The following is a 287,439-nucleotide window of genomic DNA, read 5'->3' as shown; positions in this document are numbered from 1 at the left end:
AGGTTCCATCTAAGCATCAGGAAGCACTTCTTTGCTGTGCAGATAACAGATCACTGAAACAGGTCACCCAGGGAGGTAGTGGAGAGAGACTCTCCCTCCTTGGAGATCTTCAGAAGCTGCCTGGACATGGTCCTGCAACCTGCTCAAGGTGACCCTGCTTGAGCCAGGGGTTGAACCAGAAGACCTCTAGAAGTCCCTTCCAACCTTAACCATTCTGTTATTCAGTGGTTCTGTCATTCTGTGATTTTTTGTAATCAGTAGATGCATTTCCAAATGTATATCATAAGAATTGATACAAAAATGCAGATTAGCAAGGCAATGAGTGCTGCATTTTCCATGAAACAAAAGCTGAACAATGTCACTCCAGTTATTCATTGCAACCTGGTTCAATGAGCTACTTAACCAAGTGTGAAATTTCATTGCTTTCATTGAGAAACTTCTGTCTGCTTAAAATATGATACTGGCAGGGAATAAATGCTGAGGAATTTCATTAAACCGTATTCGTAAACTTTAATTGTCTTTCTTTGTCTAGAAGCGTCTAGGAGTTTCCAAGAAAAAAATACATAATCAAAGATCTTATAATACCATACTTTAACAATGAGCAATTACCTATACAAAAAAAAAAAAATGTTGTTGATATGAAGGTGATAGTTTCAGGGAAACAGAAGTGACTATCAGGCTTTTTAGGTGGTGGGATAACAGCAGGAATGCACAGAGTACTTTATATTTTGGTGTTTTCTCCTCTTCCCAGCATGTCATGATGTCAAGCTTGGTGACGGTATGTGTGCTGTCAGTTCTTAGCACGAGGGAAAAAAAAACACTCTCTCAATCTTACCAAGATTTATGAAGTCACTCTCTTCAGTGTAAGAGCCACTCGTGAAATGAGATCAAATACAATATCATTTTATGTGAATTCAGGATATTATTTCAGTAAGTAGCTACTGTAGAACTGAATGAACATCAAGTAGGCACAGTACTGTCGAGATAGTTCCTTCTCCTTCCTGGATTTGACTTCAGGAGGAACTAATAAAAAGCAGATAATTATTCACTTCAGGAAATGACAAGGCATAACATGGATAGTGAATTAGTCACTCATTGAAAGTCTGAGATAAAACAGAAAAACAGAAAAAAAATCAGCATGTCATAGAGTGTCCATCAATGGTAATCTATGTTCAGTGATCATCCAGTTAGTTGTGCCAAACACAGCTTATCTGCTTGTTTGTAAGATGATAGAAAATAATTTTAAAACACCGAAATATGGCAACATAGTACCTCACTTTAAGTATTGATGCTATTCCAGGTAAAACTGAAAAATGAGGCAAGGATTTATGTTAACGGTTTTTACTTCACAAGATTAGATAAATTTCAGTTTGGCACCAAAATTCACACAGTGAAGGAAAGACAAAAGACTCTATAACCTTGGCTAGATCAAGCATCATATACATCTAGCGCAGGACTTTGTTCCCAACAGTAAGCAGGCTTCAAAGAATCAGGTAAGAAATCTCAGTGTGTATGCTATAGAAAGCACAAAACTGCATTTGAAGTTTTAAGTATATATTCATTTTTTTCCTGGAAAATATCTGCATAAAACTTATCAATCTGAATTTTATTTTAAATTTGATTGCTACTGAAAGAAAAAAAAAAACAAAACAAAAAAAAAAAACTAGATTATCTACTCCTTCAGTTTTACACTGATTGTAGAATGTCAAATTTTTCATTAAGTATAAGACTTTGAGCAACCATTTATTGTATAGATTTGGCTCAAAAATCTGCAGAGGCAGTTTAAGAGCTTTTCACAGCTTATTCTAGGTATGAAAGTCAAAAAAGGCTTTTAGTGATGAAAGATGTTCAGTAACTATTCATTTCTTTTGCTGTATCTGTGGATCATGAACCTGACCATTGTCAGAACTGTAGTAAATATTTTCAAATAGTCTAAAATTTTAGAACACTTCATTCTAGAATTTTCAAGTTATTTATCATATATTTTTAATTATTACTGTACTTTAAATGACTCCCCTTCTAAATCTCTAGTGAAATAAATTATGAAAATCCAAAACAGTGAGTAGGTAGTATATTCTTAGAAATACATCATTTCCTTTGTATATTTCTCCCTCATTATGATTAAATGGGATATATAAATTATCAGAGTAACATAGGTTTTATAGACAGAGAAGCTGAAACTAAATTATAATGAATATTCATTGTTACTTCCCCACATGTCAACACTTACACAACTTTCTAAAGAAAATATACACAAACCTTTGTTTGTTTTGTTTTAGTTTTGTGCATCTATTTTATTTGTGGAGAACAGTATGGCTGAGAAAAGATTTAGAATTTATCTAATGTAGCTTTGATAATGAAAACTGAACTGAATAATGAAAACTTGCCCCTGAAGAGATCTCTACACCGTCACTGTTTGTATGGATATCAATAGATCTAACTGTGATGCATAAACACATACCAAACAGATTTTTAAAGAAATTGTCCATCTAGGACTAAGAGACCACTAGCTCCTCGTGAATTCAATGTAAAGAAGAAACCCAACAACATTCCTTGACCTAGTTAATCATCTGAACAGCTCTAACCGTATTATGAGAAATATCTTACAGCAGATATTTCACAATTAGATTTTTTAACAGTTATTTACATGTGATTGTATCCTGGCCACTCATTTATTTGAATATCCTTTGTTTCATTTTGTACAAATGAATGAACAGCTATAGGATTAAACTTCCAACTGGGAAATGCTTATTCCTTACATTCCTAACAAGTCGTCTCCTTTTCTAACATTTCTGTCGCTTTAGTTTTTCTCTCATACAACCATCCAGTACAGTGTACATACAGAGGTAAAAATAAAGTAGTAAATAAAACAATCTTTCTATGTTAGTTATGGAAGTAATTCCAGAACTGCAGAGACTATTCCAATTGTTTGGATCCAGGCTGAAGTTCCCAATCATCATTCGTATTGCAGGCTTTGAGAAATTCTAGATTAGCCCATGTAAAACCTATTGTTTCAAGGACAAGCATCCTCAATTCTGAAAATGCACTTTGTTTTCTGAGGAACTGTTACATTGAACCTCAGCCTTTTCCTTATCCTCAGTAGTCATGTTCCCCCCTGCGTCCAGCAAAGAATGGAAATTCTCCTTGGCGCTAATATAGTTATAAAAACATTTTTTGTTATCCTTAACCATAGTGGCCAGGTTGAGCTCATACTGGCCTTTGGCCTTCCTGACTTTTTCTCTGCATATGCTGGCAACTTGCTTGTACTCTCCCTGAGTTGCCTGCCCCTTCTTCCACTGGACATAAACTCCATTTTTTTCCTGGACACTCAGCAAATGTTCATGTTCAGCCATGCCGGTCTTCTTCCCCACCGGCTCATCTTACGGCACACAAGGACAGCCTGCTCCTGCGCCATTAATATTTCCTTCTTGAGGAGCATCCAGCCTTCCCAGACCCCTCTGCCCTTCAGTACTGCCTCCCAAGGGAACCTCCCTAGCAGTGTCCTGAACAGTTCAGTCTGCACTCCAGAAGTCCAAGGTAGCAGTTTTACTGACCTCCCCCTCCTGACTTCACCAAGAATACCATTTTGTGGTCACTCTGCCCAAGACAACTCCCTACCACCACATCTTCCACCAGTCCTTCTCTGTTCAGGAACAGCAGGTCTAGCAGGGCACCCCCTCTGGTAGGCTCCCTAACCAGCTGAGTCAGGAAGCTGTCTTCCACACACTCCAGGAACCTTCTAGACTGCTTCCTCAGGGCTGTATTGTATTTCCAGCATATGTCCGGGAAATTGAAGTTCCCCATGAGAACAAGTGCTGACAATTGCACAACTTCTGCCAGTTGCTTGCGGAATGCCTCATCCATCTTTTCATTCTGGTTTGGCCGTCTGTAACAGACCTCCACCAAGATGTCCGCCTTGTTGGCCAACCCCCTGATCCTTATCCACAGGGACTCTACCTTTTCATTCCCAACAATGAGCTCAACAACATCAAAACACTCTAATATAGAGAGCCACACCACCACTCCTCCTTTGTTGCCTTTCCCTTCCAAAAAGCTTGTAGCCATCCATTGCAGCACTCCAGTAGTGGGAGTGATCCCACCACATTTCAGTGATGGGAACTAAGGTGTAACTTGCCTGCCACACAATGGCTTTCAGCCCCTCCTGTTTGTTGCCCATGCTGCATGAATTGGTGTAGCTGCACTTCAGTTGCGCCACTGCCATCACCCCCAATGATGACATTGCTCCCCCATGCTCATCTCTATCAAGCCTCACTTCATCCCCATCCCCCGTCATACCTAGTCTAAAGCCCTCTCAATGAGCCCTGCCAGCTCCTGGGCTAGAATTCTTTTCCCCCTTTAAAAAAAAGTGGGACCCATCTGCAGTGATCAGGCCAGGTGCCAATTAAACCAACCCATGGTTAAAAAAAAAAAAAAATCCTGAATTCCTGCTGTGGCACCAGCCTCTCAGCCATGTATTTATTAGCTGGGCTTTCCAGGTCCTCTCAGTAACCCTCCCTGCTATTAAAGGATAAAGGAAAACACCACCTGTACTCATACTCCATCCACTAACTGCCCGATCCCCTGAAGTCCATTTTTATAGCCTTCAAGCTTCTCTCAGTGACTTCATCACTGTCGATCTGAATAAGAGATAATAATCAGAGGTGCAAAACCAGTCATGGTATTACCCATTACCGTTCCTGGTGATGTCCCTGACCTGGGCCCCAGGGAGGCAGCAGACTTCCCTACGAGTAGGGTCTGGCCAAAACATGGGGCCCTCTGTTCCCCTCAGAAAGGAATTACCTATGACAATTACCCGTCTTTCCTTCTTGGTGGAGGAAGTCTTGAGGCATGGATTTGACTTTGTTGCCCTAGACACCCTCCTGTGACTTTTCCCCACATCCTCACCACCCTGTACCTCGAGCTCCAGGGCCTCAAACCTATTGTGTAAGGGCACCTGGGGTGGTGAGGCGGGTAGGGAGGCGACTCGCCTGTGACACCGAGCAGAGACCTGTTTCCATTCCTCTCCATCTCTCAGGTCTGACATCCCTCTGCCCGACAGCGACAGGGCAGGAGTTCCATCACTATCTGGGGTGTGTCTCCCCGGTGCCTTTCTCTCAGGCATGGCAGGGAGTGACTCCACCAGTCTAACTCCTGCTCACACTCCCTGACAGTCCTTAATCTCTCCACCTCCTCCTTGAGCTCTGCCACCAGGCTGATCAGATCCTCCACCTGCTCGCACCTCATGCAGGCAGTCTCTCTGCCACCCTCCATTGGCAGCAACAGGCTCAGGCACTCCCTGCAGGCAGAGACCTAACAGCCACATCTTTGAGCAGGCACTCGGTCTGGGTTGCCATGGTCTTTTTGGTGAGTGCTTTGGTGAGCGCTTGCTGCCTGGCGGTGACAATGGCTGGGTTTGATGTCAGGGAGGCAGCTGGTAGGTGAGCTGGTCTCCTGAGTGGGGAGGGATCCTCTGCCCTCCTGCTCCCCGTGCCTGCACAAACTGCCGCCGTGCCATGGCCTGACTAACACGCCATGACCTGGTTGCTTGTCCTGTGCACTGCGCTCCTTGTATGATAATATGTAATATATGAATTATATGGAGAAAATTGTCCAGAAACGTGTTCTTTGGATCAAACTAGTAGTTAACACTGATCAGTCTATTACAATGATGACCCAGAGAAATATGAGTTGCACTGTCAGGGCTCCTCAATATAGTGATTTGTTGTTTCAATATTTATGATAATAAAATAGTTTTCCTACAGTATCTTCAGATTTAAAAAAAAAAAAGTCTAAGTTAAAATACTTTTTATAATTTATGCTAATTAGTTGATATTAGCAATACTTTAGCATTTTATGGCCTGGTTCAAATAGACACATTTAATTCTATACCCAACATGCTGTATTTGTTGTTATATTTGATAATTTAATTTTTACTTGTGTCTGCTTTCTTAATATTTCTGTGGCATAGTGCCATCTTGGGGATGCTGCTAGCATCTGTAAGGACACAAGCTGTATATATAGGCTTTGAGAGAAAGTTTTTTTCTGTTCTATGTTGCTGGTTTAGGATACTAAAACTGAATGTGATTGGAATTTGATTCTCTATGCCACTGCTGATGGTGTGCTTACAGGAACTATTAGGAACTCTTGAATTTTTTTATATAACAAGAAATGTTTCACTGCATGGAGACTTCATGAAATTCCAATGGATAGACGAATATCAACTAAGCTACCTAGAATATAACAGGGAGCCATATCTTGCATATAAAGAGGAGGTTGAAAAAGTCCAGCCTGAGCTAGCTAGACCTGTCTCTGGTGGGGTTGCAGCTGAGTGAAGGGCCAAGACATTTACAGGAGACAACTCTTAGTTCAGAAGTTAGACCTGTAAGCAGCAGATTTTCTTATGCCTTTTCTTCAGCAGCAGCTTTGGACAAAACCTTTCTGCCCTCTCTAGTTGCAGCCTTCATTCTTTTTCTAACTAGCAGCTCAGTAACATGGGCTTGTGAAATTGTAAACTGCCTGTGGACATGGAAGAGGAGAGGAAGAATGTCTTACACACTAAAAGTTAAAGAGAATAACAGGGCCCCAGAGGAAAAGGTAGGGCATGGTAGGGGGCAAGAGCATCTCAGCTTCCCATGCAAACTTCCCCCTATATTATCATTCCAGCACAGCTTTAAGTATTGATGTTTCTTACATTTCTTGACTCTTTTCTCATCTCCTGGATACTTCTCTGCAGCTGTTATAAAGATAATTTTGTGGTCTTAAAAATTTTTGGAATGATGAATTTAAAATTTCCTTAAGCTGATTATGGAGCCACACTAACTACATGATTTACATAGAATCATAGAATCATAGAATATCCCAAGTTGGAAGGGACCCATAAGGATCATGGAGTCCAACTCCTGGCACCACACAGGTCTACCCAAAATTTTAGACCATGTGACTAAGTGCACAGTCCAAATGCTTCTTAAATTCAGACAGGCTTGGTGCAGTGACTACTTCCCTGGGGAGCCTGTTCCAGTGTGCAACCACCTTCTCAGTGAAGAACCTCTTCCTGATGTGTAGCCTAAATAATTTTCCTGATGTCTATTTAGACTATAAAAATAGACATTTTTATAGTGGAAATCAATCATCACTATAGCACAAGAAAAGCATACGAGATACCTGTTCATGTTGGGAGCTTCTGCAACAGCAAGAAGTTCAAAAAAAACTGTGCTCACACATGAGAAGGGAAATACCAGACTGCTAACATACTGAGGTTTTGTTATGAAGTTCTGGTTGGAAAGAAATGAGTTCTAGCGAAAATGTTTAAGAAATGGACTGTGATTTTGCCACCAGGTATGTATATACCCAGTAATAATATTTATCTGTATAATTTAAAATTATGAAAGGTAGTCTTCATTTTAAATTATGAAAGCTATGGCATTTATGGAGAAAATTTTCAAATACCTTTGGATGTCAGAAATAAAGATACATTTACATATCACATGTGACCCCATTAAAACTGTCACATGCAAGAACATAAAATGCAAAAATAACTTTGAAATTTTCACAGGATATCAATCTGAATAAGTTAGGGATCTGAACACCTTTCTCTTTGGTGGGTGTTTCTAAAAAATACTAACAAAATAAAATGCAACTCTTCTTTTTTTTCTGTAGAAACAAATCTGTTTTCCTCTATATAGAGCTATTTCAACCATGACATCTTTATTTTCAGAGTTTTGGAGATTATTCTACAATATTAACAAATACTTAACCATATTAAATTAGAGTTTGTTCTCTAAAACAAATGAGAAATTGTTATAATTAAACATGGCATTCACAACTGCTATTATTTAACAATTACTTAGAAGTCTTTTATCATGTATTATTAGAGCATTTGTACTAGACATTTACCGTTCTGTGGTGACAGCATATGGTAATACATATTCTTCAATTCCTAAGTAGTTGTTCTACTTGTAAAACTTGAGAGTTGAAGTAGAGTTTAAGTGTATATCAAAAGATGATTAATGATAAAATCTAGTATCACAGAGTACTTAAGTCATGAGATAGAAAATGGAGAACTGCTGGAGAAGTTTCACAACTAATATGCTCAGTAACACTTAATTATGCACAAATTCCCAATGCATTTAGTTGGTGGAGCTACTCAAATTATAGTAGCAACAGGCCAAGGAACAGTTAGTAAGCTCTGTGTTCGAACACTGATGTAATATATAGTGTATTTCTTATGGAATCACGAGTCTTCTTTCACCTACATATACTTGTTGAAAAATTTATGATCCAGGGCTACCTCTCAGTGTTTTAAGTGTTTGTGTAACCTTTGGGGCTAGTTTACAGGTTGCCACTGTAATTCAAAGAATCAGAATGAAACCAGTTCTTGATGTTGAAGACTGCTTTCTAGAGATGTTTCTGCTACTCAAAGACAATACAATGTGGCATGAATCATAACCTGAGACCATTTCTGAGTTTTGAAAACGTGGAATATTTGCAAAATCCTACATGCAATCAACATATGAAAACAGCTTGCCACAAAGCACTTGCTATAGATCAGAAAATCACGTTTCGCTACCAATTTGTACCTCTCAACATGTAGGAATGTCTAGTCTTCCTGACCTGATAAGTTGTATTTTATAAATATTTATATTATTGACAGAGTAAACTATGTTTTGCAATACAAAGAAGACAAGAATCTTTGAGAATATCTGAAGGACAAAAAATAGTTGTTTCCATCTTTCCTCTCTACTTATTCTAGTGGCTGGTACCAAGGGCATTCCTTGTTGACTCACTTTTTCCCAGTCATATGTTTTGAATTACCCAACAGCTCCTGCACTACCACAGCCATGCTGCTGATTAATACAACTATAGACCAGGCATGGGTTCCTCACTTGATTAATTACTAGCTTTTCATGTAACCTGGGAAGGTTGGTAGTCCTTGAATTAACTTGTGGGGAAATTTGATATCTAAAGCCAGGAACACATGAAATTGCATGTGAACTCTAGCTCTAATTAAGGGGTGTTGTATTAACAAGAGGCTCGGATGTTTACTTTTTTCAAATAATTAATTGTTACATTTAAAGGACTGCTTTATATGAGTCTTTGAATACCTAGGAAACAGAAAGAATTATGTTCTGTTTCTAGATTTTCTAGCTATGTTATATATTTTCAAACTTACATAACCATCAGATGGGTCCATAGCAGCACTAATCAACCTTACTGATAATTGCCATTGTAAGTAAAGTTAGAGCAAACAAAACAAACAGCAACAACAACAATAAATATTAGGAGCACAGCTGAGCCTTATTATTTTCCCCTAATTCTTTAATATCAGTGGAAATTATATTTTCTTCAGATCTTCAAATATTTAACATTCTCCCTTTGCTTTACCTTATTTTGAAATAAAATGAAATAAAAAAAAAAAAAAAAAACTTTTCATTTTAATAAAGTGAAAGTCCCTTCCTTTTCCAAGCCTTTTTTTGACTGTGCACTCCAAAACTAGTGTTAATAAAGCTGCTTGCATCAAGTGCTTTATACTTTCTGGGCTGTGGGTTGTTTTGTTTGTTGTTTGTTGTTTATTTGTTTGTTTGTTTTAAAGGCTGTATGGTGTTTTCACAGGGACAGCCTCATGATACTTTTGATTTTTGACAGTTTGTCACAATACAGCCATGGATCTGGAACACGAAGATGGATTCATGTCTCCCAAAACCTTTAACATCTTCTGCCCACACACTGCACACTGGATTTCATAACTGTGCTGTGGTGGTTGATGAACTAGTGTGGATGCAGTTATGCCAGGGAACTAGGTGAGCCCATGCTTAATTTAAATAATTGCTTATTGATTAAAAATAAGGATGCATTAACAACTCAAATTAGTAAAGAAATAATGCTTAATAGTACTAAATACCAAACAACAGTGACAAATAATAGCATAGCACAAACACATCTCACTCACACCTGGCTTGTTACTATAATGTGTGATCTACAGCCCACACCATGGATACACAGCTGAAAACATGCTCCCACTCACCTATCTCAACAGGCTATGGAGGGGCACATGTTTTGGCACAAGTTTTGACAAAAAAAGATTATATTCACTACTGTCCCAAAGAAGATACAGCACTTAGCTTATTCCATAGTAGGTCCAGTAATGAAGACAAGGCTCCAATACTTTGATGTAGCAGTCAGGACTATGGGTGTCTGTACCTCTGGAATTTTGGGAGGATCTTCCCCAGGTTTGCTTTACCGTACTAGGTTTACATCATGAGTCTCCTAGTCTGCCTGTGACATGGGCCACTCAATCACTTATCAGTTTTGACAGTTTAATTCAATCACTATCTTTTTTATTTACTGTAATTGTTTACTCCCTAAAATTATTTTGTGTACTAATCCACACTTGTTTACAATTTCTAGCTTTTGTATCACTAATCTCCAATCAAAACTGTTTGCTTTCTTCCACCAAGATAATTTGTTCTGTTTTCTTACAGACATAAAGATTACACTTACAAAGTTCGCTATATACGTATTGATCTTTTGCAAGGTCATAGCACCAAAAGAAGGCCATGCAGACTCTTCCCCAGGTGTCTGAAGGCCAAATGATTGAAAGATTAGTATTAATTAACTTTCTTTTATTTTCAAATGGCTGGGATAATTCTCCATTCTGCACATGCAGAAGTGAATGTGGTTTAGTCATTTTTGTAATTAAAAAAACAAGGACACAGAAGATGTAGACTGGAAATGGCAGTCATTCATATGAATGAAAGATTAGAAGCAGTTTTCAGTTTTAGAAGGACATAATTGAAAAGCTAACTAACTAACTAAATAAATATAAAATCTCACCACTGAAAATAATTAATTGACAAAATCACAGAACAACTGAAGGGGCCTCTGGAGATTCTCTAGTCCAACCACCCTGCTCAGTCAGAGTCAGATAAAAGAGGTTACACAGAACCAGATCCAGAAGAGTTTCGACTGTCCAAGGATGAAAGCTCTGCAGCCCCTCTAAGCAGACTGGCTTGGTGCTCAGAGTTTTCATGTCTTTGTTTCATTGCCTTCGGTGTCCATTACCTATTCACTGACATATTAAGGTTGCTGGACAAAGGTTGCTGAACCTCCAGCAATTACAGATTAGCTACCTACAAAGCATAATTAACAAGAAATCCCCATATACTTTCTAGGAACACAACATGTTCTTAAGTTCCTGTACACTAACACATGCAGTATGGGGAATTGTGCTTTTCATTTCCTATTTACCAGATATTTTCTATTGATTGATCCCATCAATTTTTCAATTTTATATAGGAAAGCATAAGTTCTCTGTGGCTTTCATGACTGCTTTGCCTACAGAATTATTGAGTCCTATATGCAAGCAAAATTAATGCAACAGATTTTTTTGTTTGTTTGCTTTGTCATCTTCAGATAATATGCTGGTTAGGATATCTTACATTCATATAACTTTGATCCAGTACCCTTTTTTTTTTTAATAATTTGTTGTGTTTGGTTTTGTTTACTCGATTGGTTGGTTTTGGTCCATGTGAGCAGCAAACTCCATGGACAATTCAAGGACATTCCAATAATTTAGAATTTCTGCATTACAAGTTAACTATTTAGATAGAATGTGGATATGAATGACTAATAAGCTATGCAGCAAGACATGATTGGATGGGTTACTCTTGGCACTGTTTCAGCATAATTTTCCCCTTTTTATTTCTTTCACCAAAAGTGTGGAAGCCAAACAAAGACCTGGAAAAGTTCCAGATTCTTTGGAACTCTCTAGGGATTATAGAAAATGAAATATTTACCTAGTTCTTCTGAATAATAAAATAAAATATAATAAAATAAATAATATAAAATTAAATTAAATTAAAATGATAATAAAAGTAGAAAGGGGAAGAATTTTAAATAACACCTGAAACTACCAGAGTAATTTAGAAAAGTAAAGTTGTTCTAATGAATATATAACACATAACTCCTGATTCCAGGAGCTTTTAGCTCTGAGTTGGAAAATAAAAGCCAGTAGTATCCATTTACCAGAGAACTTCGTTTGTGTTAATCTATGATTTTAAGGTCAATGGTAGCAGTAAACTTTAGCTCAGATTCATATTTAGCTCACATATACAGTACAAAAAAAATAATATATATATATATATTATGGAAATGAAAACAGCACTAACCCGATTTTTTGCAAACTAACTGCTTCTTTGACTCAGATGGAGAGTTGGTAATAAAAAACTCTGCAGCGCTTATATGACCTAAAACTTACTGTACTCAAAATTTTTAAAGTTTTTTTTTTTGTCCAATAGAATTCTTTTGCATGTATGTAATAGCATTAGATATTTTTCTTAGGCATCCCAATCATTTCCAAAGCATCTGTGTGCAGGTGTTGCTTTTTGTTGGTGGTGGTGATGGTTGTTGTTGTTTGCTTTTCATTTTTTAAACTGTATGTTTGGAGAACACATCATATGTCAACATGCTCCTGCATGCCAACATCATGTGTCAACGTGCTCCTGCTCTGGCCTTACTACAGTAGGATACTAACATATTCATGATTCACCACCAGAGATTACTGGCTTGATTTTGGAGCACACATTTCTGAAAATTTTCTGATGCCTTTTTTATTAGAAAAGGTGAACTCCTTAAAACAAACAACCAAACAAAAAAAAAATCGCTGAAAGCCACAGGATTCAACCATGTTATTTATCTATCTCTACTTATTTATTATGTGAGAGGGATGTTTCTGGTTTATTTCTGGAATTCTGTCTGAAATTCTAACATTTTTTTCCTCAACAGAAATTTCAGGACAGTTGATAGGGATGTGGTATACCCTGATGGATATACCATCCAAGGCTTGTGATTCAAACCTTAATGTAATGAAACAGAGTCTAAAGCTACTTCCAAAACAGTCAATAGAAAGTTGAATGGCCTCAACCTTGATTGCTTGCATTTCCTGGATAATATCTTCTGGGTTGGGACATTTTGAAGTTTGGAAGTAAAGAAATATTATTTATTGTGCAAAGTACAGGGGGGTTGATCTTGATTCTGGTGGAAATGGAGTACATCAAGACTAAATCAGAGGAAGCATAAGCAAAATAGTAGAAAATCTTAAGTGCAACATTTTCCTTTATTTCTCCCTATGCAACTGCAATTACATTAACCCATGATTACAGATATAAGTCACAGGAAATAATACACTGGTGATCAAACAGCGGATCTGTTTTAATTTGGTTTTAAAGAAAAAAAAATACAATAAAAAAAAAATCTGGGCAATCCTTCCATAAGTTGCTTTGGTTTTGTTTGTTTTTTCATCTGTTTCTTCTTTAAATGGCAAGTGTTAGCATCTTATTGAACAAAATGCTTCAACATGTGGCATCTGCTTTTACACACATGGGAAAATGGAACTTACTATGTGGAAAAATCCAATAGTCTATCAGCTCCCAACCTTTAATTGACATGAATAAGATCAAATGTTTCTGACAACAAAGTGAAACCATTAAAGTAAGAAAAGATGAGGTAACATTCCTTTACATAGGTCTCCTATGCCTAAAGGAATGGATGATAAACATGAAGTTCCCGCCTATATGGGAGTTAGCACAAATTCTAGGACTAAAAAATTATGTCAAACCAGGTAAGCAGAGGAAGAACACAATAAGAATGTCATGGAAGATATTGTAACTCTGAGAAAATATTATAAGCCAAGCTAAAGTGCACAGTAAAGACAAATAACTCTGAATTCATGAAAAGTAGAAGATGAGAAAAAGAATTGAATCCATTAAACTGCAGGAGACTTAATAGAGAAGTGTAAACCAGATCAATGATACTCTATAGGAAGAAACAACAATTACTTTAGAAAGATTGGAAAGATTATCAGTTTAGGCACAAAATAAACATGATCTAACGAAATATTATACTGGCCACATTCTACAAAGGGCATACTGAATATACCAGTAGATCTGAGCAAAGAAAATAAAATATATTACTTTTTGTGATAACTGTAATAAAACATAACGATACTTCTTCTTCTACTAAAGTAGTGTAAAGACTATTCTGTAGGCATATAATAAGCTAGATGTGCCATTTTATGGAGTCTCATCCTGCCTGCACCTCTTTGAAGAGGTGACTTCATAACTTTACAGAAGTGATCAGACTTGCGTCTTAACTACAATTAACACAGAATTGTCCAGTTCACAGTCCTATACATCAAGACTACACAGTCTGAAATTTCTAAGAACAGATATAAAGAAAAAAAAAAAAAGTGTCCAAAATGCTAAATAGAATAGGAGGATACTTTTCTTCCAAGTGTTGGAGTAGGAAGAGGATTTAATTGGTCTTCAGCTAACAACCTGGCTCAGCATAATTAAATACAATGTGACCCCACAAATAAAGATCTCTTTCGATGTTTGTCATGGTTAATAAGATTTTATAGCCTAAGATTGCTCAGTTTTATTCAAAATATTTTTTGTGGAATCGACAGCCCAAAAAGATGTCTGACTTTTATTGATTCTTAGAGTTTATTGTTTTTGTGGATCTCTATCCTAATTGCCCTGGAAAGCAGACAGAACAGGTGTCAGTTTTGCAAGTAAAAAATAAATTATTATGTATGATTTCCCCCATTTACACAAGATAAAATATGATAGACTTTTACAACCAATGGCAAAAAGTAGAAATTTAACACATATGCTACTTGATAATAGGTGATACGAAAACAAACAAACAAACAAAAAAAAAACAGTTACGAACATGTTGCCTACAAGAAGAGACTTAAGTAATGGTATGAAATATACTTGAGTTCTTCACAGGACAGTCCATTGTGAGGGTGCTGTATGGGGTCTGGCTGGGATGGAGTTAACTTTCCCTGCAGTAACCCATACAGTGCTGTGCTCTGCACCTCTGGCTAGAACAGCACTGGTATCACACCAATGTTGTGTCTATTGCTGAGCAGTGCTGGCACAGCATCAAGGCTCTCTCCAAACCCCCTAAAGTCAGTAGGCTAGGTGTGGGCAAGAGGTGGAAAGGGGACTCCACTAGGGCAGCTGACCTAAACCAACCAAAGGGATATTCCATATCACATAATGACACACTCAGCAATAAAATCTGGGAAAGGAGAAGGAGATTGGCTGAGGACTCTTGTTATGGGGGCTGTCATCTGTCCTTCTGATTAACTGTGTGTGTTGAGGCCATGCTTCCCAAATGTTGCTTGTTGATGGGAAGTAGAGAAAAATTTTTCTTCCATCTTTGCTTCTGTCTGGCCTTTGTTTGTTGTTTGTTGTTTTGTTTTGTTTTTTCTTTGTTGGTTTGTCTGTGTGTTTTTATGTCTTTTATTTCCCTTTATTTAAATCATCCTTATCTGAACCCATGAACCTTTTTTTCTTTCCATCATACACTCTTCTCACCCTCTTCTTTTGAGGAGGGGGAGTGAGAGAGTGATTGTGTTGGAGTTTAGCTGCCTATTCATAGAATCATAGAATCATGTAAACACAAGGTTGGAAAGGACCTACAAGATCATCTAGTCCAACCGTCCTCCTATCACCAATACTACCCACTAAGCTATTAAATCATATCTCGTAGCACCTTGCCCAGGCACTTCTTAAACACCGCAAGGGATGGTGACTCCACCACCTCCCTGGGCAGGCTGTTCCAGTGCCTGACCACTCTTTGAGAGAAAAAGTTTTTCCTGATATCTAATCTAAATCTCCCCAGGCGCAACTTGTGGCCATTTCCTCTAGTCCTATCATTAGTTATCTGAGAAAAGAGGCTGACGCCCTCCTCATCACAACCTCCCTTCAGGAAGCTGTAGAGTGCAATGAGGTCTTCCCTGCCCCCTCACAGTTTTATTGTTCAGCATGACACCATAAGGTATGCAATATCTCTTTGGCCAGTTGGGATCAGCTTTCCAGGTTCTGTCCACTCCCAGCTCCTTGTGCACTCCCAGCCAGCTCACTGGCATGGTGGTGCGAGAAGCTGAAAAGTCCTTGACTTAGTGTAAGCACTGCTCTGCAACAATTAAAACATCAGCAGGTTATCAACATTACTCTGATCCTAAATCCAAAGCACAGCACCTTAGCAGCTACTGTGAAGAAAATCAACTCTTTCCCACCTGAAATGAGATCTAATGATATCAGCAACAATTTTACTCTTGTAAGATGTGACATATTTATAAGCAGTTATTCCTAAAATATTTGGATTTTACTTCAGATAAAAGCAATATTATATGCCAAATTGTGTACACCTTACAACTGCATTGTTTAGTGGCAGCTTTACGTAGTTTACTTTAACTTTCTATAATGTTACACAAGAGCTTAGTGCAATTCTCATACCTCACAATCAAAAGTTACATAATTAGAAAAATCATTTATATCAGAAATACTTAAATGCAATAAAGGAGATGAAGATTTATGTGAGTTTGCTGACTTGCCAGTTTCAATTTCTATGTCCTTGAAATGTATTTGCCCTGTTTGATATTTAATATAAAATAAGGAAAAGACATACTAAACCGTTATTCTTCTGATGTTATGAAGATTCAAGTAACAGTAGCATGTTGTAAAAATTGCATATTTATATAATAATTGTAAAAATGCTATTAAAACTGTAAATTTATGTAAAAGTTTATGGTTTTGAGGTTTGATAAAACTATGCTTCATGTTCAAACAACTTTTGTTTTTTCTATCTTGTGTCTACAATATGTGCATTCCAAAGAAATAAAATAATTAATTGACTTTTGACTTTGATGCGTTCTCCTAGTTGTAAGGACAAAGAACCAGTCTAAATCTAAAGTACCAGTCTGTACTCTGGGCTGGCGAGGCTGCACCTCAAATACTGTGTTCAGTTTTGGGCCCCTCACTACAAGAAGGATATGGAGGTGCTGGATTGTGTCCAAAGAAGGGCAACAAATCTGGTAAAGGGTCTAGAAAACAGGTCTTTCAAGGAGCAGCTGAGAGAACTGGGGCTCTGTAGCCTAGAGAAAAGGAGTCTCAGGGGAGACCTAATCACACTCTACAATTACCTTAAAGGTGGCTATAGTGAGGAGGGGATCCAGCTCTTCTCCAAAGTGATAAGATAAGGGGAAATGTCCCCATGTTGTGCCAGGGGAGGCTTAGGTTGGATATTAGTAGAAATTTCTTTACTGAAAGGGTTGTGTGGCAATAGGAATAGGCTGCCTAGGGAAGGGAGGTCTTCAGGAAACGTATAGATTTGGAACTCAGTTTAGTGGTGAACTTTAGTACCAGGTTAAAGATTGGACTAGATGATCTTAGAGGTCTTTTCCAACATGAATGATTCTATGATTCTAAGCATGTCTCATAGAGCATAAATCTCTTACTGGAGTTGGCAAAATTTCCTCTGTATTGCTAAAGCTAGCATAACTGTGAAAATGGAGTTGTGAAATCTCTACTACAGATGAGCATTTTGGAAAGTATACCCATAAACTGACATAATCTCCGGAGAAATTGTATCCCCAGTCTTGCTGGCATTTAGCATCTCATTTTGAGATGCTATGATAGCAATATTGACACCGTTTAGAAAGAAGGAATTCAATGTAGAGATCATTATCTTTAAAAGTATTTTGCAACATGCAAAGAATACAGAGATTGTCTTCTATACAGGGCTGAATACCCTCTTTGGACATTGAATTTTAAATAACAGGAGAGTACTAATAGAATAGTATGTCTTTGATATGTGTGAGGTACGTAACTTTCAGACTAAAAAAATCCTTCATGCATCATGCATAGACATTTGAATTTTGAAGTTGAGCACTTAGTCACATTTACATAACTTTCCCTGAAAAAGAAAATTCCAACAACTGTATACCAACCCTTCCAAAGAAGTTCAGAAGATTTCAGCTTCATTCCACAACTCCACACAAATTATGGTCTCATCATGTAAATTTCACAAAGCAAAAGAGCATAGTTTAAATTATTATAGCCTTCAGTATTTATTTCTGAAATATTTGTCTCCTGTATACAGGTGTAAAACCAAATATTTACTCTGTAATAATTCAACAGTACTTAGTGTTTTCATTTCTTAACTGCATATTATGTTCACTTTACTACAAAATGATAGCACAAATGCAGATTTCTTATTAACAATTAATCCAAGTGACACATATGGAGCCAAGAGTTTTGAGACAGGAGGGTTATAGTGCATGCAAATCTGTGAAATGTTTCTACCGGTATATACGACAAGGATTTATAAAAAATCAAAAGGCACTATCTTTAGTTCAAAGACCTTACTTTGAAACAGAAAACAGGAGATGTAGTAATACTATTTACTTGAATAGTCTTAACTCACAAACTTTACACACAAGATTAATGTTTATAATTCCATGTTTTGACCATGTTTTAGACAATTTCCATGTTTTAGACTCATAGAATCACTAGGGTTGGAAAAGACCTTCAAGATCATCAGGTCCAACCATCACCCTACTACCGATGTCAACCACTAAACCATGTCCCTAAGCCCCAGCTCCAACCTTTCCTTAAAAACCCCCAGGGACTCTACGACTTCTCTGGGAAACCTGTTCCAATGCCTGACTACTGTTTCCAAGAAGAAATGTCTCCTAATTTCCAAACTAAACCTCCCCTGGTGCAACTTGAGGCCATTCCTTCTAGTCCTATCACTAGTTACCTGTGAGAAGAGGCCGACACCCAGCTCCCCACACCTTCCTTTCAGGGAGTTGTAGAGAGCAATAAGGTCACCCCGGGCCTCTTCTCCAGACTAAACAACCCCAGTTCCCTCAGCCAATCCTCATAGGGCTTGTGTCCCAGGCCCTTCACCAGCTTCGTAGCCCTTGTCTGGACATGCTCCAGGGCCTCAATGTCCTTCTTGTAGTGAGGGGCCCAAAACTGAACACAGTACTCGAGGTGCAGTCTCACCAGAGCAGAGTACGGGGGATGATCACCTCCCTGGACCCGCTGGCTGCACTATTCCTGATCCAAGCCAGGATGCTGTTGGCCTTCTTGGCCACCTGGGCACACTGCCAGCTCATGTTCATGCAAGAATCAACCAACACCCCCAGATCCTTTTTTTTCTTCACAGCTTTCGAGCCACTCTGCCCCAAGCCTGTAGTGATGCAACCTTGATTGCCACTATGATATTTATATGATTAAACTGTGACCTGTTTTCTATTCTTTTAAATATTTTAGAGGTACAGAACAGCATATTAAAAAGAATATATAATCACATCTCTGAAGCAATATCTAGGAAGAATATTATTCCATTCATTACTTACTTTAATAAAGCAAAATTTATTAAGCCATACATTATAATTCTTTATACATTATATTATACTGTAATAAATATAATTATAATAAATCATATTAAATTCTGAATTTTATATCTTTTAATTAATTCAAGATACATTCACTGTGCTTTACTAAAGCTATAGAATTAAAAAAAAAAAAAGTTTAACTTCAACTATAAATTGGTAACAGAAGGTAGAAATTTTAAGGATTTTTTTCTGTCTTTTTTTTATTGTTTTCACAGAATCACAGCATTGTAGGTATTGGGAGGGACCTCTGGAGATTGTTGAGTTCACCCCCCCAGTAAAAGCAGGTCTCCTACAGTACGCTGAGCAGGAAAGTGTCCAGGCAGGTTTTGAATATCTCCAGAAAAGGAGGCTCCATAACTTCTGGACAGCCTGTTCCAGTGTTCTGTGACCTTCACTGTAAAGAAGTTCTTAAGCATGTTTGTGTATAACTTCCTGTGTTCCTGACACTTGTCCTATAGCTGCATACTAATGAAAAGAGTCTGGCCCTGTCCATTAGTTAGTTATAAACATTGATCAGATCACCTCTCAGTCTTGTCTTCTCCATGCTGAACAGACCCAAGTCTCTCAGCCTTTCCCCGTACAAGAGATGCCTAGAAGATCCCTATCTTTTTGGAAATGGGGAGCCCAAGCTGGACACAGTATTCCAGATGGGGCTTCACCAAGGCAGAGTAGAGGGGGATGACCACCTCCCTCAGTGTGCTGGCCACACTCTTTTAAACGCACGCCAGTATGCCATTGGTCTTCTTGGCCACAAGGCCACACTTCTGGCCAACCTGCTGTCCACCAGGACCCCTAGGTCTTTCTCTGCAGATTTTCTCTCCAGCAGGTCAGCCCCTAACCTGTACTGATGCATGCAGTTAATCCTCCCAGAAACAAGACTCTATACTTGCTCTTGTTGAACCTCATCAGTTTCCTCTCTGCCCAGCTCTCCAGCCTGTCCAGGTCCTGCTGAATGGCAGCACAGCCTTCTACCACCTCTCCTTCACATACAGTATACACCTAGCCATTGGGCTTAAATGTGTTCCTTACATCTCCCATTACTAACATTTTTAGTTGCTAGGGAGCACTGCAACATCAGTTGAATACAGGGTGACCCTTACATTCTTTTTAGAGCTTCTCCTCTGACATCCGAGGAATCCCCATTAAACACAGACCAAATGTGCTACTTTAACTCTTGTTAAATAGTATGTGGCTTCCCCATGTTATCAGAATAGCTATTAGTGCTGAAAAAAATTTTGCAGAATGATAAAATCTGGATTTGTGGGAATAGAAAGTACCCATCTCTACTGGTTTTTCTGTGGGTTCTCTAGTTGTTAAAGGCATTCAAGCACTGTTAGAAAATGAGAGAGAACATACTTTGACAAAGGTTCAAATTTCACTTGGCTCTTGCATCACTGGACTAAGTCCTTGTTTGATAATTTTTCAATTTATATATTCCTGATTTTGGGTCATTTTGAGCTTTGCTTTAATAACAGTATCAATTTCTGTTGTGATGACATAGCAGAAGACTGTTGGACCCACAGAACTAAAAGTGCACTGTGCAAGATACAACACACACTTACATTAATCTCAGGCACTCCCAATGTGCTTGCACCAGAATAAATAACCACTGGCAGTGTATAAGCATCTTGTAACGTTATAACACTAACAACAGCATTATATAGCTGTTGGTATTAGCAATCTATACATGTTTTAGAAATAATATTAATAGTGTAGTATAGTATAGTATAGTATACTAATTTTCAGTGATTGATTTTTCTTTAACTTTCAAAGTGCTTTGGGTTGAAAATATGATTCAGTAACTTTAAATATTCATGAGATTTATGCAAACAGAAAAGTGACATTTCTCCTTCACTAGTTACCTACTAGCATTTCAGATATAAGAGAGAAACCTAGTTGTAAAAAAAGTCATGGAGACTCATTCTAATAAACAGCAATGTAGTGAAATCATATTGATAAATTATATAATGAACAGCCTATATTTCTCAATGTTTCTGACTATATTTCCAGCTAAAGACAATCTGTTTGAAACTCGTGAAATTTGTAAATGGAACAAAATGGCATGTTTGTAGAAGACCTGATTTTGCATGCAGTTTGATTTTTATTTATTTATTTATTTATTTTACATTACATGAAAAAAAAGAATTGAAAGAATAAGGTAAACTTGAACTCCATATTATAACAGGGAATAAAAAAACAGAATGAACCATTCCTCCAGAGACCTGCATTTTTCTTCATCGTAATTTCCCTAGAATTCCCCTGATGATGTTAATATGAAAAGAGACTAAAATGATATAAAATAGATATATCTGGTTGCATCTCTTTTGATTACTGCAGCACTTTAGCAATTTGCACTAACTGAAGGTCTTAATCTGAAACAATTTTATTTGTTTCCTTCTGCACTTGAGAAAACAAACAAACAAACACTAGCAAACCAAAACCAGCCAAAAAAAAAAAAGAAAAAAAAAGAAAAAAACTTTGTTCCAAATTCTCTGAGACCTTCTTACAGCGCATTTGAAGGTGTAAATGGATTACAAGTAATCAAGTTACATGACTTTGAGTAACTGCTTGTCAGAAGTAATTAAAATTTAAGGTGTTTACGATTATTGCCAAAAATTAAGGTGCTTTATATCAAAGTATTTTGTTAGGGTTGCTTCCAGCTAAGTTTTCCGCTGGTGAACTGAGTAAACTATCTTACTAACATATGGTAATGTAATTGCTTGCAATTGTCTGTCCATTCCCTGAGATCCTACTTACATATTCTTGAAATTTAACTTGATCATTTATGAACAGCAAATGTGCTATGCTTCTTCTTTTGGTGGTTTTAGTATCACCCTAGGGCAAAGACTTCACATTAGAACTACAACTCCCATGTATCTGTCTCTCATGCGTGTATTTCAGATTTATGGGGAGAGGCAATAAAGCTGATCGCATGCCTCCTTTCTAGAATTCTGGATGCAATCATTATAAAGCCATTGTTTGCACAGTTGTGGTGGCTCCATTAAAGAGCAAGATAAAACCTGTTTTAAAAACTTAAGAAAAGGAGGAGGTGTATATGACAAAGAATAGCATACAGAAATAGAATAATAGATAATTGTGAAAGGGACAGAAGATAAGAGGGTTGAGAGCATTGCAAACTTTGACTCAACTTTTCAAACTAAATTAGAGTTTCAATGTGTATGTAAGCTATAAATATTTGGTAGAAAGGTCCGTGTGTCCCCTACAACTTCTAGTTCTGTTGTCAAATTTTGGCACACAATCAGGGTATTGATGGTAAGAATCACAGAATGGTTGAGATTGGAAGGGAATCTCTGGAGGTTCCATCTGGCTGGGTCTTATCCAGCCCTCCTGCTCAGAGAGGGTCAACTAGAACACGTTGCCCAGGACCATGTCCAGACATCTGTATTAAGCTTCTTCTTGGTAGTGGGAAGGGGCTTGCAGGGTGAGGGGAGGTGATACAGGGTATACTTTGGGGACAATAAGAGCCAGTCCCAGTCAGCTCCAAAAGAGACCCTTGCCAAAGCTGAGCCAATGAGCAATGTTGGTTGCACCTTTCCGAAAGCATATTGAGGAAAAAAAAAATGTTGTTCAACAGCAGAGATAAGTGAGAAAATGAAATGAAACAACTCTGTAGACACCAAGGTCAGTGAAGAAGGAGGGCAGGAGGTGCTCCAAGCTCCAGAGTAGAAGTTCCCCTGCAGCCCGTGGAGAGGACCATGACGGAGCAGGCTGTCCCCCTACAGCTCATGGTGTACATGGTGGAACAGATCTCCACACTACAGCCTGTACAGAGGAGTCTACATTGGAATGTGTGGATCTGACCTAAGGAGGCTGCAGCCCGTGTTGAGCTCATGCAGGAGCAGACTGCTGGAGCTGCAGCCTGTGAAGACGAGCCCGTGCAGGAGCAGGTGATCTGGGGGAGCTGCTGCCCTTGGTGGAACCATTCCATAGCAGTCCATTCCTGAAGGTTTGCTCCCTGCTCCGTATTGGAGACATTCTTTAAGAACTGCAGTTTGTGGAATGCCCACATAGGATCAGTTTGGGGAAGGACAGCATCCTTCGGAGGAACCCCACATTGGAGCAGAGTCAGAGTGACCATGAAGGAGTGGTGGAGATGAAGTGTTATCGACTGACCACAGCCCCCATTCCCCATTTCCCTGTGTTGTTTGGGGGAAAGAGATAGATGAGGGTGAATGGGGGAAGGTGTATTTAGTTTGCTTTTAGTTTGTCACTGCTCTACTCTGTTAGTAATAGTCAATAAATTATATTAATCTCCTTACTCTGAGTCCATTTTGCCTGTGACAGTGATTAGTGAGTGATGTCCCTGTCGTTATCTCAACCCTTGAGCCTTTTTTCATCACATTTTTCTCCCCCTGATGTTCTGAGGAGGGGAGGTAAGAGGGCAGTGTGGTGGAGTTTAGCTAAGCATCGGTGTAAAACCATCACAAAGTCTTTTGAAGATCTCCAAGTAGGAAGACTACACAACCTCTCTTGGCAACCTGTGCCAGTGCTCAGTAACCCACACACTTAAAGCATGTTTCTTCATATTCAGACAGAACCTCTTGTGCTCCACATTGTGCCCATTGACTCTTGTCCGGGCACCAGGCACCACTGAAAAGAGCATGATTCCATCCTCTTTGCACCTTCCCTGCAGGTATTTGGAGACATTGACAAGGTCCTCCCTAAGCCGTCTCTTCTCTAGGCTGAACAGTGCCAACTCTATCAGCCTCTCCCCACAGGAGGGGTGCTCCAGTCCCTTCATCCCCTTTGTGGCCCTTCATTGGGCTCTCATACAGGTGACATCAGAACTGGACACAGTACTCCAGCCTTACCAGTACCTGAATAAAGGGGAAGGATCACCTCTGTCAGTCTTCTGGTAATGCTTGACCTAAAGAAGCAAAGGATACCATCAGCTTTCTTTGCAGCAAAGACACATTACTGACTAGTGTAAACTTTGTGTCCAACAGGGCTGCCAGGTCCTTTTCTGACAGACTGCTTCCCAGCTGGGTGCCCCCCACCACGTTCTGCGCCATCAGGTTGTTCCTTCCGAGGTGCAGGTTTTTACACTTTTCCTTGCTGAACTTCATGAGGTCCTTGCCAGCCCATTTCTCCACTCTGTCCTGGTCCCTCTGGATGGCAGCATGACCTTCTGGCATATTGGCAACTCCTCTTAGTTTTGTGTCATAAGCAAAAGTGGAAAAAAAAACTTCTATGTAATCTGTTTTTTGTCAATGATTTTCTATTTAGTAGAAAGCTGGAAATGTATTAGTGGGCATACTGCAGATATAGCTGTCAAAAACTTTTAAACAGTGTTCAGTACTATTTAAAAATGTCTACCACACATATGTTTCACATGATTCTTTGTCCTCCTTGTTCTTTCGCTGATCTTGCTAAACAGCTGTATACAACACTGCAGCTCAGTAAAAAAATACACACAACATTGTTATACATTTCACTGATCTTCTGATTTAGTAAGATATTGAATACACTGGGAAATTTAGATAATTTTTTAGTAATTTTGGGTTTAGCACTTGATTTCTTTTTTTTGGGAGTTATTAGCTATAAAGCCTCAGAGAAATGTAAATGTAAATAGTAAGAATCGTTTTTATTATTATTTAAAAGCCAGTGAGAAAAAAGCAATTCCAGCTGACTTAACAGAAATGCATATTTTGTTGTCATCTTAATTCTAAATAATTTTGTTTGATTAGATAACAGTGCTTGTTAATAGCTCATGCTGGAAAATACAATTTTAAAAGATACAGATAAATGATTAATAATTTGATAACATTTTTCTTCAAATGTTACAAAACTGTCTCTTCAAATAAAAGCAAGAAATTGGCAGTCAGTTATGAATGATGATATGACACAAATGGTTTTATTATATTTAGCATGCACAGCAGAAGGATTTCTATCCTTTTAAAAAGTTTCAGAAACAGAAGAGTTCAAGGCAAGTCTTCCACCAGGGGCCTCAATATTCCAAACTCAGTATTGCCAATTCTTATTCGGCTAACTGCCCAGCAGAAACCAATGCAACAGAATTACTAGGAATCTAGCTTCCTCTCTGTTAAAATTATTTCGATTAACATTAGAAGTCTTCCATATAACATTTCTGACTGTATGTTTATTTATTGGAAATAATTCCAAAATATCTTTTAAACTAATATTATTTGTTTGTTTCTAATTCAAGTGTTTGCATCACAATCCAAAAGAGTAGGGAAACTTTATTAGACCTCAGCAACATCTGTAGTTTCCTTTCTCAACTACAACATGAGTATGTTTCACTACTTCTGTGCTTAGAAACTGTATGTATGTGACAAAACTGTATAGTTTTTGCAGAGTCTAAGGATCAACAAATGTTAGTAGTAGCACTTTCTATTTGTTTGTTTATGCCTCTACAACCACTTTAAAACCAGTTTGGAAAAGTATACCTTGCTCCTTCATAATGTAAGCATTAAAGAAGTTATTTTAAAACACCCTCTTTTTTAATTGACTGCTTCAACCCAGCTGACTCCTCAACCCACTCACCTCCTCCCTGAGCTCTGTGACTAGCAGAGGAGTGCCTCCACCTGGTGCACCTCTCATGGTTGTGCTCACTCCTGAGCACTGCTGTGCTCGCTCCTGTGCTGGTGTAAGAGTAGGGTTCACCCTGCCGCCTGACACCTGGGTGGTAGCATGTTTCCCCGGAGCTCTGTCCTGGAAGCTGCATTGGTTTTGGTGGGTGCTGAGCTCCGAGAAGCCACGGCCTTCTGCTGGGTCGATACCATTGCTCCCTGATCGAGCCGGACAAGTTTCAGCGCCCTTCCTGCTCACCCTCCCATATGCAATGCTGCGCAAGCTACACACCATTCCCAGACTGATGCCCAATGCCCTGTTTGCCCCCTCTGTTTGCACCGCTGCTGGTCACTCCTGCTCCCCAGGTACTCCCAGCTCTGCCCAAGCCTTGTCAGCCTCTCTTGTGAGGGCTTCCAGGAGTTCCCCTGAATTTCCTCAGTGCAAGAAACCCCCCTGCATGCTGCAGTCCCCCAGTCCGCTGCAGAACATATCTGCCCCAGAGCTGATCTCCTTGGTGATTATTAAATCCTTTGTTAACTGTCTATGCTTAATCTCACTGTCTCTCCATGTGTATGTGTGCTGCAAGGACTAAGTACCAGGTATCATGGGGACTAGCATGAGTGTGGTGGGTGCCAGCTCCTGGAGTCTGGTTAGGAGTGTGGGTGCCCCTGGCCAGTGGTGTCAGCTCATGGAGCCTGTGTGGGTCTTTAACCTCCAGACACTGGAGGAGGAATAATATGTCCTCAAAATCAGACACCAGGGAAAAATACCGTAAGTGAGGCAAGTGAGATGCACCTGGTGAGTAGGGGACCTATGAGGAGGGTCAGGGGTGGGGAATCTGTGGGGACAGAGGGACTGTGCTAGTACTCATAGGACCTGTGAGTGTGCACGTGCAAAGATCATTTGAGATACACCTGAAAAAAAGTGGAATAAGGGCAAATGGAAAGAAGTCTGATAGGCAAGAAAGTGGAAGGCCATCCAAAGACTTTAGCTCTGCTGAACCTACTCCGCACAAGATAAAATTTTCTTACTTGAGGTGAGAGCAATTTTGAGGCACAATCTGTACAAAAATTTTTTTGTTATGTTGGGAATCCAGAGGGCTTTCTGCATCATGGTTGCCATGAGTGACATATTTCCAACACTAAATGGAGATTATTTTAGTGGTAAAATTATGTTACTGTATGTTTTTAAAATGTTGCAAGGAAAATGATAGAAAATTTGAAAGTCATAGTTATGTAAACCACTAAAAAAATTATGAAAGTCATAGTTAGCTTTTTATCTATTTCCATTAAATAATAATAATTGAAGTAGTGCCAAGGCTTCAACGGGAACCAAAGGTGGGGGAAAAGGAGGAATCGAAGCAGTTTGGGAGGGAAAAGGGGATAAAAAAAGTCCAATTACATGTAAACAAGTCAGTACACTTGACAGGCCTTCTTCTGTGCCTGTTTGTTGCAGTCCATCCTACCTTCTCATTAAATTCCGTTTATATTTTCCTGTTATAGAGAGCTAACTGCCAGCAACTAGATGAGGAACCCACATGGTCCATGGTGCTAGCATAGACCAGAGTGAGTTTAGATATTTGACAGCAACTGAAGCGGGAACTGCATGTCACACATGGACCTCTCTATCTGTGGTGTCAGCAATGGTAGTGAGCATGGCTATGCATTTCAGTGTGTGATCATGGTCAGACGAGATGTTGAGTAGAGTAACTGGCTCAGAACCAGGTGTGTTCTCATCAGGTTGTGCCTGAGGACATAGAACTGGAGGTGCTGGCTGTTAGAGGATCCAGGAGGTCCAGACCAAATGCTAGGCAGAGTGTTGGGTCTGGGAATCAACCGAGAGTCTCTCCTGTAAATCTGGAAGGTGGTGATGTGTGTGTGTCCATGAGTAAAGGAGTCTGTACCAGCAATTGAATTGGAGCTGTGGACTTCTGTGGCTCACATATCAAGGTGCCAGTAGCTGGGGAAACTGAGGATCTTGAGCCCATTACTGAATGAATCACATGTCTAAGCCCAGTTACCTGATCCTGTAATGGATCTTTATCCTGATCAGCTGGAGAGAGGCGAACAAAACGAGGCCATTAGTGTTGCTTATCTTTGTATGAGTGCTAAGTATTCCTATTTTTAATGGTCTGTGTGGCTCAGTGTACATGTGTAGTGTATAAGTATGTTTGTGTGTGACTGCCTATTGGAAATCCATGGTCAGCTTTGCTACTGGTTTGACTCTGGAGACATGGAATTGTTACAACCTTGCTTCTACCAGGCTACTGAATTCAGCAACTGCTAAAAAGTGGAGTTGATTGACAATAAACTGAACAAGATAACCTAGAGCATGATACCTCTTTAAAACATACGTCTACCGGGTTGCTTTTCCAAAACTAACAAAAAGATCGGATATATTTCACAACTTGTACAGAAGGTGACCTTAAGAAATAGGTTTTTGAATAATTCAGCAGTGTGCTGTACATTTTTTCTTCATTCATAATGAAATAAGAGACTAGTACTTGCTATTTGTAGAAAGCAAGACACACAATTGGCTTAATGAGACGTGTTCTGCGTGGTCATTAAAGAAAAAATGTTCACTGCAAACATAGGATACACTATTCATTGCAATCATCCTGGTTTCTTTACACTGAGCTATAGCATTCCCTCTGCACTGAAGTACAATGAAATAATTCTGAAACTCTTAACATCATTCCATCATTCATTAGTTTCATTGATCTAGCAGCAGCCTGGAGACCTTGGGAGAATGACTCTAATAAGCATTTTTGTAAAGCATATGGTGGACCAACTATTCGAAGGAGAGAATAGGAACAATCTCATTTGCAGGTGAGCTTTATGGGAGGAAAGTTTTACTTTCCACTGAGTAAGAGGTGAGAGGTGACTGTGTGGTTTAGCTGCTGCAGCTGAGATGACTGCTGTCAGGATACAGGACCGATGTAGCTGACATTGTAAGCACTGGTCCGTTGGCTGTAAGGAGTCTGAGTAAGAAGGGGAAGATGGCAGCAGAAGCATGAGGACCTCAATTTTTCATTTGCTTGTTTAGTTGCATACAACTCTGTAGCCTGAAGATTGAAACTGTTAAACTCTACACCCAGCAGCCTTCCTTAAGTGATTGGCATGTACTATCTTACCATTTTATTTTTTTTGCATTATTCCTATTTGATGAAGATGTATCATCTGTAAGCGTGACTGGGACCCTGTGCTTCTGACCCCTGGCAATATGGGTTATATAACCAACAATAAGTGACTATCCATAACATGTAAGTGGGCTGCTAATTTACAACTCTGCACCTTTCCACCTCTTCCCCTCTCTGGCCCCAGGGTATGGGTACATCCATTTTCATAGTGATAAAGAGCGTAAGTATTATCAATACCCAGGTGCTGGGTTGCCAGGAGGTGGTGACCGCTGTCCTGTAACAGGGATGCAAACAGCACACAAACTATTGTCTATAAAATTCAACAGCTACAAGTTCCAGTGGGACTAGGACTGGAACTGCTGCTAGACGGCAAATGATCCTCCAGTTTCCTGGGACACCTCACCATCTGAGAATTGAGTGAGTGATCCATGTTCTTCCGCATAAAATCTAAACCCAGCTTATGATTGTACCAGACACTGATTAATAAGAATTTGACTCAATCTGCAGAGGGTGCAGGTAGCTAAAATGTCTAAAGGCACATAACAAAACATATAGGGAAAGGAATGAACATATTCCATTCTTCTTCCTGCCAGGGAATGAAACCATTCATCTACCCAGGCACTACCAGTAGATTGTTTCAAAGCATTAAATCTGAAGATGTTGCATCTTCTGTGTGGTGGTTTTACCCAGCTGGGCAGCTGAGCTCCACCTCAGCCATTCTCTCACTCCCCCTCCTCAAAGGCAAAGGAGGAGAAAATACAATGCAAAGGGCTCAAGGGCTGAGATAAGGACAGGGAGATCACTCAACAATTATGGTCACGGGCAAAACAGACTCTGCACAGGGAGATTAGAGAAATCTATTACCTGTTACTAACAAGTTAGAGAAGTGAGAGACAAAGGAAACAAACTAAAAACACCTTCCCCCCATCCACCTTCTTCCACCTCCTCCTCCCAAGCAGCGCAGGGGAACAGGGGAATGGGGGCTGCGGTCAGTCCATAGCACTTCATATCTGCCGCTCCTTCTCGGTCACTCTCTGCCCCTGCTCCACGTGGGGTCCCTCCCACAGGATGCCGTCCTTCCTGAAGTGATCCTGCATGGGCTGCTCACAGGCAGCAGCTCTCCAAGAACTGCTCCAACATGGGTCCGTACCATAGGGTTCATCACTCAGGAGCAAACTGCTCCAGCACGGGTCCCCCGCGGGTGGCAGCTCCCCCCAGGCCCCCTGCTCCTGCATGGGCTCCTCTCCACGGGCTGCAGCTCCAGCCCGGGGCCTGCTCCTGTGGGGGCTCTCCATGGGCCGCAGCCTCCTCCAGGCCACATCCACCTGCTCTGCTGGGGGCTCCTACACGGGCTGCAGCATGAAGATCTGCTCCATGTGGGACCCATGGGCTGCAGGGGGACAGCCTGCTCCACCAGGGGCCTCTCCACAGGCCACAGGGGAACTTCTGCTTCAACACCTGGAACACCTCCTCCCCCTTCTTCTGCACTGACCTTGGCGTATGAAAGGCTGTTTCTCATTCCTCATTCTCCCAGCTTCTAATATGCAGCAGTTGTGTCCGTGTCCTCCCTCCTCCCCTAACCTCCCCCTCCCCAATCACTTATTGGTTTGGCTCTGAGCAGCAGCAGGTCCCTTTGGGGGTGGCTGAAACTGGCCCTTATCTGACAAGGGGCAGCTTCTGGACTCTTCTCACAGAGGCCACACCTGCAGCACCCACTACCAAAACATTGCCACGTAAAACCAATACATTGTGTTACTGTAAAAGCCATGAACATGATCCAAAACACAGAATCATACAATGGCTCAGCTTAGAAGGGAACTTAAAGATCATCTAGTTCCAACCCTCCTTCCATAGTCAAAGATGCCACCCACTAGATCGGGTTGCTCAGGGACTCATCTAACCTGGCCTTGAACACCTCCAGGGATGGGGCATCCACAACCTCTCTGGGCAACATGTTCCAGTGCCTCACTAGCTTGTTTAAAGCCCTCTTCACCAGCTTGGCAGGCCTATGACCACAGATGTTCCTCCCCTTCTCTGACACCATCAGCTCCCAGCAGACCAGGTTTCTCAAAGCGAGTCCCGTGGTCTAAGTAGCCGAACCCCTGCCTGTGGCACCAGTCCTGCAGCCATCTGTTCATCTGCCAGATTCGACTGGCCCTTTCAATCCCTTTGCCTTTGACTGGCAGGATGGAAGAAAAGACTACCTGCGCTCCTGAGTCCCTTACTGCTGCTCCCAGCACTCTGTAATCCCTCCTGACACTCCTGGCTACATCATTGGTGCCCATGTGAAACAGCAGCAGCAGGTAATAGTCCTTAGGCTGTACGAGGCTTGGCAGCCTATTGGTGACATCCCTGATACAAGCCCCTGTAATCAGCAGACTTCCCTTAAGAGCAGATCAGGTCTGCAGATGGGTGCCTCTGTACCTCTCAGAAGGGAGTCTCCTCCTACAACCACCCATTGCTTTTTCTTAGTGGGACTGGTTGTTATGCAGGGAGCAGACCCTGCCCCCATCTTACTCAGCTCCACACCCCCGCCACAGGTCTTTCCTCTTCCATCTGCAGAGAGGTGAAGATGGAAAAGGAAATAAATACGAAAGAAAAATTGCCGACATTAAAACTTAAGGCCCTCACACCTTAAAGAATAAAATGACACGGACTTTTGCTATCTCACAAAGATATACATGTTGACATGTTGAGAGTAGCCTAGGAAGTGTAGATACTATCCGTTAATTTCAGATGAAAAATAGGCTTCAGTTCCCAATCCTATGCTGCTTTGAAAATCTCACCATTGTTATTCAAAGGCACGAGGACATCCAGTAAATTCTGTTGAAAAACTTATAGTAGTTCCATAGCTTTAAAGAATAAGAATGTTGTAAGAATATTTATTTATAAACAGTTCTTTTATGTCAATATTTAAAGTCTTCTTAGACTTCTAAAGATATTCTTGAAAAAATAAGTATGTATATTTTTGACTATTTCAACACTTTTTGCTTTTAATGAACAGAAAAGTTTGAAAAGAGATTATTATTGTTATTTTAATTTTGAGAAGTTCCTTTAATTTTAATGTTTTTAAGCATTTGCTGAAATACATTTCTTAAGATAAAGAAGATAAGAATAAATAAGAATAAAGCATTTTTCAAAAATGCATATCTAAATTAGTAATTTCACTTTCCTAATACCACTCTGCTTTTCAGTCAAGGAGGAGAAAAATTGAGTCTTAATTAAGAGTTCAACAATTAGTCAGACTAGTGGTACTTACTTGCTAAATGATGTATTCCTGGAAGAACTTCTCATTCCTTTTGTTAAGATTAGCCTTAAATTTAACTATATACTTTAGTTGCATATCTTTTGAAATAGCTAAGTTTTTCCAGCAATTTTCCTTGTATTTCTTTCCATTTTGAGCAAATGTATTCTTCAAAAACTCATTACTACTCGTGCTGCAATTACAAGACCTGCATTTTTTTTCATTAATTTTGTTTCTATTTGTAAAAGGCTAAATAAAATGTTCAGTTTAAGGCTTTTTTTTCTTTTTTTTCTTTTTTCCCTTTTTTCCACCTTTTTTTCTCATTTTTATTGTTATTTTATTTTTAAAATTTGATTACTGTAAACCATGCTCCAAAAGATCTTTCTTGCTCTATGTACTGATGCTTTCAAATAAACATAGAGCACTGCACTAACAACATAACTTATGCAAAAACTGGTGATTCTATTGAAGGTTAATGGCTAGCATTGCACGAATGCCAGTGTAAAATCTATAATTAGGAGTGTCTGATGGCAGCTCACGCTATAAGGTAAACAGAAAACATCTGCATTTTCACAGTAATGACAATCTCTGTCTCTCTCCATACCATTTTTTTTGGTGCTTTCATAGCATGTTTGTCACTAAATCTTAGTTTCTCATTAAATCCCAAGCCATAGGGAAAAATAAGTTTAAACTGCAGTTAAGAAAATGAAGGACATGTCGTTTCCATCTCCTTTTCACTGCCAGCTAGAATGCTATAAATTCATTTTTACTCTTAACAATGTTTTGCTTTGCTAAGATGGCAAACAAAAGAGACATCTCTTTTTGTTAAAGATATTTGCAAATTTCAGGATAGAAATAAGTAGAGACAAAATTCCATTATTTGGTGATTGCCTAATTTGAGATAACACATTTATGGAATAAAGTCCTTCTCTCATCCTGCTTCCAGGTTATACATTTGTCCTTTTGCTTGTAAACCATATTTAGAGAAAAGAATATGACCCAGGTCTCCTCCTTGCAAGTAGAGTCCTAATCAATGCTGAACATCAGGTATATCTTTCTCTGACTCAGTGAACCTTGATTTTTCTTTTGTAAATTTCCATAGCTTCCTAGCCAAAATGAAGGATGCGTGATCCCAGATGTCACCCAACACTATGGAGGGAAGGCATGTTCTTTAGAGATCCTTGGCAGAATGAGGAATGGCCACAGGGTTGTGTTTATAATTGGATATTTATTATTCAGTCAGTATAGCTTATTATTTACAATTTCTAGCACTGAGCATAGATTATAGTTGTGCAGAAATTTTAGACATCTTAGTTACTCAGAATTTTCAGTCACCTGGATGGACCCTCTGCAGATCTGGTCAAATTTTGATCTATCAGTGCACAATAATCCAGACTCAGACTTTACTTAAAAGAACATAAGTAACTCACTCAGTCTTTGGAGGAAGAAGATGACTGTGAAGGCATACCTGGCCACCAGGGATCACAGGTTTTGCCACCCAGCAGCTGTTCCAGTATAAATCCCTTGCGACTTGTAGGTACTTGATTTTATAGACAGTGTTGTCTTTGCTGTTATACTACCCTGTGTTGTTATGCTTTCCTTTTCCAGGACTGGCGTCACCGTCTTCTGGCAACCCAGCACCTGGGTAACCCTGATGGGCTTAACCACCCTACCAACTGGCGCTCCTACTATGCTCTTGGTGAATCAACACTCGAGTGTTGATAACACTAATGCCCTTCATCACCATGAAAATGGTGGCCACACACACTGCAGCCAGAGAAGGGGCAGAAAGAAGTTGTGCACATTAACAGTCCACTTACATATTACAAATATTTTCCATACTGCCAAGAGTCAGGAGCAAAGGGTACTGGTCACAACAGAGCAGCCTTTAATCTTTTGATTATGACATCCTGAGAAAACTCCTGAGAAAACATCCTGAGATATTAAAATCCTGCGAGCATTTTGAGATCAAATAACCAACAACGTACAAAGATACTCAAGTCATGAGTTACTGGGAACAAAACGACTTGTCTGTGGTTATATTTTTAAAGTGAGAAATAAACTTCTGTCAGGCAATAAATTAGTATATAATGTGAGAGTCAAGCTTCAAGGTAACAAGAGTTTATGAAGGTAGTTCAGTCTGTGGACCTCTGTAATTTGCTATTATTAGATTGTAACAGATTCCTTTTCATTTTATTATTTTAATCTTTGAGCTGTTCAATGTAATTCAATTCACTAACCAACTTAATTTTAATTTTCAGTCTTTCCTATTGATCTTAAATTTCATTATGTGGGCTCATTTCTTAAATGAAGTCAATTTGACCAATTTATTCTTTTCTTGGTAACCAGACCTACTACCACATTCTCAGCATTTATCCAATGATCAAATATGATCCCCACCTCATGATTTTTGCAGAAGACATGAATAAATTTCTAGATATCATTTTTAGGCCTTACCACTAATAATATCTTTTGAGGATTTATATTCATGTTTGTAGAGTTTTTACAGTCATGTTTGTAGAGATGTCACCAGTTGCGTTATATATACCTATTACTGAAGGAAGTCTAGTATAGAAAGAAGTCTAGTATATTCAGGCTAAAATCTTCAAAAAATGGTTTGGGGACCTTTCTAATTTGTAATTTTGTGGTTGGACTTCAATAGTTACTTTGCCTATGCAGATATCTCTGACATCATGTAGACCTCAGCTCTTCTGAAGATCAAGATTCATAACCAACAAAAAGAAAAAAAAAAAAAAAAAAAACAGAAGTATTTTAGAGTTATACTTGAAAGCAAAACTTCGGGTGCTTATCACTGAAAAATATAGTCTGGGGGCATCTATCCAATTCTATCCTCTTCACTGTGTAATGTTTATGTTCATGGGGATGTCTTATGTACATAGGGATGCCTTATTGGGAACAATTTTCTTGAAAGAGTATCTTAGCTACTGAATCAAGCTATCCTTGAGAATCTATTATTACTATTAAAAACAAAAACTGTTTTCTTTGATGTTTGGCTTTGAATATGAGCTATTTTCACAAATATATTTGAAGATTTGAATAATTCTTCCTCTCATATCAAAATTATCATAGAATCATAGAAAGGCTCAGCTTGGAAAGGACCTTAAATATTATCTAGTTCCAACCCCCCTGCCATAGGCAGGGACTCCACTCACTAGATCAGGTTGCTCAGGGACTCATCTAACCTGGTCTTGAACATCTCCAGGGACGGGGTATCCACAGCCTCCCCGGGCAACCTGCGCCTGTGCCTCACCACCCTCTGAACGAAGAATTTCGTCCTAATCTCTAACCTAAATCTCCCCACTTTTAGTTTAAAACCATTCCCCTTTGTCCTGTCATTATCAGATTGAGCAAAAAGTAACTCTCCATCTTTTTTATAAATCTCCTTCAAGTACTGAAATGTTGTAATGTAGTCACCCCAGAACCTTCTCTTCTTTAGGCTGAACAGCCCAAGCTCTCTCAGCCTTTCTTCGTAGGAGAGGTGATCCAGCTCCTCAATCATCTTTGTGGCCATTCTCTGGACCCACTCTAACAGATCAATGCCCTTCTTGTGCTGGGGGCTCCAGACCTGTATGCAATACTCCAAGTGGGACCTCTCAGGGGCCGAGTAGAAGGGGACAATTACCTCCCTTGGCCTGCTGCCCACTTCTCTTTTGATGCAGCCCAGGATGCAGTTGGCCTTCTAGGCTGCAAGCGCGCACTGCCGGCTCATGTTGAGCTTTTCATCCACCAGAACCCCAAAGTCCTTTTCTGCAGGGCTGCTCTCTGTGAGTTCTTCACCCAGTCTGTACTCATGTCTGGAATTGCCCTGGCCCAGGTGCATCACCTTGCACTTGGACTTGTTGAACCTCATTAGGTTCACGTGGGCCAAATTCTCAAGCTTGTCCAGGTCCCTAGGATGGCACCCCTTCCTTCTATCGTATCGACTGTAACATTCAGCTTGGTGTCATTTGCAAACGTGCTGAGGGTGCCCTTGATCCTATTGTCTATGTCTTTGATAAAGATATTAAACTGTACTGGTCCCAAGACAGACCCCTGAGGGACACCACTTGTCACTGGCCTCCGCTTGGACATAGAGCCATCAACCACCACTCTCTGCTTGTGACCTTCAAGCCAATTCCTTATCTACTGAATGGTCCACCCATCAAATCTAAATCTCTCCAATTTGGAGACCAGGATGTCATGTGGAATTGTGTCAAAGGCCTTGTGGATTTCCAGGTAGATGACATTGGTCTGTCTTCCCATATCAACTGATGCAGTCACTCCACCATAGAAGACCACCAGTTTGGTCAAGCATAATTTATTCTTGATGAAGCCATGCTGGCTGTCTCAAATCACCCCCTTGTCCTGCATGTGCCTTGACATTGCTTCCAGGAGGATCTGTTCTATGATCTTGCCAGGCACAGAGGTGTAGGTCACTGGTCTGTAGTTCCCAGGGTCCTCATTTCTACCCTTGTTAAAAATGAAAGTGATGTTTCCATTTTTCCAGTCACCAGGGACTTCGCCTGACTGCCAGGACTTTTCAAATGGGATGGAGAGAGGCTTGGCAGCTACATCAGCCAATTCCTTCCAGACCCTGGAATGCGTGTCATCAGGGCCCATATAGACTTGTACCTGTTCAGTTTCATTAAGTGGTCTCGAACCTGCTCTTCACTTACAGTGGGAGCGACTTTGTTTCCCCATTCCTTATCTACAGGATCAGGGAAACAAGAGACATGGGAGGCCTGACTGTCAGTGAAGAGTGAGGCAAAGAAGTTGATGAGTACTTCAGCCTTTTCCATGTCTGTTATTAACAGTTCTCTTGTCTCATTTATTAGAGGGGCAACACTCTCCTTGGCCTTTCTTTTGCAGCCAATGTACCTATAGAAACCCTTCTTGTTATTTTTAGCATCCCTTGACAAACTCAGTTCCATCTGCACCTTGGCTTTCCTAATCCCAACCCTGTACATCCAGATAGCATCCCTGTACTCTTCCCAGTCCACGTGTCCCTGTTTCCGTTGCCTGTGCATTTATTTCTTGTGTGTCAGTCTAACCAGCAGATCCTTGCACAGCCATCTTGGTTTTCTGCCCTCCCTGTTTCCTTTCTTACTCAGGTGGATGGAGAGATATTTTGCTCTAACAAAAAATATCCATAAAGAGTTGTCAGCTCTGTTCAGCTCCTTTGCCCCTTAAAGGCAGTGTTCCAGGGGATCTTGTCCACTAGGTCTTTAAATAGCTGGAATAAATAGCTGTCACTTTATACAATGGTACAAAAGCTGTCTGCAGTAGTTACTGCATATTAATCAAACTAAATGGCGTTACTGGTACAGAAACATTTATGATTACATCTCAGAAAGGATGCCAGAGGGTATATTTTACTTCTTAAGTAAGAAAGAGTTAAGAACTATAAATTTATTGCACAGAAGCTGTTGCAGCTATTAAGAACACTTTTTAAAGAATTGAATCATGAAAAGCCTTATAAGTGGAAGCCAATCCCATTAAAATGGTAGCACAAAGCAAATACATCAGATAACTTAAAGATAAGGTCATCACCCTGTTGTTAATGAAAGTTACTTCTGTAAAAAACAAATTGCAGGAGTGTCATGACCTTAATGTGATGCATTCCAATTTAAGTGCATTTGTGGAAATTTATGTGAATCAAAAGATTATACATGAGCAATCTAATTCAGTTTAAAAATTCTTTTGAATGACAGTACTTAGTCATGCAGAGGGATTTATAGAAAAATTGTTGACCCTGACACACTTTTATTAAGTTTACACCATGATGTAAGGTATTGCAAAAGATTGGCACCATCCTTAGGTAAGAAAGAATTTTCCTTCCATTTAATGCCCATTCATATATATAAAAGGATATATATGTAGAATAAGGATATATAAAACTTGCATGCATTCAGTTTTTATAAGACAGTTGTTAGTTATTTCCAAAATAATCTACAAGATTAGCAGTTGACAGTACAAGTAATTGATGCTACATTTCAGTTGGCTACCAGATGATAGAACTACCCTTGATGGGAAAATGCATTTGGAAGAAGATATTTGAATAAGGAGACCAATACATAGTATATAACCTGAGCATATGACGGTCACGTTGTAATTTCAAACAATGAGGGTTTGATACTTGGCAGGAAGTCTAAGATAATGTTTTTCTCTTTCTTTTTTCCTTGTGATCCTGCTTCTGTCTCCTCTATTTCTCCCTACTCCAAGATAAAAATTAGAATTACCTTTCACTTTTCTATAAGTATTTGATGTTACTTCAAAATTATCATGAAACTTACCTAGCTCTGCAAAAGACATTGCAAATTTTCCTTCAGTAAACAAAATCCTGTCATGGAAGCTTTCATGATGATTCAAGTTTATGAAGGTTGTTGAGAAAGTCTCTAAGGAATATTGATAAGCATATGCCAGGCAATTATATGTGCTGTGGCCTTCATGGAAGAAACAAAGTACCAGAAAGCATTACACTGCCCTTTCTACCTGTGTGCTGTCTGCCTAGAAGTACTGGGTGTGCACAGGTTCTCTTTCAATCTGAACTTTCTTTTTCTTTTCTACTCTTCTAAAGCACTTTCAACCTGCTGATATAGCACCTTTAATTATCTATTTTCTCTTCCCAACTAACAGCAAGCTCTAACCTACTAAGCTAATTACTTCAAATTCATTTTTCTCTTTTCATTCCAACTTTTTTTAAGGAGAATTAGAGAAGGTTTTGTGCCTGCAAAGGAATGAAATAAGATCTTCAGTTTTTTCATATGCCTTTGTCACTCTGACATTCAGTATTCATTCAATCATAGAATCATTTATGTTGTGAAAGACCTCTAAGATCATCTAGTCCAATCTTTAACCTAAGACTGCCAAGACCACCCTTAAACCATTTAACTAAGCACTGCACTACATCTACACATTTTTGGACAACCTCCAGGGATGGTCAACTACTCATGATGGACTCAACTACTTCCATGGTCAGCCTGTTCCAATGTATCCATACTCTTTCAGTGAAAAAATTTTCCTAAACTTTCCAAGCTAAACTTCACTTGGCACAACTTGAAGCCATTTCCTCTTGTCCTATTGCTTGTTACTTGGGAGAAGAGACAAACCTTCACTGAACTACAGCCTTCTTTGAAGTAGCTGTAGAGTATGATAAGGTCTCCCCCAAGCCTCCTTTTCTCTAGCTAAACAACCTCAGCACCCTTAGCTGCCTTTCATAGGATTTCTCCTGTAGACCCTTCAGCAGCTTCATTGTCCTTCTTTGGATGTGTTCCAGCATGTGGACAGCACGTGTCCCTTCTGCCTGCTGGGCCTGTCCCATGGAAGGTAGGGAGCAACTCCAGCGGTCTGTCTCCACCTCTGACTCCTTGATACTCCTCAGCCCACTCACCTCCTCACTGAGCTCTGTCACTAGGCAGAGGAGTGCCTCCACCTGGGTGCACCTCTCATGGTTGTGCTCACTCCTGAGCACTGCTGTGCTCACTCCTGTGCTGGTGTAAGAGTAGGGTTCACCCTGCAGCCTGACACCTGGCTGGCAGCGTGTTCCCCCAGAGCTCTGTCTGGGAAGCTGCATCGGTTGTGGTGGGTGCTGAGCTCTGAGAGGCTTCTGCCAGGTGGATACCATCACTCCCTGGTCAAGTTGGTCAACCTTCAGCTTCCTCCCTGTACCCTCCTGTGCACACTGCTGTGCCAACTGCTGCACCACACCTTGACTGACTGTTTGTGAGCTCTGGTTGCCCTCACTCCTGCTCACCCACGCTCCCCAGGGGCTGCTTTTGTATGACAGATGAGGGGTACTCCTGGCTCTGTCCCAGCCTCATCATCTGCTCTCATGAGGGCTGCCAGCTCCTGGTGGCTCCCTCGGCCTTGATGTAGGGAACACCCTGCAGGCCATGATCCCCCACTCCACTGCAGAACGTGTCTGCACTGGAGCCAACTGCCTTGACAAGTGAGTCCTTTCCTTATGATCAGATTCTCAGTATGCTGTGCTCCAATGCAAGTGGTCAATTTGAAGTTCCAGGAAATAAAAGAAGCTTTGAATGGATGAAATGTTGCTGACATGAAGAAATCACAAATAGATTTACATATAAAAGCAACTGAGGATGAATTTGGCTTTTTTTCCAGCATGATGCTTCTTAATGAAACTTTGAATCAGCATAATTCTGTAAGAGTTTCTATGGCTTACAGAGGTATTAAAGGCATTAATATTGGTATCCATATTAAAATATATGTAAGATCCTCTACTGGAATACATAAATTCATATATATTTTTTAAGTTTTTTCTTTCCTGAAGAAAAACTGTATGCAACACTTCAAAAAGAGCCAATGTGCTTTTGTAGAATCACTCAGAAATGACAGTAATTTGCACTTGTATTGTAGGTTTGTTATTAGGGAGACTGCAGGGGTAGTCTTTGTGAGAAGAGTCCAAAAAGGGACCTGCCACTGGCCAAAGCTAAACCAATAAGAGATGTAATGAGTAAAGTTGTTTGCCCCTCAGTGATGTTTAAGAGTGAGAAAATGTGTGAGAGAAAAAATCCTGTAGACACCAAGGTCAGTGAAGAAAGAGGGGGAGGAGGTGCTCCAGGTGATGTAGCAGAAATTCCCATGCAGCTTGTGGAGAGGACCATGGTGACACAGGTTGTCCCCTTGCAACCAATGGTGTACCTTGTCAGAGCAGATATCCATACTGCAGGTCATGGAGGACCCCCACAATGGAGTAGGTGGATGAAGGAGGCTGGTGAAGGAGGCTGCAGCCCGCGGAGGTCCCCAGCAGCAGCAGACTCCTGGCTGGAACTGCAGCCCATGGAGGGGAACAGCAGAGCAGGTGGTACAACAGGAGCTGCAGCCTGTGGGGGGACTCATACTGGAGCAGTCCATTCCCAAAGGTCTGCATCCTGTGGTACAGGCCAATATTGGAGCAGTTCTTGAAGACCTGTACTCTGTGGGAAGTCCACGTAGCATCAGTTTGGAAAGGACAGTGGAGCTTGCAGTTGGCGATGGCAAAGTTGAGAGCCTCTGTGTAAGGATTAAGGGACAAACAAATAAAGGGGATGTCATTGTGGGAGTCTATTACAGACACACACACACACACACACACCCCTCCTGCCGAGGATGACAACAACAATGAATTATTCTTTAAGAAACTAAGAAATACCTCAAGATCAACTGCCCATGTCCTTATGGGGGATTTCAACTTGCCAGACATAAACTGGGAATATCACACGGTCGACGCGAGCAGGTCCAGGAGGTTCTTAAAGCACCTCAATGCTAACGTCTTGGTGCAGGTACGAAGGGAGCCAACTGGGAAAGGTGCCCTCCCACATCTGTTGCTTGAGAACAGAGAGGATCTTGTGGGTGACGTGGCAATTGGCAGCCGTCTTTGTCATAGTGACCATGAAGCAGTTAAGTTTAAAATTTTTGGTGACAGGAGGAAAACTGCCACCAAAACTTCAGCCCTGGATATGGGGAGAACAGACTTCAGGCTGCTCAGGGAACTAGTTAGCAAGGTCCCCTGAGAAACTGGTCTTGAAGCCATTGGCATCCATCAGTGCTGCTCAGTCTGTAAGCACTGCCTCCTAAAAGCACAGGATCAGGCAATGCCAAAATATCAGAAGTCAAGCAGGCAGGGCAGAAGGCTGGCTTGTCTGACCAGGGATATTCTGCTGTAGCTTAGGGACAAAAAGAAAGTGTATGGCTGCTGGAAGCAGGGTCAGGCAACGTGGAAGGACTACAAGGATACTGTTCACCTTTGTAGGGAGAAAATTTTTGCGGCCAAAGCCCAATTAGAGTGAAGCTGGCCAGGTCTGTGGGAGAAAATAAAAAGGGCTTTTTTAAATAGGTGAATAGAAAAAAGGAGGTCCAGAGAAAACATAGGTCTGATACTTGATGGGGAAGGTCACCTCACAGACAAGGACATAGGCAAAGCAGAGACGTTTAATGCCTTCTTTGCCTCTGTCTTCAGCAACAATGATGGGCTTCGAGACCCCGGGTGCCCTGAGCTGGAGGACCGTGACAGTGGGAATGATAAACTCCCAACCGACCCTGAACATGTGTGGGATTTGCTGCTCCTCCTGGATCCATACAAGTCCATGGGTCCAGATGGGATTCTTCCCAGGGTGCTCAGAGAGTTGTTTGACATCATCGTGGGACCTCTCTCAATTATTTTTCAGCGGTCTTGGGACTCTGGAGAGGTCCCAGTTGACTGGAAGCTGGCAAATGTTGTGCCAATTTTCAAGAAGGGCAAGAAAGAAGACCGTGGTAACTACAGGCCTGTCAGTCTCACATCAGTGCCTGGTAAAATTATGGAGAAGATTAGCCTGGGAGTTACTGAAGCGCACCTGGCCGATAAAGCAGTCATAGGTCACAGCCAACATGGGTTCACAAAGGGTACGTCCTGTTTGACTAACTTGATTTCCTTTTATGATAAGATCACCAACTAGTCGATCAAGGGAAGTCAGTTGATGTAATCTTTTTGGATTTCAGTAAAGCTTTTGATACAGTTTCTCATAGGATCCTACTGGACAAAATGTCCAGCATACAGCTAGACAAAAACATAATATGATGGGTGAACAATTAGATGATGGGTAGGGCTCCTTGACACCAAGGGAATGGTGTCAAGCTGCAACAGAGGAGGTCCAGGCTGGATATGAGGAAAAGGTTCTTCACCGAGAGGGTTGTCAAGCACTGGAACAGACTCCCCAGGGATGCAGTCACGGCACCAAGCCTGTTGGAGTTTAAGAAATGTTTGGACTGTGTTCTTAGTTATATGGTCTGAAGTCATGCTTCGTTGGGTTAAAAACTGGCTGGGTAGCCAGGCCCAAAGAGTCATGGTGAATGGAGTTAAATCCAGTTGGAGGCCAGTCACTAGTGGAGTCCCCCAAGGCTCAGTATTAGAGCCAGTTCTCTTCAATATCTTTGTCAGTGATCTGGATGAGGGGATTGAGTGCACCCTCAGTAGGTTTGCAGATGACACCAAGTTAAGTGCATGTGTTAATCTAATCAAGGGTGGAAAGGCTCTGCAGGGGGATCTGGATAGGCTGGACCGATGGGCTGAGGCCAACTGTATGAAGTTCAACAAGGCCAAGTGCCAGGTCCTGCACTTGGGGCACAACAACCCAAGCTTGGGGGAAACTTTCTTTCCCAAAGTTGCACCAGGGGAGGTTTAGGTTGGATATTAGGAAAAACTTCTTTACTGAAGGGGTTGTTAGGCATTGGAATGGGCTGCCCAGGGACTTCGTTTAGTCACCGTCCCTGGAGGTCTTTAAAAGACATTTAGATGTAGAGCTTAGTGATACGGTTTAGTGGAGGACTTGTTAGTGTTAGGTCAGAGGTTGGACTAGGTGATCTTGGAGGTCTCTTCCAACCTAAATGATTCTGGGATTCTGGGATTCTGTGAATTTTTGGGTAGACCTGTGTGGTGCCAGGAGTTGGACTCGATGATCCTTCCGGGTCTCTTCCAACTCAGGATATTCTATGAACTAGGTGCTGTTGCCTTTGGTATGGCAGAATTTCACCCTTTGTTTTTAGTGAAAACATTCTAGCATGTCATTTTTGCATATTTCTCATCTCCAGTATAACATTAGCTTCAGAAAATCTCCTATTCAAAGATACTACAAGTTGGAAATTCACATCCTATATAATATAAATGTTACAAGTATGGAAGAAAGTAGGCTTACATAATGATGTTGAAGTTCAGGGACTAGTATATACCTATTTAATAAGCTTTTGCATAGATCAGTTTAGGACAGTGAGTAATATAACATATGGGTCCCTGTTCTATATCCTTGCTTTTTTAAATATTCATTGTTCTTTTGACAAACATTTTAAACCTTTTTTTTTTTTTTTTAATTTATGTAGTTTCTTTAAGGTTTTCTGAATCTCTCTGGATTTTTTTTTTCTCTTTTGCTTTCTTTCATTTTATATTCATAAAAGATGAAGGTAAATGTATACATTTTAGTAGTTTTAAAATTGTTGGTGACAGCAAAAAATAATTTTTTGGGATGTTTGCCTTTTTGCTACTACTTCAATAACATCTGCAAATAAAAAGCAATAAGTAAAATAACATTTTCAATCCAGACAGTTGGGGAAGAAGAAGCTCTTGTGATATGAACTTCCATGTTAATTCTTCAGGAGTATTCTTTTACTTTCATGTTAGACTAATGCACTGGGACTACAAGATGTTCTGAAGTTCAAGACATTACCTCTGTTGAGCATTGCTGTTTCCCAGTAGGGTGCATGGGGTGCATGTTGATAACAATCCTGCACCCTAAAGCCCATTACTCAATAAATTAGAACCTCAACCATTATGTGATTCTGTGAAATCAATTCAGATATATATGTTAAAAGAACTATGCTCAGCCCCTGAGATTGAATTTGGCCACATCAGTTGTAGACTACAATGCCATGGCCAATCTGATATGCATGCAAATGCAACTTGAAGCCTAGTAGTTTTGCATTAACTCTTGTTCCTACTGTATTTGATACTTATGAAAGCAGTATTATATGATATTGCTGAAAATGAAGACAGAATTATTAATGAAATAAATCTTATATATTATTTTTAAAATAACATATTAGACTCCAAGAAAGCAGAATCATAAAAAAAAAGAATATCCTGAGTAGAAAGGGAGTCACAAGGATCATTGAGTCCAACTCCTGACTCCACACAGGACTGCCTAAACATCAAAACCTATGTCTGAAAGCATTGCCCAAACACTTCTTGAACTGCATCAGGATTGGTGCCGTGACCGCTGCCCTGGGGAGCCTGTTCCAGTGCCTGGCCACCCTCTCAGTGAAGAACCTTTTCCCCTTATCCAACGTGAACCTCCCTTGACACAGCTTCTTGCTGTTCCCTCTGGTCCTGTTACCGGTCACCAGACAGAAGAGATCAGCGCCTCTCCTTCTGCTCCCCCTTGTGACTAAGCTGTAGAGTGCAACGAGGTCTTCCCTCTGTCTCCTCTAAGTTGAACAAACCAAGTGAACTCAGCCACTCCTCATGTCTTGCCCTCTAGACCCTTCACTATCTTTGTTGCCTTTCTTTGGACATTCTCTAATAGTTTTATGTACTATATTGTGACACACAAAACTGCACACAGTATTTGATATTACTAAAATAATACTCATTAGCAAACAATAGAAAAATTCTTGTAACTATAGCTAAGTGGCATTTGTTCGTATCGCTGATGGAAAAGAAAAAAAAATCTGTTCGTTATTAAATAACAACCCTGAATGCTGTTGCACATGCAAATCCTGGTTTGAAGACATACAATTTACCCAACAGAACTGCACATGAAATAGACAACCTAAAAATAAATAAATAAATAAATAAATAAATAAAATCCCTGTAGCAGGGAATTGTAAGAGTACAAAGAAAATTTATAACAGATTTTTCCCTCCTACTTCCTGCAGAGGGAGCTTAGAACAATCACACTTCTCTGAGCTCACCACTACAGTTTTAAGCAGTGCAGAAATCCTGTTCCTAGCTGCATAAATGAACCACTTAGAAAAGGACTTTCACAACAGCTAATGCCTACTGCCTTTAACAAACAGCACATTTTAAATTCGAAAATCTGGATGAAGATGTGTATATTTCATGAAGTATATAATCATTAGTCAGTAAATATTGCTTCAGGGACTGTTCTGTACATCTAGTTTAATTTCTGGCTAAATAAAGGAAATTGATTCTTTCCCTGCTGTAATATAAAAGTCAAACGTTTTCCTTATTATTGATTTTTTTAATTATATATGGTGTTCACACTCAGTAAGGGTTTTGGCTTTGAAAAACAGAAGTTATCTGACACATGCTTAGAACAGGACATGTATGAACGTACCATTTTGAAACTCCCTATAAGTGTCAACACTAGATATATGGAAATCTGAAAGTGAGGGGGAGTCTAAATGACATAAAATGAGTAGATGTGAAAGAGAAATTTAAGATGGAATACATGTTATATTAAGACAATTTAATCAAATAAATTTTATTCTTTCAGACAAATTGGCTCATTTCTAAGTATTTCATGCTTAGAGAAACAAAGTGTTTATGTTTGTTGTGAAGATGGCTGGACTACAAAAACAACACTCAAAGGTTCAGGATGCAGAATGCTGCAGGGATAAATACATACATGCTGTAGCCATTTTATTTTTTCTTGTTGTTGTTTAAATAATATCAAAGGAGAAAAAATAGCAAAATGTAAAGTTTAGGAACTGTCAGTATCTCCTATTCAACAGAGTACATAGCTCTTCTGATTAAATTCAACAGAGGACTTATCTGCATATAGCAAAAGCAAACTGAAGCTCATTGTGGCAGAATGATAATTTTGCATTATGAAAACATCCATTTTTGTCAATCATTTTGAGTTCTTATTGGTAATGGGATGTGTGTGTGAGGAGAGAAACAAGAGCTGAAACGATAAAGTAAAAATTCTGTAGGAATGCCAGTGTAAGAATATATGTAATATATTCTTTTAGGGCACTTCTAGTAAAAGAAGGAAAATTATACTGAAAAATCATATATTTCATAACTTGGTCTGCAGTTAATCTGAATCATGTATTTCACAACTTGGTCTGCAGTTAATCTGACATTCACATTCAGGCACACTATGCAGAAGACTTTGAATTTGCACCAATTTTCCTAAAAGGGGGCTGTTCTAAAATAAATAAATAAATAAATTACAAATAACAAATTACAAATTCATCACCAGTCTTTTTGAGTACCCTCAGAAAAAGAAGGCAACACAGCAAGGTGAAAAGCAGCATAGGATTGCATCTAGTCTGCCCTTGCGAGGTCCCACCTGGAGTACTGCATCCAGGTCTGGGACACAAGAAAGATGTGGACCTGTTAGAGTGTGTCCAGAGGAGGGCTATGAGGATGACCAGCAGGCCTACGAAGACCATCTCTTCTATGAAGAAAGGGTGAGAGAGCTGGAGATGTTCAGCCTGGAGAAGAGAAGGCTACACGGAGACCTCATTGTGGCCTTTCAATGCTTAAAGGGGGTCTTACAAAAAAAAAAAAAATGAGGAACGACTCTTTACTTGAGAAGAAAAAGATACGACAAGGGGGAATGGTCTTAAACTCAAAGAGGATAGATTTAGACAAGACATTAGGAGGAAATTCTTCACTGTAAGGGTAATGAGGCATTGGAAGAAGTTGCCCAGAGAAGTGGTGGCTGCCCCATCCCTGGAGGTGTTCCAGGCCAGTCTGTATGGGGCCTTGGCCAACCTGATCTAGTGGGTGGCATCCCTGCCCAAGGCAAGGGGGTTGGAGTTAGATGATCTTTAAGTACCCTTCCAACCCGAGACATTCTATGATTCTATGATCTCCAACTCATCTACTCTCTAATTTTAGTGAAAGTTTGAGTGAAGACAAATATCAAAACTAGAGATGCAAGGAACATCATATCATTCTTACTTACATCTTCATGTTATTTCTATGATATGACATTGATAGCCAAAAGGTTCAATTGTATCCTGGAGTACATCAAGTACAGCATTGACATACTTCATTCCTCATTAAATATGTAGTCTTTAAGGATGAAAAAATATATTTTGCATCTAAAAGAAGAATGAAATTTAATAGAAAGGTGAACAGTTTTCCAAATATCTTTGTATTTTGACAGAAGAACATAAAAGACAGCACTCCTGCATATTTCCATTCCTAGATATGAATGGAATTACAAACAAATTAGAAGGAACAAGGATTTCACAAGCTACATGTGAATACTGGGAAATGGCACTCAGGCGCTGAGAAGTGAGGTAGAGATACAGTGAAACTGGCAATTAGGCATCAATACTCACTATGAAATGATTAAATGTCAGCCTTTCCTTCCTCTTCATTTGGACAGCAGTCACTGGAGGTTTTCGGCTTATACTGTTTGCTGACATGCTCATGAGGAAGAATTCATTACTGTCTTAGAAAAAGACTGTAACTGTCCATTTATAGAACATAAATAAAGAAATCTGTAAAAAAAAAAAATATGTATCAAGGGCTTTTAAGGATTTTAAGATAAAGATGAGCTGCAGGCTAAATCTCCTGTCATCCCCACTTTTCAACACGATCTGGACTCTTCTTTCTTTTGATGGCAAAACATACAGAAGATCTACATTCTGCTCCTATTGATTTGTAAAATCAAAGGAAGGGCTAGATGGAAATTGAGTCAAGTAAGGGAAGATACAGGGAGACGGGCATTTCATGAGGATGAAGAAACAACAAGTTAAAAAGTCTAAATAAATGAAAACATTTTTTGAGACTAAATATTTAATTTTCTTATGATAGCATAACCTATTTTTACGGAGGTAACAAGTATTTTACTTATCTTTGTTTTCTCTGGAGGATTTCCTAAAAACCTAGAGGTTTCTTCAAATACTGCTCTAGCACCACTCTTCATTGTCTTCTTCACTGGGTTGTTTGGCTCTGTCTGTGTGTTAAGTTTACCTAAGCTAGTTAATTAAATATTACCACAATTAAACATCTACATCAATTACAACAGTCTCTTCAGAGCATTCATATCATGAAAAAGATGACAGACATCAAGCATCTTGGAAATTGCCTCACTGACTTACTTGTTTTTAAAACCCAGAACACTGCATTCCCTTTCTGGTTTGTAATAACTTCATTTCCAGTTTTTATGTTATTTGTGATTGCTCTGGAAAAAGAAAAAAAAAAAAAAGAAAAAAATAAATAAAAAAAAAGCTGTTGCAGTTAGGTCTCTGGAAACAGCATAATAGTGCTTGGATAAGAATTAAAAGCACATTTAGAATGGAAAAAAATAGAAAAGGAATTGAGAACAAAACCGAAAATGCTCTGTCTTTTAGCTTAAATGGAGTGTTGATATTTTGAGTATCAGAAATGCAGGCCAGGTCTGCCATATATAACAGCTGTGGAGGAACTTCATAAATGATTCTGGAAGATGATCCTACTTGATGAAACTACTTGAGCAACTTAAATTCAGGGAGAGAATAAATGGACTAGATATTTTGTTGCTGTTCTTGAATAAAGATAAGGTGAGTGTTTAGTGAATAAATTACAATAAATATCCGTAAAATCATTATTGATGTGTAGAAAACAAGTGTGAAAAAAATAATTCTCTGTTTCTCATGATGCTGAACAAGAGGGGACTCAGTGAAATTGCCAGGTGGCAGCAGTAGAACAAACTTTTATGGCAACACAAATTTAGTGCCTTCTCAGGGAGTGGTACTAGGGTCAAATTATAAATGGATTAGAAAAAAATGTAAATGGATAAGAAAATGAATTAGTAAGGTTCACTGGTAGATAGTCCAGATGCAAGTTTTGACCTACATATCTTTTAGCTCCTGACTTTCAGGAATCGTGTGAGATAAACTTAATGAAGAAGAAGTTATATGTCTATCTTACTTCTCACGTAGTTAGGCATTTGCTGTTAGCTACTCTTGTAAACAAGAGACTCTTTAGATATATATTTAATACTATTCAGCATAGGTGTTTTTATAATAACTAGAACATAGATCCTTCAATAGTTTTAATTGTCAATTGCAAGTCAGAACTTGAATTTGCCAGTGAGTGTGATGCATTATGACTTACAATGCCTCTAAATAACTTAAGGGAGATCCTGGCCCTTACAAAATCTGGAATATGTGCCAGAATAAGAATGGATTTAAATGTCCACAAAACTAATTAGAATAAAGCAGAATAGCTTTTATAGACTTTCCTTGCCAGAGCATCTAATTTTCCGAAGTGACTCTCAAAGTAATTGGATAGATATGAGCAGTGTAATAATGGTGTGAGCATATGGTGATTCCACTGTGCACTCAGAAGTGTTCACATGAGGCCCTCCATGTCATATGTGGGTACTGTGTCTGGGAAGGATGGTCAAGATCCCACACTTAACTCTTTCATTCCCCTCTAACTGGGAAATAGAGACTCTCTATCTTCCCCTTGTCCTTAACTACAAAACTTAGCTTGATATACTTTCAGTATTGTGTTCCTGAAGTTATGCTCCAGTTCAACCCTGCTTCATGAGTTCAACTATTTTTAGACACTTGTATTAATTCATAAAAGGAATTATGCCAAAGTTGTACAGTATAGGAAGACTGAGGCAAAAACTCCTTTTTTCAAATGATGTGACTACCTCAAATGTGATGTGGTGGGTACAAAAAGGAAGGAAACACAATAAAGTCCTGCTCATACTTGCAACCACTACTTGCGAAAACACTTTGTATATTACATTGTACAATGAAAGTGGTTTCAAGGAGCTTTGGCAAGTGGTACCCAAATTAATTCTATAAGCACAGAAGAATCCCATCCAATTCAATTAGAATTCAAAATTCAGAATTATATTCTTCATTCTTCCAGCACCAAGGATGTCTACAGGCAAGCAATTTTGTGTCTTTTGCATAACTGTGATAGACCTATATTTAAAACCTGTTGGCTATAATGTCATTTATGAAAATAGAACTGTAGATTTTCATGAAGAATAAATACTAGTAAAGTTTACTGCTTCATTTATTTGGTGTCAAAAAAATAAGTCAGTTATTCTTTCGATTAGTATGGGAGGAATGTACTTATTGACATGGAAAAATAAATTATAAGCATTAATATTTAGATATTTGTAAAACAACACAACAGGAATATATCACCGGAAATACACACCTAAGATACAGCAAAGATTTCCATTGCAAATTATACACTATGATATGGCTTATAAAGTTGTACAATGAACAAGTTAAAAACAATGACTAGGGGTCATATTATTAATAAAATGCAAAAGTGTTTCGTACAGGCAAGGGTTATGATATTCAGGAAAGAAAAAAAAAAAAAAAAAAAAAAACAGGCAGAAATATGCTTACGCTTTTTCTACTTACAAATCCTGAAACACGAGAGCAACTTTTTCTCCGTGGAAATTTTGTCATTTGCAACAGCTGTTAAGCAAAGACAGAAAGCTGGTGAGTGTGGTGGAGAGAGATATTTTGGGAACTCCATACAAATAGTCTGAACTGACACTGGAAACATTATGGAGATACTTGGCATGAATCACAATTGTATATTTTAGTCTATCAATATCAAGAAATAAATTTACATGCTCAAACTGCTTTTTTGAAGCCAAGAATTCTTAGCCCAGATAAACACATTACCTTTCTCCTGACCATTTCTCAAATGGGAAAATCATCTACCTCTCCCAATAAAAATGAAAAGAAAACAGAAAGATTGTTTTTCTTTATAGCACATGTACAAATTAAGGTTTCATCCAGAGCACAATGTTTTTGATCTGTAGCACTTCAAAACAATCTATGGAGCCTATTCCCAATATAAAAGGGAAAAAAAAATTAAAAAAAAAAATAAAAATAAAAAAGAGAGAGAGAGAGATTTTTCCTCTTTTTTAGGGCCAGTTCTCTTCAATGTTTTTATAAAGAGCTGGGTGCAGTACTCCAATGCATACTAAGCAAATTTGCAGATGATATTAAATTAAGAAGAGCTGTTGACACCTTAGAGAGACTGCAGAGAAATCTTGACAAATCAGAGGGCTGGGCAATCACCAACTGCTTGAATTTCAAAAAGAGCATGTGCAAGATTCTGCACGTGAGATGGTTAATCCTGGAGATATGTACAGATTAGGGAACAAGAGCCTAGAGAACAGCTCCATGGAAACAGATCTGGGAGTTCGGTTCAACAGCAAGTTCAGTATGAGTCAACAGTGTGCCCTGTTAACCAAAAGGGCCAACTGTATCCTGCGGTGCATCAAGTACAGCATTGCTAGGCAGTCGGGGGAAGTGATTGTTCTGCTCTAGTCTGCACTCATGAAGCCTCACCTCAAGCACCGTGTGCAGTTCTAGGTGCCACAAGAGAAGAAATAAATAAAGAAGGAAATAAAGCTATTAGAGAAATGTCCAAAGAAAGGCAACAAAGATAGTGAAGGGTCTAGAGGGCAAGACATGAGGAGTGGCTGAGTTCACTTGGTTTGTTCAACTTAGAGGAGACAGAGGGAAGACCTCGTTGCACTCTACAGCTTAGTCACAAGGGGGAGCAGAAGGAGAGGCGCTGATCTCTTCTGTCTGGTGACCGGTAACAGGACCAGAGGGAACAGCAAGAAGCTGTGTCAAGGGAGGTTCACGTTGGATAAGGGGAAAAGGTTCTTCACTGAGAGGGTGGCCAGGCACTGGAACAGGCTCTCCAGGGCAGCGGTCACGGCACCAATCCTGATGCAGTTCAAAAAGCGTTTGAAAAATAAGTTTGTTTTTCTGCAGAGCAAGTAATCCATTTAATATTTTTTTATAAATAAATAAATACATACGTACATAGAAGAATGCTTAAGTAGCATATCACCAAATTTGACAATTCTCTTTTTCTCTTTGATCATAATTATTGGATGTATAAATATGGATCTATCCTTATTTCTTGTAATTGAAACTCTCTGAATAGTGATTAAAGAAATAAACTTAAAGCTATGTATTTTTTTAAAGTTATCATTTTATAAACTTCTTTGTCAAATGTGCATTTGACTATTAATCACATTCTAGAATAGATATCACTTAAACCCATAAATCAATGTCTTCCTTGTTTGTTTTGGTCACATGTGCATCATTTTAATAACTTATAATATTCCCAGTAATTTTATTTTTATACACATTATTCTGTTTTCCATTATACAGCAGTTTTGTATGCAGCAGAGCTATAAACTAATTTACACATGGGAATAAATATGTCTGGAATTATATTTGAAAGAAAATCACATCCATGTCTGTTTTTTCTTTCCTATTACTTGCAAACAGTTAATACAGTGGAGAAAATAGGAGTCTAGAGAATCAATGGTGTTTCCCATGAGGAAGGAGTAATTTGGGAGTTGAGTCAAACATGTCTGTTAGTACTAGATCAAACTCTCTTCTGTGGGTCTACATTTTTTTTCCCTTCTGTGGTTTAACACAGTAGGCAGGCAAGCACCACACAGCCATTCACTCATTCACCCCCATCACCCAACTTTGGAATTTAAAAAAAAAAAAAAAAAAGTAAAAAACTCATGTGTTGATATATAGGCATTATAATAGGATAGAAAAAGAATGGAAAATAATAATATTAATAATATTATTAAAAAAATATATAAAGCAAGTGATACACAATGCAATTGCTCACCACCTGGTGACTGACTCTCAGCCAGACCTCCAGCAGCATGTACATCCCCTCCCCACGCCACCCCTTGGCCACTTCCCCATGTTTATTGCTCAGTATGATGTCATATGGTATGGCATATCCCCTTTGTCAGTTTGGGTCAGCTGTCTTCGTTCTGTCCCATCCCATTTCCTTCTGCACTCCCAGACTCCACGCTGGCAGGGCAGTATGAGAAGCTGAAAAGCCCTTGACTCTGGATAAGCACTGCTCTGCAACAATTAAAACACTAGCACGTTATCAACATTATTCTCATCCTAAATCCAAAACACAGCACCATACCAGCTACTAGGAGGAAAATTAACTCTATCCCAACCTAAACCAGGACAATATGACTCCTTATTGTATACCAGACAGAGGATCTAAATTATTTATATAAGTCATACTGGGAAACAATTCAGTTTGTCCTAGTTAATTTTAAACTTTCTATGTGCTACAATTCCAGTACAATACTGAGAATTGTATGCTCTCCGTTAGGTCCCACAAACAATAAGATCCTAGAATCATAGAATTGTTTAAGTTGGAAAAGATATTTAAGATCAAGTCCAATCATTAATCTAGGACAGTCAATTGCACCATTAAATCATGTCCCCAAGCACCACAGCCATACGTCTTTTGAATTCCTCTAGGCTTGGTGACTCAACCACTTCCATGGGCAGCCTATTCCAATGTCTCACAACCCTTTAAGTGAAGAAAGTTTTCCTAATATACAACCTAAACCTCCCCTGGTGCAACCTGAGGCCATTTCCTCTTGTCCTATCACTTGTTACTTGGGAGAGGAAACAGGCCCCCATGCTACAACCTCCTTTGAGGTAGTTATAGAGAGCAATAAGGTCTCCCCTCAGCCTCCTTTACTCTAGGTTAAATAGCGCCAGTTCCCTCAACCACCCCTCATAAGACATGTCCTCTAGGCCATTCAGCTGCTTCGTTGCCTTTCTTTGAACACACTCCAGAACCTCGATGTCCTTCTTATGCTGAGGGGCCCAAACCTGAACACAGTACTCAAGGTGCAGCCTCAGCAGAGCTGAGTACATAGGGACAATCACTTCCCTAGTTCTGCTGGCCACACCATTTCTGATACGTGCCAGGATGCTGTTGACCTTCTTGGACACCTGAGCACACCGCTGGCTCTTATTCAGGCAGCTATTGACCGATATCCCCAGGTCCCTTTCCAACAGGCAGCTTTCCATCCACTCTTCCCTCAGCCTGTAGCGTTGCATAGGGTTGTTGTGCCCCAAGTGCAGGACCTAGCACTTGGCCTTATTGAACCTCATGCAGTTGGCCTCTGTCCATCAGTCCAGCCAATTCTGATCCTCCTGCAGAGCCCTCTTACTTTCAAGAAGACTGTCACGGGTAACAGTACAGTGTAGTATCTTTATCAATTACATAGAAAATGGGATCGAGTGTACCCTCAGCAGATCTGCAGATGACACCAAGCTGAGTGGTGCAGTTGATACAATAGAAGGAAGGGATGCCATCCTAAGGGACCTGAACAAGCTCGAGAAGTGGAACCACGTGAACCTAATGAGGTTCAACAAGTCCAAGTGCAAGGTGCTGTACCTGGGCCAGGGCAATTTCAGACATGAGTACAGACTGGGTGAAGAACTCATTGAGTACAGCCCTGAAGAAAAGGACTTGTGGGTTCTGTTGGATGAAAAGCTTGGCATGAGAGAGCTGTGCATGCTTGCAGCCCAGAAGGCCAGCTGCATCCTGGGCTGCGTCAAAAGAGAAGTGGGCAGCAGGCCAAGGGAGGTAATTGTCCCCTTCTACTCAGCCCCTGTGAGGCCCCACTTGGAGTATTGCATACAGGTCTGGAGCCCCCAGCATAAGAAGGATGTTGATCTGTTAGAGTGGGTCCAGAGAATGGCCACAAAGATGATTGAGGAGCTGGATCACCTCTCCTACGAAGAAAGGCTGAGAGAGCTGGGGCTGTTCAGCCTAAAGAAGAGAAGGCTCTAGGGTGAGCCCATTGCAACCTTTCAGTACTTGAAGGGGTCTTATAAAAAAGATGGAGAGCAGCTCTTTGCTCAGTCAGATAATGACAGGATGAGGGGAAATGGTTATAAACTAAAAGAGGGTAAATTTAGATAACAGGTTAGGAGGAAATTCACTCAGAGGGTGGTGAGGCACTGGAACGGGTTGCTCAGAGAAGCTGTGAATGCCCCATCCCTGGCGGTGTTCAAGACCAGGTTAGATGAGTCCCTGAGCAACCTGATCTAGTGGCTGGCATCCCTTCCTGTGGCAGGGGGGTTGGAACTAGATGATCATAGAATCGTTAAGGTTGGAAAAGACCTTCAAGATCATCTGGTCCAACCATCAGCCTACTATCAATGTCAACCACTAAACCACATCCCTAAGCACCATGTCCAACCTTTCCTTGAACACCTCCAGGTATGGTGACTCCACTACCTCCCTGGGCAATCCATTCTAATGCTTGACTACTCTTTGTGAGAAGAAATGTCTCCTCATTTCTAACCTAAACCTCCCCTGGCACAACTTGAGTCTATTCCCTCTAGTCCTATTGCTAGTTACCTGTGAGAAGAGGCTGACCCCCAGCTCTCCACACCTTCCTTTCAGGGAGTTGTAGAGAGCAATAAAGTCTCCCCTGAGCCTCTTCTTCTCCAGACTAAACAACCCCAGTTCCCTCAGCTGCTCCTCACTGGACCTGTGTTCCAGGCCCTTCACCAGCTTTGTAGCCCTTCTCTGGACACATTCCAGGGCCTCGATGTCCTTCTTGTAGTGAGGGGCCCAAAACTGAACCCAGTACTCAAGGTGTGGCATCAGCAGAGCATTTTTCAAAATATTTTAATATACATTTTCAATATATTGCCATAAATTAGAATATCTATTGGAAACCTAATCATCCATATGTAATGGAAACGATTTAGTTTTCTATGTAATTCATTCAATTATTTACATCCCAAGAAAGGAGCTTGCTCATCAAGTTGTCCATCTTTATCTTAAACTCACCAATAAATGAAACTCACAATTTTATGAGACAGGATAAGACTAATGCTAGCACAAGTACATTAAATATCAATACAATGGCTTAAATGTCTATTCCATAGAGGAGCTGAAGACAAAACATAACTCTTGCTATTAAGCTTGAGTTTGACAGATGGATTAGTAATACTATGTAGAAACTAGGAGATCCTGGGAAAAGGTAGAAAAATCAAAAGAACTTTTAATTTAGACTTTTTATTTAGAGGACAATTTAAGTCTGGAAGCATTAAGATGAATCCAGGAAAGTCACAAATAAAATTACAAATTATCACATACAGAAAGGATACAGAATCAAACTAGCTGAGGCTAAGGACCTTTGGAGGTCATCTGGTCCAATCCCCAGTGTTTAATTCTGTATCAATTGCTTCTTGTCCTACCACTGGGCACCACCAAGAAGAGTCTGGATCCATCATTTTTTTCACCCTTCCTTCAGGTTGGAAAGAAGTCATCATGTTGTGCCAGCACTGCTCAGCAATAGACAAAGCATTGGTGTTATACCAATGCTGTTCTAGTCACAAGTGCAGAGCACAGCAGGGAAAGTTAGCTCCATCCCAGCCAGACCCAGCACATGGAAAGGTGTTCCAGACCTTTGATAATCTTCATGGTCCTCCTCTAGAATCACAGTAATAGGTCCATGTCCGTCTTGTGCTGGAGACCCCAGAGCTGAATGCAGTGCTCCAGGTGGGGTCTCATGAGAGCAGAGGGGAAAAACAACCTCCCTTGACCTGCTGACCACGCTGTTTTTGATGCAGCCCAGGATATGGTTGGCTTCCTGGGCTGCAAGCACACATTGCCAACTCATGTTGAGCTTCTCGTCAACCAACACCCCCAGGTCCTTCTCATCAGGGTTGCTTTCAATCCATACTCCACCCAGCCTGTATTTGTGTTTGGGATTGCCTTGACCCAGATGCAGGACCTTGCACTTGGCCTTGTTGAACCTCATGAGGTTCACACAGACACACCTCTCAGCCAGTGCATCAGCCACACCACACAGCTTGGTGTCATTGGCAAACTTTTTGAGGATGCACTCAATCTCACTGTCCATGTCACTAACAAAGATGATAGACCATGCTGGTTCCAGTGCTGACCCCTGAGGACAACACTCATCACTGACCTCCAACTGGACATTGAGCCGTTGACTGCAACTCTTTAAGTGTGACCATCCAGCCAATTCCTTACCTACCAAGTGGTCCATCCGTCAAATTCATGTCTCTCCAATTTAGAGACAAGGATATCATGGGGGAACAGTGTCAAATGCTTTGCACAGTTCTAGGTAGATGATGTCAGTTGCTCTTCCCCTATCCCCTTCCAATGCTGTAACCCCATCGCAGAAGGCCACCAGATTTGTCAAGCACAATCTGCCCTTACTGGAGCCGCATTGGCTGTCACCAATCACCTCCTTATTTTCCATGGACCTTAGCAGTTTTTCCAGGAGGAAATCCTCCATGATCTTGATGGGCACAGAGGTGAGACTGACTGGCCTTGCAGTTCCCTGTGTCTTCCTTTTATCCCTTTTTAAAAATGGGGGCTAGGTTTACCCTTTTCCAGTCAGTGTGAACTTCACCAGACTGCCACAACTTCTTAAATATGTTGGACAGTGGCTTAGCAACTACATCCACTAGTTCCCTCAGGACCCATGGACGCATCTTATCAGGTCCCATGGACTTGTGCACTGTTAGGTTCCTTAGCTGGTCTCAAACCTGATCTTTTCCTAACGGTGGGCGGTTCATCATTCTTCCAGTCCCTGACTTTGCCTTCTGGGACTTGGTACTGTGCCTAGAGCACCTGCTTGTGAAGACTGAGGCAAAAAACTCGTTGGGTATCTCAGCCTTCTCTCTATCCCTGATAAACAGTTCTCCCTTTTCCTTCTGAAGAGGGCCCGCAATTTCCCTAGTCTTCCTTTTATGTACCTATAGAAGCTTTTCTTGTCACCCTTGATATCCCTGGCCAGTTTTAATTCTAATAGGACTTTAGCTTTCCTAACCTGATCCCTGGCTGCTAAAACAATTTCTATGTATTAGTGTCACGCTATCTGTCCTTGTTTCTGCCTTCTGTAGGCCTCCTTTTTCTGCTTGAGTTTGGCCAGGAGCTCCTTGTTCATCCATGCAGGCCTCCGGATGCTTTGTCCCATGGTACTTCCTCGTTGTTGGGATGCATCACTCCTGAGCTTGGAGGAGGTGATCCTTGCCTATTAATCAGCTTACTTGGGCCCCTCTTCCCTCCAGGGCTTTGTCCCATGGTACTCTACCAAGCAGATCCATGAAGAAGGCAAAGTCTTCTCTCCAAAGTCCAGTATAGCGAGCTTGCTGTGCTCCCTCCTCACTGCTCTCTGGATCCAAACCTGTACCATTTCATGGTCACTGCAGCCAAGGCTGCCCTTAAGTTTCACATTCCCCACCAGCCCCTTCTTGTTGGTGAGAATGAGGTCCAGCACAGCACCCGTCCTTGTTGGCTCCTCTGTCACTTGGAGAAGGAAGTTGTCATCAATGTATTCCAGGAACCTCCTGAATTGCCTATACCCTGCTGTGCTGTCCCTCTAACAGATATTGATCACTGATACTGGCATCAAGCTGAGAGGAGCGGGATGGACTGGGGTTCCCCTTCCCTAGTGCTGCAGAGTCTAGTTGCAGGCCAATAGCTAGTGGTGTCCCCCGGGGGTAAGTACTGGGTCCAGTGTTGTTCAACCTATTTGTCAATGATCTGGACGATGGAACAGAGAGCACCCTCAGCAAGTTTGCTGATGACACAAAGCTGGGAGGAGTGGCTGATACCCCAGAGTGCTGTTCTGCCATTCAGATGGACCTCGACAAGCTGGAAGGCTGGGCCAAGAGGAACCTCATGAAGTTCAACAAAGGCAAGTGCAGGATGCTGCACTCATCCTCATACCCTTCCTCATACCACTCCATCCTCATACCCTTTCCTGTTGGTACTAGAAGTCACCAGCTCCCATTCTTCACCTTCTCTAAAAATTGCACCCACCATTATAATAATAACAGACACTGCCTGCATCTCCATTGCAGCTGGGATCCAGGGTTCTTCAAGCTATTGTTTCTCAGAGGATATCCTCTCTGTTTCTCCTTTATCTCCTCTTATGTTGTGTGGCCTGGTGACTTCCTCCTGTGACTTCTCCACTTGGTGAAGCAGCTCCTCTGAGACAGCACACTACCTGCAGGAAAACAGACCATCTCTTCAGCAGTCCATCTCTCCTGGGTTGTGGAGGGCTGCATTTACCAGCTAAGTCTCTATCTGGATCAAAGCCTCTGCCCTGGCAGGGACAGATGCTTCAACACCTGCTGAGGGAAACTGCCCTGTGGGGTGTTAGTAACACACCTGAGATGTTAGAAATAATCTGAGGCCTCCTTGATTGCACCCTGCTGCACAAACTGCTGCATCTTATGTCTGTGTTCTGGGCCTGGCTCTTATATAGACATCTCAAGAGCACCAGTGTTAGCTCTCTAACTATAGGGCAGCTGAAACAAAGGCTCCAGGCACCCTAGGTCAAGGGCAGTTGACCATGCTTATCAGAAACTTCTAGATCTACTTCAGGCCTACATCCTTGCGTCTCCCCTTACTTTGTCCTTACCTGGTAGCAGCAGATATCCCCAAGTTTCACAGACTGTTTCCAGGAGTATCCCAATGGTCTTGTCCCCAGAAAATCCAGAAGTTCCCAAGGCAGAACAGAGTCTGCTGCACAAACTGCTGCATCTAGCAGCTGTCTGTTAGCTGAGCTCTCAGAGTGCGACTAATGCCAAAAGCATTATCTGCTGTATGCCACATGCACTACAGTTCACATTTTGAATGCACCTGGAGTAGGAGAAACCGTGTGACTGAAGGACAGATGTCAAATTGGCTGCTGCTTTTAGGCAACTGCAGATTGTATCACTCCTTTCTCCCCATCCCAAAAGGATGTGCAGCAGCAAGCATGGCTGTAACTCTCCCTCAACTGCAGTGCAATACTGTAACATAATTAATCACTTTGCAGATGCTATACAGGTGAAAGTCTTGCAGTTTGTATCCATGTTGACTGGGAGTTTCCAATGGCATCCTTTGTTAGCAATAGTGTTTCTGAGCCATGTATGATGTTCGGTATTTGTATAATGCAAATCTGATTTCTCACAGGGCCTGTGTGACGCTGTTGCAAACAGCTATCTACCATGCAAGGAGCAGTTGCTTAGCAAGACAAGAAATTGAGTGACATATACACCAGTAATACAAAATACATTTTTCTCTTCCTTTGTTCAGATTATAAGGTGTATTTGGTAACTTGGATCCATATGCTTCTGGAATGACCAGCTTTCACCACTTCTATAAGTTCTAAGAACCCATTAATAGCTTTTGAAAATTGTTTTAGGGATTTTTATCTTTCATTCAATGTTTATGTGTTTATTGCATATTTAATTAGTTAAGGATTGGTTTTTGTTGTTGTTGTTGTTGTTGTTTGTTTTTGTTTTTGTTTTGTTTTTTGTTTTTTTCTTTCAAAATGAGCACACCAAAGACACATTAGGTCCCAGACTATAAAGCTTTGCTTTATAAAAGCAAGAAAAATACAAAATGGGTACAAGGTAACTCTAGCAATAGAAAAAAAAATAGTCCTCAGAACTGTCAGTTAAAAGAGTGAAAGCAAATAGTTGGAAGTAATCTCCCATCATTCAGCCTTTCTGAGAGGTCTTTTTCTATGCTCCTTTCCACTCAGGCAACTTTCTATGGCTTCTGGGATAAACAAATATCATAACGATCCCTCTGGATTTACAAAAAAAACGGCTTGTAAGTCTGGGTTAGTTTTGGATCTTTTCTCTACCTCAGGCAGTTCAGCCTGTACTGATGCTGTAACTTTGCCCTTTTCATTTTTAAACTCTACGTGTCAAAATATTCTCAAAACCATACTCATTTGTTCTACAGGAAGGAAGAAGGCCTTCCTCTGTTCTCATGTCCACTATTGTCAACCTGATCTCGACTGTGTTTTTAATAATATATAATTTATATACTTAATATGTTTTTTAATGCGGTATATGGTAATTAGTTCCACATGACACCATTGTGTGTGCAATACAAAGGTGTTCTCTTCAAAATCCTACATACATAAGGTAATTGAGCTTCAGATTTAATTTTTCTGAATACAAAATCTCCAGCTCTGATTCTAATGTAAAAATATTGATCGAGACATTTTATAATGTCTTTATAAATGAGACTAAAAGTGACATCTTCAGTTGAGATGCAATGAACTCCTACTATAACTAATGCTTTGTCTAAGAGTAGCCATGGCAGTATCATTTAAGCCTCTCCTGCCCTCTACCATGATAAATAAAACATCAAGAATGAACTAATGAAAAACAGAAATAGCATAAGAATTCTGCTGGGAATGTTCACTGTGGTGCAGAAGAAACATGACTGAACCCTCTTCTCAAAATCATGTAATAATTACAGCCCTTGATCCACTAATTACAATAATAATTATAATTATAATTTTGATTGCTTATCCATCATCACTTGCTTGCCCATCATCAATTCTTGGAAAACTAAGGAGTGGTGTTAGCAGAACTGTCACCTTGGACTTCCAGAGGGGAGACTGGCCACACAGCCAGGATGATGATGCCAATGAATTATTCTTTGAGAAACTAAGAGATACTTCAAGATCAACTGCCCTTGTCTTTATGGGGGATTTCAACTTGCCAGATGTTAACTGGGAATATCACACAGCTGTTGTGATGGGACCTCATCAGGCTGGCATCCAGTCACCAGTGGGATCCCCCAGGGCTCCATTTTAGGCCACAAAGATGATTAAGGATCTGGAGCGTCTCTCCTATGCAGAAAGGCTGTGAGAGTTCTGACTGTTTTGCCTACAGAAGAGAAGGATGGGGGGGGAACACCTGCCAGTAGATGACATTAGGGTGGAAAAAGGATGAAGTCAGGTTCTTTTCAGTGATGCCCAGTGACAAGACAAGAGGAAAGGGGCACAAACTGGAACATAGATGGTTCCTTCTGAAAATCAGGAAATAATTTTTTACTGTGCGTGTAATGGAGCACTGGCACATGTTACCCAGAGAGGTTGTGGATTCTTCCTCCTTCAAGATCTTCAAAAGCTGCCTGGATATGTTTCTGGGCAACCTGCTTAGGTGGCCCTCCTAGACCAGGAGACTTGGACCAAAAAACCTCCAGATATCCCTTCCAACCTCATGCATTTCTTTGATTCTCTGTGATTCTTTGTATGGTGGTGAATATTTTTACTGTAAAGTTTATTGTTGAATGTATGTCCTTCTTAAAACACAATCCACACAAGCAAATTCAGTAGAGTTTGTTGAGGTGGTAGTGTCAATATATAAAACTATATGCTGAGGAGTTTGTAAAGATCAACAGATAACTTATAATAAATCAGGAAATATGAGAATGTATTGACATTTTTGGAGTTTTAGAATGAAAATTTTAAGGCTTCAGAAGCAGTGGTGTTTCATTTTAATTACATTGCAGTTATAACAACAAGTTCTAGGGACATGTATACTGCATAGCTTTCCTTTATTCTTTAACAGATGGAAACAATCTCAAAAGCACTATCTCCTTTAATAAACCCTAGTTATACCCCAGGCATGTTCTGCTTATCTTTCACTCGAAGGTTAAAATAAATTGAATATCTGTAAACATATGGTATTAAATATTTGTATGTAAACAATGCCAGTTAAAAATCTTAGAAATCTGTCATAGCCTATGTTACATGTGAGTGAATGATTGCTTATGTTTATATATATTTATACATGAAATTATAACTTTATTGATTCCTCAAACAAAACATGTTTTTACTTTCATGGAAAAGAAAAAAAAATCCTAATTTTAAATGTAGAATTCTGTTGTTTTACATATTACTTCAGCTAACCATTTTTAAAGCCTGCCTTTACACTCATCAATATATTGAATGCAACGTATCATCATCTGCAGTGATTTATTTTAGAGATTAACATTTTGTCACAGCTTTAATGTTTAAAATTATAGTTAAGCACTTTAAATTTCCAAGTAGAAGGAAGACACTTTCGAGGGTAAGGTCTGAAAGACGAATTGGTTTCTCTGTTTAGGAAGTCCCATTTCCTATGAATTTCTACTGCCATCTTTTTCCCACTAAAATTAATTATTCTTCTAGAACACATCCCATATATGTTTTAGTATTATATGGATTTTTCAATGGATAAATAGATCTATAGTATCATTTATAATCTAAATTGAAGGTAAATAAAATGCTAGTTATGCTGGAAGAAAGGAAAGAACTAATCTGAGTAGTAAGTCTCAGCTGATAAGAATTTCCTCTGGCTTCACTGATTTTACTAGCTAAAAATCTATTTTCGAAAGGTTTAGATACCATTGTGGCATCATCAGCTCTCTTATTGCATCTTTAAAAGGGAGTTTTAACCAATGAACTCACAACGGAAATAAAATTGGAAGTGACTTCTTATACAGAACCAGTTTATACCTCCTTCCAAGGCTGGAAACAGGTTCCTCAGGCATTCTAACCTAAGATTCAGAATTTTCTATGCATTAAAATATATTTGCTATCCAAATATAAACAGTGACAAAGTTACACTTGAGAGTTAACTCTTCTGGTATTTGCAACAGTGCTTTAGGAGGCTCTAAGTATTTTTCCTTACCCATTCCAAGCCATCCAGTATCTGGAAGTTAATTACTTAGTGACCACAGATTCTGTAGTCCATATAAGATAAAATTAATAAAATTGAAAATTGTGAGCACATCTTTCAGTTCATCATCTTGACAACATCTTAGACTCTCTTATATGTCTTCTGTTACTGGCTTGGCTAATACTTCTGGTTTAGTTCTTCCAAAAATAATAATTATATCTCTAAAAAAATTAATCTCCAGCCTTTATGACATCATCCTTTTCCCTGTCAAAAGTTAGCAGTAGATTTTTAATGTTTTTATGTGTCCCTGAAAAATGGTGTGCATTGTAGTTGTGACAATACAACTTTTAACATGGGTTAAAGAATCACAGTGACTCAGCTGAAATATTTATTTTATTTTAGTAGTTGTAGTAGTAGTAGTAGTAGTGCTCATACTTTTTTTTTTTTTTTTCACATATTTGTTTCTTTACTCAGAATGTCACAGTTCCCCTACTCCTCTCCAAGGAGGTGGTGGTCTAGTCTTCAGACGTGATTTGCTTGGGAACACCAGATCCTTTGTGAGAGGGATGGTTTATGAAAAGGGGAAAGAGCTACAAGAAACACGTTTTAGTTTGGAACAAGAAAACAGAAAAGGAGTCTTTTTTTGCTTCTGATGTGTTTGTATTCAGCTGATACTTCTGATCCTGTTTGTATTCATCTGGAAATTCTGATGACAACACAAAAAAATTCAATGCCAATGGAATCATCAATAACAGGAAAACTTACAAATTCACCTTCATAATGATTTCCTCATTCAGGGTCCCTCTTTCTACTAAGCACATAATCCTGATTACAGTCAAGTCTCTTGAGGAGCAAAAGAGAGGAATGAGTGTGGAAAGAAAACAAAGAAGAGGTGGTACAGAGTAAATGAGGGTTATAAAAAACCCACATGAGACAGAAACAAGGGTGTTGAGAAATGAGGGAGAATATAGACCCTGGTGAGATGCTGGGCAGTGATTCAAAGGAGGTGTTACTAAGTTTTGAAAAGGTTTTCACAACCTGAGTACCTGGTGCATGCAGAAACATGCAGGTGTTATGAAACATGGTGGAAAGTGTTCCTTCTATGAAACGATATGTAGCACAAAAATTGGAGGTGGATCTATAATCACCATAGTAATTATCTGTGGAAAACAATAAGCTCAGAAATATCCCTTTTATATGTTAAAGAAAATCCACCTTGAAGTGACTTCTTATTCTATACTAGTAGCTGTCATAAAAACAATCAAACCAATTACCCGGAAAAGGGCAACTGAACTTATTTTTTGCTCTTACATACATGGTCCCTCTATCACAATATATACTTAGTATATTTACTCTATATTTACTGGAGTTTGTATGCCCAACAAACTGACTTGCAGAAAACCTGCAATGTGGTATACACATCTAACCAATTTAGGACATTGCTGGGGCTGGCCACCGTGTCACTAAAGGAGACTCCTGTTGGTTGTTTTTTTTTTCAGAACAGTGAGCCATGTAGCTGAACATGTCCGAACATTGAGAAGGATATTCTTTTACATTTAAATTAGTAGAAGGTTTATTGACTCCTTGTTACTAAAATGTGTACATCTAGGAATGTTTAAATTGGATGGATTCTTGATTCAGAATGCATTTCAATTAGCTCTAAGCTACCTGTACCTTATTAAATATTTGTGTCAAAATATATATTTTTTAGAACTTTAGAATAACAGATGTGATTATTAATTGATGTTTTATCATCTACTTCATTAGAAAGAAGCTATAAAAATATATCATTCAACTCATTTGCATGGAAATAAATAACAACACAAGGCCCAGTGGTCTGTGTGTGGTGGATTATGTTGCATACTAAAATATTTTGGTATGCATCATAAAATGAATTCCATTGGAATAGATTTCACTATGCAAGCTTGAGCAGTGTTGAATGAGATGTATACTGTTCATGGCATAGAATACAGAAGGGAAAGTACATCAGTATCTTCTAGTGTGAATTTAAGAAAATGATTAGAAAGTTACAATATCTTAAGGGCAGAGCAGAAAACATAATGATTGGAAATAAGAACCAATTAAGAAAAGAATTTTCATTTCATTGCTACATAGTTTGATATGGTCTGTTGCTGATTTTTTCTCTGCAGATGTTTAAATAACTAGGCTTTATTTCTTTTCTTTTCTTCATAACTACATTTATTCTTTCTTTATATTTGGATGGTCACTTCAGTTTCAAAATCCTTTTGCCTCTCTTTTTTTAAATGACTTCTTCCTCTTATACAAAATTGCTTCCTTACCTGTGAAGGAAACAAAAATGAATTTTTAAGGCATAGTAATTCACTTTTTCTTCAGAAAAAGATTTCACAATGTATTCCTCATTTCCATATGCATTTTATTTCTTTACCAAAATTAGTCACTTAATTTATTTTACACAAAGCTGCATGCCTAGACGTACAAGGTACATCTAAACTGAGCTATAAATAAGAAATTACTGTCAGAGAAAGGTACTTTGCATAATGCACAGTATTGCTAATAGTGGATCAAGATGAAAAAGGGTTGCAAGAATATTCCTTGAAGGTTGTGAGGCTCCATGTTTTTCTACCCATGTATTAAAGACGGAGGTGTAAGTGACACCCAAGGCCTGTTCCCTATATTGGGTTACAATTTATATGTTTATGATAAATATATTTCACATCTCTAGTGAACATCATTTTGCACGTTTAACTGCTTGTTGTCCCATTGCAGGGATGTTATAATTTTATGTAGAAGTGGGAAGAAACTGTATTGACAAAAAAAATTGTCTGTTTTACAACGTTTAGTCTAATGAGCCTTTTTTTTTTTTCAGGACCAATTTAGTAAATGAAAAAAAAATGTGCAAAACATACTTAAATTGACTTGGTATGAATGAAGAAGAATGACTAATTGTTCAAATAGCATGTCTGTCTTTGTGTCTATGCAGAAGCATAGCATACATGAGAAGTCACTGTTAATGCAATTTTTCTGGCAAGGAGTAGATGATGAAAAGGAAACTGTTCTCCTGCTACAAGATATAAAACTGAAGAAAGGGAAGCGAAAGGGAAGGGAAGGGAAGGGAAGGGAAGGGAAGGGAAGGGAAGGGAAGGGAAGGGAAGGGAAGGGAAGGGAAGGGAAGGGAAATATGAATATGAATATGAAACAATGAAACTGCTCACCACCAACTGACCGATGCCCAGCCTATCCCCGAGCAGCCGGTCCCCCCACCCCGGCCAGCACCCCCATATTAATTGTTCAGCATGACCCCATAAGGAATGGAATACCCCTTTGGCCAGTTGGGGTCAGCTGTCCTGGTTCTGTCCCCTCCTGGCTCCTGATGCACCCTAAGACTGCTCACTGGCAGGAAATTGTGAGAAGCTGGAAAGTCCTTGGCTTAGTGTAGGCACTGCTCTGCAACAATTAAAACATCAGTGTGATATCAACAGTATTCTCATCCTAAATCCAAAACACAGCACTTTACCAGCTCCTAGGAGGAAAATTAACTCTATCCTAGCCTCAACCAGGACCATCTCCAGACTGTTTTCTCCTTTGTAGGCTAAAGTTGACTAGCCTTCAGACTTAAAATTTTAATTCTCCTGAAATTTTACCCTTTTTCTATTTATCTCCTTTCTTCTGTGAACAGGTAAATTGCTGTCTAACCTCTACCCAAATAACGATGAACAGAATGAAATTACTCTTATACTTGTTTCATGCAAGTAATACTCATCAGCTGAGGCTTGGAACTCTCAAAATATTAGAACTGATTAATCTTTTCCTAACAGGAACCGTTGTTGAAGGAGTAAGTTAGGTGAGTGAGGCAAAATTCATCCCAGAGTTGTACTCCACACCAGAGGATGAATATGGTTTAGCATAATTCATAGCCAATCCCTAACCTGGTAAGAGTAACATGGACTAACCAACAATGTTTACTAGGAAAGATAACCTGTTGTGTTCAGTTCAGATATACAGCTACTGAATAGGGTCTTCACCCTTTAAAAAACACTGAAACTTCAAAAACATTGATGTAGAGGGAAAAGTCCAACTGAAATACAAATTAAAGCAACTTTAATCTAGTATCAACCAACATTTATCTTTTGTTATTGTTCAGAAGGATCAGCTTTTGAGGTGAATTTTGTCTTTTTTTCAGAAATCTTGATATTGTTAATAGGACTACTTATATTCAATGTGTAAAAACTTCGTCACAGGAAAATTCAAATAGATTCACATTTTGTTTCTTGTAAAGTAAACAAAGGGGTCTCAGAGAAAAATAATAGATGTTTCAAGCAGAACAATGGTGCATAATGTTTCAACATGACTTGGACTACTGTTTGTGAAACCATATTCCATTACAGCTTGGCTTAAGATAGAACTTTAATATAATGCAAACGCTTGATGTTAGACTTCCAAAAAGAGAATTCTGCTAAAGTTCAAACATGGCCTCTTAATACTTACAAAACTTCATAAATAATTCTTTTAATCTGACTTTGTAAAGTGGAAAAAAAAATGACCACTGTCTGCAACAGTGTACTGGGTTTATGTGGCAAGGTTTTAGTAGCTTGGGGGCTGCAGGGATGGCCTCTATGAGAAAAGACCAGGTGCTTCTCCATGTCAGATCCATGTCAGTTCCAGCAAGTTCAAAAAGGGACTGGCTGCTGGCCAAAGCTGAACCAGTCAGGCTGAAAAACATTGCACAGCAGCAGCTGGGAGAGAGAAGCGAGAAAATGTGAGAGAAACAACCCAACAGAAACCAAGTTCCACGAAAAATAAGCAGGAGGAGGTGCTACAAGCAGAAGGTCCCCTGCAGCTCATACAGAGGGTCATGGTGATGCAAATTGTCCCCCTGAAGACCATGGTATACCACATTGGTGCAGATCTCCACACTGCAACCTATGGCAGAGCCCACACCACAGCAGGTGGATATGGTCTGAAGGAAGCTGAATGGTCTGAATGTGGAGAGTCCCTGCAGGAACAGACTCCTAGCCTGAACTGCAGCCTGTAGAGAGGAGCCCACACAGAAGCAGGTGATCTGGTGTGGAGATTCTTCTCTGTCTCGTTCATTTTTTGGTCTAAAACACCATCACCTACTTCTTTGGAACAGATTATAATAAAATAATTTTCCAATATCTCAGATTGGGTGCAGATTAAGTATTATTTTCAGGAAATTAATAAAACAGGGAGACCATGTAGATTGTGGTCTTCAATCAAATATTCCTATAATATATCTAATATCTGATATAAGATAATATGTCTTTTGAAATTTAAAGAAAGTCCATATTACCTTCTGACATTTCCTAGGAGAGTAACTCAAACACGTGAAATAATGACTGCACTACTTAATTTCCAGGCAAATAGGCTATACATATTATAAGCTATAAATTATACACTTATACATATGAAGTGAAGAATTATATAAATGAATACATAATTACTGTCTCCACAGAAATCCAGCAAAGGTAAACACAAGTTTGGAGAAACCATTTAATTGTTCAGAAATCACAGAGATTCATGACTATGACTTTCCCAGTTTTGATTCTCTTTGCAAAACAAATGTTACATTATTAACTTACTTTGAGTAAGTAAAGAAATTTTGTTGTGTCCATTTAAATAGAGAAAATACCTATTGTTGGTTATTCTCATTATTACTTTCAGTTTTCACTCACTGGATTGTGATGGAAAAGTATTTCTACCACTTATTAGCTTTATATTGCAGGGTGTATTGCTTTACTGATGATAATTTTGAGTTTTTTTCTTGGTAAATGTTAAATAGTACCTGAGAGATGAAAGTAGAAGGAGGAGCTAAATCCATAGATCAGCATGAAGATAAACATAACAAGTAGTTGAGCATGTTACTGATAGTGGCAGATGACCCTGCACTTGTACTCCATTATTTACTAGCTTTCAAATGTTGACATTATAAATTTTAGAATTTTAATAAAAGTTTTGATACGGTACCTTTGTAATTTCCTTGCAGCCTTTCATATTTTTTTTAAATGTATTGTAGTAATCCCCAAATCTCACTGACAGACATAATTCTAGACTAGCCCTACAGAAATGCCTTCTAGAATTTTATAAAAACTCAGATTAGCTATATGATTCTTGGGCCAATAAAAGATCTGCATGGCTTCCTCTTGATAAAACTACACTTAAAATATCCACCAGACAGATTAAATAGTCACCAGAGGACTACCAAGAGACTTCTGAGAAAAGGAGTCATTTTGAAAAGATTAACATAAGACAGAATACCTGTGATAGTGGGGAAGGACCTTGGAGTAAGCCTAGTGGGATCATAACAGCACTTGAACCTGTTTTGGTACTGTCAGATGTCTCTACCAGCTTCACTCCCCCAACCCAGGACAGGCAGAGCATCCTGCCTGCCAGACAGTGTGAGCTGCCAGCACCCAGCTTGTGGGGTATCAGCACAGAGGAGCAAGTAGAACTCACCTGAAGTGTGCAATTGTGACTACTGGAGAGCTTTGTTACCAGCATGTGGGTCACCAGGGTGTGGGAAGCAACAGGGGTAGACATGAAACTGGAGCACCCACACAGTGTGTATAAATATGAAGATCCACAGAACTATGTGTATAGGGGCAGGGAGGGAAATTTTGTGGAAGATTTATAGAAGGTTGTTCAGAAGTCTGTAGGTGTTCATTAACATTTTGTAAGTGTCTAGAATTCTAGTTTATGTATTGCATTGCTGGTATTGATCCTGAAGTTAATGTTCACTGATCGCCAGTTAATTACATGTTGTAAGTAAACTAAATTTCTTTGATCATCACCTGGCTTGAAACACTTGAGTTAATTAGCTTTTTCCTTAAGGCACTATAGTTAATATTATTTCCTTTACTATTCCTTTAGGAATTTTAGAGTATTATTCATTGTAATTCCACATAATTTACATAGGACTGCTGGCTTTATTCTACAAATTCTCAAGAATCTAAGAGGATATGTACATTATCCAAGCATAAATAGATGAATCTATATACTCATCTTACTGATGTTATTCACTTCTCACAGAAAACATTTCTTTCTGAATGAGAGGGAAAAATAAAAAAAGTTACATTGTGGGGTGGTAGACATTTAAACTGTTCATTTGATCCTTGGTCCTGCAATTAGGACTTCATCTTGCAGTCATTTGTCAAACTTAGTGGGAAGAATACACAGTGAATGAGAATCTGCCAGTGTGAATCTGCGCATTGACATTAAATGAGAGAAAAATTCAATTCCTTACTAAATTTCTATCACTAGTCTCCTAATGTAACGAGCATAATAGGAAATAATTGGCTTCCTGAAAGAAGAAAATAAACTTCATCTCATCAAAGGAAAAAAAAAAAAAACTCGAAATTAAATCAGATTTAATTAAATCTAATTTAATTCAGTAGTTTTTTTGTTTGTTTGTTTTTTACATGAGGAGAACATACTGTTTCTTCTTTAAACTAACATTTTCAAACACGAAAAGTTTATACAGTCATTAAGGTTGGAAAAGACCTTCAAGATCATCTGGTCCAACCATTCCCCTACTACCAATATCACCCACTAAACCATGTCCCTAAGCACCAAGTCCAACGTTTCCTTAAAATCTCCCAGGAACAGTGACACCACCACTTCCCTGGACAAACAGTTCCAATGCCTGACTACTCTTTGTGAGAAGAAATGTCTCATAATTTCCAACCTAAACCCCCCCGGCACAACTTGAGGCCATTCCCTCTACCCATGAGCATCCAGCTTTTAAAAACCTAGTTTAAAGCCCTCTCAATGAGCCATGCCAGCTCCTGGGCTAGGATCCATTTCCTCCTTTGAGACAGGTGGGACCAGCCATCAATCAGGCCAGGCACCGAGTAAACCACCCCATGGTCAAAAAAATAAAAAATTAAAAATCCTGTGATTGCACCAGCCTCTCCGCCAGGTATTGATCAGCTGGGCTTTCCAGGTCCTTTCAGTACCCCTCCCCGCCACTGAAGGGATATAGAAAAACACCAGCTCTGCTCCCACTCCAACCACTAACCGCCACAATCCCCTGAAGTCCCTTTTGATAATCTTCATGCTTCTCTTAGCGATTTTCACATCTCTGCTAACCTGAACTATCAGTAAGGGATAATAATCAGAGGACCAAACTTGCCTCATTTTTCGAGCTGTTTACCTCAACAATAATGCTTTGTGTACAGAATAAATGAGAACAAAAAATCATGTTTTGTAGACAAAAAGAAGTGACTGATGGTTGAAGGCTGATCACATCTGTATGACAAGCAGTCTTGTGCTTCTGCGGTGGAAGGAATTTAAGGAGTAGGAACATCTTGTTTTGTCAGTCTTTCTCTGTTTTAACTCCGGTGCTTTTGGCCCTCTACCCAGCTGTGGGTCTCTGTGTCAGCAAGTTCTTTTCAGCTTATATTTCCACATGGATTATTGGCAAATTGTGAAGTGTATACAAAGCAGCAGGATTAATCCCCCACTTTATAAACTTTATGCATACATTATATTGTAAGAGAGAAAAGAAAATCTCACTGCTTCCATTTTTCCTCTTGCTTCTCTTTTCTGAAGATTTTAAAAGACTTTACAAAAAATATCTGGAATGTTATGCACCATTTTGTTTCACTGTTATTGCTTTCTTCTAGTGTAACTCATTGCCCTTATAAAGTCTGTCTTATATTTTTTATCTTACAGTGATGAGAAGTACCTAGCAGAATAGGCAGAAAGACCACATTAGGGAATTTGAAGTTTTTCTATTCTATTCAATCTTTTTTTTAGTCAATAAATTACAATTTTTACTTGAGAAGGATTAAAGCCTTGTGAGATGAACTTCAACATTATCATTCTGCAAGGAATGCATGTTAGATCTTAAAAAATGAGAAACAGTTTTGTGGCTGAGCACATTTTTTCTTTTGCTCTGCACTGGAATGCATGACCCCTGTTGCCTGCTAAGCGTAGGGTAAGGGTGCAAGCACTTGAAATATATGTGATTGAACTCAGCATGTACAGCTCCAAAGTACTCATTCTCAGTGAAAAGGAAACTGTTTTTTACCAGAATATATATACCACAAGAATGCCACGCATAATTTTCAATAGTAGGCTACCATAAAAAGTCTCTCTCTTGAAGTACTACCGAAATGTTAGGGTTGCTTCTGAAATTCTGCCCAGTGTGATGTCATACAATGTGCTTCCTTAGGTGACTAGGTACATTGAAGTTTATGACTGGTTCTATATTGCATTTGAATGTGAGTACATCAAGGCTTATATAACCAGTGACACAATGTAAGTTCTACAGTACCAAGGACCTCTGATTTAAAAGTACACACTCCACAAATTCTAAATATTTAATCATGGTGTAGTTAAAATAAATCTTTTTTTTTTCTTTCCCATAATAATTAAAAGTAGAATGAATGGTGTCCACAGATGGATGTTTGCGAATGCCGTAGTAGACACATTTTTGTATTTTGCTGAGGTTTGCCTCCTAGATTTATTCTTCAAAAATCAAAATTATTTTGGAAGTTGTACAGAATTTATTCATCATGAAATCTGGGGAGCAGTTTAAAGACAAATATCCCACCAAATGTATCAATCTACACTAATTTGAATTAGCCCCTCTGAAAACACTGCTAATTGCCTAAGGAAAAGGTCTAAGTACATGATTTGGGTAGTCTAAAATTCAGTCGTTTTTGATTTACTAGCCCAGCAGTAGGAAATTAATTCTGTCCCTAGAATTCCACTAGTGACAACATTACTCCCCTGCCATTCACAGAAAGTTCAATTTAAGGCGCTGTTAAAGCATACCAGCCTAGATTATAATTTCTAGGTTTATTCATGGGATGACAAAGCACTAAGTAATCACAAAATCATAGAATCATTAAGGTAGGAAAAGACCTTCAAGATCATCTGGTCCAACCACCCCCCTACTACCAACGTCAACCACTAAACCACATCCCTAAGCACCATGTCCAACCTTTCCTTAAACATCCCCAGAGACGGTGACTCCACCACTTCCCTGGGCAACCTGTTCCAATGCCTGACTGCTCTTTCTGAGAAGAAATGTCTCCTCATTTCTAACCTAAACCTCCCCTTGTGCAACTTTTTTGCCTATTTTTTGTCTATTTTTTGTCTATTTTTGTCTATAAAACTACTATTTTTTGTCCTATTGCTCGTTACCTGTGAGAAGAGGCTGACCCCCAGCTCCCCACACCTTCCTTTCAGGGAGTTGTAGAGAGCAATAAGGTCTCCCCTGAGCCTCCTCTTCTCCAGACTAAACAACTCCAGTTCCCTCAGCCGCTCCTCATAGGACTTGTGTTCCAGATCCTTCACCAGTTTTGTAGCCCTTCTCTGGACATGCTCCAAGGTCTCGATGTCTTTCTTATACTGAGGAGCCCAAAACTGAACATAGTACTCGAGGTGCGGCCTCACCAGAGCTGAGTACAGGGGGCTGTTCATCTTCCTGGTCCTGCTGGCATCGCTGCCGACCTGAATTATCACTAAGGGGTAATAATGGGAGGGGCGAACAAGGTCAGGAAGTTTCCTGGTGATGTCCCTGACCCGGGCCCCAGGGAGGCAGCAGACTTCCCTATGGGTAGGGGCCGGCCAACATATGGGGCCTTCTGTTCCCTTCAGAAGGGAGTCACCTATGACCATTACCCTTCTTTCCTTCTTGGTGGAGGAAGTCTTGAGGCGTGGAGTCAAATTCCTTGCCCTAGACAGCTTCTTGTGACTCTCCCCCACATCCTCACCACCCTGTACCTCGAGCTCCAGGGCCTCAAACCTATTGTGTAAGGGCACCTGGGGAGGTGAGGCAGGTAGGGAGGGGGCTCACCTGCAACGCCAAGCAGGGACCTGTTTCCATTCCTCTCCATCTCTCAGGTCCCCTCCCTCTGCCTGAGAGCGACAGGCCAGGGGCTCCATCACTATCTGGGGTGTGTCGCCCCGGTGCCTTTCTCTCAGGCATGGCAGGGAGTGACTCCACCAGTCTAACTCCTGCTCACACTCCCTGACAGTCCTTAATCTCTCCACCTCCTCCTTGAGCTCTGCCACCAGGCTGATCAGATCCTCCACCTGCTCGCACCTCATGCAGGCAGTCTCTCTGCCACCCTCCATTGGCAGCAACAGGCTCAGGCACCCCCTGCAGGCAGAGACCTGAACAGCCACATCTTTGAGCAGGCACTCAGTCTGGGTTGCCACCATCTTTTTGGTGAGCTCTTTGGTGAGCACTTGCTGCCTGGCGGTGACCATGGCTGGGTTTGGTGTCTGGGAGGTAGCCGGTAGGTGAGCTGGTCTCCTGAGTGGGGAAGGATCCTCAGCCCTCCCTGCTATCCCTGCAGGCACAAACTGCTCTGCCACGGCCTGACTGACACACCATGCCCTGATCACCTGCCCTGCTCGCTGCTGGGGTCTGGCAGGGCCTGGCCGGGCCTATCGGCTCCCTCGGCTGCCTCGAGTGGCCTCGAAACAGAAAAGCACCTGCCTGCCACGATCCCTCGTTCAGCTGCAGAACATGACTGCCTTGCAACCGACATGTTAGAGATTATCATGTTAGAGAACCTCAAAAATATAGGTAGCGTTTTGTGGATTTCCTATGCACTTCAGTCAGAAAATGTTGGCCATCTTTGGCAGTTAGTGCCTAGCTGACAATTTTGCCTTTAGAAGTCTCCTTCAAGAGGAACAATTTAAATCTGTCTTTCCAGTAAAGGGAACAAATACAGAAGAATTCACTCAGCTTGAAATAACTTGTTTTAGGCAAAATCTTGCCATTAGCCTGCTTGCCATTTACTGTTCAAAAAGAATGTTTTTCTACAACATGTAAATGTAAGGATAATCTTCCCGATTCATCTTAATAAATGTAGTCCTGAATCTGGTAAAAATCTGGATTTTCCACATTGCATTACCCCACTGATGTTATTTTGGGCTTAAGTCAATTAAAGTTAAGCTTCAGCTAGAATTTATTTTAGATCTTAAGGATATTAAAGGATATTTGCCTTTTTTTAGGGAAAGCTAATCGGTTAATTGGAAGTTTTTTGAGTTCAAGTAATTGTGTGTTAAAATAAGTGCAATTTGTTATGTTCTAGCAGGAGGTAAAATTGCAGAGGTAAAGGTCAAAATTGCTTTTGAAGCTGAAGACTCAGTTTCATAATCTGCTGATGACTCAGAAAAAGAGATCAGGTTCACATTAACTCTTCTATTTAATTATGTTTCATCCCCTGAACAAGGTAAATTGCTGTAAAGCTGTAAAGTGTCTTCTAATGCTGTATATATATATATATATATATATATTCATTCTGGAACTTAATATAACAATGATGTTTTAATGAATAGTCAAAGGAAAATAGTACATCACTATGCAGTTCACCATAACGCTTACTGGACCATGCCTCTGATGAAATACAACAATCTCTGGCACAAGATTTCCCACCATGCAGTGGACTCATTTAGAAAAGAACTTGTCAACACTGCATGATTCAGAGAGTGATCTGCCAGGTCATTCATTAGGCATTTGCTTCAGTATTTTTGCATGCAAAACTCTTGTGGAAGATCTGAAAATGCATTATAAAGAGAAGGAAATGATGTATTCTTGCATGTTAAAAATCAGTTTCATGAATGTAAGTCTAAAAGCAATTTGAGATTACTTGATTTTTAACAGAAGCATGACCTAATCATGGAATAGGTTGGCTCTTCATTAGACTGATCACAGGCTACAATGGCTGTTCACAATTTAATATGTTTGGTTGTTTTTCTTATTGGTCTTTTTTGCACCAATTGTAATACTGCTTTTAAAAATGGTTTTGTGCTTTTATTTGAAAGGGTTTTTGTTTTGTTTTGTTTTGTTTTGTTGGGGGGGGGGGTGTACTCAGCAGAGCAGTCATCCATAAAATGGTAGACAGGGTAAATACTGTGGTTTTTGGACATCAAGCTTGAAAAGCTTGTCAGCAGAATCAAGACTTTCACTTTACAGATTGTTCCAGTTCATTGACTGAATACATGAGGAAAGAACAATTTGAGCATAGGTCAGGATCCTGCTGTCATTATTTTTACAGCATGTTTCACTGTGTGCTTGCTTAATAGCGATACAGTGAGAAGGGCAGAACTGGTGTGGCACAAACCTGGTGTGCATGGAAGAAATAATCTCACTAGATCAGATGTAAAGGGAAGCACTTAGGTAGCAAGTAAAAAAAAAAAAAGTTTAGCCTCTTAAAGTAGACATACCTGATTTGTCACAGTAGTATCAAATTTTCTATTTGTCTGGTTGCAGTACAGTCAGATGCTGAAAGAAAAAGAGTTCATCTGTTTTGTCTGTACGTGTTTTGACAGCACTATCATCTTTCATTTTCACTTTTTGCAAGTAATCTTCAAAAATCTGTACATTTTTGCCTTCTGCAGAGTTGACAAAATGGACATACTCAAGCAGGTCTTGCTGAAGTTAAAGAAAGCAACAGCAAATTTGTGTAATTCTTTTATTTCCTTCATTCTACTGAAGCTTAGAAGAAGTGGGTGAATGACTGCAAGCAGAAGTTTTCTCTTCTTTGTTAATCTATGCCAGTTCTTAACTCTTTAGAGCACTTTCAGATTTTTCTAAGAGCAGCTTATATTTATCTCTTAAAATGGCAAGGTGAAATATGTCTCTTTTTTTTCAAGCAGATTTGCTTGTCATTAAGACCAGCTGCAATGCTTGCAGAGTCAAAGACTACCAAACTGGAACTGCCAAGGCTGATAGTGCAAGGAAAGCTGGCAAAGTCATGGACAAAGGCCAGTTTGCTTGCTATTCACAGGCCTACTCTAAGCTCTCTTTACTGGCAGTCTTCCTTCTGCTATTTCTTTCATCATGCCAAATCATATCACCAGCCAGCTTTCCTCTTCTACCCCTAGTATACTTCCTATCCTGTTATATAAACAGATTTTATTGTGCTTCTGTCACTTTGCAAAATGATCTGCAGGGTATTGAGAAACAGATCAGAATCAATGTGGTGGTCTCAACTTTTGGATACATACATTTTCTCTCTTCCAAAAGCTTTCTCTTGTTCTTTCAGGCAGTACTCATAGGAAGCTCTAGGTCACCTTTTTTGTTTGTTTGTTTTTGCTTTGTTCCAAACCAGTAACTCTAGACCTTGTTTGCTGTTCAATCTTACAATTAAACACCTGCCTAATTACTACGCAACTTTGAATTCTGATCCAGTTCTATAGGGTGGCCCAAACAGGCAAAAAAATGATGAGGTGGACACTGTCATCACCATCAAGGAAAGATCATTATTGGAATAAAAATGACAACTGTCTGCTGGTAAACCACTTATCTGCAAAAGAACAATGTTAAGAGACAATGCAAATCATGGAAAATGTATGTGAAAAATGTGACTGTTCTAACCACAGCAACACTTTCAACCGTTTAATACACAATTGCTTGCATGATATATGGTTAGGCGTAAGTTCACCTACTAAGGATTTTAAATCTGTAAATTCAGGTTTAATGTGGAGACAGATACATGTATATGAATTAAATGGTGAGTTTAAAAACTGAAAGCATAGTTTGAAATCATAAACTTTGACAAGATGAAATCCAGACGAACACTTCTACCTGTGTTGTCTTTACAGCAAATCCCATAGTAATAAAGACTAGCAGCTCCAAGTAAGGAGGCAAGGCATGCAATAAAAAGCAGAGAATTTTTTATCAGTTATAAACAAACAAATGCCTCAAATGTTGAACTGGACTGATGACTGAAATAGTTGATTGGTAGCATAGATTAAGGAAAAATAATAATCAAAACAGAATTGTAAATATTTTGTCAGGTTTACAGTAGTAGTATACATTTTCAAAATGTATATATGTATGTATCTTAAATTCAGCTTTTTTACAGCAACTGTTCACAACAAGAGGAATAAAGACCTGAAATGTTGCCCAGAGAGGTTATAGAGTATCCATCCTGGCAAATTTTTGAACCTTGACTGGACAAGGTCCTGAGAAATATGAGCTTTCTTGGAAGCTGGCCCTGCTTTGAACGGGAGATTGGATTAGACACCTCCAGAAATCCCCTCCAGACTAAATTATTCTACGATTATAACCGCAGTTCACATGCTTCAGTGAGGTAGATGATCTCCAGCTTGAAAGAATTTATATTGACAGGTGTAAGTGTCCATATACATAGCAGACTTTTTAACCCATATTAAATTTTAACTTCCTTATAAATTCTTGTAACTTGCAACTCAAATGAAATTAATTCAGATATCCACCATACCACTTTAGAAAGAATGTAACTGATTTCAAGCGTATCAGTGAGATTTACCATAATTTTAATAACTTTAATAGACTTAGCTCATCATAAAAAATCTTTGTAAAATATTTAATACGTATTTATTTTGTTTGCAATCTGATAATTTGCATATCATTAAATTCTGTTCATTCTGTTCCTTCAGACTGAAGCTTGGGAGTCTGAGTAATAGAATTTCCTAAGATTGTTCATTCCCGACTCATCTGTTAAACTACTTTTTCTTTTCTCCATTTCACATATATGAAATGAAATTTTAATACACAACTTTTTATTAGGCTGCGAACAGCAATATCCAGTATTTGTATTCTACTAGCATTCTGGCCTTTGGATTCTAGAAGAATCTAGTTCCACATTTTAAAATGTAGTTTAAGCAGCTTCTGCTCTGTTTTGCTTTGCCCCCACTGGCTCGTTTTTATCCTCAGGTCTTCAGTGTAGCAGCACATTTTTATCTTTTTTTAAACAATCCTACAACTGAAATTGATCACTTTTCACTTGAAAACCTTTTTCATCACAACCAGAATTAAATTCTTGACAGTAAGATTTCACAAAGTTGAAGGAAATTCGAAATTTAGCAAGTTGTCCAAGGTCAAAACTAACTACATTTATGAACTCCATCTAAGCTGTTTGAAAAACTGAGAAATTACAATTAAAAATAATAAATAAATAAGGTGGGTTGGCTTATAATGCATTATATCATTCCCTATATTATGTTTAGGGAAATGGTCAATAATAACTCTCCTGATTTAGCTGTGTAAATATGTCATCTTTTGAGTTTTCATAGAATCATAGAATCATTAAGGTTGGAAGAGACCTTCAAGATCATCTGGTCCAACCACCACCCTACTGCCAATGTCACACAACTAACTTTGGAGATGAGGGCTTCATCCTCACAGCAGCCCTCCAGCACAGGTCTCGCCTCCCAGCCCGCCTTAGGAGCACAGAGAAGGGAGCGAAGGGAAGCGGCAGAGAAGGGCGCAGGGAGGCCGCTACAACCGAGGGTGGGGAGCAGGAAAGGAGGGCACCTCGCATCAGCGCGGACATGGCACGGCACAGCGGCCATTATGCGATGCCTCCTCCCTCACGCAGCCACCATCACGTGACACTTCCTCCCTCATGTGGCCGCCATTACATGACGTCTCCTCCCTTGCGCCGCCGCCATTTCGCGACACCTCACGCGGCTGCCGTCCCTAGACGTCGCCGCGCTTCCCGCTCCCGGCTACCGCCCGCCCGCCTCGCCCCGGCGGCGAGCAGTGGTTCCCGGCGGCCGCCAGGCGGCGCCGTCCCCCGGCCCCCTTTCGCTTTCAGCTGGCCGGTCTGCTTGTGGCACAGGGACCCAGGCAGGGGATGAAGAGCAGGCTGGAGGCCCGGGCACAGGAGTGGAGGCAGAGGGCAGTCCCTGTGCCCAAGGGGCAGCCATCTCTCTGGCAAGCAAAATGGCCCAGGAGAGCCATCCCCAGGAAAGGGGCCCTCAGCCCCCTGATGCTCCTCCTCCTTCTGCATGAAGGCATCTTTCAGGCCGCAGACACCCACTCCCAATATGGCCGTGTTGGACAATGGCCATGGCAGGTCATCACAAGGGCCATCACAGAGGCTTCCTGATGTCATGGTGGCATCTGCAGCAAATTTTGTTCAGGGCCCTATAAAACCCTCTGTGCCTGGCCCACCATTCACTGGGCTTCCAGGCCCCTCTGGTTGTGATACCCAGCAATGGTTGGAATGAAGAGGTCCTGGAGCAGTGTCTGTCATTGGCTCTGTAGGACAACAGAGAATTGGATCTTGGAACCAGAGAAGAAGTGGGGACAGAGGAGTGCCACTGGAAGAGGAGCAATGCCCATCATCATGGCAGATGATGAGAAGCCTATGGAGGTGGATCCACCTCAGGAGGAGGAGGAAGAACCATTGGGGGTAGATCCACCTCCAACCCAGCTGATGTGGCAGAACAGCATCGTGCCAGGGCTCCCATCTGCGAGGCCACAACATCGTCATCGCAGGAGCGCCTGTAGAGCTCCTTGTCCACAGCACAGCCTCCATCCCCACAATTAATTAAGAGGGGCCACCCATTAGCATCTCACAGGCTTGCCTGCAGGATGGCCTCCTTTCCCACCCCCTATTCCCCATCCCTGCCTCTCATGAAGAGGAGGCATCTCCTCTGTACAATGTCCCAAGGAGTAGGCAAGTCTGGACTTGGCTTCCTTTGGGCTATTGCACAGGGCAACAGGAGGCCTCCCTCAGGGGGCCATGCTGGGCCTTGAGTGTCTCAATGTGGGAAGGAGAAGGCTGCCCAACGAGGGATTGAAGGCAAAGTCATGCCCTCCATGGCGGTGCACAGGGAACAGCAGCAGATCAGTCAAAGCAGTGATGGAGACAAGCGTTCCTCTGAAGAACCAGAGGCTTCTGGTCTGCCAGGAAGAAGCACGGGAGTGAAGCGTTAAGTCCATTCAAGATGTTTCATTAGTGGTTCTTCCCAAGACTGGGCAACAAATTGCAATATTAATAATAATAGTAATAAACCAACAGTAAAATGACTTTCCTCTCTTACTTGGTGTCATTTTTGCTACTGCATCTGAACTGCGGCATCCTCTTCTGGTCTCCCCAGTGTAAGAAAGTTACTGATGTGTGTAGTGTGGGCCCTCCCAGGACATTTGAGGGAGCGAGGGACTGGAGCACATGGCATATAAGGGCAGGCTGGGGACACTCCTTTGATGAGAAGTAAGGAGAGAAAGCTCAGGGCTGGACCTCTCTGCTGACTACAGCTGCCTACTGGCAGGGTGTAGAGAAGATGAAACCTTCCTGTGCAACATGCTCTAGGTGACCCTGTTTGAGCAGGGGTGGTGGACTAGATGATCTCCAGAGGTCCCTTCCAGCCTCAGCCACTCTGTGATTCTGTGAACAACTCAATTATTATGGCCAAGAAACTAGATGAAGATGGGCTATTTCTTGTTACCAAACTGACATAGGATAGCTTTCTTGGCCTTGACTTTCATTCAGTTTTAACATACATTTCACAGAGAAGCTGCCTTTTTGTCCCCTCTAGCTGCAAAATACTAAGAAATGACGTGACTGGAGGGAAGGCAGGAGAGTCCCAGGCTGCCAGCTCTTGTCATTACTGGCTGGGAACTGCAGAAACAGCAACTGCAGTGATTTGGCAGTCTGGGCCTGTTCTGAAGTGAGTTGCAATCTTTTAGCAGTTGCCTAAAAGGAATGAAAATATACAAGCCAAAGATGGTTAAAACACTTTTCTGGAAGCCAGAGAAAGCTGTTCTTTAGTATTGTTTTAACAGACTGGCAACTGGGATTAACCAAGGTTACATAAAGAGTCTTATCCAGCCATGTAAGGAGAGGCATCCTGTGCAGTTTATCTGTAAACTAGTGAAGGGGTACTTTTTGCATATTGCCTTTCGGGTTGCAAACTATCCTGAATCCCTACCACACAGCTTTGCTACAAGAAAGAATCTCTTGCTGAGTCAGGGTGTTTCACAGCTCTTTCCTGCCCCCCATCAGAAAGGTTACAGACAGGTGTTGGAAAGTGGGATGAACAGCGTTTCCCTGGATCAGTGCTAGCTAGCGTTAGTCAGATTTGCAACTGATACAGCCTTAAAGGTTGCTGACACCTGTTAAAACCAGGGAGTTTGGGGAGTTTTGTTTTTGTATTATTATTCTTTCAGATGAAACACATTTCTAAAGTGAATTCTCCAATACTACAAAATGAATTTTGCAATACAGAATAAATATGCATATAAGGAACTTGTGAAAATAGCTGTTTTGCTTTTAACTTCTGTGCAGGTGCAATTAAATTCATGTGCAGACATCAGCAAACATGATCATACATGATCATCACATGAATGTGTTCTTATTTCTCAGCTACCTCTTGTCTTTTACCATTGAAGTGGAGGCTTCAACAACAACAAAAATATTTGGAAAGTACTGACCTAAAGAATCTCACAATAGAGAAGCCTGCAGTGCAGAAGTAGAGTTTGATAAAGGTTGTAGAATGGTTGACCTTGGCTTGCTGCCAAGATCACCAACCAACTGCTCTTCTGTTCTTCTTCCTCAACAGGACATGAGGAGAAAGCAAAATAAAAAATTTCATTGGTCAAGATGAAGGCCGGAAGATCACGTGCCAATTATTGTTATGGGCAAAACAGACTCTACTTGGGAAAATTAATTTAATTTGTTACCAATTAAAATAGAGTTGGATAGTGAGAAACAAAGACAAAAACTGAAACAAGTTTCCTACCTATGCAAGTAAAGATTTTGATTCAGATTCCATTCACTATATAACTGCTACATTTTTATATTCTTTCCCAAACATTATATTTTGGCCAACATGTGAGGGATTGTTCAATATGACTCATTTTGACCACTCTGAGTTTCATCACAAACATTATTTCCTATGCCTTTTCAAATACTTGATTATCTGTTTATTTCCTCCTTATTTCAAGCATACGTAAGTTTTTACTTGTACAGAAAATTTAAAAAAAAAAAAAAAAAGTTAGAAAATCATTGGAAATAGTCAAAGCCACCTCCTAAAGCTTTGCAAATTTGGGGATTAGGAACACATCTAAAAAAGACATTTTTGCTGTATTGAGGCAACATGCCTTTTGAATTCTTGCAAGTGTTTCTCTGAGTTTCTCAGGCTTATTTTGTGAAGAGATAGCAAACACTATCATTGTTTTGATGACCGCTTCAAATTTCTATGAAGGTTACTATATCAATATCGGATTATGTGTTACTAGCTTGCTCTACTGTAAAGTTAATGAGTGATATCTGTTCATCATCATTTTTGAGAGCACACTATGGTTTATTCTACTGGGTTGCTTTTGTTAGAAGTCCAGCAGATACACATAATGAACTCCTTGTTATTCACCAAAATGCTGCCCTAACAATACCATCTGTATGTCTGTGGGAACCAACTTGAGTCCTGCTGATGAGAGATGAAGTTCAGTCAATGATTAGTGTCCTCTGCAAGAGTCTTTAAAAAGTGTGATTAATCAGCTGGAAGGGGTAGCTGGTTAGTTTTTATCCCACAGTTTTGTTAGGTCAGAAACTTAGGTAATAAGGACAGAAGACTTAGATAAAAAGTGCTTTAAAAAGTCATCAGAATGAAAATAGGCTTCAGGCTTTTCTATATCACTTAATAAACAGTGCCCCTGACAATCTACTTCCTTGTTCTGCGTAAACTGCAGTCCTATATAATTTCATCAATCTAAATCCACAGGCATAGGGTCATTTATGCAATCATTCAGTCCTTTGTCTCCTAGGTAACACTCATTGAGAGATGAAATATGGCCACCCACTTTCTTATCTTCTGTTACTTGTTCTCATGCTAATCTGTATAATTCATTAGTTTCTTCCTCCTCTTTCCCCCTTTACACTCAGTCACTTTGTTTAGGCGAAGGTTGAATAGAACAATTATTTAGCCCTTCAGTTGTACAGAAAATGAAGAAGTATTTAGATGAGAACATTAAAAACTTGACAAATCCATACACTGAAGAGTGCATGTAAACTACAGGTAGGTCTTTTATTTTACTCTGATGGAAAAGAAACAAGTCTTTGCAAAATTTAATAGCTCAGAATATGAATTAAGGTTCTCTTTTAGATTAAAGAATATTTTAGATTCTTTTAGACATAGAATTTAGAACCATATTTTTTTCTGATTCAATTTCAGTTACCATTTGCACTTTAAAATAGTAGCAAACTTAATTTGGCAAACTTGTTCTATATCAAAGTGTAAACATTTTTATTGTTTGGAAAAAATGATCCACCTTCTACATTCAGACAGGTGTATTTGACATATTATATCAAAGGACTGATTATCAAATCTACTGTATTATCACAATTGACATTGCTACTTTAGAAGAAGATTATGTTATTTGTATTTTAGAAATGTCCCTAAAATTTCTCCTTTGCAACTTTTTGCTCCTGACCAAGAATTAGAATTTTCCTCAAAGAACTCTGATTTTTGGACTCATTTAACAGCTTTTGTTCTTACATCACAAAGTCTGTGATTACTTTTCCAGTATGTTGGCTTCAAAAGGCCATGTTAATTGCTCCATAATAAAAGCTGAGAAAAAAAAAAAAAAACTTATAAAGCTGTGATAAACCTTGAATAGTGATTGTTGTGTACCTTCTCCTCAGAATATGTTGTTGTAAGAGTTGATAGTGATGACAGAATGATCTACCTCATCATCTCAAATTAAGCTCTGTGGAATACTCAATTAGTGGTTGCTTCATACTAGTTTTATATCAGTCATGGAAAAAACAGTGCAGCTAAACCAACATAAAAGTTGTGCAGCAATGATAAGCCAGGCCTTTCGATCTTCTTTGTTTTCTCAAACCTTTTCAACTTCAGATACAATCCAGTGATTTTACATGTACGCATATTAATTGCAAGTATTAAGAGACCGAATGATGATCTCTAATTTTTTTTTTTTTTTTTGGAGAGAATGAGTCACCCAAACTGCATTCAGCTTTATCACATGAGAATAGAGAACACTAGCTTCTGCTGTTGGTGAATCCAACTAATTGTGTTTTTGTATTTTGCTATGAAGTAACATCTAAAGCATGGAAGCCCAGGAAGAAAAAAAAATATATATATCTTCTCCCAAGACTTACATTTTTAATATAAATATTCTTTCAGAACAAATAAGGAAAAGAATTAGAAGTTTCAAAGAATACAGGACTTCTGAAGAGTTTTCAAAAAGAAAAAAGATTTGTGAAGTATTTGACTACAAGATATCTTTTGATCTCCAACCTCATATGAAAAGAATTTGTACGTTAATACATTATATGTATATAATATTCAGCCCGTGCTTTAGAACCTTGACTTATCACCTGCATTTAAGAATTGCTTTCCCTTGAAATATAATATGGCCTCTGCAATTCTGCTCCACTTGCTCTGAAACACTGGCTTTATGTCCTGTAAACCCCTTAGTAGAGGCCCTGGCTCTTTTAATATTGGTGTTAAGTATCTAATTTAAATCTAAGCTAAGAGAGCAAATCTTGGAAGGTCGACTGTAGAAGCTCTTATAGTATATGGAAAAATTCTTGAATATTTTCATGACAACCCCTTCATTAGATGGAATGACAAAGTTTCTGAGTTTCTGATTCAGGGTAGTCCATGTCCAAAAGAAGATAACAGACTATATCTGTAGTAGACTGGTAGACTTTTTCATGGGAAGACTGAATATAGGACCACAAGTTCAGTTATGCTGTTCTTGAAATTCATGAATCAGCTGCAGAAGTGATAGACTGCATAGTTGAGAGGGATAAGCACAGTACTTCTAGACTTGCTGTGCATACATAAAATGAGTATTTATTTTCTAATTTTGGAAAAGAAAGCAGATAAATAACAGAAGTACAAAATACAAGGAATGTCTTGCTTTGCTATTCCTTATCTATCTGGGGCTATTCTTAAGTATTACATCATCACTGTTACAATTTTTATTAGGTAGTTTAAGTTTGTAAAAATAAATATTCAGGCATTGCATTTATATTTTCAAATAATAAATGATCTAAATACAGTCTAGATAGTATATTAATCTATTTGTTGTCTTGTTTAGAGCCTGTAATATATTTTCTTAAAATATTTGAATGACTGAGAAGATTTTATTATTGCCGAGTCCTGCACCTGGGAAGTGACAACCCTGGCTATACGTACAGACTGGGTGATGAGATACTCTGGAGAGCACCCCCGCAGAGAGGGATCTGGGGTTTTTGGTTGATAGCAAGCTGGATATGAGCCAGCAGTGTGCCCTGGCAGCCAGGAGGGCCAACCGTATCCTGGGGTGCATCAAGCATGGCATAGCTAGTCAGTTGAGGGAGGTGATTGTCCCACTCTGCTCTGCGCTGGTGCGGCCTCACCTCAAGGACTGTGTGCAGTTCTGGGCACCACAGCACAAAAAGAACGTGAAACTGTTGGAGAGTGTCCAGAGAAAGGCTACAAAAATGGTGAAGGGCCTAGAGGGGAAGACGTATGAGGAGCAGCTGAGGTCACTTGGCCTGTTCAGCCTGGAAAAGAGGAGGCTGAGGGGAGACCTCATCGCGGCCTACAGCTTCCTCACGAGGGGGAGTGGAGGGGCAGGCGCCGATCTATTCTCTTTAATGACCAGTGATAGGACCCGAGGGAATGGTGTCAAGCTGCAACAGAGGTTCGGGCTGGATATCAGGAAGAGGTTCTTCACTGAGAGGGTTCTCGCACACTGGAACAGGCTCCCCAGGGACATGGTCACAGCACCAAGCCTGTCGGAGTTTAAGAAGCGTTTGGACTGTGCTCTTAGTCACATGGTCTGAATTTTTGGGTAGACCTGTGTGGTGCCAGGAGTTGGACTCAATGATCCTTGTGGGTCCCTTCCAAATCGGGATATTCTGTGATTCTACGATTCTATGATTTTCATTTTCTTCTTTTCTGTAAGAAGTTCAGTTCAGTAAAAATTTGGTATACACCTGATTTCAGGGTTTCCAGGTTGTAGCACTCTTGTTGCTTTCTGAGACATTTTGAGGGTGTATCATTCCTGGAGGTCTCTAAATATGCCCATTCACATATATGTTTCAGTGGTTGATTATTTTTAAAAACATAATTGAAAATGTTTACAAATGTGCTGTTAAGGTAAAATGTAAACTACAGAGACAAACGAATTTGCCTAACGATTTTTCAAAGAGACATCAATACAGGAGACAAAGTTATTAGACTCTTGGCATTTTTTTATTTATTTTTTTTTTTTGCTAATACAGTTTACCTTGTATTTGCTTTTTTAAATTGTTGTCATGAGTTTTAAGGTCTCAACTCACAAAGACAGTTAAAACATTATGCTGACTAATGACATGACATAGATTGTTTTTGTCAGAACGAGAAGGAATGCAGAAACTGTTAAGTGTAATTAATCCCCTTCTCCTTAGGAGTGTACTGACGAAGTGTAAAATCAAAAGTGTGATGGTATGTGGGGAAGAAGTATTTCCTATTTACCCCTAGAATTGAGGACACACAATGAGGTTCTCCTACTAAAGATGAATCACAGAATTACAGAATTGTAGGGGTTGGAAGGAACCTCAAGAGATGATCTAGTCCAATCCCACTGCCAAAGCAGGTTCCCTAGAGCAGGTTGCCCAGGTAGGCGTCCAGATGGGTCTTGAATATCTCCAGAGAAGGAGACTCCACAACCACCCTGGGCAGCCTGTTCCAGTGCTCCGTCACCCTCATCGTGAAGAAGTTCTTTCGCATTTTTTGGTGCAAAACTTCCAGTGATCCATTTTGTGGCCATTGCCCCTTGTCCTGTCCCCATAAACCACTGAAAAGAGGTTGGCCAAATCCCTCTGTCTCCCACACTTAAGGTATTTATAAACATTAATAAGATCCCCTCTCAGTCTTCTTTTCTCAAGGCTGAACAGACCCAGGTCTCTCAGCCTTTCCTCATAGGGGAGTTGCTCCAGGCCCCGTATCATCTTTGTGGCCCTTTGCTAGACTCTTCCCAGGAGATCCCTGTCTTTTTTGTACCAGGGAGCCCAGAACTGGACACAGGACTCCAGGTGAGGCCTGACCAGGACAGAGTAGATGAACATGTGCTGTTGGGAAGCTGTAAGTGTTCTGGCTTGTAAAATACCCTGCATTCATACCAACAGAGTAACTTACTTGAACAGATAACACGATTTGGGGTTATTAGTCTGCTGAGAAGCCACTCCTGGAGTGGCTTTTTTATTTTTTTTGCTAACATTTATACTTCCCAACTGAAAATCTAAAAATGAGTTTTTGAAGCATCCTTTTACTTTCTGAAATCTTCTGAGTTTATTAAACATATAAGAATTCATGAACAACATAAACTCTGTGTTGCAAAACACTAGTTTTATCTTCCCTTACTTATTACTAGATTTCTTTTTCGTAGAAAAATAATTAAATTAGATCATTAGGTGCGTTTCACAAAACCATCTGATAAACTCTCTGTATATTTTGGTGCTCTTAAACAACTACAACAATCTTCCTGAACTTCTTCCTTGTAAGTTGTTTTTAATTTACAGTGTAAGGTATCTTCCAAGCTCCGAATGTTTTGGCATAGTCATGCATTCATTTAAGAGTGATTCACAGAAAACACAGATTTTCCCTGGCATTCATTATGATATTGTCTTGTCCTACTCGGTGGGTTGCAAGGGAGGTGGTTCTTAATCCCCCTGCAAAACAACTATCCCTGCTTGGCAGGGCCACAGAGGCAACAGAACCACTACAATGACTCAGAGGAACACTATAAACAATTTATTGGTTATTTCTAACAGCAATCAATAAATGTGTTGATAAAGGTGTTTGGCACAGGTGTTAACAGCAATCAGTAAATGTGTGGATAAAGGTGTTTGGCACAGGTGTTAATCCCTCACCAATTGCTTTACGGCAAAACTGGCGGTGCCCAACAACAATCAACAGACATTGCAAATAGCAGGAAGACAGCACACTGAGTCATATTGAGGGTATATCTAATAGGGCTTAGCACAGGCATTTAACTTGTAGGAAAAGATTAAGAGAATGAGATAGGAGAAAGAGAGGTTTCACTACCTTGGATCCGGTAATGTCTTCTCAAGATGAAGTCTTGATCCTTTGGTGGAGGGTCAACACTGTCACACAGGCATTCCTGCCCTTATAAAGTCTCCTCGTTCCAGGACTACCCTCAGGGTGACAACTGTCTCATACATGCGTGGTTTGGTGTTCTGGAAGCTTTGGGAGGGCTTTCAGTGATTCCACACCTCTCCTGCCCCCAGCAATTTGCCCAAAACTGATGTTCTCCAACTGCAAAGGGGGAGAGGAGAAAGGCATCCTGACATCCTGCCTCCATAGGGCTCAGTCCGTCACTCTCCTGCTTGAGTTGTTTGAGGAAGAAAAAAAAAAAAAAAAAACAGGTCAGGTTCCATGCTGGTCTTAGACAAATATGCACAGTGCATACCTCAAATGCTGTGATATTTGTTGTAGCAAATACACAGGGACTAATGAAAGTAATGTGGCAATTAACTTCATGAGCACATGTTCTTCATAATCCCAGACTATGCAGATTTAATTTGCCAGTGTTTTCTGGAGTTTGAGACAAACAAGCTCTAATACAAAGAGGAAACCTGAGTAAAAGAAATAGAAGAGTATTAACAGAAATTGAAAAAATATATAGAGATAACTGGTGGAAAAAAAAAATTACCAGTACAAGAAAGCTGTGCATTTTTGTACAACCTTTATTAACTCAAGATAAATAGAGAACCTTTTTCTGAAATTATTTTTAATTATTTTGCTCAAAGCAATATTTTTCATTCACCACTTTGCTTGTAGATGTTTTTTGTCCTACTCAACAATATTTTTATATCACTAGTTTTGTCAGCTACACTATCAAACACTCTTACGCTTCCAAGAGACACCTTCCAACATTTTCTGTGTTTATTTTTTGTAATGCAAAATCCTAGTTGTACCTATAATTTCATAATTTCATATTTCTCTTTGAAACTTTATACCATCTTCAAATATGATATTATACAATTTTCCTAAAATCCATAAAACCTAAACTAAGTCTCTTTCTTTTCTCCTGTAGCAGATGAATTGGAGATGTTTAATTTATAGAAGACTTCTTTTTCTAAATCTGATGTTCTTGTACATCTCTGTCTTTGCAAGGTATGTGTGTTAGCTTTAAACCAAATTATGTAAAGTTTTTATGGGAGATGGAAACTTCAAGATATCTTCCTCACCTTTTTAGCACATGAATGCCTCGTGCTGGTTTGGAATTTTTTTTCAAACTCCCAATCATTGTCATCTTCATTAAGTTTTGGCTCTCCTGTTTTAAATAATTAAAGCTTTGGTTATTGGCATTGCCAAAACCTCATGCTCTGTTGTCCTAAGACTTAGGGATCTACCCAAATGACAATTGTGGTGGTGGTTGTTGTTTTTGTTGTGTTTTTGTTTTTTTGTTTGTTTGTTTTTGTATTGTCTTCATGAAGCCATTCTTCTTTTTTTCTCACTGGGAGGAATTATTCTTATAGCCTCTACAGCAGTTCTCTTTATACCACTGATGATTTGAAACCCTCTGTAGGAATTCCTTTTTAATAGTAATATATTTGAATATATAAACTAAAATATTATATAAATGTATTCTAATATATTAATAATGTGATAACTAATCCTGAATATCGATTCAGGATTCTTCAAAATTCTCTTTTTGAGACATCTTGTTTAGAGACATCTTTTTTTTGCTTTCTTTATGATTTTGAGTCAGCCTCTCAATTCCATCACTCCTACAAAAGAGATCTTAGTCAAAGTTGTTTCCTGTTAGGCTTTTGAAACCCTGAATATGGCACCCACGTGTAGGCTGTAGAAAATAATTAGAAACTGAAAAGTAAAATAAAGCAGTTGGAACTGCATAAATGTGTCTTGACACAGGAAGCATTTCATAGTTCACTTTCTTAAAAGGGAGAAAAGGATAACAAAAATGGAAGATCCGTAGGGTCTGAATGATTGGACAAATAAACCCCATTCAGCTATAAGTGCTCAGACTGTCCTCAAGGTCTGAAAAGAAAAAGGCTGTGAAATGAAAAATATTTTACTTAAAAATCTTTTCATCTGAATGAATCTTCTATCATTATATAAAAAAAAAAAAAAAAGTCTTCCTTGTTCTGCTTGGGACAGCAATCTAAGTCTGACCGGCCTTTTTGTACTGTGGAAATGTGATTGGGAGCGTGGAGGGGTTTTTGATTGTTTGTTCATGCTGAGAGTAGTGACTCGAATCTGTGAGGAGTCTTACACACCACAGATGTCCGTGGAGACATCCTTCAAAGAAGGCTGAGGGACTCTGCTTGTGTGAATAGTGAAATTGCCAAGCAGGGAGTACAAGATGGTATTTTGAGAAATGAAATGAAGCTTTACATGGAGCCTTGGAAGCTTCACTAAACTGTGCTCTGCAGACTGAGGAGGGCAAAGGTGGTGCAAATGAAAAATTACTTGGCTCAATGCTCTGTTGTCAGTTTGTGGATTATTGATTTGGTTAAGGATTAATTTCCTTGTAGGTACTTTCAAGGTTATTGTACTACAGTGGGCTTTGGTTTTAATTTCTGTTGCAGCTAAAGTTCAGCTGAGGTCAGTGATCTGGGTATGGGTCCATCTGCTTGTACTTTTGTGGTTAGTACACTCGTTTTTCTGAGTGTATTAATTCAATCACAGGGTATTTTTATTCCCCCTTAACTGAGAATATTACATTTAAAACTCAGGAAACTACTGGACTTTTTTTTTTCCCTGTAGCTTCACAATGGCATTTTATTTGTCATTCAAAGTAATTATCTCATTTCTTTACACTTGGGCTTCCCCTCCGGAAGTTCAGTATGGCATCCACATCTACATCAAGTCTTTCTTGTAATGGTAATGAATAATGTCTCTTTTGGCTTCCTTATACAATTACCTAAGGGCACATGATTATTCTCCTGCATAAATGTGACTGATTAATGGAAACTGTGGCTTTAAATATTTTTAAATCCATATCTACACTTTCTGAAAGAAAAATGTTGAAAGAGAACCCATAATGTGAAGGTGCTTTGTATTTCTTTCTTTTAGTGAAAATATATATGTATATACCTATTAATGATTATTCTCCAGAGGAGAAGAATAAAGTCAATTTATATTGAAGAATAACTCAGACTAATTTTTCTTGCATGGGACCTCAGAAATATTACTCAGCATTAACCTGTTCTCCTTGGAAAAGATCATCTGCTACCATGTGCCATATCCTGCACATTTTCCATTCCCTTCCCTAGTCAATGTGTTGATTTGTTAACTATTCAACCCAAAAATACATCATGGAGAACTATTGTGTTGAGAAAGAATTGTGGTCACTTGATGAACCTAGTGGAGCAGAATGAAATTTAGCAGTGTGATTGGCTATTTTTAAGACAGTGTTCTACTTCTATTCTGTTCCTTTCTCTGAACCATATATAACACATACAGGAGTTAGTGAAATTATTTCCACTATATCTCTGCTATTTAAGCATCTCCTAAGTATTATAAGTTTATTTCAGGGATGTCCTTTCACTTGCCAAATGAGTTTTTATCTGTGCATGACCTTTCCCCTTTGAAGTGATTCAGAGAATTCAAACATTTTTTTTTCTTGTTATTGAAGGTGCTGCAATTCACAGAGAAAACATATTTCAACCTTTTAGCTCCTAAGCTTAATATTTTATTATTCCAGAAATAATCTTACATAGAATACTGTTGTTAATGAACTGGTATGCTATTCTCTGCTTGAAAGATCTCAGTAACCAGTTAAAATACATTTATTTGCCCTATCAGTTTATTTTTTAAAAGTGGATTGATTTTAGTACATCACAATGGCTGATAATAACCACACTACTTACTACACTACTTTCCATGAGCATATCCTGCTTCTGTGCTAGCATTCTTTTGGCATTTGCAGAACAAAGCATAATTGTATCCCTTCTTATACCAGTCTTTTTACTTTAGACTAGAAGAAAACTAGGCTGAGTACAAAATAACACACACACAGCAAACATTTGTTTTTAAAACTTTTTGGTTCATTTTCTCTTTTTCTGCTTGTTTGGCTGGTTAGAGGACTTTTTCTCCTGTATCTGACTATTTTCAATTTGTTTAAAGATCCTCTTCAGTAATTGATAATTAGGTCACAAGTATTCACTGAAGCACATGTTTATAGTTGTTAGAACTTTAAATTAAATTACATCTCATGATATTGTGTGTCTTAATTTTCTATCCCCTGGGTTCTGGTCTTCACATGAGAGTGTCCGGCTGAAGATTTGCTTACTCACATCCTTCTTTTGAAGACGTAGACAGAAAGAAATAATCGACTTGACAAAGAGAAAGAAGAAGGCAGACTAGACAAAAATCCATTTTGTGCAATGTTCAAGAGTAGAAAAAAAAATAAGAACAAGAGGAAGGATGTAATAATTTCCTCTGATACTTTCTCAAATTCAGCAAATAGCAAAACAGAAGATTTTTATGTTTTTTGTAACTCTCAATAGATAAGTCTTTCATGATTTTTTTTTCCAGCTTTCCGTGTTCACATACTGCACTAAGATCAAACACATACTGCACTAAGAGCAAGTTCCTGTTATTTTTTCTGAAATTGATGGGTTTTCCTTGAGGCTTATAATGAAAAACAGTTAACAGTTCATAAAAAAAAAAAAAAAAAAAGAATAGAAATGCCTGCAATTTTATGCTTTTTAATCCAGACATGGTTTAAAAGCATGTTAAAAGCAAACATTGATAATATTTGATAAGGTTTTAATAACATACAATTTAGATGATAACCAAAGCAATTACATAGACTTCAGTGGTACTGAAGGCTACCCAAACTGAATTGACTTCTGAGGAACCTGAAACAGGTATAGCCAAATTTCTGTATAATTATATTGCACAAATTCGCTGTCAGGATTCCTGATTAATGCAATCCATCCTCTACTAATTAGTAGGATGGTGTTGCAAAGAGAGCACCAGAAGGAGCAAATGGTGATGAGGGAGTTAGGAAATTTATACTGATTAACCAACTTAATTTACTTTCAGGGTAGCTATAGAGCCAGTTAGTATATGCTCCTTGTCTTACTCCTCCACCCCTTGCCCACAATAAAGCTAAGTGTTTTACAACTGACTTACTAAGCCATTAGCAATTTGGCTATTCTTGTTCAAAAGAAGCTACACGTATGAGGAGAAAAATAGCCCATTCAAATACTTTAGATTGAGTGAAATCCAATCATGCAATAAATATCTGCTCTCAAAAGAGGGGAGTTCTCTTTAAGATGCATTTTGTATTAGTACTTAGTACTATCTCATGCAGTTTGGCAACTACCAGATTGTGATGATAAAGAAAGTAAATTGGTAGCGTTCACAAAGGCTTTGCAAACAAAATACTGCAGATCCAGCACAGCTGGAAAGTATCACACGGTATTTAAGCTTATATTTTTAGAAGTTTTATGACACCTCAGTTAAAGCATCTTTTAAAAAGTTCTATTAGGCAAGATTTACTGATAAAGATAATTTTAAGAATGTGATGAAAGTCTAGCTTGGTTTTCTTTGTGTGTGAGACAGCACAGGCAGGCACCAGGAGCAAACACAGACCCACAGCTAAAAAGCAAAGACTAGATTTGTTTTTATTACCTCAGCAAGCGGGGAATCCCTGAAGCAATACCCAGGCAGAGGCACACAAGTTGAGATACAGGCACTGCTTAGCTCGGTCCACGTGAGAAGGTTACCGGCCTGTTGTTCACACCTGTTTAACAAGGGTTTGCACAGGCACTGTTTATACCACCATGCTGTAATCCTCACTGTACTTCTTTGATCTTCTCTGTACCAAGGATGGGAGCACATGCGCATCCATAGGGCACCTGCCAGTTTACCAGACACCTATGTTATCTATACACAGATGTGTTAACTTGCCCAACACACAGAACACAAACAGCAGTAGGTACAATCTCTGTGGTTTTCTACATTACTACTCTGCAGACTTTATGCATTCCCAGCTGCAGGGTCACTTGAGTGTATTTACAATCCTCCTCAACAGTCTTCCATTCTGATCCTTTTCTCCTTGCAATCTTCTGCTTTCATAAAATCATAGAGTGGTTTGAATTGGAAGGGACCTTAAAAATCATCTAATTCCTGCCATGGAGAGGGATACCTTCCATTAGACCAGGTTGCTCAAAGCCCCATCCAGCCTGGACTTGTACACTGCCAGGGAAGGGACATCCACAGCTTCTCTGGGCAACCTGTTGCAGTGCCTCACCACCCTCATAGTAAAGAACATCTTCCTAATACCTAATCTGCCCTTTTTTAGTTTAAAGCCATTAGTTCTCCTATCACTACACTCCCTGACAAAGAGTCTCTCCCCAGCTTTCTTGTACACCCCCTTTAGGTACTGGCAGGCAGCTATAAGGTCTCCCTGGAGCCTTCTCTTCTCCAGCCTGAACAACCCAAACTCCCTCAGCCTGTCTTCATAGGAGAGGTGCTCCAGCCCCTTGATAATCTTTGTGGCCCTCCTCTGGACTTGTTCTAATAGGTCCACATCCGTTTTCTCCTGGGAGCCACAGAGTTGAGCGCAGTGCTCCAGGTGGGGTCTCACAAGAGCAGAGTAGAGGGGGAGAATCACCTCCCTCGACCTGCTGGCCACGCTGCTTTTGATGTGGCCCAGGATACAGTTGGCTTTCTGGGCTGCAAGCACACATTGCCAACTCATGTTGAGCTTCTCGTCAACCAGCACTCCCAGGTTCTTCTCATCAGGGCTGCTTTCAATCTGTTCCCCACCCAATCTGTATTTGTGCTTGGAATTGCCTTGACCCAGGTGCAGGACCTTGCACTTGACCTTGTTGCACTGTGTGAGGCTCACACAATCCCAACTCTTAGGCCTGTCCAGGTCCCTCAGGATGGCATCCCTTCCCTCCAGCATATTGACTGAATGACAGCTTGTTGTTATCAGCAAACCTGCTGAGGATGCACTCAATCTCACTGTCCATGACACCAACAAAGGTGTTAAACAATGCTGGTTCCAACGCTGACCCCTGAGGAACACCACTCATCACTGACCTCCACCTGGACATGGATAGTGGTCTGATGATGGATATATATTTTGATAATTCCAATTTGGTTCTTGTTCTGGCTATGCAGCTCTAATCACAGGGCTGCAACCCAGTCTCTATTCCTTTGCAAAATTAAGATTATTTAATACAGAGTAAACAAAGTGTCTAACAATCAAAAAACATACGTCCATGTCAGATACACTCTAAATATGCATCTAATCATCTATAATACCTATTCAGAGTCCTCCCATAACTGCAACATTTGCTGTTGCCACACCATTACATCTGGTAAGCACCTGCACCCCAGATACTGTCACCAGAGCACCCAAAGTGTCACAGGGAGGATGACCTCCTTTATCAGAGCCAGCAGAGCAGGGTAAGTGGGGAGGCTGTGCAGAAACAGGGGAGAGAGGAAGAATCCAGAGGTGACAGCAGCACAGCAGAGGCACTGTCAGCATTAGCAGCAATCGCTTGAGCTTACAATAGACAAAAGATCGTGAGGCTCTCCACAGAAACAGACTCCGGGCCAGAGCTGCAGCCCGTGGAGAGGAGCCCACGTAGGAGCAGGGGGTCTGGGGGGAGCTGCCACCCGTGGGGGACCCGTGCTGGAGCAGTTTGCTCTTGGGGGATGGACCCTGTGGTACGGAGCCATGTGGGAGCAGTTCTTGAAGAGCTGTTGCCTGTGGGCAGCCCCTGCAGGATCAGTTCGGGAAGGACAGCATCCCGTGGGAGGGACCCCACGTGGAGCAAGGGCAGAGAGTGACCAAGAAGGAGCAGTGGAGCCAAAGTGCTATGGACTGACCGCAGCCCCTATTTCCCATTGCCCTGCGCCACTTGGGGAAGGATAAAGTAGAAGAGGGTGGATGGGAGGGGAAGGTGTTTTTAGCTTGCTTTTAGTTCTCATTGCTCTAGTCTGCTATCGGTAGGCAATAAATTATGTTAATCTCCCTTATGCTGAGTCTGTTTTTCCCATGACAGTAATTGTTACGTAATTTCCCTGTCCTTATCTCAACTTATGAGCTATTTTTCTTTGTATTTTCTCCCCTTGTCTTTTTGTTCTTTTGAGCAGGGGAAGTGAGAGAGAGGTTTGGTGGAGCTGAGCTACCTACCAGTGCAAAACCACCACAAATAACAGGTTCTTATATTTACACACAGAAAGCTTCAACCAGATGCTTTGTGTTTGGTTTTTTAAAATAATTAACAAAAATGCCTAAGTATTTTTTATAATTATTGTAGTAACTGTATTTTAATTTTCCTGAAGTGCTGTGTTTTAATCATCACCTGTTCACTCTCAGCCTCATTGTTTCACAGACTATGAACAACTGAGAGTACCATTTAACTAAAGCTTGATTCCTAATGATGTGCTAGTAACTAATACCTTACAAAATGATCAGCTAGACAATGCATCATCTTAACTGTCTGAGATGTAACTTTTTTTGATAAAAAGTCTTGCAGACATATTTTGTTTACTCTGTTCAAGTGCATTTAACTCCTTCAGAGAGTTGCTGAAAGCTTATATACATATAATGATTCTAAGTAAAATTATTTGAGATTTAGCAATTTCCTATTCTTGTCTGTGATTATGATTTAGTGAAGGAGGATTCTGATCTCAGTTCTACTGGTGCAAGGCTTATACAGTGAAGCAATATGAGAATATCTCCAGACAAGCCATGAGATTTATATCCACTTCTGAATATAAAACCATGTTTCTGCTTTCAAGTAGCTGGGCATTGTATCTCTGACCTGCCATCTAGTAATAAAAAGATCATGGGCACTGCAGCTGAAATCCCTACAGTTACAAAATCTGTCCTGGTTTGTTAGTTTCAAGATTGAGTATTAGCCTTTTATTCCAACCACTGAGTAGCTATTAATAAAAATAATGCTGTTGAATTACTCATAAAACTATCTGCATGCCAAAGTAAGTGGCCTAGAAGTTGCTTATCACAGTGATAGGTCCTCTGACTATTTTTTTATACCCTTGTCAACTTGATTGATGCCGAATATACTAGATAAAAGTTTATCAAGCAAAATGGTTGTAAAAACAAAATGAATTTAAAAAAAAAAAATGAATAAACCTTCACTGAAGGTCTATTTGGGGGAAAAATCTCATTTAAATACCATTTTAAGATTTGGTTAACAATTGCCACTTGAATACATGATTCCCAGATAATTCCACCAAAAGAAAAGAAAGAGATTGAAATAAATTTGAAGAATACAGAAATCACACTGCAAAGTATATAAAAACAGAACAGGAGAGTGCAATGATTTGCTGGAAAGACTATTAAAGTATTGAGAGAGTAGATCTTTCAGCAGTTATTCCACTAAAATTGCTGTCAATACTAGAAGTCAATCTGAAGCTACATCAGGAAGGTCAGCTCTATTCCATAATCACAGCAATAGCAGCTGCTCAGAGGTAGCAAGTACCACAGCTTTTCTTAGTGCCCTTTCGCTCACATCTTTACTCCACAGTGGTAGAAGACATTCTAAGTGTAGCAGTAAATAATAAATAATTGTTAATTGCTTGTTCAGTATTTTTATATGAAAATAAAACTGAAAAGCAGACTCAAATGTGGGAGATAAGCAAAACTTGAAAGCATATCTGAAAACAAATTAAGCTCTTTCATACTTGGTAAAATGTTTTGCTTTTGAAAATGAATTTTGTTATGATAACATACTTGTCCAAATGATTTTACAGATGCTGTGTCCATCAGTTTGTTACCTTGCTGTTAACGGCAGGTTTTATTCATGACCATTTATAATTCTGTAATGCACAACAGAAATCACTTAGGTATTTTCCTGTCAGTCTTCCTAAGTTTTCAGTTCACCTGCTTTATTAATTGCCAAAGTATCATTATTAGTCATACTATCATTATTCATTTTGTGGCAGGCTTACATTTGTGAGTGTTCAGTATAATGTGACTTCAACAAAGGGTCACAGTTACATTAATAATGTCATACAATGAGTATAACTGCAATTTTTTTTAATTCTTAAATCAATGTTCACTACATTTTAATAACCTTTAATGAAAATCAAGAATTGAGCTAACATCATATACAAAGAATTTTGTGGGTATGATATGGATTGGATTCTTATCTGATCTAGTTCTGGGTACAGTCATATAGCAATGTTTCATTTGAATTGAGAATTTGTCACAATAATTAGAAACTGCTCTGAGTTTGTGGATCTAGAAACAGAAGCAGGGCTCAATTTATCTCAACAATTTCTGAAACGATTCATTTTGAGTAATTTATGTTGCTGTCATGATCTTAACCATATTTTTTCTGCACTCATACCCTGTTTGAGTCTTCCTGGAAGGTTTAAAGCAGTCCCGTTAATGCTAATAATGAGAATGAGGACAGTCTTTGAGAAAGGTTCTTTTACTATGAGTGTCCTTTCTCCAGCAAGCATCACTTACTAAATATCAAATAGTAGGCCTGAATAGGCCTTTTGATTCTCATGAGTTCTGTCATATTGGGTTTACGTGTCCAGGTTTTGGCTGTGCATGGGTGCCCCTGTGAGCGGAGAGCAGGGGCTGCCCAGTGCCAGATGCAGGGTTCCAGGCAGTTTCACAATGGACCTACAGCTGGCCAAAGCTGAGCCTGACAGAAAAGCAGGTAGTACCTCTGTTAAAATATATTTAGGAAAGTGAAAAATGCTTCACAGGTACTGACAAGTGAGAAACAAAAAAGGTGAGAATCAACCCTGAAACACCAAGATTTACGACTTCCTGCCATACAGGGCACCCTGCATCCTCTGAGACCAAAGCCATACTTATGAGGTATGGCAATTCCTGTGCATAAGCTTCCTATACTGTTTCTTTAGGTAGCAAATAAGGAAAGAGCAGGCATGGAGAACACGATTCCATTATGAGACTTAATGCAGTCAAAGCAAAGCATTGCCAGTAATGTCAGTACTGAACTTAATGGCAGGGTATACAGAAGAGAAGGACTGGAAGTAAAAGAAAACAGTGGGGTGTGAAAGGCAAGATTTCTTTGCAAAGTTCTGAGAAACTTAAAAATCTCTTTTCTGAATGCTTTGCATTTCTTTTCACTAATTCCAATCCTGGGAATCAGGGGATCTTCATTCTGCTCTGTATTTAGTTGGCTATGTGAACTCCCACAAGCTACATGGCCATCCTCTGGACCTGCTCTAAAAGGTGCAAGTCTTTCTTGTTCTGGGAATTTCAGACCTGAATGCAGCACTCCAAGTGAAGCCTCACAAAGAAGGGGACAATCACCTCCCTCAACCTGCTGGCCATGCCTTTCTTGATGCAGCCCAGGTACAGTTGGCCCTCTGGGCTGTAACCACGCACTGCTGGCTCATGTTGAGCTTTTTGTCCACCAGAACCCTGCAAGTCCTTCTCCACAGTGCTGCTCTCAATGTGTTCCTCTCCTAGTTTGTACTCATTTCTGATATTTCCCCAACCCAGGTGCTACACCTTTAATATGAAGGTGGTGAGGCACTGGAATAGGTTGCCCAGAAAAGTTGTGGATGCACCATCCCTGAAGTGTTCAAGGCCAGGCTGGATGGAGTTTTGTGTGATCTCATCTAGTAGAAGATGTCCCTGCCCATAGCAGGGAAATTGGAATGGAATGATCTTCCCTTCCAACTCAAACCAATCTATGATTTTATGATTCTATGAAACTATCTGTTGCTATTTATTTGCTCCATGCCCAGGAGGATGTGCTTAGAGACTTGGCTGAAATCTTTATTATAGCAGTAATGATAGTAATGATATGATTAACATTCATTACTATGAATGGCATTAACAATGTCCAGCCATATCCTGACACAGCACTATATACCCTCCCAAAGGATTTCACAAGTAATAATCTCCTATCATGCCCAGCAATTTCAGTTGCTGCTGGTTAAATCTTTCTGCTCACACAATTTGCCAACAAAGTTTTCCAAAGGTAGTTATACAAAATCTAGTCATACAGCTTAATCTACAGATGTGTTAACTGTGTTTTCAATCCATCATCCACATTAATATACTGGATAATTGAAATATGACAAATGTAACTTTAAGATGAACATTTGCAGACTATGAAATGAACTTTTTAAAAAGGTTTAGAAAGAATAATTTCCAAAATGTTGAGCAATGTATTTTATTCATAGTTTCATTTGTTATTGAAAAACAATGTTAAAATTTAACCTGGTCACGTTAAGAAAAATACACAGCGGAGGAATGTCATCAGAGATCAAAAAAGATCAATCACTCTTGAAAGATGTAAAGGAAAAGAAATGACATGGAACCTAGGGCAAACTGTGACCTTAAAAAGGCAGAAATGGCAAATCCTTGCATCATAGCATTCATGCCCTCACAGCTGTTTTGTGACAACTACCCAGTGAAGTAGGTGAAAAGTGAGTTTCAGAAGTGGAATTCAGAGTAGCAATGAATTTGCGTATGTGGATGTGAAGATTTTAGCCATGATTTATTAGGATGTATTCCTAATGATGATGTAAATTACTTTTTTATCACAGGATGAAAAAATTAATTAGAAGTGAACATGTTATGAAGTGAGTTCCCATTAGTACACCAGCTGCTTTTTTAAGTTGAAACATTTAATCTGTTCTTGCTATTTATACTGTACAGTATCATCATTTATTGAATTTTCATCTTGAGTTCTGACATCTCTGAAATATTTTTGAATGGCAGCACTTAGGAAAACTTTAATTGATCATTGGAGATAATGCTTTCTTTCAAAATTAGGTTTTGAAATAGTAAGGGGTGGATCATAAAGCATCTAAGAAAGCAGAACTTCCTTTGCTTAGTTTTCATTTTTCTGTGAATGAAGCAGAAAACTCCCCAGCAAAAAGTCGAAGTGGTTGTCAGGATATTTTTTCCTTAATGTCTTAGGATTATATACTTCAACTCATTACTATCATTCCTAGCTTTCAAGTCTACACAAAATATTCATTGGAAAAGCCCTACGAGATATAATAGACCTTAGTCTCATAGCAGATTCTTGAGGCACGTTGTAGAATTCAATAGAGAAGTATAACCCTCCTACAGAATAATTTAAAAGGATATAGTAAATGTGTTTACTCAAGTCAATGACTCTTGGAAAGATCTCCCAGCTGCCTTATGCTCAGAAACACATGCAGATGGGTATCTCCAAGTGGCTAGTCCAAACTTATGGCTTCCAGCAACCAACTCTTAGGCTGTCAAGTCTCTCCAGTATACAGCCCAGACTTACAGCCAATACAATATTTGGCTTCCAGACCTCTTAGCCTCCTCACCAGCTAGTCTGGCTCAATGTTCATTAATGATTAGTAACCAATGTAATGATTAATAACCATGCATCTGCTATGGCCTGATTTCTCTCACTCAGAGATAAATCCTTTTTCTTTTCACAAAGGAAATGGCTTACTACTCAAAAGGAACAAAATATGTGTTGGCAATCATATAAAGCAGAAGAAAATGCTACAGTGAGTGCTGGTTGCTAGGAGACGTGATTACACAACTATCAGCTGATGATAAGTAAAAGTCTTTTGATCCAGGAATTAATAGTCTTTTGGAAAGGACCTTAGGAAATCTTCTAATCTATCTCTCTGCTGCCATATGTATCATCTAAACCCAAACCACTCTTCACAAATATTTTAAGAGGTTGTTTATAATAGGTTTTTACTAGGAAAAAAAATATGGAATATGCATCATATTCTGGTACGACTGTCCCATGTCATATCCCCTTTTTCCTCTCCTAGTTTTCCATCACAGATCAGTTCACAGGACAATGTTTGTGTCTCCTTATGTATATATTGTATGGGTTTCCTGACATAAACTGCAACTAGCTAGGGAGCTTCCCGTACCCAAAAAGCAATAGTAGGAGCATATGAGGGCATTTGAGCTGCTTGAGAAGTTGTTGGTATAGAAGCATAGCTACTCTTGGCACCACAACTACCTGTGCTACTTTGGATGTTCAAAGGTAGAATCCCCGCTACACATCAAGTAACTGATGCTACATGTGGTAAGTGGGTAGAATTAATTTATGCAATTGGCCTGAACAGGGAAACCCAATCACCCAGGAATACTGGAAGAGATCATGGACTGGCCAGAAGGCAGAGATTTTGGAGTATCTTCTGTGGAGGTAACTCATACCAAAGAGGCACCACCATACAATGAATTATCAGAATATGAAAAGCATTATGTTTTGTTCACTGATGAATCCTGTCATACTGTAGGAAACTATCAAAAGTAAAAAGCTGCTGTGTGGAGTCCAACAACTATGAGTCATGGAAGCCATGAGTCAGTTTACAGAGGTGAAAGCCATCCAATTAGCCCTAAAACTTCCCAAAAGAGAAAAGTGGTCAGTACTCTACCTCTATACTGACTCATGGATGGTGGAAAATGCCCCCTGGGTGTGGCTACAGCAATGGAAGCAGAGCAACTGGCAGTGCAAAGGTTAACCCATCTGAGCTGCTGCACTGTGGCAAGACATGGCTGCCCAAGTGGAAAACACTAATGTAAAATGTCAATAGCATGAAGCCTGGCAAATTGATAATATTGGACCACTCCCACAAACCTGCCAAGGCAAGCTCAACATACTCTCAATGGTAGAAGCTACTACTGAGTGACTGGATACATGCCTAGTGAGCCACTGCCTGAAACACCATCTGGTGGTGGGTGATGGGAAAGAATGGGTGCCTCAGGTGTGTGCTTCAGGATTTAACCCTTGGAGAAACTAATCTGTAATCTGAGCAATATGTTGTAGAACCAGCAACAGGCCAACTCCACAAAGAACAGGGCAAGTGTAGCAATGACCCAAGCTAAGCTGGTGTTGGCATCCAGAAATTGAGCATGCTGCTTCTCCTGTCCAGTGTAACTGCCTTGGCACGTGAGGCCTAAGTCATCTGTGGTTCTTGTGAACATTTTGGGAGAGACCCACTGAATAAGAAAAAATAATATCTATATATCTGTTAAGGGACAATAAATAGTGGTGATGAGAATGTATACACCTGTGTGTGTTAGATGCAACAATAATCTGAATATACAAATATACTAAAGTAGGTGGAACCTAAGTGTGACACAAATGGTACGGAGTAAGGGGTGGAGGTTATACTGGGTCTGGCTGGGATGGAGTTAACTTTCCCCATAGCATCCCATATAATGTTGTGCTCTGCACTTGTAGCTAGAACAGCACTGATATTGCACCAAAGTTTCCTCTGTGTTCTAGCACAGCATCCAGTCTCTCTGAACGTCCCAAAGCCAGTAGGCTGGGGATGGGCAAGAGGTAGGAAGGGGGCAGCACCAGGGCAGCTGACCTAAACCAACCAAAGCGATATTCCATATCATATGTCGTCACACTCAGGAACAGAAGGTGGGAAAGGGGAAGGAGAAGGGGTTATGCTCGTTGTTTTTTTTGCATAGAGGACATCTCCGCCACCTTTCCTTCCTTGCCTGCCCCTCCTGAATAGTATATATCTACTGATTACACCTGGGCAGTGGCTACCATCTCCTCCTGTTTGTTACCCATGCTGCATGCATTTGTAAGGAGTCACTTCATTTGGGCTGAGCGTCTACGCTTTTAGGTATAGAGTTTTAGGACATTTAGGGGTGTTCCTCACTCTTCTGATAGGTACACCCTTCCACCCTATTGCTCGCAAGCATGTGAGCATCCTGGTTACCCAGCTCCCGCAGGTTCATTAGTTTAAAGCTCAGTTCACTAAGGCAGCCAACCTTGCAGCTAAGATTCTCCCTCATTGCTTTTCTAAATAGCAGGACACCTCTCTCCCCAGTAACCTGTATTCATTAAAGTGACTTCCATGATCATAAAAGCCAAAGCCTTGTTAACAACACCAACTACATAGCCAGACATCCCCAGTGATTGATTGCCTTAGTAATTTTTTAGAAATAGTTTGTTGGATAATTTATTTCCTATCTGCTTTTTGAACAATTTACTTTTTTAATTTAGTATTTTTCCCCTTATTTAAGTTTTAAAGTAAGTTCATAAATGCTAGATTTAATTCTTTTCTTCCAGTCAGCTACTCAAATACTCCAATCTAATCCTTTTTATAAACTTCTCCAACTTGTATCTTTGTTTCTTCTTCAAAATTGCCTACATATATTCACTTGTTACACCAGCTACCTTCCTTTTGCCAGCCAATTCTGTTCGTAACATATACTCTCCATACAGCATTGTATTCTTTATTTATGTATAACCATATTTCAGGTGTTTTGATCAAAGAGACTAGTTACTTTGGAGATGACAAGATGTGAGCCTTTTTGCTCTTCCTGTTGGACTGTCTAGCAATACCTTTGTAACAACATCTCATATTTTCCCATCTGTGAACTTATATTTTTCAAGGAAGATGTGGTGTGTACTGAAATAAGATAAATGACTAGTGATTAAATCTTTAGAATATTTGGGTTTCAAACAAGGAATTCATTTTCTGAAATATTACAGAGTGTTGTTGATAGAATCAGTAAGAATTTTCAGACTGCCTATAAGTAGCCAGTCTCTAGATCAGTTTCCTGGCGTGGTGATAGAAGGTAAAATAGTGAACAAAATTATATTTTTTCAGAGATATATTAGAATCATATATGTAAAAAATACATTAATTATCTCCCTGATAGAAGGTAAAACAGTGAACAAAATTGTACTTTTTAAGAGATATATTAAAATCATATATGTAAAAAATACATTAATTATCTCCCTGAAAGGTGAGGTGACTTTTGGGGTAACCTATATAATAAAATTTTCCATCTCTGCTGAATGTTATCATTAGCAATATCAGAGTGAGGTTGAGTGACTGATAAGTAGACATTAGAATATTGTGCATAAATTCTGATGCTTCAGGACAAAAAAAAAAAAAAAAAGCCTTCGTCCTTTCAGGGCAAGGCGCTTCCAAAAAAAAAAAACAATCTATTTCAAAATATTCTTTAAGTTAAACCAAGTATTGTGATTTAACACAGGGATGGAAGAGAGTACTGAAAAAGATAAAACTGTGAGAACTCACCAAAAAAAAAAAAAAAAAAAGGATTAAAAGTAACAAAATAACAAGTGATGCACAACACAATTGCTCAGCACCACCAGGTGACTGATGCCCAGCCAGTCCCTGAGCAACAGCAGGCCCACTCCCCCAGTCCCCTCCAGTTTTACTGTTCAGCATGACATTATATGGTATAGAATATCCCCTTGGCCAGTTTGGATTGGCTGTCCTGGCTGTGTCCCCTCCCTGCTTCTTGTCTGCCCCAAACCTCCTTGCTGGCAGGGCAGTATAAGAAGCTTAAAAGTCCTTAGCTTAGTGTAAGCAGTGCTCAGCAACAACTAAAACACTGGTGTGTTATCAACTTTGCTCTCATCCTAAATCCAAAACACAGCACCATATCAACTACTGTGAAGAAAACTATCACAACAAACACAAAGCCACCAAGAAACTAAACAACAAGTAAGCAGAAATAATATTAAATATCAACCTAAATGATCTGTGAAAGCCATTCAAGAAAAACACTGAGAATTTTGATATGGGCATCCAAGTTCTGACTACAAACATGGATTGATGCAAACCAGCTGTGGTGGTTTCACAATGATGGCTAGCTAAACTCCATAACACCGCTCTGTCACTCCCACTCCTCAAAAGAACAGAGAAAGAAAATATAATGAAAAAAGGCTCACAGTTTGAGGTAAGGACAGTTTAATTAAAGGAAAAGAGAAAATCAAGGAAAGGCAGCATGGAAGAAAAGGGAGAAAACAATTGTTCTCTATTTCCCATATTCCCATAAATTCCCATAAGTAACAGATGTTCAGCCACATCTTAGGAAGCAGAGCGTCAACATGCATCAGCTGCTCAGGAGGACAGTTATTTTCATAAAGAGAACTGCCTCCCACACACACACACACACATCCCTCCCCCCTTCCTCTTTCCCAGCTTTTATTGCTGAATGTGACGTCATATGCTATGGAATATCCCTTTGGTAGGTTTAGGCCAGCTGCCCCGATGATGCCTCCTTCCCACCTCTTGCCGACACCCAGCCCAGCCTGCTGGCTTTTTTCCAGGGTGGGAGAGGTTGGAAAGAGTCTTTATGCTGTGCCAGCACTGCTTAGCAATAGACAAAACCTTAGTGTGATATCAGTGCTGCTCTAGCTACAAGAGCACAGCACAACACTAGAAGCTGCTTTGGGGAAAGTTAACTCCATCCCAGCCAAATCCAGTACAACAGCTCCTGTCTGTCCCCAGAGCTTTCAGATTTGAATGTTAAAGCCACGTTTTCAATGAAAGTGGAAATGAAGAAGCGTTACATTCCATTCTTTTGGGTTACAAATTACAATGATGTAATTTCAGGAGTAATTGAGTTTTCCATCATGCTAATTAAAACCTGAAAGATAGATTAAATGAAAGAAATCAGATTCTCTAGGGACCGGAAAGTTTTATATGTGTAACATTTATAATCCAGTTCACATAAGTAGAGTCGATTAAAGTTTCTGAGCAATGTTTTTTTGTTCTTGTGTCCTCTCTCTTCAGGAATTTGTAACCTGGGAAAAATTGGAACTGCTTCCAATTACAATAAATTTAGCACTGGATTCTTTACATCTTATTTGTTAATCCCACTATTTGGGGATAATATTAATCATGCCTTTGTAAAATAAATGTAACTATATTTTAAAGCACAGTAGTTCCCAAAGATGTGAAATATGAGAGAAGTTTGTAAACCGAAACCTGATGCAGATGGGTAATTCATGGTGCTAATTTAATGATTCTTCCCATCCTAAGTCTCTCTATATAGCTAGGAAGAGGAAAATAAAGGAGAGAGATCTTCCTAAATACAGCTTAAAAGGCTAAATTCAGCATGAATCATCTTGATGAGGTCAGCCTCTCCCTGTAGCCAACAGAAGGATCCTATAGAGCTGGGAATAACTATGCTGAAGTTTTTAGCCATTTTGAGAGCTCTTCTCTCCAAAATTCATTTATCACTTTTCCTTACCATTCTCAGCCATTTTCTTCAAAAGTGAAGAAAATTAACTCAATGACCAAGAGAGAATTTTTAATGGCTCATACTACTATATCAATACATGCATTTATTTATATACACACACGTATATATATAAAATCTGTGTGATAGTATGCTTAAAATATACTTCATACTTTTTAAGGAAAGCAATATTTGAATATGCAGTTATATGAGAATATATTCAACATAAAATATGGAAAACATACCCAGCAGATATGTTTGCCTTCATATTTATTGTTTAAATAATCTCCTGTAAGTATCCAAAATATATTTCATACATATATAAAGTGCATAAAAAATAAAACTACAACATAATAGGATATATTTCAAATTTACGCTACATATATTTCTCCTGTCCTTACAAAAATTATTTTTTGAACCATTTTGATTGTTATCCAGGGGTGTCTTCTGCAAAGAACTGATAAGTAACAGAGATGATCAAATGGCTGGTTGATGAGCTCTTTCTGCAGTGGAACTTTAAGTCTGATTCAGGAGGGTCACTGCCAGTCAAGAATTGAGTTATTAAGTATGGTTATTAATCTAGCCACGGGTACCTATTTCTAACATTTTGAACTTGGAGACTACAAGACAGACTTGAATAAACTGTAGTTTGTTCCTACTTGGTAGTTGAAGATTAACAAAATGAATTACTGTAGTGTAATAAGATACTTAATTTAGGCCATGATAAGTAAATTGATACTTTGGTGTTTTTAGTAACTCCAATAAATATTTCTATCTTTAATTTACTAATCAAAGTAAGAAGAAATAAGTGTTGGACATTCTTTTCAGACTTTACTATTTGCAAAAGGACTCTAACAATATATCCTGAACAGCTTTCATTACCTGAAAATGTTTGAATTAAAATTTAGTATGTGCACTTATTTGTGAGTCTATGTATGTGTACACATACCTTTTCCAGAGTTACCAACTTATTTGTCTTATGAAGCAGTCATAGTGTGCCAAATGCTTATTATCATTAGGTTTTGTTCTAGTTTATAATTTCCCAAATGGCTCAAAGCAAGGATTCGGTTCCCAAAATCCCATGCCATTGTCCTTCAAGTTCTATATATTCTGTAAAACTGATGCAAGTACTGAGAATTTAGATTGTTAAGTTTATAGAATTAAGGACTTTTGGGTAACGTTATTAATTTAAGTGCTAGATGATGAGCATTAGGGATTTTGAAGAACACACTCAATTAGGAATTGTATAGGCCATTAATTTCCTTGGGGATGTTATGAAGATTAATTAGTTAATGCTTTGACAGTGCTTTGAAGATAAAGTTAAAAGGAATCTTAAAGATTAGTTCCAACCCTCCTGCCAAAGGCAGAGAAAAGGGGGACCCCTCTAGGTTGATATCACCCCCTCTCAACCTGCTGGCCATGCCTCTGTTGGTGCAGCCAAGGATACAGTTGGCTTTCTGGGCTTCAAGGGCACACTCCTGGGTCATGTTGAGCTCTTCATCCACCAGAACACCCAAGTCCTTCTTTGCGGGGCTGCTCTCAGTGAGTTCTTCACTCAGTCCATCCTCTTGCACTTAGACTTGTTGAACCTCATTAGGTTAACATGGGCCCACTCTTTTAGTTTGTCCAGGTCCCTTTGGATGTCATCCCTTCCTTCTGTTCTATCTACTGCACCACTCAGCTTGGTGTCATCTGCAAAATTGCTGAGGGTGCACTCATTCCCATTGTCTACGTAATTGATAAAGATATTAATCACCACTGGTCCCAAGACCGGGTCCCTGAGGGACAGGACTAATCACCAGCTTCCACCTGCACATACAACCCTTGACCACCACTGTGGGTATGGCCTTCCTTATCCACTGCATGGTCCACCCATCAAATCCATCGCTCTCCTGTTTGGAGACCAGGATGTCCAGTGAGACCATGTCAAAGGCCTTACAGAAGTCCAGGTAGATGACATCCACTCATCCCTTGCCCTTGGTGAAGCTGACAACACAAAGCTGGGAGGAGTGTCTGATATTCCAGGGGGTTGTGCTGCCATTCAGAGGAACCTCAACAGGCTGGAGGTTTGGGCCGAGAGGAACCTCATGACATTCAACAAAGGCAAGTGCAGGGCCCTACACCTAAGGGAGGAATAACCCCAAGCACCACACAGGCTGGGGACTGACCTGCTGGAGTGCAGCTCTGCAGAGAGGGACCTGGGAGTCCTGGTGAACAGCAGGCTGACCATGAGTCGATAACGTGCCCTTGTGGCCAAGAAGGCCAATGGTATCCTGGGGTGCATTCAGAAAAGCCTGTTGCCAGCAGGCCAAGGAAGGTGATCCTCCCACTCTACTCAGCCCTGGTGAGGCCCCACCTGGAGTATTGTGTCCAGTTCTGGGCTCCCCAGTACGAGAGGGACATGGAATTACTGGAGCAAGTTCAGAGGAGGGCTACAAAGATGATTAGAGGAGTGAGGCACCTGTTGTACGAGGACAGGCTGACAAAACTGGGCCTGTTTAGCCTAGAAAAGAGAAGACTGAGGGAAGACCTCATCAATGTATATAAATCTCTGAGGGGAGGGTGTCAAGAGGATGGAGCTGGTCTCTTTTCAGTTGTGCCCAGCGACAGGACGAGACGCAACAGGCACAAAATGAAGCACAGGCAGTTCCAGCTAAATATGAGAGGGCATTTCTTTACTGTGAGGGTGACAGAGCACTGGAAGAGGTTGCCCAGAGAGACTGTGGAATATCCATCTCTGGAGATATTCAAAACCCACCTGGATGCAATTCTGCGGAATGTGCTCTAGGTGATCCTGCTTGGCAGGGGTGTAGGACAAGATGATCTTCAGAGGTCCTTTCCAACCTTGGCCATTCTGTGATTCTGTGATGCTGTGTTTTATGTGAGTACTGGCAGTGTTGTATGTGGCAGTGGTCAAGGCAGCACCTTGTCTGCGACAATCTGTGTGAATCTTTAAATTTCAGAAAAATCACTTATGAGAGGAAAAGTACTTGAATACAAAAACATAGCCTCAGTTTAGAGGGAGATTTAAGCTTTTGAGCCTGGTAACATAACTCTTGAGTATCACAGAGAAAAATCTATAAATTCCAGAGACCTTCCTAGGGATCCTTAAAGATTCTGCCTCTGAAGAATGACATAATCTTGTAGGCACATGTGATGGGTCACATTACATTTTCATGGCCTCACTTCATGTTCCCTTCCACTCCAAGATAATAAAAAGACTAAAAGTAAAAGCATCACCACTCTGTCACTGTGCAGGGAAGGAGGATTGAAGACTCTCCCAACAATCTTGCCTTTGATAATCAGAGTGGGAGGGCTCATTCACTACAGCAGCAGCAACTGATTTAGTTCATATTGAACTTGCTCTAAATTAACTACTGAATTAACTACAGACTGAGATCAGATATCAAAGTGTGCGACTGTTTCCTTTGATATCTAACATTTTGAATTTTTGTGTCATACAAAGCTGAGACAGGAAGAGCTTTCTAAATTTCACCCTTATCAGCAAAAGAAATTTATCACTTTTTATGTTTCCACTGTCGGTCATGCAGATTTTTGAACAGAAGGAATAAAGATTCGTAGTGCCACTTTAGAGAAACTTATACAGATCTGACAAAAAAAAAAGACTAAAAGTTCAACATACCCACCACTTTTCTACATTGATAATATAAGCCTAGATCAAGATCTCTGCCAATGATACTGGGAAATTTGATATAGACTTTAAGAGAGGCAGTATATTATGACGTTCATGCATTGCTAAACACCGCCTAGACAGTTCCAAAGATTTACAGTTTAAATACAATTAGTAGCAATGTAAGAGAAACAAAGATAATTAATTAGGATCTCAAAATAATTTGGAACTGAGAGGAAAACAAAAGCAAAATTCTAAAACTTCTGTTTCACTTGATAATTTAGTGTGCCAAATATTCTGTGAGAATGAATATTACTCATAGTAAAAATGAGGAAAAAAAATCATCACATTTAAAATGTTTCAACAAAAAGAAAAATCCCTACCATAGGATGGTTTACATTTTTGTGAGTTATTGGTTCAGGATAATAACAAAACATGTTTGTTTGCATTATCTGTGGCTTACAAAAGAGGATTTCTCTTTACTTCTACCACTTTGTTTTAATCTTACTTTTCTACTGTTACATCTCTACAATAATATTGTGCCACCTAATAAGATTATCTGGTACCACTAACTAATCTTGTTGAGGATTTCTGTAACTCTTAAAAATAGTTTTATTAACAATATTGAAGAGGATATAATGAATCCTGAAGAAACTCTAACCAGAAATACTGAATACAACATGGAGTCTACTGGAAGTATTTACAAAACAACAGGAGTTACACAAGATCTAAAATACCACATATTCACTTCCAGAAATCCTTACTTGAAGATTCATTTTCTACATTAATATTAAAGTCCTTAAGAAGTTAAATTTTTACTGTCAAAATCTGTTCACCACACAGTAGCAGCAATAGCTTCATAGGCATCTTCCTAGATGTGACTGAGATCATCAGAATGGACACTCACAGAAAGAAGAAAGGGGGACTGACAGAAAATAAGATTCTTGACTTCTTTTCTCTGTGACAGAAGGCAAACCTAAATACATTCAATATTTTTTTCTTCATAGGCAAATTTCCTGCAGAGTTAGCATGTATTATTAAATCAATAAAATTCTCCCATGAATTTAGTATTTTGTTAGGTTGATGAATGTTATTGTAGAAATGAGCAGTGATGCTTAAGATCAAGTTTTAAGATTAATTAAAAAGTGAGTAGATAGTGAGTCTCATACAGAAGCAATCAAAGTGTATAACCAAAGAGTAGCTTGTAGCTTATAACTTACAGTAGGAAATAATGAAACCAGTCCACAACTTAGAAAAAGCCTCCTAATTCAAAACTATTTCATACCAGTTAGCACAAGTTATGAGAAGTACAAAGGACTGAGAAAGATTTCAGTTTTAGAAAGAAAACCAAAACTCACATATTTTGTCAATCTTTCAGTTAGTTCACAGACAAAGAGTTAAATTCTAATTCCATAGAAATCTAGCATCCATCCTCATCTTTTCCTCTTTTATTAGAAACATGATTTTCATTAAACAACAACCTCAGCCCAAGGCCTTTTCTAGACAGTAGCTGGCCAACTGAAATTAATTAACTTGGGTATCATCACAGAGTATCAACTTCTGCAATCAACAATAATTATAGGGCAATGGTTGTGTGTCCCATTACTATCTGAGTGAGTACACTAAATAGGAAAATCATTGCCGTCACACCGTATTTTCCCCTGACAAATAATACTCATCTACAAACCAGTAATATGCTATGGTACATCAATGCAAAGGAATTTTAAGTAATGTATGAATTCATGGTAGAAAAGCTAATCATTGCAACTGACAGAGAATATAATTTTACAAACATTGTAATACTATTTGCATGTTATTCTATTTGCTTAACATCTCCATCAGCTTGAGGATTAATTCAAAGAAGCTTTCAAAAGTTCAGACAGCATTTTATTTTTCTACTTTTTTATTGACATTTACAAAATTGGACCCAAATGCTTTAACAACCCTCCAGTTCCAAAACTACAAGGCAAAAAAGGACTAACATTCAGTAGTCTATAAATCTAACAATTTCCTTATGAGTCTGTTTTCCTTGAAACTTTATGTCTTCCTTTCACCTATTTCCTTATCTGTTCTCTTCAGTAACATTTTCCATTAACAGTAGTATTTCTGCTTACCCCTCATTTTCGTCTCCATGTGTGCTCCACAACTTTTTCCCACCTCTATTTTATTTTTTGCTGTGTATGGTTTTTTATGCTTGCACCTGAAATAAAAACTGAATGTCCTGATGTCCAAAATATCCCTTGGCTTTTTGAAAAAGCTGAGTAAAAGCCATTCAGTGATTTTCTGAATTATGGAGAGGAAAACAAAAAATAAAATTTTGAAGATTTATAATTTTTTTTACCTCAATCCCAGATCTGAGGATACAATTCATCATTCTAGATGAACTCAAAGCACTATTCAGTAAAAATATGTAGAATCACAGAAGCATAGAATCATTCAGGTTGGAAAAGACCTCTAAGATCATCTAGTGCAACCTTTAACTTAGTACTAAAGACCACCACTAAACCATGCTACTAAGTTCTAAATCTACACACTTCTTGAAGACTTCCAGGGATGGTGATTCAACCAATTCCCTGGGAAGCTTATTCCAAAGCCATACAACCCTTTCAGTACAGAAATTTCTCCTAATATCCAACTTAAACCTCCCCTGGCACAACTTGAGGCTGGTTCCCCTCATCTTATCACTTGGTCCTTGGGACGAGAACCTGACCTCCACCTCGCTATAGGCTATTTTAGAACTATGGAAAATGAGATTCCAAATGCTTAGAATCTCATGGTTAAAGTGTTAGTTCAAACTGAAATTCATCCATGGTTTGGATGAACATTTACTTTTCTGAAACAAACAAGTATTTACTTTTCTGAAAAAAAAATAAGAAAAAAAAAGTCCTGAAAAAATAACAAATTTGCATTGCAGGCTTCATTACAGTCTTAGCAGAATCTCTACCTATCTTCTTTGCTTTGTAGGGATGAAGAACATATGGATAAGGATGCAGTTAACCTATACTGTTTGGACTTCAGAAAGTTTTGGGAAAATCCGTTATGAAAATCTTCTAGGGAAACTAAGAAGGAGCTCCATGCCTGGATAAAATAATAAAAATAATTAGTTAAAATAGAAAAAGTAGAGGTTGAAAACAAATAGTAATTTCTCAAAACTAGGAATTTTGGCAGGATTCTATGCTGAAACCTGTTTTTCTACATCTTTATAACTCCTTACATGAATGGTCAATATCCTTATAATCTCATAGTCTCTTACTCAGATCCACTGTTACCATCATTCATAAAATCACAAATCCTGGTGAGCTTGTTATGCTTTGCAGATGATAAGAAATTTAAAAATGGATAGTGATGAAAGGATCTTATGAAGAACTGAAAAATGTTTCTATGAGAATTTATAACTAATAGACTGATAAATGAAATTCACTTTGACTAAATGTAAAGTGATGTCCAGAGAAGAAAACAAATTGCATTCAAATGATAGGTCTTAGGCTGCTCATTGATACTCAGGATTGAGACACTGCAGCTAAAGCAATCAGCTCTGCATTTGGCATTAGCCCAGAAGCAAATAAAATGTTAGCAATTGTTAGAAACAGAACTATTGTGAAAGGAATGAAATGATACACAAATAAAACAAGAGCACATCAGCATTCTGTTGCATGAATCTTTGGCTGATGCATGTTCAGAACACTGCACAATTCTGTTTACATCATCTTAAATTACTAAATTACTATAGCAGAATGAACTGGATTGGGGTGGAGCTAAACCATAAAACTCATTCACTCACAAGCAACAGGGTGATCTTGAGCACCTATCAGAGTAAGTGAGTAATGTCCCGCAACCATCAAAAAGGTTCTGTGAAAAAGGTTAGTCAGTCAAAGAACTAAATGAACTGCCTCTACAAGCATGCACACACAGCATGGGTTAACAGGAGGAGCTGATAACCACCATCCAGATGGAAAATTAAGATTTTTAAGTGCTGTCATGGAAACTTGGTAGGATGAATCATACCACTGGATTACTGCAATTGATGGTTATAAAATGGTCAGATGGGAAAGGCAAGGAAGGAATGTTGGGGGGCTGCCCTCTATGCAAAAAAAAAGCAGGATTGATTGCATAGAGCTATCTTTGAAGAACAGAAATGCACAGATTGAGAGCTTATGGGTGAAAATTAGAGACCAAGAGAATAAATGAAACTTTGTGGTTGGTGTCCACTAGAGGCCACTTGATCAAGGAGAGCATGTTAACGAAGAGTTCTTTCTTCAATTGCAGGTCCTGATCCTGCTAGATGACAGCAACCACCCTGACATCTGCTGAAAAAGAGCACAGCAAACAGCAAGTAGTCCAGGAAAGTACTAGAATGCATTTGGGAAAACTTCCTAGTGCAGGCGATAAGAAAAACAACCAGAGGAGAGGTTTTGCTGGACTTGTTGCTTAGCAATATGGAAGAACTTATCAGGGTGGTCGAGAGTGGAAGTACTTCGGACTACTCCGTAAGAAGAGACCAGAAGTTGCCTCATGTTAGATAAGGGGCAGCTTCAGCCAGCTCCAAAAGGGACCTGCCGCTGGCCAGAGCAGATCCTTGAAGAGGCCAAAGTCTGCTTTCCTGAAGTACAGGGTCATGAGCATGATCCTTCCCCAAGGATCTTGAACTCCACTATTTCATGATCACTGCAGCCCAGGCTGCCCTTCATGTTCACATTTCCCACCACCCCCTCCTTGTTGGTGAGAATGAAAGCCAGCACAGCACCTCTCCTCGTTGTCTCCTCTATCACTTGGAGAAGGAAGTTGTCATCAATGTATTCCAGGAACCTCCTGAATTGCTTATGCCCTGCTGTGCTGTCCCTCTAACAGATATTGGGGTGGTAGAAGTCCCCCATGAGGACTGGAGTGTGTGAATATGAAGCTGTGGAAGTTTTACCCTCCCAGGCAGCCAAACTCCACCACAGCTGCTCTCTCATTCCCTCTCCTCAAAGGAAAATGGGGAGAAAGTATGATGAAAATAGAAAGGAAAAAAAAAAAAAAAAAAAAACTCACAGGTTGAGATAAAGACAGGGAAATTACTCAACAATTACCATCACGGGCAAAAACAGAATCAGCATAGGGAAAATAAAATAATTTATAGCCTATTACTAACAGACTAGAGCAGTGAGAAAGAAAAGCAAACTAAAAAACACCTTTCCAACCTACTCTCTTCTACACCACCCCCCTGAGTGGTGCAGGGGAATGGGGACAGGGGGCTGCAGTCAATTCATGACTCTTTGACTCTGCCGCTCCCTCACGGTCGCTCTCTGCCCCTGCTCCATGTGGGGTCCCTCCCACGGGATGCCGTCCTTCCCAAACCAATCTTGCTGGGGCTTCCCACAGGCAGCAGCTCTTCAGGAACTTCTCCAAATATGGCTCCGTACAACAGGGTCCATCCATCAGGAGCAAACTGCTCCAGCACGGGACCCCACGGGCGGCAGCTCCCCCCAGGCCCCTGCTCCTGTCTGGGCTTCTCTCCACGGGCTGCAGCTCTGGCCTGGGGCCTGCTCCTGCGGGGGCTCTCCATGGGCCGCAGCCTCCTCCAGGCCACATCCACCTGCTCTGCCGGGGGCTCCTCCACGGGCTGCAGTGTGAAGATCTGCTTCATGTGGGACCCATGGGCTGCAGGGGGACAGCCTGCTCCACCCGGGGCCTCTCCACAGGCCGCAGGGGAACTGCTGCTGCATGCCTGGAGCACCTCCCGCCGTCCTCCTGCACTGATCTTGGTGTCTGCAGGGCTGGTTCTCACTCCTCACTCTCCCAGCTGTTGTTGCGCAGCAGGTTTTTTTCCCTTTCTTAAATCTGCTCTCACAGAGGTGCAAACAACATCACTTATTGGCTCGCTCTGGCCAGAGGCAGGTCCCTTTTGGAGCCAGCGAAGCTGGCCCTTATCTAACATGAGGCAGCTTCTGGTCTCTTCTCACAGAAGCTACCCCTACTCCCTCCCTGCTGCCAAAGCCTTGCCATGTAAACTCAATACAGAAGCTTCCTTTATCTTCTTGCAGATGTTCACATCTAAGGAACCTGAAGGTACACAAGTCCATGAGACCTGATGAGTTGTATATGCAGGTCCAAGGGGACTGGCAGATGAAGTTGCTAGGCCACTGTCCATCATATTTGAGAAGTCGTAGCAGTCCAGTGAAGTTCCCAGTGACTGGAAGAGGGGAAAAAATAAATCCCATTTTTAAGAAGGAAAGAAAAATAAGAACCAAGGAAATACAGGCCACTTAGTCTCACCTCTGTGCCTGGCAAGATCATGAAGCAGTTTCCTCCTGGAAACTCTGCTAAGGCACATGGAAAATAAGAGGTGCTTGGCAACAGCCAACATGGCTTCACTAAGGGTAGATCATCCCTGACAAATCTGGTGGCCTTTTACAGTGGTGTTGCAGAATTGCTGGATAAGGGAAGAGCAACTGTCATCATCAACCTGGACTTTTGCTAAGCATTTGATAAAACATCCTTGTCTCTAGATTGGAGAGACATGGATTTGATGGATGGACCTCTTAGTGGACCAGGAATTGGCTGCATGGTCACACTCCAAAAGCTGTGGTCAATGTCTTGAAGTCCAGATGGAGACCAGAGACTTAGTTTTCCTCTGGATCCTGTACTGGGACCAATATTACATATTACAGCGGGATCGAATGCAACCATAGTAAGTTTGTGGAGGACACAAACTGAGTGGTGCAGTTGACAAGCTGGAGGAAGTGATGCCATCCAGATGGACCTTGACAGGCTTTAGAAGTGGGCCTGTGCAAACCTCATGAAGTTGCAAACCTCACAAAGCCAATTGTGAAGTCCTGCATCTGAGTCAAGGCAATCCCAAGCAGGAATACAGGCTGGGAAATGAGTGGTATGAATGCAGCCCTAGAGAGAAGGACTTTGGAGGTAGAGGTGGATGAATAATTGCGCACAAGCTGGCAATGTGTGCTTGCAGCCCAGAAACCCAGTCATATCCTGGGATGCATCAAAACAGCATGACCAGCAGGTTGAGGGAGGGTGAATCTTCCCACCTACTCTGCTGCCACGAGACTACACCTGGAGTATTGCATCCAGGTTGTGGACCCCAACACAAGAAAGACACAGACCCCTTAGAGCAGACACAGAGGAGGGCCACAAAGGGCCCTCAAAATGCAGCCCAAGACACAGTTTACTACATCTTTCATTCTATTAGGTTGTAGTTAGGAAAGAAAAACTCTTAGCCCTCTCTACCAAGAAATGGGTAGCTAGTGTAAAATTTTGCATTTTTTCCATGAACCCTAATGAGAACAAGAAGCTTTATTTTGTCAAGAATAACTGATGGCAAAGTGATGAAAATGGCATCAACATTCTGAGATTTGACTTACAGTGAAACATTAGCATAATATTTGGAAAAAACATTTCATCTTTTGGTAACTCAGTTTATCCACCTTTTCCCCCTGATCTCCCTTGTTTAGAGTTCTTTTTATGTCATCTACAGTTATCTGTGGGAAAATGGGAACATGTAAATTCCATGGGCATTATGGTAAAAAAAGAAATAAACTGTAAATATCAATGGATCATTCCATCGTTTAAGACTATTGTACAGAATCATAAAAAAATCTGCCAATTATAAATAATATCAGGACTTCAACACTTTTTTATTTTTGCTTCAGTACTTACTCAGTATCTTTTGAATCATTTAATTTAAACACAGAATATCCTTCTATAGAGCAGCATGGCACTGATCAATAAATAAATAATAAAAAAAAAAAAAAGAATATACTGACTGTTTGCTAAACTCTTCCTAGAAAGTGAGAAATTAGTTCATTCTGGTTGCAGCAAACTGAGGAAAACATCCTTTATGATGTCAGTGCAAGGAAACATTACATTTTAATAAAGGCAGATAATGCACTACTTTCTCAGTTCTATGTTGTGAACAGGGACGTAAAAAACAATTCACTATAACTGATTCAGGCCTTTTGAGAAAATACTGCAGTTACAGAAGAGCAGTTCTTACTGCAGCTAAATCATGCATCTAAAATATGCTGGCTTGAAAAAAAAAAGAATTGAAAAATAGTAATAAAAAAGCCTTTGCATGTGGCATGGTTTCATTAATATATTTTCTTCTGAAGCTTCTGAATCCCTTTTACTTCGAAGTCAAATGTTTCCCTAAACTTGAGACATAAAGTATGGTTTTTCCATACCTAATTAGGTAAGAATTTGAATGCCTCCATTTAAAAGGATGGAAACAAGCCATTAATTGTAGGTTGAAATCTACAGTGTTGGATACATCAATACTTTTATCTAAATTTCTCCAAATAATCTACAAAAATAAAGCCTTACTCATTATTTTTGAGGTGGAACAAGATTTATATTCTCTAACATGGGGACAACATATTGAATGCCTGCTATGATATTATTAAAATGAACTGAAGTTTCTAGATCCAGGAAAAGACTAGTTTAAAGTCAATTTTTCTTTAGATCCATAACAGCTCTTGAAGAATTTAGAAACAACATACCAATTCCTGCAGGTGATATTTTTCTTTTACTGTTTTAAAAAGCAAAGTCAAAACAGAACCTGGAGGTTATTAAGACATCTTTTTTAATATCATAATATACAGGGGGGCAATAAAGAATGATCCTGTGGGGCTAAGCTCTTTTGTCATAGTATACTGAAACTATTGACAATATTGTAAATTCATCATTTTTTTCTGTTATTGCTAATAAGAAACATTTAATATTTGAAATTGAAATGGAAGCAAGGAAGTATATATCAATGCATGTTCATTTTAATTGACTTATTATAGCTTTGTACTACCTCATCATTCTCTCCCCAAATGCACTGACATATTTTCATTTCACTCTTACGTGCTGAATTACCTAGGAAGTGGAGGAGAGTGGGAGAAAAAACACACACATACACAGTTCTCCTTGCATGATTGGTGATCCAGGAACTTAATTATCTCATAAAAATAATCTAACCAAAAAAAAAAAAAGTGACTAAAAAGTGACTGAAATGAAAAATAAAATTCAACAGCGTAGTCTGAAAAAGGCCAGAGATTGTTTCCTTACAGTGATAATTTACGTACACGCTCTATAGTATGCCCCTTCATTTCCTACCTTTGTAGCCATGACAGATGTAGAGAGACTATAAATGGAAGACTTAATTAATTAATTCATTTCTATTTTGAAGAGTCATTTCCAGTGCATCTGTAGCAGTGAATCACATGCTGTGTAAAAATAATGAAAAAAAAAAAAAAATCAGTCCAACATAAATGAAAGCAAGGACTTTTCTACCTTAGTAAGGCCTTTGACATGGTCCTATATGACATCCTGATCTCAAAATTGGAGAGAGCTGGATTTGAAGGGTGGACCATTCAGTGGATAAAGAATTGGCTTGAAGGTCGCAACCAGTGAGTGGTGGTCAATGGCTCTATGTCCAGGTGGACGTTGTGTGGAATAATTACCTGAGGTGACTTGGAAATTGAACTGGTATTCACATTTTAAAGAAAATGTACAGCGTTGAAGAAGCTTTCCCGGTGGAGTGTAGCTGCACTACATAGAAGTTCCCTAGGCATCCAACCTTAGATGTAATCACACTTGGGGAACCTGGTGTGCTGACTCTAAGGAACAGCACAGAGTGTAGGAGACACCGCAGCTAGGCTCTTGACAAGAGGGGGACTCGCCTGATCTTGTGCACACCAAGATCAATAAGCTGCATGTTTGCTACGCTGAGCCAATGACCTGTCATGTTTTTGACAAAATTCTGTACTCTAGTGAACTTTCATAACAGTTGCTCATATTTGTATTATAACAACATTCAAAGTTAAGGCCTCAGTCTTGCAAAAAGTGCTCTGGGAATCATCCATGTGCATAAAAATATCTAAGTGTATACATTAAGGATTAATGTAAATCTTTACATATATGCTCACATGCTTTGTTGAATAGAGACTGTTTTTTGCATGGACTTAAGTTCTTTATTGAACTGTAGCCCTAAATGACTGCAAAAGTCCTATGTTCTTCCTATAAGAAGATATAATTTGATAATAAAATCCTGTTTTAACTGTGGTTGGAAAAAATCTGATTGTGTTACTTTAGAATATGGTGTTCCACCGAAATCATATCAAATGATATACAGAGCAAACACAGCCAGTGTGGTAGAAGTTCTCAGCTGCAGCTGAACATCTATGCCTGGACTTCTGTCTACCCATCAACCTAATGGCCCCCAGGGCTCCATTTTAGGGGCACTTCTCTTCAACATTCTCAGTTTGTGGAAGATACTAAATAAGGACCAGCTGTTGACCTCCCTTGAGGGTATGGAGGCTTTGAAAGAGATCTTGACCAATCTGAGGTATGGGAAATCACCAACGTGAAGTTTTACAAGAGCAAGTGCTGGATATTGCACCTGGGACATTGCAACCATGGATAAATGTTCTGACTAGGGGACAAGAAGGTGGAGAGCAAGTTGATGGCAAGTTGAATATGAGTGAAGAATGTGCCCTGGCAGCCAAATGGACAATTGTATCCTGGGGTACATTAAGCCCAGCATTGCCAGCTGGTTGAGGGAAATTATTTTCCCTCTCTACTCTGCACTGGTGCAGCCTCAGCTTGAGTAATATGTACAGATTTGGGCACCACAGTATAAGAAGGACATAAAACTATTAGAGATCATCCAAAGGAGAACTACAAAGATGGTGAAGGGTCTTGAGGGCAAGACTTAGGAGGAATGGCTGAAATCACTTGGTTTGTTCATCTTAGAGAAGAAAAGACAGAGGTGCAACCTCAGTGTGGTCTGCAGCCTCCTCACAAGGGGTAGTGGAGAGGCAGGCATTGATCTCCTCTCTGGTGACCAGCAATAGGACCGGTGGGATTGGCTGTGTCAGGGTAGAGTTAGGCTGGATATTAGGAAAAAATCCTTCACAGAAAGGGTGGTCAAGCACTGGGACAGGTTCCTCCCAGGGAAGTGGTCAAAGCACCAAGCCTGTCTGAGTTCAAGAAAAGTTTGGACAAGGCTCTCAGACATAGTTTGAGTTTTGGATCGCCCTGTGTGGAGCCAGGAGTTGGACTCGATGATCTTTATGGGTCCCTTCCAATTTGGGATATTCTATGATTCTATGATTCTATGATCTATGACCTCTGCATTTTGCTTGATTGGTGGGGAAGGAAGAGATGAGTTTTACTACAGACACAGCTCATCAAAAAGCATTATTATGAGCATAGTGGGATTTTAGGTTCAGTCAGGACAACAAACTTCAAAGCTCTGCCAAAAATAACATGCTGTTGGACACAGTCCTAGTGAGTTAATATGAGATTACTTAAGAAATCTAAAACAATTTCTAAGCAGTTTGCTAATAAAAATCTGGCATTTTCATCTATGAGTATAATTCTACTGCACAGCTAAAGAGAAAGGAACACTAAAGGAAGGAAGGGAGCACCCTATAACTTTATTTTTGTAGGCAGTAAATTCATTGGCTGAGCTCAGCTAATAGAAAATTTTATGAAATATTAAACAATGTGTAGAGATACTCCACCTTAAGGATATCTTCTTCTGTACTTTCCCCTGCTTTTTTTTAATATGCTTCCAGGAAAAAAAAAAAAAAGAGAGAGAGAGAGAGACAGAGAAAAGTAAAAAGAATTTAGTACTAAAGTGACAGAGTAGTCATCAGAGGCAAGAAGACCTGCAGTTTACACAGTTCCCTTGTGAAGCTGTATTTTGCTTGATTTGCTATATTGGTTTCATTAATTTATCCTGTAGTCCATTCCCAAGGAGAACAGAATACATTAAGCTATGTCAGCAAAATTCAGTGGAGCTGCATTTCATAACTAAGAAAATCTGAAATTCATTAGAATTTGCTACAGTTCATCATCCTCTCTATACTTCATCTTTTAACAAAAAACTGCATGTGAATTTGTGAATGTAGGATGTCATGTTTATGCATTTTGCATCACACTACTTTGCAAGGATAGGATAAAATTGAGCAAGAAGAACTAATGAGAAAAAAAAGTAATGTTTTTATCCATATCATTATAGGTTGCTTTCAGAAGATAACAATACATTAATTGTCCCAAGCAGACATAGTTGTGTCATGAAATGTCTTTGTGTTAGAACAATTTTACTTCTTTCTCCTCTAGAAACAGTCTCTTATTCTTAATCTCTCATCTCAGTCTAGAAAGAATCTCTCCAAACTCAACAGAATGGAGGGACAGGATGCCATTCAGATGGACCTTGACAGCCCTGGGAGTTGGGTGCTTATGAACCTCGTGAAGTTCAGCAAGGCCATGTGCAAGGCCTTTACTGCAACTGACTCAAGGCAAACCCAAGCAGGAATACAGGCTGGGAAATGAGTGGATAGAATGCAGCCCTAGAGAGAAGGACTTTGGAGGTAGAGGTGGATGAATAATTGCACACAAGCTGGCAATGTGTGCTTGCAGCCCAGAAACCCAGTCATATCCTGGGATGCATCAAAACAAGCATGACCAGCAGGCTGAGGGAGATGAATCTCCCCATCTACTCTGCTGCCAGAAGACCACACCTGGAGTATTGCATCCAGGTCGTTGGACCCCAACACAAGAAAGACATAGATCTCTTAGAGCAGACACAGAGGAGGGCCACAAAGATAGGCTCCTATAAAATAGGCTGAGGAGAAGTTTTTTGGTTTTGGTTTTGGTTTGTTTTTTAGCCTGGAGAAGAGAAGGCTCTGGGGAGATCTTACAATGTTCTTTCAATACTTAAAGTGGGCCTACAGGAAAGATGGGGAGGGACCCTTTATCAGGGAGTGTAGTGACAGGGGTAATCTCTTTAAACTAAAAGATGGTAGATTTAGATTAGATATTCATGAGAAATTCTTCATGGTGCAAGTAGTGAGGTATCAGAACAGGTTGCCCAGAGAAGCTGTGGATGCCCCATCCCTGGAAGTGTTCAAAGGCATGTTGGATGAGGCTTGGTGCAACCTGGTCTAGCGGAAGGTATGATCCATCTTTCTCCTATTTGGAGACCAGGATGTCAAATGGGGCCATGTCAAAGGCCTTGCAGAAGTCCAGGTAGATGACATTGGTCAGTCTTCCCATATCAACTGATGCAGTCACTCTATCATAGAAGGCCACCAGATTGGTCAGGCACAATTTACCCTTGGTGAAGCCATGCTGGCTATCTTGGATCAGCTCCTTGTCCTGCATGTGCCTTAACATTGCTTCCAGGAGGATCTTTTCCACGATCTTGCCAGGCACAGAGGTGAGGCTCACTGGTCTCTAGCTCCCCAGGTCCTCCTTTCTACTCTTGTTAAAAATGGCAGTGATGTTTCCCTTTTTTCAGTCACCAGGGACTTCATGTGACTGACAGACTTTTCAAATAGGATGGAAAGAGGCTTGGCAACTACATCAACCAATTCCTTCAGGACACTCAGATGTACATCATCAGGCCCCATAGGCTTGTACTTATTTAGTTTTGTCAGGTGGTCTCAACCTGGTCTTCACTTACAGTGGGTGGAACTTTGCTCCCACAGCCTCCATCTATGCTTGTTGTGGTTTAACTGCCGAGCAGCTAAGCACCACACAGCTGTTCGCTCACAACCCCCCGCCAATCCCATGTGGGATGGGGGAGAGAATCAAAAAAAAAAAAAAAAAAAAGCGCCTGTGGGTTGAGATAAAGACAGTTTATTAGGACAGAAAAGAAAGGACAATAATAATGATAATGATAACAGTACTACTAATAATAACGTATACAAAACAAGTGATGCACAATGCAATTGCTCACCACTCGCTGACCAACACCCAGCCTATCCCCGAGCAGCCGGTCCCCCCCACCCCGGCCAGCCTCCCTATATAATTGTTCAGCATGACACCATATGGTACAGAATATCCCTTTGGCCAGTTGGGTCAGCTGTCCTGGGTCTGTCCCTCCCAGCTCCTGCTGTACCCCAGCCTGCCCGCTGGCAGGACAGGGTGAGAAGCTGGAAAGTCCTTGGCTTAGTGTAGGCACTGCTCTGCAACAATTAAAACATCAGCGTGGTATCAACATTATTTTTATCCTAAATCCCAAACACAGCACCCTAGCAGCTACTAGGATGAAAATTAACTCTATCTTAGCCGAAACCAGGACATAGTGGGTTCAGGGAAATAGAAGACTTGGGAAGCCTGACTGTCAGTGAAGACTGAGACAAAGAAGTTGTTGAGTACCATCAGCCTTCTCCATGTCTGTCGTTACCAGTTCAACCTTCTCATCCATCAGAAGGGGCACACTCTCCTCGGCCTTTCTTGTCTGAGCAACGTACCTATAGAATCCCTTCCTGTTATTCTTTGCAATCCCTTGCCAAGCTTGGTTCCATCCATGCCTTGGCTTTCCTTATTGCATCCCTGCACATCTGGACTGCATCCCTGTACTTTTCCCAGGCCACGTGCCCCTGCTTCCGCTGCCTGTGCATTTCCCTCTTGCCTCAGTTTGACCAGCAGGTCCTTGCTGAGCCATCCTGGTTGTCTGCCCTCCCTGCCCACTGCTTTATGCAAGGGGATGGAACGTTCTTGTGCTCTAAGGAAAACATCTTTAAAGAGTTGCCAGGTCTGCTCAGCTCCTTTGACCCTAAGGACAGTGTTTCAGGGGATCTATTTATTTTTCTTTAAACGTATTCTTCTGAAAGAAATAGAAGTAGAAAGGGCAGCTCTTCATCATCATTTGTGCTTTTGCTTTTTTATTAACCAAAACCTGATAACTAACAATCAGAAATCATGATGGTTTATGGTAGGAAAACAGTGTTCCTAATGCAGGAGATAAAAAGGTCCCTGGTGACATGAATAGAAAGTTCCTAAAAATAATGTGGTCTGCAGAAAACTCTATTGAGATTAGATACTATGTGCTTTATAATTAGAAAGGAAAGAAATAAGATTCTATTACTGACTTTATATTTTCTTCGTATGCCTGATTCTTCTGTATTGCTTTCTCTCATTAGAATGCTGTCTGGACAAATAAAATTTCAATATATACTGTCTTTTTCATATACATTCTTAGAGATTTATATATAAGGACATGATTATACTGTCACTAATTCACCATTTTACTAATACCAATTTACTAAACAAAATAATTGAAAGTACCATTGAATGCTTAACTCTGAAATATTTTTTACCATAAAAGTTATGTCCCAGAGCAAATAAATTTAGTAGAGGTGAGAGAATATAATTTTTCTTTAAATATCTTTTTCACTTTTATTATTTAATCAAAGTCAGATTAAAACAAATATAAAGGAACATCAGAAAACACTCCTGGAGGCAACAATCATACTCATCACCTCCACAAAAGTTAAGATGGGCTACACAGTGCTGTTCCCCGCAATATGTTTAGAACTGAATCTCAGAATGGCAAAAAATTAGTATCAACCAAACTCAGGTTATGAGGCAGACTAATCTTCTGCTTAAGGCATCGAGGTTTTTTGGGTGCTCCCCCTCCACAAGAAACAAAGATAACCTGATCTTTCTTCTCCCTGACTCCATCCCTTCCTCTTTTGCTCTGCCCGTCTCCCCCTCACCTTCTTCCTCTCCTCCTTGCCCTCTGTCATCCTCCTCCACCCTTGCCTAGAAGTGCAAGGCTGATTTTGTGAAATTGAGTTTCTGAACAGCTCTTTCTGTCATTTTGCTTACAATGTTAGATTAATGGAGTGTGTAAACACACAACTAATTACTTTACGTTTCTGTAAAAATCCCTATGAAAACAAGGAAATGTCAAAATATAAGGAGTATCAAAATCAGATCAAATGAGGACCAGTTCATTTCTCCTCTTCCAGTTCTGCTACCTGTATCATTTAAAAGCAGATAACTGCTAACTTGCTACGGGCAATCGTATATTTTCCTGTGGTTATGTATGCTAGACTGAACCTCTATTTCCTTTCAACTATGTTCTGTCTGCATTTTTTGCAGTAAGAGTTCTGAAGTTAATTCTTTGTGCACACAGTTATATAATTAGCTTTATGCTATAAAAGACAAAGCACTCTCTAAAAATTAATTATTTCTGTGATTTGGAGGGTCTGATTACTTTGTTAATACATGACTTCAGTATTTCATTTGATATTTAAAGTTTGCAAAAATATCAAATGAAAGTTTAACTAGATGTTGGAATAAAAGAAGAGGGTGTATGGGGGGAGAAGGTGTTTTTTAGTTTGTTTTCAATTTCTCACTACTCTAGCTTATCAGTAATAGGTAATAAATTATATTATTCTCCCTATCCTGAGTCCTGTGTTGCCCATGACAATTATTGTTGAGTAATTTCCCTGTCGTTATCTCAACACTTGAGCCCTTTTTTTCCCCATATTTTCTCCTCCTTCCCTTTGAGGAGGTGAAGTGAGAGAGCAGTTGAAGGTGGAATTCAGCTGCCCAGCTGAATAAAACCACCATACCATCAGCCAGACCCAGTACAATTGGTTGGCTTTCTGGGCTGCAAGTGCACATTGCAAGCTCATGCTGAGCTTCTCATCAAGAAAACTCCCAAGTTCTTCTCCTCAGAGCTGCTCTCAATAAATACTCCACCCAGCCTGTACTTGTGTTTAGGATTGCCCTCAACCCAAATGCAGTACCTTGCACTTGGCCTTGTTGAACCTCCTGAAATTCACACAGGCCACCTCTCAGGCCTGTCCAGGTCCCTTCCAGGCATCCCTTCCCTCCAGTGTGTCGTCTGAACCAACAGCTTGGTGTCATCAGCAAACTTAGTGATTCATACTTTACTATTAAGTTTAAAAAACAGTCCTTTTCTAAACCCATATATCCTTTAAAGAAAGAATATGTTAAAGCATTCCTATCTACTGTTCCAGCCGGGTAATCTTATCTACTGAAATTAAGCATTTGAGTTAAAAAAAATTATTATAGTTTCAGATTTTAGTCATCTTCTCATATGGTGTTGACAGTGTCTGACTAATGCTTTTTTTGTCATCGTTTACTGGTACAAAATAATATAATACAGAAATTCTTTAATTGAGTGTAAAATAGATTAATAACAGCTTTTTGCATATATACTCACAAACGAACAGTCAAGAATTTCATGTCTTTCCTAAAACATATTTTCCTGTTGCACAGTGTAATTATCTGTTTTAGAGAATGAAGGAAATCACAATATTCCTGGAAAATTAAAGAAATGAGACCTCAATGTGTTCACTAGCTGCTACATACTTAGGGAATTCCTATACATTGTTCCTAATTTCTGATTCCTAACCTACACAGTCCTATTATTGATAAAACAGCATAGACACTGTGATAATCTGTAGCTGGTGACAGCTTCTTAAGGAAACAGAAAGAGTGGGATCCTCAGGAAACAGACATGAGTTGCTATTTCTAATTTCCAGTAGTTCACTTGAGTCTACAGAGTTTGACAGAATATACTGTGGTGGAAAGTTGAGATGCAGCTATTTTGAGTCTGGGCTCAGCATGCTAAAACATGGACTGGTGTCTTGTAATTGGTGGTATTTCTTTTCCCACTTGTGGGTTTTAAATTAACATAATTTATGGAAGTCCTAAAACTTTTCTTGACTGGTATATTGAGATATGTATGGTGAAAAGGGAAGAAATTAGGACTTCTGTATGCAATCAAATTTCAAAATAATTCCAAAGAAGTAATTTTAAAAATCTACAATCTTTGACATGAAGTGTATTTAATGACAGCAAAACATGAAAATGGTAGATTAAGGGCTAGATTCTCAGGCTGTGAAAGCTAACAGTTTCAAGGACACCAATAATGCTTACATTTAAATTACTAATTTTCATAGCTATTGTTTTCTTCTCCGTGTCCGTTCTGTGTGTCATACAAATGTCAGGAAGTAATACATGCATAGTCAGTATTTTATTTTATTAAATAATAATATTTATTACTTTTACTGTTATTTCTACAGCTTTTTAATAGATTGAAGTTCTAATAGCTTGTATTCCATTGTGTATATATGAATATCTTCCACCATTGAACAACTAAGGTAGACTTATTTTCCAGATTTACTGTTTGATGAAGTAATTCACCATTTATGTTGCGTTCACTTTGCATTTGTTCTCAATTGGTTCAATTAGGCTTTATCATGCTTTTTGCAGATACGGCTTCATAAGATCTTTTTTGTGATCTTTTTTGTTCCATTTGAGGATGACAGCATTTTCTTTTTTCTCCTTTTCCTTCTTTTTTCTTTTTCTTTCCCTCCTTTTTTAAAGAATGGGTGCCTAATTTTCCCAGTATTAAACCCTTATGCAGCCTGGTTGCATATTTCTTGTTGCCTCGCTCTTAAAAATCTGCTCTCTCTTGTATTTTTAAGCAAACTGTTGACCAAAACCCAGAAAGAAAGAAGAACTTTGGACACAACATGGGATGGCAGTGTTAGCAAGATGAGCAAGGAGCTCAGTTAATATTCAGTCCAAGAGAAGAATTGGTCCAATAACCCCTATCTTGCATTTGAGAAAGTGACCATCATTATATGACAATCATCAAATGTTGCAGAAGCTACAGAATACTAAAGAAGACATGCTGTACTAAATACTAAATTATAGTGCTAGTAAGAGGTATAATATGTTGTTCCTTTAATTACAGCACCTGAAAACATATCTCAGTGTAACTTGGACATGATGACACCCAAGGAAAATGTCAATGAACTATAAGCAAAACTAACAAAGTTTTAGTGTGTATTTCAGGAGCAAATTAGCTACAATGAGTATGAAAGGAGGCAGTACAAATTGATGGAGAGAACTGTTAAAAAAATGCATATTTAAAAGAAACAGGGAAAATGAAAATTCACATGAAGAAATAAGAGGAGGAGACAAGTAGCAGAAGAAATGCAAAATAGAAAGTTAAAGAACCTGAAGGTGACATAAACAAACAAAAAGTAGAAAAAAATAAAAAGAAGACTGAAAAAATATGAAAGACAAAATGACAAGAACATAAAAAGGAAATAATAAAAAGAGTAGCTATAAAATATAAATGTGCCTGCTTCTAAACACTGTTTTATTTATGGTATTTCAAAATGGGTTACCTTCTTTTGGTCATTAATATTAATGAAAAAAATAGAATTCATTTTGAGATATTTATTGTTGTCCAGTTTGCTGCTACTAAATAACAACTAAAGAAAAAAAAATTTGCCATAAGGAACAGATCTGAATGTACAAAAGCGTATGGGAGAAGTCCACAGGGACAGAAGCTCGAAAAAAAAGAAATAAGAAAATAAAAACAGAAACAAAAAACAAACAAACAAAAAATGGGAAGGTGAGAGAGAGAATAGTTACAGGGATTGAAAATGACCGAGAGCCAGAAAAGAACACAAAACTTCTTTGGAATGTGAACTTGTTAACAAATGTTCATCACAAGAGCAGTATATATTTCTCATTTACTGTATTTAAGTAAATTTTAATGAGCTCACATTTAAGCAAATATGCTGCTGAGCTTGTTGTTTAGTTTAGTTTTGTTTTGTTTTTATATTTTAAGTCCTAAAACACTTCCCATAAGTGTAAATTCTGAAACATAATTTTTGGGAATTTCTCAGTCCTTGCTGTCTTTCCTGCTATTATTTTTAGTTTATTTGTTTTGTTTTGTTTTGTTTTTAATCAGATCAAAAGTGCAGTTCTAAAAATGGCAAAGTTTCCATGGAACAGAGAAATGGTCTAATGGTCATTTTGAGAATCCATGACATTTGTAGCAACTGAAACTAATTTTTGAAAGGTAACTCTACAGTCAGATTTGTAAGATTTTTTTTCTTAGTGAGTAGATGTCCCATAATGGTGTCATGTTATGCCAGCCTACCAGATCATACACACTACTGAAATAACAATTTCTTTTTCAAGTAAATAATACTTGATTTGGTCCCATTTCCAAAGTAGTAGCTGAAGTGCTTTATGTTCAGTATTCTAGCATGAATTACAGTTATGTCTTCTGGAGCTCTTCTATTTTTTTTTATTATTTTTTATTTATTTATTTATTTTTAGAACATTTACTAAAGCCAAATCATTTTAAAACTTTAATAAAAATAACAATGTTACTAATGTTATGCATCAAACCTTTGTTAAGTCTTGAAATGTTCTGAAGTGCTATACAATGTTATTTTGCAAACTGTCTTTATATTTCAATGACAGCTTCACAGAATAATTCCCTGAAGCCCTAGCTGCTCAAAATCTACAATGTTTAATGTAAAAAATAAATCAGTTACCAAGATCATTAGCATTATTAACTGCTACAACAGCATATTTAACTATTACTTGCTCAATTGATGAGATATCTGGCAGCGCTTAAACAAATTCCCCACTTATAGCAGTAGTCACCACTCTAACAGTTATAAAGAAGTACCAATCACTTTCTTAAGCATGCTTTAAATTACTACTCTTTCTAATATTAATGTTAGACAAGTTTACAGATTAATGGAAAAAAGGCTTGTCTGTTAATATGTCAGTGCTTTTTAACATGGAGTGGAAAAAATGGAGCATCTCAAACAATGAACAGAAAAAGCTAAAGCTCAGAATCTTAAAGATTTTTGAAAAATTCCTACACAGAAGTTCTGACATTTTTTGTATACACATTGAAATTATTCCTGTTTACTGTACTGGAACAGTCTATGGAAGATATGACCTAATGTTCATGTGAAAAGGTGACATTTAGTAACGTGAATTGAAGTACATTCTTTGATGCATGTTGCGAACCTCCAGGAAAGTTTACTATAAATCAGTCTCAGTTAAGGGAGAAACAGTTGAATTCCTTCCTCTCAGCTTCTTCGGCATTTCTGTCTCAACATTCACCATCTTGTCTCACTCTGTTAACTCATTCTTCTAAGGAGAAAGAAAAAGAAAGAAAAAGAAAAAGAAAAAAAGAAAGAAAAAGAAAAGAAAAAGAAAAAGAAAAAAAAAGAAAAAAAAAAAGAAAAAGAAAAAGAAAAGAAAAAGAAAAGAAAAAAAAGAAAAGAAGAAAAAGGGAAGGGAAAGGGAAAGGAAGGGAAGGGAAGGGAAGGGAAGGGAAGGGAAGGGAAGGAAGGGAAGGGAAGGGAAGGGAAGGAAGGGAAGGGAAGGGAAGGAAGGGAAGGGAAGGGAAGGGAGGGAAGGGAAGGGAAGGGAAGGAAGGGAAGGAGAAGAGAAGAGAGAGAAGAGAAGAAAGAGAAGAGAAGAGAAAAAGAGAGAAGAGAGAAAGAGAAGAGAAGAGAAGAGAAAGAAAAGAGAGAAGAAGAGAAGAAAGAAAGAGAAGAGAAGAGAAGAAAAGAGAAGAGAAGAGAAGAGAAGAGAATAGAAGAGAAGAGAAGAGAAGAGAAAAGAGAAGTGAAGAGAAAAGAGAACAAGAGAAGAGAAGAGAAAAGGGAAGAGAAGAAAAAGAAAAGAAGAGAAGGGAAGAGAAGAGAAGAGAAGAGAAGAGAAGAGAAGAGAAGAGAAGAGAAGAAAAAAAAGAACAACAAAAACAGACAAACAAATAAAAACCAGCAAAGGCACAGAGGAAAATGGAGCCACTTCACAGCACTTAGAAGGAAACTTTTAATACAGCACTGACTCTGCAACGTCACAGTATCAGAACTTCCAAATAATTTTTTGGAAATTATTTCAAATAATTAAGCTTTTCCATAATACTACCAAAGAATGACATCTAATTTTTCCCTGTGGTAAACTTTTTTGAAAATTCAAATGCTGTTTTTCATAGAATCATGGAATGGTTTGGGTTGGAAGAGACCTTAAAGATCATCTAATTACAATGACCCTGCCATGAGCAGGGACACCTCCCACCAGACCAGGCTGCCCCATCCAGCCTGGCCTTGAACACTTCCAGGGAGGAGGCATCCACAGCTTCTCTGGGCAACATGTGCCAGGCCTCACCACCCTCTGAGTGAAGAATTTCTTCCTTCTATCTAATCTAAACCTACCCTCTTTTAGTTTAAAGCCATTTTTCACATCTCTTAAATACCTCCAGGGATGTTGACTCCACCACTTCCCTGGGCAGCCCATTCCAATACCTGACCACTCTTTTCATGAAGACATTCTTCCTAATGTCCAATATAAACCTCCCATGGCACAACTTGAGGCTGTTTCCTCACATCCTATCACTTACCACCTGAGAAAAGAGACTGACACCCTCCATTCAGGTAGTTATAGAGAGCAATGAGGTCTCCCCTCAGCATACTTTTCTCCAAAGCCCCAGTTTCTTCAGCTGTTCCTCAAATCTCTTGTTTTCTATTCCCTTCACTGGCTTGGTTGCTCTTCTCTGAACATGCTTGAACAACTCAATGTCCTTCTTGTAGCGAGGCGCCCAAAACTAAACACAATATTTGAGGTGGCTACTGACCAATACCCTCAGGTCCTTTTCTGCTGGGCAACTTTCCAGCCACTCTTCCCCAAGCCTACCTATACCACTGCATGAGGTTGTTATGACTGAAGTGTAGGACCCAACACTTAGTACTGTTGAGTGTCATGTGATTGGACTTGGCCCGTGGAACTAGACTATACAGATCCTTCTCCAGAGCCTTCCTGCTCTCAAGCAGATCAACAGTCTCTGTCTAATTTAGTATCATCTGCAGACTTACTGAGGGTGAACTCAATCCCCTCATCTGGACCACTGATAAAAATGTTAAGCAGAACTGGCCCCAAGACTGAGCCAGTCTTGGGAGATGCCACTGGCCACCAACTGGATTGATCTCCATTTATTATGACTCTGAGCCTGGCCATCCAGACAGTTCTTCACCCAGTCATCCATACAGCTGTCCAAGCCATGAGCAGTCAGTTTCTCCAGGAGAATGCTATGGGAGAGAGTGTCAAATGTTTTACTAAAATTGAGGTAAACACCATACACGGCCTTTCTGTCATCTACAAAGTGGGTCATCTTGTTGTAGAGGGAGATCAGCTTAGCCAAGCAGGACCTGTCCTTCATAAACCCATCCTGGGTTGCTTATAATCACTCAATTGTCCTATATGTGCCATGTGATGATAACCCAAGATGATCTGCTCCATAACCTTCCCTGGGACTGAGGTTGGACTTGTAATTCCCTGGGTCCTCCTTCCTGCCTGTCTTTGGAATGGAATCACATTTGCTAACCTCCAGTCAGCTGGAACCTCCCTGGTTAGCCAGTAAATTATTGAAAAATTATTGAAAGAGTCTTGGTGAGTAACTCTGCCATCTTCTTCAGTACCCTTGGATGTATTCCATCTGTACCCATAGACTTATAAACATTCAAAACATGGAGGAGGTAGGGTGCAGTTTCCCATTGGATTATATGAGCTTCATCTCACTGAAGAAAACTATGACATTAAGCACATACACACCTTTGTAAATCCATGCAGTCTACTCCCAATCACCTCCTTGACCTTTGTGTACCTGGAAAGATTTTCTATGATTATTTCTTCTACCACCTTCCCAGGGATCAAGGTGAGGTTGACTGGACCATTGTTTACTGGAGCCTCCTTTTTGAAGATAGGAGTGACATTTGCTTTTGTACTGGGTCTGGCTGGGATGGAGCTAACTTTCCCTGCAGCAACCCATATAGTGCTGTGCTCTGCACTTGTAGTGAGAACAGCACTGGTATCACACCAGTGTTTTGTCTATTGCTGAGCAGTGCTGGCACAGCACCAAGAGGGGGGCAAGAGGGGTGAAGGGGTCATCACCAGGGCAGCTGGCCCAAAGGGATATTCCATGAGGGGATGGGATGGGACACGACACCTCTCGTTTTGAAGATGTCTGTCCTTCCAAACATCTTCTATGTGTACTGAGACCCTGCTTCCCAGGATGTGGCTGAACATTGCTCGTTGATGGGAAGTAAAGAATTTTTTTTTCCTTCCCTCTGTGCTTCTGCATGGCCTTTGCTTTTGTCGTGTGTGTCCTGTTCCACCCCCCCTACCCCCACCCCCCTTATTTTCCCTTTAATTAAATTATCCTTATCTCAACATGTGAGCCATTTTTTTTCCTTTCCAGCGTACTTACTTCTCCCCCTCTTCTTCTTCTGAGGGGAAGTGAGAGAAAGGTTGTGGTGGAGTTCAGCTGCCCAGCAATGTAAAACCATCACAGCTTTCTACTGGGACTCAGGAACTTACCTGATCACCCTGATCTTTAAAAGATAATTCAAGAGAGTCTTTGCAGTGCCACTGAATAGCTCCCTTGGCACTGGTGGGTCCAACACATCAAGATCCTTAGACTTGTGTCTGGTCTGTTTAAATGTTTCCAAACTGAACCTCTTCTAGCAAGTCTAACTCTTCCTTGATCCAGACTTTCCCTCTGATGCTAGGTGACTGGAATTCCTGAAGGCTGCTTTTACCACTGAAGATATAGGTGGAGACACTGAGCACTTTTCTGTGTGGGCAATGAGTCTTCTCTTTGTCCTTTTTTGCCAGGTCCCCAGTGGGGCTCCTGCATAGCTCAGGCTCAGCTGCCAGAGATTAACTTTTTGAGAGTGTTCCTAGTTCTGAGTTCCTCATCAGCCTACACTACATTTGGGTAACAGATGAGTAAGGGAAAACAGTGAATTAGGAGCTGCCATTCAGCCAGCATAGAGCCCACTGTAGCTTCTGCTGAGATACCAGGACTGGAAGAATACACAGTTGTCTCAGGACTAAATTTGCACACAGTTATTCTGAATTTTTTTAACCATAACTAAAGATCAAGCCATAAATCTCTTGAATCTTGCTTAGGAGCAAGTTCTTGTGAATGAAAATGGAATATTGATTCATTAAAACTTAATCATTCCCCAATATTCCTCAGACACTCAGTAAAGCCTGAAAAACTCTGATCTTTGGTATGACTGGCCTGCTTTTCAAATCATTTGCTCTGCCATTAATTTGAATAGTGCTTAACTGTTGGAGACTCTTAGCACACACTGGTACTGCTACACTTAGGAAAAATATCTAGGACAGATAAAGGTTATCAAAACTGGAAATGTGTTGATTTTCCATATTAAATACAAGACAGGCTGGAGCAAAGAAATATAGATGAGTTCTTCAACACAGGTGACCTTTCTCTATTAAATGCAGTGGTAGCTCATTGATGTATAGCATCCAAGCATTGAACTATGACATTATTCAAGAAACTGAAAAAAATATATATAATCTAGAAAGTGATTGTCTATGAAAATATTTGAAAAGGCCTTTGATAATTGTTTTTAAAATATTAAATGAAATCAAATGAATTCATAAGATCCTAAGGAATGCAAACATTCTGTAAAGTGGCATTCTTTTTGTAGCACAAAAACTATTAATTGGAAATCTAAAGGTTGGCAGTTGGCAGATTGCCAGCTCCATTGTAAAGTTTTATACAATTTAAGAAGCCATTCAAATGTGTTACATAAAATCTCATGTATTGACAAGTCTTAAGTTCACAGGACAAAACAAGGCAGACCCATTTAGCAGATAAGACATGAAAGAGAGATTGGGAAACTCATTTACAATCTAATAAGCCTATTGATGAAGTTAAAAATCCTAGAGCAATAGAAGAAGGAAATGCATGCCTAATGTGTATTCATAATTAAGTTTCTGTGTTGTGATCTGTGTGATGCATATACTTCTTTGGAATTAGTAAATCACCCAAATGACTCACAATTAATGACTCTCATTAATGACGAATATTAATGTATTGCTTTGACATTCATCCTCAGATTTCATTTCTATAGACTAAAAGAGACCTTGTTTTGTTTTGTAACATGCCGATTCATAAAAATTCTGCCAACTGTTGCAAATGCTTTCATTGCTTTCCTGCCTTTGACACTTCCAAGGTTGTTGTCATAACTGATAAATTTTCCTTCCATAAGGTCACCTTTTTAAAGGATAGGATGAAAGACATAGAATTCACCTCACAAAATTTCTTTTGTGTGATTTTCAGAGAGGTTGTGTACAGATTTAATTCAAAAATGTCACACGTATTGTCATCAAGCAGGATCCAGATGTACTGACTTGTGTAGCTGAAGTAGAATACATTATATTTACATATAAGTTCATATTATATCAGCTAACTGTCTCTTTGGCCTTTCTCAATACCTGGTTCTAATTTGAATGTGACAATTTTGGTCACACTAAGACTTTTTATGATTTGGGCCCAGTTTCCTCTCACTTAATCAGGGTAATCAGTAAACATCCATGAAATAATATGGTCTTATGGGCTTAGGAGGCTTAATTAGAGCTGCAGGTTACACAGTTGGGGTAATATGGATATGCTCTAAGGTAGGGTTTTTCAGTATATTTTTTTCCCCTCTCCAGATTCATTGAAGATTCCTCTTTCTGACATTTTTTTCCCCCGTTTACACTTCAGTAGGACTAGAAAAGTGCAGGGGCATGCTTCAATGTATCCTGTGCTTTAAAGGGACAGGATGTGAAGCTATATAGGTATATCTGAGACTGGCGGAGCAGAAAACATCACCATAAGTGGAGATGTTGTGGTTTCACACCAGCAGTCAGCTAAGAACCACACAGCTGCTCTCTCTCATTCCCCCTCAACAGAACAAGGGGAGAAAATACAAATAAAAAGCTCATGGATAGAGATAATGATTATTCATTGATTACAGTCATAGGCAAAATAGACTCAGCATAGGGAAGATAAATATGATTTTTTGTCAATTAATAACAGACAAGAGCTCCTGCATGGGCCCTCAGCAGGATGCATCTTCCTTCTGACCATATCCACCTGCTTCAGTGTGGAGTCCTCTGCAGGCTGTATGGTGGGTATCTGCCACCACGTAGTACACCAAGGTCTGCAGGGGGAGAGCCAACTCCACCATGGTCCTCTCCACGGGCTGTGGAGGAACCTCTGTGCTGACACCTAGAGCACCTCCTCCCCCTCCTGCTTCACTGACCTTGGTGTACGCAAGGCTGTTTCTCTCTACATTTTCTCAGTCCCCTCTCCCAGCTGCTGCTATGCAGCAGGTTTTCCCTTTCTTCAATGTGCTCTACCAGAGACACAACCAGCATTGCTCATCGGCTCAGCTTTGGCCAATGGCTGGTCCCTTTGGAGCCATCTGGAACTGTCTCTTACCCAACATGGGGACAGCATCTGGATTCTTCTCACAGAGGCCACACCTGCAGCCCCCCACACAACGAAATCCTTGCCACGTAAACCCCATACACTACCAAACCGCATTTGTCTCAAAACAAGTTTTCTCACTTTTCCCCTTCTGATTCTTTGCCCCATCCCAACTGGGGAGGGTGAGTGAGTGAGCAGCTGTGTGGCTTAGCTGTCTGCCGGGGTTAAACCACAACACAGATCCCCAGTTAAGCCAAAACTGGTGAGAAGGAACCACGTCTGCAGTTTTCCTCTTCTTAACAGCAAACCAGAATGTATCTGGTGAGCAGTAGATGACAGGCTTCAGGATGTCCCTTCAGAAAAAATATTTAATAATTTGTTTTCTGACTTTTCAAGGATTATAAACAATTTTACAGCACATTGGACTCTGACTGCAAACTCACAACTTCTCTGCTACAGCATGAGGATCTTTGCAGAGAGAACGAGAATACAATCCTGATCCAATGAATAAGCATGTTCATTCCTCTGGTGATCAGTGTCACTTATCTTTAACTCATTCCCAGATAAGTTTCTACCCTCCTCAGTTAAGCACTATTAAAGCTGATACTCTGTGCTACCCAGAGCCCATCAAAGGGGAGCAGTATGATTCAATAGAATAGTACCCAGAAACTTTTTACCAATGTTACACATACCTACTGAGAAGGGTAAGTGCACGTTCACAAGAAAACCCTCATAGCAGATACCTAATTACTACTGCCATCCTTTCAGTATCCCAGTGAAAGAAATAAAGACTGAAAAAGTTCTTGGCTGTAAAAAACTTCCATAATTGCTTCATCATTTTTTGAGGGATGATGCAAAAGAAGATTTTATTCACAGAACAAAAATGTATCTTTTTACCATATTCCTATCTCAACTAAAAAGGATCAAAGAAAAAAAAGATTACATATTCTGCTAAAGTTCTTTACCCTGCTTTTATTTTGAAAAATAAACTCAACAGTTCCTCCTGAAAGAAGTCAATGCCTGTCCCAGCATAATGCGGCACTTATGATCACCACTGTCCCAAATGTTTTTATCTTCTTTGTCTTGGGAGGAGAAGCCCAAACTTACTTTGCAGGTTATTTGCCCAACTACTCCATCATTTTGCAATGCTAAAACCTAAAACTCAGTCAAGAAATGTAGTACATTTGTAGTACATCAATAACGCCTCTTTGTTAACCCATGTGGGAGGGAGATCCTAAGGCTACCCAGATAGGATTATACTATGTTAGAGGAATTACAGCCCATACCTTCCCTATTAGTTCTAGCTAAGTACATATTTCTTTGTCATGCAGTGTGGATGCACTGCCACAAACCACATTTCTGCATAACTTGGGTTCTGTTATGTGCAATTTATCCAACAAAATAAAATTTGTCCACAAGCAGAATGAAGAGTTACTTCTAACGTTCAATTCCCCCGGCTGTTATCACATCAAATAATCTTGATGACGGACCTTGTGCATTTACTTTTAACCATTTATTCTATTATTGTCATAAGGCATGTGAATTTTCAATAACAGATGCAAATCTATTCCTCATATTACAGGGCATGTTATTTTCAGACAGGGTGAGTGCTTCAATGCCCAAAGAAATGCTTAAAGAAATCAGTAACCAAAGTCTTCTCAGGAAGACTCAGACATGAAAGACTGTGGACAAATAGATTATTCTGAATGAAAAATAATCTGTCATAAGTAGAAGTTATTGTAATTGTTCAGTGACCATAACAGAGAGTGAGCAATAAATTTATTTCTAAATGTTTTCTTTCACTTCAATGACTAGATATATATTCTGCCAAAACTGAACTCTTCTAAACATATTGTCTCATTCAACCATGGAAACACTCTCTTTTAAGCACATATTTACTCTTTTTCGTGAATACCAAAAGCCAGGCTAGTCTGCTTTGTTTCAGATATACAGCTCAAGGTCATTTTAACAGCAGCAATGCTGTCTTTGCTCAGCGTGAGAAACATACAGCCCACGACACATGATGACTGGTTCATAGAGCCAGGTGTAACTTTAGTCTTTGAAATCTCCTGAATTCATTGGATTGTGCAGTCCTTGTCAACAAAGATACAATAAGTGGTTCAGTAAAACTACCTGGACATGCAGTCTGAGTGCTTTACCATTGCCTTGTTTGAGCATCAAGCCCAGTCTCCCATTGCTCTAGGAAAAAAAAAAAAAAAAAAAAAAATTGCTTTCAATACTGAAAAGTTACCTCTACAACTTACTGTTTGTGCATGCCTCATTGCTTCTTTGACATTTCTTCTTATAACTTAATCAAACTTAATGGACCTTTGACAATTTAGACCAGCTGACAGGTATGGTGGCCTTTCATGTTAGAGAGCTATATGACATTCAGCAGTTTCATTTATACAGTGTGAGATACTATCCAATTTATTCTGAAAGCCTGTGGGAATGTTTTTTACAGAAGAGCTCTTAGCAGGCAATAACAAGATGTTTCAGTGCTCATGGAAGCCTTTAAAGACTTGAGCAGCAAAGTTTTGTATTTATCTTCAAGGTCAATGAGCATGACTCACCATGAAGTAGATTGAATTATTTTTCCATAGCTCATACTGTCTTTGGTTTCATTTTTAAAACCACAGCAAATACATACATTGTGTTGGTCTTACAGTATTAGCATACACTGGCTGCCTGTTCACACCAAGCCTACTTAACAGCCTTCTAGTTTTGATAATCCACATTAATATCTAAATTCAGCAGTCAGGCAGGTAAATGTGAAAGATTCCTCTACCTTTATTAGCTCCCTCTATCACAGTTCTTCACCATAAAATTTCTTGAAGTGTTGCCTACAACACAAAAACCAATTACAGGAAGGAGAAACAAAAGAGGTAAATGTGCTTAAGATGCACTGGCTGCCACCATCTCACATTAATAGCAGTGGCTGAAAGGACAGAAGTTTATGAAAGAAACAGTGTGTCTCAGCTAGCAAAAAGATAGTGAGAAGAATACCAAAGTGTCCCAGAGTGGCATTGCTGCTAGCAGCACTCTCCCAGATAGTCTGCATCCATTGTCAATGGGAAGACATAATCATAAGGACAGAAAATTATACTGCAAAGCATACATTTTATTAGCTGAACACTTTGTAAGGTAGATATTCCAATGCTGTTTTCTTTGTCTAATAAAAAATCTTGAACCCACTGGGTATGTGCATTTGGTGTTACAGCTAAACTGTATATGCATAACTGTAGACTGAAGAACATGAAAAAATTCTAGTATTCATTTCACACTTTATAGCTAGTTTTTAACATTGTTACAACTGTAATAGAGGAAAAGATTCACTCGTAGTCTAAGCAATTTCTCTTCCTCCTTTTTTACAAATAAAGATTGTCACATAAAACAAGTCATGGAACTCATATGCACAGTAAAACTGGGACACTGAAGTTAATTGATTAGTTAATAACTACTTTAGCTGTATCAATTTTCCTGTTACAAACAGGCCTGGCAATACACAGTAAATAAATTATTTAGAAAGTGCTGTTCCTAACCTGTACTGGATAAGGATTTTTCCATAAGATATATTTAACTTGTTAGTTGCTGGCAAATGTCACGATTTAACGTAGCAGTTGTAACCTGTCTACACTGAGCCAAAGAGCTGTGTTCCTCTTTCATTCCACCAGTACTCTCAACACTGTCTTGCCACCACAATGAATGTAGCAAACAAGTCTATATGATGTTCTACCTTCTTGCATTAAGCCATTCCTCTAAAGGCACGACGACATCAGCAAAATTTGCAGCCTTACACTGCACCGCATTTACATTTACACTTACACTTACACCACATTTAAAGCAAGCATGAAAAACACTTCTACAACAGGAAAAGTGACACTATACAAAAAATCTACAGTGTAATTAAAATAGACCCTTTTGTATCCTGGCATTTCTTCATGATCAGATCATAAGACATTGGTTTATAGGTTTTCTGTTCGTGTGTGCAATATGCTGCTTGCTTGGCTACACAGTGCTTATTGATTAACATTCATGGGGAAAGAAAAAATAAAAAACTTATTCAAGTTGACATAATAAATCTTTGTGGACATTTAAAGCAATTTATAGAAAATTACATTGAAGAGAGTTGGTCAGTTCAAATACTAAATTGTATTTCCTGTCTTATTTTGACTTGTCAAAGCTACATATAAAAGACCATTTAAAAAAAAAAAATTGTTCTTCACATCAACTTCTCTTCACATCAACTTATTCTGGTTAATCCCCTAAATGTTAATTAGAAACCTAAAGAAATCATGGTAGGAGTCCAAAGGGCCCTGTATTATCTCTATCATCAGCAGGCTCAGAATAATGCAAATTAAAACACAAGGTACCTAAACTAATAAATTAAATAAAATGAGAGGTTTCTGGTTTTTTAACAGATTTCATTTAAAAGACAAGTTGCCTTCACATATTCACCCATAATTTTTTTAATCATGTCCTGAGACCATACAGGCAAGGATTTTTCTCTTTGCCCTCATTATTATTATTTTTGTTTCTCATCTAGGACTGGGAGATTCTTGTAACAATAGTTTGATATATGGTGTTGATTTTTAGATTTCTGAATATTCATTAGCTTTTTAAAATTAATTCATTAAAAAAAATGCAGTTAGCATTAGTTTCCATACTTCTCCTGTTAGATTCAGTTATAAAATTAGACCTCATGGAGTTGTTCTTCATCTTTGCTTCATCTTTGAATGTGTAACTAGTTTTCCAGAACCTTCCTGTTCTGAAATAGTGATCAAAATCACCTCTTCATCAAACAGTTATACTTCCATTTGGGATTCTGATATCAGTAAGAACTATTCCACTATGCTGCTGTTCTGGGTGTCCCAGAACAGTAACATAAAAGTGAGGAGACACACAGGAATCAAAACCAGGGCTTACACTGAGAAGGAGTTGAATGAAATAATCTCCTTGTAAATCTTACTTAATTCATTTAAATGTATGTTCTGGAAGAGTAAAATAAAATAACAAAGTGGTTTTTGTTAAGGGATGTTAAGAGTGTGGCCATCTCCTCCAGCCACTGGAGCCCCACCTGGTGCCTGGAGACATATCTGAACATTATCAATTTACCCTAAGCAAGGTCCTGGAAAGTTTCTTATTGCAGCATCATTAACTGGGAAGGCTACACTTTGTCAGCTTAGGGAATAGAAAGATAAAAGGCTGGAAGAACACTCTGGCCTCACAAAGAATATGCTACATTCTGTAATTTTAACCTTTTACTACAAAGCTTGGATGAACACAAGATTGTCACAAAACCACTGGAGAAATCTGGAAATTTTAGCTGGTAACATTCTATTATGCCTTTTATACTGAAGGGCAGGAAAATGGTAGGAGAACTTTCCTACTACAGAGAGGCTTCTACTCCTAAAATACAACACAGCACACAGTTTTTCTTGGTACCTAGAAACCAGACCAATCATTAACGGTAAATGCAAAGCAAATCAGGCCTCAAAGTGACTCCAACACAGGATAAATGCTGGTGTCTTGTCCAATTTCAGAAGGACTTTTTCTCACAACTCTATCACTGTGTACCTATCTAAGATTTAACCTCTTCTGTTGTGCCAAATGTTGAATCAGCTGCAAGGTGGAATGAATCAACAACGGAAACAGGGACCTTGGGGTGGGGACTGTAGCAGAAGAAATCTGCTCAGTTCATTTATTTTAAAGTAAACCAGGGTCAAATTGGTCTACTGATTTCTTAATGACATGCAATCAGTGAATTATACTTTCCAGATCAATATAAGCAAGAGGTAAGCTACAGTATTAAACACTTGCAAAATGTTCATAAGCACCTGCAAATTTCCAAGCACTATAGCTAGTGCTAAAACCTCTAATCATAGGCAAGTACACACAGAGTGTATTAAATACTTGCCTGTTAACCATCACACATCCCCTCCACTGGCATGGTGTGTTCTCCTTTCACATCCTCTGTGGGAGAATTCAGTGCCCCAGCTCCATGTGTACCCCTGCCACTCCCCACACACTGGTGACAAAGTCTCCCAGCAGTCACACCTGCACACAGGTTGGGTCCCAGCGTGTGCTGCCCTACATACTGTCACACCAACAGCTGGCTGCTGCCTGCTTACCATGTCCAGTAGAAACAGCAAAGCTAGTAGGATGACTTTTGTCCGTTTCAAACCACATTTTCGCTGTTGGTGTTTCCACTCCAAGATCACTTTTCTGTTATAAATTTTCATGTTACTCTTAATCCCCTTCTCAAGCTCTGTTTCAGAAGTTCCTTGTTCTACCCCTTACTCCTTGTGACACTATTTCTATTTTATACAACTGCCTCCCTAAGACAGTGAAATACAATTTCTTGCTGCTAAATGATAAAAAGGAGAAGTGAGGAAGGTACAAATTTGTCATCACTACAATCTGTTAGTGGGATCCAGCTATCTTTGCTTTGACCCGGAAAGGGAAGAGCAAGTAAGGGATTTAAACTAAGTCACAGGTGTGTGTAAATGGTGGCAAATGTGAGCTCTGCACTGAGTGAAAGTCAAGTTACCTGCTATGTAGCAAGAATTAACTAGAACAATTTTTAGCTCAGGTTCAATAAAATTAGCCTGACACTGACATCTATTGGCAGAATTCTGAAAGAGGAATTTGGGTCAGGCTGGATTGAAATGGATGAAAAGAGAAATAAACTTTGTTTCAAAAATCTGATACCAGCCTGATCCAATTAAGTTTATTTCCAGCAGCTAAGAATCTGATTCTTAATCTATAAAACATAAAATACAATCCTTCAAACATTTACAAGCTCTCATAGTTCTATGTATTTACATGTTACAAATGTACATACACTGATGAAGGACTATAATAAAAACATTTCAAGCTATGTAGTTTAAAATCATGTAATTAAAAAGGAAACTAGCCTAAATCTAATCATTGTGTTTAGTTCAGATGATGCTGTATTACTGTCGGATGTTTGAACTTTCTTCTGTAAAGAAATTATAACTTCTTCTGTCATTTCTATGTGCTCTCCTCCAAACATAATATTCCATCAAACTCTCCATGAAAAGTTAAGACTTTTCACTAAGGTATGAAAGCTCTAAGTTTTCTTTCAAAGATCTTTTTTTTTGGTTGCTGTTGTGTAGGCAGGTAAGCGCCACACAGAAGCTCACTCTCTTTCTCTAGAAGGATGAGGAAGAAATTTTGAAAGGTAAAGAGTGAGAAAAGTCACGGGTCAAGATAAAGACAGTTTAATAGGTAAAGCAAGCAAAGCAAAATAAGGAATTCATTCACTTTGCATTGCCAAGCAGATGTTTAACCGTTTCCAGGAAAGCAGTTCTCCGTCACACACAACAGTTACTTGGGAAAAGCTATAACTCTGAACATCCCCTCTTTCTTTCCAGCAACATATATTGCTGAGCATGACATCACATGGCTACAGAATATCCTTTTAGTCCACTAAAGGTCCACTGTCCTGGCTGTGTCCCCTCCCATCTTCTTGTGCACCCCCAGCCTACTCGCTGCTGGGGGTCTTAACACTGTGTAAGCACTGTTCCAGGTAAAACACCATCAGAAATTCAAAATATAGCATCATATAAGCTATTATGGACAAAATTAATTCTAACTCAGATAAAATCAGTACAATCTCCACCCCTTATTCCATATCACTTATACCATGGTCATAATTAATCACCATCCCCTTCCTGTCTTTTGATATACACACAGATGTCATTCCCCTAGCCTATGCGTTACCACTGTGAAATGTCCATAAATATCCATTGAGTTCATTTAGTCCATGACTTGGGTTATGGTAGTTGCTCAGGACAGGAAAGGCACAGTTTTGTATGATGTTATTGGTCACAAAAGCCAGCTTAGGTCAGATCACAGCTGCATTTCCACTGCTTTTTTTGAGGCTCATCCTCCATTGGTTGGAGGATGGTTCCTGCTATAGTGCTTATATTGTTCCTGCTATAGTACTTCCTATAACATACAACTCAAATCATGGATTACAACAATTTAAAGGCATATTCATTACATTAATCTAGCCATGGTAGTTCTCACTGAACATGACCAAACTCTTTAAGTATGGCTGTGGTAGTTCGTTGTGACTAGACTGAGGGTGTATTACGTTATTTGTGAATCCGTAATCACGGTAGTTCATTACACTGACCACAACTGGACTTATAACAACAAATTGGGTATCACCCAATTGCTTTAACCTTTAATGCAACAACACCAGAAAATACAGAGAAAGAAATTAATTAATTTCTGTTATTGTGTCTATCTTACATATATAGATATACTTTCTGTGTAAAGGTATAAGTTTCTTTATGTTAGAAAATGAGGGGGTTAAAAGCATTAACAGTCTTTTGTTGATTGAGTGTAGTCAGGAAACCAGGGAGTGAAGGAAACAGAAGTGTTTTTGAATCCCTGAAGCCAGAACACTCCTTTTGAATTGATAGCTTCAGATGGTTTTTTCTGAAGTCTGTCACTGGCTGATTTCTTGGTTTCTGGATCTAAAGTTGTGGGTAAATACATTTTTTTTTCGTACTAATTACAGCAGTAATTTTCTTTGTTTGTATCTATGCATTGATACAGTGTACATTTAAGTGTTGTTCAAAATTAGTGAATGTTGAAATGAAAAGATGAGACTCATCTAACTTTAGGAGGCTAGATAAATCTCAAAGAGGGGAAATTATACCGGTAGATAGTTAATTCTGTTTTGTATGAAAGGGACAAATTATGTACTTTGAGGAAAGGGCAAGATGACCCAGGACTTGGAGATGTCTAAAGGATGATTAACCAATGAACTGCTAATCAGGAAAACCATTACACTGGCATTCTTGAGGGAAGACTTGTTTTTTAACTTTTAACCCTTATCTCCCTTGCTTCCGCTAGCTCAAGGCTTCCAGTCCCCCTGTTTTCTTTAAGGTTTCATTCTTTTCTTAGTTTAAGACTATACAAGGCTACCAGCCTCCCTATTTTCTTCAAAGTTTTCTTGTTTTCCCCACCTCAAGGCTACAAGCTGGTCTCTTGTGTAGAGGACAACACCCTCCCAGCCTGTACTTCCTAAAGAGTCTGTATACTTCCATCGTAACAGTCCAGTCGTGGGAGCCATCTCATCACATCTGTGTGATCCCAATAAGATTGTAGCTCTGCAACTGTATGCACATCTCTAACTCAGCTTGTTTATTCCCCATACTGCATGCATTAGTATACAAGCATTTAAGAGGGATATCTCAGCATGTTAGGTTCCTAGAAATTGTACGGGGGATTTCTCTATAATGGTGTTTTGTAGGTATTTTCTTGCTAATCTGCAAATGCTGGAGGTAACCATACTTAGTCCCCATTTTGTTGGTTTTGTGATTCCTCTCTATCACATTATCCCATACCCTTTGTTCAGCACCCTGTCTGTCACTCCCTCACAGTGCCACTGGTTACTCTCTCCCTCCTGCTTCATTCCTAGTTTAAAGTTTTTAAAGTCCTCCTTATGAGGTCAGCCATCCTACTGGCAAAAATGTCTTTGTCCCACTTAATGAGGTGGAACCCATCTCTCCCAAGCAGATTCTGATCCTTGAACAGAATGTTGTGGTCAAAGAACTCAAAATGCCCTCACCAGCACCAGTTCTGCAGCCACCAGGATCAGGGTGGTACCCAGGAACTTCTCAAAGGGCTGGAGTCCAGTGCAGGTCTGTTGTGCCACCAGGGTCTGAGACCTGGTGCTCACAGGCTGCCTGCAGGAGTCACACACCTTTGGAGATACACCAGCATCCCAGGTTTGTCTGAGAGACCCTGGCCCCACAGGTTAGTGTGAAGCAGTAAGCCCAGAACTAGAAGCAGGAGTGGAGGGGGCAAGAACGGGCACCTTGGCATGCTGTGAAGTGGAGAGTGCCCCCCTGGTGCTGGGAACCGACCCCTCCATGCAGGGGGTAGTGGCCTGGCTGTGTTCAACCCCCTGCTACTCTTATGGGGTCCCACAGTGGAGGAATGGGGATAGATGGGGATGAGCTGGGCCTCCAACTTGCCCCCAAGTCTGCTCATGTCCCAGAGAGGGGGAGAGAGGAGGAGGAAGAACAGAAAGAGAAGGAGAAAGAGGGACCAAGAGAGCTGCATGGTGCCCATAGCAAGGCCGCCGCACAGCATGAGAAGAAAGAACCCTGGGAGGGGTGGGGAGGGGAAAGGGCCTCATCTGGCACTACAGAGGACAGGCAGGTTCTTTTAGGGACCCTTGAGAATGAGGACTGGCCACGGAGTTGTGGATACAATTAGAGATTTATTATTGTATATAAACAATAATTATAGGTGTAGTTTGTTGTCTACTAACTATCGCATTTAGAGCAGCTTACATTTGCACAGAATTTCTAGAACTCTGAGTTATATAGACCTTTCTCTGACCTGAGCCCTCTGCAGATAGGGTTAAAATCTTGTTAATCAGCATGCAATACAACCGTAACCTAGAGTCAAACTTTTACTTAAAAGACCATTCCCCACTACCTGCCATTGGAGCTTTAGAGTGGCAGCACATGGCCAGGCATGATGTCAGAGCTGGGACAGGGGGAGGGCACCTCTGGCTGTGGTCCCCCTAGTCCACAACTCCTCCATCCCTGCCACGTGTTGCACAAGGCCTATTGCAGGGGGGCTGCACCCCCATTTCCAGAGAGCTTCCTCCACTCAGGACAGCTCAGGGCCACCTCTCTGCTTCCTCACTCCCCCACAGTGCTGTGGGGCTCTGGCACCTCCCAGGAGACAGCTTGGGGTTGCGCTGCAACCTGGCGCTCCCCTTCTCTCTTCAAAAGAGAATCACCTCTTTTGCCTGGCTGGTTATGCTGTGCTTAATGCATCCTAAAATGCAGTATACCCTCCTGGCTGCCATTGTAATCAGCATCCAGCTGTGGCTCAGCAGGGTGGCCTAGCCCCAGGGAGGCCTCATTACCAGGTCCCCTAGCCACTGCTCCTCTCTGGCTGTCCCCGGCACATCCCCTCACCCACAGTTTCTTTTCCCCTTCCCCAGGGGGTGCCCACCTTGGTGCAGAAGGCAGAACTGAAACCTCAGCTGAGGGGAAGTTTGAGACAGGACACCCTGATAACCTTCAAACACAATCCAGGCCAGGGTGCCTCCTCTGCCTCCAGTGGGGTGCCTGTTACCCACCCAAGCACAACCGGGACCCGGGTTCCCCGCTCCATGTCTGCATCTGGCTGCAGCAGGGTCACGGGGAAGGCCCGTATGGGGCTGCTGCAGGCTGAGCCCATGCACCCAACTCAGACACAGTCAGACGCAGGGAGACGAGGACAACAAACCCCTTCCCCTCCCTAGAGCTGCCCCATGGAGAAGTGGGGATGCTGTGATTGCCTGGCTGGCCCAGAAACTGCACTGATGATCCCACTTCCCCTGTGGCTTATCTCAGCATCACCCAGGGGATGTCCAGCCATGCTCACAGAATATTTCCATCTCTCCCGGCAGGGTCACTGGCACTGGGATCAGAGGAGAGCGTTTGGCTCCCTGTTCTTCAGGTTCAGCGGTCGGACTTCAGCCTGCATCATTTTCCAAGCACTGTGGAATGTTTCACTCCAGGCTCACTCTGTGTTCAGGGAACAAATTGCCCATATGTTCTGTTGGTGCTGAGACTGCAGCCTCCCAGTCCTGAGATGAGCCCTTGCCAAAGCTGAACGTTTCATCCATCTGTCCTAGCCCAGCAAACTATCAGGTGAGTCTCAATACAATCTTCTCCCGCACCAAGACCCCTCAACCCTGCAACACCAGCAGATGACTTTGGCTGTCATGGAAATTCAATCCTGCCCACAGCATTATGGTTCATAGGCATTGGCATAGCTGTGGTGGATGTGGCCACAAGCCAGTGGTATTTTCTTGTGACTCAGCTGGTTGACTCACACATGGGTGCCAGAAACCTTTCCTGTGAAACTTTCTGAGGAAGCTGCCTGTGAAACAAAACCTTTTGAAGCCTCATGTTCAAGTGGGTGACTGGGAGCATAAACTAAATTTCTTCTTACATATGTCTAAACTCCACTGTCTGATGAGAGGTTGACTTCCTTTTTCCCCTCATTCAGGAAGTTTGGGGACACTTTGCCCCTGTGTGCACAGTTGCTTTTTTCCATGAAATACTTAAGAACATGTTAGTATATGCACAAATAATTTCTAATTGTTATTATTGCTCTGGTATTTCCTGCAATTAGCACTGATAATTCAGTGGTGCCACACTCCCATTTCCATTTGCAGCTGGCCAAAACTTCTATGAGCCCACCAAAACCCAGAGGAAAGAAGTGTTCTTGATGAAAATATCAATGTTTAATTTCATTTCATACACATCTGTCACTCCCACAGATTACATCAATTTCAGTGTTACTCAATGCTTTCAAACATGGTTTGTGGCCAAGTGGTCTTAGTCTGCATGCCATAATTCAGGTTCAGCATAAATATTTCTGGAATATAGTTAATAAAGGCATTTTTGGGGAGAAAGAAAGAAAAAAAGAAAAAAAAAGGTAGTAGAAAGTTACAATAGAAGGACACTGCTTACTGCCTAAATATATTGTTATATCAGAACTAGTAGAAATTGCCACTGGGAACTGGTGTACCTTAAAAAGCTTCAGCAGGTGCATAGGCAGATCCATGAGGTAAGGGATCTTTATATATATATCTTTACATATAAGGAGCGAGAAGGTCTCAGACTTGTATGCCTGTCTATTTAGTAAATTGAAACAGGTCAGGACCTGCCCAGGTTTTCCCACTGGAGCTCCAAGTCAAGTCAATCTCACTTCTGGCAGTGCCCAGGGGTTTGTTGCAGCAGAACAAGGTAGAGATTTTATCTTCACGAGGGTGGTGAATCAAAAGGCATTTGTTTGCTGTCTCCTGGGCTAAGCTTCATTACTCACGATGGAGCTCCTGGGCTCTGATTCCTCCATCTTCTGGTATTTTCTGAAATGAGAGGGGGACAAACCTTTTGAGAGACCGAGTTCTTTGGTGCTACATTTCAGAGGCCTCCTGGATGCACAGCCAGCATCCAGTGAGGCTGGAGCAGGAGCTATGCTGCTGAATGCAGTGACCCCCTGGAGCCATTTCTTCCCCTCTTCTCCCAGTGCCACGCAGCAAGGCAGGAAGAGCCTCACCTACGTCTCCAGACCCAAAGCACCACGATGGCAGCCACAGTCACACCTGCCGAAAGAGCAGCCACAAGCCCCGAGATCAGCACAGCCTTCGAGTTCCCTGAGAAACACACAGAGCGGGTGACCATGAGCTTTATAACTTCCATCCATTACCCATGACTGTCTCGGGGTGTAGGACGGTGCATCATCCCCATCCCTAGAACCTACCCCAGGGGATGAGGAGGCTGCGAGTACCCAAGCTGCAGTGGCGTATACGGCAGGTGTAGCTGTGCCCATCGCCAGGGTTCACGGCCAGGATGCTGCGGAGCTGGTAGGTGAGGTCAGCGTTGGGCAAGATTGCACTAGTGGTAAGCGCCGGGCCTGGCAGCACCTCCTGGCCATCCCGCAGCCAGGCCACACTGATGGGCCGCGGGTAGAAGCCAGTGACATGGCAAACCAACAGGAGCTGGGCTGGGCCAGGTGCACGAGCGAAGACGGTGGCCACGGGTGGCTCTGGGTAAGGGTAAGAGCAAGGGTTAGAGAGAACCCCAGTGGGGGCATAACTTGGTCCCCGTAGTGGGGGGCTTTGGGGTGGGCTGTGTCTGAGTCGGGGCGGTCTCACCTTGTCTCGCCAGAGCTGCCTTCCCATACTGTAGTAACAACTCCATGTCATCAACACAGGTATCGTTGAAGAGGACTTGTACCAGCTCACTGAAGGCGGTGTAGTTCTGGAGAGTGGCCTGGACATACCGTGCCAGATCGGTGTCTTCATAGAGGATCCACTTGCCATGGTCCACATCATAGCTGAGGAAGTCCTGGCCATTGTAGCCCACATAGGCAAAGGCACGGGAGGTCCTGTTGGGGTATAGCTCACAGCCTGCCACGCACTGGACCACAAAAGGGTCTGGAAGGGCAGAGAGGAGAGAGATACGGTGTGAGGGGATGGGGGTGTGGTCAGTGTCTCGGGCACAGCACTGGGTTCTTCCCCACCTCCTGGACTCCAGTTCAGAGTGGAGATGCTGAGAACATGAGATACTCACAGGGCACATCTCTCTCACTAGCACCATCATTGATCAGGTGGCTGAACTTCTGCAGGTAGATTTTTATCATGTTCTCAATGGTGTCCCAGTCACTGCGGGGCAGGGCTGGGCGCACCCAGGGCTGATAGAAGTGGATACTCCAGGTGTGCTTGTCCAGAGCCCCAAGCTCTATGTCTTCCAGCAGGCCCAATCCCTCTGTCTCCACAGAGGATGTTTTGGAAAGTGGAAATCTGGAGCAGCCGGACGGTGAAGGACCCTGTGGGAGACCCTATGAGTCAGCAAGGGGAAGGGGAACACAGGGAGAGGCCTGGGGAAAGAAAAGGGATAGAGGGATGGATCCTCAAAGTCATAGGAACCTGTGCTCCCCTGCCTCCCCCCCAAGAACACTGTGGCCTTGGCAGCCCCATCTCCCACCCTCCACAATCCTTAGAGTTGGATGCATTCCAGTCAGGGAGGAGGTGTGTAGCCAGAGGACAAGCAGGGCTGCAGTGGCAAACACATGGAACGGGCAGGGAAAAAGGAGAAGCTCGCCTGTGAGGTCCACAGAAGGATAGAGGGGGTGACGAAGGACTCCCGCTTACCTTCTGGATCTGCCCATGTGCCAGGCAGGAGAAGGAGAAGGAGGAGGAAGAGAGGGTGATGCATGGTGAAAGTGGTGAGACCCTAAGTTTGCAGGTACCGCAGGAGGAGAAAGGGACTGAAGGAGCCAGGGCTGCACGCTTCTCGCCAAGGCAGCTCTACCCAGGAAGCTCCCGCTGTGCCAGCGTGTGCCTGGCACCCAATAGAACAAGCACTGAGGTTTTGGGGAGGGCCCCAAGGTTCCTTCCAAGGCGGGGCTAGGCTCTGGCACCCTGGCCCTGGGCTGTGAGAGTCGGGGGAATGTGGATGGGTGTGAGGCTACCCTACTTGCTGTAGGTAGGGTTCCCTATGGACATGGTGGCACCTCAATACCTAGAAGGTGCAGGTGGCCAGCTCCTCTTATCCACTGCTGGTGAGGGCTGGCGTCCAGCCTGGCTGTGGGCTGTGTTCACTGTCAGTGATGGGAATGTCTCTAGCTGCCATTTGCATCTGGAGCTATCGACCCTGCATGGCGCAGAAATCTCTATCCCACCTGTGCTGCCACCCCTGGAAATGAACTGTGCAGGTGTGCCATGATGTGACTATCTTTCCCATGGGGGACACAAACTCCATTTCAACAGCCCAGCATCGGGCCTTGGCTCTCCATTCTCCCAAGATGGGCACTGGCCCCATGCCTGTTTGTCACTGTCCCTGGATCCTGGGTGAGGCCCGGTGCAGAGGTACCCCACGAGGGGTGTGGAGGGGACAATGGTCCCCACTTGCTGTCCCGGCACCATTCCCCCTGCCACCTGACATTGGCTGAGCTCTGTCAGCTTGTGGGGAGCCCAGTACACCCGAGGCAGAAGGGCTGGGGCTAGGGACATGTTGGGGGTGGGCAGTGCAGGGGAAATCTCTGCTTCTCCGCTCCCCCACAGTGCTGTGGGGCTCTGACACCTCCCAGGAGACAGCTTGGAGTTGGGCTGCAACCTGGTGCTCCCTTCTCTTCCCACCATCTTCGGTGTCACCCACTGTCTCCCCTCCCAAGTGCCTCCAGGCCATAGAAATGGGAATTGCAGGAGCCACAGCCCTCATTCCATCTCCCCATGGTCACGTAGAATTTTTCCTTAGGTCTAGTCTGAATACTCTCCTAGCAGAGCTTTGTGCCATTCCTGTGTGGAACACCTGCCTCTCAGATTCCCCTCTTCATGAAGTTGTAGGTCACCTCTTTAGCCTTTTCTTCTCCAGACTAGACAAAGTGTCCCCAGCCTCTCCCCATAAGACCTACCTTTCATCCCTTTTACCAGCTTTCTTACCCTCCTCTGGATGCTTTCTAGGATCTTAATATCCCTTTGATATTGTGGAGTCCAGAACAGCACACAATATTCAATGTGAAGCCACACCAACTCTAAAAAGAGTGGGAGAATCACCTCTTTTGCCTGGTTGGCTATGCTGTGCTTAATGCATCCTAAAATGCAGTTTACCCTCCTGGCTGCCATTGTAATCAGCATCCAGCTGTGGCTCAGCAGGGTGGCCTGGCCCCAGGGAGGATGGTGGCAGGATGGGTAGGGCAGCACTGGGGCAAACTAGAAGAGGGTCCCCACTCAGATCAGGCACCAGTGCCAAAATCACCCACTGGGTACAGGTAGAACAGGGAAAGCACACCCGGCCTCATCACCAGGTCCCCTAGCCACTGCTCCTCTCTGGCTGTCCCCGGCACATCCCCTCACCCACAGTTTCTTTTCCCCTTCCCCGGGGATGCCCACGTTGGTGCAGAAGGCAGAACTGAAACCTCAGCTGAGGGGAAGTTTGAGACAGGACACCCTGATAACCTTCAAACACAATCCAGGCCAGGGTGCCTCCTCTGCCTTCAGTGGGGTGCCTGTTACCCACCCAAGCACAACCGGGACCCGGGTTCCCCGCTCCATGTCTGCATCTGGCTGCAGCAGGGTCACGGGGAAGGCCTGTACGGGGCTGCTGCAGGCTGAGCCCGCGCACCCAACTCAGACACAGTCAGACACAGAGAGATGAGGACAACAAACCCCTTCCCTTCCCTGGAGCTGCCCCATGGAGAAGTGGGGATGCTGTGATTGCCTGGCTGGCCCAGAAACTGCACTGACGATCCCACTTCCCCTGTGGCATCTCAGCATCACCCAGGGGATGTCCAGCCATGCTCACAGAATATTTCCATCTCTTCTGGTAGGGCCATTGGCACGGGGATCAGAGAAGAGAGTTTGGCTTCTGAGATAGGAGAGGGTAGCCTTGGGGAAGCCAGCAAAGGAAGGGTCATGGACGGACATTCATCCGTGCGGTCCTATCACGTGGCTGTTGGGCCTCACACTCCCCTCAGATGTCTGTCAGTCACTGCTGGCTGGGTAGCTGATACAGCAGCACCAGGTCCATTGCTTGTGGACGTTACTTTGAGTTCAGTAGTTGCAGGGTGTCTGATGGGGCGGTTTTGTATCTGGTTTTGCAGGTGCTCATGATTTTTTCAATTCCCTCTGAATTTTCCTCAAATGTATCTTACTAGTGTATTGGACCAGAAGTTCTGTGTTCTCTCCTCTCCTTATCAATCCTCGCTCTATTTGTCGTTATGTTTTCATTGCTTCTTTGTATTGACTTAGGAGTTGTGATACCATAAAAGCCAGTCAAAGAAACTAAATTTGGAGTTTTGGAAAGCAAGCATTCTTTAATCATTGTGCCAGACACACAGGGGATCGTTGTACGTAGTGTGCACACCGAGTTGTTCAAGCTACGGGGGTTATATGCAAGCAGAAGATACACTTTCATTAGATTTCAAAGAAGCAATTAATATATTCATGCCATTTCCCAGAACTCATTAAAATATGTAAATGTCCGTGACACATCCTCATTTGTTTCTACTGGTGGTCTTTTGGGGTCTTCTGGTGGCTGTTAGTAGTCTTCCTCACTGTGTTTGGTGGTTGAACCCAGTTCTTGTGCATGCTCAGGTCAACTTGTTCTTTCCTATCTTGCTGTTTCAACTTAGGCATACTTTCTAATCTAGTCATTTACACATCCAAGGACATATGCATACCATGACTTCCTCACCTAATGCTCTGACACACCTCCAGGCCTGGGTGATCTAGCCCTCACTTTGAGATAGAAGTCTGTATGTTTCTTAAAAATAAAGCTGACTAATTAGTGATTAAGGTAGCATCAGGATAAGGTAGCATCAGGGACACGAAGTTTCTAAACTTCCTTCTGTCTAACTAAACATAGTAAAGGTTTGACCTATCTGCTCATAAAATATTTCAGATTTGACTCCATTGCTCTATCAGGGAGAAAACCATGTGTCCTTTTGGCCTCAGTATCAACTATAACAGAGGTCACAACTGCTTCCTCTTTCCTATTTTCACATTGTTTTGCTTAGAAAATGAATTCTTCTGTGATGTGACTTCTATATCCAAATCTCCAAAATCTGACCGTGTGTTAGATCAAGAGGTGTATCAGCAGAGGAATAAAAAATCCTCACTCCTTGGTTAGCAGACTGGGGAAGGGCTATACATATTCCCTGGTCGGCATGGTTGTAAAACTCCTCAACAAATCCCTGGATTAGTTCCTCTGCAAGGTTTGGAGAATTATTGTGTCTACTACCCCTTTTCTCCTCTTAACTGATGGTGGGGAGGAAAAGAGGATTGTCCAATATAGAAATGACATGTGCATCCTAAAACTACTAGCAACCAACAAACAAAGGCTAACAAAGGCTAACCATTAGCATGTGTCCTGATAACACAGACACACTTGACAGGTGGAGATTGGTTTCTTCTCTTCTCTTCTCCCTGCAAGAAAAAAGAGGAAAACTTGGTCCTTTCTCAAACCCGTTTTTAAAAGGAAGGAATAATCCATCTTGTGTTGATTTTATGCTCTCTGGCATGGGCATCAGTGGCCAACAAGGCGTACTTATTGAGAGACGTTTTCAGTACTAGAGGAACCCTGCCCATCTTAGGGATTTCTACAGTACCAGTTGTCCAGGATAACATGACATTGGGCCAGATTCATTGTTCCCAGAGAGAAGAAGGTCAAGGAGAGAAAGGATTTAGCCATGGGCATCTATTTATTCCCCACTGGTCATTTATTCTGGATATCATACCCCAGAGCTGGTTTGTCCAGCCTGGATTGTGGGGTTTCAAGAACCATTTTAAGAGACTTCGTCTGACACCACTATTCCATTTGCCTGTGGATAACAGAGTATGGAACCCCCTCAGACTTTGCTCACTCTTGAAGCACAACGCAGTAAAGTGACAGTCCTTACAGATTGTATCAATTGTGGTTTTGGAAAACAGCTAATGGATTTGTGGGTGTCAAGTTTGCCTAAGAGATCTCTGACCTGATCCTCTTTGACCAAGGGAAAGTCCTCCTTTCTCCAGACTTCTTCCCTTGGTCTAAGGTCAGGACAGTCTTATCAGTGAAGACTGAAGCAAAGAAGGTATTCAGTAATTCTGCCTTCGTCCAGGGCACCCACCTCAGTAAGCAGGCAGGCCCACATTTTCCCTAGTCTACCTTTCTGCTACTGATATATTGAAGAAGCCCTTCTTGTTGTCCTTGACACCCCTTGCCAGACGTGACTCCAAGTGGGCCTCGGCCTTCCTCGTCACATCCCTGCATCCTCTGACAATGTCCCTATATTCTTCCCAAGTGGCCTGTCCCCTTTCCGTATTCTGTATACTTCCATCTTCCACTTGAGTCCTTCCAGGAGCTCCTTGCTCATCCAACCAAGTTTTCTGTCCCTTTGCTTGCCTTTTTGCTCATACGAATGCATAGATCTTGAGCTCAGAGGAAGTTATGTTTAAATACTGACCGCCTGTCTCGGACCTCCCTTTCCTTCTAGGGCCCTGACCCATGCTATTCCTCCAGGTAGGTCCCTGAAAAGGCCCAGGGTAACTCTCCTGAAGTCCAGGTTGCGATCCTACTTCTTTCCCTGCTTCCTCCTTGCACGATCCTGAAACTCCACCATCCCATGGTCACTGCAGCCAAGGCTGCCCTCAATCTTTACATCTCCAGCCAGCCTTTCTGTGTTTGTAAGCACAAGATCAAACAGCACACCTCTCCTCATTGGCTTTTCGACTGCCTGTGTCAAAAGTTATCATCAATGCTCTGCAGGAACCTCTTGGACTGTTTGCACCTAGCTCTATGGTCTTTCCAGCAGACTTCAGGGTGGTTGAAATCCCCCATGAGAACTGGGGCCTGTGATTGTGAGGCTACTTTCCATCAGTCTGTAGAAGGCTTCAACTACTTTCTCTTCCCGATCAGGTGGCCTGTAGCAAAATCCCACAACAGTGTCAGCCATGGTAGCCTGCCCTTTAATCCTTACCCATAAACTCATCAACTCGCTCTTCATCCACCCCTAGGCAGAGCTCAGTGCATTCCAGTTGCTCTCTCACATAGAGTGCAACATCCCCTAACCTCACCTTCCCGGCCTGTCTTTCCTAAAAAGCACGTAGCCCTCCATGACAGCATTCCAGTCATATGAGCTATCACACCACGTTTCTGTAATTGCAATGAGATCATAGCCTTATGACCTCACACAGATCTCCAATTCGTCCTGTTTATTCCCCATGCTTTGTGCATTGCTTGTGTAAGCATTTCAGGGAGGTGATCAAGCCTACAGGTTTCCCAGGGTGGGTGCAAGAGGATCCTTCCACAGTCATGTTCTGCACTCACTTCCCTGGCTGCATGCACCTGCTGGAGGCATCCTGACTTGAGCCACTTATTGCTGCCTTCTCTGTCCCTGTAATTTCCCCTTCCCCTGTCTCTCCCAGTTTAAAGCCCTCCTTAACCAGGTTGGCTTACCTGTTAGCAAAGACACACGTACCCCTCCTAGTGAGGTGGATCCATCTCTCCCCATCAGTTCTTGATCTTCAGACAGGGTTCCATGGTCGTAGAAGCCAAATCCCTGTTGCCATTACAAGCGGCACAGCCAGTTGTTAACTTGGAATATGTGTCTTGTGCTTTCACTTTCTCCAAATCTACCATGTTCTTATACCTAATACTGAGTCATGAGCAGTTCCAACATCCAACCAGATAGGGTTCCCATGAAATAGCACTAAAATGAGAAGCCTTTTCATATACCTCAAATTCCTGGGCAGCCCTTTCACAGCCCTAATCACAACAGTAGTCTTTGCTTTATTATCCTTTATCATCCAAAGTGCCACGTCCTGAACTTTGTCCACAACAACCCAATGCAGTGCTACAGGCTTGGGGCAGAGTGGCTGGAAAGCTGTGCAGAGGAAAAGGATCTGGGGGTGTCAGTCAATGCTCACCTGAACATGAGCCAGCAGTGTGCCCAGGTGGCCAAGAAGGCCAACACCATCCTGGTTTTTATCAGGAATAGTGCAGTCAGCAGGGCCAGGGAGGTGATTGTCCCCCTGTACTCTGCTCTGGTGAGGCCGCACCTCGAGTACTGTGTTCAGCTTTGGGCCCCTCACTACAAGAAGCACATCAAGGCCCTGGAGCATGTCCAGAGAAGGGCTCCGAAGCTTGGTGAAGGGCCTGGAACACAAGTTTTGTGAGGAGCGGCTGAGAGAACTGGGGTTGTTTACTCTGGAGTAGAGGAGGCTCAGGGAGACCTTATTGCTCTCTACAACTCCCTGAAAGGAAGGTGTGGGAGCCGGGGGTTCAGCCTCTTCTCAAAGGTAACTAGTGATAGAACTAGAGGGAATGGCTTCAAGTTGTGCCAGGGGAGGTTTAGATTAGAAATGAGGAGACATTTCTTCTCAGAAGCAGTAGTCAGGCATTGGAATGGGTTGCTCAGGGAGGTGGTGGAGTCACCATCCGTGGGGGTGTTTAAGGAGAGACTGGACGTGGTGCTTAGGGATATGGTTTAGGGGGTGACATTGGTAGTAGGGTGATGGTTGGACCTGATAATCTTGAAGGTCCTTTCCAACCTTAATGATTCTATGGTTCTATGATTCTAACCTCTGCCTAAGCTTAAACATGGAGAACACTCCAGGTCAAAAACACACCCTAGCTAGGGCTCCCATGAAATACAGATTATAATGGAAAACTTTTGGCAGCCCTCAACTTCCTTTGGCAGCCTTTACACAATCCTACTCACAGCAGGATCCTTCACTCTCTCTCCAAACCGTAACCCAACCTCTCTCTCCAAACCCTAACCCAAACCCTAACAATAACCCTAACTCAACATCAACCCCGTCTAAGTCTCTCATGAAATAGTGCTCACAACAGAAAGCCATTTGGTAGCCCTCAACATCCTTTTACAACCTTTACACAACTTTGTTATCCATAGGTTCATGCCCGGTGCGCCTCACCAATATACACACAGAATCAGAATCCACACAAAGGTCTTTTAATTAAATATTTAATTACATAATGCTGCAGGTACTTGGCAATCTTTCACAAAGCAAGCACACTTCTGACTTGAATCACCATTATTTATACAAAGCAAATTTGTGAAACTACCTCTCTGGCTACTTTTGATTGGCTGTCTTGGCTCGCCCAACTTATCTCTACTGAGTTTGCGCATTGCAGATGGCCAGTGGGGGAGGGGACAGGGACATAACAAATTCCATATTTGTATACACTAGCATTTGGTGGGTATGATTTTTAATATGTAATGACCCTTAATGAGCAAAAGTTTACCATAGGTCAGTCTGGAATCTTCCTGCAGCTGTTTTTTTCTTCCTTCTTGTTGTTTAGCTTTCATCCCTTCGTAGTGGTTTTACATTGCTAGGCAGCTGAACTCCACCACAACCACTCTATTACTCCTCCTCCTCAGAAGAGGAAGGGAAGAAGAAAAGGAAAAAAACAACTCACGGGTTGAGATAAGGATAATTTAATTAAAGGAAAATAATTATTAATGGTAAATTATTATTAATTAAATAATTTAACTAAAGGGAAAAGGAAAGGGGAAAAGGAAGAAGAAGAAAAAAAAAAAAAGCCATGTGGAAGCACAGAGAGAGAGGAAAGAAATTACTCTCTACTTCCCACCACCACGTGATGTTTGACCATGTGGGGGGACGACACACTACTCTACATTGTCGAAACATGTTTCTCTCTTTTCCAAAACCAGAAATGACTACAGTTTATGCTGACATTTAGAATTTAAAAAAAAAAAAAAACGTATCCTATCCAGTGGATACAGCCTTCATTGGCATCCCGTTTAACATAATAAAGAGATACTTGTGTATCTGATAGGTGAAAGGGTGTGAGATGGTGTGCTGAGATTTTTGGAAAACTTGTGCCACGTTCTTATGGAAAATTCTTAAACTTCAGAGAGAAAAGAGAATTCTGTAGTATTAAATACTGACAGGCTAGTTGAACCAGTCTGCTTGCATCTCACTTTGCACCCGACTAGCAAGGGGGTGGTGGTTGGGTTCAGGAATACAAGTTATGTAAAGGTTCATCAGTAGCATAGCATTTTTTTTAAACTATGTTAGGGAGACATGCTAAACAAGGCCTTTACCAAGATATTTTGGCTACGTGTGCTGCAGCCTGTATCAAATAACTTGATCTTTCTACTGCCACTTACATGTGTAGGTCTTCAAAGCAGCAGCTTTCTGTGGAGCAAATTAGTGCCTTTGACTAATGTTTCAAATCTAAAAGGCATTACGATTACGTATTATGAATATAGATAAAGTATTTTGAATTTGCTGCTTATTTATAGGCAAAACTGGGATGTAACTTTGTTTTTGTCTCATATCTTAGTTTGTTCTTCTGGAAGTAATATCTGCTGTATAGTGCCAGTACAAGAATTTCAGTAATTTGCTTTTTTCCTTTTTGTACTCACAACTGTTATACTTGGTATTGTTTGCAGTGTCCTATTACCATGACTTCTAGCTCAAACTCAGTCTTTAAGAGGCTCAGACTTATGTCTTAGCAAATTCTTGTCATTTTCGAAGTAGCCTTTCAGAAAGATGCAGGTATTCAGCTGCAAACTCTATATTAACAAGGTTTGTTTGTCTCTTGCAGAGTCATTGTTCAACAGGAGAGTGGAGAAGTCCAAAGAACTCTTTTTTACAACCCTAGGCTGGCACCACTGCAATCTGAGTCTGCTGAGAGAAGAGAATGGGGAGAAACAAGCCATGGAAAGGCTACTGTAAGAAAATTATAGAAAAAGGAATTTGCATATCTTAAGTAACAATTCCTGAAGCCCTCCTGTTCCACCAGCTTTCAGTGGGACTTGATCTGTGGACAACACAAAGAACTAATTTGCATTAAGAAAGCAACGTTTTTACAGTATGTTTTGATTGCTTTCTTGCCTGTGGTTTTATACGTTGAAACAGAGGACCAGAGAGTTGACTCTCTGAAATTAACTTCTGAAAGGTGACTTCAATTAAACGCTGCTCTGTATCATCCTCACCACAATTTGTTGTTGTTGTGTTTTTTTACAGCTCTGCTAATCACAACCACCTGATGGCACTGCTTCAGCAAATTCTGTACAATGAGTCTCTGTCCCTGTCATGGAGGGATATCCTTGTACCTGTGGTCTGTCAGGTAGTTCAAACTGTACGTCCTGACGTCAAGAACAGAGATGATGACATGGATATCTGTCAGCCACATCAAAAGAATAAGCTTCAGACAGTGGATGTAAGGAAAGACAAAGAATGCACATGCTGGCAGCACCTGCTATTTGAAGAGAAGGGTCATCCCCACTACCCTCAGCATGTTCAGTGGTGTAATTGGCCAACATGGCCTTTGGATAATGCGGATTTCTAGGAAAGTTGTAAAGAAAGAACTTGTATCCTGGGAAAGGATTAAGTGCTTTATATAATGCTCTGGAGCTGACCTCTTCTTTCAGGCTGTAGGATGCAGAAGGTAGGGAAGAGCAACACTTCTGTAATGACTCGAATTCTTTTTTAGCTTCTGCGTGTTTTATGCTTGGATTGGAGAGGTATGCTGGATAAGTAACCTTCAGGACTCTGTGTATCAATCTATTGCCCTGTAACTCCCTGCTATGGAGGATTTAACTTTTCCCATGCTAATTACAACTACTTTTTTTGGAGGAAAACTTGATTGTTATGGAATGGTACTTTCAGGTCTACCACATGTCCCACAGATGACTGCTGAACTGTAAGGCTGGAGCTGTGGCATGAAGAGTTTCTTCTGAGACCTCTGAGGAAGCAGTGTCACTGAGGTTCACAGGCTCAGGCTTATTTTTGCTTGGCAGAAGTTTGTCTTGAGAGGCTTCTTTCATTTGGGAAGCAAGTTAAGATATGAGCAGAGCCTTATGTTACTTATGACAATTCTTTAGCATCTCTTGAGGCAGCAACAACTGATGCTTCCTGTCCTGAAGCCTAGTTTCAAAAAGTAGATGTTCAGATGTGAAAACTCTCATAGGGATTTTATATGTCAGTAACAGAAACACACTCTGAAACATGTCATTAGGAACCTGATTCATGTTTGTTACTCCTGTGACTGATTGTGACTGTAGGAAGACCAGTCAACTTTTTGTGTTCAAATAGTAAGTAGAGGTTTGTTTATTCTCTTTTGTCATTACAACTCTTGTTCATTATTAGTGAAAACAGTATGTGCAAAGGCATATGCTCCCAACGGCCTGCAGAACTTCTGTTCCCTTATTGTCTTCCAGTGTGTACTTGAATTTGCAAATCTGTATTTGTTGGAGGAGCTTGGAGATCCTGGAACTTAATACTTGCTTTCATGTTGTTGTCTCTAGTTTGCCAGACTTTAAGGAAAAGAGTTGTGTGTCCAGCATGACAGCACCTGATCTTTCATCTGATAATTGAGGGTATAGAGGAAGCTTGCACAGTAGTCACAATAGCTATTCTGTTAGGTTTACAGCATTTAGAAGTTATGGGAATGTGTAACAGTTCTAAGTGTTTGACTTCTTTTGCTCTGTTAGATTCCTGGTGGAAAGAATCTTGACTCCATGGGATGAATGGATTTGTTTGCACCAAGAACGTTGCACACAGAAAGGTAATGCAGACTGGATTGATCAAGTGCTGGCTGTAGCGCACGCTGAGGAAACGAATGTGTGCTAGAGGCTTCTCTCACCAATCTGGAGATGTATGAGCTTTTTCCAGTTTGCTGAGCTCCTGAATAAGAATGTATTATAATGTGTTTCTTTTCAAAGCTGTTTTCTTTTAGCTCAGAGATTCTAGTGAAGGGAGGAGAAAAAGCTTCCCTTATGCATGTATAGCAAAATATCATTTCCACCCCTATCATTCCAGAAGGTACCTAATGATTACCCCAAGGTTTAGCCAGAAAAAAAAAAAAAAAAAAAAAAAAAAGACCTTTATGGTCATGATCTTTGTGACAGAATAATAAAGTGAACCTTTAAATAAAGCTGGAGGTCAAAATAGAAGTGATCTGGATGGAGGTTCCAAGGTATGTTAAGCTTTAGTGTAGCTTAATGTAGCTGGGGGGGACTGCAGAAACTTCCAACGCTTCACTCTTGCTGGACAGTAGCTGTGAAATTCCAAGAACTGGGTGTAACATAACAAAGAAGAATGTATAGTTCACAGAATCACAGAATGGTCTGAGTTGGAAGGGACCTCAAGATCATCTAGTTCCAACCACCCTACCACAGGCAGGGACGCCACCCGCTAGATCAGATTGCTCAGGGCCTCATCTAACCTGGTCTTGAACACCTCCAGGGATGGGGCATCCACAACCTCTCTGGTCAACCTGTTCCAGTGCCTCACCACCCTCTGAGTAAAGAATTTCCTCCTATCCTCGAATCTAAATCTCCCCTCTTTTAGTTTAAAACCATTCCCCCTTGTCCTGTCATTATCTGATTTAGCAAAGAGCTGCTCCCCATCTTTTTTATAAGTCCCCTTTAAGTACTGACAGGTTACAATGGAGTCACGCCAGAGCCTTCTCTTCTGTAGGCTGAACAGCCCCAGCTCTCTCAGCCTTTCTTTGTAGGAGAGGTGCTCCAGCCCCTTGATCATCTTTGTAGCCCTATAATTAGTGGGGAGAGTAACTGAGACACTTCTGTTTAAATACTGTCACAGGTAGTTTGGTATTTTTTTTTGTTTTTTTTTTGTTTGTTTGTTTGTTTGTTTGTTTTTTCCCATTTACTTTTCCCTTCCAACTGTCTGTCTTTTAGGTATTTTGTTTATTTCCTATATGAACTCTTGCAGAAAAAAATCCCAAAATTCTTCTGCCGAAGTGCTCAATTGAGTACCTCTACTGAAAGAAAAAAAGTTTACCTGCATAGACCCTATAGTACTTCAGGTACGAATACTACAGAAATTCTAGTTTAGTTGGAAAGGTCAGCTTCTATTGGATGACCGACTGCTTTTGTGGTACCTTTCTTTTGCCCAGAACTTTTAAACTTGACTGATGTGAGCCACAATAACATAACTGAAAATACCTGGCTTGGGAAGCTGTATTGTCCCTCTAAGAGTGTAGCCCAGGCATTCTTACAGGGTTGCAGCCCTGCTTTCTCTGTCTGTGCATGGTAATAGAAGTGGGGAGATAGTGAAATGAAGCCAGAAGGTGGGGATGGCTGGAAGGGCAATTTTGCAGTGCACAGCATTTGCGATCCTACTCCGGAAGCACTGTCCCGAAGTACAGATTTAGGGACTGAGGCTCTCTGTATGATGCAGGGAGTTGGAGAGACAGAGCAGTTGTATACTCCGAGTGAATGGAAGCATCTGTGAGTGCCAGCACTCAACATGAGTGTATATCTGAAGGTAGAGAACATAATATTGCAAACAGCTTTTATTTAGGATGCTCTAATTACAGTATCATTTGAACATAAAAGACTTTTTTTGTGTGTTAGGATGTAAGGCGCATATAGATATTTCATTAAGATATTTGAGCTTCATATGGTGGAATGAAGTATTGCTTTGTGAGAAGAAATGATCCAGGTTACTGAGAATAGAGCTGCTGTCTCTGGACTCCATACACAAAGATTTCTGTTGAGTGGTGTGATTGTGCATATATAAAAATGTTTGGATACTGCAACTTTCTTATTCCATATATAGTATGGAGTACTATAACAGTAACTTTCTTCTTTCTTTCAAATAGTATCTTTCTTCTTCACCAAGTGATTTTGAAAAGAAAGATCGCAATATCCACTGAAGTAGAAACTGAACCTTCTTATAAAGCCAGTAAAGGAAGTAAGAAACATATTTACTATTACCCTGAGCTGGAGCTGCTGAGATGGTAATTATATATATTTTTTTCTCTTTCGGTTGGTATTTACTCGTTTGTTTAGCCAGATTGCACAAAACTCATCTGCTAATTCCTGAAAAGTAAGCTTATTTCTACTTTACGGTTGTTTCTGTCTAGGGTAAGGGGGCAGAAGCCAGAAAAATATTTTTGACTCGTGTTTTAGCAAAAAGGCTAGTTTGGAAAAACTAGATATGCTTCCAGGTGGCAAGAGCTTTGTTCTCCGTGTTAATGACCAACTTTTTATGCCCTGCTACGAGTTTCAGTACATTTTTGAAGAGACTTTCCACTATTATCTTTGCAGTTTATGTGCAAAACAAATCAAAAGGTTAAATTTAAGTATTACTTTTCTTTTTTATTCAGGAGCACCAGCTATGTAGCAAGTGAACAGGGAGATCTTTTGACAGAACATGAATCCAGGGGAGAAACAATTTTCCGAGAATATCTGACACACCAAGGGACAGTAGTAAAGCCCTATAGCTGGCAGACACAGAACCAAATATGTGCTGTGTGTCCTACCACATGTGGACAGATGAAGAAGCAAGAGTCCTTTACGCAGAATTTCACCAGGCCTTTGGATTCCCAACCATCTTCTCTTCTACGAGCTGCGGAGCTTCTCAGGCACAGTAGTCCAAAAAGGCCATTCTACGAACTGTACAGACCAAGACAGCCACCCAGAATCTATGCTCTTCGAGGTGGATGGTTATCTGGATTCACTGACACGTGCCCACGAAAACACGGGACACATCATCGTCTACTCAAATTACCCTTCTTGTAATGAGGCTTACCACTGCTGCGTAAGAAAGATCAATCACTTCTTGCTAAAGTACCCCAAAGTCGCACTCTGCCTCTGTTTCTCTCAGCTTCATCATGCCGAGGACAGCTTTGCCACCGCTGCATGGGCACTGCCAAGCTCTGTGGAGCCTTTCCGGTCTGCGGCCTCAGGTGACACTGCCCCCACTGCCGGCGGGGGACGTGGTGTCACCTCCTTTCCAGTTTCATCTACAGCATCCCTGGGTCAACGCTTTATCAGCCAGCTACACCACCAGGAACCTCAACAGATCAACATAATCCACATCAAATCAACAACTTAACAGTAACAGAACCGTATTTTAGGAAAGCATGTCCACAAGCAATGCAGGGAAAGCCTGCTGTGCAGCAAAACTTAAAGACCTTTTCTTTTTCTAGCCCTGCCTTCCAAAAGCCTTTACAAGTGATGAAAGGCAGTCTGCCACCTCTGATGTCTCAAAGCCACTTGGTGCTTTTCCCACGCATGTTTCTGCCCTCTCAGAGGGAACATCTATACCCCAGATCTAAAAATATTGTACGGCATTTAAAAATGCCAAATGAATTATTCAATGAAACTAGTAATTATGAAACATTTCCAAGCAGCAGACACCTATGCTGAAGATAACAGAATTCAAACCACTTTAAGGTCAGAAAACCTGGATTGAAAATGGAAAAAAAAATGCTAAAGTCACTTCTCAGGAAAGTTAATCCATAGAACCGTGGACCTCAAATCAGTAATTACAAAGACAACACCCTTTTATTTTAGACTTACACCTCTCCAATATAAACCTACTGCAGTACTAACAGAACCTCAGTATCTTCTGGTTACCTCCTACAATCAATTTATTGTTCTCCAGCTAACATCTGCTGGAAAACAGCATGTGCACAAAGGCCACCACTGCAGTCTCTGCCTGGGGCCTCACAGCTGAGGTGGCTTTGGTGGAAGGTACGGAGCAGCCTCAACTCCTCCGCCAGCAGGAGGGTGGGTCCGCAGGGGAGATGCCTCTTCCTACACCTGGCTCCTTAATAACAGTTTGTACACGTAGCAGTGGTATGTATGGCTTTTCTAGGGCTGCCACATGCATTCAGAGGAACTTCACGAAGTTGTGTCACTTCTACTAAGAAATATCCGATAGGGTAAGGTAGGTAACAGAGATCTACACAGAGATCTACACATGGTTTACATAGGAAAAAACAGATTCCTGTCACTTATAGGGGAAGAAAGTCAAATTAAACGCTGGAGCAGCACTTTGGCTTCGTGGTGCGACATGTCTGTTACTGAAGCCCGACAGAGCGGGACAGCTGGAGCCAGAAGAGCCCCGCTCCCCACGAGGGCTCTGGGGCACCACCACCGAGCCCCGCACTCCCCTCACGGCTGACGCGGGTGCGCCCGGGGGCGGGAAGCCGGCCCCGCCTCCGCCCGCCTCCGGGCTCCCACCCGCCCTCAGCGCGCACGCGCGGGGCGCGGCCGGGGGGCGCCTGCGCCGTGGGGCGGGCGGGGCCGGGCCGGGCTGTGGCGGCGGCGGCGGCGGGGAGCGGGGCGCAGGGAGCGGCGGGGCCATGGCGAAGCACACGGTGTCGTCGGCCCGCTTCCGGCGGGTGGACGTGGACGAGTACGACGAGAACAAGTTCGTGGACGAGGAGGAAGGAGGAGACGGGCAGGCGGGGCCCGACGAGGGGGAAGTGGACTCGTGCCTCAGGCAATATCCTTCCGCAGCGGGGCGGGACGGGAGCGGCACCGGGACGGTGGGGGACGGGGGAGGGGAGGACCAGGGCCGGGGGGGGGGAGGGACCGGGCCCGGAGCGGGCCCGGAGCGGGCCCAGGCCGAGGGAGGGGAAGGGCCGTTCGGAAGGGCCGTTCGGAAGGGCCGGTATGGTTCCGCTGTTTGCCCGTCCTTATCCGCCCGGCACAGGGAACATGCTGGCCGCGCTGCAGGCGGCTCTGAAGAACCCCCCGATCAACACGAAGAACCAGGCGGTGAAGGTGAGGTAGCCGGCTCGCGAGGTTACTCCTTACCAGTGCCTCCCTGCTGCTGTAGGGCCAGCCCCCAGCAGCCGGGGGGGGGGGCGGTGGCAGCCAGGAGACTCAGCGTTAGGGTATTCCCCGGTGTCCAAACACCTTTGACCTCCGCTGTTTTACTCAAAAAATTCGGATGCTGTCTGTCTGTGTGCCTCTAACTCGGTGCTAGGTCGGGTTTATTGGGTCCTTCAGCCTGTATGTACCGCATGTGCTGTGCCCTGGCTGGCTCAGCACTTCATCTCATGCCCGTGTCTGGTCAGGATCAAGCTCAGAAGGGCAAGTTCACCTGGCAGCATGTAGCCATAGCCGGTACCGAGCCACCGAGGAACCACAGCCTCTGACTAATGACGCTGCTAGCACAGCCAGACCGCGCACCTACATAAAAGGAAGAACTGATGGTTATTGCATCCAATCAAAATTAAGCCATTAAAACCTCAGAAATTGCAAGCACGCCCCCTGAGACAGAATATAGGAGCATGCTGCCTGCATGTACTTCTGAATCTCCCCAGAATAAACCTCAAGTGGCTCAGGATTGCAGCGGCGAGAGCAACAGACAAATAAGATGAGGAACTGCCCAGATGTGGAGCGCCTGTGGAGGACTGTCGTCCTGGTTTGACGGGAGCCTTACAGCCATGGTGCTGGGCTTCTCTGGCACAGGAGGTTTTTCACCGAGCTCCATACCATTTCCTGAGGGCTTTCACAGAGAACCAGCTAGTGTTTCTTACAGATCCTGTTGTCTAAGAGAGTGACCGGCTTTGTTTCACATGAAGGACTTGTTTCCATTAGATGTGTGTTCATGTATTTAAGAATACAGTGTGAAGGCAGTGAAAGTGGAGAGGGCAGAGCAACTGAATTTTCATATTTGGCTTCATTTTTAGCTGTGCTTGTGGAATTTAAGTTTTGCTCATAGTTCTTGCTGTGAGAAGTCTTTCTAAGTAGCTGTAGGACGTAAACAAGAAAACTGACATCAATAATTTCTGCAGGAGAAAGCTGCTGGAAGCATTCGTATAATTGAATTACTTAAAAGTCTAAGAAAATTGAGACCATTTTTCTTTCATCCTCCCTCAGTTAGCGATGGATGGGCAGGAAGAGCTGATTTATGCTGATTAGATGCAGCTGTAATCATGCTACACAAATTCCTGGGCCTGAAATGATATCCAGACCAACTTGCAAATGGTTATTGATGCAGAATATTGTTTGTGCTGCCAGGTTGCATCCTGCATGCCTGGGACAGAAGTTGGCTGTTTTGAAAGTTTTTTTGTGTGGCTTCCAGCAGTCACCACTTCCAGGTTGGCCAATGCCAGTTCCATGGAATATGATAATTGCATCTCATTAAACAGTACAAAGGTGTGGAAAAGGCTCTGGTAACAGGGGAGGCCAGTCAAGTACTTAATCCTTATAATTTTTTTTTGGAACTTGCCAGACCTTGAATTTCAATACAAAAATTTAATATTTAGTCCCAGCCTCACTTAGTAAGTGGAAAATTGCAAACGAGCACAGAGGCAGAAAAATGTAAAGCAGAACAAACTCGTGCTCTGTTGCGCTCTTCAGCACTGGGAGGCTGTATCTGTTACACGTTAGTATCACAATCTTTTGTACAAGCTGCTCTATTCAAACGTATTTTAAAATTGCTAAAGAGAAGAATTCTAGTTCCACTTGTTCAGGAGGTGACTGGTGTTTGGATGTACCTTGTGTGCGAATAAATCTATCTCTGCCTTTCCTACTTGTTGACAGGATCGTGCAGAAAGCATTGTCCTGAAGGTTCTCATCTCTTTCAAAGCCAACGATATAGAGAAGGCAGTGCAGTCGCTGGATAAGAATGGTGTCGATCTGCTGATGAAATACATCTACAAAGGCTTTGAGAGCCCCTCTGACAACAGCAGTGCTGTGCTGCTGCAGTGGCATGAGAAGGTGCGTGTCTAGGGTATGCTCCCACCCAGGTCCTACTTGCTAGCAGGTTCTTGGGTCCTGGGCACGCTCCCTGAGCCTGGCAAGAACCTCCTTTCTGCCTGGTGAAACTGAAATGCCCCATTTTGCACAGCGAGGTGGGTGCTGTCCTGCACACTCAGAGCTGTGTCGTTGTTTGTCATTCTTCTGATTCCTTGGGTAAAGATTCTACATTAAAATTTGATTTTTGTTAGACTGATGCAAACAAAATAGTTCAACCCAGCGATTCAGGCAGATGGAAGTAGAATTTCCTTCCTAGAGGGAAGCAAAATTTGCAATTTAGGTATGCAGGGAGATAAAAGTTTATTAAATAACTGTCTTTAAAACGAATGCGGTTATGCTTCCCTGCTACGCTGGGTGCTAGTGTTTTGCTCTTGATGTAAAGTGCTGGGAGATGCTCCTTTGAAATAGTCGGGAAGTCTTTCCTGGCAGCGGTAGTTTCAGTCTGTAGCCACCTTGACCCGGAACTGCCTCTTTTCTCTTCTCAGGCCCTGGCTGCAGGAGGAGTGGGGTCCATTGTCCGCGTTTTGACTGCCAGGAAAACGGTTTAACTCCAGCAGGGAGCAGCTGTCTGCCATCCATGGCGGGGGAGATGCTGGTGCAAAACCCAACCAACTCAATGCCATTGCTGCCCTGTGGGCAGCGTCTGTCTCTCAGCTTGTCTTCTCACTGCTTCTTTCATACCCGACAAGTAATGCATATCGTGATCTCTTCTTGTTAAACTCTGGAAAATTATGAAGGTGCAATTTTATTTCTAACAGGAATATTTGGTACTCAAGCATTTCAGTGACATGTATAGAGCTACGTATAAAACTTCGTGTTTAGGATGATTTGCATTTGTGTATAATTGTGGCAGATTTGGACCTGACTTTCCAAACAAAAGCTGAGGGACGTAGGGCAATGTCTTAATTCTTTTTTTGCTAGCCAAGCAGTGGCTTGACGTAAGATAAATATTTGAGAAGTGGGGCAGCTATTCGTGTAGGTAACTGGACCACGTTTCCTTTGGTCAGCCTCTGAACCTACAGCAGTGAACAGGGCAGAATACAACGGCTGCCTTCCGACCAATCATCATTCCAGAAAGCTGAGTATTTTCTTTAACCTCACATCTTATGGCCAGTTCTGAAGTCTTGTCATCAGACGCCAGGCCCCAGTGGGAAAGTCACACAGGATAAAGTTGCCTGTCCTGAAGTTTGGATGGCAGAATTTAAAGGGTTGATGGTCCATTTACACCGGAGCGCAGTCCAGTGAACTCTATTTTGGGGAGTAAAAAATCCTAAACAGGAGAAGACAAAGGAGCTTTCACACAGGAAATCACCTTTCAGCAACTTGAATGTGATTTGATTCTCTCCAGCACAACATGGTGGCTCCCTCTGGTAATCTGAGAAATAAATACTGGTATCCACACCAACCTTGCAAAGCTCCCATATTTTGTTTTCTAGATACAGTTTTAAGGGTACCAGACGGTTAACATTCCTGTTGTACCACAGTGAGTTAGCTAGTGGGCAAATTAAGTTCTAAAATAAAGAGGAGTATTTTAAAAAGAATTAAGAAAGCCCAGGGCATCCCAGACCACAGATCACCACTGAAGGTTAGGGGCCAGGACTGATGTAAACACATTTTATGTTCACCATTTTACAGCAATTCAGTTGTGTAAAACTTGGGGAATTTGTGAAGCCTTTGCTGTTTTTTGATATCTGCTTTTTTGGTTTTTTGTAATAACAATAAAGACCAGACAAATGAATTGTCACTGAATATTTACTTGGAGTCTGAAATACCTTGAAGTTAACTGTTCAACTAACTTAATTTTTAATTCAGCAGGTGGCTGGCTACTCAAGGACTGACAAAAGTTAAAAAGTAAGCCCTCCCTTATTTTTCTGGCTAAGCTTGCTTTATAGTAACTTGTCCCTTTAACGTCGGTACATGTGCGCAGCTTCATCCCACTAAAAAAAATCTTAAGCTATTTGAAGATACTTAAACACCCCAAAATGTTCCAAACCAGGACTAGCAGAGATGTCGCTGCCTACACTAAAATCTTACCAAGGGAGTGAGACCATCACGACCGTTGGTGGTAGGTGCTTTCTCAAGAGAAGAAAAACTGATGGCCTAGTAGGGTTGTTGTGTGGGTGAAACTCCTGATATCATGGCTGGGCTTCTGTTTGTCTTTCTGCTGACCCCAGCTCTGAGAGATTAAACTTTTAATCGTTAGTTTTAATAATTTAAGCAAAGATGAAGTCCTGGGCTTGTCCAGTAGGCAGGATGACTATGTGTGGCATTGCTAATTATACACGTATTCACCTTGAACTCCCGAAGCATACAGAGAAAGCTATCGGTGAGCACTCTGACATCTGAAGGGCAGCTTATGTTTGTTATTCAAGTCATCGCTTTGGAAAGCCAGAGCTAGTACCTTCGGAATACTCAAACCAAAGTGTCCTGATGCACCACGTTTGCATAGGAGTTGGTAAGAAGGCAGCTTCAGACGTTTTCCTCCTCTCCCACCTCCTCCTCCACTTCCTTCGCAGAAGAGCCAGCGTGGGTATCCCTCTGTCATTCAGCTCTGGAGACTGGTTTCTCTGCAAATTACTCCAAATTCGGGGAGGAGAGGAGAGGAGAAACTGCTTTCAAAAACAACCAATGTCAAAGCAGGCCAGCTACCTCTAGGTGGCATTAGATAAACAAAGGCAACAAGAAGAGTGATCTTAACGTTTCCTGGGTTCCCCATCAAAGTATCCGATGAAGTGTTTAGAAGTATTTTTAATAATATGCGTGCTTATTCCACCTATATTTTCAGGGACGTGCTAAAAGACGATGACTTGACAAGCACTGCTGTGGAGGTAGGAGTGCAAGATTTGCAGGAAAGCCTCTTCTGTTAACTGCTATTAACTGAAGCGGGAGAAGACCGCTTACCAAGGAGCACTCCCTTTGCTCCCACCTGGTGTGGCTGCTTCCAGGTGAGAGCCCAGATCCTCGGGCACGCACTGCCACTGCCTGCTGACAAAGTGGAGCCTGAAGTGCAAGCTTGGACTCCCCAGTACTGGAGATGCTCCATCAGCTTTGTTGGTTCACGAAGCAACGTTGGAAGCTGAACCCTACCCGGATGACTCTGGGCTGCCTTGGCCACAACTGTTTGGAGAAGAACTGCAGCATGATGCATGGGCAGGCTCCTGGCGGGGAGGAAAGCATCTTCCAGGCCAGCAGTGAGGACTTCTCAGCTTGAAGAAACCCATTTATGCCCATATACACCTGGAGATGGAGGCACGTGGGTCAGGAGAAGGAGATAGCAAGTTGTACATTGCACAGCGGCACTGGGGACCCATGGAAAAAGAGGAAAACTGAAAGGCAGGGAAGAAAAAATCCCTATATCAAGAAGGAAACCTTCACTGAAAAATACTCTACATACAAATTGGTCCCACTCCAAGGGGAATGGCATTTGGAGATCTCCTCTAGGAAAGCTTTGTGCTCCCGAGCCTTCTTTGTGAGCGTCTCACTACTGCTTTTAGCTTTGGCCGAAGCGTGTGGTAACAGCACCTTCCTGCTTTTGCAACAGCCAAGCACGTTAGGAGGGAAACCGCTGCCCTTGTGCTGCTGAGAGGTGCAGCCCTGCTGAGTCCGGGCTTTGATATGTTACCATCCCTGTTATTCACTTCCTCTTGGACAAGAAATGAGTTTCTTCTTCTACGTCGAGTTGGTAAAAGAAAGGGGAACAAGAGACACGCTTTGTTACTAGAAAGGTTGTGTTTACCACAGCTTTGACATTGGACTTTGTATGTTACGCTAAAAAAAAATCAAGAAGAGGAGTAGCTGCTACGTGCATTTGCTGTTATTGCATCTTTCAGATCCCATCTTTCTGTGAAACAGGAGGGAAAATGGCACTTGCCACATGGGTGATCTTGCATCCTCCTCCAGCCCCCTTGCACTGGTTCTGGGATCAGCCTGACCTGCCAGTGCGCTGAGGCAGATAACTAAACCAGCAGAAAAGTATTCCTCCAGAAGGTGAACCATTTCCTGCTAGATGGCATCTCCCAGCCACAGGAGATGGGAGAGAGAGTCAGAGCCTTGCAGGAGCCAACAGTGGTTTAACAAAACCGTGGAAGTCTGCTCCTAGCTGGGGCCAGCCTCTGCCCCATGGAGCTCAATGGCAGGAGGACAATATTGTATGGGGAAATGGAGCCGAGAGTAGGGAAAATGGATTGTGAGAAAAGTGTTTGTTTGGGCTAGGAAAAGAGTCAGATCTCCAGAGTGGTGGGTGCTGTAATTCAATGCAAAACCTTCAACTACAGAGTGCATCCTCGTCCCACTATCTAAACCCTGGAGGGTAGAAGAGAGGGCAGGTTTGTTGCCCCTGAGCATTGAAATAGCTCCTCAAAATGAGACATACTCGGCTTCTGAGCAGGCCTTCCTCACGGGAAGGACAAAAGGCTTCTGGGAGCGTTTTCACACTCCCAAACCAGGTACTCCCCTCCCTCTCCCACCACATTGGCTGATTGCATTTCCCTCGGCTCTTTTGGAGGTCGTGGAGCCTGCTCTGTGCTGCCCACAGTTGCTTTAGGAAGCCCACGGGAGCTGGCTGGGCGTAGTGGGATGCTGAGGAGACACTCAGCTTGCAACTGGAGAACCGAGGTTCAGGGATGTGCTCTGTCACACACTTAAAAGCCAGGCCTCATTGTTCAGCAGCTCGGGTTCTTTCCAGCCCTGAGCAGAAGTTGAGCAAAAGCCTCCTCCACAATCTCCTTCCTGTTGCCGGCATTATCTAGTTTGTTGGGGAAGTCTGAGTAAACACATGAGGGCAAAGTCTTTCTGACGTGTTCCATTTTCTTATGAAATGCGCGTCGCATCACCGCAAGATGAGGCAGAGGCAAAGCACCAGGATTAGGAGCTGCATGAGAGCACTCAACCCCAACCTTTCTGGGCCAGGAGGTCAGACCCCTGCACTCACCACGGGACTGTCACATGCTGAGTGTTCCCTCTCCATCCAGCAACACTCCAGGGCCAGGCTGTGCTCCACAGCCCACGGAACACCCAGACAGAAGTGTCACTGGGGTGACCACAAGGTAACAGCGCTACTAGGGCTCAGCTGGCCCCGTCGCAGCCCCCAAAGCCCACTTTGGGCTGTAGTGCTCACCCCGCAGCTTTGTGAGCCCAACCTGATGGAGCACCCAGCTGCCACCAAGCAGGGCTTTTGATGCAGCCCCCGAGGTGGAGCCCCCGGAGGGCTCGGCACAACACATGCTGAGCTCTGCGTGGAAACCCGCTGCGGCGGGGGCAGCCTCTCTTCCACTTCCCCATCTCGGGCCGTGTTGCACTGACACCAGTGAGGCCACTTCCTGGCAGGTTTGCGACACGGGCTGCGGAAAGGCAGAAGCACAGCTAAAAAGGAGCAGGGAGAGGCCGAGCGAGGAAGACGGGCACTGCAGGGCGAGTCCCCCAGCGTGGTCGGGTACCCCGCATCCTGCTCCCACCGCACCATGTCTCTGGTCGAGACGATCCGGCTGTGGCAAGAGGGGGTGTGTGCCGCAGACGGGAAGGAGTGGAGGGCAGCCCTGGATGCCTTCACGGCCGTCCAGAGCCCCCCAGCCAAAATCTGCTACAACATCGGCTGCATCTACCTCGTCCTGGGGAAGCTGGCTGAGGCAGAGGAGGTGAGCGCTGCGGTGGGAGGGCTGGGATGGAGCTGTGACAGCCCCAGGCTGTTCTCTGTTCTCGCTGAGCTGGTTTACTCAGTGAGTCATGGATGGAGGCAGCAGCTGAGGCACAGAGCTTTCTGACAGCGCTCTCCCTCCCGGAGGCGACCGCAGACCCAAGTGCCTGGTGCCAGATGCTTCCAGCTCCAAGAACAAGGAGCCTGGTGCAGGCTCTACCCCCCGGTGCTGCAGGGAGGCTTTGCCCACAGAGCCCAGCTTAGGCCAGTCGACTAAAGCAGACAGGACAGGCAGAGCCACTCTACAGCTTCAGTTTTCCTTAAAGACCTTCCCTTCTTACCCCTCGTTTTGCAGGCATTCACCCAGAGCATCAGCTGTGACAAGCACCTGGCTGTGGCCTATTTCCAGCGGGGAACCGTCTTTTACAGGAGGCAGAAGTAAGTGGATGTTTTTAATGCTTTGGTTTTGCCCCCTGCAGTGACGCCAGCCTGTGGCTGAAAGCAGCTGTGGGCAGGTTGGTGGACCAGGGGCTAAACCACAGCTCCTCGAGGTGAAACAGCTCCAGGAGGCAGGGAACTTCATCTTGGGGTGTCTGAAGACACCACGAGGCTATGGGAGAGACCCAACCAAACTTGGTCAAGTTTAATTAAAGACTCATGAGGGCCCAGGTGGTGTACAAGGTGGGGAAGCACTCTGACATTACCTTGTCCTCTATTCCACAGCCACGAAATGGCCATAAAGGATTTTAAGGAGGCGCTGGCCCAGCTGCGAGGCAACCAGCTCATCGACTACAAGATCCTGGGGCTGCGGTACAGGCTCTTTGCTTGTGAGGTGAGAAAGCCTGACCGGTATTTTTAGTCACTGGCAAAAAAAAAAAAAAAAAAAAAAAAAAAATCAGGGGAAAAACACCCTGCCTTGCCAAAAAACAAGCACGCTGGCGCAGGGATGGGGAACCTAGGTGCTACCTAGGGATTTTATTAGGGTGGCAGAAAATCCCAACAGCAAGGGTCCAGTGCCTCTAAGAGCTGACTTCTTGCTCCTATCCCTGTGGCAGATACTTTACAACATCGCACTGGTGTATGCCACGATGGAGGACTGGAAGAAAGCTGAGGAGCACCTGACGCTGGCAGCGTGCATGAAGAGCGAGCCCCAGCACAACAAGATTGACAGGGCGATGGAAGCTATCCTGGTAAGGAGGAGCAGGCCTTACAGCATGGTGCTTGCTCGTGGTGGTCCAACAGGAAGGGGAGAGAAAGTCCAAGGAGCAGAGAAAACACCTTTTAGCTACAGCTTTAGCTGTGCAGGAGAAAACTGTGGATGGCTACACAAGACATGGGTGTCGCAAGGAGGGGGAATGGTGGGAAGAGCTTTCAGGCACTGTGATGGTAAGATGGGGCTAAAGAGATCCTGTAAGGGCTTGGGTGAGATTGGCAAGGTGATGGTTTGACTTTATGGAGTGAGACCTTTGCCACAGAGATAGAAGGAAGGAAGGCGGCAACAAGACAGTCCCTGATCACACCTCTGAAGAGCACTGCGACTTCTCTATGCTACAGAAGCAGAAGCTCTATGAGCTGGTGGCAATTCCCCCGGGGAAGCTGTTTCGACCAAATGAAAAGCAAGTGGCTCAGCTGGAGAAGAAGGACTACCTGGGAAAAGCCATGGTAAGAAAGAAGCATCTTTATTCAAGCCAAGGCTGTGGGCTGAAGAGATCTGCTGTCTGCCCACTGCCTCAGAGCCACCAGGCACTGAGCTGACACCTGGCGAGGCACTGGGCCAGGGAGCCAGTCTGCACCCTGGGGATGGATGCCTGCAGGCACCAGCACTCTGCGGGAACAGAAGAGTTAAGCTCTGCAGAAATACACTTCTATCTGTGCAGCTCAGCACGGCCTATTTTCAGTTTCCTTTGTGAGAGATGAGGGACAGTCACTCAGCAGTGACAGTCACTCAGCAGTGAGATGGGAAGGTCCCACTGGAGCTTCAACCTGGGCCAAAATTTTGTTTGGGGTACAGGAGTGTGTGGGGGGGGATGGAAATGAAGCTATTTAAACTCTGACACCCACAAGTGACCTCCAGTTCTTCCCCTGCTCACACTGAAGCAGTTTTTTCAGTTCAGACAATCCAACAGGACTTCTCTTGCACTAACGAGCAAAATCCAAGCAGCGGGATGCACCCTTGGGCTCAGGTCCTGGCAAGGCAGAACAGCTCAGGTCCTGGTGCCAGCGCTGCCGCAGAAAGCAAACCTGGAGCATCCACACCCACAGAATTTGGCTTGGACAACAGCAGAGGAGGGTGGGTATCAGAGATGGGAGGTCTAAGAGCAGCTACAGGCACCAAATCACTGCGTGTCTTCCTTTGGCTGTAGGTGGTGGCATCCGTGGTGGACAAGGATGATTTTTCCGGATTTGCTCCACTTCAACCGCAGGTAAGGCTCCAGCCACCCACTCATGGCGCCCTCAACACCACAGCCCGTGTGGTGTGGGTAGCTTTGAGCGTACACAGGGATGGCGATGGCCATCCCACACCTCGCCCAGGGTTCCAGCAAGCGAAGACCACCATGAACTTTCTGCTACTGCTGGGGGAGGATGAGGTGGAAGCTGCCCCCACATCTCAGCTGCTCTCTTCTTCATCAGAAGGTGCAGCCCAAACCCACCCACGTCTGTGGTTACGCTGGCTCCCTGAATGGAGAAGTAGTGGCCTGGTCACACGTCCTCTGCCCCCACCGTGAGATGACTGATTTCAGCAGGGACCACAGGGAGGTCACAAACCTGCCCCGCAAGCCTCCTCAGGGTTGCTCTGTCTAAGCTCAAAACACCAGAGGAGCAAGAGCAGTTCTGGTTTTGTTCCTTGTCTTCCTTTCTGGGTCTGTCAGCTCTGCACATTTGCCTTGATGCTTTCCTGATGAAGTAACAACAATTTTCCATTTTTAAAGTCACCGGAGAGTTTTTCCAAGGGTCTTTTGAGAGGATACAGAGAAGCACAACCACTGCAGACCTACAGTGCTGTTATGTGAGATAAAATACACTGTTTTCAATGCAACAGAGGTCCTTGCTCCAGGAGCCAGACCTGCCATACTATTTCAGTACAAAAGTAGCTTCTTTAGAGAGTTCATAACATCCACCAGAGACCTTACATTACATAGGTAGGAGGGACTGTAAAGCACTGCGATAGCAGCTGGGCGTTTTATAGTAACGGGATGATACACAGCAGCACAACTCACTGTTTAAGCCAGCTGATCTCTGACTCACGATCCCAACCCTCTGTGAGTACATGAAGCTAAGATCACAAAAAGCAGGATCATGCCTCTGGAAATCACGAGGGGGAAGATTTGGAAACTGCTTCTCTGAAGGAGCAAACTGACCAACCCAACATGAGTGTGGGGAGGAAGGACCCATGTAGGGATGATAACAGGAATAGGAGGAGACTGCAGGCCATTTCTGCAGACTAACCAGAATCTGCCAGATTACAGACAACTTTCTTTTTGTTCACAGGCCTCCGGTCCTCCACCCAGGCCCAAGACACCAGAAATCCTCAAGTAAGTTGGAAGAAAGGTGAGGAAATGTTAGCAGCGTTGCTAACACACGCAGCCAGGTCCACTCCCATCCCACGTCACCACAGCTGAGTGCCCAGCCAGCACCCAGAACTAACAGTGGGGAAGGAGAACGGACCAGAGAAACAAGGAAGCAGAGTTTAGGTCCCCTATGAAGTAAAACAGCGGTGCCACCTCCCCTCCTGACACGGCTTCCAAACCTAGGGCCCTCGAAGGGCAGCCGCACCGTGTCCTATATGAGTTCATCCCCGAGACCACTGAGGAGCTGCAGGTCCTGCCAGGAAACATCGTCTTTGTCCTGAAGAAAGAGAAGGACAACTGGGCCACAGTGATGTTCAACGGGAAGGTACGAGGGGCAGGCTGGGCACGAGGGGGTGGATGATGGGGCTGGCACCAGGAGGCTCTGCAGGGGATTAACAGAGCAAAGCCTTGCAGTCACCCCTGAGTTTCTGACCTAGCTCCCCGCGTCCCCCCTTCAGGTTTGAGGGCAGACGTCTCTGGGCCTGACAAAGGCCACCCCTGCCCCCAGGAGACCTGACAGGCTCAGGGAGCTTTAAGCCCAGCTCCTCGTGTCCTGCTCCCAGCATTCCTGCCAGGCAGGGGACCGAGGCACACTGCTCCTCCCACACGGCCACGTGAGCTGACAGGAATCAACGCGGAGCTGGGTCGCTCGAGCTGCCTATCTCCTCAGATACCACATGCAGCTAATGTTTTCTTACCTTCAATTCCCTGGATGATGAAGTAACCATCTCCAGATGATCCAAAGCCATTCACATACTCCCACAAGGATTCAGTGAAACCCGTCCAGCCTGCAGCAACTAAACTTCAAGTCCCAGGGATTCTCTCACGTTCAGGGCTGGGACAAACTCAGTCGCTTCCTCCAGCAGCAGGTTCCTTCCCACCAAGCAAACCTCCCTTGTCTCTGTACCCCTGCAGAAAGGGATCGTCCCCTGCAACTACCTCGAGCCTGTGGAGCTCCAGAACAAGCTGCACATCCAGGTAAGGAGCCCAGGAGGAGTTGGCGTCCTGGGGGGAGACACAGATCCCCACACAGACCACCCAGCACTTACTCTAGCAAGACTCAAAACTGCAACTCCTTCCCTCTTGTAACACTGTGGGGCTTCTGGCTCAAGGTTGTCTTGACACAAGCTCAGAAGCCTGCAAAACTCCAGACAGATGCTGTGCTGATGGCCCCCAGGTGGTAGCTGGTAACACTGGGGAGATGAAGGGGTACCAAATTCACCCTGCCCAAGTCAAAACCCCAAAGAGACCTTGGGAAAATAGCCAGGGACGTGCTCTGCACACACTGCCTCCTACAAGGTAAGGCGGTTACTCTCACTGAGGCTAGAACTGCCTGGTTCCACCCCAAAACGATGGGCAGCATGGCAGAGCTCATCCCCAAACCCCTGGCTAGGTGGGCTGGAGGGGGTCCCCAAGACAGGAGCGCCCCAGGGCTGTGCCCGCTCCCTCAGGAGGGCTCCTAGTGACAGCACTGTCCTCTTCCCACCTGGCACAGGACGAAATCCCTCCTGAACCCGAGATTCCTGAGCCTCCCAGCTCCATTGCTCCAGCAAAGGCCCGTCGGCCAGCACCAGGTCAGTGTGGGGAGGGGAGGGGGTGGGAGGACCCTGGGGACAAACCTGGGGACAGCCTCCTCGGTGCTGTGTCCTCACAGCCCGTGCCATCTGTCAAGACCAGGGCTGGGGGCCAGCTCCTTCTGTTCTTCAGATCCTCTGGCCCCTTTTGCCACGAAGGATGGGGAAGCATTAAGGCAGGAGACAGCGCTGCAACTGCAGTGCTGAGGATGGAGCAAACCAGAGTGTGTAGGCCCCTCTGTGCTCCTAATTAGCACAGCAGCTAATGGAAAAAAGGTCCTGGGGATAGGAACAGGGCAAGTGACCCAGCTTGCGCAAGTCCCAGAGCAGGAAGATCATTACGGGCTTCTCCTTAAAGCAGGGCACCTGGGATTATCAGAGTGCTGAGCTAGTTTTGGAGGCACTGCCAGTGCCCTGGGGACTTCTGGCTGATGCTGCTCAGCACCCACATCCCAGGCTGGGGCTGCAGCACCCGGGGCAGGGGTGGCAGCATCAGAGACACCAAACTGCCCCAAGCACAGCCAGGCAGCAAAGATGCTGTGAAACTGATGCCCAGCGCCTCAAAAATCAATTCCCCTCCTCCCAGCCACATAAATGAGCTCAGGCAGCACTGGGGTCCCACTCCAAACCCAGCTAACTACCTCCAGGGCCCCATCCCCAGGCAGGGAGGGCAAGCAGGACACAAGACTGCAGCCCGAACACAGGCTCTTGCTGCAGGGAACAGGGCTTCTCTTTCACCCCAGAGCAGCCCACCCCAGCCCCCAACAACTGACCACCAGCACCAGGTCGCTGTCAGCGCTGGGATTTGCATCATCTTTGCAAATTCCCAGCACCAGAGAGAGACAGCTGGGAGAGGCATATGTTACAGCACAGGCCAGCTCTCACTTTGTCTGCAAAGTCCAGTATTGGAGGTTATTCAGCTGTCGGAGCACAAGATACATCATTATTTGTGCTTGCAAATGCATTCGTATTTTAAAGAAGTCCACCCAGGAGTAACATCCCAGCCCTAAAGCTCCTACCCCAGGAACGCAGGACAGGCTCCACAGGGGGAAAGCAAGGACAACACAGACCTGAATCAAGGCAGGGAAGGCAGAGCCCAAACCTCTTCTTGGTGGTTACTGCTAAACCCCATGGAAGGATCCCACCACAGCTGGTGCCGCTTCCATTTGAGTGACCACAGCTGGATCCAGGGTTGGTTGGTGTCGCTGCAGATAATGATGGGTGTCGAAGAGAAGGGCTACAGAAATACTGGAAACATATTTATGCCCAGAGCAGTAACGCTTACCCTGTTCCACGTGCTGAGCCACTGTTTTCTTCTTCCTCAGACTACGTTCCTGTTACTACAACGCAGCCGAGAGAAGCTGCAACGGTAAGACGTGTGTGGTGGGCATCACGGGAAGGCAGAGCCAGGGTCCACGCTACAAACCAGCACCTATTGCACGTTGAGAGGTGCTGGAATGCTTTGCAAGCACCATAGCCCTGGGAGTGCTTCAGCTTTTTGTCACTCTGGAGCTTCTCCAAAGCGTAACGCAGGGGCTAGCAGGACATCAGGGCCTGGGAGGCCTCCTCCAGAAACAACAATCCCAACTGAAAACAAGAACAGAGGGGAAGGGAGTGGGCACACCTTGAATTCGGACACCTAGGAAGCCACACATGGTCACTAGATGCCTAGTGCCCTACTGTGCTCTCTCCTGGGCCAAGCCCAGGGCAACCAACCAGCCACATGTGCTACATAGCTTTGGTGGCCTAGCCCAGAAGTATTAAAGGTTGCCAATGGTAACAGGGATGGCTCCCAGACAGCTGATGGCACGCAGCTCAGCTTTTACTGAGGTGACAGCAGTTTCCATGTCCCAGTCCCTCTCCCTGCCCACAGCAAGCCCCCGAGCTGCAAGCAGGCACAGCCCCGTGGGGAGAAGCTTCTGACACCCCCATTTTCCACCTGCAGGAAACCAAACCAGCACCTTGCATTCTCAAGGTGCATTACAAATACACAGTTGCGATGCAAGTCCAGCCAGGCCTCTCCTACAAGGAGCTCCTGAACCTCGTTTGCAAGAAACTGGAGCTCCAGCCTGAGCACACGCAGCTGAGGTGAGGCGCTGCCCACTGCAGGGGCTGTGTTTTTGTGTCTCCCACCCTTACCACGTCCTCTGTGTGCCCAGGTACAAGCCTGTGGGCAGCGAGGAGCTGGTGACTCTGAGCACGGGGAACCTGGAGGCAGCTTGGAGCCACAGCAAGGACAACTGCCTGACGGTGTGGTGCGACATCACGGAGGTCAGTGACAGCTGGTGGTGGCAGCCGCCTCTTCTGCTGGCAGGGACTGGGGCTGAAACCTAAGCAGAGCTTGTCTGTCTTATTCTGGGACAAAGAGGGAAAAGCCAAGAAGTGTCTTTACCAGCTTATTTCCTGCCCTAGGGAGAGGGATTTCTACCAGACAGCGAACCAGAGGAGCCACAGAAGGCAATGCTGGAGGAGATGGGACCAACCCAAGTGGTAGCGCAGTACAGTTACGAAGCCACCCAGCCCGAAGACCTGGAGTTTCAGGCAGGAGATGTGATACTTGTTTTATCCAAAGGTAATATGCTCCTGTTGTGACAGAGGAAGGGAGGGACCTTCCAGCTGTGGTGAGGGCATGGGCCTGACTCTTAGATGCCAAGCACCTGCAGCAGTTCTTGTTAAGCTGTAGGCTCCCAACACCTGCCAGTCAGGCCCAAATCCCTCAGGTACCTGGTGACACAGAGGACAGGTGCCAGCAGCGCTTTAGCCAGCTCCTCAGGGCAACCTGCAAGCTTCATTAGGGACTTTGATCTCTTGCCCCAAAATCTCCACTTCTCTGAAGCAAACTGTTTCATACTTGGGATCTGCAGAGCAGCAGCCTGGCTCAGCCAGCCTGCACTGAGGCTGCTTCTCCTGCAAATTGCAGTTTGCCACTTTCAGATGGAAAACAGGCTGCTTGGATTCCTAAGTTAGCCTCAGTCTTCTGTAGTGATTGCATGAGAACTGATGTTTAAATACAGGCCAGGAATCTCAGCAAGAGCTAGTCCACATTTTTGACTTTGATCCTCTCACTTGTGCCCAGCAGCCACGCAGGGAGGACAAGCTGGCTGTGCTGCAGCAAAGGCTGCAGGTGAGCCCAGCTTGGGTGAAGAATTAGCTACAGAGAGAGCTGCTTGCACAGGGCAACTGTTTCTTCCTCCCCTGAGCCTCTGAGTAAAGCCGTGACAGCAGAAATGGTTTTAAATGAGGAAAGAAAAAAAAACACCATGACAAAATTATGATACCTTGCTACATGCAGCACTACCGCTAATTTGTGTGGCAGGGTTAGGACGCTGTACACTAGTTCCTCCTCCAGTTGTACAGATGAAGTTTTGCACATTACAACACTGATGAAGTAGTGTCGTGCAGAGGGGGAAGTCATCACTGAGCTATATTATTTCCCATTAAAAAGTTGTTTTTTCCTTGTTGGGTTCCTGACAGCAAGAGTTTTCAGAGCTCCCAGCTTTAATCACCCTGGGGTAGCAGAATCTTTTTGTTTGTTGTGTTTGAGATGAATGTGGAACAGCAGGTGAAACTATGCTTTAGTTCCTATCTTGAAGGGGGCAGTCCCAGGTCTCTAATCACTACTGCACTCTCATCTTGTTTCTGCTGTTATTCAAGGCAGTTTCTGAGCCCACATCTGGCTTTAAGACCCCAATTCTCAAATTCTTAGCAGAAATACAACCTCGGAAAGCATCCTCTACTGCCTTTGCCATCCCCGTGCCTGCTGCTGCTGATAGTTTTAGATTAAAAATTGGACGTTCAGCAAATAAAACCACTACAGCCTTTATTGTGGTTGTAATTCATATGAAAGCAGTCAGACAGTGAGGAAAGGCAGTGATACAAAGTCTTTAACACTTACAGGCTTATTTGCCTACATAAATTGCATGGTTTCTCAACGGAACTTTCTTCTGTTCCCTTTCTTAAAGTCACTCTTTGTAAAACACGAAAACTTGCAACATTTCCAGGAACATAATTTTATCTTTTCAGAAACTTGGCTGCTGTCTCTAAAAAAAAAAAAAAGTCTCTATATTGATCTATTCTTCCCACGTTATTCAGCAGTGTATTTCTCTCTACAACTCCCTGAAAGGAAGGTGTGGGGAGCTGGGGGTCTTCTCACAGGTAACTAGCGATAGGACTAGAGGGAATGGCCTCAAGTTGTGCCGGGGAGGTTCAAGCTGGAAATGAGGAGGCATTTCTTCTCAGAAAGAGTGGTCAGGCAAGAAAGAGTGGTCAGGGAGGTGGTGGAGTCACCATCCCTGGGGGTGTTTAAGGAGAGGCTGGACGTGGTGCTTAGGGACATGGTTTAGTGGGTGACATTGATAATAGGGTGCTGGTTGGACCAGATGATCTTGAAGGTCTCTTCCAACCTTAATGATTCTGTGATTCTTACCTTAGGAGCTTGCTGTCTGCCTCTTTCCTCCTCAGACCTCCTCCCTGTCTCCATAGTCACCTCTCTATCAGGCTCTCATGGGGCTATTTATCTGCAGACAATCCTAAAATGGTGAACTCAGGCCTGTCCGTAGCACACAAAAGTATGTTATTATCATGCTCCTGCACATCCCTAGGGTGACAAAAATTGTGCAAATTTTATCTTCCAGTGAATGAAGACTGGTTAGAAGGCCAGTGCAATGGGAAGATAGGCATCTTCCCATCTGCTTTCGTTCAAGATTATAACACTAAAGACCCAGAAATCTGATTTCTAAAGAGCTAAAGGAGTCCTGGACCAAAGAAAATTAAGAAATCAACTGTTGCAATTAAGTTTCCACCTTAATCACTGCATCTGAAAATGGACTGAATATGTTATTGCTACACATATTAAATGCTTTATTTTTGTTTTACCTTTTGCATTGCTCTGTCTGAAACAGGTAGTTATCTTCCTGCTAGGGATACATGCAGTGCTAAGGCCGTGCTCACCAGCAGACTTGGCAGCCCCAGCTCTGCCCCACCAACCAGCCCTTTGCCATATCAGTGCCTGGGAAAACCCATGGCAGGGTGGTGCCAGTTGCTTTTACAGGCCCACTGACCTGGGGAGCTGCTCCTTGGGAAGCTATGGACCAGGAAAGGCTGAACATGAACAGAATTTACTTCCTTAAAACATTATTGCTCACTGCAAGAGCTTAATCAAAAGCCACTGCACAGCCTCGCCCTGCTCCACTGACAACCCACTTCAGCCACCACACACATACACATTTTCAGCTCTAGGGGTCGTTTCTGAGAGCTTTTTCTCAGCAGTCACAAGAGACAGTAATTTAAGATGACACTGCCGCAGATCTCAACAAGTCACCTGGTAGTAAAGTTGCTCCCTACACAGAAGTCTGCATAACTGTAACTTCTATAACTTCTTCCATATCCAGTTTAAAGAGGTTTGTCCCCCCTCTGCCATCGGGTGCCATGGCTCTGCTTTCACCGTATTTAACCTTCCCTGGCTGTTGGCAGCTGGTCCTTCTGGCATTTTAAAAATACCTATGCTGCCCGTCCTCATAACATGAGAGCTGTAGGCACAGCCAGCCCTCTGCAGCACTGCAAAGCCTTCTGCTTCAGGGAGGTTTCCCCAGTTCTCATCCTATCGCCCAGGTTCTGTACAACCCCACCCTCCCATTGACTTTCATCTCACAATTAATTTTAAAAGGAACTTATTCTGGAGAGTTGCGTGGATAAAAACAAACACCTGACCTCTCAAAAATGGAGCAGCTCTACAGTTTTCTTAGCCTGCCTTTGACACATCTGGAAGCAGGCTGTTTAGAAACTAGCTGTAAACAGCCAACAAGTGCAAGAGCCATCCTGATTTACAGGCAGGTCAACAGCAGAAGGATCTGTGTCCTCCGGCTCCTGCTGCCTGTGCTCTACCAGGTTCAGGTAATCCAGCCTACAAGTGACAGAGCTTTGTAAGCTACTCCCAGCCCAGATTTTTGATTCAGTACATGAAAACACATCGTACACAGGCAGCATAAAACCACAATCCAATTATCTGCACTGAGCCCAAGCCAGAATTTGTGATTTATTTAGTTCTCTTTCAGGAAAAGAAAGAAAAAAAAACTCCAAACCTTCTTCTGACTTCTCCAGAGAAATGCATTTTTGAAAGCCTGCTGAGTTACACAGGAAATAAATGCTACACACAGACCTGGATGGAGAGAACATGGTTTAATTAAAGGCAAAGCTGATTTCAGCAGCTGCAGTTCTTGCACAGACAGACAAAAAACACAAAAAAAGCTTACGACACAAACCAGTTTCTGTTGGGGGCCCCTTCCCTCGCTCCCCTGGGCTCCGGAAGGCAGGAGGAGTCCCAGCCAAGAGTCAGACACGTTCCTGACACCAGATTCTCATGCACAAGTGGAGCGGTGCGGCTGGGACCCTGGCACGGCCGGGAGTGAGATGGTGAACCTGGTTAGCTCGTTTAGGGTGCAAGAGTCAGTGACAGTTCAAACACTGGAATGTCGCAGCTGCCAGGGCGCACAGCTCAATACACAAACAGGGAGGGCTGGGGATAGGTACAGAGGGGTTTGGTTCGTATTAGCACTGGGTGGGAACTTCACTTTTTGGACTTGTTAAAGGAAATACATCTTCAAAATGCAACAAAGAACAGTGATGTTGCTAACATGGAGAACGTGGGGGAGCTGCTCATACCCTCGGATGGGTATTGGGTCTCCATCTTCCCTTTTTATTCTCTGTCGGGGCTGCCCAGACTCCAGTGTCACTTAGGCTCCTGCATGTGCTTTGCTCTGCAGCTGACTTCCAGCTCAGAGATCCTGAACCATCACACAACCCCTTACTGCTAAACACAGCAAATGGACGTTGAGATTGTTTCCGTAACTTCCCTGGGAAACCTAACAAAAACGCTGTCCTTTCCTTTAATGAAGTTTCCAGTCTTCCTTTCCCCTAATAAATAGCAAATAAAACGTTTTCCTTTCCCTTCTGCACCTTTTCACACGTGAACAGCACTATGCTTTCTTCCACGTGTGGGTTGCACATGTGTGTCCACGGTGCCTCAGATTTCTTTCTAGAACTGAAAGTCTGGGGGCTGCAGCTGGGAGGGCAGGGGACGGGTTTCTGCAGAGCTGGTGTGTGCCTATGGGGGCTCGTACACTCCACACTGTCCAGGCTGACTGTCGTCTTTACCCAGTCCTGCTGGACCCCTGATTACTTTCTGCAAGATGTTGCACATTGGCAATAAAACTACTAGCATCCAGCGAAAATGGGAGGATGGGGAAAAGAAAAAAAAACATTGAAAGCTTTCTACCTACCTATTAAAATGAGTCAGGCTGTGAATGCACAGACTAGCCTGCCCTTTGAGGGGCTAGCCACTATGCTACAGTAAAATGTACAGGAATCAAACATTAATTTAAAACCCCATAGCAGTTAACTTGCTTGTCCAGCAGGGTGCTGCAATGCCCCACATCACTGATAATAGCTCAAACACCTACTGAGAGGAGGGCATTTCATGCTGGAGCCTCTAACCCACCCACAGGCTTGCCAAAAGCCTTTGAGTGAAAGGAAGTGGTGTCAAGTGCCAGATTCTCCTTCATGAAACTCCTTCACTAGCCCAGGAGATAAAGCCCACCTTGCCACCAACCTCCTCTGACCAGAGCAGCAGCTGGGGCTTCCGTTGCTCTACACTGACTACAAAGCATGTCTCCGTACGGAAGAATTCAGTGTGATCTTACTACTGAGATAGTCATAAAGATGTTTAGGAGTAATTTCAACTACATTCTCAGTCAGCGAAGCAATCATTAATGGATTCCTATTTTATCTCCCCAAAGAGAGGAAAAGGATTGAGAAGTTCTCGTTGGCTTCTCCCATCTGCCCTTCGTTCTCAGCTTTTACTTCCCATGTGGCTGGGGACATGCACGATGGAGAAGGTGAGAGGCGGTGATATCGGGTTACTGAGTGAGACAAACAGCAGTTCCTCTCTCCCTTCAGAGGGCCCAGGGATGGGAGAGTTCCTGATGTTGTTTTCTTGCACTGCAGACGTTTTGTGCACACTCAGTGGGTTGGTGGAGCACTTACGCCCTCCTGACAGCGAGGAACAGAAGAGAGGGCTGCCACCTGCACAGGACTGTGTGGGCCAGTCCTGCAAACCCAACATGCCATGGTTTATGGAGCCTTTGTTTGCAAGGGTTGCCACCTCGTTCTCAATGCGGCGGGTTCATGGTGCCTTGTCCACGTTGCTGTTTCTGCTTCTGCTGCATTAACAGCTGCTCCAGGGCTGAGGGTCCCGGGTGCATCATGGAACTGGACCAGATGGACTAAAAGCAAACAGTCAACACTAGCACCTCCTTGTTTTCTTACAGATGAGGAGACTATACTATATTTTCCCCTCTTCCCTTCATCACTCATACCTGTCTTATAATGAGAGTCAGACTTCAAAGGGAGCTCCCCTTGAAGCAGCTTACCCTCCCCACCAGAATCCTCATTACCATATAAATATATCCCACATTCACAATTACTAATTTTAGACCAGTCAAAGCAAATGTTATAATTTCTTCCAGTTCTGCCAGCCTCGTCTTGTTCCACAAAATATTCTAGAACAGGAAGAACTGAAAAACCGTGACATCTTCCAGAACTGGTCATACCTCCCACATTGCCTACGTAAGCAAGTCTGCAGGAAAAGCCTCCAAGGTTTCTGACCCTGAACCCCGATGCCTGGAACAGCAGCGTGAGCTGCCTACAGCCACCAGACCCTGGCCCCGTAGGCAAGTGCCTGTTCCCAAGCACAGCTTTATAGTCATAAGCTTTATAATTAACTATACCTTCAGACTCTCCATGAGCACAGCTGAGGAGTCCTCTATGGCAGGGCCTTGGGCTGCCCAGGTGCCACTGGGAGTGCTGGGCTGGTGCCAGCTGCTCTCTGAGGATGACGATGTTGCTGGGAGATAGTCCAGACCAAACCCTCCCATTGCTAAAATGGGGAAAAGAGACAAATTCGGAGGAATCTAGCAAAACCATTGCAAAAACAAACGTCAACAACTGGCTTCATCCAGGCCTGGAACACAGCACTTGCCTGGCTTATCTGTCTTCCAGCGGTCTGCGATTCTCCTGTCTCTGTTGTCTGGAGTCCCAATAGGTCCGAAGTTGGAGAAGGGAACAGAATTGTGGTTATGGGTTGGAGGGGAGCTTGGCAAGCTGCTGGGGTTGGAGGAGTGAGGAGACTGGCTGGCTGGTGTCGAATGATCTAGTGATTACAAGGCAAGAGGGAAAAGGTGAAGAGAAACAGCAGGAGCATCCTGATTTTGAATTTCATAGTGCTGCTGCAATTTCTGCCATCACCCAGTTTTCTCCAGTACTGAAGGTCAGTTTTTATTCCCTCCATTACATGAGTAAATTCCTAAATTCTGAGCGAAAACATTTGCACATAAACACAGTCATTCTATTATTGTATAAGTGCACATACGTGCCTACCAGAAAGCAAAAATCCAGGAAACCTCAAGAGGGCTGGCTAACCAACAGGGAGTTTTCCCCATGTTTCTTGAATAACTTCTCTCAAACAAACAAACAAGAAAACCTATCTCCAAGCTTTACAAGCTAATAAAGAATAACTTTAGACCAAGGAGTTTGCAAGTTTACAACTTCAATTTGAATGTTTTACACTTCTTTGAGCCTTAAAGCAATTCAGACCAGAACTGAATACTGAGCAAAGCAGGAGCGCAGGCATGGAAGTGTCTCTCTGTGAGCGGGAGAGCACGATGCCTGAAGAGAACAAAGAAGAGCAGGGTGCCAGGATGTATTCTCGGATGAGGAGGTGAAGTGAAAGCTAAAACCCATGTAGTGTCATAAATCCTGCTAGAATAAAAGCACTTTGCAGCTCCCTCCATTTCATCAACAACAGTTCCTTCCGGTTGGCTGCAGAAGTCTTGATATGACCAAAGAACATCTCCAATGGCTAAGTTATTTAAAGTCCTCTTTTTACGTTCCTTCCCTCCCCTCACGCTCTTGTGGATTTTTTGTGATGGTAAAGTCATGACACAACTCTAATGTGTTTTATGCCCTCAAGAAAATTGTTAAAGAAAAAGCTGGTTTGCTTTGTAGGCTGCTTTACACTTTAAAAAAATAATGTCATACTTTCCTCCTCACTCTTCAATCATGTAATTTCTTTTCTCTTTCACCTATCTGCTTTATAAAATCCAAATCTTCCTGGTTCTTCCAAAGAAGCAACATTAGAAGTACAATAATTTTTTAAAATGCATCAAGTCCTACTCTCAAACGCCTGTCAGGAATTTAAGTTAAAGAGATTTCAGGATGTAACACTTCCTACAGCTTTTATCCTGCTCAACTACTTCAACTAAAAATCTAGGTTCTTACCCTATATTAGCAACGGAATCCCATTGCATTTCCAAGGATTATATATAAAGGAACACAGAAACCTTCAGACATTGTAAAGAAGATTTTTTTTTAATTGCCAGTTACATTTAACTTGCAGTAGGCTCGGAATTAACTCCAATCCTCTTAAAATGCACACAAGAAAAATTGTACCAGGATTACCTGAGCTGGCTGGAAGGGATGGAGACCACGGAGTCCCTTCAAAGAGAGAATATAGTGAAGTCTCCTGATGGGCAACTGAAGGGGTGACTTCTGTTTTTGTGCTGGTATTCATGTTTTTCCCATATACCTCATTAAACATGCTGTTATTTGGATATCTTTCCTGGAATAAAAAGAGTTTGAGTACAGGATTTATTTGAAACACTGAGAATATATAAAGGAAATTATTACAAATCAAAACACTTTTGTAACTCCTTTTTCACTCCTCAGAATCTTCTCTGAACACTTTATTTAACCAAGTCCATCAGATCCTGAAGCAGGGCCAATTTCTCCTGGCTGAACTGCAAAGCCTTCATAAAATTTTTTAATTTCTGGTCAAGAGACCCTGCTCTGCTCCTTGGGAGAGAATGGGTATTCCACTGGTCAGGAATAAAAATACTTCCACACCACAAAACGTGGGGATGCACCTTTTCACTCAACTCTACGATTCCACTGAAAGCAAACATCCCAGGAACTCAACAAGACTCAACAGCACCTCTGCAGAACGACAGCTGGGGCGAATTTGGGAAGACAACTGATTTTCAACAATGGTGAAAGGCAAAAAATAACCTTGCTAATACAGACTGAAATTAGACCTGTGGATCCCCTTTCAAGTTTGCCATTAATTTGCACTAAAGGATGTGCCCATACTTGTGCCACTATCCAGCTAACCAGTAAGTCCGAACAGCAAAATGCTGCCAGCTTTGGCCATCACATACCTGATTAAGAGAAAAGCCACTGAGAGACAGGAAAGATGATGACTGAGACATCAATTCTGACGGTTTTTCCAGCAGGGACTTCTTTGAAAAACCAGAAAAGGAAAACAAGCAGTTGGTTTTCAGTGCAGTGAGCAGGAGCAAAGTAAGCTACAAAAAACTGCCCAGGTATTTTTGTTTAAAACTTTTCTTGCATTTTTGACCTCAGCACCGTGGAGGGCAGGGGGGAACAAACTAACAAATGCAGAAAATCAAAAGTTTCCCTATTAATTTTAATTAATAACTAAAAATCAACAATTATGACAGCTGAGAATCCCAGGCAAACCCCACTGACAGCACAGTTTCCCAGTTCTCAAGCGCCTCTGGCTGCTTCCACAGTCTGACACGTCTAGAGGGGATGTTCCTGCCAAACACACCAACCCTGCGGATGTATAAAACCTTGCACAAATGAGACAGGATCCTTTCCAGTGGGCAGAGTGCTCAGTCACACCTGATGAAACCCTTGCACGTTGCTATTCATTGATGGATTGTTAGTTTCGAGTACTCCTGCTGTATAGACACTCAGAAAAATCACAGCTCATCTTACCGTCTAATTGGGCTAAACAGTTAAAGTTTCATTTATTTCTCTCTCATTTTCATTATAAATGACTAAAGAAGAAGAAAAGTGTTTGCAGCAGAGGTTCCAAAACTCCCATGGGTTCTATGTTGAAATATTATGGCCTTTTCCATGACCTTTTCCATCATCTACACCTCCTCCCATACAGCTATTATCTGCACCCTAGTATTTCTCAGTTTTCGTTTTCAGTTATTATGATTAAGCAATGAAAAATACTGATATGAAATATAATTATATGAACCAAGCCTATTGAGGGAAGACACAATTAGTTATCACTGAGACATAAGTGACAGCAAAACTGTAAAGCTTGGCTGCTACATAATTGAACACCCCTGACCTTAGGATCAGGATCAAAAATTCACAGAATTAGTGAAGTCACGAGTAAAGCTGTGTGAGATCCAAAATTACATCTGTAGTCTTGTTCCAAATAAAAACCCTCTTGCCCCCAAACCAGCTCAGCACATCAGGTATCTTAAAATTTATTGTTCAAATAATAAGAAAAGCCCCTCTCTAACGTGGTCTTAATATCTGGAATAACTTTGCTTTTATCCTGTAAGCCTAAGACAAACAGCCCCATTTTCTTGGCAAGCAGCTCCTAGCTTGTTAGATTTTCAAACTGACAACTCGTTACTTTGAAAGCACGTTGTAAAAAGCAGACAAAATTTGTACTCAGCACATCCACACAGCCTGCACAGAGGAGTATTTCCGCCCATCTGTCAGCAGACAGCAACTGCAGGAGCTTCAAAGGAAGCTGCTGAAGCAGCAGCTGTTAGTTCCTTAGCAAAGGTATGGAAGAAGACAGCAATGGGTGTCTGCTTTGCCACTAGCTCCTCGGGACGACATGCAAATTAACGGAGGAATAGATTTATTAACCAGGGATTCCAAACAGAGTCCCAAAATACCCCTCCCTGTTACAGCCACGAATCTGAAATATGAGTATTTACTGAGCATGCCTGTAGCCACACGAGAAGCGCACTGTGTTTTTAGAGCTAAGTGAAAACTTCAGCAGCTCACAGGCCCTCCAGCTAGCAAGCTGGGAACCCAGAAATGCAGACGGAAATCTCTCAGGCTGTCAAACTCCCTGCATTTCTATAGCAGTCAGTGATTATTTAGCCAGTCGCTTGCAGGTTTCTTCTAAAACCATCTGGCTCTTCTGCAATCTCTTCTGCATTTACTAGGGTAGTTTCCCCCTGCCTTTACGTGTTTCTTACATGCAATAGTACCAAAGGCACTTGTTCTGACGACTTCCCTTCCCTTTCACTGTGCACACCCTTGCCCCTATTACCACGCCCATACAACTGGGGAAGAGCAAGCGTCTTAAAGGGTGCACCAATGTCCCTCCTGTGAACTGTGCTTACAAAAACACCCCACAGTTATTCTGCTTTCTGAACAAACTGGCAGGTCTGGCTGTGGACCGAGAGCTATGGGGGATGCTACGGCACCTCCCCAGCTCTCCAGAGCCAGGGGCCTTGGGCTGAGCTCTTGCACGGAGACTGGCTCAGCGGCAGGAGGGGAAGTGCAGAGGAGGGATGGGGAAGAGAAAGAAATTTCCCATTTCTTATAATTTCACAGAAGAAAGAGATGCCAGTTTGAGTGAGAAGCAGCAGTATTAAGTCAAATACATACAAAGAGGCTTCGTCCAGGAAGAGAGGCGAGAGGCCCCAGCAGAGCTGGGTAAAGATCAGGAGGATTAGAGAAAATCAGCTCTTCCTCCTCCTCCAAGGCAGCCAGACTCTTTAACAGGTCCGGAGGAAGCAAAGGGGAGCTCTTGGGGTCCTAGTGACAGAAATGAGCACAGTGAGACAACAGAAGGCAGAAAGGGAAGAGCAAGAGCCAAGTGGGGAGAGACTAAACCAAAGCAGGAGAGAGAAACCAACAGGAGAACGGCAGGCTGTGGCGAGGAGCGCAGCATGCACAAGGGCGAGATGAGAACAGTGCAACAGAAGTGGGTGGAAGCACACAGAAAAACGCTGAGCAAGAAACAAAACCAGCCCCACGGCCTCAGGTGTAGTGGGAGAGGCCCTGCACCCTCCTGGTAAGTGGTGCAGCCAAAATGATGGGCAATTAATTGCAAACAATGCAGCATGTGCTTCCCACAGCATCACTGACAAATACTGAACCCGCTTTCACATTAGAGGACAACGAACATGATTTTTCCTGACAAGGAAGATTAAATTATTATTCTACAGCTGTAATTCAGGTTTCAGCTGAAGTTACATTTGCATCTTCCCTCCTCTATTTGCAGAATTTAAACCCCGTGAGACACTGCCACTGCTAATGGCTACCACACAAAGCTACAGAAAAAAATAAACTATTAAGTGCTACATCTTGAATTTTGTGAGGGATGCTTAAAACACAAGCATCGCTGGCACAGCCTCTGTTTGTACTGCACTGTGCTTGCACCAAGGCGGTTTCCGATTTAGGGATGAAACAAGGCTTTGGCCCAGTCTCCATCTAAAATTCACAGCCTGACATCAGAGGAGAGGCAGTCTCCTGAATAGTCTGCCTTTTCTCCCCAAAGGATAAGCTAAGTGATCTCAGCTGACCTTTTGAAAATCCTGAGTGCATTTACAGAGGCATATCTGACCAAAGGTTTAAAAAGGCCTCTGTTTAAGTTTCCTTATAAACATCACCAGAAGCACTTCCAGACAATCGAGGACTTAATACGTAACAAAGATTACAGGCTTTTTATAAACTGCAGCATGAAGCAGAACTGCGCAGAAGCAAACAGAAGCAAAGTATTCCAATAGTGCAACCAAGAGCTAAGGGATGGAGTTCAGCGCTCTTGCAACGTGGTGGGACTTGCAGGAGGAAAAAAAATCAAAATGGGGTTGCTCCTAATATCCTCAGTTTCTATCCCCAGTTTGGCTCTTGCAGCCTCACCTATTCAACACACTCAAGATACTCTGTGGGTGGTTAAGAGTTTATCTGAGGGGTAAGAATTCAATTACAATTATTTAGATGGCATTCATTGTTTTCTTCAGTTGCCAGACAAGTATTTTCCCTGTCAGCTGCCATGTGTCTTGGCCCAGCAGATGCAGTGCAGAGACCAGCATCGTATCTACATTGAGCGTGACTTACACCTACTTGAAAACAGATCTTCAAGAGCCTGATCCCCCTCCACAGTCCACTGAAGCAGCAAATCCAGTACTGTATGCTGGGATCCCATTTACCAACACCCAGCTCCCTTGTAAATGTTCTCACTGATCCACTTGGGACTAGGGGGCATTCCTAAACTGGGCAAACTGCCTGAGCTGTCAGCACTATCAGAGCCTCGCTAGTTTTCACCACTTGTTACGTGGATCTTTACCTCAAAGGTCATCCTGGAGACAGCATCCTGCTCTGGGCGGAAGACTCCTTGCCGTTTCCCCCTGCGGTCCATGTTGGACTGCTGTGCCATCACCCTGTTGTCGGCCATGCCGTAGGAAGAGTCCCAGTAATATTCTGGCACCTTGACTTCTGAGGGGTTCTGGTTATATGGCTCCATTGGGAAAGGCTTCATTTTTTTCTCCAGAGGTTGCTGTTGCATCACAGGAGGCTGTAATGACTGTTCAAACAATTTTAGAGGGTCCTGGGCCTGCAGGTAATAGGACTGCTTTACAGGCATGATCTTCCCCAGTGAACCTTGGACTTGTGGCGGGTTCCAGAGCTGCTTTGACGAGTCTGTCTGTGGATACTGAGGCAGAGATGCATGCTTTCGTCAGCAGGTAGGAACAATTAATGTCAACTGGCTTTCTAACTTCAAGCTGTCATTCTAGCTGACTCATAGCAGATATTCTGCAAACATTCTCATCTGCTACATTATTCACCAAAATTCAGTCTCAGTAGGCACATAGCCTCATCAAGCTCCAAGCCAACAGCCAAGCACAACCCTTACTCCAATTCAACACCTTACAGACACCTTTAAGGTACTGAACTGCTGCCCAGAACAGGAGGGTCTCGCTTGCCATCAAGGCCAGACATGCCAGAAAGTAGGTTTTGTCAAGCACACGAGCATGAAACCAAGAGGAAGGAACTGACAGCGGAACCCGGTGAGCCCACAGGAAAAGAGCGAGTAGAGTGAAGATTCAGAGCCCATCCTCATTACTCAAACAAGACATATCTACAAAGGCCTAGGACAGAAATATCTCAGAATCATCACCTTCATACCTTGTCTACACACAGAAACACACACAAAGATTACCATCTTCTCAACCCAGTAGATACCTTCCTCTTAGTTACAGAATAGCAGGTTCATGCCCGCTAAACTTCAGCTGTTTTTCAAATTTGCCCAGAAGTTCACAGATCAAAATTCCACAGCGAGGTCTTTAACAACAACCGTATGAGGTAGTCCGGGAACAGAAGTCTCCGACGTCTCCAGTTATTTTTAAACACAGTTTGAGCACACTGTACTAGCCAGACTTACCTGCTGGAACCCAGAGTGGTGTGGCGGGCTCTTCCCCAGGCCCTGCACAGCTTTTGTTGGGGACTGTTGCTGCTGCTGCTGGGCCAGCGCTTGGACCTGTAACTGGCCTGCTGACTGTGCTGTTGCCTGAGCTGGTAAAGATGAGAGGGGTTGCTGGGAGGGAGGTGGTGTTTGCTGAGGTCCCTGGGTCATCGGCCCCGGTCCGGAGGGCCGCTGCTGGCTGTAAGGAATGTGGGACTGTTTCCCACCTTGCACCTGGTTTCCTGCAGGCGAGTGAGCCGTGGGCTGGAGGAAGGTTCCTGGGACAGAAACGCCGCCTGGGAAGGTGTACCCCGTGCTCATGGAGAAAGCCACAGGGGGAGGGACAACGTAGGTCGGAGGTGGGAACCCTGCAAAAGAAAGAGCCGTAACTGCAGTTTCTCAGCAGGAAGCAGCTTCCTCAAGAAAACATTTTGGGTTTTTGCTTGTTTTTTTTTTATTTTGTACATTTAGAGCATCAGAACAGGAAACGCCAAGGACAGTTTGCAGACAGGCACTATCATGTCCTTTTCCACCTTTGCAAGTACACAGCTATGATCAGAGGGATTCAGAGCGTTCTTCAGTTTTCTTCCAATATTCCAAGCACTGGTAACAGTCTGTCAGAGCAGCATCTGGGAGAGTTGCAGGATTACCCCCATACTTCCACCTCCCAGCTCCTCCTCCCCTTTTTCAATCCCCATCATATTTTTTTTTGGTGTGTTACCCCCCGAGTTCCCACCTCTTCAAACACACACATTTCCAGACTATTTCTGCAGCGCTGAACACAGAAGCAATCGATAATTCTACTGCCTCCCCCCAAAGCATCGCCAGTCCTACGATTAATTTAGATAAGGAGATAGGTGGCAAGCAAACCAATCCTCACATCTACAAGATCAATTTCTTTCCTGTAGCTCACACTGAAAAGCCAAGTTTGAAAGGCAAGCTTTAATTCTATGACAGGCCAGATTTCCTGCTGGCATTAAGACAGAGAAGAGGCCCCTCTCTCTTATACTGAGGAACTACGCAGAGGAGCTACAGGGAAGATACAGCTCCTGGCTATTTTGTGAGCAAAGATGGACAGTAAGGCATGACAGGAATGCTCCGCAACAAAATGGGAACACGTAACGCAGCAACAACAGCAAATGACACCACACAAATTACAGCTTGAAACATGAGCATCACTACAAAAGAAATCAAGCTAGAAAGAAAGCAGTATGACTGATCTTTTGTAATAGTCCTATGTACAGGGAACGCTTTCTCCTGGGCTAGCAGAAGACTGTGTCATGTTTTGACTTACTACAGAAACAGTCTCCTGTGAAATCCCTTGATCTTGTGCTAATCGAGAAGGAAGGTGGCAGATTTCATGGCAGACACTGATAACAAAACATAAGGAATCCTATTCATCTCATTTCAGTTCTGCTATGCCCTTTCTTTACTACACTGTAGGACTCTCACCATGAGAATGCACGTTCATTAGAACAGCCATTACCTTCAGAGACTGTAACATCTAAGAGCACAGGCTTTTCTTTGCAGTCAACCGTAAAACCACACTTTGAAAGAACACAAGTTACCTGGCCGGCTAGGAAGGGGAGGGAAAGCTCCTGGGTGATGAATGGGGATGAACTGGGAACTGCTGGCCTGACTCGGAGTCTGAGTTACAGGTGTTTTCCTGGCTTCAGACACTGGAGTCTTCCTCATCTCTGTCTGGGATTTCACCTAATACAAAATAAAGCAAGAAGAAATTAGGTAACTTTTCCTGTAATTAACCATATCATGTCTCAAGCCAAAAAACAAACTCAAATAGTTAGAGAGAATTTTCTTTTGCCCTAAGTTACTGGAGGAGGTTTGGAACATCAGAATCCAGTTCCTTCTTCTCTGGCCTCAGGCAGGTGACTTTGCCTCTCCTCAGACATTCCTCGCCTCACAAAAGCACTGGACAGATGTCCACCCAGAAGACTGCAACAGGCTCCTCCTCTAGCGAGAGAGTGGGAAGCAGACATAACATCCTCAGACCATACGAAGGACTTACCATGCTGGTCACCTGCAATGCCTTAAAAACAAAACAGAAGATGCAAATGCTATTACGCTTCTCCTAGGGCACTGCTTTGACCTACTTCAAGCTACTTACATGCAGCACCTTAGAAAACAAACACTGCCACCTTCTTCCTAGGGAACTTTTTCAGCCTCATCTACACAGTGCAGCATATGCACAAACTCCTGCATATCATGAAATTCTTTTGAATAAGAGCATACACGACATATAGCTGAGGTGGTAACCTCTTTCAGTTTACCGTGAAATTGCTGTATGTTCTGTTAAAAGAGCTGCACCAGTTAAAGGCAGAGAGAAGAATGTAATGTAATGTTTACCTGATTCTGAGTCTGTTGCGGGCTGGGTCTTCCTGGAGAGGAAGACAGAGGGGAAGACTACTTTCCCTTTCTGTTCAGCTCGGCAGAACTGCCTGGAATGCAAGATGGAGCAGGCAGGAAAAAGACAGCAAGCAAAGAACCCGGGCAATATAGAAAGGGCCCAGGAGCAGACCTGATGCCAAGCCTCAGAGGTGACTGAAAGCGGTTTTTTTACCAGGGATCAAATAAAAAACCCAAACAACAACAAAAAACAGCTGTGTGGGATTTATTTCAACATTTAGAGCTGCTGATTTGAAAGGACTAAGAGGGCAGGCACTTCCTTCCAAAATCAGTGATGGGGTGAAGATGCATTCAATCTTTCTCTTAAGTCTTTCTTAAATAACTCTGAATTTCCCCATTTTTAAATTATGGGAGTGTAGTTTGGTTTTTGTTTCATTAAAAAGTAGCTTTTGAGACTGAGAGGTTTGGCTGTATTTTTCATCTCCCACTAGAAAAAGCTGGGAGGAAACTCCACCTCAGAGTCTGGCTGATGCTAAATACCACGAATGATGGAGCAGCCCCTGCTCCCCCTCTCACGCCACAGCTGTTCGCTGCCCACCTGTACCCTTTATCACATTCTGTATGTTCAAATTATATCGTGCTGTACCTTTTTTCTCTCTCTGCAAGAAGCCAAATATCGTTACAACCCATACTGCATGCATTCTTTCATAGCAATGTCCGAATTCAAAGACGCTCTTCTTGCAGTGGGATTTCAAAACACGAGCTCTAGTCCACCATAAACTCAAAGCTATAATAAAACGTTTCCAAAGGTGGCTTCCAAAAGACTCCCCCCATACGATTTATAGTGGGCTTTTAAAAGCTAAACAACTGAAATTGGTTAATCCAATTGTTTCTCCTTGACCTCACCTCAAAAGCGTCAATACTCCCACATCTTTACATCCCCAGCGGTCTCGAGAGTTCCCACCTGGTGCCTGGGAAAAGCACCACTTCATCCCAGTGGCCTTTACGTTACCTTGAGCAGGTCCGCATTACGCCTTCCTTTGCGCCCAACAGCATCTCCCCTAGAGGCCAGGTTCAACCTACGCCAGCCACGCTTGCGTGATCCTGTCTGAGCACGCAAGTTTTCCACTTATCTGTGAAACAGGACCAACTACTTCCCTACAACATTCTTCGCATTTTTGCTAAAGTAGGAGCTGCAACTTTTATAGAGTTTAGGCTTTTGAAAACGATGAGCTACAGAGTAGACAAAGTTTGAAATTTCAGGGAAAGCCAAAGCAAAGCACTAGCAGACCACGAACTGGTACAAAACCTAAGCAGTCATCTTCTCAGCAGGGCAGGGAGCAAACCCTCCCCACATCCTGGAGCAGGTCTGGGTAAATAAGTCCAGCAAACGGTGTTGTGATAGTTAAACTAAATAGAGCTGATGGAATTAAAAACTCCAAATTAGTTTCTATTCAACAAGAGATGAACAGTGACCAACTAGATCCAAACACAGCATGCTACCCAGGAAAAATGCATTTCAAACCCAACGGTAAGTCTTAAGACCAAAAAAAGCAAGTTTCTGATAAATCAACCAGGTTAAAATGATGATATCTTCCCTACACAAAAGACCTACACTACTTCTTCAAACATATTGGTTTTTCAGCCTCAAGCCCTTCTTCTGCAAGGCAGGGTCACAAACACCGGCACAGGAGTTATGCTCAGGCCTGCAGCCGCATTCCAGACGTGTTCAGCAAATAAAACCCAAACACCTGCCACTCCAACTCACCTATCTAGGCAGTTTTTCAGGTACCAGGCTGGTGTCAGTGACTCACAAACAACTGCCACGCAGTTTCTGCAGGCTAATCCCCTTCCCCCCCCACCCCAGCACAGACCTCACGCAAACCCAACACAAGGCTGCCTGTGCAGACCTCCCATTTCGTACTGAGGTTGCCTAATAGGAAATGATCAGGAGGAGAACAAGAAGAATGATCCAAGGGTCCTACCAACACACACCAGAAAGACAGGGAGCTGCTTTGTCTAGCCTAGGGAAAACAAGATTTCAGTAACAGGTCCTCAGAGCACTTGCAAAGAGAAGACTTGAGTTATTCTCCAGACCAGTCCTGGGAAGTAGTAGGTTTACACAGTAGCAAGGGGGATGAAGCGCGTTAGGAAACAATTTCTGCTTGTAAGAACAGCGAAGAACTCACCCTGTTTCTCAAGGGAAATAACTGAATCTCCATCATTATCATTAAATGCCTCTAGACAACGCCTGTCAATGGATGAGATACAGCCAAAACAATTCAGGTACAGATTACATCGACCCTGAAATTCTCCAGCCTTATTTACTACAACTCTGTGGAAACCAGAACAGTAAATTCACTCCCTACACATGAGGTGAGCATTTTTGTACACAGTGCTACATAAATGGGGAAAAAGAGCATGCCTTTAAAACATACAACTGAGAAAAGAACAGCTGATGTGAAAATCAACAATTTTGAACAAGCATCTCAGCGCAGAATTACAGGTTAAAAGCTGCCTGGCTTTTCTTAGGACCACCGAGGGCCACCTTACTGCACACGCAGTACAGAGGATCCTCCTCCGTGTAAACAACTCAGTGCTTTTGTGGTGTGTTTGATTTATCGCAAGCGCACAAGCCAACTGAACAGAAAATGCCCAGCTCCTTCACAACAACCACAGCATGGGTAATAGCATGACTAAGACCTGGCCATGCACGCTGCCCCTTGAACTGCTTGTGGAACAAAAGCTAGAAGGTTTTTGTTTTTTTTTTTTTTAAATACCGAACATACAAAAAAATCGCCTTTCATTGCTCCCTATCTTTTCCTCCCCAATAAACTGAGACAGCATCAAGGACAAGGGCAGAGACCCAAAGTTTACTTATACCTGGTCTCTGAGACAGATTTTTTTTTTCCTTTGTGCATTAAGGGTACCTGCAGGCCCGCAGAAAGACCTTGGCTTTACTGATTTCTGTGCAAGCAGTGATGGCCCTGACACAAACATACTGCTAAGATGCAGTATCCCTTTGATCTAAAGGCTTACCTGAACTGCCACATTCTGCTTTCCTGCTTCCTGCATCTTATCCAAGCCGCATTTCTTGGTCTCATTCTTTCTTTTATTGTTATCCTTCTTTCCATCGTTCTTATTGGCTACTATTCCTTTGCTATAGTCCCGTCTTTCCCTACCTACATCTTTAGGTGGATAGATTCGCCCTTGCTCTCTGTTCATTTCTCGTGGCTTAATATTTTCTTTGAATGTGACCATTGGTTTTTCTCCTGCATCACAGTTGTTGTTTAGGCTTCTGCCAGAGGACAGAACTGATTTGAGTCCAGGGCTGCCATCTGTGGATAGTGGTTCTGCGATAGATGTTTCCTGCAAGGTGAGACTCTCTTTGGCTTCGCTAGAATCCTCTAGTAATAATTCCGGGATTTCCGTCAGGAACAACAGCTTTCCTACCTCATTTTCACACTGAATCAACCTAAAAAAGACAGAAATTGAAAAGCAAATATGAATAGTTGGTGGCTTTTTTTTTCCACAAGGTAACCTAACACTCTTGCTACAACTTCAAATACTGTTTCCACTCATCTCAGCTGTGCTGCAGTATCACTAAAGGGCCTCACCAGATGTGATGCTTCACTCCAAATACATTCTTTATCAGAATTAGTTTAGGGAACAATGACACAGTGACACACAGAACATGTTATTAACACTGTCAGCATCCTGTACTCACATTATATTGAGTTGCTTGGTAAAATAATGAGAAAAATAAAGTTCAGCTCTGGCACCTGCACTGCTTAAGCTTACAGAAGCAACTGAAACTCACAGAAGCTATTTGCAGTTACCTTGGCTGATTATCAGCAATCCATTTGCCTGTGAAGATGAGTCGCTGTTGCCGTATCCGACGTTGTTGCCCTTCCTTATCTCCTGTAATTGCCTGGTGGCCTTTGGAAAAATCCAAGTTCCTAACATTCAAATAGCAGAGGGAATAATATTAATTACACAGTCACCCTCGGCAAAAGCATGTTTCTTTAGAAATACAACTGGTCAGCATTATTTTGTCATAGGTTGTGATATTTTGCCAGATTCTATTCAAAACGTGCTGTCTGAGTTAGAGTCAATTCTCTTCTCATAAGATGTATCTACACTAAAGAGGCTCTTTTTTTTTGGTGTGTGCATGTTATTAGGTACAGGGACACAGTTAAAAACAGAAAAAAAAGTAAAGTAAAAACACATTAAGCAGTTTTCAAGGAAAAAAAATATTCCTTTCCTCATTTCTTAAATTATTTCTCCCTTTCATTTTATTAGCCTGAAGACTACAGAAGAAAAACAGTCATGAGCAATGTTATAAGCTCATGGCATTCCTCAGAGTTTTATTGAGGACTGGCATAAGATCTATTTTCCTCTTCAGAATGCAGATGAAATCCTACGTTACCTATTACAGTCTCGAGATGCTAGCTGCATCAATCCATATAGCAGCACGTGTTCATAAAGAAAGTATTGCAGGGAACAGGTCAGTGGCTATCAAAGCAGTGACACTAGCAAGCAGGCAGTTTCCTTCAGCTGTCACCTACCTGAATGAGGGTCTCAGAGCCAAGAATCCCTGCAACTCAAATTCTTCTGGGAGGGGGGTTGCTGGTGAATAGACAGTAAACAAGATAAGGAAAGCATTAACACGTTAAGTACAGAAACATAAGTTCATACCTCAGCAAGTTAACTATACACAGTAAAGCCTTCAACTAACATATCCACTGTACTTGTCTACCCTGCAAGCTGAGGAGCTCAAGAAGGATAAAGCAGAGCAAGTCTGATCAACACGAGAAAAGAAGCATTTGCAAAGCATTCGTGTGCACTAATATTAGAAGACAACTTATTGCATGTTTGCCTTTCAACTGCAATTTCTCACAAAATCAGAAAAAGCATGTATCATTCCCAGTCACAGAATCACAGAATGTTAGGGATTGGAAGGGACCTTGAAAGATCACCTAGTCCAACCCCCCTGCCGGAGCAGGAACACCTAGATCAGGAACACCTAGATCAGGTCACACGGGACCGCGTCCAGGGGGATTTTGAATGTCCCAAGAGAAGGAGACTCCACAACCCCCCTGGGCAGCCTGTTCCAGTGTTCTGTCATCCTCACCGTGAAGAAGTTTTGTCCCATATTTAAGGGGAACCTCATGTGTTCCAACTTGCACCCATTGCCCCTTGTCCTATCATTGGGTGTCACTGAGAAGAGCCTGGCTCCATCCTCCTGACACTCACCTGTTACATATTTATAAACATTAATGAAGTCACCCCTTGGTCTCCTCCAAGCTAAAGAGACCCAGCTCCCTCAGCCTTTCCTTGTAAGGGAGATGCTCCACTCGCTTAATCATCCTCAGGGCTCTGCACTGGACTCTCTCAAGCAGTTCCCTTTCCTTCTTGAACTGAGGGGCCCAGAACTGGATGCAATATTCCAGATGCGGTCTCACCAGGGCAGAGTAGAGGCTGAGAGAGGTTCTCCTCCCCCCTACTAACCACCGCCCCTTCTGATACACCCCAGGATGCCATTGGCCTTCTTGGCCACAAGGGCACAGTGCTGGCTCATGGTCATCCCGCTGTCCACCAGGACCCCCAGGTCCCTTTCCCCTACGCTGCTCTCCAGCAGGTCAGTCCCCAACTTATATTGGTGCCTGGAGCTGTTCTTGCCCCGATGCAGGACTCTACACTTGCCCTTGTTATATTTCATTAAATTTCTCCCCCCCAACTCTCCAGCCTGTCTAGGTCCCACTGGATGGCAGCACAGCCTTCCCGCTTGTCAGCCACTCCCCCCAGTTTAGTGTCATCAGCAAACTTGCTGACAGTACATTCTATTTCCTCATCTAAGCTGTTGATGAATATATTGAATAATACTGGTCCCAGTACCGACCCTTGAGGGACCCCACGAGATACAGGACTCCAACTAGACTCTGTCCCATTGACCACAACTCTCTGGCTTCTTCCCTTCAGCCAGGTCACAGCCCACCTCACTAGCTTAGACCACACTTCCTCGTTTAGCTGCAAGTATGCTGTGGGAGATGGTGTCAAAGGCTTTACTGAAATCAAGCCAGACCAGGTTCACAGCTTTACCGTCATCTATGCACCTGGTTATATCCTCATAAAAGGCTATCACGTTGGTCAAGCACAACTTCCCCTTGGTGAAGCCACACTGACTGCTCCTAATGACCCTCTTATCCTTGATATGCCTAGAGACAATGCCAAGGATAAGTTGTTCCATCACCTTTCCAGGGATGGAGGTGAGGCTGACAGGTCTATAGTTACCCGGGTCCTCCTTGTTGCCCTTTTTGAAGACTGGAGTGACATTTGCTTTCCTCCAGTCCTCAGACACCTCTCCCATTCCCCATGACTTACCAAATATGACAGAGAGTGGCTTAGCAATGACTTCCACCAGCTCCCTCAGCACCCACGGGTGCATCCTATCAGGACCCATGGACTTATGGATGTCTAGCTTGCTTAATCAGTCCTTAACCCAGTCCTCATCAACTGAGGCAAACTTCTCCTTTATCCTGACTTCCTCTGGGGCCCCAGGGGTACAGGGGGCTCCTCAGGACAGCCTCCAGCATACAGACAGAGACAAAAGGCATTCAGTAACTCTGCCTTCTCTTTATCTTCTGTCACCAGGGCACCCACCTCATTCATTAAGTGGGCCTACATTGCCTCTAGTGTTAGTTTTATCTGCAGTGTATTTGAAGAAGCCTTTTCTGTTGTCCTTGACCCCTCTGGCAAGGTTTAATTCTAAGGAGGCCTTAGCTTTCCTAGTTGCCTCCCTACATCCTCTGCCAATGGCCTTATACTCCTCCCAAGTGGCCAGCCCCTCCTTCCATGATCTGTAGACTCTCCTCTTCCACTTGAGTTAGCCCAGCAGTTCCCTGTTTAACCATGCAGGTCTCCTGGATCCCTTTCCTGACTTCCTACCTGTTGGGATGCTCTGATCTTGAGCTTGGAAGAAGCAGTCCTTGAAAGCTAACCAACTATCCTGGGCCCCTTTACCTTCTAATACCTTGTCCCATGGGATTTCCCCTAGCAATTGCTTGAAAATGCCAAAGTTGGACATACTAAAATCCAGGGTTGCAATTCTGCTTGGTATTCTGTTCCTGCCATGAGATCCTGTACTCCACCATCTCATGGCTGCAACCAAGGCTGCCCTCAACCTTCACCGCTTCAACCAGACCCTCCTTGTTAGTGAGGACAAGATCCAGCAGCACTCCTTTCCTAGTCGGCACATCCACCATTTGCATCAAGAAGTTATCATCAATGCACTGGAGGAACGTCCTGGACTGTGTCTGGCTGACTGAGTAGGCCTTCCAGCAGATGTCAGGGTAGTTGAAATCCCCCACAATAACCAGGGCCTGTAATTGTGAGGCTGCTATGAGCTGCCTGTAGAAGGCCTCGTCAACTGCCTCATCCTGATCTGGTGGCCCGTAATAGACACTCACAACAGTATCACCCATGCCAGCCAGCCCCTTAATTCTCACCCACAGACTCTCAACTCGCTCCTCATCCACCCCTGGACAGTACTCAATACACTGTAGTTGCTCTCTCACGTAAAGAGCAACTCCGCCACCTCGCATTGCTGGCCTGTCTTTCCTGAGAAGGACATAACCATCCATGACCACATTCCAGTCATGTGAGCTGTCCCACCATGTCTCTGTAATTGTCACCGGACCATAACCTCCTGACCGAATGTGGATTTCTAACTCCTCCTGCTTATTCCCCGTGCTGCATGCATTGGTGTACAGGCACTTCAGGGAGTGAGCTGAGCACGCCAATTTTACCCCAGGGGGGTGGGAGGCCTTCAAGTCTTCATCTGTGCTAGAGCACTGCCCCACCAGTGCAAGTCCAGCTACAACCTCACCCCCCTTTGGATCTAGTTTAAAGCTTTCCAAATGAGCCAGTCCTTCACAGCACACACCAGAAGCATCCTTACCATTATTATTGGACAAATCTTCTTCATGAGGCTGGAAGCTGTTTAGAAGAGAAATCAGCCATGGCCATATGCTGCAATCAGAAGAGAAACTGTGAGTGAAAACCACAAAACCTGAAACTTACCTTACCAAGAAAACACTGAAATCTACTACACAGCCACAGCTTGCATTAGTCCTTTGATTCCCAATAAAAGGTTTTTCCCTTAAGCATCAGGGAAAATAAGACTGACTTGAAGAACTTAGTATTTTAAAAAAGTCATTGTGAAGTTACCCAGGAAGCCAGACGCTCACAGCATGAGTTACTCCTAATCCAGCAACTCAGGAAGCTTACCATGAATTTTACTAGACAAAAATATTGCATGAGCAAAAGTTGAGAACACTCTGAACTTGTTTGCAATTGACATTTTTCAGTCGAAAGCTGCCTACTTTCAGTGACAAAGTAAATGAAACAGTTTGGAAGCAAAACAAATCACCAAGATACAGACGTACTTCTGTTCTACTGACATTAGCAAAGCTCTGTGGCACTGGAACAGACACCAGAAAGGCAAGAAGGTCTAAGTAACGGTTGTACTGAGTAAGGAGATTAAAGTGGAGGTTGGCTGGCGGTAACCCAGTCTTGCACCAGCAATAGCAGTGCAAGCAGTGACTAGAAATTCTTTACAAAGGCCCTGGAGCAAATCATTTAAAAATCACAACAATCACTGCATAGGTGGTTAACATTTAACTACCACCAACAGGCTGCCTTTTTTTTTTTTTTTTTTAAAAGCTGCAGCCTAGAACTCTAAGCATGCTTCTCTGCTTTAGTGATGGGCTTCAAGTCCCTGAAGGCAACAAGTAAACTGTTTCTTAAAATGGAAATAACAGGCACAGGTGTCTGCTGTGCTCGGTATTAGTGAAATGAATCTTTGTCTTCCCTCAGCCAGGCTTTCAGCCATCATCCAGCACCTGGACAGAAGAACGCAGCATGCGCCTGAGAGCCTGAGGTTAGCCGCTTGCCTGCACAGCTGCAGGGACAGGAAACACGATGTTTATATACTGTATATTCTGTATGCTAAAGTAAGCAATAACTCCTTCCTCCCTGTGACCAACAAAAAACAAAAGGAGGAAAAAAGGGAGAATACAAGTCTGTTGCAATGTACAGTAAATTCCAATCTTCTAGTACATTTGAAAAAAATGAGATTTTGTAGTAAGAGATCTCTAAAGCAGAGTGATGTAGTAACACATGTTAAAAAAACTAGATCCAGTGTGGCTACCCCAGGGAAAGTTTGGAAAATTCGTTTCCAGAGAGCGCACACACTAGTGTTGACATATTGACTTCTGTCCTCAGTTCTTGCTTTCAGATCCATCTGCCACTCTAGGTAAGCACCCTTCTTTCCTATTTCAGACGCTCGGTCTGTCTGAAGTAGGGTTAGTTCTCCACAGGAGAACAATAAGCACTGAACAGGGACAACTGAAAGTTTAGAAAGGAGTAAGGATTATTTCTTAGTCTGAGAACACAATTAACTATGAATTCAGAGTAAGGAAGACTTCAAGTAATATAAAACAGACATCAGTTTATTAAACAGAGGCCAATAACGGCACGTGTTTGTGTGACCTGCAGCCAAACAATGCCTTTCACAAGGATTTTACAACAGAAGTAGAAGGAAAACTTTAATTCTCACCAATAATGGGGAAGATGGATGTCATCTTAACTTTTTGGGGCCAACAAATGGAATGACTACTGAAGCCCATTTTGACAAATCTTAGCAGTACTTAACTTTCTTTTTAAGTTCAGCTGTACACATTACAGCTGTTTGCTGCCCACTTCACAGCTCCTTTACACGAGTACCTGGCGTTACTACAGACTATTGTTTTATCACATCACAGATTTGAAAACCAGGCAGCATCTTCAAAGAGAACCCGTTACCTCTCCGGGTAGAGGGATCTACTCTGGCTAACTCAAAACACGTTTACAACTGAAGATTCATTTTGGTACTCCATAAAATACTACATACATCTCTCTGCAAGGACTATTTTATGTTGAAGAGTCTTGAATAATCTTCACCATTAAAATAGTGGGATAAAGCCTTCCTTTAGAATATGCGTACAGCAACACTTACTACCTTATTACCTTCTGATAACAATTTGTTAACTTTTATTTTCCTTAAAAAACTCTAGAATTGATGCTCCCGAAGCTCTAGGACGTAATGTTCTGCACATGACCGCAAGTCTCAGCACTTGTTCAGCATTTCCACAAACCAAGGTTACAGGTACCCCTGCTCCCCAAACATCAATGTACAGGAAGCGCAAGCCATGGCCAGATTCACATCTTATAGCACAGACCACCTTGAGAGAGCTGGAAGCACCGTGGCAAATCACACAAGATCAGCTAAGCTGCTTTCACACTGTTTTCCTTACAGTGGCCACCCTAGAAAAAATACCCATCCAGCTGTGTCAGTAGCAGTTGCTCCAATCTGAAGAAATACCTAACAGGCCAGAAGGCCAGAAATACTTTACTGAACTGCTACAATTCATGAAAAGTTAACAGGCTAGCTATAAAGTTAACTCATTTTCAACTGTTTAAGCATAAATTTATGAAATTAGAGGCAGAAGTGAAAAGTCAGAGCAACAACCCAGAACAGCAATGTCTGTACTGACATTTCTTCTCTACAAAATTCAACTTAATTCCACGATAGTGAGCCAGTAAAATTCTGGATTCCAGTTCTGCCCAAGCTGATGACTTACTGCATGAAATTAAGGCAAGTTTTTTCCTGCCACCTACTTCAATAAATCTGAGAAATCATTACAACAGACTTGACTAAGGCTGTACTAAGTAGTTACACTCAAGTCAGACATGAAAGTGGATCCTCTGATCTTATTAACTTAAAAAAAAGTTACAAGCAAACCTAAGGCTAATTAAAGCAGTGAATTTGCTGATGCAACACAAAAAGTCTCACGATCAGTTTTATGAACTTTTCAGCACATGCACATTCTCTGGGATTTTGATGTCTGTAATGACAAGTTACGCGATCAGCTTTCCTACTGCCAATTTGTATATCATCAGTCATTATTACCTTATGCAATTAAATGTATCAAAAGAAAGATTAACACTCACTACCGTCTTTCATCAACTACTGCCTCCTGGAAAACACTGGGCCTAAGTTTCAGCCAGTCCATTGAAACCTTCACAGCTGGAAGAGGATATGCAGCCCCAGAGTCTTCCTGATAGTCATTTTGTAAAGGGCACTTGCACAGAACTCCAAGAAAGGACACTGGAAACAGAGCACAGGGAAAAAAAAATCAGTGCAGGAGCAATGCTTTAAAATGCTTTAAAATTGGTTTAAAATAACCTCATCAAACAAATCCAGATCCCATAAAAAAAGCATACTTTAAGAGCTAGTTGTTTAAGTAGTACAATTACTTCATCTTAAATCCTCTGGCAGATCAGAGCATCTTTCTCCCGCCCCCACTATATATTTTTCTATAATGAAACATTTATTTTTTTTTTCCTTTTTCTTCCTCTAAGTGTTATGGTAAATCCTTTTGACAAGCTAACAAAATCCAGTGACACAAGCCCATTACAATCAGACCAGAAAATAGTTTTGTTTTTTGTTTTTGTTTTTGTTTGTTTGTTTGTTTTTGTTTGTTTTTTTTTTTTAAAGAAGTGGTCAACTATTTGTCTGCATTTTATTCACTTTTATTCACTTTCCCAGGTCAGCAGGCACACAAATGGAGTTAGCTCTGCAGGCAGGCCCATTAGAGCACACACGCTGAGAAACAGTACCAGACAAGTATGAACACGGTGCCTTCTCCAGATTCTAGTCTGGAGTTCACTGTGAAATTCTGTTATTCAGAAATTTAGGTATTTATGAACAAAGCTGAGCTAAGCATAAGCCCTTTCAGATCAAGGGAATCAACGTTATAGGAAGCCTAAAATGCTCTGCACTCCTACCTGATATTATCAAGGGCACAGAAGCAGCCGAGGCCCAGAGCCTATCGGCACCATTTCACCCTCAGTCCTGGCAAGTTATAACTGCCTCCCATCAAAGTGTGAGAAACAACTCACACCACACTGCAGACAGCTGCAGAGCAGCCCTACAAACATGGTACTACCCACAGACAAGTCAGATCCAAGTGAGCACCCAGGTTATAATGGTCCTTCACAAACAGGAATAATATGCAGAGCTCTGTAAGGTTTCAAACGGGGGCACAAATCCAGTGGTCATTAACACTGCTAGACATAAATGACTGCACAACCATCTTGTCTTAACATTTGATAGCAAATTACTAATGGATTCCACATAAAACCAAACAAGAAACATAAGAACAAAAATTCTCATACTTACTGAAGAGAGCCAGCAACTGTGTCCAGCAGAGCTGCTCATCCTGGCTGTAACTGTGCTGCTCTGTTTCATTGCTGAAGTCTCGCAGGTGATGCAGTTGGAACAGATTGATAACAGTAATATGTACCAACTGCTGAGAATTGAAGGCCTTTTGGAATAACAACCTCTGCAACAGACATACATACGGAGCATGTATTTTTATATCGCAAAGCACACCCTTAAAAGGATTAGTAGCCTCTACTGCACTGCTTGATTAATGTTCCCGCCCTCGAGGCAACACTCGTTCTAGATTGCTTTCAGGTCATCCCTAATAGCTCAGCACTCAGCTTTCCCAGCAGGACACAGGCAGATGCCTGCTGTTAAACCCAAGGTTTTTGCTGGTACACCAAGTCATACACACAACAAATCACCACTCCCTTGGGAATGGCTCTCTCTCAGAGAATGCGTGCCTTTAATGTGCAATTACAGCATTGCAATGCAACTGCAGGAATTGCAAGGGCATGCATGTCCACTGTGGTTTTCAGCCTTTCCAAGAAAAAGCAGAGATAGGGCGACATTTCAAAAGAAAAAAATCAGCCCAGGAAAAATTTAACTACGCTGTGGTTATATATTAAAGACTAATTCCACATCTAACTTCACGGGTCATGGAGTGCTGTGGTTAACTGAAATAGCACAAGCTATTTACTGATGCGCTTTAGCAGCTACATTGTGAGACACCTTTCTCAAAGCAGGAAAAAAAAAAAGATATCCTAAACCACAACCAGTGCATTCTGTTCAGATACACAGGCAGGCAGGCAAATTGACCAACCAGCGTAAGCATCAGGAAAAGGTCTGCGCTTCCTTTTCAACCTTGATTTTCAGGTACAGGCATGAAGCACGCAGCAGTCAACAACTGCCTGTGCCGCCAGGAGCAGAGCTGGGGGCCTGGCTGAACGCTCCTACCTAGGACCTGTCTCCTCATTCCAAGTTACCATCAGCCACGCAGCTGAAGTGGTTATCCACCACACAGGCAATTTCACATCCACATTCAACACATCTAAGTCAGAAGAGTTGCTCTCTAGTAAATTAAGCCCTATGTTGCACAACGTAAATAAAGTAATCTAAGCAACAAAGCAGGTCTCAATTAGTTCTATTTTAACACTGTGGATCAGTTAAAAAAAAAAAAGGCTATTCCACATGCCTGAGCAATGCTCATAATTATTGATTATAGGCATTATGGAAAAAGTAGTACTTGCTCAACAGCCAACACCACGCACAAAGAGATACAATTATTTAATTTAGGAAAATTCCCAGCATTCAAGCAGTTCACATTCAAAGCTCATACAATTCACAACAAGTTCCCGTTTCTTTGTTTTTATTTCAATGACTGTTTGGACCTAGCTCTAGCAGCCCAATTAAATGCAAAAAATCAATGTAAATTGACACTGTAAAGACTATTTGTATTTCCTTACATTGCTAAAATCTGCTCCCTCTTTCTTAACTTGTAAAAGCATATACTCTATTTGCTCTGTCGAACCTTTCCATAATATCTGCTCATTCTCCACAAATGATGACGTTGAAGAAGCTGAAGCTGTTTCCAGGAGGCGACTAACAGTTAATATTATGTCCACTTTGAAATTGTACTACCTCGTATAAATACCTTAAGAAGTTCCCTTTGTTGCAGTCTTTGCTATATTGTCCAGCTTAATGAGCTGGCTGCATAATTAATGGATACTCCTGGATTTTCCAGAGGAAACATGTTCTGAATAGTTCTAGTCTACACACAAATTATGGTTGTACTAGTACACTGCTTTTAGAGGCAAACCACTGGTAGGAGAGGCAAGTTGTCTGAGGAAGATTAAAAGCAGTCTAATAACCAGTGGGAGTGATGGAACACCATCCAGAAATGAAGCACTCAAAAGTCTTCAGGCAACTAAGCCGAGACTTTACAGATGAATTGAGGGCTTTTCACAGGCATCCAGGAATCATCCAGGTTTAAAAGTAAAGAACCAGTTGTGGTCGTTGATTTCTCCTGTATCTCCACCAACAACGTGCCACATGTCAAAAGGGAAGAAATCCCACTATTTGCAGAAGTCAACAGAACTATCTATTATTAGCTGTGATACAAACCTTCCCTAACTGACTACTTGAGTTTCCCATATTTCAGCATGTGAAAAAGTTATCACTGGACTGTAATTTCAGAACTCTGCTGCTAAAAACATTCTCTTCAATATGCTAATTAAAACATTGTTAGAACTAACCTTGAACTGTTCTTCCAGCTTCTCTCGAAGAGGGCTCAGCTTCTCCAAACTCTTACTCAGGTACACATGGCCATGGAATTTAATAAATGCCTTGATGAAGTCAGACACACTCCATCGCGTCTTCACCTCATCACGACTACATTCAGAAAATAAGGACCCGGCTTTAGTCTTTGGAATTAGACACAACTGCACATAACATTATAAACTCTCTCTGTGAAGTTCAAGAAAGGAGGAATGCCCATGCAAGACTGCTCTTTCATATTGGCACAATATGCTTTTTCCTGCACTCACTATTCACACTCAAGTGCATCCCAGACAAATTATTCTTTGTTCTAAACATGTATAAGGATACTCTGATGAAGAAGGGGGTTAAGGAACTTGTGCTCAGTCTCCACTTCCAAATAAAACAACAATAAAAACAACTTCTGGCAAGGGAGTTACATTTAGAGGCAATCTCCTCTGTCCTATCTGAGTAGGAATATCTCACGCTTAGTCTTACCTTTCCAGTGCTTTAGAAAGTGCTTTTTGTAGGTTAGTGGAGGCAGCTGGGAAAGGAAACTTCACAGCAATACTTCTGCAGTAGTAGAAAATTGTGGTCAAGTGGTCTCCTTTGGATGAGGCTAGAATAGCCAACTGATTATAAGGCTGACCTAAAGGAGAGAAAAGGAAAGTTGTCTTCCAACAAGCTGTTACTGAGTGAAATGTGCTAGGTTTGAGCTGAAGTCTGCTCACTTTAAAAGGGAACACAAAGCCATAAAATCTTTAGTAGGCAACATTTAGATTCATCTGCTGACCCTTTCACTCCAGCCTCATTATCAGTACCACTCAAAAGAAAAAACTTTGAAACTTGTGATACAGATTTCTTTTTTTTAGCATATCATTTAAAACAAGGCAACAATCACACCACTAGACTTTTGTCTAAACAAGATACTTTCAAACGAGGCTTTTTCCATGAACGTATTTATCATCCCCTATCTGGAAAAGATCTAATCCAATTTTACCTCTTGAGGCAAATCAAGAGTTGTTTTTTTTCCACCTATGGTGTAAAATTTTTGCTAGTTAGAACATGGAGAACTGTTTGGTTAAAACATTGCTAAAAAAAACTGAACTACTAGTTTCAGCAGCCTGGCTCAAAAACAATTCATCCTTCACACCATCCCTAAGTTTCAGGCCACCATAACCCAATAACTAAGAAGTTCCATTCCCAAACTAATGAAGCTCTTAATTTGCATGAGTAACTTGAGAAGTCCAATTTTAGCTCCCCAGCTTTACAAATGGGAATGTGAACAGGTAATGAAAGAAAAGAATGCCACTGGTGGACAAGTATTCATTAATTGTCCCTTACAGAACATACGTGTTGAACAGTGTAACATAGCAGTAGAAGTCTTGGAGTGAAGCTGCACATTACCTTCTTTGTTATTAAATACTCAATAAAGGAGAAAATTCACACAGATCAGACAAACAGCTATTATTTAAATTATTTCCTGGTGGATCGGGCTTTGTTACTCAACTGCTTTGGATATTAGGGGAAGGGCTTATACAACCTCTCAAGTTTCCAATCACCACATACGAGAAGCAGATACTCCAAATCTTCCTTTTGAATTATAAACCTAAATGGTATCCCAGACTTACCATTAGAAGGGACAAGCTGAGCTGCGTGTCTGTAGTAAGACTCTGCCTGGCTGGTCTGATTCCTATATCGAGCTAAAAACAACAACAACACAACAAAAATTGAGACCAAAAAAAGCAACTTTCCTGCAATTACTTTCCTGCAAATTACTTTAATACAACCCAGTTTTACCTGAAGAGCATTTTGCTATCATTTTAGAAATAAGCATAAGAACATACGATAAGACTGAGGAACACAAAGATTCAACAGGTAGAATTTTAAGGTGATCATTTTTCCTCAGGCCTTTCCTCTTGTCATGGCTCACCATTTTTTATTTAGAAAGTTGCTGTGCCAGCAGCAACACAACCAGAGAGCTTCAAATATTTTTTCCTACTTCTCCGCACAATCAACAACTAGATTTACTTTTAGGTTACTACATAAATAATTGGAGATTACTGCAAAAACAGAACTTCCTACAACACACAGCTCTACTCTAAAGAAATAAGCCTGTTGAAATTAATGTAAAAATCGAATTCTCATTTATAAAAGGCTGGATTTAACTATCTTCTTTGCATACAAGAGATTTAAAAGTATTGTTCTGAAATGGAGAAGTATGCTAGCCTGCTGCAACAAGTTTTTGTAATAGTTACTGGTTTCAACATTTCACTGTGCCTACCAGCTATAACGTGACTACATGATTAGTATGCTAGAACACAAGATTCTAGCAAATCGCTAGAAAGCTACCCTTAACTGTCTCCACGCGTTACTGTGCAACACATCAGAAAAGTCTAACAGCATTGCTTTCCAGACTTTCCCCCCTGCAGCAACCAAATACATCATCAGCTGCTAATTTGGAGCACGCTTGGTCTAGCAGTTGCACAGGGAACGTACAGATTCTTTCTTGTGAAGGAAGAACACTGAGGTAGAACTCAATGCCCCACCTCCTTTTGCTTCAGAAACTCACCAATATCTCCAAGGTGGACAAGGCAGTGCTGGCAGATGTAAGAGCAGGAACTGGACTGCGGCTTCACTATGGCGCTGGTGTGCATCTGTTTATTGCTAATGATTCCCAGCTGGGAAGACTTCACGCGACATGGCAAGTCTACATTAAAAACTGTGCACAATTCCTGTAATAACTAGAAAAGCGGGTCTAGTTTAGTAGCAGTTAGAGACAGTAATCAGAAAAGCATTGAAACAACAGACAAAACCAGCACAGATCACTCAGACGCATTGATTAGTTAAACATATTTGAAGTGAACAAGCCTATGTTACTGAAAGAGAGACTTACGAATTACATTATCTATATGGAAGACATGGAGCTTCATATTGCTTTTTATATTGCTTTTTATATTGCTTTATTCTTCCCAGAACCCTGAAGATATTTTTTACTGAAGCTGTGCATCTCAAATCAGTAGGCATTTCAATCCCCACAGTATTCAAATTACCAAGCATCAGGGGAGACTGATTATCAGAGGTCTCAAAATCTTGCGTGTATTTTTAAAATAGGTCACTCTTCAGGGAAAAACAGTCTTTATACCTACATGAAGAGACACCATTCTCTGGAAATAACAGAAAGGAACGCCGTTCTTCTGAAGAAGTTTGGTCCAACATAAGAAATAGCACTACCCTGACTTCAGCTTTAGGGAGAAGTGTGAACAAAACCCAGTTTATAGGCCATACAAGGCAAAAGTGACTGAGTTGTCCCACTGGATGGGCTGCCAAATCAGTAATTATTTGTGTGAAGCTAACGCTGAGGCTCAGAGAACTAGGCAGCAGCTACTTAATCAAATATCTCGAAAGCTGATTCAAGAAAAAGCTGAACTTTGCCATTCTAATTAGCACTTTTGAAATTCTTCCTAATGGACTCCAGTCTAGAAATGAAAAGAGTTTGTTCTACTGTGTTACAGGGTTAAAAATCCAAGTAAAAATTGACAGACTTTTGCCGCTGGGAACATACTCAATCTCCAAATAAAATAGCACTGTGGCAGAGTCCCACTTCCAGATAAACGCACTCAGAAAGCCCAGGGCAGAGATGTGCACTGCCAACAGCTAAAGATTCAATGCAGGGTTCTTGTTTGCTGCAAAAAAAGATTTGTGTTAGATCTCCTTCCCCTTCTACTCCATCTTTTATACAGTAGATAAAAATCTCCAGGCAAGAGGAACGTCACAGATGAAAGTGGGATAAAAGAGAAACTTGACATCTTCCAACACGCTGAATCACGAGAATTCATGCTCTCTTTCAAAACTGTCATTTACAAAGGCCTCGCTGTTGGGGAGCAGGTATCATGGCTGAGGAAAGTCTTTAGACTAAAAACGGAACGATTAACATCACAAATGGAGAAAGACAACCCAGTCTGTGGTGTCACGCACAAGAGCAAAGTTTCCTGAAAAACTGCAGGGAAGAAAGACTTTTGCAAGACAAATGGTGTAGATGGCAGAAAACCCTTGGCAGTCACACCACAGACTGTCAAACTGGCTGCTTTGAATAAGAAGCATTCCAAAAAGCAATGCCCAAGGGAAAAAAAAGAAAAAAAGTCACAGATTCTAAAAAAAATACTGTTGACTTGTACATGTTCAGAATCAAACTCAGAACTGATGAAGAAAGAACGACTTATTGCGCACGTTGTAACCTAAAGCCAGTGCAAACTGAAATCGAGCATTGGAAAGACTACAGGCAAAGAGACAGCAGTAATGAGTAAGTACATGAACACAATTTTGAAGGGAACTGAAAACTCACAGAAAGTACTTAGCTCAAGAGCACTCATCAATACATCTTTGCATAATGGGAAGAAGAGCTCCTATATTTGAAATTTGCACTTCCAAATTATTTTTGATAAAAACAAAATTGAGACTGAAGATGTGCTTGTAAGCTTAGAAGCCCTGATCAGAAGAACAGCAAGACATTACATGCTGTTAAATGCAAAGCAATATTCTCGGGGATAACCACCCTACTTAAATCCACAACTGTGGAAGGCATTAAGTTAGGTAGCAATATAATTCAAAAGAAAAAAGAAAAAGCTGTATTTATTGTAGATAGCTCTTGGAAAACATGAACTCAATGCTCACCACTGGTGTGTTACAAGGAAGGGACACAGAACAAAGCACAACGCATTACACCATCACACAAATCCTCACAGTGCATCCACATTTTGGAACTAGCAGTTGCTGGAGCAGCACGGGAGACCGACAGAGGACAGTCAAAGCTTTGTGAAGGACCCACGGGCACTTCAGCATAGGCTGAAGCATGCTTGCCTACAGACTACACGAATGTACCACAACCAACAGATTTTTTGCAACTCACCTGTGTGTAGAAGCCACTAGCTGCCTCTAAGAACAGAGAAAGGTTCGCCTGAACTTCGCTCCGATTTGGATTTGCTCTATTTTTCGCCTGACCCTGTAGCGTTGTGATCTGATTTTTAAAGGCATGATTCCAACTGAAAACAAAATAATAGTTTTCCTTGTTGTTTTGCAAGTGTTTTATGCATATATCGTAAGAAACAGGAAAGAACTGTTTAATCACATAGCATCAAACACGAAAATGGAGTGTATTCAAATTCAGACATCATTCAGATGAGAAATAACGTTAAATATGGAAGAATTACCTTTTCCCACCTCTCATTACTACAGAAACCAATCCTGATACTGTATAGCTAACACTGCAACACCATAAATATTTGCTTGTAATTGCTTTGTTTTAGGGAGCACAGCTCTCCCCTCTTAAAACAGAACGTGAGGTGTAGAAATCTGAGCTAGAAATCACGCAGCAGCTATAGGCATGGACATGACAATTTTTGACAGTCTACTCACCGTGCTTCCCTCAGAGCCCTGGAAGAACCACAGGCCTCTCTCAGCTACCTGTTACAGCCTACGTCTGCCTCTTAAGCAACAAGGACCGGACTCGGAGCATGGAGAAAACATAGCACAATCTTCCCCGAATCCATAAAGTGCCTCTCATGAGTGTCTGGTAAGGTCCTCTCTTGATGCTCCTCCCTCTTCCTTCCCCTTCTGCCCAAATACACCTCAGAGAGCTCACAGCAAGGGGCTCTGACAGCTATTTAGCCTCTGCTATGTCTTGATCAAAGCTCCTGGAGACCGCAGTAGGCAATCTTCTTCCTTTCTGGAAACTTGCAGATTCAGCCCTTCCTTGATAGCACAGAAGACTGATGTTTCTTCCCTCATTCCCTTGCATCTTGCTCACCAAAACCTACTCTAATTGCCAGAGGTAAAATACTCATCTATTGAACTCTCTTAATCTACTGTATTCTTATGTTTCACCCTCAGCATAGCTCTCACGTTAAAGGAGATAAGGCAACTATTTCATAGGACACAAATCACTTTCTGTAAGCCTTGGGATTTCCTGCTCATCAGCCCAGATTACACACACAGAGGTTTATTGAGGTACTTACAGGTCCTGCTCCACTTTTTTATCTAAAGCATACTCCAAATCAGTCACTAGCATTTTCTGGTATAAGTCCTGTAAAGCCTGTCTGGATGTCCAGACTTCCGCTGGACCCAGCTTTGAATCTGAGCAAGAAAAAACAAAAACAGACAGTTTTTTGTAATACTCAAATTTACAAAGTCATTCCAGCTGATTTTTCACTGACCTACCAAATTAAAGAACACAGCACAGTGTAAGACACGCAATGCTAAACACACACTTCCTCACAGATTCATCAGAATTTTGAAACAGAAAAACTACAGAGGGATTGGGGATTGACTCATTGGTCTCCTGCAACACGAGAACTAGGTAAGAGCAAAGTCAGCAGTGGGAAAGCTCAAAAAAAAAAAGACAGAAGGGGATGATTCTCCCCAGCTCAACATTCTGTAGAACTTCTTGCCAGTGGATAAATTAAAAAAAAAAAAAATCAGAGGAACCTGAAAAAATAGTGGAAAAAATTTAATCATGTAAAGCTAAATAGGAGAGTCTGTGAGCCAGTGCTGCTGCTGTTTAGGAGAACACAGTGGAGAAGTACAGCTGCATGCTTGCCATTTTCTAACTCCCCAGTAGCCTTCTGCAGTTCATCACTTCAGGGCGAGTGCAAACACTGTCCCGAGCTATCAGAGTTACACAGTCCAGTTTCCCATGCCTTGTAAAATCACCTGAGCTGGGGCTGCTGGAGCACGAGGGACGAGCATCGCCCCAGGGAAACCATTCTGCTGACAGCGCCTGCTGGGTGCAGGCAGGCCGTGCTCCCGCAGGGCCCACGCCGAGCCGCGAGATGCGCTACGCCGAGGTGCTACGCTCGGCGGAGCTGGGCTTCATTGTGCAAGCTGCTTGCACGGCGTGGTTGATACCTTAATGTAAACTATTCCCAATTGCCATAACTACACACAGTTTAAAAGTCAGCTCGTAGCATTTTGTAGCAGCCATGGGCTGCACTTTGTAAGGCACGTGGTAGTGTTTGGATCAACATTTCCATCACCCAGTTCTCTCAAAACCAGCAAGATCCTTTCCCCACTGCTAATCCAAAGTACAGCAAATCCTGTGGCAGTCCAGACAGGAGACTCTCATCCCCAAACAGAGAGTAACAGGGTCATGATCTCTGTCTCTAAAGGCTTTTTAGCATGCCCAAAGTCAACTTTAAAAATACAAGTATTTTAGACATCAAAGAGATCGGCACAGTTGTTAAGATTATATTTATTTGCATACAGAGGATAAACCTTTAACATAATGCCACATACTTCCCAGGGGATTCTTAGGAATGGTAAGCATAAGGAACATACAAAAAGAAAACAAACAGGAATCGAGTATTATTAGCTAGATCAACCATCTAACAAAGGCAATTACCTGTCATGTCAGCCTTCAGGACTTCTGCCTGCCTGCAAGAAAGCAATAAAACAGTAAATTAGAAATAGACTGATCAAAACAATCAAATTATGCTAAAGCACATTCATGCACCAGTTAGTAGAGAACATGGGGCCAGCTCCTCTAAGGGCTGCCTACAACCTAAAATGCCATATAGTTTATCCCCTGAATTATGGATTTAAGTTACTGTTGCTAAACAGCATTTCTTCTACTTTCATACCATAATACAAGTCAACAGTTCACCTTCTCCTACTTAGATTAAGTCTCTTCCGGAAAAAAAAATATATATATATATATTTATATATATATAAATAAAGAACCTGACACTGAATTTTAAACTTTGCCTGGTAGCAGCATCCTGCCACATAAGCAATACCTGCTTACCTGTAAGCGGGGATCTGAAATTCACCCTGCCACACGTGAAATGCAGTTGGAGAGGAGAGTTGTGCTGGGTTTAGCATGGAGGTTTGGGAAGTACTGGGGCCAGGAGAAAGCCCCTCCTTGCCCCTGCTGGGGAGGCTGCACAAACAAGCACACGCGCTCTCACCAATGTCAAGTGGTGGTGACTATAAAAATAGGAGTTTCTCAGGTTGTTCTGGGTCCCACCTCCTCACCACAGACGAGGAAAGGTTTCGAGATCCACATCAGGATTAAGAAGTTATCACACGAGTCCCAGTGTTTCACTGGGAAGACACGCACCGGGCGGCCCCTTCACCAAACCTTCTGACTGCATTAAATGCAAGATCACCTCCAGCAACTGGCCACGAGGCACCAGAGCACCACCCAGGAAGCAATGGGATGCTCCGAGGGCTTTCATCAAGAATATCTTCACCGGTGCCAAAAAGGAAAGCTGTACTTGCCTCACCAGCTGAGGCAGCCCAGCGATGCTTCGGCTCGCAGGTTACGAACGGCAGCGAGACAGAGCTGGCCCTGCCAGGTGCACAGCTATCTTTTTTGCTGTTCTGAGCAGCCAGCCAAGGCAATAATACAGCTTGGCTCGCCCAGGAACACCCGCCGGTTCTGCAGGCTTCCTTCCTTTGAGCTGAGGCAGCCGCGACTCCTGCAGAGCAGGACGCCCAGCGCCGCCCCCACCAGCCCCACGCTCCCCTCCCAGGAACGGGCTCTGCCCAGCCGCTGCTCCGCCGGCACTGCCCGCGTGGGACCACCTGCGACTACCAGCCTTGTAATGGAGAAATGCAAACAGCACCGTTATAAAGGCTTCCTCCCCACCCCCCCCCATAAAAAAAAGTTTTGGCCAGCTGTTTCCTGGAGAATTATTTTGCACCAAGTCAGTGCCACTGCTGATAGATGCTCTGCAAACGCATCGCCCCACCCGCGTGGCTGGTCCTGGCCGACTGTGAAGGAAGATGCTGGCGCCTGAGCCTTCGATATTTCTGTTACTGCTGAGTAGCCCCTCCCCAGAGCTGCTGCTGAAAGAGATTTTTGCCTGAACTTCCACCAAAATTTTTTTCAGTCCGTTTTGGAAGTCAGTCCTCAAATACCTTTAATGCTAATCTCAGCAGCAGCTGTAAAGCAAACTGCCTTTTATATTTCATAAGCTTGCGACATGCTACAAGCTAAAGGGATTATCACTATAATTTTTAATAAAATGCATAGGAGTTATTTCAATACTTCCTCGAGGCCACAGGGATTAGTCAGGCTGGTCTCACACTTGCATGCTGCTTCTTGTTTCCACCTAAAGATAACCTCCAAATAAAACACCTGCACCCGCAGTGGCTGAGATAGGGCAAGAGAGGACACACCGGGTACCAAACCTGCTCTGCCTCGCTGGCCAAATACCAGTATTTGAGAGAAAAGATGCATTGCCTGCTCCCTGAGAGACTTTACTGAAGTACCTTTGCCTGCTGGGAGTCCACAGGCACCGGCACACACCGTGGCCACCGATACCTGCAAGAGGTTCACGAATGGCTCCCCATTTGCAAGTCTCACCAGGCATCTGGCAATAAGATCTTTTTATCCCTATTTTTTCTTGAACCAGCTCATGTTGAATTTGCATTAGAATGACTCACTCTGCTGCAAAAACGTGTTGCCTGTCAGCTAACTCGGTGCAGCTTACATTTTATCACCTCAAGACCATTCTGAAGCAGCTCCCTGCTTGGCTTGCCTCTGCAGTTGTCTTCAGGCCACGTCTTCCTGACCAGTTTGTCAGTCCAAAGCCAAAAAACACAAAACATAGTTCAAACATATTTCAGGCGTCTTTGTCAGAAGGTACAGCTTGATGCGCTGTGCTAGCTATTCAGTTACACGCAGCCCGGTGTTTTAGCTCGAAGCCCAAAGACAAAAGCCTTCTGTTCAATTCCTAAGCACCTGTTAGGCAGTGCCTTTGTGTAACAGGTAGTTAGACACCAACACACTTAAATCCATGCCCCAGACCATCACTTCTCTCTTATGAACTCCAATGTTGCCATTTATAAACCAAGCTTTCTAACCGTCTCATTGCCATCTGCCTTCAGACCCTTCAGGTAGCACTACATTAAAGAATCCATTTTATTGTTGCCCCAAACCAGCTCATCTTTCTTTCAATACAAATTCTTTGGTTTTATTATAATTCAACGCAATTTAAAAAAATCAGCCCCGCACGCACCATGCTGTAACTATTGGAGGCAGCAGCAGTTTGAGGGAAGCACAGTTTTGTTAACCAGCTTCACCACCGAGCACAGGAGAGCAAACAAAACGAAGCCCAAGTTTTCAGAGCAGCTGTCCTGGGCTGCCTCGCTGCCACGCGCGCTGCTTCCGAGGGGCAGAACGGCCGGAGCCAAGATTCATTTACCCCACACTCCTTTCTCTTACACGGTGAGGAGGAGCTGGGTAAGATCTGTGATGGCACAAGTCCTACAAAACCCATGAAAACTCCCGACCTCGCAGGAACACTGAGCACAGCACGCTGTTTTCCACCATGCCTGAAGGGGAACTCCATTTGGTTTTCCCCTGGCAGCCCTGAAGCATCAGCAACTATTTCAGTTCCCTTATCAAATCCCAGCCCCCCCACACACACACTGATAAGGGAGCAACAAAGGGAGTATAGGGGATTCTTCATCTGGGGGAGAAAAGGTCACTTTTCTGTGATCAGATATCAACAAGAAAGCCAGATACACTTAACACAAGTTGTTATTAAACGTTTAACCACGCCAACAGGTGGAAATGCTCACGCAGAAGGAATTCCAAAGCAACACCGAGCAACTACTCTCTTCGAGTTTCCTCAAAATAAAAGTTAACTTCAACAAAAAGTCATAATGGCTTAGTACCTGAATATTGGTGCATTGGTTTTGGTTGAGTTTTGGTTTTTGTTTTGTTTTAAAGTATGCTGGTGTCGATCGGGGCAGGGGAAAGCATCAGAGAACACAACCAGCACAGGCACTGCACCAGCAATATTCTGCGGCAGGTGTAGGGGAGAAGGGGGCTGGTCTAAACCCCCCCACCTTGCACTGAGGAGAGCATTTGTACCTGCAGTTGTTTGCACATCAAAGGTTCTGTCTGTCACAAAAGGGCTGACAGGTTCAGTGCAATAAGCATTCTCCCTCCCATCCCTAAGAATAACCACCAACACTTGCTAAAATACTGAGCTTTATCAGCAGCTTGTAGGTCCTCGCTGGGCACTAACAGTCTGCAGCTGGTAAGCTTGGCCAGAGGTTGGCTTTTGCAAGATGCTTCAGAAACAACCGACTTCCCTGAACTCTTTGTGGACAGTAACTGCGTCTCCATGAACTGCTGAAGGGAAACAGCCTTATGGCAGTCTCAGGACTGCACAAAAACATTTGTACAGCTGAAAAACAATACTGGGGTACTTGTGGATAAACCCCATCTTTGACATTTTCTTCACTTGGCAATTCTTAGGCTTCAGCCAGGAGCTCCAGTTAGCAGCCCGAAGCATCTTCGCCTAAAAACGGCAACTGGATGGAGTCAGGACTTCACCGTACTATACGGAATTATTTATTGTGTAGAGATTTCACTTACATGTGCATCAGATATGCACTGTTAACAATTTTTTTTTGGCAGCTTTGGTTTTCTTGAGGTAGTTCTTACTGTTCCAAGCTTGCCAGCGTTGCCACCTCACCGAACGACCACGAAGGGCTGGAGTTGCTTGCTTTGAAGCCGACGGGTCCTGGGGATGTCGGCTCTTCCTGACGCAGCAAGGGATCCTCAGGCTGTCACCCAGTGAAATGCTCCTTTTGCCCTGAAAGCACAGTCTTCATGCACTTAGCAATGATTTTCCTCAAGGAACACCTGCAGCAGACATCTACTGGGTGTTTTTGTGTGTGCTAACTGGTTTAAAGCTTACTGTTACTCTCACAGGCAGCTGAGCACAGGGTGCAGCTAAATTTCTGATCAATGGCATTATCAGACTGTAGCTGCAGATCACAGCCACGCAGACAACTAATTCAGCATCAGTGTGACCCTGCAGTTAAAAAGCCAACTCTGCGAGCAGATCCTAAAGCAAGGCAGTCACCACCTGAATCCAACCCCTCTCCATAGGGAGCCCTGCTCTGTGACCTTATTCCCACCTCAGCCAGGAGGGAGCTGAGAAAGGGGACAAAGAATAGGATTATTATTTTTTTTAAGCCTTATCTACTCCCTTTCTCCTAGTCCAGGCTCTATTAGAAGCAAGACAAAAGAAAGCGAGAAAGCTCTCGCAAGGAATAGCGGAGAGCATTAAGACTAGCTCCAGTACGCTCACCTGAGTTTTCTAAAGGTTGCTTTGAAAAATCGCCCATACTGTTTGTTAACTTTCCACCTCAACCTACCGGCTACCTGGAATACTGTTTTACTGGAGACATGGGAAAAAAAATAAACTCTACCTGGGTGTTGCTCGTGGTTGAGGGGAAGGAAGAAAAGCACAAGCCCTCCCTGTGTTCACCTTCCTTTCCGTGGGAGCTGACAGCGGAGCTCTTCAGCTAACCACGGCAGTGCTCGCACTACAGAAAAAATAGGAATGAATTACCCAGGGATTAAAACCAATCATAACTACAAAAAGGCACAATGATAAAAGACTGAATGGACAAATGGCACTTTTAATACTTCTGGCACTAAGATACGAATCTCTTTTCTTTCTTTAAGGGATACCTCTAAAAGGAAGTCTCAACAAAGGAACACCACTCTCAGGAAACACTCTTGTGAGCAGCATCCTTACAGGAGCACAACTGCTGCGCTGGCTGACAAGTCAGTTTTGCAGCTGAGCTGAGAATAAGCCAGCAGCCAAACGTTTAGCACAGCTTCTACAATCTGCTCAGATATCCCCTTAAGCTTCATGCCACCCATTGGACGAGCAGTCTTTGGGGTGTGACGGCACAGAAGTTCAGGACTGCCTTGCACCCCACCCAGCCGCTCGCAGACCGCTTCCTGGGGAACACCCGGGGTCCAGAGAGAAAGATCAGCAAGCCCCGCTCCCTCCCGACCCGCCAGGAATATTCAGCACAGCACCACGTGGGATGGGAGAGGCGCGCACCCGGACTGGGGCCATTCCCACAAGGTTTTGGGAGCAGGGGGAAGCAGCAGCACGACTTTCTGAACAGGCTTCTGTTCCCTGCACCACCACTATCTCTGCTGTCTGAGACCCACCCTGATTAAAGCACACAAAATTAGCTTCTCTTTCCAGAAATCCACGGCTATGCCAGTGTCGTTTTTTATAACACAGTCACTGACTTACGAAAATCTTTATTTCTGCTAAGGGCCGGAAAAAACACGGACGATAAACGTTAGTAAGTGAACACGATTTAACTCCTTTTAATAGCTTTTGCGTTATGAAAGCCGTGCCCAGGATTACAGAAAACAGCCCAGAGCATCACGACCGGTAGGTCCCTGGACGTCCCGCAGCCTCTCCTTCCTGACCTGCAGCTCCGGCAGGTCTCTGCTGCCCGTGGCCTCCGCCGGTAGCTCAAGAGATAACGTGCAGGGTTTGCTGCGGCCCCCCTGCCTCCAAAATTACCCCCTGCACAGCACGCGAGCAGCAGACAGAAGAACACGGCCATCAGCGCTCAGCACGAGCAGCCCCCAGCCCACGCTTGCCGCGAGCCGACTGCAACAGCCTCGGCGGCGCTCAGCCCGATGCCTTCCCGAGCACCAACACCGGGACCAACAGCCCGGTACTGCACACCTCCGAAAGCACGAAGCTCCCAGCGGAGTTCCTGCCGTTTCAGCTACTCACTGCAGCCGCTCAACAGGCGTACGAGGCAAGGCGTCGCCCAACCACGTTCGTTTTCGTACCTCACGATCACGTCACTACCGTGCGAACAAAAGGCATCCACGCAGACACGCGGCACGCAACGAGCGTTCGGAGAGGCGGCCGTGGGAAGGCATTCTTCTACACGGAGCGTGCCGCGAGGTTCCCACCAGCCGTGACAAGTAGCGCCGGGATCACAGCCGAGCGCAGGCCTCCTCGCAGGCTGCACCGCGGAGGTTGGTTTCTATCTCTTGGAGCTAAATGCACGCGGCGCTCTGGAAGCGCCGAAGACTGAGCACCAGTCAGGGAGGATCGCAGCTCCCGTTTCATTGCCAGACACGGCTGATCAGTGCATCGCTGCCAACAGGGCACAGGAGCCTCTTCAGCAGCTCCCTGCTCTCGTTCCCAGGGAACTGTTTTGAAACGCGCTTCAGCCAGAGCGTATTTGCAGAAGTATTTTCCTCCCAAAAAGTAGGGAAGTAAGGAAGAGGTGAATCCTCTATTATCACAGGTTTAATGCAGCTCTAACGCACACAGCAACTTCACATAAAAAAAGGACGCGGACATTAAATTCTCGCCTCAGGCCCCACAACCAGCACTATTTCCTACAGAGCTGGACAAATGCTCACACACAGCCTGAGGTCTCGCAGTACCTGTGTGGGCTGCGGGGAGCTAGGGGAAGGAGGCTTTGTTACCTTGCCACACTCCCAACTCCTGGCTGAGCCGTGCAACTCCCCATCCGGATGGGCTGCAAAACTCAAGAGTCCACCAGCAAAATTCACGTGCTCTGGGAGGCGTAAGAGCTGCTCTCGTCTGCATTCAGCTGGAAGAGAAACCGACCCCAGCAGCTCGGGGCTGGAGCATTTTACGAGCTCAGGACTGGAGCAGCAGGATACGCTGCTCTGAGAACTGCCCCTCTCTAGAAACTGAGCGGCTTGAAGTTTCTGAGCACAAATTGGAGCCAAACGGGTCCCGAGGAAAACCAACACGTATAACTAACCCTTGGCCAAAGCGGTGCAGCTCAGCCGCAGAGCCCAGCGTACCCCTGCAGCTCTGCTCACGGCAGGTCAGGACCGGCTCTGAACCAAGCTGCCCTGCTCTCGGTACTGCCAGTTAACCTGTAACGCACCAATCCGGCCTCAGTAACTCACCAGCCAGCTGGGAGCAAGCTTCTGAGCAAATCGGTAACTTCTACGGCTAGTCCTGCTTTGGGGGACTACCCATTTTTACAAAAGTCATTGTATTTCAAGCGTACATCTCAACACCTCAGATACAGACCCAAAAAGGGCTGCCTCCGAGCAGCTCACGCAGAGCAGAGCTGCTCACCACGCTCACTCCGCCCACTGCAACGGCTGGGGAAAAGACTCTGGGCTACAACCCCCAGCCCGAGGGGAAAAAAATGCCAGGGCTGGAAGGACGTCCAGAGACGAGGTATGCGATTCCCTCACCCTGCCGTTCCCACAAAACACCGTGCCGTGTGCTTCCCAGCTCCTCCAGGGGCAGACGCTTCCCTGTGCCGGAGCAGCCGGCCCCAGCCACCCCACTGGCCCTGCAGAACCTCGGCGTGCCTTACACCGAGCCGTGCCTTACACCGAGCCGTGCCTTACACCGAGCCGTGCCTTACACCGAGCCGTGCCTTACACCGAGCCGGCGTTTTCTGCATCTCTGCTGCAAATTGAGTAAGAACGGATCGTGCCGGGAAAAGATCCGGCGTGAGCGCGTAATTAAAGGCCATTAGCTCAACGCCGGTGCGTGCTCCGCTCGCAGAAGCCAGCTCAGCTCTGGCATTTCACTCCACAACCACAACAGCTCGGACCTTGTCACCACACAAACGCTTCGTGGAGTATTCTAGCACATCCAGAACAAATTGGAAAATAGAATAGTTTGGCACTGCGTTTTGGCATTTGACAGAAAAGCATGGAAACTACATGAATCACGCTGCTTCAGCCTCAAAATCTGAGCTCCATATGCTCAACGTTACTGTCAGCCCTACAGAGAAGGCTTCCTGCAGCCAAGTCCTTCAAGGCTCAGAGGTCTTCTTCAAACGCAAACTACTCCTGGGCCGTGTCTCAAAAACTCCAGAATAGCAGCTGCCAGTTTCATAGTCCTCAAAGAATTATTTCAGGAGTTAACAGGAACAGTTACACGTAAGATACATTTTTATAACTATCTTCAATGCAAAGCGTGCAGAATTTTACCTGGTTTTGAGACAATATCCCAAAAGTCTACATACACAACATAATGTTACAGGTAGACACCAAGCACCTTTTTTAATGCTCACTTCTACCCAGCAGGCTACAATGGAAGCTACCAAAATAGCCTGTAGTTGCCCAGACAGCATCAGCAAGCATTTGGTATCTTCACGAGAAAGATACCAGACATACCTTTTGGGATAGCTTAAAGCTGTAGAGGTTATTGCAGTCTTTGAGACCAAAACCAGGAACGACAGGTGTTTCAGCTCACCCCGCCAGCCACGATTCCCTACACCTGACCTTGCCCCAAGCCCTGTCACTCCTACAGCTTGCTTCAAAACTAAAGCCATCTCAAACACGAGGTAATACAGGGACGTACGCACCAGGTGGGAAAATCTCCACAAGTTCACACCCTTACATACCCTATGTGACATGCTCCTAAATTAAGGTATTCTGTATTACTTCAGATTAGTTGCAAGGATCCATATTAAGCACTTTATCATTTATTTTCTAGTTAAAGATTTTACATGTAGGTTCAACTTCATGCGTATGGATGGTATTAACACAAACTAAAATCCCTCCTAGATTTTTACTAGAAGTTTACCCCGTATCTTTCAATCATTTCATTTATAACCAGTAACCCATACAAAAAATAGCCTTCCTCGAATCCCACATTTCTATCCAAAATGAAATCACATTTCCTTTTTTACTAGCAACTGCAGCTGAATGTTGAAGCTCGAAGAGTTGCTTCTGTTTTCATACGCTTCTTAAGTGACGAAGACTACTCTTACCGACATTGATAAAAGCAGACCTGCTTCCCCACCCCCCGAGGAACAGCTGGTTAGATCAAGCCTCTCTCCTCAGCAGTTCTGTCACTGCATCGTCCTCTACAAGCATTTATACCGCTTCAAGACAGACACCTAGCATCTAGGCAAGAGCCAAGCAAGTCTCCCTCTTTCTCCCCCTCTTCACAGGGGCAGACGATTAACTCTTCTATTTTTAGTTACTAGGAGGCTGGTCTACAAAGACTGCCCTAGAGACCCCTCTCAATGGCTCAAATGTACCTCAAATTAGGAGTACAAATGCTCAAAGGCCCTGGTACAAACATTCGCTGACTGCAGAAGAACCGAAGCTGGAGTCTGTCAAAGGTTCCTTACCGGCTCCAGGAACCCCTGGTTTAAAAAAAGGTGACATGGCACAGCTGCCTGCCACAAAGCAGTACCACGTGCTTTTGTCAAATCGGAGCGACCAAGGCAAAGCGAATACCAGGAGGCTGGCCGTACGGCAGAGAACACGGTAGCAGAATTTCTAGGACTATCGTAGACCAAAGGGCTGAAAGATGGTCTTCCCAACTGATTTGTCACATATTCACTCCCCTCCCCTCCTGACATTAGCTGTAAGGAAGCTAATTAGCTCCTTCAGAGAAAGGGGAAAAAATATACAAAATCAGCTTACACATACCAGCGTTAGATGCAGCAGCAAAGTGTTCAATAGGGCTGGGCATTAGAAGATATTTGCAACAACACAATGAAATTAAAATATGGGAAACAGACCCCTGATGTATTACAGAATCACGGAATCGAAGGGCTTGGAAGGGACCTCGAAAGATCATCGGGTCCAACCCCCCTGCCAAAGCAGGCTCCTTAGAGCAGGCTGCCCAGGTAGGCGTCCTTGAATATCTCCAGAGAGGGAGAGACATTATAAGTACTTTCAGAAAAATGACTTTTTCCCCCCTACAGGTGGTAGACAAAATTAACTCTAGCAGGACTCCTAAGTACCTCAAGGGTATCTCTGATTTGAGTCCCATCGGTGAAATTCGGTCTGTCGCCCAGAGCAGGCTAACAGTCCCAAGAGACTCCTCAGCCTTCTGGTTCCTTACGATAATCCCTTGAGTGCAGAAGCCAGTGTGAATAATCCGAGAAATGTCCTACTGGAATACAGAAAGAAAAGAAAGCAGGCCTAGCGTTACTCCAAAAGCTCTTGTTCCATCTTACCTCACAGCATGACGTTGATCTGAATGGGCAGCTGCAAATACAGCTTGGAGGAATTGAAATACGCAATATCCAGACACTGCTTCAGCAATTTCCCCCGCGTTTGGTTGTCTAGGAAGACACCAAGCCTACAACCTGAACCGCTCCTCCAGCTCTTAAGTTTAAGTGGGAAGAGCAGCAGCGGCCACACGAGCCTGGAAACAGGGCCTAAAGGCAGCACTGCGAGCAGTGGTGACGAAACCAGGCTAACCGTAAGACTGCATCCGACAAGACGCTGCCCGCAGCCCGAGCACCCGGGGCGCAGGCAGAAGGGCCACCAGCGCTCCCTCCCGTAAGGGCCAGCGAGAAACCAGGGCCCGAGGGCAGAGCCACGGCCCCGGCTCACCCCGCAGCACCACTCCTTACTACCACCCCTCGCTCCGACGGGTCTGCTCACACAAGTGAATCTCTGCTGGGAGGCCCGAGAGCAGCGTCGAAGGGCGCTCGGCCCCCAGCAGCTCCAGGCCCCCCCCTCTCCTCCTTCCCCGGCCACCACGCACACCCCGCGATCCCTCCTCTCCTGCACCAGGCGCAGCAGGGAGGGCAGAAGGCGAGGCACCCATCCAAAGCCGCCGTCTTCCCCGTCAGCCCAAAGGGCGCCCAGCAGCGGCTCCAGCCGGCCTCTTCTTCTCCAGCGGGAAGCATCGCGATGCCCACAACAGCCAGAGCTGCAAACCCAGGAGCTCCGCCTTCCAGGTAGATGGAATGAAATGAAGCTTTAGGTTGCCTGATGTAGAAGGGAACGATACGATTCAGCGCCCAAATCAGCTTATTCGGAGGCCAACACACATCTCATCGGAGAAGTCTAGGGTTACTCGTTACGAAGCTCCTGTGAGGACGATACTCTTTAGACAGAAGGAATGGATTTTGTGAGTAGCTTGAATATCATGGTGTGCTTTACATTCAGTAAAGAAATAAAACAAGCTAAGCCATCATCAAGTCGATGTTAACAGGCAAGTTTATCTTCTCACCCTGCTCTAAAATGAAGAAACTTAACCCAAAACCTCTGCAAGCCTGCACTCAGGGAGAGGGACAGCCTGCTCAAAGTGCCGCGTTCAGTTCAGGAGCCCCGCTCCCAGCTCCAGGGAAGCACCGCTTGGTTACCCTGCCACAACGGGGCCCCCTCCTTTTCAGCACAGGTTCTAACCTGCGTATTCCTGCGTGGTTTGACAAGACCTGCCGCAAGAGTCATCCCTACAACCAAGAACGAATAAATAAATACAGCTGCAGCTTCACTTACACTAACTGCACTTGTAGGTCACTGGAACACCGCTTCGCAGTAACCCCGAGCACAGCGCAGTAATAGCGACCGCCACAGGCCGTGCGCTGCAGCAGGAAAAGGAGGGGTCTCAGCCCAGCCTCAAAGCTGGGGTACCACTGCGACAGCCACACCACACACGGGCACGCAGGGGTTCACGCATCCTAGGAAATGGGGCATGCTCTACTACTGCTACAGGTCAGTGACAACAAGCACTACATCACCAGGAGCAGCAGCCCCTTGCTGTTAGCGCCTCGCTCCTGCCGTGCACAAAGCTCCCCCCGTCCGTCACGTAGTCCAGTTAAACGGAGGGGGTTAAAAAAGAGGAAATACAGCAGTTCTCTGGAGACCTGGCCCAAAGCGTACACCATCAAATCAGGGCCGAGGGGAGAGGGTGAGAGGAAGAGTGGGGTGCTCCTGCAAGCAGCAGCAGCTCTCTAGACGGCCAGCCTTCGGCCAGGGATTAAGGAAGAAGGGCCAAGTCACCTGCTCGCTGCGGCCTTCTCCCCCTGCCTCCACCCACACCGAGCCACCTCCCTGCCAGCCATGCCAGCCGAAACACGCCCGCCAGTCCCTGAATGCCCACGGGACTTGGGCCCGGCCTCCCTGTCTGCCCCAACAGGACCTTGCAGCGGCACAGGCTCAAGCCCCACACCCCACAACTAGCGGGAAGCCCCGGGGGTGCCTACTGAGCCCAGTGAGCTCTGCCCGCTGCTCTCCAGCGGGAGCGCCGCTTGGACGGCTGCTCCTTGCGGCCAGCTTCCACCACGTCGATAGGAACGGTCAGCGCCGAGACTCCTGTGCCTCCGCAGATGGGTCAACTTCGTCAAAAGCACTGGGGAGAGTGGAGCGACAGCTGGTAAGCAGGACGCTCACAGGAGCCTCGTTTCCCTGGGCAGAACACAGCGTAAGAGCTACAAAAGATGGTGCGACCTTAGCACAAGTTGCCCCTGGGTGGCAGAAGGATGTAAAAAGCCCCAAAAAGCCCATGAGAAGAAAAACGGGGGAGTTGGAGCTGCTTGGCTACGGCTGCCTGGCACGCACTGAGCGGACAGACCCAAGAGACACTGTGCGTGTCTGGGGGCTTGCAGCAGGAAGCGTTTCTTCTAGCTGGTAGCTCTGGGGGAATTGCTTAATGTCTCTTTTTTTTTTTTAATTGTAATTCTTTTTACTTCATAGGTCACCACGCAAAGCCTGTAGACCTGCAGTAAGCAGTACTCATCATCAATCTTACTTGCCTTTAAAACCACTGCCCTCTGCCTTGAAGAATAGCTGCTCATGTCAAATAACGGCAGTAAGCCTAGTTACCACGTGCGGGGAACAGCTTGTATGGACAAAAAAAGACGGAACACTTTTCCCTTTACTTCTCCCCAGAGAAAACGCCTTGCTAAGAAGTGCCTCCCGAAAGGCCAGCGCAGCTTTCTGACCTCTCTGCTACTCCTCTCCCGTTTAAAATCCAAGAGTAAACAACGTGTGAAAGTAGCATTAATCATTGCAGAACATAGAAAAGAGAGGGAAAACTTTCCCAGACCCAGTGGACACGAAGACAAGTCACAAAGGACTGCAGATCAGCTGGAGCGAGGTCTGTGAAACCCCAGGTTGCGCTCACCCACCTCAGGGCAGGCGACCTGGGGGGCGACAGCAGCCACGAGCCCGCGGGCTGGGATGAGCAGACGGAGCCAGGCCGCTGGCAGCGGCACGTGGCAGGAAAGCGAGCGCAAGGTTCAGACAACACGAAGGAGGAGCACCGCGGGCCGTCTCCTTCCTCAGAGGCTGTCAAGCCCTGAACAACCTGCTGCGACACCGGGGCCGCCCCTCCTGGAGAGGGAGGTAGGACAGGGACTGCTGAGGTCACCTCCAGCCCCAGCGACCCCGTCAGCTCCAGGCGGCATGCTACAGCCATGCATCGCTGGACTAGAAACCCTGAGTTGACGTTTACTAACATTTTTCCTTCCAAATACTCTCAAGCTAGTTAACTGACTCTGCCTGTCTCACGGGATTCGCTCCGGGCTTCAAGCAGTACTGGTTTGTGCCTTTCGGGCACCGACAAACATCGGTTTTACACCATCCTCCTCAGGGATCGGTACCAGAACACGTTCACACGCGAAGGCTGCAGCACTAAATTACCTCTGCTCCTGCCCTCCTCCACTAACAGGGAAGAAACATTGCGAGAGGTGTGTCACGGCCTGGCAGACAGCAACGGAGCAACCGCGCAGAGACACGGCAGATGCAGAAGTAAATGGAGCTACTGAGGAGTCTTTGAAAAGAGAGCCACAATTTAAATTATTAAAGCAGTCAAACCTTTAATGAAGTTGGTTATAGCCTCATCCTAAGACTAAAGGAAACTGCCTCCTGGTTCGTCAGCACCGGGATTTCTAAGCAGTGTTCAAGCCCTGTAATTCAGGCACTTTTTATGCTATGTTTACATAGTGCTAAAAGCCACAATTTACCAGAGTAATGCCACGCTTAGCTTGAAACTGGAGTTCACAGCTCTGTAAAACACAATCCAGACAGTCACATCTCTGCCAAACTGCTACGCTTCTGAGTCCAGGTTGACTACACTTTGAGTGTTAGCACATGGAATTGGCAGTGAAGCTCTTTCCTTAGAGCAAAGACAAGAGGAGTAGGTGGATACAAGTTCAATACTGTCTTTAAAAAGGAAGTACTTGGAAGTTTCATTGCTATTACAATCGGCAGTACAATTTGCTTGTAAGTGCCTTCTGTAGCTAGCAGGATACATGGAATGCTTATTTTAAGATGCCTGTCCCACAAGATCAGTTTGATATATGGGGAATACTGGAAGACTCCCCAAGCAGCATGAATTTCTAGCCAGATCAGACACGCCAGGCTGAGAATGCATTCACCTGAACAGAGAGATGCAAACTCTGCCCCTCTCCTCAGAGCTCTTTGAAAGAACTTTCTGACGTTTCTGCTCACCTGACTAGGTCGAGGGATCTTTGTGAAGTGTCTAAGACAGACCCAAGAGAAGTACCTAGGAAACTTAACTCAGAAGAGACAGAATGCAACCCGGTACTCCTGGAAGGTGACCTTGAAAAGGATATCGCAAGCAGGAAAGCAAAGACCCCCAACGCTATCTCACGACATACGAAGACGACTTGAAAAAGGACTTTAGAGAGACGGGGTACATTAAGTCTGACCTTCTCTGTTCATTCTGGAAAACTTCTGCAGGAGCACCAGCTGTTTCTCAGCTCTTGCACTCTTCCTGAAGGGTCGTGATCTTTTAAGAGCGGCATTTTAGAACAACCGATTCGTGTACATACACACACACACAGAAAACGAGAGGCTGCTTGGGGAGGAGTTAAGGCATTCTGGCCAAGAATCCCTTTCTTCCCTGCTCATTCTCTTCGGTGTCTCTTGATTCTTGCAGAGTCATTATTTCACTAGTTATTCAAGCATTACACGGTCACCTCGGATATTCAGCTCTCTCCCACCTAAACTTCAAATACACAGAGAAAGATTTTTCACACCAACTTTTCTGTCCCTCATTAGCTTTACGAAGGGAAAGGCCAGCAGAGACAAACTGCCCCGCACCTTTACCCAGCTCAACAGTTTTCAAGCTACCTTTTTGTATCATTACCCTCTATCTATCTGTTCCTTCACCATTCCGTGCGGATGGAGCTTGCAATGCTGGCGCGAGGAGAATGCCCTCCTCTGTAAGGCAGAGGACTAACAGACCTGGCTCTGAGAGCTTGAGGCCTTCTTCCCTCCCGTGCCTGGGCTGCAGCCATCCAGTTCCCAGCAGCTCAATTTCTGCCCCATGCAAATCAAAGAATTAAACGTACACAGTACTGCTGCTGTGGACATAAAAGGCATTTTGCAGATTTAAGGAAACTGCCCCCAAGCTTACCCTCTCCACAGAGAACTGAAACAAACGTTGCGCAGAGGGAAAACGCGCACGTTACCGGCTACAGACTGCTTGGAAAGTTTTGGGGGCTTCCCCCCCCCCCTTTTTTTTTTCTTCCTTTTTCTGGAGAAGATCAGGTTTGCGGTAGCAAACACAGGAATCACCAGATGTAAGGTATTAGCACCCAGATGCTCGGTCCTGTTACGTTAGGCACTACACAAACACAGAGCGGTCAGAAAATACACCAGAGGCTGAGCTACGTCGTCAGGGGAGCAAAGTTAGCAGGGAGAGGTGACTGCTGCCCACGTGCTGCAGGCGAGGAGGATCTCCAGCTTGGCACAGAACAAGGGGTGCCAAGAAAAAGCCTGGTGCTGCAGGAAGGTGCCTTGGGCAGGACACATGCGGCTGGGGCAGCGCTGCCTTGCAGGAACACGAGGCAGCCAGGGGCTCGGAGCCACGGGGGGGGGGGAGCTGCGACGTTATTAGTGCTGATGCTAAAGCAACTCGTGTACCAGTAGAGGAGAGCTAACAACAGACATTTTAGACCTTGTATTCATAAGCGTCTGGAAAAATGGAAGAAACAGCTAAGACGGCACAGGTTAGGTTTCTAACCGAAGAAAGGAAAAAAAAAAAAGCTTGTGAACTTGCTACTAGACAAAAGATCAACTACTTTTAGGGGGCGGGTGCTTGAGTCGGGATCTGGACCACCGGGGAGGCAGGCACAGATAAGATGAAGAGGAAGAGATGGATCTGAAGAATCAGCACGGAGACACAGCTGAAGCGCTTCACAACAGTAGACAAGAATTGTTTGGGAAATACAAAAACCTCCTGGAACCCACTCCAGAAACCTGCCCAGGCCTTTAAGTCTCCAGAAAGAGCCAGCATGTCTTTCTGGTAGCGCTACACCTTTCTCACGAGGCGCCCCGGAAGGCTGGGAGGCGCACAACACCCCCTCCCTCAGCACATCACAGACACCGAAAGGCCACCGGCGGCTCAGGACGCTCCTTCCCGCAGCTGTGAGACAAAAAAAGCATTTCGAGCCCGCCGAGGGAGCCTGCGGGGAGCCGGGCGGTGCCAGCCCCCAGAGCTCTCAGCGAGGGCCGGGGCCCCGCGTCCCGCCCGGCTCTCCCAGCCGCCCAGCTCCAGCCGGCGGGGGCACGGCAGGGCCGCCCCGCAGGGCCCGGCAGCTCCCCGCCGCCCCGGGGCACGGCGTGACCTTGCGGCGGGGCCGGGGCAAGGAGCGACGGGGGCTGAGGACCGACCCCGCTCCCCCCCGCGCCGAGGGGGCCCCGGCCCGAGCCTCCCCGGCGCCGTGGCGGGGCTGGTCCCGGAGCCCCCCGAGCCCCCCGCGGCCTCGCCCGGCGGCAGGAGGCGCCCCCCGGCCCCGGCCGGGCTCTCACCGGAGATACTGCGCGCACAGCAGGCTCATCCTCCGCCGCTCAGCCGCCGCCGCTGCGCCGCCCCGCCGCGGCTCTCACAGGCCGGGCCGGCCCCACGCCCCCAGGCCGCCGCCGCTGCCGCCGCCGCCTCCGGCCGCCGCCGCCATCTTCCCGTGCAGGGCCGCGGGGAGGGGCGGGAGGGGAGGGGCCGGGGGCCGCGCTCCGGCCGGGCACGGGCCGCACCGGGAGGGGGAGGAGGAGGAGGAGGAGCTGGAGCTGCCGCTGCCGCTGCCGCCGCCGCCGCTTCTGGTACAGGTGCAGGTGCAGGTACAGCCGCCGCCGCCCTGTCCCGTCGCGTCCCCGCCGCCCCTCCAGGCCCTCCCGCCCCGCCGGCCGCACTTCCGGGCCCGGCCCCGCCGCCACTTCCGGCGGCGCTACCGGCAAAGCCTTCCCCCGCGCCTTCCCCCGTCCGCCCGCAGTGGCGGCCGCCGATTGGCTGCCCCGCTGCTATGGCAACCCCCGGAGGGGAGGGGGGGTGAGCGGCGTGTCGCCATGGCAACCGCGGCGCCTGCCCGGCCCGCAGCGCGGCCCCCGTTCACCTCAGCGAGCGGGCGGGGAGTTCGCGGCCCTGCCCCGCGCCACGCGCCGACATATCGCGACTATATGTGTGTGCGCACACGGGCGGGGCTTGCTTACAGCCGCCTCGGGACTGGTTTCGGGCCCAAACTGGTCTTTCCGCAGAAAAGGCACCCCCCTCACCGCCCCCCCCCCCCCGCCCCAGCGCAGCAGCCATTTGGCCGCCTGGGCCAGCGTGAGGAAACGGGGCAGGAATTTGAAACGGGAGCGCAAAACCTGCCTCGGGGGGAGGGCGGTGAGGGGCTGGCACAGGCTGCCCGCAGGAGCTGTGGACGCCCCGTCCCGGGCGGTGTTGGAGGCCAGGCTGGATGGGGCCTTGGCAAGGTCCCTGAGGACAAAGCACAAACTGTGTTTCGAAAATGAACCCCTCGTGGTTTTTTTCCAGGTTGAAATGAGAACGCGCTTGGGGAAGTGGTTTTTGTGTTGGAACAGAAGCCTCCTGAGATGACGGGATCGGTTTCCTGGTTTCCTGGCAGCTCCCAGCACAGCACCCGGGGCAGGGCTTGGGGCTCTGCCTCCACCCCTCCTCTGCGTGGGCTCTTGCCTACAGAGTGGGAACAAACTGGGCAGCACTGGGCAAACTGGGGCTGTTCTCACCTGCCCAGAGCTTGCTCTGGGGTCCAGGGGCTGCTTCCCCATCCCTTCTTCAGTCTCAGCTAAACCTTTCCACCTCTTTCCACTTCTTTTGCTAGACAGGATCCCCTGCCAGAGGCTTCCTCCGAGGCAGAATGACACAGAGCATGACTATAGCACAGCCACCAAACTGCAAAGGGTACTCTGGCATGTCCTCTGCTTCCTGTACGCCATGGCAGCAAGGCCTTGGTGCTACCTGCACTGTTATGTAAATTAGAAGGTGGCTGCAAGGACAATTTGATATGTATGTATTTTTTTTAGCCAGCGTTAGCACCGTGATGGACTTCATACAATGCAACTGGAGCACTGGCTTGTCTCTGTGACTCTGAGCGCACTTCTGAGCAGAACAGGTTGGGTCTGTCCAAACAGGAATTTTCAGTGCTGCCTCACCCTAAACTCAGCTTCTGCATGTGGATTCAAAGACAGAAGCTTCATTTGGGGTGTTTTGGCTAGGTGGCACATCCAGGGTGGCACGTTCTGGCTTCCTGCAACACCTGTTCGTCCCACGCACATGGGTCTCATCCCTCATGCCGCGTCGGGAAGAAGCAAGGAGTGGGCTGCATTGACTCAGTGGCCGTCTTGTTTAGTCTTGTTTGAGTCCAATTCACTTCAAGAGCCACTTCAAAAGCCCCGAGAGAGTCGCATGGGGCAGAACTGATTCCTGAGTCTTGGGCAGCCTGCCACACTGGGGAACGAACAGTCCTAGTGTTTCTTATTAATTTCTACTCCAAACCTTTTTGGAGGCAAGGGGGGTACTTTCCTTCCATTTAAGGAGGAGCCACAAGTCTGTCTCCTCTTAGTTTTATTCAAAGAGAGTTGTGATAAAGGTCTTATCTTCAAAGAAGCAGATTTCTCGTAGAGGTCAGAGCATATTATAATTTTTATTGCTAATGAGTAAATAATTGTGGTCTACCATTTTATTAATTACATGGTACTGGGAAGGATTTGATCCACAGATGAGCCCGGTTGACCAGATAGCCCAAGAACGCAGTGAATAGCAATGTATCCTGTCTCTGCAACACAGCCAAAATGCTGAGGAGTGAAAGGATCCTGATCCCAAAAGTGAATCTGCTTGGCATCCTTCAGCAGCCTAAAGCATTGCAGAGCCCAAGGTCTCCTTTTTGTGTGTGTAAACTCTCCCCGTTTTCACGTAGGGAGGTGGCCACCTGCTGACTCCCCACCTGTCAGACCTTGACTTGTGGATCTGTGAGACATCACACTGGGCTGCCGTTCCAGGTGAAAACCTGGGATCAGGGAAAGCTGAGAGTACAGAGCACAACAACCAGATGAGAAAACCCCAGATCCTCTGCCGATTTGGTGATTATTTCAATCTCAGTATTATGAATCTGGGAAATGAGCACTTGAAGCAATTGAAGAACTTGAAGGAAGAAACAAAGTATGAAGATACCTAAACAATCTTAATTTTGCCCTGTATCAGTCTCTCTCAGTAATTATGTTGCTGCTATTAAAATCTATTTGTTGTCATCCCAGATTTTATTACATGGGTTTTTAATCAGTGACATGTTAGTGACAAAAGCCTCGTCTTATCCTAATTATAGTCTCATGGCTCCAAATATAGTCTGTATGCAAAACTTCAGAAAATTTGAGTCTATAAGGGTCTGTAAAGTCTTCATTGTTCCCTTGCAAATACCATTCCAGACAAAGAAAAAAAAAAATAAGACAAAGAAAAAAAATGTAAAAATGCTGCACTCCTTAAAGAAATCCCTTTTAATCCTTATAATTCAGAAAGTATCTAATAGATTTAATTCTGACAGTGTGTGCTGCACGTTCTTGACAGAGGTTCTTACACACTAAATAAAAGCCAAATCCCTCTCAGAAGGGAAGGACAAAGCCTCCATCTCGCAGCCCCAGCCTGCACAGCCCAGCTCAGAGCATAACTGCGCAGATCAATCCTGCACGGCTGAGCTGTAACCTCAGACAGAATCGGGGACGGAAAAGTGCCAGCAGAGCTGATTGCATCTGTGGCCAATGCTCAGCTGCTGAATATAAGCAGGACAGAAATCTGCTACCAAGCTGACCTTCCCCGGGAGACATCCTGACGAGGCAGTGTCACATCCCAGGAGTGCTGGGGATGTTTGCAGAGGTGGCTGCACCAGGCTCTTGGGTCCACGATCTCAGTGGCCCCAAGGGCCCCCAGGAGCTTCACCCCACAGCACCCTGTGGCAGCTTTGTCCAGGCCACGAACCGAGCGGCGAGCAAAAGCTCTTGAGCTGGAAGAAGCGCTCAGTGCTTCTGCTCAGGAATTTTCAGGCCTCGGCTGGAAGTCACTCTGTTCACTGGGCGAGAGCCCTGCTCTCTCCTTCCTTGTTTGGATGGCTGTGCATGATTTGGGTCACCAGAAAGGGACATCCCACAGGCTGCCCCATCCCGTGTGGCCTCAGACCTACTCACCATAGCTCTGGCAGCTCCCTCCAGCTCAGCCATGCTCGTGCCATAGCATCTGCCCCTGTGCTTCTAGTTTGTGCGCTGTGTGGTCACTCTGTCACCAACTGGTTCAGCTTGGCTGTCTCCCGTATGCTTTGGATTAAGTAAAAATTGTGTTTCGAACACCTTGCCTGGGCTTTAGTTTCTTTGCTATGAAAGGAAGCAACGCGCAGTGGAGTGAGACAAGGAGCCCTGGGACCATCGCTGCCTGCGCTCTGCCCGAGCTGCGGTCGCTGCCTCTGCTAAAGGCGCCGAAGCATCTGCAGTGGGAAAGAAGCACCCTCATCCCCCCGGCAGCAGATGTAGAGCCACCTCCTGGTTCAGTGCCAAAAACTTGGGAATTCAGGTCACCCCAGTGCCCCTCCAGTGCTTTATCCAGCAGTCACGTTTCTGCGCCGAGGGGACTGAACGTCCGAGGTTGCCACGTCCAGGCACTTCGTTCCCTTAGCAAGCTCGTTAAATGCTAGGGGAAGAAATCAACGTCATACTAGAACACCTTTGGGGGAAAAGCACTAAAGCAAAGAAAAAAAAAAGGGGGGGGGGGGAGCTGTTGTTTTGTGAGTGCTCCAGCGCAGAGGAGCCCACCACCACCACCGTGCTGCGCAGGCACGGGGCAGTCGCCACGCCGCGTCCCAGCCAGGCTTCCAGCAGAGAGGTTTCCATCCCTCGGTTCCCGCAGGTGGCTTTTTAAAGCTGCTGAGTAACTTTTAGCCCAAACGGAGGACGAGTTTTGTGAGGATGGAGCACGCACGGGCACCCGCGGGCGGCAGCACGCCCAGGAGAGGCCTGAGGAGTGCCCTCTTTTCCTGCCGTCACCCCGAGGCCTGCAAACGCCGATAAAGGCTGCGGCTGCGAAGGCAGAGCTGCACGGCACCGACCAGCAGCCCCGCCGCCCCCTCCGGCGCTCCTCGCCCGGCTTCCAGCGCCCTTCTCCCCTCACGGCCGGCGGGGGGAGGCTGCGGGAGGCGGCCCCGGCCCCGGCCCCGCCCCGGCCCCGCTCCCCCCCGCTCCGCCTCCGCCGCAGCCGCACCGAGACACAAAAAGCGGCTGGGGCCGGGCCGGGGCCATGACGGAGACCACCAAGACCCACGTTATCCTGCTGGCCTGCGGCAGCTTCAACCCCATCACCAAGGGCCACATCCAGATGTTCGGTGAGGCTCCGCGGGGGGGCGGCCCGCGGGGGGCACCGGGGGCGGCGGGGCCGGGGCGGCTGTCCGCGGGCCGTGTGGTGCTGAAGGCCGGGAGGGAGCAGCAGCAGGAGGAGGAGGAGGAGGAGGAGGAGGAGGAAGAGGAGGCGAGGTCCCGGCCTCGCCAGCAGCCGGAGGCCGCCGAGGAAGACGGCCCCGCTGTGGGGAGCGGCACGAGGCGCAGGGGGGCCCCGTTTTCGCTCCCCTTTGTCGCGGCCCTGCCCCTAAGACCCCCGGGGCCGTCCTGGCAAAGGCTCCCGGCAGTGTCTGCGGGCCCGCGGTCTCCGCAGCGCTTTTATTTTCCCCCTGGCTGGGGAGGGAGGAGGGAGGGACCGGGCCAAGCAGCTACAGCCAGGTATGGCGTAAGTGAACGAAAATACAGGCGGCTGTCGGAGGGGCCGGGCAGCCCAGCCTTGCGTTTGATAATCAGCCGTAGGAATCGGAAACGCTGGCGCGAGGTGATTGGTATCGCTGAGCGTCCGTGAGGTGGTCCGGATGGCGGGGATGCTGAAAGCACTGCTCCAGCCTGCTCAGGGAAAAGGGAGGGATGGAGGCAGGGATGGAGGCAGGCAGGGAGGAAGGGCAGTCGCTGTCAAAGACAGTCTGGCATGCCATAAACACCGACTGCCCGGATAAAGCTCGGACTGCCTGGAGATCCCCGTGCAAGCAGCCACTCGCCTGAGGACGGGGGTTCTGCGAGGGTGAGGTGTCCGCTGCAGACCGCCCCATGGAATGGAAGGGGAGAGATCGGCTAGCTCCTCTCACACGCCTTCCTAGAGCACGCAGAGAGGATCCATCCCTGATGGCTGATGGGGGATTTCAGGCTGGAGAGCAGATGCTGAAGGTCTTGTGCTACAGCTGGGGAAGCATCCCTGGGGTTTCTGTAAGCTGTATGCAGGTTTCTAAGCACGGACACCAAAAGAAATTGAAATCGGCTTGGGGTAGTTCTGCGTCAGACCTTGTTTTTGTAGATCATAATGAGACGGTCAGCAGGCTAGAAAATAACGGCTTTCTGGATGCAAATGATCACATTGTAATTTCTTTTCCTAAGTGCGAGCAGATTTCCTGGACACCGATATACCCAGAACTTCAAAAATCCCATTCCCTAAGCTAAAACCAGTCGCAAACAAAAAGGAACAAGAGGAACTATTTAAAAATCAAAACGTAATTAAATGAAATTACAGGGTGTTGGTTGTGACTATAGATAAAACGGATTTCTGTAATCCATATTGTTAGAGATGACATTCTGATTAAGAAAAGTAAAACTAAAAATATCAATGTGGCCCATATTCAGTGGACTAAAAAACAGTAACAACATTTATTTTAGAAAATAAGGGTCAGTAAAATAATGCTTTGCAGTTGACACACAATGAGATTTTTTTCTTTTTTTTTGGCTCAGTGCTGTTCAGTATCTTTTATCAATGACCTGGAAGAAAATATATAATCCCCGCTGGTAAAAAGCGCCAATGACTCCGAAGTGGATAGAACAGGAATTAATGATGATAACGAGTCAGTTGTGCTGCCCGACTCGGTCTGTTTGATAGAAATGCCTTACTCAAACAGTGAAGTCAAATGCAAAGTCATGTGTCCAGCGAGGAGGAAAGCACGTCACATATAAACAACAGGCAAACAAATGTCTTCTGCCAAACGGTGATGTTGTCAAGGACTGAGGAGCAATCGTACGTAGTGCACTGCATACAAACAATGTGATGCTGTAGAAAAAACAGCGAGTGCAATCCTTGTGCGTGCGAGCAGGGGAGTATCAAGCAGAAGAAGAGAGGTTGCCTCGTTTTTACATACTGCATTAGCAAACCCTTCCTGGAAGAACAGTAACAAGAATTACATTAGCTCCGGAAACCAGGCTTTATGGTGAGAGCGGAGAGAGGCTCGGTCTAGATTTACAAAAGCCACAAAGGAGCAACGAGATCATGGCCTAGGGGTGTCTGCACGAGGGAGGGACATGGGACTGGGGGGGTGGGCACTTCTCTTGGCAGAGCAGGTACTGATGACATGCCAGGAGCAGGTTGGGATGCCACACAACTTCAGACTAGAAATCTGGTGTGTGCTTTTGAGTGAAATTAATCAACGAGTAGGAAAAGACATTCAGGCACCTGGTGGATTTTCCGTCACTGGAAGGCTTTAAATCAGGACTCAGCAGTTTTCCAGGAAGACATGTTTTAGCTCAGAGAGGATGGCTTGATGTGGAAATTTTTTGTCTGTATGTCCTGGAGAGATCCTGGCCTGTAAGGTCCTGAGAAACCGGGACAGGGACAAGAGAGTCTTCTACATCTAAAGGACATGGAAATTAGTTCCTAAATCCCTGTACATTTTTGTTTGAGGACTCCCTCACCCCCATTTAAAAGAGGAATCATATGAGGGCAGGGGAATCGTGACCAAAACTTGTATTGCTCCTTGAGCTCTGTGCTATGAGAGCCCAACAAAAAGAGTGTCCTATCTTGTAAATGCTGTATTTCCAAGAGCTGAATTTGTGCAAAATGACCGTCTTTATTTTTTCAGATAAATATTTGGGCTTCATTGGCCTGTTACGGTTTGTTGCTTACCATAAAGAGATACCATTTATCTATTTAATTCGTGGCACCAGTTAAGCTGAGAGGACATATAAGACTTGCACTGGCATGCCACTATAGACATACCACTGTATGCCCATCACATGTCTCGGTCTGGATCTTATCATGTTTTATTCAGGCCAAACCCCAAATTCAGGAATTTTTCCTGAATGAGAGATGGGTTAGTTATTTGAAAGGCTCTTCTAACGGGGAAAATGTTTCCCCGATTTTTTTTTTCCCACTGGACGTGAATTTAAGAGTCACTATCATGATGCTCAGGTTTGCAGGAAGCTGGGAACTTGTCCCAACCCCAGACCTCCAGCTGCAGCCCGTGGCTGACCCTGGCATCCATGAAGGTACTGCAGCCGGGCTCCTTCCCTCTCCACCAGTTCGGTGGCTGGGTCACTAGGGCTCACCAAGCAAGCCTGATTTGTGTCTGTGTATATACAGTAAACGTCATACATAAAAGCTAATAATTAACACAAAACATAAACTTCACATATAAGGAAAAGGAGGTGAGATGCTGTGCTGTAGAGCTGTCCGTTTTAAGGGGTTGCGACAACACCCACATAGCCCTGAAAACACTCCGAGTTATTTGTGGTGTTAGATGTGCTCTGAGATGTACGTGTGTTCTGAGTCACAACTTTAAGTTGTATTTTCTATATTTATGTGGCAAGAAGAAACTCAGCCCAGGACGTGGGGGGCGGGGGGGAAGGAAAGTCGGGAGGAAAGAAAAGGGCAGAGGTGGTTTAATGAGGCTTTAACATGATCACTGGTGGGCTTCAGCCTGCGGTGAGAAGCACCCATCCTGGCCTCAGTGCAGTTCTGCTGCTTCCTCCCCATGCGAGCAATGCCACCCAAAGGACAAGAGCCAACGGGCCAATGTCAAAAGCAAAATACTATCTGCATGGTGATGCAAACGTACTGGAGCATGTGCCGGCGCTCTGCCAGCTTTGACAAGTAAAGCGTTTCCCTGCCATGTCCCAGCACAGGGAACCCCAGCACAGCTGTGTCTCCTCCAGAGCACAAAACCACAGGGCAGCCTCCAGAGCAAGGTGGAAAGCGTATCTTAAATTAAAAAAGAAAAAAGAAAAGAAAAAAAAGAAAATGCAGTTCACTTTGAAGGTAGTCTTGGGCATAGTACTGGGATTAAAGGTGTCCCTGTGCAAGGTCACAGGCTGGAGGGTTGGTGTGGTTCCCTCTCAGGGTGTTTCAGGGTTGGAAAGGGAGGTAACGAAGTGCTGGAGCTGAGGGGAAGAGCTTCTGTTCGGTGAGCTGCTTTGTAGCACTGCGTGGGAAAGGGCTTGTCCTACCCCATAAATGTACGAGATCTGTGGGGTTGTCCCAATAATTCCTGCAAACCGAACCTCAGGGACTGGGAGGAGGCGTATCAGGTCAATCAAAATGCAGTGCTTTAATATTGATTTTTTTGTTTGTTTGTTTTTCTTAAATTATAGAACAAAAGGTTACTCTCCAAATGCAATATTTCCCATTTTGGCACTTCTGACACATGTCAAACCTGACCCGCGCCCTCCTCCACTCCCATTTCCCCCTCTGTTCATCAGGCTTTGGTTAGCGGAGTGTTTCCTGACCCCTCTGCCCTGGCAGAGGATGGTTTCGAGCCCTGGTGGTGCATTGCCCATGGGATCCTGGAGGCTGGGGCATGGGGATGCTCAGAGTTGGATTTGAAGACAGCACTTTGGGCAAACCCCAAGGAAAGGGCCACGGTGCTGTTATTTCACTGTCAGAGGCGTCTGGTTTTATTTACACCATTTTTTTTCTGCACTATCAAGCACTGATAGCAAGCGGGTGATTTTAATTAAATCTATGGTGTCTGCCTGCATCCAGACTTCCTCATCTGCTGCAGCTTGGTTTACCGAGCTCTGGGTTGCTGAGCAGGGGCTCTCAGCACCCTACACGCTTTACGTCTGTTTGGCCATGGATATGCCCACGCACTTCATTTCACACAGCTCCGAGTCCTCGGCACACCTAGAGAAGCAGAGCTTGTGCTCTGGGGGAATCTCAAGCCCTGAAATTCAGCAAATCTCCACTGCCTTCCCTTCTCCACCCTTTTTGTCTAACTAGAACTGAACTTTCCCCATATTTGACGTGCATCTGTCGTTGAGGTGAGTTTGTATCCCAGCCAGTAAGATGGGTAAAAAAATCTCTCTGACACCATGAAATACAATGCAGTAGTCTGAAATACAATACTTCTGAAAACAATGGCAGAGGGCTCCGCCATTAAAAGTAAAAGTCTCCGTTGCTTTGCTTCTTAAGAGAATTTGAGCTATTAAAAATCCCAGCGGGCCGGGCCGCTCGCTGCTTGTTCAAAGCAGCCCTTGGAGCTCCGCTGCGCTACATCAGTGGGCTTTGGAGCCAAAAGGACCGAGCCTGGGAAGGAAAGGGGAAGGAAAAAGGAGGGGCTGAGGCTTTTGCCACTCTTGTGTTGTTTCAATAGCCTGAATTTCAGGAGTCACATTGTCTTACTAGTTGAGACAGCTGAAGTGCAAGGCAGCTTAATGAGCTCTGCCCTGCCTGGAACGGGGCTGGGAGAGATGGGTGAGCAGAGGGACGGCTCGTCCTGTCCCCTTTTCCTTAAGTGCAAAAATATCTGCAGATGACCAGAAGCAAAATTCCCCCTCTAGCAAAAGCTCATCAGGCATGTGAGAGAGGCTTTGCCTCTACAGCGAGCACCACGAGCAGGAAGCGAAGGCTGCTTCATGCTGCTATTTCATCCCCACTGAGATCTGGCCATGCACTTAGGTCCAGTGATCGATGATCAAGGTGGGCGAGGGGGCTCAGGGCGGGCTGGAAGACATCGCAGATGGCGAGGGGCGGACTCGGGCCTGGCTTTGCTCCCCGCTGTGGTGCCAGAGCGTGGTTGGGCTCGGGGAGCGCTGGCAGCAGAGGGATCAGCAGAGCCAGGAGAGATGTTATTTATAACCCTCCAGGCGAGTTATCGGACATTGGAAGTCGTAGCAGGGCAAACTCCACTCCTCCGTGCTCACGTCTCAGCGTCCTTTATGTTAACTTGGGCTGGGCTCTGAAGCGCCCTAGAGGAGGACCCACTGACCCCCAGCTTCCATCATCTCCAGCGTCTCATCCCATCCTTCTGATCCACGGAGCGGAGGAGCTTCCCCAGCACCATCAAAACTCCATCAATAACTGCTCAAGGATCCTTCTAAACTATTTATAAGCTCTTAAATATTTAGCAGTATTTATTACAGCTGGTGAGGCTCTGCATTGTCTCTAAAACAACACCACCTCCTGAAACGTGCCACGTGCTACCTTCTGCTTCAACCAAACGCAAGCAAACCCAGAAATCCACTCCTACAACCTCATTCAAGCAAGAACCAGGGGCTCCGCTTCCATTTCAAAACCAGAGGCTCACACTAAGATGCTCGCACCTCCTGCATGGTCAGCCCTGTTACTTTTGAGCAGCAGCCCATGGGATGTTGAGGACGTTGCCTAGCTGCGTGCTGTGCCCACATCGCTCCTGCGACCTTGGGCACGTCGCTTCAGTTCTCCCAGCTGGTGCCTCTAATACAGCAGAACCAGCTTTGGATTTTGAGGAGAAGATGCGGAAGAGCTCCCATGGAGCATGGGGAACCCGGACGGAGCAGCTTTGCTTGCAGCTTCTTTGCTTGGTGCCCCAGTAAATGGGGATCTCAGGAGCCACTGTGCAACCGCACCCCGGCAGGGGCAGTGCCCGTCCCTGCCCCATCCAGGGCTGCACCCAGGCAGCATGCTCTCTGGGATGTGCTGCCACAGTTTGGATATGCAAGAAAAAACCCATTTGATTGCACAAGAAAGGAAGCCAGTGGAAAACAAGTGAAAGAATCCACTTTTTTTCTCCTTTAAAAAAAAAATGCTCTTGGTGACAGGAATGTACCAGCCTGCAGCTGGCTGTGGTGGGGAGCGGCACCTCTCTGGGGACGAGCAGCGAGGCACCTGTCCTACATCCACCAGCATCCTGGCAGAAGAAGAGGACCATTTCCACGGCAGGATAATGAAAATATTTGCCATGTGCCTTCTGCTGCTGAGTTTGTCCTACTTGACTCTATCCGCAGGCTCGAGGCAATAAAAGCCATTCCCAAAGCGAGCAGTTGGGAATAGCCGGAACACACTCACCTTTGTTTGCCAAAGGGTTTATTTTGGTCACTGATATTTGGGCTCTAATCAAAGTAGAGATACAGCCATGCGATGCAAGTTTGGGGTCAGACCCTGGGGGGAACGGGAGGATCTTTGTTGTGGGCTGGTGTTTCCCCCCAAAACGGCCGGTGGGTTCCTTGGGGAGACAGGCAATGAGAAAAGCAGCCATCGGAGGTGGCGCTCACATCCCCAGGGGTTCATGGCAAAACCAGACCACTTTGGCCATGCAACACCTTCTTTCCTTCCTTCCTGCTCGGGAGGGCACAGCTCTGCACCGTTCCCTGCTCCAGTTCAGTGGGCTTGGGGCATTTTGTCCTCAAATGCTCACCTGTAATCATTTTGACCCGTTTCTCTCTAAACACTGCGCTGGAAGAGGAAGGAGCTCAGCACCTTTCTCCTGCAGCGAGTTGGACCTGCAGAGCCAGGGCCCACCTGGAGGCATCGGCACAGCTCTGGTGCCAGCAGCAGCTCCCATAACCGTGCCCCTGCACACGTTGCTCCTCAGCTCCGGGGTGGGATCACCCAGAGGGGAAAAGCACCCTGGCCCGGGTTAGGCTCTCCCTGCGATGCGTCTTCTCAGGCTCCGTGACAGGGACACAGATGAACTGGGACTGGCCTGATCCCTTCCAAGGCCCCATCTGGCTGGGTCTCGTGTAGGTGCTCTGCTCTTTGTAGGTCAGCTCACTGGGAAGTGACTCAGCCTTCAACCTTCTCTCTCTTTTTTTTTTTTTAAAGTCAGGATGCCACAGATGGCAATGGCCTGAGCCTCCTTACTCATCCTTCAGGCGGCTCTCCAGGGCCCAGGGGGGTTGCAGGGAGGATATGCAGGCGCTGCACCTCTGGAGGCTTTAAAACCTTGGCTTCCACCTCTAGTATCAAGGTATCCTGCTGGCTGGTTCTTTTTTGCGCCTGTGAAAAGCCATTAAAAGAAGAGTGCAGCAACAACTGAAGCCATCTAGCATGGAAGTCCCTCCCGATTTTCTTCTTTATCCAATGCCCGGATGCAGCTCAGGACTAAAGGGGTGGGGGGAAAGTGTAACGGAGCAATTATCTTGGAGATGAAAAATCATTAAGCATTAACGGGGCTTAATGGGATAGCTCTACCCCCTCCTCCCACTTCTTTGGAAAGTGAAGCTTTCCTTGGAGAGCAGCCAGGGCTTGTTTTTGCAGCAGGGACATCGCCGTGTGCTCTGGGGAGCAGGGACGCCGAAGCCAGGCGGGCGGGCGAGGAGTGCTGGGGGACAGGGAAACGACAGGTTTGTCACACAGTTCAGCCTCGAGAGCTGTCCCAGCCTGGTGCCCAAATTCATTTTTCAGCATTATTTGAAGGCCCGAGTGGATGCAGCCACAAAGACATCCCTGATTTGGCATTCAGAGTCATATAGATATATATATATATATATACATCACTCAATTAGGCTGAGAATAACTGCTGGCTCCTTGCCTGACTTAGGCACAGGGTATGGAACAAGATTTAGACCCAAAAGTGCTGCTGGCTAAAGGATAGAGCATTGTGCTTGCATATCTGGGTCACTGGTCCCCGCAGGAGCAGGAATTTTGGCTGGGGGGAAGGCACCCGCCCTGCCCTCAGTGCCTGTGCGGGTTTGTAGCAGTGGCTCCGCAGCATCCCCTGGGCTGCATCTCCTCGTCTGGGAGAAAACAAAGGAGAGAGAAACTCTTAGGGGTGGGGATGAATCGGGGATGAAGGCAAAACATTTGAAATCACACCTTGAAGGATTAAGCACAAGGAATATTTGATTTCATTAACATCAATTGAGGCGATGGAGCGGCGCCAGTGGGGCGGAAGCGTTACGATTAAATATAGTTGGTGAAAATCTCCAAAAAGAAATGTCTCTTAAATAAGCAGCGATTTCCTAGCAGGGGAGCAGGATGCTATTTCTGGAGTGATCTGAACACAAAACAATCATTTATCGTTTCTGTAGCCCTGGAGCACGCCCTGTGATCAGTCCTTGCCTCACCATCGTCTCGCAGGGGGTGGCAGTGCCAAAACCACACAAAATCCACTCATGGCAGAGGGGAGGAAGGCTGGGCTGGGGACACAACCCCTGCCAGCGGGGAGGTGTCAGCAGGACCCGTGTTCCCCAAGCGGGCCCCTTCTGTCCTTCCCTGGCCCAGTAATGGTTGGTGCCTGACGGTGTGGATGTGGTGGTTTTTGGCACATGGCACCAGGCAGAACCGGGCTGAGGAAGGGCCTGGAGGCTGGGGTGCAAGGAGAGCAGCTCAGCCCTGCTCTTCTGGCCACAACGCTGGAGAAAAGCCCACCGCCGGCACCGGGATGCTCAACACCAGCCCTCCTGCTGCTCCGTGTGACGTCCCCAGCTCCTGCCCTGTCCCACCAGGCACCGGCACTGGTGGAGGGGGAACTTCAGAGGATGCAGAGAAGCATTTCAGCTCCCACCGCCGACATTTTCCTCACCAAAAAGCTGTTTCATTTCAGTCCAGCCTCGCTCTCTCAGGCCAGTCTCAAGAGCCATCAGTTTGGAAACCTCGTCACCAGGCTGAGTGCAGTGACAAACAGGCCAGGAACCCAACGAACCTGGGACCCAGACTCCCAAGACCAATGGCTTTCCTGACAAAATCTCAGTGGTTTTTTTTGTTTGTTTGTTTCCCAAGCAGCAATCTTTGCATAAGCAGGGAGATAAGGCCAGGAGCTGCACCGATGGCTGACCATAAGGAATACAGATGAGAAGAGGAATGCGACACCATTGCATTATCTTTGGCATCCCCATATCTGCAGGGAGTCTTCAACCCGCTCCTCACAAGCAGCATGCTTTGCATGAATATACAAGTTTTATTTAAAAAGGCATTTTCTGAGAGGGTGTAACGGCCCAGGGCTTTGGAGGAAGCACCAAGCACCGCACTGTCAGAGCAGCCATGACTACTCAAAGCAATGATCCAACAAAGCCAGCATCCCACTTCCAGCTACAGAAACCGAGAAAAAACCACCAAATAAACAACCAAATAAACCCACAGGTCATACTTTGGCACGGAGCAACTCAGCTTAACCCCACTGTGTGCACAGCACCGCTGCTTTTGGGCTGGAAGACCCAAAGGCAGACGAAGACTCACCCTCAGCCCTTTCAGCACCAGTCGTGACCTCCACCACTTTCCACCATCCACGCCGTGGGCACTACCATCCCCTCTTAGAAGACCTAAAGTGATTTGCTCTTGCCTCATATAGAGGACGACACTCAAGGCTGGATAAGCTTATGTGCTTGGACAGGCATGGCTACAGCTGCCTGTAGCTTTCTCCATCTCTACATTGAAGAGTAATTCAGTCCAAGAAAATTAAATCTGTGGGGGAAAAAAAAAAACCACAAGGCTTTAATGCGGTTTTGTGATTACAGCACTGATGTGCCACAAACTCACGCCATCGTCTTGTGACACCCCAAAGCCATGGTGCCACCTGCCCCAGGTCCCCTGTCGCTGTCCCAGCATTTATCTTGTGTCTCCTGGTATTTGGTATTTCTGTCCTGTATTTCTGACGTAGATGTCAAGTTCTTGCAAATGCAAATCCCAACTTTTAAATATATATTTTGAAGAGCAACAGAATTCCTGCAGGTTTCTCAAGAGACTGATATGCAGTTAGATAGCAAGTGAACAATTCAGAGCAAGAACATCCACCTCCTCCCTCCCGTGAGCTGCACCGCCAGGGGCACCTGGACATCCAAAAGGATTTGTCCTCCCGAGGCTGTTGGACTTGCTGTAGAAACGGGCAAGCACTTTCTCTGCCTACAGCTGCTGGAATTATATGGGATTTCTTGGGCTTACACTCCTTCGCTTGCAGGTGCCCAGAGGGTTTTCCGAAGGGCGCTCAGGTCCGATCTCTCCTGAGAGCTGCTGCAGAGAGGATGCGGCGCAGGTCGGGGTCAGTGCCCGGGGTGTGGGGTCAGAGCTGGGCTAGCTCACGCTCACACAGCCCTCAGGAAGTGGGTATCTGGCTGAATTTTTTGGTTCTGGCCACCAAAAACTTGGGCCCAACTAAGAGTATAGGTCACCTTCACAACCGTGAAGCCATTCTGCTTTCCTTAGAGTGAATTTGACAAAGATGCTGCACACAAATAGGAAGCTTGGAGGTGAACAGGTTAGTGTTTTCAGTCTTCTTTTGGCAAGGAAAATCAGTCCAGGGCAAAGCAGGAACTAATGAGAGTATGTGTTAATTTAAAAGTCCATGACCATTTTTGTTAGAGAATTTATTTTTTTTCTTAGTATTTTAAATGCAAAACTTATACGCTATGCTGTCTTTTTTTAATTTTTTTTATGTATTTATTTTTTTCTCCTAGTCTGTAAGAGATCCCAGGGCAGGTTCAGGAAAAAAAAATACAATTTCCCCCTTCACAATTGATTAACTTTAGAGGTACCCATGGGAAGGCCGTTGACATGAAGGATGTGGGGCTGTTAGAGCGGGTCCAGAGGAGGGCACAAAGATGATCGAGGGGCTGGAGCACCTCTCCTACGAAGAAAGGCTGAGAGAGCTGGGGCTGTTCAGCCTACAGAAGAGAAAGCTTCGGGGTGACCCCATTGCAACCTTTCAGTACTTAAAGGGGTCTTATAAAAAGGATGGAGAAGGACTCTTTACTCAGGTGGATAATGACAGGACAAGGGGGAATGGTTTTAAACTAAAAGAGGGGAGATTTAAATTAGGTGTTAGGAGGAAATTCTTCACTCAGAGGGTGGTGAGGCACTGGCACAGATTGCTCAGAGAGGTTGTGGATGCCCCATCCCTGGAGGTGTTCAAGGCCAGGTTAGATGAGTCCCTGGGCAACCTGATCTAGTGGGTGGTGTCCCTGCCTGTTGGGGGTTGGAACCAGCTGATCCTTGAGGTCCCTTCCAACCCGAGCCATTCTGTGATTCTGTGATTCTGTCGACATCAATAATGGCACACACAGAGCATCCAAGAGGGAGAAGCTGCCACTCTTTCCCTATGATTCCTCTTTTTAAAACATAAAATGGAGAAGAAAGGCTTTTTTTTTTTTCCTAAGTGCATATTTGGCCATCACAGCAGGCTATAAAGGGAAGTCCCAGGGAAGTCACCACATAATCCTCAGTCCGCAGCTGTAAATGGGAACAAAGCTCCCTTTCTCCAACGCTCGTCCATTGAATGCACACAGGAGTCTGGGGTCAGAGTAAGATTTTAGGCTTTTCTGGGGACTGGTTCAGTGTTTGTGAAGGTCCTGAGCATGCACAAGGGGCTCTCAAGCTTCTGCATAGGGTGTTTTTATGTACATAACTTATACCACGCATAGCAATAATCATGCAGTGGCACTGATTTTAGCAACCTGCCCAAAAGGGGACAGCCTCCTCCACCCAATGCCCCTACTCCTCTCAAACACCCTTTCCAGCCCATTTTCTCTCCCATGGTGACCTTTATCACAGGGCTGAGCAAGCCAAGATGTCCTCCCTGCTCCTCTGCACAAATCAAATTATTCAATCCCATTTTAATTTCTTCAGACACCGGCAAGTAGAGGGCACAAGGACTGGGAAGAAAGCCAGAGAGAGGATTTAGGGGGAGCCTAGGAGGTGCACGAAGGCTGACAAATGTCTCACTGGCTGTCCCAGGGGCATGGCAATCACAGTACCGTTCTTGACTTCTATCTGTCCCAAAAGCTGTTTTCATGAAAAATATTCCTTTTTCTGCATGTCAAAACTTGGAGGAACAAAATAATTTTTTGATCAGCCCTGCAGAAGACAATAAAAGCCAGTGGAGGATGAAGATGTTGGAACCCTTGCCTAAATGATGGAAATTACTAATTTTGGGGGGCGTGAGAGGTACCAGATCCACAGCTGGGAGCTGAGGGTGCAGCTTTTAGGGCAAGGCAGGTGATGGCCATATGAAGCTGGAGATGAATCCCTCTAAGGGTATTTGGCAAAGCCAAAAATATGGTTTTGCAGGGCTTGGTGGGTTGGGCTGGTGCACTGACCCCCTCTTGTTGTTCTCCAGAGAGGGCCCGCGATTACCTGCACAAGACTGGGCGGTTCATCGTCATCGGTGGCATCGTCTCGCCTGTGCATGACTCCTATGGGAAGATGGTGAGTTGTCCCCGTGATCTCTTTCCTCTCTGTATGTGCCGTGCTGAGCGTCCTGGAGCCATGGGAATGCCTCTGAGAAGATGGAGAGGGATAAACCCACACAGGCTTTAGATAAAACTTGCAGCGAGACCCTGTAACCAACTAAAACTAGAGAGCAAAGAGAACAGCTGCCAAGCAAAGTGATGGTGGTCATTCTGCTTGGGTTGGGTTGTCTAAATGATTTTAAAACCCAATTTTATTTTGAGGAGAGCAGCAATACAAGTGAGCTTTAGAAGTGTGTTCTAGAGTAAAAAAAAAAAAAAAAAAAAAAAAAAAAAAAAAAAAGCATAGGAGAGATGTTCTGCCTTGCCCAGCATCCTGGGTCTGCAGCCACTATACCCCAGGTAACCACGCTGACTGCCGCAGCTCTGAGAGGCAGGACTCCCCCTCATCCAGAAGGGTGGAGCTTAAACCACTTTTTGCAGCTGTGTTTATGGGCCGTCTCCTTTTAACCTTCATTTTGATCGTTCCTTCACCACTCTCCTGCAGGGCCTGGTCTCCAGCCGGCACCGCCTGACCATGTGCCAGCTGGCCGTGCAGTCTTCCGACTGGATCCGGTGAGTGGCCCCGATGGTCCTCGTGGTCCTCGTGGTCCTCGTGGTCCCTTCCAGCCCGAATAGCCACCACAGGGACAGGCGCTAGGGCCAAGGGGCCAGCAAGCACTGGCCCGCAGGAGGCCCGCATCTGAGGTGGGACCAGCATCTCAGCTGCCTTCAGGAGGGAGGGTCATAGCACACATAGACACGTCCAAGCCAAGTGGAATTTGGGTACCAAGAACAGGAAGGAGCCTGGGCACAGGCACACGTGTTCAGGTCCTGTCCCACACAGGGGACTGTGTGAGGAAGGGACAAGTGGGGATGAAGCCGTCAGGGAGAGCTGGGTGGAAGGGCTGGAGGAAGGAGACGTGAGGACATCAGCCAATGCTGTTGCTCCTGCAGGGTGGACCCCTGGGAGTGCTACCAGGACACCTGGCAGACCACCTGCAGCGTGCTGGAGCACCACCGTGACCTGATGAAGGTGAGAGCCCTTGCTCTGTGGGCACCCTGCGACCTGATCCCATGCCGGGATCAGGCAGCAGACACCATCCTCCACCCAGCTGGTGCTCCTGAACCCAGAGGTGGGCACCAAAGACCAAAACAGAGAAGATGCAGACAATTGCCTGACCTGGAGGAGTGTGCGAGGCCCCTTGCCACAGCTATTGTGTGCTTCTCTTCCCTGCATGCAAAAGCAAATGGAGCCCTTCGGATCAGCTACTCGTGCTGTCACCAGTAAGCGGGGGCCAAGCAAGGAGCAGTAGATAACAAGGAACACTTCCTCTAAAGCAGAACTTCATTGCTGTGCAAAAACTGCTTGGAGGTGGGCTCACCAGCACACTCATCTACCAGGGCAAAATGTGAGGAGTGGCTTCAGTCCCACGGCCACTCAATCGGACATCACCTCCAGCCAGGGATGATGGCCACCTGAGTCCCGTGCACACCAGGAGCAGGAGTGGAGGCAGTCCTTCCAAACGCCCAGGCAGAAGTTCTCAGAACTTATAAGCACCTCCAAGCGACAGAGGTTGCACCTGCCTGCACACAAGACAACAGCAACTTTGCCAGCCTTAAGGGCCAGTGCAAAAACCCAACCCCACTGTCCTGAGCTATAATCACAACTCATTGGGCCCAAGACCCATTTGGTGGGGTCATATAGCAACAGGAATCCTAAAATGAGTCTGGATGTGTCTGTCACTAGTGATGACCTTCATCTTTGGGTACAGGGGCTCTCTACGGGGGTGTTAAAAGTTCTGGGAGGCACCTCCAGCCTTGGGGAAGCCACCCTTTCAATTAAACTTCTTCCTTGCTGCAGAGAGTGACTGGCTGCATCCTCTCCAACGTCAACACCCCCTCCATGACCCCCGTGATCGGACAGCCCCAGAACGAGTCTCCGCAGCCCATCTACCAGAACAACAATGTTTCCAACAAGCCCACCGCAGGTAGGTTGCACTGCGGGTGTAGAAGAGGAGCTGGCCACTCAGTCCTCACATCCCAGCCCAAGCAACCAAACACATGCCTCTTTGGGTTGAGCTCTCCCGAGCTCCTCCAGCTCATCCTCCTCCACCACTAATGGTAGAGCAGGGATTTCCCTCATCCTCCTCACAGTTTTTTGGTGTGCTGGCACCACTGGAGATAGGGAATGGCAGGGTGCTTGAACTCTTTGCAGCCCTGGGAACCCCAAGATTGACCGGAGGCACCTGCCTCATGACTCATACTTATTTTTTGTTGGTTTTCCTAAATCAAACAAAAGATTTCTATACCTCCATGTTAAGCTGCCCCATGTCCATGCTCCTGATGAAAACCACTCCAGCTCCCTCTACTCTCCTGGCTGCATATTTCTGCCCTTCCCTGCTCCATCTGAAAAAAAAAAAAAATCATTTTTCAGCTGGCCTGGGTCAGGTCTTTCCGCAGGCTCCATTGCACCCGATGGATATTTGGTTATTTGAAGGCTGAGCCGTCTGCCAGAGGAGGTGGCGGGAGCTGCTGTCCCCATGTGTGGGAGGCTCCTGTACTCTGTTCAAGTGGTCAGCCATGGACAAAGCCTGTCCCCATCTTACCTCTTTTCTTCTCTGCCTTTAGCAAAGATCCTGGGGAAGGTGGGAGAAAGCCTGAGTCGGATTTGCTGTGTTCGCCCGCCCATGGAGCGCTTCACCTTTGTGGGTAGGTACAGGAGACACCCAGCACCACCTCCAGGCCCCCTCTCCCTCCCCAGCACCCCTGCCAGGCACTAGCACCTCTCTTCTGCCTCCCCCCCAGATGAAAATGCCAACCTGGGGACAGTGATGAGATACGAGGAGATTGGTGAGTACCCAGCCCCTCGCCATGCCGCGCCAGTGCTCAGCAGTGCAGGAACCCTGGTGGCAAGGGACCTGGGACCATCACCTCCCCAGGGCCCTCCACATTTCTCTGTGGATCAAGCCCCCACAGCAGATCACAGAGCACTTATGCACGTCCATAAAATGCAGAAATTACTCCTGTCCCCGTGGGATGTCTCACCTCCAGGGCACAGCAGCCACCTAGGAGCAGACAGCAATGACACAGCAGCACACAAGAGGAGATGAAATAGCATATGGGGTAGTTCAGGGTGAACTTCCCGTTTGGCACCACTGGGGATGCAAGAAGGACCGTGGGATCTTTAGCAGGACACATTCTGGGGGGGGGGGGATTTTTTTGGTGGAAGAGGACTCACTCAAGCAGAGCAATGGGATGACAGCAAGGAGGGGAGGAGCCCAGCCCTGTTTGCCCCACCTCTGAACTTTTCCGCTTCCTTCCTTCAGAGCTCCGCATCCTCCTGCTCTGCGGCAGTGACCTGCTGGAGTCCTTCTGCATCCCTGGCCTCTGGAATGAGTCTGACGTGAGTCGCCGCTGGGACCCCCTGTGCACCTTCCCCTGGCTCCATCCCTCCTCCGCTGCTGCCTCCCCTGCACCCAGCACTGCCGGGAGCTGCCCAGGTCCTCCAGGCTCACAGGAGCCATCCCTGCTGTCCCCACCGCCCCGAGCCCTTGCCTCCCCTGCACAAGTAACCACGTCAGCAACCCTGCCCAGCTCTCCTGGCCTCCAAACCTGTGCCTACTCGCACAGGGCCACCCAAGGCACAGCTGCTGCAGGGTAACCCTCTCCTAGGGGATTTTGAAGAATGCACTCCCATTTGTTTTCTCTTGGAAGGAGGCAGGATCAAGTAGGTGCGTGCCCCAACAGAATAAGCTGTCAAGGTAGGAAAGTAGAGGTTTACAAAACTGCCGTAAGAGAATTGTTGTCCTGACATTAGAAATTAAAGACATTTGAAACAATATCAACAGCTTGCACTCAATAAAAGAAGAATGAGTAATAATAATAACAACAACAACAATTAAAGGAGAAAAAAATAATAATAAAGGAAGAAAGAAAAAAGGAATTAAGACCAAGAAGAAAAACCGTCTTGAATCCTCAGCCAGATGCTGTCTGACACCATCTCACAGTGGGGCAGCAAGTGAGCCAGCTGCAATAATGGCTGTGGTGAGGTTGGTGGGGAGAGCAGGCACCTGAAACTACAACCACATGGCAGAATGCAAAGCGAGTGATGGAAAAGTTGCTCTTCTCCCTTGCAAAGGCAGATCTGACCTGCAGATGGCAAATGACCCCTATGGAGATGCCTAGCTCCGTGTTTTGCTCAAGTGTTGGTGCTTTTACAGTGAACTGCTAGGATTCTGGCACAGTTCAGTGCACTGAGACACGAGCCCATCTCAAACACCAGCCCTAGGGAGAGGGGCTGGATTACTGACCTGCTCACCCCCTTCTGTGCTCTGAATCACAGCTGGTGACTGCTGGAAATAAAAAATGCTTCAGCCAGCTTTGGGCAAGTCACTTTGCCCCAGGCTAGTGGGAGCAAGCTGCATGGTGCTGGGATCAGTGCCTCCAAACCTCTCCCCTTCCATCCTGAGGAGAACCCGGCCATGGTGAGCCAGCCATGGAGCACCATCTCAGGGAGAACAGTAAATAATAATGTAAACACAAAGAGGGCCAGGGATGAAGGGCTGTGCAGACAACGTGCCTGATCCAGCAGTGCAGCTGCCGCCTCTTCCACTCAAATCTTCAGTGAGGCAGAGTTCATGTCCTCCTCAGGCAACATGTGCTGCTGCTAGCCTTTCCACCATGACAGGTCCTCCCTAAAGCCTAACTTTGACCTCCATTAATAGAATTTAACCCTGTTCCTTTTTATTTCATCTACCACAGACCACTCAACATGTCACCAGCAGCACTCCTTAATAAATCTAAGCTTCTGCCAAAGGTTGTCCAGAAAGGGAGTAAATTTGAGGCTAGCTCCATCCAGACCTTTGCTAAACATTCATGGGGTGTGCAGCTCCATTTTGCGGGGGGGGGACATGATTTTTGCACCAGGAGGTTATGAAAACTCTCTTTGGGTTGATTCTAGATGGAGGTGATCGTTGGGGAGTTCGGGATTGTGGTGGTCCCCCGGGATGGAGCAGACCCTGATCGGATCATGAACCACTCCTCAATACTCCGCAAGTACAAGGTAAGGGGATTCACACACAGTCAGGGAATCAGAGAATACCCCAAGCTGGAACACAAGGATCATTGAGTCCAACTTCTGGCTTCACACAGGACCACCCAAAAATCAGACCGTGTGTCTCAGAGCATTGTCCAAACGCTCCTTGCACTCTGTCAGGCTCAGTGCTGTGCCCACATCCCTGGGCAGCCTGTCCCAGTGCCCGACCACCTCTGGGTGCAGAACCTTTCCCTAACACCCAGCCTGACCCTCCCCTGTCCCGGCTCCATGCCGTTCCCTCAAGTCCTGTTGCTGTCCCCAGAGAGCAGAGCTCAGCGCCTGCCCCTCTGCTCCCCTCGTGAGGGAGCTGCAGGCCGCCATGAGGCCTCCCCTCAGCCTGCTCTGCTCTGGGCTGAACAAACCAAGGGACCTCAGCCATTCCTCACACATCTTTCCCTCCAGACCCTTCATCATCTTTGTTGCCCTCACTGTTGCCCTTTGCTGCACCACTTCCATGAGATGAAACTTTCTCGTGAGCCCAAATGAGAGCCTCAAAGTGCCACCCGGCCTCACCAACATCACACAGGGCAGGGGGGCCCGGAGAATTCCACCTTGGTTTTGCCCCAGCTGCTTACTGGGATCAGCAATGGGGCCACCAAGCCCTGCCCAGGTCCCTATCATCAACTGGGCAGACACCAGCTTTCGGGCCATCCCTTTGCTTCTTTCTTCTTCCTCCCTCCACAGAGCAACATCCTGGTGGTGAAGGACGACTTGAACCACCCCATGTCAGTCATCAGCTCCACCAAAAGCAGGTGGGTGATGCTGAGGGCCTCCTGCTATGGAGGGGAATCAGGGTGCCCCCAGCCAACCCCTCCATTCATGGGGACACCACGGTGTTTCCAGCCCTGGTCAGCCCTGGAAAGGGGCCATGCAACCCCTCTGACCCATCCTCTTCTCCCACTCCGCCAGACTGGCCCTGCAGCATGGGGACGGACATGTCGTGGATTACCTCTGCCAGCCCGTAATTGACTACATCCTCAAGAGCCAGCTCTACATCAATGCCTCTGGCTAAGCACCTGAGGCCCTGCAGCAAGACAACCCTGTTGCCCCACGTCCCTACAGCTCTCCATCACACTTTTCTCTCTCTTTCTGTGTCTCCATCTCTCTCCCCACCCCACGGCCTCTCACTCCCGGCGCCGACGCTCCATAGTGCAGCAACATCTAGCGGCAGAGCCCCGTGGGGAATGGTTTGGTCTCTCTTTTTTTGGGAACTGCCCTCCCCATCGTGTGTGGGGAGGGAGGGGGACAGAGATGTGCTCAGTGTGCTCGGGGAGGGAGGCAGCTCTGGCACACCCCCCCCACACATGTCACTGGGAAATGGTCCCCCCGATCCGACCTCCCAGCATGCTCAGAGCAGGGGCTTCCTCTTTGGCATCATCTTACCCTACTTAAGCTCAATACATCTAGGTGGACTTTTTTTTTTTTTTTTTTTAAATTAGTTGCAGCGTGAGTCCCATGAACCTCTTGTCCCAGTGCACTGCTTCCAAATGAATCCTGGTGGGTAGTGGACAGGTATAACGCAACTGGTTCGGTGCCCCACCACAGGTGGACCTCCTCAGGCCAGCAGCAGGACAACCCAGCCACCAAAATCCTTCACTTGACCCTAAAAATTAAGGAGATGGTATTTCTGAAGGGGTAAACATTGTGGCCAAAGCATTACTTGCTGGAAAGTATGTCATGTCTCACCTTTCCTTGGCTGCAAGTGAGCCTAGCTCATCCCAAGGCAAGCGGAGCTGGGGTGGGGCTATACTCCAGCCCCCACATCAGAGGGGATGGCCCACAGCACCTAGACAGGGACCTGCCATTTCCAAGGCCAAGAAGTGTGGGAGGAAGAAGAGGGATGAAGCAGGAGGCAACCCAAAGCCACTGATGAGAATTGCCTCAGGCCTGGCTGAGCTTCATGGAGACTGGGTCTTGCCTCATCCTCTAGCCTCCAGCTCTCTATTTCTACCTGTAAACTCCCCCCTTTTCCCTTCACTCCAACCCTTGAGGAGTTTTTATTAAATTCATGATATTTTCGCCCTCCCAAACTGGCTTTGGATATGCCACACGTCCCCTGGGACAAGCCAGTCTCCTACTTTCATGCCTGTGATGTGCCCTGTGTAACCTGCTCAGACAAATGCCCCAAACCAGGACAGGTAACATGGAGCAAAAGAAAATTAAGTCCTGCAGAGACAAGGATTACTGAAGCGGGCTGCTCTCCTGCTGGGTGTGCCCAAGGTGAAAGGATCCTGCTTCTCCTGATGGCTCAGCCTCATGGAAGGATGACAGCCGCAAGGAGGAAGGTACAGTCCTGCTCTACTTCTCACCTTCTCCCCCCCCTTTGCTCCTTCTAACCATGTATCTCCAGTGTCTATAGCTCCTGGACCCATTTCCCAAAGACCCGGGCTGACGAGGCCTAGGGAACCCCCCGCCACAGCACGCCTGCTCTCCATGATCCCTAGGGCAGCGCTGTGACCAGCTGCTGGTCCCCAGCAAGGGCCAGTACTGTGCTGTCACACATAAAGGCTGAGACTCCTCCAGGGTGTCTCAGGGAAAAAGCTGAATTTACTTCTTCTTCCTTAAAATCTACAAAGAGTCACGAGCTGGAAGCTTCAAAGACGGAAGCTTCCAAGACAAGACACTGCACTAAGCGTGGTGACCTGCTGGACACTGCTGCCCTGTGCTGTAAATTTGCCACAGCCCCCTCCAGAGAAGGTAGCTGGCATCTCTGCAACAGCAAGCGACCTCGGGCAAGACAACATTGCCTACAAACCCCAGGTCCTCACAGCGCACAGGGCTTCATGAGCAGCAGCTAGCGGCTCCGCAGAGGAAGGCCCAGCCAAGTCCCAGAAGGGAAAGCATGAGAGAGAGATGTGACATGAGCTGCCCAAAGGCCAGAAGAGGTCTTCCCCTGTCAGGGATTTCCCTCCACGTGAAGGCTAGATCAGAAATGGCTGTGAACGTGGCAGCTTGCCAACAAGCTGAATCCCACAGCTCCAGCTCTGCTATCTGCAGGCAGTTGTGTACATACCTCGAGGGGTGTGGAGATACGGGAAAAACAAACCAGAGAGGGTGGCCAGAGCATGCAGGAATCAGCACGCAGAGATGCCTCTTCTCCTGAGATGTCCTTCTGCTAGTTTGAGCTGCTAACCAACATCCTACTGAGCCCCCTTAGCTAATGCGTTGGGCAGGTACCCCTAGCTGGGTTTCTTGTCCATAAACACCCAATGTCTGTAAGCCAGTGGCTAGATTCCTCTGAATACATCGTCCTCACTGTCCTGTGTGGTCAGTTTTTCAGCCTCTCTGTCCTCTCCAACCCAGCACAGAAGTTATTCTAGACAACAGCCTCAGACATCATGCTCAGTTTTTAGCTCCAAGCTGGAGGAGAAAAAGTAATGTTAGAAGCCAGCCTCCAACACACACACACACACACACACACACACACACACACACACACACAGAGGGATTTTAACCTCTAGGAAAAGTGAAGCAGCTTTGAAGAGGGAGGAAGGATGGTGGATTTTAATGGCGGAAATGGGAAAACAAAAGAGGAGACACTAAGAAGGAGTGAAGGTGGCACATCTGAGAGCAAATTCAGATCCCCTTCTCCCTCCCTCCCTCAGGTACACAAGATGGGACGTGCGGGAAGCCAGCTGGCTTTCAATCTCATCGTGTTTAGGACGGCATGCCTTAGAGACATAGCGTTGTGATAGGGATGATGAATATATTCTGTCTTACTAGTCTTATCTACGCCTTCATGTATCCGCTCAGTAAAACTCACAGTACGGGGCAAGGATGGGGTGGGAGGGGGGTTTGTAACAGGTCAGTCAATGCTGGGATTGGTTTTGAAAACAGCTCTGGGTGGGTATGGGAAAGATCATCCCTCGAGATCCACGTAGGCGGTGGGGAGGTGAGGAAGGGGGTTTCCAGCGCATGGGTGGGGTGGGAGGAAGCTCTTGTGTTTGGGTCCTTGAACCTCCGATTTTAAAGTGTGATTTGCTGAAAGAGAAATGAACTTCAAATGCCTTTTGGAAAAAAAATGTGTGGGGGGAGGGGGGGGGTTGAAGTTGCCATGCCACCAATATCACTTTTGTGAAAGGTTTTGGAGCCTCATTTTTTTTTCTTCTGTTGCTATATGAAGAAATTGGTCATTGACAAAAGAAAAGTCTTTATCAGCAAAATGTTTAAATTATGTAATAAACAAAAGAAAAGAAAAACAGATGCTGCTGCTGTCATCCTTCACCACCGCTGTGTCTTTTTAAACCAGTCCCAAGACAGAGTCAGCATGAGGAGTGCAAGCTGCTGGGAGAACTCATGGCCATCCTCGCCAAAGCATGGCACTGGAGAAGATAAACCAGTAGGCAACAGCCAGCCAAAAGTATTCATTATTTATTGGCCTCCTCCCTTTCAAAAACCCAACTCATAGAAGAATTAAGTCAGCTCTGTAATACCTGTCCTATGCTGTACAATGGGAGAAGGAAAACATGCCAAAGGCAAGAATATTGCTTAAATACAAATACAACACAGACAATTACTCAGTATACCTTTATCAAGCAAAAGCACAGGCACTGCTTTACCAGAGAATCAGAGATAACGGGGTGGGTGAGTCCCCCAGAATGTCCTCCTCTGTCCAGAGCCTCCTCTTTCACCACCATGCGGCCCAGGGGGCTTCAGCAGGGCTGACCAGCACCTGAGAGCTCCCCCAAATGGCCTCTAAAGGAAGCTGGAAATGGAGTCAGAAAGGAGGTGGGCCCGCAGGAAAGCAGCAGGTGGCTGAAGGGAGGATTGCAGGCTTCTGTTCCTCCACGCTCTGCTCAGAAAAGACTTGTGGCAGAAGCAACCTGTGCACAATTACTCAGGTCTAGCGCCCTTTGCGAAACATCCCGCACCACACTTGAGGAAGGGGAGGGATCGGGCAGCACCAAACCAGAGGTGGAGAAACATTCAAGCCATTTTCAATACTCTAAAACAGATCAAATTAAAGCGCTGGCACTGCAGCAAGGATGGGACTGGGCTCTCAGATGCCAGCGTTTTTGGCTGTGATTCCCTCAGAGAAAGCTCCTGTTCCTGGGACAAGTGCCTGAGGTCCTGAGTGCCTATGCAGAGGGGAAACAACTTCGCTTTTCCTGGGCACATCCAGGGAGCTGCCTGGTACCAAACTGACCGGTCTCAGAAGGGAAAGTTGTGCTTGCGTGCATGTGTGTGTGATGGGCTGCTAGGGAGACCCATGTTTGCCCAGAAGGAGCTTTGACAAAAACCCATTCCTCAAGGGCTTTGGGACCCAAAAAGAAAGGGTGTCCTTTCCTCTTTGCTGAAGGGGACAGGTGGAGCAGAGGAAAGACTTTCCACTTGAGAAGCCCCAGCAATCCCCTCCTCCACCGACCTGCTAGTACAGGATCCCCTTCTTCCTCCATCTAGCACATCAGCCGGAGCTCCAAGCCAACTGGCATCATTTTCTTTCCTCTCTCTTCCACCTGCCTGCAATGCATGGTGGAAGACCTGCAGCTTTACAAAAGGGGTCATCAGCAGCATCTGATGCTGAATCTCTAAGCCACACCAAAAAAGCACACCAGAACCATTTCCAGCAAGGCCAGGACCAGGCAAGCTGGGAGGAGAGAGCCATGAGAAGCATCACCAGTGCCGTGGCTCAAAACTCATCCCTGCTTCCACTTCACGCTGCTCAGTCCCTGCCTGCTGAGCTCCAGAAGGTGAGGAAAGCCCCACAGAGAGCACAAGGAGGTGGCGGCAGTGTGAAAAGCAAGGAAAGGGACTTCAGTCCTTCTGTGTGTACCAGACCAGGAGAGGGGATCCAAAGGGGTTGGAGAACCTCTCAGCCCTGAGCTTCAGGCTCAGAACATGACTGTGCAAACTCCCCAGGTTGGCATCAAGCAACCCCCCCTGCACCTCAGAGAACTGCAGAAGGAATGGGCTCCTCAGTCAGCAGCACCTTCATGCAAGCAGGTGTCTCCTTCCTCCTGAAATTGAGGGACGGATCATTTTGAAAATCAGGGACTCTCCTGGGCCAGCGTGACAACGTGAACTTCAGCTGCTATGCTAAACTCAAATGTAAAGTTTAGTTTGACACAAGTCCAACGCAGCTGGTCCTGCCAGGACTGGGGAGAGCAGCTGGGCCGGGCTCTCCCACCTTCAGCCTGACTCAGGCTGCAGCCTTCCTGGAGCTGGCTCAAGGTAATTCAATGGCTTTTGTGTTGTAGCAGCCAGGAGGAAGACTTCTCTGGATGTCCTCCAGGTTCTTAATATCTGCTAGGATCTCATCAATGCTCATGTCCAGTTTCTGTACCCGGACCTTCTGCAGCGTGGCTCTTTGCTCCAGCTCTGACATCTGTTTCTTCAGCCGGTTGGTTTTGGTTTTGGCTTTACCAAAATTCAGCTCAAGCTGCTTCAGGCCTTCTTCATCCACAGCACCAGGCTGGTCTGTTGCACGGGAGGGAAACAAGGAATAAGTAACCATGGGTGGAGGCTGAGGACTAGCTCCTCCTAGATACTTCATCTTTACCCTGCTCTCCAGCCAATTTACAGGTGTCATCTGAGGCAAGTTCCCACAAAACACTCGGCACCCCCACGCAGAGCCCAGTGGTGGCCTGATTTGAGCTACATGGCTACAGCAACATTGCAAAACCTACTCATCAGATGCAGCAGCTCCTCCAGGGCACTTAGTGTCTCCTGCACGGCCACCTCTGCCTGGTCAGCCTCGTAATGGACACTTTGAGCTTCCTGAGCTGTCTGAAGAATGCAAGGTGGAAGCTGTAAATCAAAGCCTTGCCCAAATGTCAGCAGGGAAGGGGACAAGGTGTGGGAGCCAGGGACCCACCTCCCGTATCACAGCGGTATCCGCCTCAACCTCTGAGATCTTGCCCTTGAATTCTCCATCCACTTCTTTGGCCTCGTGCTGCAGGGCTGCCACTGCCTTCTCCAGGGCGAGGACACCATCAGCTGTTTTGTTGGCCTCCAACTTCAGCCGTGTGAGCTCCTACAGAAGGGAAAGGCATTTTGCTCGGGGGCAGAGAATGGCTGGAATCACTCTGGGTGCACCCAGGCGTGGAACTGGTGGGAACTGGGTCCTTCCAGGTACCCTGGGACCCAAGTTATCACAGGTTCTCCTGCGTCCTTCATGTGCTCTCACCAGCTGGTGCAGAGAGTTGTTTGTACGATCAGGGCTCAGCCCATCTGGCACATGCTATTGAGTCCCTGGGGAATTACGACGCGCAGTTTGGGTGTCAGACCCACCAGCACCAAGCCTGGGATCTCATGAGCCTGTCAGCAGCTCTGGCCATAGCAGTGACAGGTAAGGGCTCAGTGTGAAAAATCCCCTTGGTCACCAAGAGGTGGCTACAGAAAGATACTACAGAGATCCCCATGGGACAAATTTGCCTGCAGAGATCCCCATGCACCCACTCTTTTCCAGCTACCTCAGGTATCTCTGCACGATCCACTATAGACAAAAGTCAACAAAAAAGCCAATGCATCACATCCACCACAAAGACCACAGGGGTCACCAACCATCTCCTCCTCCACAGTTTGTCCTTCCAAACCTCTTTTTGCCAGCAATAGCACCAGGGCTTGTCCTCACCTGCTGGATCCCCATGGTGATTTCCTTCGCTTCTCCTGCTATGCTGCTGGCTGCTTTGGATTCCGAAGCAGCATTGCCTAGGATGGTTTCCGCTCGGTCTGTTTTCTCCCTGGCGCTTGCTACCATGCTGCTGATAATTGGAAGCCTTCTCATAGCATCTTCAGCTTCCCTTCTCTTGTCATCTGCTTGCAGGTTAAACTCTAAAAGAAATGCACACCAGCATGAAGTGGCATTACCTGTGTGAGAACTCATGAGGGGGAGAAAAGGAAGGGTTTTCCTCCTGGCTTGGCCTGGTTTAGACTTCTCTCATCTTCCAGAAAGTCTGGCCACAATGGTGACAGCACAAGTAAGAAAGGAGGAGAGGAGCAATTGCCAGAGAGGATCTCCTACAGGTGTTTGCTCCTTCTCACAAGAGCTGCTGGCCTGGTGGGGGCACTGGGACAATCACCAGGCCCTGGGCAGCATGTCCCCACCACAGACACGGTGCGGAGCAGCACGTGATGCCACCACCCCGGCTCTGAGGACATTTCTGGCAGAGGCCACCTGCAGCCCACTGAGCACATTCAGCTGTAACACGGAATTTGGGAGCAAGGAAGAGGTCAGGAGCACAAGGTTACCCCGCAGGCTCTTCAGGATCTGCTCCACTTCATAAAAGGTGGCGTTGCCGGCACTCATTGCTTGCAGGGCTGTGCTCCTGGCAAGGTTGGCTCGGGACAGCAGCTGGGTCAGCATCTGTGACAGACCGAGGGGACACAATGAGGTGAAGGACGCAGCACAGGAGCATCAGATGGTCCCAGGGCAGTCACAAGAACCACAGCAGCAGCCTGCAAGGAGCTGTGCTGAGAGAGAAGACTGCAAGCCCATTCCCAAATGCCTGCTGTTTCCCCTGAACCTAGGTTACCACAGCCTGATCTATCAGCAGAGGCTTGCGTGAGCGCTCCTCAACCGGCTCAAGCCACCGTGAGCCACCTTAGCTCCAGTCTGTCCTGGAGCAGGTCCCTAACCTGCCTCACGTGGAGGAGGTGTGCTAGGGAGAGCCTGCACCAGCAGCTCTGAGCACATGGTGGCATCTCACTCCAGCTCTGGCAGAACCAGAAGAAGGTGGGACCAATCCCAACGGGCCGTGTTTGGGGAAATGTGCCATCCTGCAGCATGGCAGGGTGACATCCAGCCCCTTTGTGGCACAGGGGAGGACAGTGCATAGTGTCTGCAATGCAAGGGACATGCCACCTGCAGCTCAAGCTCAAGGTGACTCAGTCAGTGACTTACTGCTCTCTCGCCTTCTCCTCTCTGCAGCAGCTGCTTGATTTCTTCTTCCCAGAGGCCCGTGCGGCTCTGCAGCTGCCTGTACTGTGCCGTGTACATGTCCACCATGCTCAGGAGAGCATTTGCATCCTTCTTCAGCTGGGTTGCCTCCCCCTGAAACACAAAGATGGGATCACTGCCTTGGGGGGGCTCAATGTCACCCTGTTGTTCACGGGGAACTGTGGCAAGCAGCGATGGATGCTCGTACCACAGCCAGCTGCAGGGGCAGAAGGGTGAGGAGTGGGACAACCAGGGCCCAGCTGGGATGGGGTCCTGGAACAGGATGAGCTGATGGGGGGGCAGGATGAAAGGGGATGGCTTGGCCCCACAGGATCAAAGCCCTCACCTCAAAGGACCCAAAATTGGTCTTCATCAGGCGAGACAGGGAGCTGAGGAGCATCAGGCTGCTCTGATAAGCCTTGTCTGCCTCAGAGGCTGTCCTGTCAGCCTTGGACTCCAGGCCTCCAGCCAGTGACTTCAGCTCCTCATACCTGCGCAGATACAACGTGGAAGACTAAACCCAAGGACTAAAGTCAAGTCCTACCATCCTGCCTCCAGCTGCATGTTTCTGACACATAGCTGAGGAGGCCGGGGGGGGGGGGACACAGAGGCTTGGACACCCCTCTCCTCCACCCCGCAGCCCCTTTCCCTCCGCTGAGACATAGCCATCAACTTACTTCTGGAGCAGCCCTTGCAGGGAACCAGAGGCCGCTGCCTCCCCACTCACAGCCATGCGCACCAGCTCCAGTGCCTGCTGCGAGTCATCCTGCGCCGCCTTCGTGGCTTGCTCGATGTTGTTTGCTGCTTGCATGTGGCTGAAAAGCACGGGAGGAGCCTTGTGAGAAGAGCTTCCCACCCAAGTTTCTTCCATCGATGTCCTTTGCGGTTTTATCCAGAGGTGCTGGGTCAGGCTCTCCCAGGAAATGTGATTTGTTTGAGAAGGGGACCTGCACCTTGGGATCATCTGCTTCGCTTGTTCCTCCTGCATCTCCCCAGGGCAGAGGAGCACCAGAGGAATAGGTAGATGCTGCCTGTTCCAGCTGGATGCCCATGGGCCAAACTCTGACCAGGAAGATGCTTGTAAAACACACTGCCCAACATCACTCTCATGGGAAACAGGGGACACCAAAGACAACCCAGCAGACATGTCTCCCCTGCTCCAGGACTTGTATGGAGCCCACGGGAGCTGCAGCGTCAGGGCTAGGCAAGGCCACCAAACTGGGCCCTCCCATGTTCCCAGCAGGCTCTTAGTCCCCTGCCAGCACCACGAGGAGGTACTCACCTGTTGGCTAACCTCAGAGCCTCTTGGGCCAGGATCAAGAACTTGTTTGAGCCTCCAGGCAAGTGTGAAACTGCAATAGTCTGAGGAGAGAGGGAGAGAAGTGTGATCGCTCTTCCCTGGCCTTGCATCCGATTCAGCAGGGAAAAAAGCAGCTGTGGCATGCTAAACCTCCAGAGCCACCCAGAGACCCTTGCCTGCAGCTCTCCAGATCCCAGCCCTACAGAAAGAGCCAGTCCTATCCACCACAATTTCTTCTCTGCTCACAAAGCAAATATCATAACTGTAACACGTCAAATTCTTTCTCTCTCCATGGACTTTTTCAACCCACTGGCTGGGCTGAACTAATAGCATGTCACACAAAGGTGCTCTTACGACTCGACCCAGGGTGGATCCACTTCGGTCCAGGTCCAGCCTGGCTCTCTCCAGCAGCTGCCTGGTGTCCTGCACCTGCCTCTCATACTGCCTGCTGAGAGACCTCAGCCTCTCCACCGTTGCCTTGGTGTCATCCAGCTGGCTCTGGCAACTGGACCCTTGTCCCTTCATCCTGGTTACACGGCTTTCCAGAGATCTGTCGGAGGCTGGGAAGAGGGAAAGAGGGAGGCAGTGGCTGAAATGAAGTGCAAAAAGGCAGGGACAGCAAAACCACACCGTGATATGACACAGGTTGCCCCTTCCCTTGGACTCTCAGTGGTCCCGTGCCATGGACACGCTCAGGGAAGTACACACAGCTGCCCCAGACTGTCATCTCCTGAACGATTTCTCTCAAGAGACAAATGTCCTCTCCACAGAGGCACCCCCAGAAGCCGCTCCCTCCCAGCCTACTCCTCCAGCCCTGTCTGATGGCAACCTTTGTGTGGTACCTTGCAGGCTGAGAGCTTCTCCAAGGATGGCCTGCAATGTCTCCTCAGCCAGCTGCATCTTCCTCTCCAGTTCCTCATCCATGACCCCGCCGCCAGCTTGTGCCTCTGAGAAAAGCAGCTCCAGCTCCTGCAGCTGCTGCAGGTACAGGTCCACCTGCAAAACACAGGTGGTCATCAGTGCATGGCCACCAAACCCATGGAGGAGAGGCCAGGGCATGAGCCAGACCCATAGCGTAGAAATATGGAGCAAGGAGTTGTTTTTTAGGTGAACACTGCTTGCTATGGGCACAGCAGGCCAGCAGCTCTAGGTCATTGTTTTTTACATCAGTTGAGTCAGATGCAAGCACAAACTTCAGGCGCAGCCTGCAGAACCACCTTTCCCTCTCATGGGGAAGCCAGGACAAGATGCTTGAGGGTAACCGTATCTTTGCATTCATTTCAGTGCAAAGCCACTCGTTTCTGCTCAGCTGCTGCCTTGCTGATCACAGCCATAACAAGGGCCACCATGAAGAGCCAGCGGGACCACAGCATTAGGGCTTCACCTGCTAACAGCCAGACCGATACAATGGCTGGGCTCTGCACCTCGGGATTGGCTGCAAATCTGCTGCCCGGCTGTGCTTCTGGGGAAGGAAAGCCAGGAAACAAGGATGGTCTCCCCTCCCACCTTTCTGCTCCAAGACCAAATGCTGATTGACCAGCTCAAACGATCTCCAAAGCTGGAGCATCCGCGTAGCTCTGTGCAGGGAGTGGGCTGCCCAGAGGGACAGACAGATGGACGCAGGGACACTCACCTGGGCTTTCACCTGGCTATAGCAGGCTGGGCACTCGCTCTGCTCGCAGTCGGGGCCCTCAAAGCCAGGCTTGCAGATGCAGCTCCCATCACTCCGGCATGTCAGGGGCTCGGCCCCCACCAAGTTGCAGTTGCAGGCTGTGGAGCATGGAGACAGGTCAGAGTGGCCAAGGACCAGGACCTTCCCTGCTCCTTGCTCTGGGCACGTCTTTCCACCCACTGCCTCTCCCTGCTTCCCTCCAACCTCGCTTTCCACAGGTGGGAAGTGTCCTAGGGAAGCCCCTAGGACATACATCAACCCCCACAAGGCACCCCGTGCTCTGACAAAGCCTTGGCTTTCGCAGCACCCACCGTCCCCAGGGCCCTGCCACCACTGGGGAACATGCACCTCCTGCCCGAGCTGGAGAGGGAGATCTGCTTTGGGTAACGCAGCTTGCCTCGGGTAAGCACTGCGAGCAAACACCCCTCGTCACCTCTGCCAAGGGCTTGGAGCACAGAACAAACACCAAAAGCCACAAGGCCAAAGTGCAAATGTACAGGGTCCATTAAGCCTTCTTGCATGCCAGCATGGACTTTCTTACTCATCCCCAGTGGTGGTGCTCAGACCGTGCCCACCGCAGGTTTGCCTTTACTTGGCCCCAGGGTGCTGCTGTGTGGTTTTTGGGTGCCGCACGCACAGCCCCCTGCAGCCGCAGGCTCTGGTTTGCTGAAACCTCCTGCAGCCAGGCTGTGTCCTCGAGCACAGCCCCCTGCCCGTCCCTGTCCTCATACCCTGGCACTTGTCGGCAGGGTTGGGGGCCAGGGGGTTCCCGAAGAAGCCATCCTTGCAGCGGTCACAGTAGAAGCCGGCTGTGTTGTAGATGCACTTGAGGCACTCGCCCGTCTGGCGGTTGCAGTTCCCCACAGCGTTGGGCTCCACGTTGCCGTTGCACTGGCAGGGCTGGCACGGCCGGGAGGCTGCGGGGTCTCCAAAATAGCCATCAGCACAGTACTCGCAGTTGGGCCCTGAGAAAGGGAGGGCGAGAAAAGCTCAGGGTCTTGGCCACAAACTGGAAGCCCCCAGCCTCCCTCAGCCCATGGGGATGGGGACGCTGTGCCTGAAGGCTGCCACCTCCCAAATGCCGAGCGCCCAAAGAGCTCCCAAAAGCTGAGTGCAATGATTTTCCTTGGCGAGTCATGTCCTACTGTTCCCCTCCCTCCCCATCAATCCTTTTCCCCACGCACTTTATCTGTTTGTACAATAACTTTCCCAGGTGATTGCAGGAACAGCTCTGTGTATGTACAGCACATGCAGCTCCAGGGCAGGGCACACACATTTGCACAGCCCTTGGCACGACGGGTGCTGGTGCTTTGCCTGAACACCAGGTTACCAGCAAGAGCAGCAGTGGGGTACACGGGTGGGGAAGCCTTGGCGAGAAGGCATGATTGACCACCCAGCCCACAGACACCCACACCTCCACGTAAAGCACACAAAAACTCCTGGGGATGGGCTAACAGACCAGAGCAAGGGCGTTACCGGCGGCTCCAGGAGGGCAGTGGTCACAGACGACTTCTTCTCTGCCCAGCACTGCCGAGCAGCCCTGGCCGTTGTTGCAGGGACATGCCCTGCAGCCATGCGGGGGCCGGGGGTCTCGGTAGAAGCCAAACGGGCAGCTGATGCTGTTGCCCACGTTTTCATCTCCCGAGTAGCATTCGCCTGAGGGAGGAAGGACAGGGTTTGGGACAAGCCTTTTGCTGTCACACCCCCGGCAGGACACCCTCCACGAATCCGAGCATGAGCAACTCAACGCTAGCTTTTCCCTTTGCATCAGAACTGAGGAGGGGACATACAGTGCCCTCAGCAAGGGTGCTGTTGGCATTTAGCTGAGGCCCCACCACACCACATCCATGTTCAACCTCATCCACGTTCGTTACTTTGAATTCACATTGCAACACTGCAGGCTGCTTTGGCAAAATGCGTAGTGAAGCATTTTCACATCACTCACTGATGTCTGTTCACACCATCCCTACCTTCAGAACACAAAGTGAGAAAAGATTGTGATGCTACCCAGGCAATAGGAGATGTTTTTCTGACCACAACCAGAACTAAGCCAAAGTTGACCCCAGCGTACCTTTCTTTTAATTCAGGCAGCAGCTCTTTCTAGGTTTTAGAGAGTTTTATCTGTGATGTTTCCTGTACTCCACCACCAGCCACCCGCAAGCCAGGGATCTCCCTCCCACATCCCCCCGTAGCTCGATTTTTGGGACACGGGCAGCCACCCTGCACCCCCGCTCTCCCAGCACACACAACGTGGTCACGACTCCTCTTACCAGTGTCCGGGTCACAAATTCCTCCCCCTTGGCAATTGCAGGGCACACAGATGCTGAACGGCCCCATGCTGGGAGCATCTCTCCGGTAGCCAGCAGCACAGCTCTCACAGAACTGGCCCTGGTACCCGTCGGGACACTGGCACCGCTCCACCCAGGGTGCGAGGATGCCGGCGGCAGGCTGTGCTGACACCAGGGTGATGTTGTCGATGTAGCCGATGCCTGGTGGGAGATGCAGCAGCTCACCTGCAAGATCCTGGCTTGCTCTGCAAGCCCCTGCATCTCTGCATCCATCTCCACATGGGCTGCGCTGCCAACCACAAAGAGTGGGGGCAGGTGGACCAGAGCTAAGGTCTTGTTTCCCCCACCCCACGGCTGTTGGCATCCTGCTAAAGCCCTTCATGATTTCATTTGGCCCATGTTATGACGTGTTTTTCTTTGTTAAACACCTTTTAGCATGGCTGCCTCCAGCTGGAGACTCGTCTGCAGCAAGGAGAGCTAAGCCTTGTGCCGTACGCTTGTGGCTCCCCCCACTTACTGTACTCCCCAAAGGTGGCTCGGATCCAGAGGGCCGTCAGGTTCCCCAGCAGCCTGCGATATTCAAAGTAATTCAGCCTGGGGCTCCACTTGCTGCTGGGGTGCTCATCCAACCTGCGCACGGGACCAGGTAGAAGCTGTGTTGAAGACCATGAGCTGTCCCAGCTGCTCTCTCCCATCTCCCTCCTGTGCCCAAAGCACCAGGGGACAACCTCCACCTGCACAACCGGCACCAAGCGAAGCCCCCATCCTGACTCAGGAGAGATCTCCTACCACCCTCTCACCCTCATCCTTGTCCACGAGGAGAGATGCACAGAGCACCAACCCAAACCACTTAAGCCTGGCCGCCTCTGAGGGACCTTAGCTAGGTCCCTGAGCCCACCAAGCTCACCCTGCCCGAATCCCGAGTTCCCCTTCACCTGAAGGTGTACGTCTGGCTGACGCCACAGGGCAGGATCTTCCCGGGAGGCAAGAAGGGGGCAGTGACTCGCAGGCCAGCTCCTTCCAGGACCACGTCGTGCGGGGAGGGTTGCTGTCCCCCTCGGTCCAGACGGTAATCAAAGGAGAGCACCTGGCCGTAGCTCAGCTGCTGGTTCCCAAGGAATTTGGCTGCAAATGGAAGCAGGGGAGAGGACCGGAGGGAAGGAATTACAGGCTTAAAGTTTTGCTTTCCTCCTGAAGGCACACTCCGCAGGGTCAGACCAAGCAGCACTGCAGTGGCTGACCCCAGCATCACCTCCCAGGCTGGGGAAGCACTGGGGGGTGTCACCTCCCTGCCCCAGGACGGTCCCTTCACTCTGCCCATGCCACCTCCTTCCCCAGCCCCGCCGACCCCCGCAGGTCACCCCCTTCTGCCTCGATCAGCTGGGCTCTGTGCATACCAGGTGCCACAAAGTAGAGCGCTTCCCGTGTCCTCGCCGCTATGAACACATCCTGGTGGCGTGGAGACCACTGGAGCTCAGCTGGGGACCCATTCTCACGGACCCCTGTCCAGCCTTCTGCACCTGGAGGGCAAGCACAGAGGAAGCACCCCCAGTCAGAGACAGGGAAGGGTGCTTCCAGCTCTCCAGCATCTTCTGCAAGCTGCATCTTTCCAAAAAAAAAAAAAAAAAACCCTCTGGTTTCCTGTGTCTTGACCTGCTTGCCGCCACACCCTGCTTGTACCCACACCAACAACCTCATTGACAGCAGCTGGGAACGCCTGTCCAGGGCTCCTCTGGTAACTCAAGGGCAGGGGGGTGGCAACAACCCCCCCTGCACACCAGCCCTGGGGCTGCAGGGATGGCCTCACCTTGCTGGAAGCTGGAGGTGATCCTGTGGATGCTGTAATTCTCTGCACTGACACATGAGGATGAGTGTCCATAGCAGAAACATGGTGAGCATCCTGCTGGGTTTCTAGCATCCAAGTTATAGAAGTTTTGTTTGCACCTGGAAAAGAAAGGCTACAATGCTCGCGTGGTTTTTCTCCTCTCCCTCCCACGCTCAGCCTGCTGTAGGACACAAACCTGCACACAGCAAACTCAACCAACCCTCCGAAGGCAGCCGTGTGCACCCATTGCTGCCTTTCAGGGTTGCCCCCAGGGCAAGCCTGCAGGCATCTCCCCTCCTGCGGGGGGGCTCGGTGAGCATCTGGGAGTGGGGATGGGGATGAGCCCGGGCACGGTGCCCCGAGCCCCCTGGACACCCACCTGTCGCAGCGCTCACCAGTGGTGCCGCCCTTGCAGACGCAGCGGCCCGAGATGCACTCCCCCGTGCTGCCGGCTGGGTCACAGGCACACTGCAGGCTCCTGCAACGGGGACAGCAGGGACATCACGGTGACCTCCAGATCAGCGGGGGGCTCGGTGCCCCAGCGCACTGGTCATATGAGACATCAGAGAATCCACCCCCCCCCCCAGCTGGACCAGGGTGGGGCACAACGAGTAGGAAGAGGCTGCAGCACTGATGATGCTGACACTTCCAAAGGTGCTTAACATGTGAAGGGGGCTGGTCCTGCTGTTCACAGGGTCTGGTCCTTCTCTTAATGACCTGCTCTTAATAAACACCTACATCCAACAGCAATTTTTGCACGGATGTGATTGCAGCAGGGCCGTCGCTACACAGGACAGTGACACTGTGCAGACCCGCGCTTGGGCTGGTTTTGTTCTACATCACCTCGCCCAGCTGCTGCCTGTTCTGCATTAGCTGGATGGTAAAGCATTGCCTCAGAGAGCTGCTAAGCTCTCATTTTGGTGCCACCACGTGGCAGTGAGCTCTGCAGGCAGGATGGGAAGCCCACCCCTGCTCTCCCCAAGGATGGAGATGGGTCGCCCATGGGCAAACCCACCTATGAAACAAAGCACCTCTGCCCCGGTCAGCACAGGAGAGCCCCGGAGGTGGTCCCCGTGGCTGTCCCCATGCGTGGCTGGCCACCAGCACTTACTGCCCGTGTCTCTGGCACCCGGCCTCGGAGAAGGAGTGGAAGCCCGGCTGGCAGCGGTCGCACTTCTCGCCCATCACGCCAGGTTTGCAGCTGCAGCGGCCGTCACTGCTGCACTGAGGGCTGAGGGAGCCTGGATGGAGGAGCTGAGCTGGATTTTTCCACTCAAAGCATGGGGAGCCCCCCCTTTGCTCTCTCTGCTTGCCACCCGTTTTTCATGTTCGTTGGGGTGCTCCAGGCATCATTTCTCCTTAAAACTGCAGCAATGTGAAAAGCAGGCAGAGGAACTGGGGCGGGGCTGAAGCTTACCACCCACCCCGCAGCATGGTGGCCCTTTGCAGCACGTCCTGTCCCCAGGTGTGATGCTGTGAGCTCAGGAATTAGCCTTTCACTTTTACGGTGCAATTAAGGGACTTCATGGAGCCTGCCAAATGCTGCAACATGCAGAAACGTTGAGCCTGGCTCACGAGGCCAGCAAAAGCCTGGGCTCCCCATGCTGGGGCTTGGTTGGCATCCCCTGTGACAAGGGCAGGAGCAGTTCCCTGTGGGACAGCTCCTGGCTGGTCCTGGCCACCTGCCAGATTGAGGAGAGAGGGGAGCAGGAGGCACAGGGCAGACCTTGCCACAGCGCAGCCTGTTTGGGGGCTTGTTGGGGGGCCATTCTTCCTCTCTGCTCCTCTTTTTCTCCTCCTACCAGCCACAAGCTCTGCCAGGGCTACTGAGCCAAGCCTTGCACAAGTGCGAATGCACTCAATGGAGTCGGGGTTGGAAAACGCAGCAGAAATCCAACAAGCAAACTCTTTAGGCCTCCCTAACCCCACCGCCCTGTCAGCCCCGGTGGTGGCCCAGTACCCTGGGGGTGGCAGCGGCAGGGCAGGCAGCAGTCCCCGTCGCGCTGGCGGAAGTATCCCTCCTTGCAGCGCTCACAGCGGGGGCCCTCGGTGTTGCCCAAGCAGCTGAGGCAGCGGTACCCATTCCCCGTCTCCATCAGTAGGTGCCAGTCAAAGATGCACTGTCTGGACATCCCGTTGCAGTCGCAGGCTGGGGAGAAGAAAAGAGGAGGTTAGAGGGAAGGGTACTGACTGTGAAGCCCGCCCATGACCTGAGGAACAAGTCCAGGCCACACAAATCTCCCAAAATGAGCTCGGCGATGCTCTCAGTCCCGCCCCAGAGAGTCACCAGCCATGGCCACTGGAGGCCATGCTCCACAGTGGAGAGCTGTGCCACCAGCGCAAGGCATGCTTTGCTGCCAGTTATTTCCAGGCCAAATATGGGAGGGGAGGAAAGACATGCTCTCAGCATCCAGGAATGTTTTATGCTTGCTCGACAGCTGCACGTTTATCGGTGCACCACATTCAAGGTGGCACTGAAAGGGGGAGGCAGGTGGGACGAGAGCTGCTGTAGGCAATGCAACCTTGCTGAAAAGGGACCTGTGGCCAAGGTAGTGCTGTCCTCCCAACTGTCCGCTTGCTCCAGGGGAAAGCAGGGCCACCCAGGTCACCTCCAGCATGGCCCACGCCCCAAGCCCCTGCAGCACAGCCTGGCCCCCAGCCTCGCCCCCACCCCCCAGCTTCTCCAACACAAGGGAACTTAGGGTGCTCAGCAGCATCTCCTGCCCGCTCCCCTGGGCTGATGGGGACCCCTCATGTGTCTCCCTATGATGGTGTTTTAGAGGAATGTCTCCAAAACCATCCTGCTGCCTATGAACATAGAGCAACTGCCCAGGGAAACCTCCATCGTCTCCCACTTCCTCCAGGCCAGGCACCGTTTGGGCCGGGCAGTTTCAGAACCAGCTTTTGAGCAGAGGTGAGGTCTCTCCTGCCTGCTTGCCAGCCCTCAAACCTCCACTTCTGCCAGAAGTGAACCCAGCAGAGAAACCTCCACAGATGTTCACCAGGTGTCTTCACCCAGCTCCACGATGCAGGCTTCCTCGTGGCCAGGAGGTTGTGGCTGCTGGAGCGCCATGGAAGCGTGCTGATGGAGAGGCAGATAAAAATGCTGCTGGCAGCCTTACACCGGTGGCTGCACTTCACTGTGCCCTCCCCAGGAAGAAAAGCTTCGCCTGCCAACATCGAAGCATGACTGATGTGGGAAGGTCAGACGTGAGGCCTTGTGTTCCAGTAAAGCCAGGGCACACTGAGACCTCCAGAGAGCAGCGGCAGATATCTCATCAGGTGTGCTTGCTCCGGGGCCCCTCATCATTGCCTTGTCCATTTCTTCTTGAGAAGCCACCTCCAGTTACTTGCAAAGCCCTCAGGTACCAGTACTACAGCACAAGGAGCCTTACTGCAGAGGAGTGTCTCAGTTCAGCAGCAGCACCAACTAGAGCAGCTGAGGCTGGGAGAATGACTGGCAAAGACAGGCAGCAGAAAGACGTGACCTGAGGGATAAAGCAGGACCCTCAAGGGTGCAGAGCCTGCTGAGGAGCCGCTCCAAGCTGCCCTGGCACTGCCCACAAAGGTCCGTCCCAAGCCGGCTTCCACCTGGTGCCCTCAGCCACCGAAGACCTCTCTCCCCCCCTGTCCCGGGGCCCCTGCCATTCCTGGGCCAAGGCCGAGCCTGCAGGCCCACTGCCATCAGCCCATCAGCACTCGTGTACCTGAGGAGCACGTTCAGCCCAGCCTGATACTGAGAGGAACGATGACAACCTGGCGCAAACAGGGACAGAGCTTTCCTAGCTCTAGCAAGTGTGGCTCTTGGTCCAGCCCTGCCACCAGGAGCCTGGCACCCAGCACTGCCCAGCCTGCTGGGGACACCTGCAGGAGCCCAAGTCCTGTCTTGGTCGGAGTGGAAGAAACGCTCAGAGCCTCAGTAGACATCTCCAGTGACCAAAGGGCAGAAATGATTAAAAAAAAAAAAATTCTCCAAAAGAAGCACCATGGGATTTTGTTTCCCAAGGTATTTGCACTCGCCTGCACGCTGTGACTGCTTGGTGCCCGTCCCCTCCCGTTCCCTCCATATTAAAGCATTTAACCCCACCCACACCTCGCCCTGCACGATCCAGAGGATTTAACAATCCAGAGGATTTACTAGCTTGCCAAATCACAGCTCCCCGGGGAAGGAAAGCCTGTTCTCAGGTCTTGCTCCAAGGCTGAAGCATGTTGAGAGCTGACTCCCAGCCTTGGCATGGATTCAGGGCTGGCTAACACGAAGCTGTTCACAATGCTACTGCAGGTTGGTGCCACGGCCTCACCGCTGCTGCTGGTCTTCTCTTGGAGCCTGGCAGCCTTCGGCAGGCTGAGCATTACCACAGGTGAAGCAAGATGGAGCCGACTCAAAGCCAAGGACAGGAGCTGCTCTGCAGCTGGGTGCCCCAAGGCCCTACCCACAGATTTCTTCAGTGCCGCATCGGGATGAGGGAGGTCTGGGGCACACATCCAGTAGGACCTCGCTCCCCAAGCTTCCACCCAGCAGAATAAAACATGAAAAATGTTTGGTTGCTGTGCTGATGTAAACCCCAACATAGGAAAGGCTTGGATAAGGAGACAGTTCTTTCCAACGCAGTGAATAAGCACGCTGCGCCTTGGCTACAGACACTGCAGTGCCGACTTTGAGAAGCACACATGTACCACAGCAGCCAGCACCAGGCTAGAGATGTCAGCTTGTCTGCATGCTTGCTGTCATAGGTGCTCTGCAGCCTGGTAATCTTCCATTGGATCTCCCCAAGCCAAGAATCGCAGCCGGGAGCCTCCAAGTCTTCGCTGAAATCTTCAAACAGCCATTGCCACCCAGAGGAGCTCAGAGCTGTGAGCCCCTCACCTTCCTCGTACACCCCAGCCCACCTCCGCTCAGGCAACTGAAGCCCCTTTTTCCTCCCTCATTTCGCACTCAAAGGGTTGGAAAGCTGTGAGCCGCCCCCCACCCTAGCTCATCCCCACACCCTGGAGAATCTTAAACCAGCCCCAACCAACGCCTGGGGACGTGTGCTGCAGCCAAGGCAGCGAGCAGAGGCAGAAAATAAAAATCTCCATCGGTGTTTTAGAACACAATTATGGCTGCTGTAGTAATTACCCAATTAGCAAGCAAACCAAATTAGGTCTGTCCTTTAAAAACGCACTCATTCAGCACTTTTTTCCCCTATCATGTTCCACTGCGCTTAAATGAAATCTGATATAAAGGGAGCTGCTTCAAATCCTGCAAGCCTATTTCCGAGCAGCAGTATTACAGAGAAACAAACAAAAACAACTGAGGCTGCTCAGCATTTATGAAGAACATGTAAAGAGCTGATTTTGGTCTTTAGGACTGCGTGCATCCCGTAAGGCTCCAGCTCACACGAAACACAAACTCCGCATGTGTTGCTGCTGGATCCTGGACGCTTCCAGCTCTTCCTCGGGCTCAGCCAGCAAACACGCTGGTTATCAGCGGCGGCAGGCAAACAAATCCCTTCCCTGTGCAATCCTTGTGCTCACACCCAAATCCCACCCAGGCAGCCAAGCTTTCCTCAGAAAGCAATAAAGTAATTACACCCAAACAAGTTACTCAAAAGGGACGCTGGTAAAAACTGGTCTAGGTGCTCACGGGAATTTAGCTCCAGAGGAAGCCTGAGGAGAAGCACTTTAGGGGTGTGGGTTTATCCCCAGCAGCAGGAGGGGAGAGCGTGGCCCAGCAGAAGAGCGCTGCTGGACCCAAAGGGCTCCACATTCCCGGGGTTGGCAGCAAAGCTGCCAGCAGGACAGCTTTCCAGCCCCAGAGCAGACCTCCCCAGCCCCCTGAAAGCCTCACCTTCTCCTCCTTCGGTGCTGAGGGCTGCAAGCAGCGGGGACACTGCCAGGACCACGAGCCAGCACCTGGCCATCGCCACAGCCCTGTGGCAGGCGCTGGGCACACAAAGCCCCAGCTCCAGGCTGCTGCACTTGAGCTCCGTTCTTATTTGTGTTCCCCCTCCACCCTCGTGGTTTTTATCAGCTCCTCCACCTGAGTCACTCCCAGCAGGAAGAGCGCGGGTGCCTTGCTCTGACTCACCGTGAACAGGGGAGCCCAGCCCAGCAGCGCAGCCAGGTGCACATGCGCCTGCCGCCAGCCAAAGGCATTGCCGACGACGGGACGCAGCACCCGAGGGCCTGCTGGTGACACCGTCCCGGGGAAAATGGCTGCTGGGACAACATGACTTGGATGGTGGCTGCCCAGCTCTGTCCCGTCCACGCTCCTCCATACGGGCTTTGCCACCGCCCTCCAGGCAGGTCGGCACATAGGAGCGGGGCTGCCCGGGCACGCCGGCGGCACAACAGGTAGCGGAGTGAGAGGGGATGAGATCATGGGGAGCCCAAGGAGGGGGGACAGGGGCTGCCCGTGCAGCCTCCCGGGACGCTGAGCCACCCTGCCAGAGCAGGGCTGGAGGGAGGCAGGAAGAGGGGCCCAGCAGGACCCACAGCCAAAGGCTTCTGGGGATGCAAAAAGCCCCTGAAGTCAGCTTGGACACACGCTAATAAAAAAAAATTAAAAAAAAAAAAAAAAGTCTATCAGGATCTACAGGCATTAAGTTCAGGAAATCCCCACACCTAGAGATGGGAGAAAGGCTGGGAATTATCAGCGACTGTCATGCGTGTTTATCTGCTTTTACACCTGAGACAGAAAATAAGGTTAAACAGGCCATTGGTCTGGCCCAGTACAGCTGCGTTTGTGCTGGAAAGGGATGAGGACCAGATGCCCCGGAGCCCCGTGCCCATCGGCGTTTTGGTCGCAAGGGCTGCAGACTTGCCGTGTGAGACCCGAAGGCAGTTCTGCCTTGCTCCTCACCTGCACGTCTGAGGCAGCCGCGACCGAGTCCGCAGGGGAGGAGAGCAGTCTGAAGGCCGGGTGTGCTGGGTTTGGGTGGCAGGGGGTGAGCAGAGCCCAGACGCTGCCCCATGGCAGAGAATGGTCAGTGCCAGCCGGCTCCAGAAGGACCCACTGCTGGCCAAGCCGAGCCAGTGAGTGCATTTTGAAGAAAGGGAAAAACTGCTGCATGACAGCAGTGGGGAGAGAGGAGTGAGAAAACACAGAGGAAACAGCTCTGCAGAAACCGAGGTCAGTGAAGGAGGGGAGTTCTTCTCAAAGAGCTGCAGCCTGGGGGAAGCCCACTGAGGACCAGTTTGGGAAGGACGGCATCCCATGGGAGGGGACCATGAACCGTACCCCTGTCCTTATCTCAACCCTTGAGCCTGTTTTCACTGTATTTTTTCCCTGCCTTCCTTTGAGGAGCGGGAATGAGAGAGCGCAGCAGTGGCATTAATTTTGCTATCAGTGTGAAACCTCCACACCAGGGCCTCCCAGCCCTTCCCATAGCCAAACACGCAGGAGAAATGGGACGCTGGCACATCCCTGTGACCCCCGAAAGCAGCCCCGAGGCTGATCTCAGGGAAGGATGGTCCTCATGCTGCAGCTCAGCACTGCTTATTGCCTTGATCTGTGACCGCGAGTGGGCCACGGACACCAGCACCTGCAGATGAAGGTGCCCAACAAGTTCACCCCCAGCCCAACGCTGCAGTTACCTTTCTGCCTTAGGGACTGGAGCCCAGCCCAAATTAGGCTGACACTCTGCTCCTTCCAAAGCTAACAGATCTGGGCTAATTAACATTCAGGTCTCCTCCTGAACCTTTTAAGGTGCCCAACAGCCTCAGCGCACTGATGTACCCAGCGGTGACTCAGGGCTTCCCTCAGCGCCTCCTCGCGCCATGGTGACCTCCTAGTACAACCAGCCTGAATTCACTGCCTTTTGGTGACTCCATTTGCCAAGTTTAACCTGCCTCCGCTGACTGATTCAACTCTCTTTTACAAACAGGCTGCTCCCTTTTAATTGCTTACACTGTGTCTTAATATAGTTCACAACAAGGAAACCAGCTTCACAAATGCACTAGTGGCATATTGACATTTGACAACCAAGATCGTCTTGTCTGATTCTTTCATTATTTTTTAAGTAGGGAGACAAAAACACCGCATTCCCACCTATTTGGCAGAGTTCTTATAGGTCTGTTTATTCCTTTAGTGAAATGCACTTAATCCGTTCTGCTCCAAAACCCAAATTCTTGGCCGAGTTCTCTATTAGAAGACCAGCTCTCACCATCGGGAAGCTTTCCACAAGAATTGCGATTTTTCCTTATTTGGCTCTTTCATATTATTCCTTCTGTCTCGCCATTCGCACTCAGCCTCTGACCTCACTTCTGCAAACAAGCACTGACACAGCTCGCTCTCTAGTCATTTCTGCATATTTGCTTTGGTTACTCTTACCTCGTCATCCTCCACCATCACTCAAAGTCACCTCTAAAAGCTGCATTAATGCATACACAACACTACCCAAAGCAGAATTTCAAGGCCATGATTTTCAAAACACACTAGACCTGAAACAAACTGGTGCCCACCACCCACTGCAGGAGAATCGTCACCCATCTTGATGGCAGCACTGGCTGGAGAAGGCCTTACACAAACGTTGCTGCTCCCTTGGGACCTATGCAAAAGTGGGTTCTCCTCAGGTGCTTCCTCGCTTGCTTTCCTTCCAGCCGTTGCTGCCCCACATGCACGTGCTCACCTACACGTGTCCATGCACTGCAAAATCTGCCAGCAGAAGGAGCTTCCTCCCTGTCCCACAGTGCCTAAAGCAGAACACCAGTGGTGAC

At 44.5% G+C, this 287,439-nt stretch overlaps 7 protein-coding genes and 4 long non-coding RNA genes across 21 annotated transcripts; 6 read left to right on the top strand and 5 right to left on the bottom strand.

Moving 5' to 3' along the window:
* Positions 1-64,388: 64,388 nt before the first annotated feature.
* On the bottom strand, positions 64,389-84,751 carry LOC121074078. Its single transcript, XR_005822094.1, has 3 exons — positions 78,491-84,751; positions 77,128-77,185; positions 64,389-66,236 (listed from the first exon to the last, which is right to left on the bottom strand). It is a non-coding gene; the product is annotated as an uncharacterized LOC121074078 (long non-coding RNA).
* A 21,981-nt stretch (positions 84,752-106,732) lies between these two features.
* Positions 106,733-146,498, bottom strand: LOC121074045. 2 transcript variants are annotated; one of them, XR_005822080.1, is made up of 4 exons: positions 146,101-146,498; positions 121,359-121,468; positions 111,390-115,340; positions 106,733-108,037 (listed from the first exon to the last, which is right to left on the bottom strand). It is a non-coding gene; the product is annotated as an uncharacterized LOC121074045 (long non-coding RNA). The 2 variants fall into 2 exon arrangements; XR_005822079.1 differs by lacking the exon at positions 146,101-146,498 and having other exon boundaries at positions 121,359-122,867.
* A 1,081-nt stretch (positions 146,499-147,579) lies between these two features.
* Positions 147,580-163,235, top strand: LOC121074131. The gene is made up of 3 exons (XR_005822149.1): positions 147,580-147,662; positions 150,596-150,839; positions 162,777-163,235. It is a non-coding gene; the product is annotated as an uncharacterized LOC121074131 (long non-coding RNA).
* Positions 151,417-154,101, bottom strand: LOC121074130 (T-cell surface glycoprotein CD1b-3-like). The gene is made up of 6 exons (XM_040565826.1): positions 153,854-154,101; positions 153,273-153,528; positions 152,855-153,136; positions 152,461-152,745; positions 152,257-152,353; positions 151,417-152,065 (listed from the first exon to the last, which is right to left on the bottom strand). Exons 2-6 carry the CDS (start codon positions 153,340-153,342, stop codon positions 152,005-152,007), a joined length of 795 nt encoding a protein of 264 aa, XP_040421760.1. The 5' UTR covers positions 153,343-153,528; positions 153,854-154,101; the 3' UTR covers positions 151,417-152,004.
* A 3,020-nt stretch (positions 163,236-166,255) lies between the features above and the next one.
* APOBEC4 (apolipoprotein B mRNA editing enzyme catalytic polypeptide like 4) lies at positions 166,256-169,161 on the top strand. Its single transcript, XM_040565737.1, is given in 6 exon segments — positions 166,256-166,428; positions 167,310-167,458; positions 167,461-167,529; positions 167,532-167,848; positions 167,850-167,915; positions 167,917-169,161. Coding segments are annotated over 6 exon segments (1,212 nt in total). The 3' UTR covers positions 168,355-169,161.
* Positions 169,162-169,222: 61 nt separating this feature from the next.
* Positions 169,223-173,460, top strand: ARPC5 (actin related protein 2/3 complex subunit 5). Its single transcript, XM_040564766.1, has 4 exons — positions 169,223-169,438; positions 169,647-169,719; positions 171,490-171,666; positions 172,191-173,460. Exons 1-4 carry the CDS (start codon positions 169,296-169,298, stop codon positions 172,251-172,253), a joined length of 456 nt encoding a protein of 151 aa, XP_040420700.1. The 5' UTR covers positions 169,223-169,295; the 3' UTR covers positions 172,254-173,460.
* A 2,782-nt stretch (positions 173,461-176,242) lies between these two features.
* On the top strand, positions 176,243-187,354 carry NCF2 (neutrophil cytosolic factor 2). Its single transcript, XM_040564765.1, has 15 exons — positions 176,243-177,338; positions 177,693-177,775; positions 178,061-178,169; positions 178,393-178,527; positions 178,892-178,999; positions 179,701-179,760; positions 180,827-180,870; positions 181,090-181,231; positions 181,822-181,884; positions 182,402-182,480; positions 183,806-183,849; positions 184,426-184,568; positions 184,640-184,751; positions 184,893-185,052; positions 187,115-187,354. The coding sequence occupies exons 1-15, from the start codon at positions 177,165-177,167 to the stop codon at positions 187,210-187,212; spliced, it is 1,554 nt and encodes a 517-aa protein (XP_040420699.1). The 5' UTR covers positions 176,243-177,164; the 3' UTR covers positions 187,213-187,354.
* A 1,288-nt stretch (positions 187,355-188,642) lies between these two features.
* On the bottom strand, positions 188,643-240,146 carry SMG7 (SMG7 nonsense mediated mRNA decay factor). 7 transcript variants are annotated; one of them, XM_040564762.1, is made up of 24 exons: positions 240,009-240,146; positions 223,068-223,099; positions 221,686-221,803; positions 220,581-220,713; positions 218,244-218,415; positions 217,303-217,374; positions 216,170-216,320; positions 215,671-215,806; positions 213,434-213,596; positions 212,203-212,359; positions 209,111-209,181; positions 205,719-205,779; positions 204,990-205,109; positions 204,190-204,625; positions 200,355-200,499; positions 199,014-199,154; positions 198,766-198,896; positions 197,671-198,036; positions 195,987-196,136; positions 193,748-193,828; positions 192,993-193,152; positions 191,515-191,685; positions 191,264-191,412; positions 188,643-190,759 (listed from the first exon to the last, which is right to left on the bottom strand). In XM_040564762.1, exons 1-24 carry the CDS (start codon positions 240,035-240,037, stop codon positions 190,646-190,648), a joined length of 3,459 nt encoding a protein of 1,152 aa, XP_040420696.1. In that variant the 5' UTR covers positions 240,038-240,146; the 3' UTR covers positions 188,643-190,645. The 7 variants fall into 7 exon arrangements, with proteins under 7 accessions (XP_040420696.1, XP_040420694.1, XP_040420691.1 ...); XM_040564760.1 differs by adding an exon at positions 227,903-228,019 and having other exon boundaries at positions 198,766-199,154; positions 240,009-240,085; XM_040564757.1 differs by having other exon boundaries at positions 198,766-199,154.
* A 605-nt stretch (positions 240,147-240,751) lies between these two features.
* LOC121073650 lies at positions 240,752-244,175 on the top strand. Its single transcript, XR_005821855.1, has 3 exons — positions 240,752-241,606; positions 241,710-242,117; positions 242,213-244,175. It is a non-coding gene; the product is annotated as an uncharacterized LOC121073650 (long non-coding RNA).
* A 517-nt stretch (positions 244,176-244,692) lies between these two features.
* NMNAT2 (nicotinamide nucleotide adenylyltransferase 2) lies at positions 244,693-264,203 on the top strand. The gene is made up of 11 exons (XM_040565479.1): positions 244,693-244,852; positions 257,570-257,658; positions 258,187-258,254; positions 258,636-258,714; positions 259,543-259,669; positions 260,310-260,390; positions 260,487-260,531; positions 261,008-261,084; positions 262,642-262,743; positions 263,461-263,528; positions 263,686-264,203. Exons 1-11 carry the CDS (start codon positions 244,768-244,770, stop codon positions 263,786-263,788), a joined length of 924 nt encoding a protein of 307 aa, XP_040421413.1. The 5' UTR covers positions 244,693-244,767; the 3' UTR covers positions 263,789-264,203.
* A 2,929-nt stretch (positions 264,204-267,132) lies between these two features.
* Positions 267,133-285,063, bottom strand: LAMC2 (laminin subunit gamma 2). 4 transcript variants are annotated; one of them, XM_040565474.1, is made up of 23 exons: positions 284,810-285,063; positions 280,700-280,888; positions 279,851-279,980; positions 279,119-279,217; positions 278,722-278,858; positions 278,312-278,434; positions 277,850-278,039; positions 277,432-277,544; positions 276,897-277,115; positions 276,103-276,282; positions 275,358-275,591; positions 274,588-274,724; positions 273,797-273,950; positions 273,309-273,514; positions 272,937-273,016; positions 272,332-272,469; positions 272,001-272,145; positions 271,619-271,768; positions 270,967-271,081; positions 270,350-270,549; positions 269,591-269,749; positions 269,403-269,502; positions 267,133-269,193 (listed from the first exon to the last, which is right to left on the bottom strand). In XM_040565474.1, exons 1-23 carry the CDS (start codon positions 284,997-284,999, stop codon positions 268,943-268,945), a joined length of 3,639 nt encoding a protein of 1,212 aa, XP_040421408.1. In that variant the 5' UTR covers positions 285,000-285,063; the 3' UTR covers positions 267,133-268,942. The 4 variants fall into 4 exon arrangements, with proteins under 4 accessions (XP_040421408.1, XP_040421409.1, XP_040421410.1 ...); XM_040565475.1 differs by lacking the exon at positions 284,810-285,063 and adding an exon at positions 284,570-284,788; XM_040565476.1 differs by lacking the exon at positions 284,810-285,063 and adding an exon at positions 282,878-283,345.
* Between the last annotated feature and the right edge of the window lie 2,376 nt (positions 285,064-287,439).

This window comes from Cygnus olor, chromosome 8 (assembly GCF_009769625.2).
Source record: "Cygnus olor isolate bCygOlo1 chromosome 8, bCygOlo1.pri.v2, whole genome shotgun sequence".
Taxonomy (NCBI): Eukaryota; Metazoa; Chordata; class Aves; order Anseriformes; family Anatidae; genus Cygnus; species Cygnus olor.
This window is presented reverse-complemented; position numbering and strand designations above follow the sequence as displayed.

Coding starts and splice junctions, on each gene's coding strand:
- ARPC5 (XM_040564766.1), top strand. CDS start 169,296: ATGGCGAAGCACACGGTGTCGTCGGCCCGCTTCCGGCGGGTGGACGTG. Junction 169,439..169,646: donor GTGGACTCGTGCCTCAGGCA/ATATCCTTCCGC, acceptor TCCGCCCGGCAC/AGGGAACATGCTGGCCGCGC. Junction 169,720..171,489: donor CGAAGAACCAGGCGGTGAAG/GTGAGGTAGCCG, acceptor ACTTGTTGACAG/GATCGTGCAGAAAGCATTGT.
- NCF2 (XM_040564765.1), top strand. CDS start 177,165: ATGTCTCTGGTCGAGACGATCCGGCTGTGGCAAGAGGGGGTGTGTGCC. Junction 177,776..178,060: donor GTCTTTTACAGGAGGCAGAA/GTAAGTGGATGT, acceptor TCTATTCCACAG/CCACGAAATGGCCATAAAGG. Junction 178,528..178,891: donor GGGCGATGGAAGCTATCCTG/GTAAGGAGGAGC, acceptor TCTATGCTACAG/AAGCAGAAGCTCTATGAGCT.
- LOC121074130 (XM_040565826.1), bottom strand. CDS start 153,342: ATGATAAAAATCTACCTGCAGAAGTTCAGCCACCTGATCAATGATGGT. Junction 153,137..153,272: donor TAGTGAGAGAGATGTGCCCT/GTGAGTATCTCA, acceptor CTGCCCTTCCAG/ACCCTTTTGTGGTCCAGTGC. Junction 152,746..152,854: donor GGCAGCTCTGGCGAGACAAG/GTGAGACCGCCC, acceptor ACCCTTACCCAG/AGCCACCCGTGGCCACCGTC.
- SMG7 (XM_040564757.1), bottom strand. CDS start 240,037: ATGAGCCTGCTGTGCGCGCAGTATCTCCG. Junction 221,804..223,067: donor CCTGAAGGCTGACATGACAG/GTAATTGCCTTT, acceptor TTTCTTGCTCAG/ATTCAAAGCTGGGTCCAGCG. Junction 215,807..216,169: donor CTTTCTAAAGCACTGGAAAG/GTAAGACTAAGC, acceptor TTCTGAATGTAG/TCGTGATGAGGTGAAGACGC.
- LAMC2 (XM_040565474.1), bottom strand. CDS start 284,999: ATGGAGGAGCGTGGACGGGACAGAGCTGGGCAGCCACCATCCAAGTCA. Junction 279,218..279,850: donor GGGTGCCAGAGACACGGGCA/GTAAGTGCTGGT, acceptor TCCCCGTTGCAG/GAGCCTGCAGTGTGCCTGTG. Junction 269,750..270,349: donor TCACCATGGGGATCCAGCAG/GTGAGGACAAGC, acceptor TCCCTTCTGTAG/GAGCTCACACGGCTGAAGTT.
- NMNAT2 (XM_040565479.1), top strand. CDS start 244,768: ATGACGGAGACCACCAAGACCCACGTTATCCTGCTGGCCTGCGGCAGC. Junction 244,853..257,569: donor GGGCCACATCCAGATGTTCG/GTGAGGCTCCGC, acceptor GTTGTTCTCCAG/AGAGGGCCCGCGATTACCTG. Junction 257,659..258,186: donor ATGACTCCTATGGGAAGATG/GTGAGTTGTCCC, acceptor ACTCTCCTGCAG/GGCCTGGTCTCCAGCCGGCA.